Below are 280,853 nucleotides of genomic sequence, written 5' to 3'. Positions count from 1 at the left end.
ATATATTAGTTTCACCTTTTAAGTTGCATTACTGAAATAAATGAACTTTTGCATGATATTCTAATTTTTCAAGTTTCACCTATATGTTTACCTATCCAAGTTCTTTCCCAATTACTGGATTTGTCTTTGTTCCTAACGAAAACTACCCAATGCAGCCAGTGGTCTGTCTGGGTGGACTTCATGCTCTGCTCTGTTATTCTGCCTTTCTTTAGACTAATGTAATTCACAAATCTGTGGACCTGTGTATGAATCCTTAATGGAATTTTAATGGAATCCTTTGATGGATTTTTTTAAATTAAAAAGAGGTCCATGTTGATGGATGAACTATAACATATCGCTCAACTTTTGTATGCAATCTTCATTAAATCATGGAAGCAGAGGGTTGCCTTTATAGAACAAATTGCATGTCACATAGTTGATAATCATCTAGCACTGAGCATCCAGACAATCCAGTTTTAATTTTTTTGCAGAAGAGATTGATTGATTTGTTGGCTGTAAGAAAACAAGTCGCTATTTACTGACCTCTTTTGCAAGAAACAAGATGATTTACACAAACACATATGTAGAGCATTACACTTATGGCCAGAAACTAGTCTTATAGGTTCATAAGGCAATTCAATAATAAACTCAGCAACCTTAGAGTTGAGCAACATATGTGTGGAGTAGCTAACCTGGGGTGATATGTGCTTAACTGGAAGCACCTGTTGGGCTGTTCTGTTCCAAAGATGGACTAAAACATGGTTCTTCTGGGTAGAAGTGGGTCAGGGAGGGGAGGAGCAGGAAAAAGCCAAGTTTGAAGTGCAAATTTGTGGTGGTAATGACAATATAAGAAGACAGAGAAGGGACTGGAAAGACCAAAAGCAGGTGGACCTGTGTCACATTGGAACTTTGTAATGGTAGCTGAGTGGAGGCAAGAGAAGGAGAGGGCAAAGTATACCATGTATAAACATTTACTCCACAATCCCCCTGAATGCCGTTTTAACAAACTTTGGGCAATGGAAATGTGGGTATTCTTTCTACCAATCCCCAACCAAAACAAAATATTTTTTCATTTATCATGGATCCCAACCAGAATATCCCCACTCCCAGCCCCCTGCAGTATTTTCTGTATATCCTTACAGCAAACTGTAGCTTATAAGGTGGAGATAAGTCTTAATTTTTATATCATTCCTACATTTAACTTGAGAGTTCTCAAGTTAATATTCAGCCCTTCTCAAAGGTATATACTACAGTTCTAAGTTTTGGTAAATTATTAGTACTGCCAACTATTTTCGTGTCAGTGTTCTATGCCTTTTGGCTTCATTCAAAGTAGAAATCAAGCTAAGGAAATGTTCAACCTATTTACATTATTTTAAAAAAATTGTCAGAAATACTCTGATGACTTGGTTGTCATTCAGATATGAAGGGGGAAAAAACGGAAGACAGGCTTCTGTTAGTAATTGTAATTTTATATAAGTATTAGAATTCAACATCTTCAAAAGTTGAATATTGGGGTATTTTTCTTACCCCAATTACTCTGATATAATATGTCAGAATTCAAACTTGTCCTGTCCATTTTTCAAAGTTTTGCCCACCACAAAGTGAAAACCAATAACTATGGAAAAAATCAATTAGTGATTCAGCCCAGCCTTTATTTCCCAGATCTCTGCAAAGTCTTTTGAACACTGAATAAATGATTTACAAAAGGCAATTTGTGTAACAATGGTTTTGAGCATCATGGTGCTGCTTCATTCTTAATCACTAGAAATATTTTTGTATCATTCATCTCACTTTTCACACTCCTGGTTTTGTCTACTCAAGGAATAGTCTAGAAAACATTTAAAAAGTAGGATAATGAATAAGTCTTCTACCCTAGAATACAACTATTGTATTCGTCACTTGAAAATTGGGGGAGGGGGTAATTTTGCCTAAACACATGGATGTTATAAGGGGACAAAAGTTTGGGAAAGAGAAATGTATTTTTAAAGTTAATTTCTCTCCCTTCAAGGCAGAAAACTTTCCGGGCAAAGAATGAATGGAAAGGGATACTGGAGGATTGTGAGCTACTTTTATCAGATTAGGCCTGTGAACCTGAGGTTCTCCATGTCTGCTCAGGGCTATTTCCAAGTTCCTCGCTATTTTTAATCCTTGCATTTGTTCTGTAACAGTTCAGGGATCCAACTTCTCAAACCCACTAGCTTCTGTTTTATTTTTTTTAAAGATTTTGTATTAGCCTTTTAATGTAAAAACCAGACTTGGGATTTCAGTTGAATAAATTTATTACCAGGAGGAACAAAAACATTCATTGGAAAACCATGTACATCAGAAACTTTAAATAACTTACATTATTTACACAGAGGTATAAAATATTACATTGTATCCTTACATGCACACGCACGCACGCACACACACACATTCACACTTAATACCATTTTGCCAGATGACACAGCCCTCACAGAAGCCCCAGACAAGCACCAGTGTTTTCTATGGATAAAAACCCCGACCTTTCAGAATAAGGAAAGGCACCTGTTGTTTGAAACAAAATTTCAATCTGGTTACATCCAGGTATGCTGGGACTGCAAAACTAAAACCATCATCCCAGCCCTAGACTGAGGTGGCCGCTGTACATAATTGGTAGGCTTCTTAAAAGAGAGATTTAGCCTTAGGGACAGCATGATAACATGTTCTAAAACATCCTTGCAGAGAGGCAAAACCATTATTAGTCTCATTAGTCTTATTACAGCAACTTGTCCAGTTCTTGAAAATTATGAGATTAAATGTCCATTGTTGCTTACTTGGTATCCTCTCAATTATGTGCTTCAAGTACAATCAACAATAGGGTAAATTATACTTATTAAACCCAAGAAATCAGCTCAATTCCCCTTCTGCTACATCCATGGGAGCAGAAGTAGTAAAGGAGGCAAGGTTCACCCTCCCCTCCCCAAAAAATAACATGGTGAGAATAACATGGTGCCAAAGGACAAGCAAGCAAGAGCCACGCAAGACTCTATGGCAAATATGGGCAGTAATTCAAGAAGGAGTGTGTGGCTTCCACCAGCTTTCCTTGAATCTGAGCTGGCCAACTGAGGGAAGACAGAAGCTAAAGCACAACTTCTGGAGGACCACAAATCACACAATCCTTTATTTAACCTATAAAAAGTATCCCCTGGCAGATTGAGTGAGACAAATACTATTATCTTTTGTAAGCTTCATATTCTTTGTTCTAAACAAATAATGTAAGTCAACGGAGAACGTTGAGCTAATTCACAATCTATTCAAAGATTTCTGCAGACAAAACATTCAAAGGGGACCACAAACTTCAGTAAATAGAAAAAAAAAAACAAATTGGGTTCCATGTGCAGAAATAAAGATTGTGCTGTTTTTGTGGAAGATCTTCCAATCTTGGAATCGTATGACCCACATCCCCACTCAGTTTAGAATGTGGAGTTAAGATAAGACTGCAAAAGACACCAAGGTGCAGTAAACAAAGTACAGCCTTAATATGTAAATGCTCCCTCTGAGATTACACAGAGGCCAGCTTCCTTTCATCATACTTTCCTCTTGAGCTTAGAAATTGGGACCAGTGATACTGTGCATTTCCCAGATCAATTCAAGTTCTATTAACAACAAAAAAATAAAATGAGAAAACACCTTGGACCATGAGGTAGGTTAACTCAAAACAAGCTCTCACCCTCTTAAAATCTCAATCATACACCTCTCCCTGCTCCCCCCCCCTTCACCCCCAATTGCACAAGACAAAACACAGAATCATTTGAACACCTATTTAGAATTACAATACAATGTTCCACTTGGATGGAAGATTCAGCAGCTTAAGTGTAGAGAAAGGGATTTTCATAACACAAATGAATGGACAGAATTCCAACCTAATCCAGGGCAGTAGAACAAAGACTCCTACAAACTAAAAGCAGAGCTGTAGAATGGTCCAAAGCATTTGGAAAGCAAATTGCTTTAACCTGCTGGTCCATATTTCCCTACTAGCAAATGGCTTTCCCAAGCCTGCTGCTGAGTGATCCGCTTAAATCCTTGGTCCTCTGATGGAAGAGTACAACGCAAGTTAAAAGTTTAAGGATGAATCCTATAACAATGTGAAGAGTGCTTGATCAATCAATCCTTCAGAGAGGCTTGGATAGCCCTGCTACATTGCACACAGATGAAAGCTTCCCCCACATAGTGATGGATCTCCAAGGGCTTAAGCCAATGTTTGCTGCTAAAAATCAAGTGCAGTGAATAATATCCTGTGAAAAATTCAAGTTTCTAAACACAGAGCATCAACTTTTATCCGTTTGCTCCTTATTGTGACATGGGAATGTGAATGTATGAAAAAAAGATGTAAACAACAAAAAAGATGCTGGGGGTGAGATTAAGAGAGGCAGGCTTATTATCTCCCCAGAAATACAGGAATGCATTGCAACACCCTTGTGCTTAGCAATTCAAATCTTCCTTACCCTGTTTGAAAGCTGGAAGGGAAGGTTCCACATTTTTTCTGTTCCCAGACAAAGGAGAAGACAAAATGTCCTCTTTCCTGTGATAGGGGACAGTTGATTTCTGCAGTCAATGCCATTTTGTTACCGAAAAACAGTAATTTGAGAATGGGAAGAGAAAGTGGCATGTCCAGGCTACTTCTTTGCTGGAAATGTCGAATGATGGCATGAAGGAGAATCCTAAATGTATTTAATCAGTTTAGGTCTCTCTCTTTCTTGTTGCTTATCTAACATTTAGAAAAGATAACTGGTATTTAGGAAACAACTACTCTTCTGAAGGTATCAAAGTTCATCAGATCAGTTACTAAATATATTGCTCTGTTTAATACATAGTTGTCTTTTTTCTTTTAATACTGTCATTCCAGGAATCTGAGGTTGATTTCAAATGAAATAGAAAATATCTGGGCAATTCTATAGTGACCACTGAGAAACACTACCTTATGTGCTCAAATTAAAGTGGCTCATTTTCTTGCATGCTCCTCCAATCCTTTCCCCTTTCAAAAAGAAAACAAATAGCAATTCACAGGTACAAGTAAGAAATAAAAGTCAGTACTTCATAAATCCCCTTGAAAGACCAACCAGAACAAGAAATACTTCTTAAAACATAACAATCTATCCAGGAAGGAACTTGTAACCCTTGATTTTCTCTCTAATTATTTTCATTGTAATGTCTTAAGGGCATAAGCAGGATATAGGCAGTCCCTGGAGAGCTGGAAATCATGGGGAAGCCTCATTTAATTATACTAGGTTGAAAAATCTAATTTTGATTTATGAAATATTTTGACTCCTTTTTTCCCCAAATACCCTATTTTGTAGACTTGTCAGATGGATTCTGACTGAAAGAACCTCAGCACCAAATTTTGACTTCTTTTTTGGCTCTATTTTACAATGGCTGCCACCATCGACATCTGACAAGCAAGGAGAATTGAACATATAAACAGAAAAGGAGACTTCCTTCACCCTCTCCAACCCATGTACTTGTCAGAAAACCAGGCAGCTACCTCATCCTAAAGCCCTGGGTTTGAGAATATTAAACACTACTTCCTAGCCATGTTCCATCTTAGTCTTCTTAAGACCATAGCTGTTTTTTCTCAACTTCTAGGTTGTGCAGTTCAGTAGCTTCCTCGCACTCCAGAGCTTCACTGTGCAGTCACTGGGAATAAACGTAAAAGGATAAGAATGTGAGGAATATCAGTAAAAAAGCAAAGCTTGTGCATTTGAAACCAAAGCATTACATGAACTGAGAAACAGAAAAAAACTGAAAGCCAAATTACCTATTACATTAAATGTACTTTAAAATGGTATATTTTAAAATGGCATACCAGCACATTTTCATTTGGAAAGAAAAGAACTACAGGGGCACCTATCTGAGTCATTTGGTGCTTTCCTGATATAAGCTATCGTTCTGCTTATCCCCAATATTTTCTATTTCTCCCTGAAGATGCCATTTTATTCCGAATTGCAACTCCGGTAGTAAATGAGATTTGGCAGGTCTGAAGATAATTTAACCCTGCCCCAATATAACTGCTTTTCCTTCAACACAAAAATGACTAACTTAAGCTTAGTTTTATAAAACAGGTTCAATAAAACATATTTTACATTAGTTTGGACACTATTATTTTAATCTGCCTAGTAGAGAGGTTTTAGGTCTCTCCCAAAGGCCTAGAAACTACTCTTGAGGTCATTATCCTATTCTGACACATGTGTGTGGAAGGGAGGGGGGGGGCAGAGATCTTCATTTTTAAACTAGATTTCTACTCCATATTTCCTCCAGAAAATCCAGATGGCTTACTGAGGGCCTTTCATTCGCTTTATCCTCTCAGCAACAGGTTGGGCTGAGAGAGAGTGTGAGTGACCCAAAGTCACTCAGGGAGCTTACAAACCTGAGGGTGGTTTGAATTTATATCTCCACATTTTCATTGCTATATCACTCTGACTGGTCCTCATACTGCAAAAACCAAAGGCAGTGAATTGGAAGTACCTCACTGGAATCCAACTGACCCTCAACATCCTAACCTTGTACTGATTTTACTAGGAACAAGTTTACACTTATTTTAGTGGGACAGGTTTCCAAATAAAGCACAGATCACTTGACATTGGAACCAAATTGGCAAAGTTAGGGAAGAATAGAAGGTGCATTTAAAAGGATGTCCATTTAGGAGGTAAAATAAGGAGTGAATTCTCCCTTAGAAGACACCTTCACTTACTGCCCCTCCAATGGAAAGAAAAGCAAGTAAGCATTGCATACCGTCAAGAAGCAGCTGAAATCAGCTCCCAGAGAGAGGGACAGGGAAGACAAAGAGAGGCAGGGAGGGAGAACACAGCAAGAGAAAGCAAGCAGGAGAGTAGAGAAGGAGGAGGAAGATCAAGGCAGACTGGTGGCACGGCCCTTGATGGCAAGGACGCGTCGTGGAAGGCAGGGGGTGAGCCCAGGCACGTAATTCCATAACTTTACCCGACAGTCACTGTGGCACAGAGAAAGAGAAACAGAAAGAGAAGGAGAAGAAGAGGAGAAAAAGGAAAACAGAAAAGGGAAAAAAAGAAACACGGTCGGAAAAGTGGAGATCAGAGATTGCCTTAGGGAAGAAAGTGAATGATGTATTCTTGGTCGCCCTCCCAGGAGATGCACTTCTGCCAAGCATTGAGTGCTTGCTCGTTTTCCAACCCCAGCTTTGCCAGAATCATGTCTTATAATGGCAGGTTACCAAGACTCCCCACTGCTACGCTCCTGGTTTCTGAATATATACAGAAAAAACATTTAAAATTGCCTTAATCAAGTACGCATTGACTGACTCAGTAAGATATTCAAATAGCAATACTAGGGTTTCTTTTGGGGATCATTGAAGGTGGATATTCACTCATAATGGTATTATATGAAGAAGCTATAAACAAAACAACTCTCACAAAAAAACCTCTTTTTTGGTTTAAAGATGAACAGTCTATGGCTGCAGCATTATATAGAAAGTGGCATTTGATGAACAGTCATTCATTCACTCGTGGCTCCTTTGGTTCCCTCCCTCAGTCGGGCATTTGGGCTCTAATGAAGCAATATTATCTTGAACAGGTCAATTATACATCATGGGATCAAGAAGGCAAAATCTTTTGGAACCCTTCCCTGGATATAATAGGGCTCTACTTAAACACTCACCTGGAAGCTGTGAAAATGTGCTTTGAATTTGTGCAGATGGCATTGATAGGACTATCATGCCCCTTGATGTCCCCAACAGGTGTGAAGTTATCAACGTTCCAAACCTTCACTGTTCCACCACGGCAGGCACTCAGCAGCATTGGCCGGCTGGGCACAAAGGCCAAAGCACAAACCCAATCTTTATGTGCAGGGATTTGCTGGAAGCAGGAATATAGTAAATCAGAAAGGGTCCAAGTCTTGTCATAATAGCTAATTAAAGGAAGGAAATTATTGGATTAAGTAACTCAGTTGACTACTTTGAACTAAGAGGTATTTGTTTATCTTTTCATAATTTTTTCCAAGATTTTAAAGATCAGTGATACAGAAAAGATGTGCTAAGGCTCTAACTATACCCTGAAAATGCACTAACTAACTATTAATCGAATTGTCCCTGAAATAGTATAGCATCCTTTAATGAAAGGAATATTTTCTCCATTACAATTACATAAGCATTTTTCAAATCTGTTCTTGAAAATTGGGTGACCCTACAACTGGCCCTACTGCACAACTATATGTGGGGGGAAGAAGTGTGTCAGAAAGGGCCATTAGACATAAGGTAGTTCATTCCTACGATGCTGGATATAATTTTGTACATTAGTACAAATTAAATTCCACTAATACATGATATCTTCAACATTAGCTATAGCCTAAACATCTGATTTCTCTCACTGCCTTTCCAAGGTTAATTCTCCCCCTCTTTTATTGCCCAATGATAGCAGTTTAATGCTTTCATACCTGGATGAGCTCTTGTTGTTCCAAGTCCCATTTCTTGATCCCATTGTCACGGGAACCACTGAAGAGTATGTCTCCCTGAATAGCTAGGCACTCAATCCCATCGTAATGTGGAGGCTCAAAGTTGTGGGAAGGTCCAATGTTCCCACCAACACCTTCAGCAATCTCAAACATCTGCAAAGTAGAACTTCTTAGCCAAAAGAGTAGCTAATCAAGGACCACTGTTCAAGTTCAAGATGCTTTAAGCCTTGGGCTCAGTATGGTACTTTACTGTTAAAGATGAAGGAACATTGAAAGAGGACTCTTTCTCAATATTAAATTTGAAACAGGAAGATTATATGCAATAATTTTGGAACCAGAGATGTGAGTTACCTGGTATTGGCTTAGTTTGGATCTTTTGCAGGGGTGGGCTTCAAAAATTCTGCCAGGTTGTGGAGTGGGCATTGGCAGCCTCCTGCACCACAGTGGGGAGGGGCATTTTTGCCTTTCCCAGGCTTTGGAGGCCAGAAATGGGCCCATTTTCGGCCTTCCAGAGGTTCTGGGAGGCCCAATTTTTGCCCTCCCTGAGCCTCCGCGCAGGCCCTGGGATCTAAAACAGTCTGCGTGGAGACTCCTGGGAAGAGCGGGGTGGGCGGGGCCAGCCAGTCATTGCAACTACCAGTTCGTCGAACCAGGTGTAAAATTAACATCTGGTTCGCATGAACCGGTGCGAACCAGTAGCAGCTCACCCGATCTTTTGTAAGAAATGTAGTGGGGAACTAAATGCAGTAATTCACTAGAAATAATGATTAAAATCACAGTTGTTGGATAGCTCCTACTTTTCAATTCATTTCTTTCCCAGGAATTTATATAAAGCCACATTGCAGGCAAATGCTAACTGTGAGACCAAGTAGAGTTTAATGGGATGGTTTATTTGCTCTTTAGTTATTTTTCATTTTTATTGCCTGAATGTGAACAGCCTCAGCTTTCCTGGATCAGAAATTCTCTTCTTTTCTAGAGATAGATAGATATGAGAGAGAGAGAGAGAGAGAGAGAGAGAGAGGGAGGGGGGGAGGGAGGGAGGGAGGGAGGGAGGGAGAGAGAGAGAGAGAGAGGGAGGGAGGGAGGGAGGGAGAGAGGCAGGCAGGCTGGCAGGCAAGAAAAGATATTTAAAAGGAGAGGAACCAGACTGTCAATAATATAGAATGTCCCTGAATATGCTAATAATACACTCAACAAAACTTAAATAATACCTTAATGTAGTGATCTTTAGATCCTGTGACCACTAAGTCATGATTACTTGCAGTCCTATTCACTGTGAGACACATCACAGGGCCAATGTGACCTGTCAGCTTTCCAATAGGCTGAAACCTATTGAACATATAAATAAGCCAATCAATATCCAAACACTACAACAGTGATCAAAGCATTGTAGACAGATTTTATCTGAGAAAAAGTGCTCTTTTGCCCCTTCTCTGTACTGGCAACCCCAGCATGCACATTCTCTGAAACATAAAGGGATGACCATATGCTTCAGTAACTTTTTGTCACTCTCTTCTTAGCTTTCTCATATATTTGCAACCACTTGTATACTGTGGGCAGTCCCAGGAGTTGCTGATTGCTTATCTTGCTGTACAATTTGTATGACTCTCATATTGTCCCACATTACATCTCTCACTGTCCCCATTAACTGGGGATGATATGTATAGAAAATCATAAAATCATAGGATTGGAAGGGACCTCGGAGTTCTTCTACTCCAACCCCTTGCTCAAGGCAGGAGCTCTATACCATCCTAGTCAAATGATTGTCCAGTCTATTCTTGAGAATCTCCAGTAATGAAGCATCCGCAACTCTGGGAAGGAAGGTATACTCCAGTGCACTACAGGACACAGGTTAAAGAAATGCTTTCTGTTTTCTTTCTGACCTGTTCAGCTCCCAAATGCGGACAAAATTGCCAGTGGCTGCGTAAAGCATAGTGCCTGTGGGATTAAGTGCAATCTGATTGATCTGGTGCTCGCCTTGCACGCTGGTGATAGTCCGGGTAGTGGTCCCAGCACAGGCATCTCCAGTGATCACCTGGCCTGAAGAGCTAGTGGACACAGAGAGAGGAAGGGTCTGAAACATAAAATGTATCTGACAAAGGTACGGGTGGGGTTCAATGAGAAAACAGTAGAGGTTTGCCCTTCCAAGCGACTATTTCATTGCAGGCTATTTCATCAACAACAGAATAGAATCCCCATTGATTTATACACTACAAACTCGCGTAACTAGAATAAATTTCTCAATCTTACTTGTCTTACTCACAATTTCACTCAATCTTACAATTATAGCTAACTGCAGCTGCAAAAACAAAAAGTAACTCATAGCTTAAACTTGCTTTCTTTCTGGTATCTTCCTCTGCAATAAGGATTAATTAACCCATGCGATGAGAGCCAACAAAGGGTTTATACAAGATCAGAATTTACTCTTTTCTTCTTAGCTGGCTTAAGAAAGCCAAATTTCATGTGATATGAGTCAGATGGTTATACACTGGGTTTGTTAGACTCCATCTTCCACAATATTCATTCAGCGCATTCATGGGACTTTCTAGCTGGGAAATCTGGTATGTGTATTTCTCCTACGTCCTAAGAGCATAGCGGATCTTGGGAAAAATGATGGTAAAGCATGCAATGCAGTGATTACTTACGTGAGAGTACGGATGCACTTTGCAGAATCACGGATATCCCATACTTTGATGTAAGAGGTAGAGACTGTGAATACCAGGCCTGAGTCACTGCAGTATTTTATGGAGACTACGTTATTTGGATGACCTTTCAAAGATGCAATTTCCTGTCCTGTCACTAAGTTCCACATTTTGCAACTCCGATCTTTGGGAAAGGAAAGAGAGCTGAATTAGAATGGCTTCTTCTTCTCTGTTGAGAAAAGAAACCACTAGTCTCTAGTAAACTATAAGGTTATCTTGAGGCGTGCACAAAAAACCATGGAAACCATCACTACTGATTGGTCCAAGAGACACATGTTCTTCTTAACCTGGATTCTGAAACTGTATAGGTGACTCTGAAAATGTATCCGCAAAAAAGGTGGGTTATGATGTGTATTGATAGCTATCATAATAGACATATGGTCCCCACAAAGAAACCACTCAAATATCTCTCCCCTTAGAACACAGGTGTCAAACTCGTGACGTCACGTTGTTGTCATGGGACATATTGCGATTTTCCCCCTCTTTGCTAACCCAGGGGGTGCGTGGCCAGCATGTGATGTATTCAGCCCACGGGCCTTGAGTTTGACATCCCTGCTTGAGAACATGTGCGTAGCATTATTCATCCTTCCAGCATCTAGGTCATCAAAACCAGACAAGCATACCTTTGGATCCAGAAAATAACAATTCATCAGTAGCATCTAAGCACAATACTGGCTTGGTGTGTCCTTCAGCCACAGAAATGCATTGCAGTGGTGCTGTCCGGGCACTCCTGGAACCTCCCACAGGGTTAATGATCCCCCTTGCATGGAAGAAAGAAAACAGTTTAAAAGAGTGGAAGTACATGGTCTAAGTAGAAAAAAATGAAACTTCTGATGTATGAAACTGTGAACGATATCAGTGAATATTGTGGGCCCAATTGGCAAAAGAAAGCTCAGGATTTGTATTGGTTGGAAACATGCGGAAGAGGCTTTCATCCTGCAGTAGATAGACAATGGCTAAAATGATGGTGATGAGTCTGATTCTACTCTACAGCAGCCACTTCACCAGTGAATATTGACATGCCAGAGAAGAATACCCTAAGATTGGCACTTTAGATCATCGCACATAGAGTGCTAACAACTATTACTTGGCCTTGCAATAAATAAAGTATTTAGAATGTGTTTAGGTTGTTAGAATGTAAAGATATCAATTTTGGGTTTTTGTTTTATTATGTACTGATGGAAGCAAATGAAGTAAAAAAAATTGTGATGCCATTCCATCATTGATTATTTCTGACTTTCCTGTTTATTACTGCTTTGAAAAGACTGAACTAAACATTACAGACCCAGAATGGCAACCTGTAACTGATATAGATTTATACGCCCAATCTCTCTCTCAAAAGCTCCCAGAAAGCACTGGCAAATTTTGAAATTCCACCACCAAGAAATAACAGCCCATTTTCCTAATGTTTTTGGTGGAAAATGACAAAAAATGGGTTCAAAAGCAAACACGTGTGGTTGAATCTTCATTTAAACATTTCAATTTAAATCTCATTTCTCTCCCTGCCCACAGAAATCCATCACTGTCCACTCTGAGTAATAGAATTGTGATTCTTCTACCCATTGCTCTCCTCTGATCCTCAAAACAGAAAAAAATGCCTAAAACTTGTCCTTCCCTGTTCTCTTCTTTTGCATCCCCTTTTCCATTCTGTACTAGGACTGAGAAACTGGCCAAAATTGGCTTCAACTCTGTGCTATAGATCAGGGGTCTCCAACCTTGGCAACTTTAAGCCTGGAGGACTTCAACTCCTAGAATTCTGGGAGTTGAATTCCTCCAGGCTTAAAGTTGCCAAGATTGGAGACCCCTGCTATAGATGAACGAAATATACATTACCATGCTCTGGTGATGCTGTACATAGTGCAAAAACTGCATACAATTTTGTGACCAGAATAGAATATTCACAATAGGAGACTGGGATGTAATATGCAAATAAAAAAAGGCTTTTTTGTAACAACAATTTTGGCTTTAAAAGGTACCATTTGACTTTGGGGTTAAGGTGAAAAAAAGGGAAATCCTGGATTCTGGCCCAGAAAAACAGATTTTTCTGGAATCCCTAGACAGGGAATAGGAATTGAAACTCATAGAAAATATATTCTCAATTTGCAAATAAAACAAGCATCATATTTTAATGTTTTTCACCTAAAGTTTTGTATGTGTGTATCTGTGTGAATGTTTCTCTATGTATATGTTTTGAGATACGTTGCTGATATAGTTCATGTGCAAATGGGCAGCTTCAATATCTTCAGCCTATGCCTAAGAACACTTATACCTAAGAATAGAAATTACATCGACAGGTTCATGTATCCATACAGTTTTCTTTGGTTACATTTTTCAGAAGTGGCTTGGCATTGTCTTCTTCCCAGAAATGAGATTGTCTAGCCCAAAGTCATCCAGTTAACTTCACACCTAAATCAGGGCTAGGACTCACAGTCTCTCTGCATTTAACCACTACAAAAAACTAGCTCTTAAGTAATCCTTAGGTGTACTGTGTTTCCTCAAAAATAAGACTGGGTCTTATTTAATATAAGACCCAATCTTATATTTTTTTTTCTCTCCAAAAGACACATTAGGTTTTATTTTCCATTTCGGTCTTATTGTTGGGAAAATACGGTACTAAATGCATCCGTCTGGCTGACTATCTTAACTGGGACTTATTTTGGGGGTAGGATTTATATTAGGAGCATCCTGAAAAATCATGCTATGGCTTATTTTCTGGTTGGGTCTTATTTTTGGGAAAACACGGTAGTAATATTAAAGTAGTATTCTCCCTTTTTTGTGATGCAATTCAAAGGCCTCCTGTTCTAGACTTGAGAGAAAATGTTGGTGCCCCTGCAGGGCACCCTTCCCATATACCTGGAACAGATCTGTGTTGCACGGTTATTTGCACAATTTTAATTATTAACATTCTGAAGGCTGTGATTGGGGTCCTTATTTGCTGAAATTCTAAACCTACTCAACATCATCCATCATGTGAAAAATGCTTCCAGTTGGCATGTATAATGCTTTTATTCAATTCACTGCAATTTTTCTTTCTTTTTTCTGCTGCATCATCAACTGAGTGAATGTTCTTGTTTAAATTCCTTAAAACTATCAACTGACTGCTGGCAGAAAAAAAAATGAGACTTTTGGCTGCCATTTAGGGGTAATCCTGATATGAGTAGCAGAGACTGAGATACAATTACTAGGTAAATTCCAAAGGTGCTTTTTCAAGAGGCGACTGGACTTTCTGGTTTTTCTTTGAAGACATTTTGCTTCTCATCCAAGAAGCTCAGAAACTCCAGTCGCCTCTTGAAAGAGCATATTAGGAACAACCATGACCTGGATGACTGAGAATCTCCATAGACACTTACTGGGTAAATGTTGTAGAGAGCTGGAGTTTGAGAATCAACTTTTTCATGTGGGAAGTGTAAATTATTATGTGAGAAAAAGAAAAAGAGGAACCAGGACTTCTCTAGAAGCAGCAGTCACTGGCTGCGGAAATATTGGAGTTGTCCTTTCCTTTACAATTTCATTTATCTGTGTTGAGCTAGACAGTTTTAAGGCTCCATGATCCTTAAGTTGACCTAAAAATGGCCACAGAAGCCCAAATCCCAGTAAGCCTCAAGTACTGTAGTGATGCAGAGCCCAAGTACTGACAGAATGGGAGGTCCCACAGCAGATCTGCAGAAGTTGGAGCCAAGCAGATTGCTGACTCCAATGCTCATTCATCCTCCTTAGATCATCCAGCTGGAAGGCTTAGAGCTGGACAAAAGGGGAAAACCATTTTGAAAACAGAGCACCTAAAGCTGTCTTCAGAATGCCTCAGATGACGATGAAGTATTGATGCTGGCACAAGGTTAGGTCCTCTGCAAATTGCTAGGACATCTTCATGCTAAGACAAGGAGCCTGTGTAAATGTGGCTAAAGTGTACAACATCTTATATTTTTCATGAATGTGCAGGCTAGAAATCACCACAGGCTAGCCAGCACCTAAGTTTCAATCAACAATTTAAGGGAGAGAGATATCCTTTCGCAAATAGGAAGGCATGATCACATGGGCACAGAAAAAAAGACTCAACCACAATCTCCTGGATAGGAAAAGCCTTTGCTCTTTTAAAAAGTAGGGGTAGAACTTGGGGAAGAAAGGGCCAGAAGCTGTGTGGAGAAAAGGAGAAACATATCATTGTTCTTCTCAATTTTTTTTGATAAAAGTGGAATTTTTAGCAAAAAGAAATTTACAAGTAAGGGGGCAGAAGGAGTATTTGCTTACAAAGACCACTATTCCCTATAGGAATAGGAAAAATGGTATAGGTAGAAATATTTCATTTTTCTAAACAACTATAAGGAATTGGATCCAATTGTTCATGCATAGATCAGACATCTATTTAGAAACTTTCTTTAATTTGTATTATTAAATTGCACCATCTTCCATTTTATAAAAGAGATCATACCATTTGTAGCAGACCATTGCCATCTAGTGGTCTTTTGGATTTTTCCATTTAACTAGTCTGTCAGCTGCTGTATATTGTAAATTTGGGCAGCTATATAATCTGTTTCCTATAACATGAAATGTTTACAATTTAATATTCAAAGTTGACAAGTGATTTTTACATTTTCTCTCTTTTTAAAGTAGTTTCTTTTCCAAAAGGAGAGGATTAGAACAGTTGAAACTTCTAGTAATACACCTCTACGCTATAAGGCCTGGAGGTTTTACTATAGAAATCTTTTCATTTCCCCCAAATACGCCATGAGGGTAATAAATGTTTCCAAGCCCTATCTAGGCTTGGGTTAATGAGAGGATTCCAAATGAAGAATCCTGTGAAAGTAGGTGGAAGCAGCAATAGTTACAAAGCAGTTAAACTAAGGCAGGAGAAAAGGCCAGAAAGTGTATTCTTAGAAAGGATATTTGAAACTTTCAGTCTTTTACTCAAACTGCTATGGAGTTTGTCACCCATTGTTTTGGAGGGAAGTTTGGTGACTGCACTGCCTTCTGTTCTGCAGAACAGAAATAAGCGGAGGTTGGATAACGATCAACAAAGAAGATAACAACTTTTATATTGATATTGTCAGCTGACTCAACAATAGAAGGAGAGCCTGTCAACTCAGCAGAACCAAAAGGCTTTGGGGGCAAAAAAGACTGAAAGCTTCAGACACGTGCTGGTGGTTTAACTAGGACTTCCAGACAGGATGGAATTTTAACCCACTGCTGGCTGGTGATTTTCAACACATATAAGGAGGACAAATTTGGAAGAAATCATGTTACAGGTAGTCCTCGACTTACAACAGTTCATTTAGTTCCTGTTCAAAGTTACAATGGCATTGAAAAAAGTAACTTATTACCGTTTTTCACACATACAACCATTGCAGCTTCCTGATGGCCCTACGATCAAAATTCAGATGGTTGGCAACTGACTCATATTTATGACTGTTGCAATGTCCCAGGTAAACACATTTTGCAACCTTCTGATCGGCAAAGTCAATGGAGAAGCCAGATTCATCCAACAACCGTGTTGCTAACCTAACACCTGCAGTGATTCACTTAACAACTGTGGCAAGAAAAGTCATAAAATGGGAGCAACATTCACTTAATGAAGTCCCATTTAGCAGAAATTTTAGGCTCAATTGTGGTCGTAAGTCAAAGACTATTCCAAGTCACAGGAAATGGGCCTGAAACATTCTTTAGTCAGATGGAGATATATTTAGCACTCAGAAAGTAGAAACGGAAGAAGGTAAGAAATACTACGTCAGGGTCTGGTGACATGCAGGTTTTAAATGCAGGAAGAGAAAATAGAATGGGAGGGGAAGAAAGAGGCCACAGGAGTTATATAATAAACAGTAAGTTTTATACCTCAACACCTCCGAGATAGAGGAATCACTGTCATCAGACCTAGGGATAGAAAATTAGCAGGATTATGGGTGATTAAAACCAGGAGAAAGAAAAGCAGCAGTATAAAGTCAGAAAGGGGAAGTTTGTTATTGCATCCAAGCTAGCAGGGCGGATAAAAAAGACAGCAGGCGGCAGACAGACAGGGCTCAGGAGCAGAAGGAGCATGAGCAGAAACCACCTGCCATTTGAATAGGTATTTTCTCACTCACCAAACCCTTGATATTATACGCAAAGTGAAACTGGCTTTAGGAAAAAGGAAATGAAAACTCTAATGATGTTAAATTATTGCACATATGTGGCTCTTCTGAGGATAAAGGCACCACACATACAGTGCTATCTACCAAGGTTTGTGGGTAACACCTAGCGGTCAACCTCCGAGCAAAGTCTATTGTGACTTCCGTACTTCCTCACGAGGACGTGATCACTGTGGTGTCAAATTCCCTCTACAAATGGCTGCCAATTATGTTTCTTGTATTGCTTTTATTTTTATTTGAAACTGCAATAGCCATTTAGGCTGAAGTTGATCTATGCTGGTCAAATTAGTTTAAAATACTAATGAAACATCACCAGTTTTTTGGTGCTACAATTCCTCTCTCCCTCCACCCTGATCTCAAGAGTACATAGGCCAGTATTTGAAAAGCTAAAAGCATACGAAACTCTGTTGTGAGATCTTGCCCTGTTAACAGAGCTAATTAACAGAGCTAATTGGAAGATCAGCACGACTCAAACCTATATTGAAAAAATAAACTTGAATCCTCTCAATATTCATGTGCAGAGTTTGGAAAATGAGATTCGTGGCTCTGGGAGGCTGCAGACAGGATTGGAAAGAGATTTCATGCTTCCTAGCAACCATCTAAATACACTGAAGAAATGCAGCCATCATTTAGCATTGGAGACATTATGGAATGTATAAAATTAGATGCTGGTCCTGGGTAGGAAAATGGTATAACAGCTATTTAGGTTTCTTACATATTTGGGGAAGTTCCAGGGAAACCTTGTCTGGTTGCTGTTAAATGTCCTGATTGCTGAAGCAGAGAGCTAACTCCAGCGCAAATGGAATGACATATCTTCAGGTTCCCCCTCAAAAACCAAACCAAAACAACAACCCAAAAGCAAAAAAACTAATGGTTTTCAGTATTGGGTAAAATGGAAAATTAGGAGAAACTTTTTTTTTAGTGCCAGCAGCTATAACCATAAATTCTTCTCTTTATCGTTGGGAAATGAAGCTCCTCCAAATCTCATAATCTTACTTGTCTAATGCAGAGCCCTGGCTCTGGTTGCTAGTGAGCCGAGAGAAGACATTGCGGTCATTGCGTGGTCTGCTGGGAGGGGATGAGGGAGGAGTGAATCCAACATCTGGATTTCTAGGCAAGAAAGAAAGATGTGATGATTTACGCTGATTGGAGGCTGGTTTGCTCCTTGCAAATCATCGCTCACCACTTTCAGATGCTCTTCCACCAAGCAAGTCAACTGGATGACAAGGAAAATAAAAGATATTGAGGGGGCCCTTCTTATGCCCTTACCTGATTGACTGGCCCCTGTCGTATGACTTCCTCCTTGTAAGGGGTGAAGTGTCTGCACCTCGGGACTGTCGAGGGCTAGAGAGGGGGGAAAAAACCAATAGAAAATATTATTTGCAAAATTCTCTTATTGAAATGAATGAAGTGTTAAACGCCTGGGGAATCATTTGCTTCAAAACGTTCCTAGTGTCAGGGAGGATAGACTGGATGTACATAATCTTCTTGCAGATGCAAAGGTTTTGATGAGGGAGCACATGGGAGCATAGAATCTCTTAAAACACTGTAAAAACAAATGTCAAGGAAATGAAATAGACTGGGTAATTCAATTTCAAGTACCTTCCATGTTTGCAAGATCCCTCAAATGTGCAGAAACATTTATATTTATTTTAGTACCTATTACTTATCCTTGCCAATTCATAACTGATGGAGACTAATATAGGTTACGTCATTTGTATAAACTAAGCTTTCTAAATGTTCAGCCGCCACATCCTGCAGGAAATGGTTCCTGCTCAGACTGCACAGTTCTTCAGTTCTGACTCTCAAAATGGGCTTTCAGAGCATATGGGGCATGAACAAAGCATGTGTCTGCAACTCTTTTAAAGCAGTTGCATCTTTTCCCAACATCCTGTGGCTGCTACTTGAAAGGAAAACTGTGGCTGCTTTGAAGCCTTGCAGGTAGGGATTGTGAGATGCTCTCTGAAGCACTTTTTTGTAATCAAAGCCAAAGCAAAGCTCCTACTTTCTCATTCGGACACTCTATATTTTTTATGTTTTTAAAATTTGAAAACTTAATAAAAAAATTTTTTTTAAAAAAAGGACACTCTATATTTTGAACCAGTATCAGGTGAAGCTGCTAGCTGACTAAGGATTATGAAAAGAATTTTGAGGTGATTTCATTAAAATGATGGCATCTAATGAACTGAAGACTTCTATGTTATTGTTAAAATTTCTGTAGTTTGCAGTCAACAAAAAGGTGATTCTGGCCTGAACTCAATACTCAGATCATTCCCTTCCCCTTGCCTGGTTATTTCTCTGGCTCACTAATTACTACCATCAAGAAAACCAAATTTTGGTTTGCTAAAAGGATGACTCATATGCAGTATTGATTTACACAAAAGAATGCTGAAGTATTGGGCTCCAAATTTTCAATCCAGTAGCATCTCCACTTCTCAACATGCAAGAGGTCATTGGCTCTATATCGCTGCCTCTATAAGAACCATGGTGGTGCAGTGGTTAGAATGCAGTGTTGCAGGCTCTGGCATTCCACTGCCAGGACTTCGATCCTGACCAGGTCAAGGTTGACTCAGCCTTCCATCCTTCTGGCGTTGGTAAAATGAGAATCCAGATTGTTGGGGGCAATATGATGGCTCTGTAAACCGCTTGGAGAGGGTTGTAAACACTATCAAGCGGTATATAAGTCTAAGTATTATTACTATCGCTATAACCAGGACTTACAATGTGCTCCCTCGGATAGGCAGGCTGATGGTACGGGAGACTTTTTCCTTATAATAAGGATCATGGATAGAGAATCCAACACTGTCCTCTTTGATTTCCATGAGAGACGCTAATGACTTGGTGATGTTCTTAGTGGAGATGTCCAGTGTGGGTCCTAGGCACTCCGCAGATACAGCTTTCATCTGACCAGACAGTTTAGGCTCTCCCTAAAACAAAGTCCCAAAATAATCAAGTCAAAAAAGGAGTGTTAATCAGCTACTCAGGCATTATTCCCTGCTGAATTTGTAACAATTCCTATTGGTTGATAAAATGTAGCCCAAGATTTAGATTTGAATTCAAGTAAGAGATATCCATAATGATCATCCTAAATTTTGTGGAAGGATGCAATGAGAGTCAAGAGATACAAAGACACTCAAGGAATTTTGGTCTAAAGACAATAAAGGAAAGGGACCTACAAATAGATAACGATAGATATTTAGTACTAATTATGATTTATGTACCATCCCAAACTAATGACTCTTGAGTGGTTCACAATTTAAAAAACAGTAAAATTCCCAAACACAGAAAGTCCATCAACTAAACATAAATGAACAGTAGGCTTACCAACTAATATCTAATTAAAAAAGAAAGCATATACCTGGCTATTAGGCCTTGAATGCTTGGTGGGACAGGTATATTTTAATATGTCACACAAACTATTCTCTGTTTAATTGAAGAGCAATCAGATGTTTACAAAGACACAAAACACCTATAGCCACATTGGCCAAATGCAGCTTTCAACTTACCCTGCACTTGAAGTCATCCTGACTAGCAGAACCTTTCATGAAGAAAGACTGGGAAAAGCTGCAGGACACAGAAAGAGATCTTTGGTACATGCAATTTTTATAGGAACCTATTGAGAATCCAAGTGAGACCAACCCTGAAGAGATTCCTCTAAGTGCAACACTCAGACTCTGATTTATTCCTGACACAAGCAGTCCATGCTGAATTGGATTTTTTTGTATAAAAAATAGAGCATAGGGATTCCTTGATGACTGTGAGCTGGTTCAATGGTCAACAAAAATAATTTCCATTTCTCCCATTTTTTAAAACCACACAGGGTTAAAAAAAAAAGTTTTTTACACACACACACACACACACATTTGCCTCTTGCTTTCTCTGAGGATACTCACCTTCCCTCTGAAGCCAAACTGAATTCTGAGATTTCCTCATCAGTGCTGGCATAGCCATTTTCTATGTAGAAAAGAAAGCAACATTTGGATCATATTCATCAGCACACAGACATAAGCACTGCTTCTGTATCAGAAACTTATCTAGGAAAATGTCTCTAGAGTATATCCAAAGGACACAAGAAGGTTGGCTTTAAATTTTTTAAAGTGAGCAACTTGGCAAAAAAACACTCATCTCCAATTTACAGAAGCAAAAGGACCACAAGCATGAACCCAGAACAAACACACTTTCAACTTAAAACGAGTCTTGCCACACGAACTGACTAATTCAGAGGTAAGTTTAAATGTTCAGTTCATGGTTGTACTCATCACATTAACAGCCTGGCTATTTCAACTCTTTGTTATGTAGTGATTGTCCACAAAATAGTCCTTTTGTCACACAACAAGAAAGTTTTATAGGAGTGTGGCTATAGAAGAGCACTGCGGATAGGGGAATAACCAAACAGACCTTGCTGCACATTGTGAATGAGTGCCTGTAATTCAGGGTGGGATTCTGCTTTTTCTCGTAGGGCATCCAGAATATGATGGTTCTGAGAGGAGCCAGTCACATCTGTTTGTCTCAGACGTCCCTCCAGTAAGCGGATCTGAGCTTCCTTCTGGGCAACCTGCAGGCTCTATTTTCAGAGATTGGAAAATTAGATAAGAACTTGATCTCTCCGCAAGCTCTATTCTCAGCCATAAAGATGGCTATGTTTTTTTTTTATTATTATTATTATTATTATTATTATTATTATTATTATTGCAATGGGATTCTGCATCTTGAAACGGGTTCTGGGACACAACCAGAAAACTGTAAACATAATATTCAGTCAGAGCTTTATTCTACTTATTAAAGTGTTTGGATAAAGCACAAGGACTAAAAAGAGTTTCACTGCAAATATATTTCAAAATATTAAAAATCTTACTTCATTCTAAATGCATTTTTCCAAGAATTCCATAGATAGATCAGATTAACATTGTAACCAATTACATTTGCTACTAGATTAGCTATACTTATCAATTGCTAGCAGGCATTCTTAACTTTGACTTACCTTGTCTATGGATGCTTTGAGAAAATTGTCCAATAAAAGTCGTGCTTCAGCCAAAGAGCAGGAGCTAATCACCACAGAGGTATCTGTAGAATCCAATTCTTCCTAGTAAGAAGAGACCCATAGGGAGAAGCAATAGAATGAGAAAGTCTGGGGATAGAACATTGTTTCACTGTCCAAATATTGGTTTTACTGGCCTTGATACCCTCTCAGTAATGTTGTGCATGAGTAGCCAATTTCAATTATTCATTCATCAAGTGAACCCACCGTGGACTACTAGAGCCTTCTCCCTGTTTTTTCTACAAGAGAATTCTTCTAGAGTACTAATGCTTTAATGTAAATAAATTATCAGACTGATAAAGATGTAATTCCACACTGAAAAAGAGAAAAATTCCAGGACTTTTCCAATTCTCTCAAGGATTTCATAAGGATTGTAAAACACAGTAATTCCTTAGTCTCTGTTCTTTCTAAGAACAAGGAGTCCGGCTTTCAGGCTCAAATTAATCTCTGGCTTGTACCTAAACTATGGAATCCCCCCCTCCCAAATCCCTTGCCTCAGATGGAAATGGGACACACCTTGGTCTCTTCAATCTGCATAATGGTGGCCTGGCAGTCAGAAATACTGTCATTTATGTAGTCAAGATTGGCAGCCAACACTTCAATCTCCTCATTCAATTCCTGCAATCCCTTCTGTTCTTCTGGGTTCTCAGCCTGTAGTTTCCCCCTCTTTCCTAGTAGGCCCTCCTGCATCAATGACAACTCCTCACGTTTCTGAAAGAAAGAAATAATTCAGTCATTCTGCTAGGCCACTGTTCTGCAACAAACTGCCCACAAGCCTTGCCTTCTATCCACCCTTCTGAGCCACCCCCCTTGTCACCTTGATAAGGCGCTCCATATCTGATTCCAGATTGATGACAGTCATTCTCTGCATGACAATATCAAAGACACGGCGTTCCAGAGACTGCCACTTCAGGCGGGCTGTCTTATTAAAAGTCTGATTTGCACCTTTCTTTGGGAATCTTTTCCTACAGAGGGAGATCACAAGCAAGAGGTGAGCAGCACAATCCTACCGTTATGCTAAATTCTCAGCCACGCTACTCCAAGTAGTTTTGAAGCAGAGGGTGGGAAACCATTCTTAATGTTACCAATAAGGAAACTATCATATTTTGGAGGCAATGTGCTGACTCTGTAAACCTCTTAGAGAGGGCTGTAAAGCACTGTAAAGCAGTATATAAGTCTAAGTGCTATTGCTAAGTGCTATCAGGAAAAGCCAAAGCTCCAGGAGGCAAACTTGGACTTGAAAAATATCAATATGTTCACTGATACCCACATATAATACACACACAAGCGTGCACTTTCTGACAGATCCCTTGAATAGCTTGAAATATAACCAAAGAATTAACACAGTATCTGACCTGATTGTCCGAGTTCCGTTTGAGGAAGAAGGAGAATCTCCCAGCAAAGCATTGGTTTTTCTATTCCACTGGCGTACAATGCTAGAGACAGAACGAGAACCTGATTCTGGCTCTAAGGAGGTGATAGTGCTGGTGGAGACTTCAGCACCGGGCTCTCCCATGGTTTGTTTCTGGTTAATCCTCCCAGCTACCCTATCAGTCATAGGTTTGGCTAGACGACGCAAAGCGGAGACCTGGAAAGCCAGAAGAAGAAGAAAAAAGTCCTGACAAATAGAAATATGAAAATAGGTTCAGGCATCAGTTTCAGGAGAAGAATCAAAAGTGATTCCAGCGATCTCCAATAATAGCCCCAAACTGGAAGGGAAATGGATCAGGACAAAGGCAGCTAAATTCAGGGAAGAATTTTTTCCCAAGTAACAAGGTTTTTGAGATACATTGCAAAATGATGCAAAATGCCAGACATTATCTATAATAATCAAGCTCAAATTATCTAAGCTAAAACCCAATTTAGCAACTTCACTAATCAAGTGATGTGCTCAGAAATTACAGATTTGTCTGGATAAACAAAAACTGTAATTCCGTTTAATACATTTACATGCTCAAAAGGTACATTTGGGGTCTCGCTCTCGCACTCTATGCAGAGTTCCCGTGATTCATAAGCATTTTCCTTGATTCGTTACCTGAGATTTCAGTTTCAATGGCTGTGTGTGATTGGTCCAACAAACCCCACTCAAGGAACCCACACATATTATCCAAGTACAAGGAGACATTTCCAAAGTTGCAGACTGGCAAGGACTTTTTTTTAAAAAGCAGAGATTTATCATTTGCTATCCTTGTGCATCCTAAGCCTGCACCTCACCTCTTGGGTTTTCCTGCGCAAGACGATCTCCTGCTGTCGCTTCTGAGATTCCAGAGTTCGGATTTGATACTGCAAGAACAATGAGAAAAAATATTGATAACATCCCACAATGGAGCATCCAGGAAATCAACTTTCCTTAGGATGCTTCACTGATTGCTCTGATAAAGCTCTTAAGAATATCTTAATATATGTCCGTTAGGATTGTCCAAATGCTTCCTGTTGCAGTCCAATGGGATTTATGGATAGAAAGTAACAACATGATTATTGATCAAGAATTAATAGATAAAATTTATATACAGCCTACAGAAACCATGGATTATAAAATGGGAAAACTCTGGTTTCAAACTTTCATCGCATTTTTTCCTTAAGATCTAATCTTACTCTTGTAGCACTGTTGGGAATATCAGTGCCTCTTCTAGCAATTATTTTCTAAGGCTGTCAGGAGTTCCTCTAATTGAAACCCCAGCTCCAAAAAAATAAAAATAAAATAAAATCCCTGAAGTTTAACTCCCTACTCTTATTCAGCTGTTGTATGGTAGACCATCTGGAGAGGGGAAAGCTATCCAAGACAGTATGGATTTTTTTAATGGAGCATTTGGAATTGCTTTGTTTTCTTTCTTGTTCATTTTTAAAAGTGGTTAAAATATTTAAACATGCTTAAAATGTTACATTGTGGATTGTATTGGGTCCTTCAGCAGAAAATATCAAAATCAAAAGTTCAGGATTCTCATTAGATTCCAATTCCATATTGGATGTTAAACCAATATTTTTGTTTATAATATTGTATAATTTTTAAGTTTACACCTCACTTTTCCATTGTTAATTGTGATATATTCTAATATAAAATTATGTAAAATATAACCATAATTTATTTAGGCTTCATCTTCTACAATGGCCCCTTTCTGAATGACTACATATAGTGTAGAGATATATTTCTATGGAATAATTTACTGATGTAGATATTATGGAAACACAGCTTTATGTATGCACATAACTTAAACTACTTATGGAATGTATAAAGGAGGAGAAGCAGCACTATGTTAATTCTACATAAGCCTCCAATACTTATGGATCTTCTGCCTATATCTTCAATATCTACATCAATGTAGTACAGTCAAAGTTGTAGGGCCTAATAAATTCAGACAGACATCAAATCAGAACTTCCCTTTCAATTCATTCTCCTCTCTCTCTTCCACCCATATCACATCTTTGACCAACTCTACTAAAAAAGGTCCCAAAGCTGGAAAGGTTGGAGAATAGGGGGAAAAATGTTCTTGTTCACCTCTTGCCTACGTTGCTCTTTCTTCAACTGGGCAATCTCCCGGTTCCGCTTGGTCTCCATCATTCGCCGTCTTTGTTGCTCTTCACGCATTTGTTTCATTAGTGCTACCTATAAATAACAGTCATACCTCAACTCAATTAATACTGATAATGAAGAAGACAGTCTTGGCAAAACAACAAATGTAACTAACTAGAGAATACAAATAGTCTGAATTGGTATCGATATAGGGCCAAGATACTGTCAAGGTAGGTGTGTGGTTTGTACCGAGATGACAAATGTCTGCTGGAACAGCAAAATAAACAGCTGATAACAAGTTACTAACTGTTGGCCTGATTGAACCTCACTGAACCATTCAGAAAATAAAAATGATGCAAGATTCTCCATATAAAAGCATGGATAAAAAAGAGAGACAGAGAGAGATCATGTTTTGCCATTTATATTGTTCAACATTATACTCTTTGACTCTGGCCTATGTCCAGTATAGTCATGAGGGAAACACACAAACAGACTCTCTCTCAAACACAAAAAGGCACGTCTGAATTACCTTTGCTTTCTTCATCTCTGCTACTTCTGCCTGCAGCTTCTTCAGCTCTCGTTCATATCGAGACTGGTTCTTGAGAAGGCGAGCGTGCTCCTTCTGGGCAGCCTGCAACTTCTGCAGGTCACGATTCATCTCCCTTAAACGTTTCTCATAATCTGCTTTAATTTTGTTAGCCTTCTCTTCTGTATAGCATTCCATACTACCTGAGAAGAGGAAAAAAAAACAAAGCAAAAGGAAAAAAAAACCTCATATCAAGGGACTGTGCTTGGAGCAGTTTCTGAGAAGGCAGTAATGGAATCGAAACATAATACAAATTAAGACAAACCTAGGGAGGTTTTTTCAAACAGATCTAAACTACTGCAACCATATTTGAGGACCCAAAAAGCATTACATTCCTGACACTCTTCTTACACAACTAAAGTATATAACTAGTAACTAAATTAAATCCTACAGTCTCCCCAAACCATAGGAATCAGAATCACAGTTCAGGAAGAATACAAGAATACTTCCCAGGAACGTACCTATTCAGAGAGCAACAAGGCACTTTATGACTGACTTTTTCTCCCAAACCACTAAAGCAGTAATTATCACGCTAATACAAGGAATTGAGGTCATCTCCCAAGCCTTACTTGGGGAAGCATTCAATTCATGCAACCTTCATCATATTCTGAAATGGCACATTCCTGGGAACGTATAGTAGTGCAGTAGTTATAATAGAGTTTCTGAATATATAGATCAGCTTTCAATCATTAAAACCTAATAATAGACAGGAAACAAAAAGCATATATTTTGAAGGAGATGGGGTTTAGACAGATATAAAACTTAAACTTATCTTTCTGGTGTTCTCTCATCTGGCTACATAACATTTGATCATTTTGAGAGTAAGCTTTGAGTGACACATTGCAAATCATGAGTTAGCATGTTGTGCATACCTAGTTATTGTGATTTCTCAGCAACAATTTACGGGAATTAAGATTATGGACAAACCACATCGCTGCAATTAAAACAAATCATGATGTGACATAAAGTGTAAATCTAATCAAAAATTTACTCAAGTTTGAGATTCAGATAGTTCTTGTGCATTCAAACCATAGCTTTGATTGTGCATTCAGATAAAAAGCCTTTCAATACCAGAACAATGCAAGCAGATTCACCGATCAACCTATAAAAACCCAATTTTCCCCAACCAGTAAGCCCTTACTGAGATTCTGCAGCACCCTGTCTCTCTCCTGCTGGGTGTCACGGATCTTGTTCTGCAGCAATATCAACTTTTCCTCATACTGATGCTTCAAGGTTTGTAGGCGCCGTTGGCTGTTCTCCAGTTCATCAATTAATTTCTGTTTGATCTCAATCTCACAGGTCAAGTCAGCCAGATCAGCTTGGAAATTTGCTGCTAAATAAATCGGAATAAAAAGATACAAATAAATGTTACCATAAAACCTGCCATGATCTTGCACCCCAGGCAATCTTCTGATTAAAGTCATATTTTCTCCATCAATATGCATGTTACACGAATCAATCTATCTATCTATCTATCTATCTATCTATCTATCTATCTATCTATCTATCTATCTATCTATCTATCTATCTATCTATCATATTTAGGTCTTGCCCATCTCATTTTCATAAAAAGAGAAAAATTGCTGGTATTTTGAACTTGTTTTGCTTGGAGAAGTTCTCATGACTTTTTTAAAAATTTCAATCATGTGTGGCTGCCTATTTATTTATTTAAATTACGCCACCTACCTTATGAACATCCAACGCATTAGCTATTGCCTTGTGCTACCTTCAAAAACCAAGAGTTGTAACTATATTTTGAAGATGGTCAGAACTCAATTCACTACAGCCTTCTTTTAAGACAGAACGCATAAGGCCTCTTAATAAACTTAACACGGCCTTTTCCACCCAGTGTTTTAGATAACAGCTTCCACCATCCTACTAACATGTTCAAGGTTGTATAATGTGTTCCCAAAGTAATTGGGAAAAAATACGACAATACTTAAAATGACCTATGGCCTATGCACACTGATCAATCCTAACAAAAGACTCGTATGTACCTGAAACTAATATGCTGTTATGCATTTACCTGGAATCAGGAAACATTTATCTAACTGTTGTTAATATATATAAATAGGAAAATTATTTTGCTACAGAAATAAATTCATTTACTTCTGAGATTTTCATTTGGTCCAGTGATTGGCCAATGTGGAAACAGTTGCTGGACAAAATGGAATTTTTAATCTATTCTGATATGATGGTTCTCATATTTTAATCATTACAGTGATGGCATTACACACTGTGAAATCATTCAATATTTACTGCATGATATTTACCCTTTTCTTCGACATCTGAATCAGAATCCACCAGGCTTTCTTCACTCCCTGAATCTTCTTCATCTTCTTCATCCTGGCCACCTTCTTCCTCACAGCCACTTTCATCCCTTTCCTCCTTCAATAGGAGGAAAACCATGATAAAAAATAAATGAGTTGCAATACTATTCCTTACAATATATATCACAATATTAACCCCTCCCAATTTCTATTTGGATTTGATTTACTGTTGTCAATTTTTTTTTTGCTTGTTTTTCTCTAGTGGGAACTGCCTTGGTGGTAGTTTGGTAGGGTGAATTTTGCAATGATTAAGACAGTCTTCTCTCAGCCAATATTTTCCTAGATGTGCTGAGATTTCAACATATAGACAAGGTTTAGAATTATTAAAGTTGAATTGAGATATATCTAGAGGCTTTCGGATTAGAGAGATGTTATCCCCTATAAATAACAACTTCCCTCTTAATTTTAACCATATTCTTCCACTGAAAGGATCAGCAAATACTAAGAATCCAAACTATGGATGATGAGAAAATTGAATCAGAATGGATATTGAGAAAGCTTGGTGTCCAAAGCTCTACATTGGCTTCAAATTCATTTCTGGACAAAATACGAAGTGGTGGATGCTATGTTTAAAACCTATACAGCTTAGATCTAGGCTTTTTGAGAGGCTGTTTCTTTCTGTTTATACCTGCAACCCTACTGAGATTTGCCTGTAGTGATTATGAACCCATTTAGTACAACTCAGGTTTTTAAAATTCCTATTTTGTATAAGCTGACTCAAATGTTAATTTTAATAATTCATTCTTTTGTTTTAATTCTTTATTTTAAGAATTGTGATATTTCAGCTGTAACTCATTCTTTGGTTTGCTAAATGAGGACAGAATTCTTAAATCACAATTCCTTATTTTGTTTTGTAATTCATACTATATCAGCTATTGATTGCTAGCAAGTCCCCTGCTTCTTGGCTGTGCCTAGCACCACAGCATATGCCTTCTAATGGGCTTTATACAGGACCTTATCAGATCTGGATCAGGCCTTTCTCTAACTGTGTACCTTTCTAAGTTTACATTGCGGCCTGACTATTCTACTTCACATGCTAATGGGCATTAAAAAAAAAGCACCCAATTCTTGGAGATGAGACAAGATATTGCATTCTGAAGCTAAAAAAAATTAGCTGGGAATTGCTTACGTCAGGAGATTCCGAAAGCAGAGGTTAAATTTAATGGCAAAAATTACTTGGAAGCCCTTTTAGTCCAACCTGAACTTGCACTCTATGGTTGGGAAAGTGCTCTTATCCTCTTTATCAAGCCTCTGCAGTAAATGGAGCCCTATGGATGGGTGAGTAAAAGACCACAGAAGTTACACACACACAGGAGAAGGAAAGCCTCTTACCTCTTCTGCCTCATTCTCATCTGCCTCGTTTCCCTGCTGCAACCTTAAACGCTTTTTAAATCCTTCTTTCTCTGGGCTATCAAAGAGAAGTGAATGCTATGTCAGTGCTTGTTTTATTTTTAGGCCATTTCTTTTATTTTAAGATTTCAGCCTAAAAGGCAGAAGATCCACCATCAGAGTTGATATCATTATTATCAAAAGAACATTGCTTTCATTTATATCAATAATGAAAAACACCAACAGGACAGTCTAAATATTAATCTTTTTATAGATCTTGGCCAAGTCCCTTTACTTGACAATACCTTCACAAAGCCTTCAGCAAGACAGACTCATACGTACTTATGGTCTTTATACTACATATACCAGTCTAGCAATAACAGCAGAAGCTCATTACAAGAGTGATGACAAGTGAGACAAGTAGAATGACAAGATACACAACAATACCTAAGTTATAAGGTAACCTGATTTAAGCATGAGTACAATGTATGCATAATTACATGGGAGTGATGCCATAGGGCACAATGGTGTTATTTATTTATTTCTTGTTGCAGAACACACTGAACTTCAGTAAAAGTTCTTCAGCCAGCTGAAACACAACCTATAATGTTTTAATTAGAGATTCAAATCTATTTGATTAATAAATTAGCATTTAAATTGCTAAATCTAGGGAACTAAGAAACAGAAAAAAATGTGGTATCAAAACTCTGTTTGATTTTTTTTCCATCACTGCTTTCTTATACTAAGGAGGAATAAATGATAGATAGCTCAAACCCTTATAAATACACAATTCAGGACCCAGAATAAGAAATCCTGCCAGTCACCATGGCCCTACATTTTATCATTTTAATTGAAATACGTCCCAAAGCAGGGATCTCCAGCAATTTTCTTTGCTGCATCACTGATTTGTGTGTCTGTATGTCCATGCAGTCCATGTCCATGTATGTCCAAGTTAGTCTTAACTTCTGGCAATTGCCTGGATAAATCCACATAGCTTTCTTGGCAAGATTTTCTGAGGTAGTTTGCTGTTGTCTTATTTCTAGGGCTGAGAGTGACAGACCTAAAGTTACCCTGTTTAGTCATGCCCAAGGAGGAATTATAGCTCACAGACTCTATCCCAGTCCTTTTAACCGCTACACCACCACATTCATTCCTCTGATTGCATTTTTTTTTATTTAATACATTTATATAGCCACCCAACTCATACATTGGTGACTCTGGGTAGTTGCAGTCTTCAATAATGGTTGCTGAGATGCAAGAATTGGTACAGAATAGGAAGGACGGAGAGAGAGTGGATGAACCATCCCTAGGCACTGTTATAAAGAGTGTGGCACTTATGAAATGGGAAATATGGTGTACCTTTTTCTTCGCAGTTTTGTCTCCTTCTTCAGCCTCTCAACATCTTGCTTGGCCCACTGTAGAACGTCAGTGGCTTCAGCTTCCACCGAGGGCGCAGGGGAACGTGAATCTCCCAATCCAATCCCTGGTGATAAGCCCAGGGAATAGGGCAGCCTGGTTGAAACCCGGTTTAGATTGCGGCGTAGTGATTCATTCATAGCTTCACTCTCTAAGAGTTTTGTCCTACAAAGGAGACACACGTAGACACACACACACACAAAACCACATCATCTACCTAATTAGATACAAAATTCTTTGAAGTTCTCTGGTAGGGATAATTTATTCGCCCAAGAAGCATGAAAGAACACAATTAATACCTTATTTTAATGACATAATTTCCTGATATTCTAAGTTCAAAAGATTACTATATTACATATGATCCAAAATATGCCCCTCCATAAATTTATTTATATAGCAGAAAACTCAAAAATAAAAAAAATAAAAGTATAAAATAAATATTAAAAGTTCATCCTACTCAGATTCTCAAGATCATAGAAAACAGGCTGCATTGCATAAATTGTCTAATGATATCAAGGATTGATTCAAACATCAACGAATTATCTCTCGTAAGAATTCAGCAGTGATCAAAATGTAGCATGAATCCTTTTTTCTGTACAACGTTTTCAAGTGTAAATACAAGTTTCAAGATGTCCTACAACATTACCTCAGGCACCCGAAAATTTAAACTTTTGGAGTTCTGCAAATGGGGAAGATTTAATCTTATCTATCAGTTAAAAAATTGGCAATTGTGCCTTTGTGCTAGATGTATATTTATAGGAACTGTCAATGTTAAACATTTATTTTGCATTGTCTTACTCCATCTATATCCTTCTATACAAATGTAGTAGTTCTGCCTTTCTTGCACCTGCATGCCTGGATGACGCTGAAATCTGGTTATTGTGAGTTTATGAAATTATGGCTGTTCCAATTGTATGTTCCTGCATTTATGCCTGCTGTCCTTGCTGCCTCTTTGGGGCATGTACAACCAGCTGCTTTTTTGTGCTGGTACCATTTTGGGTACCACCAAAACAAATGTAAAACTCAGACTATAAACTTTGTGTAGTGTGAAGAAATTCTTAGGCATTTTAATCTACACTGTCTGTAACTTCTGAGAAATTACTAATTTCTATGTGTTTTAACTTTTCTTCTATACCAGAACTTTTCCTCTCCCAAATCTGAATATGGCTTCTAGCTCCCACTCACCCACCAAAAAAACCTGAACATAAATGAAAAAGCTTCTATTTACCTGAGATCTTCAATTTCCCTGATGTAGTTCTGTATCAGAGCACCAATAGCCTCATTACCATCACCTGGAAAAATGTACAAATAAGAAAAAAAAAACATCAACTACAATAACAAAAACAACTTTTAAAACTGAAGTAATCCAGTTAAGAGAAAAGGCTAGGTAAAAATATCCTAAGAAAATGTAATTAATCTTCTTGATTACTAGGAATGCTACGTATAGGCAATGATCCTAAAATCAAATATATAACAATAATCATTTAGTTAACTTATTTTAATATGGAGGAAAAATACTAGTGAGGCTCCCTTCAATCCAGAATTTCACCCAATCAGAATCCGTCATCAGGTTTTTGTAGGTAAAATTGGGTTGATTCTCTACCTAACAAATATGTTCCACAGTTTTTGTTAGTTTGTTTTGTAGTAACAGCATTTGGGAGAGGCAAAAAAAGAAAGAAAGAGGGGGATCTCTTTGTCAGACCACGTATCTCTATTGTAGGCGAACAACAAAAAATGGAATTATTCAGAAGTAACTCTACATATTGTTCTTGCTTCTTTGGGCTGTCAGTCTGCCTTCTAACTCTGAATACCCAGATGATGATGATGATGGAGGAGTAGAGGGGAGGGGGAGGAGTTTTATGAGTCTTTTTTGATTATTTATGTTATCTGGGCTTCCTCTAGCATGTTTTATTATATTTTATTCCTTGATGACTGTTATTTGTTGTTTTTAATTGTGTACTCTGCCCTGAATTTCAGGTTGTGTATGTAGCTCTATAAACTGAATAAATAAATGCTTCTGAAGTAGCTGTTATTCCAAAAGCAATGAACCCAGATTAAGCATATTTGTCTCAATATATAAGTGATGTCACATGTAATCTGTTCCTTAGTGAAGGAACTCTGTAAATTCAAAGGTTCCACTGTTACTGAAGAAATCTACAGAGTTCACTCTATGCTGGGTTTTGAGCTGGCTCTCACAGTCTCACCTGCCTTGGCAAGAATCAGGTTGGCTTCCTGGCTCATCAAGTGGGTGACACGGATGTTGATTGCATCAATGGCCTCCTGCATGGCTTTCACCCGCATACGTAAAGTGGTGTTTTCCTTCTGCAACATGGCGTTCTCCTGGTACAGATCACTGTAGCCTTCAGAGCCATCTTCTCCAATAACACGCTTACCCTTTGAGGTGGGGAGAAAACAGTGAGGAAGGTTGAAATGAACAAAAAGCTGTCAGTTGGTTATTCTGTGAGAGTAGAAGTTATAGAGCAAAACTATATCATATTCTGGTACTGAGGTATTTATTCTCATGCACGTTGAAGTAGGGGTGCCTTTCATATATATCCTTTTGAACAGACAATAGATTATAGAAGTAGTAGACAAGATGTATGTCTCTTTTGTATTTTTAGGTTTTTGATTATGAATTCTGCACAGGAGATTATATACATAACATTAAAACAAAATACAACAGAAATAAATCTACATATAGGCATCATAAGCGTTTTCCAGAACTTGAAAAACAGGGTAATCGTTGACTGTAACTCAGAATATATTTGTTTTTACAGGTAGTCCTCAAGTTACAACAATTTATTTAGTGACTGATCAAAGTTACAATGGCACTGAAAAAAGTGACTTAGGACTATTTTTGACACTTAGGACCATTGCAAGATCCCTCTGATCATGTGATCAAAATTCAGATGGTTGGCAACTGATTCATATTTATGATGGTTACAGTATCCCAGTGTCATGTGATTAGCCTTTGTAACTGTCAAGGCTCCATCAAACCAACCCAATTCAAATCATAAGTCTGTAGCCACATCACACAGAGTAAAAAAAAATGATTAGGAGTGACCAAGTCGGCATTACCTGGGTGCAGCCGACTCTAAGACACATCATTCATTTCACCCTTGACCTGGTCTTCCCCCCACCGCCTGGATGTATATTCTCCAATGGGACACATCCATAGCCAAGAGTCATCAATCATGCTCTCCAGTAATAATCTTGCATGCCAACAGCTTTGGCTGCCTAGCAATTATCTGAAACATTTAAGGAATACACTACTTTCCCCACTCTCTTTCTGCTGGCAACTAAAAAAACCAAAGAAATATTTTTAGTTGACAGTAACTTTTTGACAAGTCAAGTCAATGGGGAAGCCAGATTAACTTAATAACCATGTAACAACTGCTGTGATTCACTTAACAATTTAACAACTGTGACAAGAAATGTTGTAAAATGGGGCAAAATGTCTCACTTAGCAACAGAAATGTTGGACTCAATTGTGGTCTTAAGTCGAGGACTACCTGCACTATCTTTCTAAATAGCTAGATCTGGTAAACTGAAGAACAGACATTGTGAAGCTGCCTCAACTCAAAAACATTTCTGTTTTGAAGTGTTATTTTGATGTGAAAAAGTTAGCTAAACCTCCAACCAACAGCCTTGGGCTGCTCTCCTTTGCTCTGCAGAAATATCTTTGGTGCATGCAAGTGTGCAGAAAAGATTTAAGGCCAGTGAAGTCACCAAGATGATAAAACTTAGAAGCAATGTGCAGAGGCTACAAGTGGGGCTTCGTTTCACTTCTTGGAGATACATCAAAAGGGTGCTTTATTATTTGAACCTCAATCAAAGCAAAGCTCTCCTCTGACACTTCATAAAGCCCACTTCTTAGTTACATGGCAGAGCAGAGCTGATACAATTCCTTCATTGTTACAGTTAGCAATTCACTAGGAACGCAGGATATTCAGTGACCTAGTTCACAAACAACACAATGGCATAATACAATCTGGTTTGGATTTAGCAATGATTCATTGGCAAAAAAGACTTGATCAACATGGTTAAAAAAATCTTAAGTATTATGTGCAAACACAGTCAATGAGTTTGGAGGAATACATTAGTACACTTTTGAATATTCACATATTTAGTGAAAATACAGAAGTAGCCTTTTAAGTCCCATCTTTTAAATTCCCAATTCCATGAAAATATTTGGAGAGAGCAGAGAGATTGTTTAGCAGGTGAGAAAATTTGGAATGTACTTTCAGCTCTGCTCTTATTGGCCAGGGGATATTCTAATCCTGAACTTCAAACATTATCTTCCTCCATGAACCATGCCCTTGACTTATCTATTTACACCAAGAGGGAAATGTACTCCAATTAGGCCACATGTAAGTTTCACTCCTCACAAATACTCCTCTCAGTATTTCACCCTGAGATCTCTTAAAAAGAGGAGCGGGGAGAGAAATGAAGTCAACTCTGGCTATTTCTGGGTTCACTAGTTGCATTATAGGTCATCAATATATACATTTTGAAGAGAGGTTAGAAACACTTCTGACTGTTCACATATAACTATTCCATTGCAGAAGGGGAAGTGCTAAAAAAAGAGTGAAACAGAGCTCATATAAAAATTGGCTTGGGGTTTTTCGAAGCAGTATTTAAGTAGGATTATATAAAACATCGAAGACTCAAAAGCATACTGAAATCACCAGAAATATTTCTAATATAGAAGTCTGTATTTGATTTAGGAATAAACACTAATTTCCAAGTAACAAGCAGTTGCTCATGGCTTCTACTTACTGCCTTATATTCCATAAGTTCCATCTGGAGACGAGCAATTTCAGCTCTCAGGGCACTGATCTGCTGGCTGGTCTTATCCTGATTCACCACCACTTTGTTCTTGATGTTGCGAGCACGGTTGGCATATTTAAGGGTATTCAGGGTCTCCATAAAATCCCGATCTGAAGGACTCACACAGGCAATCATCACAGTTTGGCTATAAAAAAGGAGAATAGAAAGACTCAAAAAAACCAAACCCCTTCACTGTAGTGTCAGTTGTGCCCAAATAGGAATAACAAAGCAATTTGTCAAAGCATTTTTAATATTGACTTCTTTCAAACATGTTTATCTGGGAATGCAGCTCAACAAGCATATACTCCAAACTATATATATAGGATGAAGATCTACATGTAAGGACCCCACATAATTCTGAAAGACATAGTTCTTCTAGATTATCGGTGAATTATTAAACCATCTGCTTAATAATGAATACGAAGCAGGGGATTTCAGATCCAAGGTAGTCTTTGACATATGACCACAATTAAGCTCAAAATTTATGTTGCTAAGCAAGAGTGTTGTTAAATGAGTTTTACCCCATTTTATGACATTTCTTGCCACACTTGTTAAGTGAATCACCGCAGTTGTTAACTTAGTAATAATGGTTGTTAAGTGAATCTGATTTCCCCATCGACTTTGCTTGTTAAAAGGTGATCACATGACCCCAAGATACTGCAACTGTCATAAATATGAATCACTTACTAAACATCTTAATGTTGATTACTTGACCATGAGGATATTGCAAGGGCCATAAGTGTGAAAACTGTCCTAAGTCAGTTTTTTTCAGTGCCATTGTAGCTTTGAGTGAGTCAAGGACTATTTATAGATTACAAAAATTTGTTGTGAGAAGATTCTGTTGCCAAAATTTGGATTCATTCTTTCAAACACCTCTGGTGACCTCTTCCTGACTTCTGTGGCCATACATGAGCAGTCTTTTTACCAGAAATTCTCAACGGCAGCAACCCCATATCAATGCTTATGTGGACTTCTGATCTGGCATAAGGTGCTCTAATAATATTTATTTCCATTTACCTATTTCCACCAAGTGAATCTTGGAGAAGCCGGGTCAATTTTGAATCTCGGTAGGGCACGTGCAATGCTTTCTTGCTCTGATCCCCAAGGGCACTGATGACGTTTCCTAATGCTAGCTGTCAGAAAAATAGAAAAGTCAGTAATTAAATTGCCTTCGTTTCCTATTGCCTTTATTTTGGAACTGTTACTCCATAAATTTTTCTCAGATAATCATCAGAACTCCAGACTATTGTCCTCCTTCCATTCCCTGCTTATTAGATAAAAACACACATTGGCTGGGAAGTGGATTCTCCCCACTTAAAGGAAGATCAGACTGATAAAATGACATCATTTTTCCATTACAGGAATGTGATATATGAATTTTTTTTAAAAAAGGCAGCTAGACTAGTTACCCACCTTCATTGAACTACATAAAGCCACCTTTTTATTTATGAAACACATATCAATTCAAAGATTCTCTTCTAATTAAAAATCCCCAATCCTCACAATTATAGGGAAACTGTATTTGGTAAAAAACATGGCTCAAAAAAATTGGTCAAATATTTATGTTTTACATATGACTTCCAGTGGACTTCTGGTTTTCTTCTTGATTCTTTTACCTCCAGAAGGATCCTGAGCATTACTACTTTAATCTTTTATGTGCCATTTCCCTTTTGTTATTTAATTCTTTCACTGTTTTGCAAGATAACACCTAACTTACAAGGTCATGGTCAAATAATACTGCTTGATGCTATATATATACATCACAAAAAATTGCAACAAGTATATTATATGATGCCTGTTTCAAATGTCACATTCATATTTTATATTTTAAAATATACCCTGCAGCTGTGTTAGGATTTGACATGAAAAAGAAATGCATGATGCAGCCCTTTAACTAAATGTCAAAGCTACTGATTGATAACAGAAATTAGTCAAACTTTCATATTTTTGAAAAGACCAAATTATTCTTTTGCAGCTATTCCAGTAAATGGGACTCTGCCCTCCAGAAGCAATACATAATACATTACATAGGTAATTCCCTTTTGTGAAACCTGCATGTTATCAACAGCTCAATTCCTAATCAATACGTCCAAACTCATTTTTGTGGAGGACCTTAAACTACTGAGGGAACTTCCACATGAAAACTTTACACCACTCTTGAATAGTTTCAATGCCTGCACAATCATGCTCCAGAGTCTTGTTTAAGCAGCATAGCTGATTGGTTTCTGGCTCATCTAGAGGGTAAAACGAGTTACTGCAATATTAGCTTCATACCATAGACTTCAGAGTTTAGGAGTGGGCAACCTCATCCTAGCTCCTTGACTCTTCCCTCCATATAGCCAATAACTTGAAATGACTCCTCAGTATTTCAGCGATTAAGAATATGTGCCACTTTGCTCTTTGCCCTCTTTCCTGTTTTTTTTTTTTAATAACTCAGAATGAAGTAAGAATGAGAGGCAGGGTGCTGGCTGAACATGTTTGTGCTAATTTTTTGCCCACTGGATCGAGCACTAGTGAGCATTTCTAGTGTTCGTTATATTCTGAGAGGACTGTAAAGAGGGTTCTTTTCAAAATGGTTGTGAGAGTCTGTGGAGCAAAGTTTGTGGCTGTGCAAGAGAGTGCCCTGAATCACAAGACGCTGGACTGAATATTAAGGGGCCTATCCAAGGGTGGGATTCAAATTTTTTAACAACTGGTTCTGTGGGCGTGGCTTAGTTGGTGGGCATGGTTTGGTGGTCATGTGACTAGGTGGACATGGCTTGGTGGTCATGTTATTGGCTGGGCATGGCCAACTCAATATCACTCACATCGAGGCACACATCTCCTCGCCTGGCCTCTCATGACTGTGGGGATGCTGCAGCAGTCGTAAGTGTGAAAAATGGTCATAAGACACTTTTTTCAGTGCCACAGTAACTTTGAAGGGTCACTCCACACAAAGTACCAGCAAAGGAGGGGGAAAAAACTTCCAGAGACAGGAAGTCTAGTCCTGCCAAGAATGTAATAAGGGTTAACAGAAAGGCAGTTTCTGTAAGCAACACCAGAATGTTTCCTTCCTGCCTTCCTTACAGGATGAGGCCAGTAATTTCTTCTAACAACCGGTTCTCTGAACTGCTTAGAATGTTTAACAACCGGTTCTTGCAAATAGGTGCGAACTGGTAGAATCCCACCCCTGGGCCTATCTTCCTCACCACCCATTTGTTGTTTATATCCCACCATTCTATCCAAGCAAAAATGCTCAAGGGAGCAAACACAACTCACCAATAGAGATTCACCACAGAAAATAATAAAATAAAACATCATTAAACTACAACCAAAATTCAGTCTTAAAAGCAATCCACCATACCAAACCACAATTGATAGAGATGCCTTCTTTAGCTCTCTCGCCTGTGGCCCCAGTTCGTTTCAATCTCTCTGAGCCAGCCAGATCAACAAAGTGGAATTTGGCGGTTCGGGTCTCATATTCACTAGTAGGCTGGGATCCATCCAGAAGACTGTTTGTGTCTCCATTCACCTGTAGTAAGAACAAGTCCCAGAATTAGGTTACATGATATAATTTGCTAGTACCTGTACCACATAAAATATCAATTATAGTTATATTGTGATAAAACCCAAAATGAAAAATTAACTTGCTGCTGGCATGAGAAGCCAGCACTTTCTCTTCTGAGATAATGAGGCTGATTCAAACTCCCAAGCTCTCCATCACTACTTCCACTCAAAGTTCTTGCTGCATCTCTAATTCTTACACTACATCTCTGCCACCAAAAATTCCATCCTGTCCATTTGATAGCAAAGGGGCAAGAGACACGATCCTGTCTGATCTAGCTTACCCCCTCCTTATGGCCTTACCAAGTGTACAGGAGAGCAGACACGCATTTGGCAAAGGTAGATTGTAAAGATAGCATGGGAGCGGGAACTTTGGACATTCATCTGGGTGCTGGCTGTGGTTCGGGAGAGAGCTCCCTGTTTCAGGCACTGGATCAGCTGCAATGGGATAAAGGATATACTGTCAGACCAGGTGCAAGCCCCATACACACACACACACACACACACGTGTAAAGGAAAAATACTATTCCATCTTGCTTAAATAATGTCCATAAAACCAAAGAACTGATTATGGACTTCAGGAGACATGGACAGGACCACGCCCCACTCATCATCAACGGAGAATGAGTGGAAACTGTCCCTACGATCAGATTCCTTGGCATCCATATTTCAGCTGATAACTCCTGGTCCCCTAACACCAAGGCCATAGTGAAGAAGGCTCAGCAGCGGCTGCACTTCCTGCAGGTTCTCAGGAAGAAGAATCTGTATAAGAAGCTGTTGCTGGCTTTCTATAAAGCCTCTGTGGAGAGCACTCTGACATATTGTCTGGGTGTGTGGTATGCAGGCTCCACAGCTGAGGACAGGAAAACTGTACAGAGGGTGATAAACACAGCTCAAAAGATCATTGGTTGCCCTCTGCCCTCCCTGGAAGATTTAGCCAGGACCCGCTGCCAAAGCAGAATCAAGGCCATTATAGAAGACCCCTCGCACCCTGGCAATTATCTTTTTGACCTGCTGCCATCTGGATGGAGTTTTAGGTCAATAAAATCCCACACCATTAGACTAACAAATAGTTTCTTTCCCTGGGCCATCCGAACCACAAATAAACATGAAGTCACTATCTCATTAAGATGTGAAAAGATGTGAAATCTCAATACCCCATTCAGATGTATAATAACATATTACAGTACAATCCATCTCTTGTGTATTATACTCGGTTAAGTGTTACAGTCAGTGTTGGATGTATATTTTGTGTATATTTGTAGATATTGTACTCTCAAATTGCAAATGGAGACATGGGTACTCTTATCTTCATTTTTAAGTGCTTTGGTTTTATTGTATTGAAAACGGTTGCTGGGGTGCATTCTCAGTTTCGTTGTACTTGTACAAATACAATAAAGTTTTTCTAATTCTAATTCTAAGCTGCTATACTACCTTTTTAAACATGGCAAAAATCTTCCCCTACATGCCACAAGACAGTAATAATACAACCTGAACTAGATGTTACATGCAGGTAAATCTTTCTCTGAGTTAAAAGGGGTTTCCAAGTGAAGAGTGATCAAGGAGAAAGTGGGCGCTTTAGAAAATAGCTTGACCTTCTCCTCTCTGTGGCAGCCTCTCAAATTTGGCGGCTGCTGCACACTGCTGGCTCATATTTAGCTGGTTGTCCACTAAGACTCCAAGATCCCTCTCACAGTTACTGCTATTGAGCCTGGTTTCACCCAGTCCATATGTGTACTTTTGGTTTTTCTTGCCTAAGTGTAGGACTTTACTTTTCTCTACACTGAATTTCATTTTGTTAGATATGGCCCAGTGTTCTAGTCTGTCAAGATCCATTTGGATCTTGAGCCTATCTTCTTGGGTGTTAGCTATTCATGCCAGCTGAAATATTTGAAAATGTTGAAAATTTAAGATTCAATGCATATGTATTTATGCATATAATTGAACTGCTTTAAAATTTCTTCTTTCTGTTATTCAATAATGATATTCTTTTGATTCAAAACATTAGGAAATGCCATTCAAGGATCTAAAACAAACCCACCACTCCTTGCAATTCAGTATGCTGAAAAAGATCGTACACTGGGAGAGCTATCATTATTTGAAGGAAAGAAGGAAGGATCTGTATGTATAAATTCAATGCCAGTTTTTCTCATCCTGATGCTTTTCAGATATGTTGAATTTCTCCAGACAATGAGGGAACGGAAATCCAATAAAGCAATAGTGCATCAGGTTGGCAAAGATACAGTTGTGCATGGCAGCTGTACAGTGTCTTTTAGAAGAACAACACTCAAGAACAGGAATTTGGCTTTGTTAATATGGTTTTGGCTATGAAAGAATATTTGGCATGATTTGATTCATTTTATGCTTCATAAGCGTTTTGTGAGTTCTTAAGAGGCTTTGAATAATGGTGTGGATTTTTGTCTTAATGTTGAGAAACCACTTTTTGGTTTGTTTTATATTTACCACAAAAATATATAGATGATTCTTCACATAAATTCCCAGGATAGGAATGTATGTTAAAGTAATGAAATAAAAATAAAACAATTTCCCAGCTGCTGCTCTGTCTGTAAGAGGAAAGATTTATGGGGCCTCTATCATTTAACTACATATGGGGAATAATCAGAGGGACAAAGTGTAAGCAGACCCTTTCCGATCCCACCCGCTTCAGTTTCTATTGTAGCTTCCAAGGCTTGTTATCTGTTAAAACTAAGAAATATTTCCAACTAATCAAAATATACACAGTATCAGCTAGTTTCTAGTTGTTAGAACATAATAAGCGTAACAATTTGAGCTGCAAAAAGTAAAAATGGAAATGTGAGGAAAGCTAAAGATGATGTTTCCCATTATGAGAAGCAAAATGAAGAGAGATTTTTCATAGTTGAAAAAAATGGGTTCTGTTATGGGCACCATCCAAATAATGAATGGCAATTGGAATCTGAATAGAATGTTGGAATGTTAACAACTCTAGTGAACTCAGAATGCAACCAAGCTAAAGTTTGAAACACAGTTGAAGAATTCTAATCTCAAAATCCCACGTATACACAAAATCAGTTACTGCAGTTCAATTAAAGCTTGGTTTTCATAATCTAACCACTTTGTTGCAAAGATAGGAAAGTTGAATTTGCTACCTCAGTCTTTAGATATATTTTATAGGTGAAACTGACTAAGTAATAACATCTTATCTGGACTTAGAAGGTAAGCTTGATTGGACGGATGAGAAAGTACTGAACAATACCAGGATTGTAGGCTAGATGGGGAAGTTGAAAAACATATGGGAATAAAATGAATGGAAAATCATTTCCATTCAGTACTGTTGTTCAGAAAACTACCCATCTGTCCAACTTTACTCGAGTTCACTTTTATCTACTTTATCTGCTAGGTAAAGTGAAGAAAATGTAACCTCTTTTAGTGTCTGTGAACTTGGAATCAGAAACTAATAACTGCTCCAGTAAGATGAAACATAAGAGAAAGAGTTTATGTGCACAAAAATTAAAATCACTTACCTCATCCTGTGAGCTAATGAGACGTGATGTAACACCTGTGGTATAGATACCACCACTGGTATCTTCATGGATTTTGATATTTGATTTTCGGTGGCGATTCTCAGGGTCTCTTGTGCTATCAAAAAGATCCAGGATCTCCTCATTATATAGCTGAAAAATGAAACAGAAAAACAAACTACTAGTTAACATATTGTTTTGCTTTTTTAAACTGCTCCACAACAAACCAAAATGGAAAAAATTTAGATATATAAATGTTTGAAGATCAAAGCTTAGTATTTTATTTTGGCAGAAAGTGTCAAACTACTACATGTCAAAAAGCCTATAAAAAAATTAGCAAGTTTAAAATTCTGTAATTGTTACAGATAGTGTGAAATTATTCATCTCCTTTGGTTTTAAGATTTGGTGCTCTTTATAAGGAGAGAATTTCATTATTGGGATAAACCTAAAGGAGTTGTTATAGAAGTAAAAATATAGAGAGGCACTAAATGAAATATATCCTTCCCCTAAATTCTGAACACTAAGACAAATGTTCTGTCTATTACATTTGCAGCAGCCAGAAGCAGGTAAGTAAATAATACAATTTATTTGTGTGGCAATCCTGAGATCTCAACAGTGTTTCAATAGTAATGAGACCTGAGGGCTATAAGAAGAGTAGTTTGTATTTTGCATTTTTTTACAATTATTGTCAAGAATTTATCTTCTGTTCACAGGTTATTTATTGCATACAAGATATATATAAGAATGATAAAGATAAGGCCTTCTTCAAGTCAAGATTGAGTTCTGGTGGCTTCCTGAACACCATACAGTTTTATTGGCAATAATACAGAAACTGTTTACTGTGGGATTTCTTTTTAACTTCTTAGTCTAGCATACTGGCATCACCTTGGAAGCCTCCTATCCAAATATCAACCATTAATATTTCACTAGGTTGATTAGTTAAAAGCTGCCACTTGTTGAGACTATATAGGAATACCCAATACTTTAACTTGTACCTGAACTGAAATAATATCACTGTTCACTATTTATCTTCAGACACTGAAATAGAGAAATTCCACCCCACCTTCCAGTTCAAGTTGGCGTATCAGTGAGTTTCTAAACACTCTTATGTCAAGACTCACTCTCTTCAACACCAATATACTTACCTCCAAAAACTGTGCACTGACTTTGAACTCTGGGATGGGGACCCCCTGGTCTTGTGCAGCCTGCTTACGTGCTTGTATGCCATTGAAGAGATGGGCGATGGCCCGTGGAATTATGCCCTGCTCCTCGTCAGAAGTATTCATGTCAAAACCAGTGCCCATGGTATAAGTCTTGCCTGCACCTGTCTAAAAGACAGTAGAAGTATTTCATGGAACTGTCACATGGCAAAATAGGTAAGAAAGTATGTACCTTTAGTCTGTTCTGTTGGTCTTAAAAGCAAACACAGAGTATCACTATCAGATTTACTCCTTGCCTTGTTTTTTTAAATTCTAGTTCATGCCACATCTTTTTACATATTTGTCATAGTTTTTTCATTAGCTAAAGTGACTCCACATTATACTGCATCTCTTGTGTAACATAAAAACATAACATTGCCCTGGAGAGAAGGGAAATATGAATTTCTAAAATGAAAAGCCATTTAACATCACAAGCTAATTTGCAAGCTTGTCAACTGCTGCCATTTTTAATCAACATTAATTTACCATGTGTTATTCTGGCAACCAATTAATTCATTTCAAATTCTCTCCCATCCTTTCCCAAGGGCTGGTGAGAACCAGTGTGAAGTCATGGCTTGAAATGTGAGAAAACTAATTTCAAACCCTCATATGCTCATTAGGTTGCTTTTAGATGCTATTACTGCACTCAGCCTCATTTGGCTTATAAGGCTCTACGAAAACTGAAGCATTGGTCCTAAAGAAGTACAAGTCCCTTGGAAAAAAATATGATTAAAAACAAGGCTCAGCCAATAGAATATCCACAATAGGATATGAAATTAGTATTAGAAACTATGAGAAATGAAGAAAGAATACAAATAGGTAAAAACAGAGTATTAGTCCCAAAAGTATGCTTCATTCTAGTCATTAAAAAGATGAGCTAAGCAAATGTTATGATATATCCAGAAAAATTTCAATGCACTATGATTGTCAGCCTTGGAAGCCGTTTTTTACTTGGAAGCTTCGAGGCTGCCACATTTAGTGCCTGAATTTGGGAGGGGGGATTTCATGGTGAGGTAGAAGATTAGACACAACAACATTCTTTCTCAGAGAGTCAAGGACATGTCGCCCTGCACCTGGAGGGGATTGACTGGAGGGATGTCTCCAGTTGGGACGAAGATTTAAATGGGCCATGTGATGGACTAATGGATGCAGGGGATGGATCTTTGTTTTTCTTTTAGGAAGGAAAAACCCAGAATTCTCAGATTCAAGTTCTCCCAGATGTGCCAATATAACAACTCTGATAAAATGGAACTTTGAAGAAATGTCGGTCTGTGTACTAACTGTATATTACCAGATGGGTGATGCCAACAAAATACTCTTTTGATCAAAAATTCTTTTATTAACTTGAGGACTGGATATATATCTGAAGATATATTTTCGATATATAGCTAAACGCCTCGTCCTTAAGTCTATTCGCCCCATGAAATTTGACTGTTCCTTACTCTACAGAGCTAACTGCGAATCCACTGCAGCATGTTTTTTGTAAGTTTTAAATAAGGAAAGATATATTTGCTTTCTACTCTGGTATTTACTCTGTATCTTTTCCCTAATTCTAAAGACCAATTTTCATCATTATTTCCAATGCCCCGAAGGATTTTTCCATATAATTATTGGTACAGGAGTATTTAGTTCCATTATTTATACCAATCAGTGGATAGCTTTAATGATCTTTAAATTTTTCATTTCTTAAAACTGCCCCTTCAAAATAAACAATCTCAATCCCTCCTCATTTTACTTTATGGCAAGGCCACTTCATACTTAAGTAAGAGTTACTGTTACCCCTTATACAGCTTTCCCCAGAAGAACTGCTATATAGGAAGACAAAAGGTCCCACATTGTATAAAAAGTGCCTATTTTATTACATACACAAGACACATATAATTAAATACTAAATTTCAAATAAAACTATAGTATCTCTCCCTCTAGTGAAAAAGTCTAAAATTTAAGGGGTTGTCATACTCTTTTCTGATGGGCTTTATTATCTTTAAACTTAACTTAATCGGAGAAGCCCTCAAATAGAGAATGATTTCTCATGAAATATAGTACTCTAGTCGACATAAAGCAGGAAACATGGTCACTTTAACCAAGCCAATTCATTCAGATAAGATCATAACAGAAACTGTGAGGAGAGTGAAAAAGGCACAAACCTGGCCGTATGCCAACACAGTTGCATTGTAGCCTTCAAAGCAGCCCTCAATCAGCTTGCTTACACAAGTTGTATAGATCTGTTCCTGCCAAGTGTCCAGGTCAAAGACAAAGTCATAGGTAAATGCTTTGTCCTTTCCTAGGAGTACTTGGGGCTCTCCAGGTGTTACTGATGTGCAGATGTGGCATCCTTCAATCTTTTCCTTTGGCATCTGAGGACGAATCCTGCAGAAAATAAATGGGTGGGGAGAGCATCTCTTTTAAGGAATTATACAAGTAAAGTACTAGAGAATATAAAGGGATAATACGTCAGACAGCTTTTCTAGGGCACCAGTAGTACAATCATAGAAATCCTCATGAAGTTGCAAAATCTGTATGTTTAATTAATCAATCAAACATTTATTGTCAATGCACAACATGTATACAATAAAATTGAAAATTAAATAAATATAAGACCTTTCATATTATCTGGGTATAATAGAATCATGAATTTGGGAAAACCAACATCACTGCAGTGTTACAAGTACTTATAAATGCCTGGTAGCATTAGATTCCATAGTCTGGAAGTATGTAGATTTACCTACAAGTGACAGATAAAATATAATCAGACAGATATGGGCTGGGAGGGGTTACTGTTAACTGAAAGGCCAAGAAATACAGGATTTTTATCTTTCTATTATTAAGTTGAACCCAGCAAGTAATGTGTCACTGCAGTTAGCTGCGATGAGAAAAAGCAGAATAAGCTATTTCTGCATCAAGATCCCTTGAGGAAAAAAGACAAAGGTGCAATTCAGACAAATCACCCATTAGTGGAATTATGCAGATAATGTAAAGGATATACCAGAGAATCTGAGACTAGCATTTTGATATACATGCAGGTGGGGGCAAACCTTCCCTCCAGCAGAAAAGGCTCTTCTAGAACCCACGAACCAAAACTCCTTGTCCTATACAAAGTCCATAGCTCCTTCTGTTGAATCAAATGGAGTAGGCTAATCCCATTGCAGTGACATAATTTGCCATAAAACCTGGCCCCATGCCACAAAGGGCTTTAAAGTCATAATCAATACCTTGAATTAGACCTGGAAGTAAACCAACAACTAGTGCAGTTCACACATTATACAACACATGCCAACTTAGGGGCAGGTAAAATGGTCCACACTGTAGAACTCTCTCAGGTTTAATATTTGAAACAAAGCATTTGAAACTCCAATGTGCTTCTAAATTTTAACACTCATGTTAGGATTCAGAGAAGCATAAGGCCAGAAATTATACAAATATTTATCTATATAGTTGACTTAAAATAACAATGAGTCCTTGCTATTTGTTGATTTTTATTTTTTTCACTGCCTAATCTCCAATAACCGTTTAAAGCTGCTGATATTATCAATTCATTTCCTCTGTTTAGATTAGCATTTTCTTTCTTTGTAATTTTTATAATTTTACCAATGGACAAAAACCTTAGGGTCCTTTGGGCAAAATTAGATTTCATTTTTTTTCCAGTAACACATTCTGTCTTTACAGTAAGACCTCATTATACATCTGCAACAGAAGCGTGTTAATTGCATCTTTCTGCAATTAAATGTTACTTGCCTGTTATTTATTTATTCTTTTCAAAGTCAGGGTCATAGAACTCAAGCCAATCAAGTTGATGCTTTAGAGTTAGATTTGTTTTGCATCTGGAAGTAGTACAGTAAGAGCAAATGTGATAACATAAGTACATTCAGCATTTGGAGTACTAACAAATATCCCGTGCAAAAATCTCAAAACCATAGCTTCGGTGATCATCCTGTTTGCAAAAGTTCTTCAGAATTCTAATAGGCAATTAAATAAGCAGGGAAAACATCATAAGTTTGAGTTTGCTCCTAAATTCATATCTATTGTACCATGGGCTTAGCATTGTACCAATGCTAAGACAACAATAAGACAAATTGTAATGGATACAGATTTTCAAAAACAAAACAAAAAAAGGCGCAAGGACCCCCTCTAATTGCTACTCTATCAACCTGGGAAAAAGCTATCACCTTTTCAACTCTCCATGTAACTTAATAGTCCCAAATCAGAGCAGGATTTATACTCAATGCAATGCTCATTTCTCTCCCTTTTTGTCAGGGAGATACTTTCAGAGTCTATGTTAAAGCGGATTTGTTCTGGAGGATCAGAGAAGGTGGAAACAATGGCACATGTAAAACCATGTATTTTTAAACTTCTGTAAAATGCTCCCCTTTTACTTAAGATTCCAGTTAGCCCTGATGAGTTTTCCCTATATTTTTTTCCTCTGTAGATCAGTATCTAGCAGAAAAACAAATCTAGTAAAGTTCTGCATGGCCTATTCACCCCGTATGGTCAACATACATTATTCCTATTTCTCTTTGAGTTAGTTGTAGCTCCAGGTCCTATTTTATCTCAGTAATAGGGACATTTTTATTTTAATAAGATCTGCAATTATCGCAAATGTGCCATTCAGCTCACAATAGATGGGCAGAACACTATTCAAAAACTGGGAGGCTTCTCCATTCTGTACCAACAGGATGGAAGAGCAGCAGTTCCCATGACAACCAAGTCTCTGCAAGGAGGAGGAGGAGGAGGAGGAGGAGGAGGAAAAAATGCAACCCTAAAAGAGAGCACACTGACAACACTATATAAAACACCACTCAGGCATTTTCTCCAGTGGTCTTGACATATACAATGGCCTGGCTGTTCAGCTCTATCAGCAAAAGCCAACATTTATAGAGAGGGGAACCAACTGGGCTGGCATCCAAGGCACAAATGGCCTCTGGTCTTAAAGGGAAAGCTTTAGACCAGAGGCCAAAAAGGAGCTTTCTCTGTTCTCACCCCCAATAGAGTTTCTCATTCAGGAAGATCCCCACAGAAGGGATTTCATCCTAGGATTTTCCAATCAACCTAGTCTTTGCTCTAAATTTGCTTGCAGAAGGAGGACGCATTCTAAAATTATTCCCAAATAAACTAAATTAAAAGCTTTCTCACAAAGAGCTGGAATAGTACATGCCTAACAAATCTCAATCAGAAACAAAAGCAGTCTAAAAGAAAAGGCTGAAGGATTTTTCTCAAGAGCATTACTTTCTTTTTCAAAGGCCCAATTGCTTCCCTTCCCTTGTCAATCTGATTGTAAGGTCCCCTCATTTTGGCTAGGACAGACAGATAGGCAAGGATGGAGACAAAACGTAAATGCATGACTTATACTACTCTCGTTTTATTCTGCCACTGAATCCCAATATTCAAAAGACTTAATTTAAAATTCTTGCCTGAGTGTGGTCACACAACCAGGAAAAAGAAAACCAATCAGTTACATGCATATTATGATAAAGTCCAGTCAGTCAATGACTAGCACAAGATTAAATAAACCCAAATAATTGGAGAAAAGCCTGAGCCTGACATGTTCCATCAGCAAATATTTTTTTTCTTGCTATGCAGCTAGATAACACCATGTTTTCAGGAAGTACCTTAGTGCTGCCCCCATATAGTCTGTATTAATCCATGTTTGATCTGAAAAAATATGAGTAAATGAGAGGATTTGGACCTTGTGGCAGTTTTGCTAAGATCATAAACAATGTATAAAACTATGGGGTGTATAAAACTTGAGAGTCCCTGTGCTTTCCTTTCTCTCCCATTGCAAAATATACTTTTTAATGGCAGACAATACCGTTCGCAAATCAAAATAGATTTTAAAATCTTCTCTATTTTTCCATCTTACTTTAATTACTTTATGTGTTTCTTTACCACCTCACTTTTACATCACCTCAGTCCCAAAATCTCAACAGCTATCAATTCCTACTTCCAATAATTAAGTTTTTTTAAAAAAGTAATTTAGGAAATAATAATATAGTATCTTATTATTGCCACTCAGAGCCTTCTTATCAAATCAGGAACAGCCAAATTCATACACCTGATCCATCCTCAAATGCCCCATGGAACAGCCGCTTCTTAATTATCTCCCAAAAGGAATGAGGTTATCCTTGTCTCCAGGACTATGCTACTTTAGGGAACAGTCACTGTAAAAACAGAAGACTAGCTCCTGAGTTCCCTTTCATTCACATTCTATAGCTTTTGCCAAATGTTAGCTTCCATATGGAACCATCTCAAACATAAGGTCCCAAACATATACGGCTCAATAGAGGGAAACCCTCACTTTGAATTGTATCAGACACATCCGTAGCCATTTCAATTTTTGCAATAATGGTCTGACATGAGTACAGTAGTCTGGTGTAGAGTCAATTACAATCTAGACAAGGGATAACAAAAGTCAGGAGTGGCTGTCACTATACCTTCCAGTTCAGAAAAAGCTGCAGCTGGCACACAAGCAGAACTCTACAAAATATGTCCTGGCCATGGCTTCAACTTGCTTTTTCAGAAGGATTCATGACTCCAGAGAAACGCCATGTGCAAATTAGGCGGCAATATAAACTCCCTAAATAAATAAAATAAACCTCCAATGTGATTCTGCCCTCTATGAGGATCATAACCCCAGTTTTAGTAAACGATGGTCTGCCTCTATAGTCAAAATGCTTTTTGATCAACAGCCATGCTCTTGTTTGTATTAAGCCTGTTTCTCCTCAGCCAGATCCCAACACCCCTCAGACACATAAAAGTAGAACTTTTATGTTAATAATTTTATGACACCAAGATAGAACTTGGACTGTGTCTCTTAATTTGCCCAAGGTACAGATAAACAAGGATACCAATGATATTTTACTCTGTGCTCACAGATGAACTTCCTCCAGTGGTTTTAGATAACTATTAAAGAGTAAAAAGGAGAAGGTGGAACCCTGAAATATCCAACATCGGTGTGTCTAAGGACACAATATCTTTCTTCCACCAAACAGAATTACTCACTTATGTAAAATCAAGCCAAACAGCTGGCAATACACAATATGACAGGCTGTAACAATGAGTGAAATTTCTTTTTTTAAAAAAAAAGTTTTATTATTTTTTAGACAAACATACACAAACACAACATAAAAACATCAAGCCATCTTCCACTTATGTACATACAGTGTGTCGATTGGTTTACAGATTGTTTTGTGCATCCACTTCATAGTCATCACTTACAATTACTTGTATATGTTCTCATATTATCTATCAAATATTCCTAAATACATCGATATCATTGTTAATCAATCATTTGACTATACTATTATTCGTTCATGTTATGCAAAATAATCCATATTTTAATTGATTTATTTTATGACAATTCTATCCCATAATTATATTATGATTATGATAAAGATAATACATCTTTATATATTCTTTATATTCTAAAGTTCTAGATATTTCATTACCATATCTTATTGTTTAACCATTGATAAAATAAATCCCCAATCTTATAAAATTGTTTATCTTCTTGTTCTCTAATTGAGTGAAATTTCTAATATGAACTTGAACCCATTTAAACCAACTGATCAAAGAGGGCCCTAAAATCGCCACACTGTAAGAGTAAGATATATGCAGAAAATCCTCTCCACTTATTGCTATTGTCTTACCATTTGGTAAGTGGAAAGGAAGAGGTTAATATTTGGGGGGAGTGTTTTTCAAAGTCAAACAAAAGATAACTGAAGTCTATCAACTGCTATAGTACTAAATTCTCACTCAATTTTCAGAGTATTTCCATCAGCTAAAAAGAGAAAGACAAAACAGACTAAATACTGTATCCTAATTTGCATTAGTACAATGCTTTAAATTAACATACAGTAGGCTGCAAAAGATGAAGCTGTCATTCAGGACAAGAGCTTTAGATATTAACGGTTTACTAAAAGCCTTCTATAGTACACCAGTGCTCTCCTCACTTTAATCAACTGCGTCAGTCATGTTCAAAAATCACATGAACATCATGCTTCAGGCATTATTTCAAATTCTGATGGCAGCACAGTTCCTTTCAAATCCGGAGAGTGCTAACTCTCCATATTCAATTTTATTTTGCAATAAATGAATGGGAGCAACATTTTGCTGATGCAGAAAGCTATTCCAAGATATTATCTTGGTTTCAGATTTTACATGGAGTGTTCAAATTAAATGTAAGGTGAACAAGGACATATGACAATGAAGGGCAAAAATAAATCTAGATTTGTAATAAGTTGGTAAGGATAACTTGCTTCCAATTATTAAATGGTTCTTACTATTTCAACATATACTACTGAAATCAAGAAAGCTTTCAATAATCAGGAACAGATTTCCTTACAAAAAGATTTAAATACAGGTGGTCCTTGATTTATAACCACTATTGAGCCCAACATTTCTGTTGTTAAGTGAGACATTTGTTAGGTGAGTTTTGCCCCACTTTATGACTTTTCATGCCATAGTTGTTAAGTGAATCTGGCTTCCCCATTAATTTTGCTCGTCAAAAGGTTACAAAAGGTGATCACATGACCCTGGGACACAGCAATGGTTATATGATCCAGTTGCCAAGCACCTGAATTTTGATCGCATGACCATGGGGATGCTGCAAATGTTGTGTGAAAAATTATCATAAGTCACTTTTTTCAATGTCATGGTAACTTTGAGCAGTCACTAAATGAACTGTTATAAATCAAGGACTACATGTACCAGAGCTGAATGGCATTTTGATTTCAAATTATTGAATTGAGAGAATATATTTTTCATCAGATGGAATTTGTAGTCTAAGTTTAAAAAACGATTTGCACTTTCCCGGGAAAGAGGATAATCAGAATTAGCTCATTCCATTTCTAAAGTCTCAGGTGCATATTGTGTAGAGATACTGCACAAGATATTTTAACCATGATTGAACCAATCTAGATGAAAAAATTTTGCACGGAGGGCATGTCCAAACTTATCTTCTTATTCTTCTTTTATCAATATTAAATTCTAAATACCAGGAAAAGGAAAGAATTGAAAGGACTAATTTTTTTAGCAAAGCTAATTAATTGCAAATTCTCCAAGTTAAGTCTCCTCAGATATTAAGATCTAAATGGCTATTTTCAAACTCTTGCCTGGCTTGGATTATAGAGCAGAACTTTCTTTGCACTTTATGAGGCAATCAGAAATTCACCTTGGGAACCAGCCAATTTCTGTAAGCAAGTGTTCCAACATATACAGATATGGCGGAAGAAACTATTTAAGTCCATGACCAAGGGACTATTACCATGAACTATGGATTAGACAAGAAACATATGAGGCTTTAGGACCCCATTTATCATGAGAAAAATCTATTGCCTTCCCAAAAAACTGACTGGACACATAAGAATACCAGCATAATCTGCCTTGGCAAACAGAAAGCTGTAGCTTCTTTCTCATCTCTCCAGCAATAACCATAGCAGTTCAAGCATTGTTTTATTTATTTGTTTATTTGTTTGTTTATTTATTTGTCAAGCAAGTATTAGATAACAGGTATAAATATAAATGTGGTTATGAATACATGAAATGGATACGAATAAAAAAGAAACAATAGGACAGGGGCGGTAGGCACGTTGGTGCACTTATGCACGCCCCCTACAGACCTCTTAGGAAAGGGGTGAGGACAATAGTAGACAGTCTAAGGTTAAAATTTGGGGGATTTGGGGAAGAAACCACAGAGTCAGATAGAGTATTCCAGACATTGACCACTCTGTGGCTAAAGTCATATTTCCTGCAATCAAGTTTGGTGCGATTTACCTTGAGTTTGTATCTATTGTGTGCTCTTGTATTGTTGTGGTTGAAGCTGAAGTATTCATTGACAGGCAGGACATTGCAGTAGATCATTTTATGTATTATACTTGGATTGGATCAAAGGCGACGTAGTTCTTGGTTGTCTAGGTCTAAAATTTCAAGTCAGGTGGCATAAGATATTCTGCTACGAGTAGAGGAGTGGAAAACTCTTCTCGTGAAATATTTCTGGACTTTCTCGACTGTATTAATATCCATTATGTAATGCAGATTCCAGACTGATGAGCTGTATTCAAGTATTGGTCTAGGAAATGTTTTGTATGCTCTAGTTTAGGGGTCACCAACCTTTTGGACCTCAGGGATTACCAAACTCATAATTTTAGATCCCAGGGACTACTAACTGGTTCTGTGGGTGTGGCCTAATTTTTGGGTGTGGCTTGGTGGTCATGTGACTGGCTGGGCATGGCTTGTATGTAATTATTATAAATATTTATATAAATATTGATTTTTTTTAATAAAAAAGATAAACTTTTACCCAAAATCAGGCAAAGCAGGCAGATTTAGTTGCTCACAAAATCACAGATTCATTCAGAGATCTATCTATCTGCCATTGGCTAGCTCAAATTTGTTTGCAAGCAAACTCACAAAATTAACTCACAACACACCATGCATGTAAATATTGATTTTTTTTTAATAGAAAAAGCAACTTTTATCCAAAATCAGGCAAAGCAGGCAGATTGAGTTGCTCATAGAATCATTCAGTGATCTATCTATCTGCCATCGGCTAGTTCAGTCTCTCAAATTTGCTTGCTGTGAGTCTTCACTGAATTTGCTTGCAAGCAAACCTTCAGTCCTATGGGAGGTTGCTGAGCCGAAGATCTAAAGACTAGCTAGAAAGCAAGAAATCCAACCATTTCCTGCTTCCTAGCTAATCTAAATCTCACAGCACAGTAGAACAGATGATGGTCGGAAAAAGGAAAAATAGCAATTTAGCAGGCAAGTTTACTGGGTAAGGAATGAGTGGGTGGGGAGGGTTTCTGTGGGCTATGTGGGTGGTGCAGCCTTGTGTTTCTGCACAGCCTGGATTAATTGCTTTATGGGGGTGCTCTGGGGGGTGAGATTTTTCTGCGGCCCACCAAAATTTTCTCACAGCCCACCAGTGGGCCATGACCCACCAGTTGGTGATTGCTGCTCTAGTTAGTAGTGTGATATTATCTGAGAAAAAGCTACGCAGAATTAGGTTAACAACTCTTAATGTCTTTTTGGCTATGTAGTTACAGTGGGCTCTAGCACTTAGATCATTAGAGATGAGTACTCCAAGGTCCTTGACATAGTTGGGGTCATCAAGAAGGTCTTGATTATTCAGCTTGTATTTTATTTTCTGTTTTTTTTTTTTCTGATATGTGAGACGGAGCATTTGTTTGTTGAGATTTGAAGTTGCCATTTATTTGACCATTCTGACACATAGTTGAAGTCCTTTTGAAGGGTAGCAGTATTGTCAGTGGTGTTGAATAACTTCAATAACTTCATCAGCGAATAAAACACAGTTGCTCTTAATATGATCACAGAGGTCATTTATGTAAAGTATAAAGAGAGTTGGTCCTAGAACGCTGCCTTGGGGGACACCACTGTTGACAGGTACAGGATTTGAAAGGGTCTTCCCTATTTTGACCATTTGTTGCCTGTTTGACAGGAATGCATCTATCCAGTTATACAGGTATCTGGATATGCCATAAGATTTTAGTTTTAGGAGTAGTTTGTCATGTACCACTGAATCAAAGGTTTTACAGAAGTCTATGTAAATAGCGTCAATTGCTTTGCCCTGATCAAGTTGTGTAGTCCATATGTTTTTGCAGTGTAGGAGTACCAATCTACCAATTTACCAATGTAAATGGATCTGGCTATATAACACATTTCCCAACATCAGTACCTGAAGATTTAGATTCAATTAGTGACTGAACCTAATTTTTTGATATTAACAACATTCAGATGTTCAGTGATTCAGATATCACTGTAGCAACTCCATAAATTGTTATATCTTCTTACTTAGGCTTAAATACTAATATACTATTATGCCATTATTGCGGTCTCTATTTAAATTTAAATCTAGTTTCTTTTCCTCTCACTGTCTTTACCTAATCTGCCTTGAGACTTGTTAAATTATGTTAAGAAAGTTTATTTTAATCTTCTGCTTTGTATTAAGATATCTGAATATGTTTAATTGTTTTTATCTATACATATGACATAGCTATTGAAACATATCTGCAAATGTCAGGAATGAGTATATTCCTGTTTTTTTTCACACCAAATGTGCATTTATCTTAAGGTAAATAAGAGCTCACCATGATCTTCTAAAATTAATAGAACTTTTTCTTTCATATGACAGGATCACATGACATAAAAGCGAAGAGTAATTATTCCAGAAACTAGTTGTATCATTAGGCAAGATAAGAGACATAGCCTCTCAAGGTGTATGTAACCAAGATATACAATTTCTTCTCCCCTAAAAATCCTGTGCATGCCCTAAATACCAGTGGTGGGATTCAAAAATTTTTACTACCAGTTCTGTGGGCGTGGCTTGATCCGCGTGGCAGGGGAAGGATACTGTAAAATCTCCAGTCAGAGGTGGTATTTGCTGGTTACCCAAACTATTCAAAATTTCCGCTATCGGTTCTCTAGAACTGGTCAGAACCTGCTAAATACCACCTCTTCTAAATACCCCAAGAGGGATACCAGAAAGAGCATACAAACCCAAAAGCTCTATTATATCTTATATGTTTATTTCTGGCTCTAATTAAATTCTTTGTGTCCAGGGACATCTATATTATTGACACTTCAGGAACTATACTATGCAAACAGGCAGTATGGGACAGTCCATTATGGCTTATGTTTCTCTTACTACTGTTCTCAACATAAAGTGTTCTTTTATGAAGAACCAAATCATATTTAGAAGTATCACATGCATATTGACTTGGAAGTGAGGGGCACCTGTTACTCCAATGCAGGCAACAAAACAACTTACATCAGCCTTACTTCAAACTTCCACTATTCGTAACACATTTGGGCGATTGAAACAGGCCTGATAAAAATACCTTCACCCTAGGTTTTTAAAATATTTAAATAATATTTAAATGCAAGTTGTTTAACAACAACAGAAATTATCCTGCCTTCACAGCACTGTTGCCATGTTAAAGACTTCCAGATGACTGAATCTGGGTTAGAGTTGCATGTAAGCTCCTCTTTAGTATGCAACATCACAACCCTACCCTCCATGTCATGTAATATTACAGAATATTTTGACAGGACCTGGTATAGGATATTCCCTCAGAGCCCAACAATCAGATCAACGATGCAGTGAAAGCTAGGCAATAAATAGTTACATTTATTTGCACTGCAAAAACCAAAGAGTACGTTTCTTTTCTGCAGATCAGAAGAATGGATACTTTTTTAAAGAAAATCTTTATCAGTATGCATTTTGATATGTCAATAATCCTTAATACATTATATATTACTCTCTTCCTGCTTCCATATATCATTAGATGAACTGTCTTGGCTGATATAGCTACATTAAAATATCTTCATAATTAATGTATTATGAAGGTTACAAATATTAATTGAAGTTTCATGCCAATGACATTTTTAGACAAACTAATCTTATTATATAATTACAATTATAAGGTTATAAACTTAGATGACCAATTATTATTATCCTTAACTCTTGCATGTTACCCCAAATACATACTGTATAGGTACTGTACTTTAAACTCTAATACACTCATTCTTAAGTGAATAGAAAAATTAAAACATGACGTTGATAGATGATAGATAGATAGATAGATAGATAGATAGATAGATAGAGTTTGAATAGATCGATATTAGAAACAATGTGGATAAGGTGTTGTGGTTGATGCATCTATTTGAATTAGTGCTCTGCAGAAAAAAATATATCTAAAACATTTCTACTCTGCAGCAAAAATAAGCCAGAAACCAGAATTTAAGAATTTCAATATTCCACACCTGTTATTTGTCTCACACGTTTGGAGCCCACAAGGCAAGAGATAGCACAAGGAAAAGCAGAACTGTCTCAAACTCATTGCAGGGAATGACTTCATAACACAAACTATTGCAGCTAATGTTCTTCAAAAACATGACTCACTATCCTTCTGTTATTACAGTCTTTAACCCTGGCCTGATCTGCTGCCCTGGACTTCTTCCTAGAAAAGATGCTGACAGACTCAATTGCAAAGTTCCCTGGAAATCAGTTTACATAGGGCAGAAAGGCTTTCTGAATATGATACTTGTCAACACCATTGATTAAAACAAGTCACAATGCATAAATGTCTGGAACCTGTGCAGATTGTCAGGCAGAAATCCTCCCACAAGACAGAATGAACTGGATAATCTCGTGTCAGTTTTCCAAGTGATGAAATCCATTTTAAAAAGAAAAGCACAAAGTCCATCTTCCAAGACAATTCATTTTATTTAGGAAAGCATCAAATTGACAAAGTCCATGGTAATTCCAGATCTGACACAACCCTACATATGTCAATACCGGGCTTGACATCTTGTGCACAATAGGACTAATTAATTATATTTTATACGCCTATATCTATCTGTAATTTAAATTGGCATCATAAGAGTCGTCTTTCAATAAAACACCTATATTTATCCAAAGTGTACAATAATCAAACTGCATCACAGTTTACTAGTAATACAATGGATGAGGCTAAAAGATTTATCTTAAACAGAAATTTTCAATAACAATATCAATTTTCAACATCTAACAAGTTAAGAGGAATGCCGAGATGCGGACTCCAAAATTGGCTTTCTTTTTCTACTCTATGCCTTCTATCCTCATTATGCCAAGCAACTTTTGCAAAGGCATAACCATGGGTGCCGCAAGTTTGCCATAATTCATGTATGTAATGCAACTAACAGAGATAAAAGTAGTGATTAGGTGAAGTAGCAATACTTGCATTATTTGATGACTGTAACATTTGATTGTTAATGCTACTTCATATAGGAAGAAAGTTGCCCAATTGAGGATAAGGGGAAAGATGAGTTTAAATACATTATAGATAGCAGAGGCCAGATGCTAGATAAGAAAGAAGAAGAAGTGGTCATGGAATTTCAATCTGTCTATTCTAGCTGATCTAACATCAGCTGTACACAGAGATGAATTGTTAGCAGAGAAATATGTTTGCTTCAATCATATTGTGTTAAAAATGAACTAAAAAATCTTATTTCAGAAAGAGAAATAATGAATACCGATAGTCCTCAATTTATGACTATTTTTTTAACAACCATTTGAAAGTACACTGATGAGGTGACATGATCACCTCAAAAGGTGACATGATCAGTCCTCACAACCGTTGCAGTGTCCCCACAATCATATGATCAAAACTCAGGCATTTGGCAACCAACATTTACAACAGTTGCAGCATCCTGGGTCATGTGATCACCATTTGCAACTTTACCAGGAAGCCAGAGTTGGTTAATTACCACGGTGATTTGTTTAACAACTGTGGCAGAAAATTTCATAAAATAAGGCTTACTTAATAAATACAGTATATTGGTTAGTAAGAGAAGTTCCGGTCCCATTTGTGGTTGTAAGTTAAGGACTATCTGTAGTTAAACAACTTTATACATGTGACCAAAGGACCCTAAGGGCAGAAACTACATGGCAACATTTGGGGCAATACTGCTATCACCACTTCAAAACAAATGGAATAGTAAAGCAATAGTAGGAAAGAATGAAAAACTGAACCAACATAGAGTATAGAATAAGATGGAAGGGACCTTGGATATCTTCTAGTCCAATCCCCTGATCAAGCCAGAGACCTTATACCATTTCAGACAAATGGTTATCCAATCTCCTCTTAAAAACTCCAGTGTTGGAGCACCTACAACTGTGGCAGTCTCTTAGATGCTGAGATGCTGCTATCATGTCAATTCTTCTTTTCATTAAACTAGACATACCCAATTCCTGCAATCATTCTTCATATTTTTAGCCTCCAGTCTCCTAATCATCTTTGTTGCTCTTCTCTGAACTCTTTCTAGAGCATGGGTGTCAAACTCAAGGCCCATGGGCTGGGGCTGGCCCACTGGGTGCTTAAATCTGGCCCGTGCAGCCGGCCTGGAAATAGCAAAGGACCAGCCTGTGGTGTTTCTGGCAGCCAATATGGCTACCTGCAGCACTCTGCCTGCCAAAAACAGGTCACAGGGGGGACTCATGCATCCCCCCCATGCCACATTTTGGCAGGCAGGGTGCAGCAGGTGACCATCCCTTCTCCTCCCGGGCTGGCCTTTAGAGGAGAACTACAATGCCAAACCGGCCCTCAAAGAAATCCAGTTTAACACCCCTTTTCTAGAGTCTCAATATCTTTTTTATATCATGGCAACCAGAGCTAGATGCAATATTCCAAATGTGGTCTTACCAAGGCATTATAACCAGGTGCATTCATTTGATTTAGTTAATTTCTTTGAATTAATGTATATCCCTATATTTTTGTCAATCCAAGTTTTCTAGACAAGTCACAAAATTCAAAACAAAATATAAAACCAAAAGCAACAAAAAAACAATTAAAAATCACTGCCTGTTTCCATTTGTTCTGAAATGAATGGGTACATATTTATTGTTCCTCATAGTATTCAATTCTGTTTTAAAGGCTGATTTTAGCTTTCTTTAAGAGTATCTATCATTTTTTTCCCCCAGAATAGATATATAGTTGATATATTTTATGATGATATATTTTATGGCACTCTATCAAGAGGAAACTTCAGTTTCCACAACAAAGTAGTAGTAATCATAATGGAGATTTGCCACTGTTATACCAAAAGATACTAAAACTGAGAAAGCCTCCATGGCACTTAGGACAAGAAAGTTAACAGAGAATTGCAGTTGGCAAAACAGTGAAACATACGCCCAAACAAAGTAACACAATTGAATGAGATATTTGATATCCAAAACAAATGCATTTAAAAATAAACAAAATATATCCATGCTTTTTAAAGCTCTAGTGCCATTAAAACTAGCTGATGTACAAGAATGTAAGAACTTCTGTATTTTCTCTCAACATCTGAAGTAAAAACAGAACAAAAATGGAATTGTTCAATTAGTCTATTTTATATACAATAGCTGAATCTTTAGAATAAATTGACATAGTGTCTACCTCATGTAATCTTGCAGGTAAAACCCTGGAAAAAATGTTAATAAATTGGCTTAAAGAAACGTTTTACTGTCAGCATGTGGATCAGAACTCCTAAGTACTTTCTTTCACTTTGCTAATACTTACAAAGTGACAAATTGGCTTATTAATTTATGCATTTATTTCAGTTTACAAACTGTCCAATTCTCAATGATTCTATTTATAATCCATATCAGTTTTGTATATTTAGTTTGATCCCATTGCTGCAATAATCTAAACATACTTTATATTACAGAATTTAATTTTGATATTGTTTTATACAAGAGAGAATGAGAGGGATTTAGTCTAGTAGTTAAGGCATTGGGCAAGGAGTGAAAAGAAACCCAATCATGCCAGTATGAAAAAGGGAGCTATCTTAAATAAACTTTTTTTTACAAAGATTATCAGTTGGTTTCTAATCAAGAAGTTACAGTTGGCTAGTTAGCATCTAAGGCCAATCACTCTATATAACCTTAGCTATTATTTTGCTTTAAGGAGCTTGAGTCCAAAATATTTGCCAATTTTTTCTGTCTATTCTTCTTTCAAAAGGGAGAAAAGCTGACAGAGTAAAATGGCTGATTACTATAAGCAGATGATCTAACCCTATCTCTTGGGGAGATCAAGGATATGGCATGTTTCAACAAGAATATTTTTAAAGTGGCTGAGGTCTTAAGGCTGCAAAAGTTTAAATAAACTTGAAATGTACTTCCTCTCCCCCCATTTCACAAGCTCCATTTCCTGATTCTTCTCAGCACTGAGAACTCTCAGATATTACAGGAAATGCTCAGTGAAAGACATTTTTGAAGTCTTCAGTACACATCTTTTTTGCAATGTGATATAAATTTCACTTTTTTAAAAAAAATCTTTAGGTAAACAATTCTAAAGGCATATGTTTATGTAAATGCAAAACGTTGTTCTATAGTATATCACTGGAGAACAAGGTATTTGACATCTTCAATAATCTGAATTTTTTCCCTTAGACATTATTCCTGTCTTGAAAATGAGATTGAATCAACTTAATGCCAGACAGGCACACTTAATTTAAAACTATATGCAATACAAATAGACAGCATCCTATATACACAGGGCAAATAAATGTAACTAGTTGAGGATAATCCATAAATTTAATAACGTAAGTTTTAGTTAGTTAGTTTCATTGTGAATTTGTGGCCCTCCTTTCAATCCAAAAATAGCAGCAAAGAAATGTATTCCTATTGACTGTATTTCATGGCCACTTCATATATTTTTTATACTGATTAGCACTAAGCCTGGATTGTGTTAAGCAAGGCTCATATGTAAGCTGTTACAGCTCTACAGTTTATAAATTATAATGGCTAGGTTCACAAAAGACTCTTACACCAAAATCCCTTCTGGTATATTGGCTTCTTGGAATAATTTGTGCTGCTCATTGCCGTATTTTAAACCCTTCCTGGCATAGAACAATCTTCTCTAATTGTTTCTGTCCATCCAATATGAAGAAGCAAAAGATCCCTTCATTCATATTGCTATCATCATGGATTCAGAGTTGGCATTCGCATTAATTCCTCTCTACATTTAAAGAACACCAAATTCTACTCCTGTTCCTGTGTTGATGATTTTATATCATCCCATTCCAAGTTCAACAGCTATACAACCTGGTAGTTTTAAGTATTTCCCCCCATATTTCAGTAACATCCAAAAGCAGCTTCCGAGGCTGAAAAGCTTTTTTGTTTCATCACCATTCTGTGGGATGACTGAAGCAGAATTTCAGACTTTCACCCTCTTCTCTCTGCTTGCCAGCCAAGACCTCCACAGCCATTTCTCTACATTTGCTCCCTCCGTTGCACTTTATTTCTTGAGTTTGTTCCCTTCACACCTGTCACTTTCCCCCTCCTGCTTTTAACACCAATTTCCTTCCCAGCTTTCAATAAGATGGTGAGCTTCCCCATTTCATCTGGGGAAGATGAGGCACTTTTTGTTCTAACAGTATCCCGAAATGTCTCTTTAATTTCAGTTCCAACAAACTTACTTTTTCCTCCAGAAATTGCCTTTTTTTAAAGGTACTTGTTCCACAGTTGTCAGATTCAATCACTATCCTTGGTGGATCCCCCAAAGTATGGATCTGCCCTTTGGAATAGTGATGATCCGAGATCCATAGTCAGACTCTGCCATCCTTGACAAACCTCAGACCTAATCTTTTTCAAAGGCACAGGGCGAGGATATGTGTGAACCCGCCACTGAGATTATCCAGTTTGTTTAATGGTCATGACCCTCCTTCCTATTTCTATTACTCTCTTTTGACAGATTGTATTGCTTTTTATTAACCCAGCTGGCCAAGAGTCATTTGTAAGTGGGAAGACTTAAAAAATTGAAGTTATAAATCAACATATGGTTTTTCTCCCTCACCTTGGCTAATGACAGGTCAAATGAAGAAAGCACCAACGCTATAGATAAAATCTCTGCAGATTGTGAGTGGCAGTCGCTAATCAGGACCACACCTTTCAGCCCAGAGGCAGTAAAAATGCACTGGAACAATTGGGGAAAGGACAACTGATATTTTGTGCCAATATTGTTTTAAGTCATTTCAAGGATGGGTCTGTGTGTCTGTAACTATTTCACAAGTGGGAAAAGGTCTCAATCATTTTGAATAGGTTCATTTTTAAGTTAAAAAAAAAAATCACGCACACATTGTTCTTCAGATCTACTTGTGTTCTTTTCTTTTAAAAAAATACTTATAAAAGGAAACTACAAGTAGCAATTATGTTTTAGAAAGGAAATGGCATGCTGTAGCAAATAATGCAGAGACATAATCTTCATAATTGATAGCAGCAAATTGGTATTTTACACTTTCTAACAGAATGTGAGAAAAGCCTACTTCGGTTGATCAAATTATGCAACTATAAAAAAAGATTGGAGCATCTGCTCTGCATGACAATTGGGATCCTAAATGCAGCTTGTTAGCTTAATGGTTTTATAAGTGTAAGCAGGCCTCTATAGAGAAGAGGTTGTCAGAAAAGGTGCAAACATCATAACAATCTTCTGCTTCCTGTGTGTATCTTGATTGTCCAGAAGAAAACGCACCAACACAGATTCCTCTGTATCAGCAGCTACAACTTACCTCTTTCAGTACAAGTAGTCCTCAACTTTTGATCAGTTTGAATTTACGATGGCCTCCAAAATTTATTTAGGACTTAAATTTGCATTTGTGTCTATCACAAACTGTCATGTTACCCCCGTGGTCACAGGATGGCAATTCAGGCACCTGGCAAACCTACTCACATTTACAAATAGTTACAGCTGTCCTTTGGTCATGTAATTCACAACATTTTTGGCCAGTTTCTGGCAAAAACAGCCATTGGGAAAGCTCAGGGGTGGGATTCTACCAGTTCTGTCCGGCTCTGTAGAACCGGTAGCTCTGAAGAGCAGCAGACATAGGACCGGTTCTGTGTCTGCTGCTGGTTTGGCCCGCCTGCCCACCAGGGTTCTTACCTGACTCTTTATTTCCTGCTTTTTCAACCTTAGCTGCTTTGCGCGGAACAACTGAGGTTGAAAAAGCAGGAAAAAAGTGCTTTTTTAACTGCTGCGCACCCGCACGCAGTGCTGCTCAGCTGTCCAGGCAGCAAGCTGATGACTATTCACACCGGTCAGATCCCACCCTTGGGGAAACTGGTCACTTAATGACTATGATGACTCAACTTATGACCACAGTAATAAACCTGCCTATCTGACAAACAGGGTATCAGGATTAAAGCAACTACAACAGAATGCATGCAAAATTCATGATGCTCAGGGATAAAATCCACATCAACAGCAGCACTTATCCAATTGTGTAACATAAATGTGTGGGACAACATACTGGAAACAATTGAAGATATCTTAGCAATTAGTATCCCATATGGATTCTGTTGCATTATTCAAAGTGACAAGTTGTGCTATTTTAGGAACTGGGATTTATCTTCATTTACATTAATATAATAAAGCAGTTTTACATTCCATGAAGTTTCAAATAGATGTTAAATATTCAGCAAACTTGCCAAACAAAAACAGTAAAACAACTCTCCCAAAATAGTATCTTATAAGTAAATTAAACCAATTCCTTGCCACCCTGGAAAGTATCCAATTTAGGTAGGCTTCACAAAGATGATTATATTTATATTTATATATTCGGCAGAATCTCATCTGCCATCATCAGGCTTCTGTATTGTGTTCGTCTATGAGTCAGACTTTTACAGTTGTTTCAGTTTTAAATTTGGGGCTAGCCTACTGCTGTGCCAGAATGGTTTTTTCTTCATCCTGATTGGTTGGGAGTCTTGGTCTGTGTGTATTGGTCTTGGAGTTTGCTGTGTTCTGCTTGATTGGTGTTTCTAATATCTTCTGTCTGTTTTGTGGCTTTTTTGTGTCTTGATTGGCTGGCAACATTGTGTTCCTGTATTGGAGGCTTTTAGTGCAGCTTGGCTCCGAGTAAATGGACGGCTATCATTTGTTAGGAAGCTAGGTTTCATCTGGGTGCCTGGTTGGGGTGTGTTTGAGCTGGAGGTATCAGTGGGGATCTGTTTGTGCCCAGCTGTTTGCCTGGCTAGTGGTGTGGAGATTTTTTTGTTTGTGAGTGCAGGCTTCCAAATAATTGACAGTCTGGTGGAGCATGAATGGAAGAGATGATTCCACCAGACCGTCAATTATTTGGAAGCCTGCACTCACAAGCAAAAAAATCTCCACACCACTAGCCAGGCAAACAGCTGGGCACAAACAGATCCCCACTGATACCTCCAGCTCAAACACACCCCAACCAGGCACCCAGATGAAACCTAGCTTCCTAACAAATGATAGCCGTCCATTTACTCGGAGCCAAGCTGCACTAAAAGCCTCCAATACAGGAACACAATGTTGCCAGCCAATCAAGACACAAAAAAGCCACAAAACAAACAGAAGATATTAGAAACACCAATCAAGCAGAACACAGCAAACTCCAAGACCAATAAACATAGACCAAGACTCCCAACCAATCAGGATGAAGAAAAAACCATTCTGGCACAGCAGTAGGCTAGCCCCAAATTTAAAACTGAAACAACTGTAAAAGTCTGACTCACATACGAACACAATACAGAAGCCTGATGATGGCAGATGAAATTCTGCCAAAACGTTGCTACAACTTTAAAAGCACAACTATAATGACGTGGGAAAATACCCAAATAAAGCTGAATACCATACATGTAAGTACCCACAAAAAACTTAAGAAAATGTATGTATGTATGTATGTATGTATGTATGCATGTATGTATATATGTATGGTATTCAGCTTTGTTCGGGTATTTTCCCACATCATTATAGTTGTGCTTTTAAAGTTGTAGCAACGTTTCGGCAGAAGCTCATCTGCCATCCTCAGGCTTGTGTATTGGGTTCTTTTTAATATTGTGTGTCAGGCTTGGCAGCAAAACAAAAACAAAAAAGGGCTAAATAAAGAGAGAGAGAAGGGGGGGGGGAGAAAGAGAGAACCACCATACAAAGTAGGATAGAATCAAAACAGGATAAAGTGAGTTCCACAATAACTTCATCTCTCTCCAGATCTAAGCTACAAGGAATTATATGTCTCAGTTGTGTAACATGTCACAAAAAATGAATGAGTTGATGTGTAGAGCTTGGGGGGCGGGGATAAGTGGGAAGGAGAAGCATATTACACAGGCTTCTATGAGACTAATCTTATTTCTATTGCATAATAATGTTGATGATCAAAGACAGCATAATCATGTTTCTTTCTCCTTTTACTATGTTACCCGCTTATCACTGGCATTTTGCACTTTGAGCACTGTTCAAATTATTAAGCATTTCTGTAATGTATCTCAGAATTATCAGCATACATTTTCATGCAGATGTGTGCAATGTCCATATAGGTGCCTTAAAAAATAATTCTATTTCTAAATATATTTTCCAAAGCAAAGTAACTTATACTGACTGGGGTTACCTCGCCATCGAACTAACATGTAGCTGTTGGTTACGATCTAGTACAGGGCTGTCAAACTCGCGGGCCACGAGCCAGATGCATCAGGTGCTGGCCACGCCCACGCCCGGTTTAGCGAAGGAGGGGAAAGTCACAATACGTCACATAATGACACCATGACGACATGAATTTGACACCCTTGCTCTACAGATCCAGTTATTGAGATCAATCCTGGTAGATGGCTAAGAATGTGCTATGAACCCAGGAAGCTACTAAATCCTGATCTCTGTATAGGAGTGATTGCTGAAAAATGCCAGAGTTAACCAATGGATTCCATGCATAGCTTGAGTCTGTATGCATTATAGCTTCATTCTTAACTACTACAGCATGCATTTCCATATGTATCAGCCAGAGTGAAAGGGAAAGGAACAGATCCCATGGCAGTGACTTCTTTAATTTGTTTTGCCTATGCAGAAAAGAGCAGAAAGGGAATAAAGGGTGCTCACACTGAAGAACGTTTGAAATGCTTTAGTTGTGCCCTTAACAAAGGAAATTCCAAAACATTTTGGATGTTTTACCTTATCTAGTAAGGCAAGAACCCAAGACATCCCTAAAAAGTCAAAGTATTATCTGAAACAGAGGCCAAATTGCAAAATTCCAAAATATGAAGTCATTCTGTCCTTTCACATTTTAGCTATAACTAAAAGGATGAATTCAGAGAAGTGTTTCTCAACCTTGGCAATTTTAAGATGTGTAGATTTCCATTCCCAGAATTCTTTTGAAGATGAATTCCATGCTGACTGAGGGATTCTGGAAGTCTACATATCTTCAAGTTGTTAAAGTTAAGGAACACCGATTCAGCGCATGAAGGATTTCTGATGTCCGTTCCTATTGATAATTTGTATTTATAGAAATCTACTCCTCTAAGTGCACTGTTAGAAGAATATGACCAATTGCTATGATCAGCTCCAATGGTGAGGAGAGAGGGAGAGAAGAAAGTAGCAATGGTTTGCTTTTGACATTGTTTTGGCAGGATGCAAGTTTGCAAAAAATTGCTCTTAAAATCAACCCCTTCCCATTACTCTCTGCCACTCACTTCAGGTTCTAATATTGCTAACACTGTAAAAGGAAAAAATAGCCCTCTTGGATTCAGTCAATGTAGAAGGGACATACACCACTCTGACAAAAGATGAGCTTATAGCAGAAGAATTGCACAAACAGTAGCAGGGGAGGTAGGGGTATCAGGCAAAGATAGTTCACTCCTCCCCTCATTTCCTGCTTATTGCTGAAGGCCCCAATAGTTCGTTCATACACTTCCATTTAATTGGCCTTCCCCTACTCACCTCAGTTCCTCCTCTTAATTGTATTATTGCAGCATTCAAAACACTTCAGTGAAGTTTTTGACATTTCCACCACCCACATACCCTGATGTCCTGCAATAAGAAAGTTTAAAGGAACTGCAGCTGAAATAACAGCTATACGTCCTCTGACTCCCCTTTTCCTGTTGCTTCCCCCGTGCAACATTATAGACTATGACGAAAACCTGTCTATATTATGCAAATCAAGACAGTTGGCATATATCTGCATAACTGACTGCATTTCTAAAACTGAAAGAAAAGTTCTACTGGAACCCAAGTTGGATTGGAAAATACATTAAGTAACTATTTTAAATTTCCTTTTGAACCATAAATGTATAAACCTGGATATTTTAAAGAAAACAATAAAATCCTGAATTTCTTAGGAAAAGAAATGTCATTTACAAAAGAACACATTGTTTGTTTATTTGCTCTAGCTATAATGCTTATGCTTTAATTTTTAATTTTCTCCTGTAACAAACTCTACGTGTTCAGAAACTTCACCTGGTCCAGAATGGTGGAACCAAATTATTATGATGACTAGTTAGAGAAAGGCTGCTTCACTGTATATTAGTACAGTGTATATTAGTACTAATTATTAATACATTCCAACTATCATTTAAACCTATCTTGGTCAAGGGATCTCTTCCCAATTAAAACAAAAAACAAAATTAAAAAATAAACAGAAATAGAAAATTTAAAAAATGGAAAATTAGAAAAGGAAAAAGAATAACAGTAAAAATACTGGAAAAAACAAAGCAAAAAGTAAATAAAAATAGAAAAAGAATTTCTTGTGAGTTTCATTGGTACAGATAAAGATATAAGAATACAACAAATTACTATCCAAATTAAAATTTGTCTATATTATTTTGATAATCCTATGTAGTACTATTCATCAAATTTCAAAATCAGCTTTTCATTTATTTTCTTGCAAAACTCAAATAATGATTTCCAAGTACAAACAAAATTTGCCAGTCTTTCTTCTTCAAGCCTATCAATTTCACCATCTCTGCCAATTCCACCCACTCCATCATCCATTCTTCCATCACAGTTATTTGAGATATGCCTTTTCTGTTGTTATCATAATAAAAACAAAGTTCCACAAGATGTTTCCATTTGTTTGGCCATTAAGCAGAAAAGAAATTTGATCTTTTTCAAATTGAAGACCATGCTTGACTTTTGAGTGGTATGCCATTTGTTGCCACATGCCAACAAAGAAGGCAAAATTAATAACAACAGCAACAATGGTCATCGAAAAAATAAATGCCCTCCCCAATACACAGTTAAATATTACGAGGGATTATATCTACAAAATTTTGCAGCAAAAGGGCAGCAGATTACTGGGACAACAATGAGTTTTTCTAGGAGAGCAGGATTGTGCACAGCCCACATGCTCTGTCCTAAATAGTTGGGTTCACCTGTTTAAAAGACCATTATTTCTCTTATGAGCCTACCTCTAGGTACCTCCTTTGTACCCAATAGTGCCAATGACCTATCTGACAGGAATAGCCAAGAGAGTTTTATTGGTGACTGCTCCCGCATTGCAGAACTCCATGCTAATGGAAGTATAGTTTTCATTGTTATACTTCTGTTGGTACGCAAAAAAACATCTTATTTGGGTGAAACTTTGACAAAGAAGTTGGTCTGTTATCTGGATGTTGTCTATTCTACTCATGTGTAAATAATGTTTTATATTTTAAATCCTCTAATTATCCTCTTTATGTACTACCTGCAGCAATAGCTTTGGGAAAACATCCAAGAGGACCTTCCCACTGTCTTGTATCTTCCCTATGATAACTTCTGGATCACCCTAGCTTTATGAACCCCATGAAAGTGGTCCAACTTCTGGTAAGAGCTGTCTGCTCTTCAACAGAACTATGGACAGGTGACAAAAAACAAAGCAGGTGACGAAAAACAAGGTGGGGAAAAATGGCTTATACAAACTTAGTTTTCTCTGCACTCCCTCACTCCTGAGAAAGTCTTTTCCCCCAAAGAATGTCATTCAGATCAGGGGAAACCCCAACCCCAGAGTGGGAGGATTAATTTTTAGCTTGTGATCTGCACATTTGCTCAACTTTGTTACATTTCCTATATAGATAGTCTTCATTTAGTGGCTACTTCATTTAGCGACTGCTCGCAGTTGCAGTGCTGATGTAACATTGCAAATCCTGCTTTTCATGTAGTTTTCAACAGATCAATTTCTACTGAAGACAAACTCTGGCACAGAATCTCCGACTGAACACACATTTGGAAGGAAGGGGATTGTTTTTATGAACAACAGTTCTCTCTTTCTGCCTTTTGCCTCTGATTTTTGAGCCAGCATATATATTAGAGATAGAAAATACATTAGAAAGAAAAGCGAGGTGGAGCAAGTACTTGTCTTCACAACACTCAAACCTATATTGTTCTTTAGAATGCCTTTCCAACTGTGTATCTTCCAGAATTTTTGGCCCCAATTTCTAATAACACTAATAATTCCCAACCAGAATAGGCAATATGCTCTTGCGAAGGATAATGCCAACTAGGAACTCTGGTACAGTCCAACATTTCTAGAAGAGCTCATTTAGAATAAGTTGGCTTAGTGGAGAACATGGATCACTAAAATGCAAAAGGTGTTGGCTTTCGCATTGCAACCAATATTTAAAAACCTTCTGTGGCAATGGAATATTCACAATAGCAAAGAATACAATTTTACATTTTCAGGTTGAAAACAATATTGGTCCAGCACTTCAGGTACAAAACACTAACAGACAGAAGATATGCACCACCTAGTGAAGAGCATCTGTAGCGCTGCCCTCCTGTGAACTGGGCATTTTGTACAAAGTGTGCTTCCCTTTCAGCAGAGGAACAAACTGTTGCCAAAATGGCAACTCTAATATGTCTGCTCAGTCTAGTATTTTTTTGGACAAAGCCTCTTTCCTAACTCATCTCTATCAATTCAGCAAATGACCAGTTCACCTCACAGAATGGCAGACAACAGTATTATTTCCAAACACTGTCTGAGAAACAGACTTTCTCTTCTCTTCATAAAGCTCCTTATTCAAATCAAATAGAAATTAAATTAGATGCAGTTTCTTAATTGTTTTAAATCAAAGCTCAAGTGTGCAAGGACACACAAAGGAGAGTATATCCTCCATGGCTAGAGTAACACAAAAAGGAAAGCACCATGGGAAATATGCCTCTGCATTAACACCACCCTTTCCCTGCAACTGGAAAAAAAAATTGCCAGGCTTCAGGTGAAGAGAGAAAAAGCACTTGCACTGACTTCACCTGCACAAATAAAATGTAGGGTGTTGCAAAATTAGGCAAGGGAAAGGGAGAGATGGATGAACGTGAAACAACGTTGCTGATGCTATTTATCCAGGGCACTGCATAAGCAGATATAGGCCCCCAACCCCACCCTAATGGAAAAGCTATCAGTCACCACATATGATGGATGAAAGCACAAAAAAAAAAAATGGAATAGGAAACATTAATTGCCAGCCAAAGAAAACAGGAGCTAACAAGGGAAAGGGGATCAACTGTTGGCCCACATGGAAATCTGACAGCAAGGGATTTATCAGAAACAATAATACTGAAGAGAAACGGAATGAACAGTCACACATGACAGAAAGGAAAGGCAGAAAAACAGAGCAAATGTGCGAAATACAGGATTTCCTTGTTTCTCTTGCTTTAGCTGCTGTCTGATGTGGAGGGGGAGAAAGGGAGGGAGGGAGGGGGGAGAGAGAGAAAGATTCTGCTGTTCTTCTAAAAGACTACTAAAGAAATACTAAACCCTACTCCTTGTAACTACTTAACAGAAACAGCACACAATCTGCTCCTGTAGTGTAGAGAAGAAGCAGAGGGCCAAAGAGATGGATCTGTCTTAATTATCAACATTTTTGTGTGCATTTGGGATTAGCCGGCTCAGCACCCAGATAGGTCCAGCAATTGGACAGGGGAGTTTTGCTCTGGGTCACCCCCACTTGCAGCGCTAACAAAGAGCAACAATGCCCACCGACGTAGGTTAGACGCGCAGAGATAAAGGGAAGGCGAGGGAACTTCTCCGCCCTGGCAGCGACAGGGCTCAGCCTCCCCTGACCCCCTCTTTTCCAACCCGGGGCCGTGCCACACATTCTTGACGGTCAGCAAATCCCCGAGTCCGCAGCTCCAAGCGCAGAATAGCGGCAAGCCTCTCTTCCCCGCCCTCCACCCCAGCGATACGCACAAGTCGCCCTGCAAGAGCCGCGCATCTTTGCCAATGAGGGGGTGGGGGGGACAACGCGATTTGCAATGAACAGGCCGACCTGGAACGGGGAGGGCAAGCAGCAGCAGCCGCTGGAGGGGGCTCCTTTTGTTCGCTCTTTCCATTCACCTGCAATGGGAAGTTTATCCACGGAAAGCCCCTCCTGTCCCCACCTCACCTCACGGCCACCTTGACGCTGCAGCTGTCACCCTGGGCGGCCATTCCCTCCTTCTTTTTCTCCTTCTTCTTTTCCCTCCCTCGGCGACGCCGCCGACGCCCCGCACCGCAGGAGAACGCTGCCCTCCAACCACCATGGAGCTCGGCGGGGCCAGGGCCGAGGCGAGGTTGCGACTCGGCTAGGAGCAGGAGGCGCGTCGGAGGCTGCTCGAGCCGCAGGAGGAGGGCATGCTGGGCTCCTCTCGGGGAGCGCGGCCGCTCGTCCTCTCCAGGAGAGAAAGAGAAAGGCAGCCCCCAGAGGGGGAGAGAGAGCTTAGGCAGCGTCCCCGCTTCCCATCCCGCCAGCCGCGGCGGCGGCGGCAGCAGCAGCAGCGGGACTGCGGAGAGAAAATTAGCGTCGACCCAGCCAGAAGTCGAGCGGGCGGAGAGGCTTGGAGTTGGTGGGGGGGAGAAGAAGAGGGAGGCGGAAGGAGGGGCGCCAGGACGCGGAGGCGGTCACGCCCACCCCCCCGTCAACTCTAAAGGTGGAGGAGGGATTTGCGCCGAGTAGGGGCAGTGGGCAGCGTGCAAAGAAACACGAGGGAAGGAGGAAAAGGGTCTCGGCGTTGGAAGGGCTGAAGAAGTTGTAGATCCAGAGGCTTGGATACATATATAGATAGATAGATAGATAGATATAGATATATCTATAAATATGTCTGTCTATCTATCTATCTATCTATCTATCTATCTATCTATCTATCTATCTTGAAGAGCGCCGCTGCTTCGGTGCACGATCTCGGTGAATCGCTTCCGTTCCTTCTAGCCGGCTAGCTCTAGAAAATAATTTAAAAAAAAATTCCCGGAAGAGAGTAAAGAGCTTGCAAACGAAATTACCACAGAGCGAGCATGAATTTTGTAGCGTTTTTCACATGGGTGGATGGAAGGTAGGCTTCTGTGGTTGTAGTAGTAGCTGAACCAAGGGGTTGCTTCATTATTTGAATGACCCCATATATTTCAGAGGCTGGGTTTCTCATATTAGCCAAAGGTTGGCTGACTGGGTTTGGTGCATTGTGTGACTATTTCAGGCCCTGGCTTGCCTTTGGTGGGAATTTTCATCTAATATTGTGGATAAGGCTAAAATATGGCTGCTGTCAGTGAACTGTATTGTGAAATTATAGTCAATATCACACACGTACACATATGCAGGGATGTAAAGATTCTGTTGCTACAGAATCTTTACATCCCTGCATATCTTTACATCCCTGCAGAATCTGCTCCTTGCTTGTAGCTGAAAACCAAGATGTGGCCTATGTTAGCCTCCATTAGTAGAAGATTGAGATTCTCCTAGGTCAGGGGTTTCCAAACTCTAAGACTTGTGGGCTTCAATTCCCAGAATTCTCCAGTTAGCATAGCCATTAGGAAGAGTTCTGGGAACTTAAAATTGCTTCTCAAAGTTGTCCAACTGGAAAATGCTGATTTAGTTCAATCCTTCGTAATGTGCAAAAAAGTCAGTGAGGTGAGGATGTTCAGACATTTACCACAAAAAACTCCAAATATGAGACAATGCAACCTGCATGTGTACATCAGTCAGCTGTTGTACAGGTGTTACAGTCAGGAAGCTTTGCTTTATGTGTTTTTCTTTGTAGATGTCAGTGGAAATAACATTCTAAGTCATAAACTGGAGTGGGCATCTTAAAATGTTAACATCTTCCTGCAGCTTCAGTTATATGAAATCATTGACATTATTCCCTGCCATTTTGAAGCAGGAAGCTGAAAATTTTAAGTCCTGTGTCCTATTTAATAAATGGATTGCAGAAATATAGATGAACATTAGATGGCAGCAGAGTTAGCATTCTTTGTTGCAATTTTAAGGATTTTTGCAGCCTAGTTTTGGAAACCAAAAAAGACCTGGTTCACACAACACACTGAGCCGTAAAATTGATATGGTTGTCCTGGAATGTTTTTAGTATACATGGTAAACTTCGTTTTGTTTCTAATCATTAAATAAGCTATATCTGTCTGCATTTATGCACATATAAGGTCATCATAAAAATAACACAATATGACAAGGTGTTGTGTAAAACCAGCCCTTTATTGTGTAGGTGCTTAATATGTGTAACCAGGTCAAAGAAACATTGCAAGATTCTCTCTCCCTCACATCCTGCCCAGTTTTCATGTCACCTTACTCACTGTGACCTTCACTTTCCCATAAAATATATAGTGCAAGCTTCCGCAAACAACTTATCATAAAATAAAGTGCACTTTACATATCACAATAGCTGAGTTTTCACAAAAAACCCCTCCCACTTATGCTATGGCTTAGTATGTGGTGTGAACTTTGTCCATTCATTTATAGCCATGATTTTAAGAGTCTTCCTTTACTCTCAATGACTGAGAAAGGAACATTCTTTTGACAGCTGTGATAAGTATACTGAATTTTATCTTGGTCAGATAAGTCACACAAACATGTAAAGCAAAACAAGACAATCCCCATTTCCACAGAGAGTGTAACTATATATAAGCATTACCTTAATGAAGTTAACCAACTTTCTGGGTTCACATAACCATAAACTAATTGTATAAGTTGCACCTGCACAAGCTTCAAGTTTGTAGTTGTTCAGTTTATGATTTGGGGTGCTGGGTGAACAGGGTCCCTAGCAGGGGTGGGATTCAATTTTTTTACTACCGGTTCTGTGGGCGTGGCTTGGTGGGTGTGGCAAGGGAAGGATACTGTAAAATCTCCAGTCAGAGGTGGTATTTGCTGGTTCTCTGAACTACTCAAAATTTCAACTACAGGTTCTCCAGAACTGGTCAGAACCTGCTGAATACTACCTCTGGTCCCTAGACAGGAAAGGATTTGAATTCAGCATTATTGTAATAACAGAGGCACACAACCGCACTAGCAGAAAGGTGAACAGAATGTTAAATTATGAAAATAAGAGGCACCAATTTAGGCTGTTTCGTGACAGTTCCGTCAGAAACACATTTATGTTTTCCAGCTTAAGTTTTGGCAGCCATGCCAAAGTATGCAACTCCTTCAATTCATTATGGGGGGAAATGGTATGGGGGAAAAGGGTGTGATTAAATGTTAGACTGGATGATTCTATTTTAGAAGATACTGTAAATAATTTGTTCCAAGTAGCTGTATTGATTGAATTAAAACAAATCTGGTTGTGTTTCTGTAAGCAATGTTACAGTTGCTTAATCAGTGAACTACACTTCTTTTATACAAATACTTAAATCTTTTTTATATTAACATATCAAACCTTGGTCCTCCTATTTAATAGTAAACTCAATAGAAAAATCAACCAGACCACAACCAGTCCTTGAGCATTCTCTGATATGTCCATGGATGTCTGCAAAGCATGATGAAAAATAAGTAAAGAGCTCAGCTCATTTTTTAAGGAATGCACATAAAATTTGGCAGAGCTTTAATCATTTTATTGTAGCTTCCATCTTGATTTTATTTCACCACACCATGCATATACTCCAGGTATCATGCAACTAATATCTATCCTTCTGGAAAACATTTTTCTGGGAATTTATCTCTGGAGATATGTCTCTTGTTTGAGTTCATGATCTTGCCTATATTTGGTTTAATATGTAATTAGAGTATTTAGGGTGAGGGTGAATTATTATGCAAAATACCATTTGTAATGGGCTGTTAGATGAGCCAGCTTGAGGTAGTGATTAAGGTATCAGGCTAGAAACTAGGAGACTGTGAGTTCTAGTTCTGCCTTAGGCATAAAACCAGTTGGATGACCTTGGGCCAATCACTCACTCTCAGTTCTAGAAAGGCGGCAGTGGTAAACTACTTCCAAAATCTTGCCAAGAAAACTGAAGGGATCTGTTCAGGCAGTTGCCAGGAATCAACACTGACTCAAAGGCATACACACACACACACACACATAGGCATTATTTGCTTTTACTAGTGAATGACATAAGACTGTAACATCAATACTGGATCTGTTGCTTATGGATTTTGTGCTGATCATTATGCAGGTTAATTTTTTCTTACATTTTTAAAATTTTGTATGTGGTTTGTAGTGCTACAGATTACTTATTTTATCTTCTCGGACCAGTGTTCGATTTAATAGAGGGATATCATGTGGAAAAAGAAAATTTCCATACTCAAGTTAATTGCCAATAACTGCCTATCATATTTAATTCAATTAATTATAAGATTCTTCAGAAACATTTTATTAGTATAAGACCATACTTACGCAATGTGTTTGTCAGTGTACTCCAAGCTCAGATAGTAAAATGTGTGGAGCTTGGTAGTTCTATATTTTTTGTGTAGATTGATACAAGCTACTTGGGTTGGTTCTTTTTGAGGATTCTAGTCTTGAATGCAGAATTACTTACCATTATGGAGCAATAGAACACTTTATTTTATTTTTTGTTGTGTTCATATTACATACACAATAAGAAACCTCAGTGAGTTCATACAAATAATCCAAAGTTGTCCTCATGAGACAAATATTTGAATGAGAGTTCAGGCTTAACATGTTGTTTGCACTCTAAAAGTGCTGCCACATCAAACCAAAAGTATAACCTTTAGTTTAAAAAAACCCAAAGCAGAGGCTGAAATTCAAACAACATATTAAATATGAAAACTCAGTTTAATAATTGTACATAGGAAGCTAAAAGTGATGCCAATTCATGCCTACTGAGGTTTCTGCTTCATGCACACACCCCTGAGATTATCCCAAAGGTGCTTCTTCAAGAAGCAACTGGACTTTCTTGTTTTTCTTTCAAGAAGTTTCGCTTCTCATCCAAGAAGCTTCCTTTAGTTGAAGAAACTTCTTGAATGTGAAACGAAATATCTTCAAAGAAAAACAAGAAAGTCCAGTTAAGTCTTGAAAAAGCACCTTTGGGACAACCATGACTTGGATGACCGAGAATCTCTATAGATACACCTGAGATTACTAATTGCATATCAGCAAGTATCTTTTCAACGGCCACATAGACCGTGGCTAGTTGATATTAATTCTACTGAAGTGTTCTCCATTGTGTCATTAAAAAAAAACTGGAAGCAACCAAATGACTAAGCAATCAACATTAATCAAGGGTAAATTATCCCAGGCACATTGGAGGACATAGCAATTAATGATTAGCCATTGTTTCTATGTATTCCCCTTTTTGACTGATATCTGAATTGTCTTTGTGATAGCCATCTGGCACTTCTTTTTAGAAGGGCGGAGGCATATAATAATTGGGGATAAAGACTGAATCTTGCCTTGCAGGCTTTATGTCTACAGCTCATGCATACACACCATGCTGTGTGCCTGTGAGAAATAAAGCCAGATGAGAAGTCAGCTGTATATAGGAAAGCAAAAGGAGAACTCCTGTTCTGGGGTCTGAAAACATGCTAGACTTAATCTTAATCTTGATTTACTTAATCTTAAAGTAAATCAAATCTAGCTATGGCTACAGATTGATATTGGGATTATAACATGAATTCCCAACTCAGGCTAGGCATATCTGCAGGACACCAGACCTGAAAGACTCTTCTAAGTCAATTACATATTGGCTTGTATTCCAGTGTGTTACAATGATGTGTCTGTTCCAACACATTAAAAACCTGCTTATCTAAGTTGCTGTCCATAAGAATCATCTCAAAGGAAAATGCCTGGTGGTCTCGGGAGAGGGAATTATTTTAAGTAGTCATACGTGGAAATTTCATTGTCATTTACCTTGACATGAGTGTGAGTGATAGTTTATTCCATGAATTTACAAAGGGATCCATTTCCAATCTTTTCCTCAACTCAAAAGACATAGCTCTTTATTAGATAGTAATTATTAAAAGCTTCTTGTAGAAATTAGAGTTGAGAAATTGATTCTTACTCTGACATGCACATCCACCTCTGTATTGTATTGATTTTCTAAGTGTTTTTCTTAATGCATCCAAAATAGAACAACCAGTGACCAAGGCATCAACAGATTCAGTGGATTCTACGATGGAACAAAAGCATTTGAAAGAAAACCATACCGAAAAAATGCTAAAGTGGGATTATGCTAATTGTAATGGCCCCGCAGTCACGGTGGAGTTTTGACTGATTTGTCATAAAAGGATATTACTTTCCATGGAATGAAGTGGTTAGACAACCATTCTTCATACCACATAGTTTTACCTTATACAGTAGTGTAGAAAATCAAAAGTCAGTCCAAAGGTAAATAAGACCAACTCTTAGAAATATATCAAATGTAAGGAGTCATGATGATACAGAGCCATTTGGGTTGAACCTCACCAAAGACCACTTCCTCTAGAAACAAAAACATTATGAATGCTTACATACTGTACTTAAGTCATAAAAACCTATCTGTGAATATATCACTGTTAAGTCACAATTGATATAAGAGAATGTTTGTAGCCCAGCAGTGGTGGTATGCTACTGGTTGGGATCTCCTATGATCAGCTGAGAGGAGGAAAAAAAGCCTCCAATCAGCTGAGAGGAGAAAGAAGAGAAAAGTGCAGGATTGGCCCTCCCATCCACCCCTGTGCTTTTCTCTTCTTTATCCTCTCAGCTGATTGGCCTGCAGGCCTCAGCTGGTGTGGGGAAAGCTGCATGTGCGCTAGGTGTGCGTGTGTTAGGTGCGCGTGCACACGATCACTGAACTGGAAATGGAACAGGTAGGATCCCACTGCTGCAGACCAGGATTGAGCTGTAACAAGCCATGATGAACTCAACATGACAACATATACATCATGATACCATAATGCAAATGGATGATTATGTACTGATGCAACAACTCACAGAAATCCATAAACCGTGTCATTTGCATATTCGTAATTCGCCCCAACATTGAACATCTGTGCTAAGATACAGAACTTCGCCTCCCTATCAGACTAAAATAACCTTTCCCATCTGTCTTGATGAATATTTACGTCTGCTAGTATGTTAATCCAGATATTGTTATGGACAAAAATTAATTCTTTGCTGACAAGAAGTGGCATAAATCAGATGGGTAACACTGAATATGGTGATGAGCATTTATTAATGTATTTTCAGGCCTTCTTGTTATCCCCATCTTACCCCCAGTCCCTAATGAACCTTAAAAAAACCCTGGAAACCACTGCTAGAAAAAGCAAGCAGAAATACACTTGCCAGAAAACAAGCAGACTTGTGAACAAGTCCTCCAATTATTTGTAAGGTGCCCGGAGTCACTGAGAGTGAGCTGGGCGACCATATAAATTGACTTAAATAAATATTTGGTCTTCTTTACATTATTTATTCTTAAATTATCCCTGTGTTCTTCTTTAACCTTTTGGTGAAAAACAATGACGGTATAAAAGGAGAACAGAACTACAAATAAGACAAAGTGGAATAATGGTACAAGCCCATCAGTGAGGTCTCTTCCCTGCATTTTAGAAACTGGCCTGTGGCAATAAAACAGCAAAGCAACTCCTGTTACTGAGGTCCCTTCTAGCCAAGTTCTTCCTTTTGTAACTCTAATTTATAATTAAATGCTTTGACATGGAAATGATTCCTTGGACAGCTGGAGAGATGGTTGCTTCAGGGTTTCCAGTAGCTCAAGCAGACTGTAATCAGAGTTTGGCCTCCAGAGAGAAAAGGATTTGCTTTAACAATCCAACCCCCTTTTTCATAAGCATCCCTTCATCCATTCTCCTTTTACGAGTTAACAAATAAAAACCCAGAGAGCAGCTAGGCTCTGTTGATTCAATACCTCTCCTGGGATGCATAATTTCTCATTTGAATATCTATTACCCTTGAGAGGAAACCTGTTCTGGAAGAAGCTGGCTTCAGGGGTCCGATTCTTAATATTAAAAAGAGGTGAAGATGACGTGGCAGGTTCACTGAACAGAAAGCTACAGCTAAGCAATAGCTTCTGCCACCTTGTAAAAGGATTTAGATATTTTTGGCTGCTTTTATAGCAGAGAAAAAAAGAATATTGTCTTTCATAGCCATTTCATTTATGTACAACAATCAGAAGATTTAAAAAGTTTAAAAGCTTCTACTATTAAAGTAGAATGTGATTTTTAAACCTTTATAAAAACTGGATAAACCTAATATAACACAATCTGAAACAACAAAAAAGTATAAACCAAGAATATGCAGTTCTTTAAAGATCTGAATTCTATAATTAAAAGAGTTGGAATTTAAATTTAGAGATTTCCTAACTCACTATAGTTGGAACTTGAACAACTTTCTAAATATAGACTTGGAAATTACAGCTAGCTTTTTAAAGTGTGAATGTTTTAATTTAAAGGTCTTTAATTCCTTAAATTTCAATGGAGTCCCAAAATTCCAAACTATTATGAACCCTAGGAATAAAATGAGATAAAAGTCCAAATTCATACATAATCTAAAATGTATAAAGCATAATTTAAATGTTGAGACAAATGTTTCAATATTGAAGTACCTCGTACTGGGAAAAATACTGTATATTTTGTTAATGGCTTTATAACAGCTTGGAGATTTAATATAAATAAGCGGTAAAAATCTTCTTCCCCACTATTGGATTGTATGAATGAATGTCTATATTTTTCTTTAAAAAAAAAAAACACCTCCCCAAACTGATCAGTTATCTCAATTTCACTGTTTGTAACAGCCGTTTATAATTTTTAAGTGTAAGCTGAGTTCAAATCTTTTGAAGTTTAAATGAAATGAACTAAATGAAAATTCAAATGTATAAAGAAAACCATTTGGGCTCTTTCTATTTATTAAAAGAGTTAGTTTTTAATCATTTTTGCTTTTTCTCCAGATTCTCCAATATAATTTAAAGGTATTGTTCAGAATCCTCGCCAAACAGTCAAAGGGAAGTAATGTTACAATACTTTGGAACTATGTCATAATCCATCTAAGTTACATGCTATCGATGTTATGAATGTATAAAGACCTGGACCAGCAAGAAATTCTCTTTTCACCTGTGCAATTCTCTGTAGGAATCAATTCCTAAAATCTCTTCTTAGGCAGCCAAAAAAAAACCTCCCCCTTTTCCATCTGCCATCTCTTCTGCCTGCCTATCAGGCTGGAAATCAATCAGGCCACCATTAACAGATTGTGTAGCGCTTTCATGGTAATCATCCAAAAACACAAAAGTGGCTACCACTATAGAGCAATACTGCCAAGAAAACAGTGGAACAGCCATGTTATAGGCCCTTTACAGAGATGAAGTTGAGCTTTTCCGTCTCTCCAACAGCATGGCAGCTGTGTCTTCTACATCTGTCATTTCTGCTTGGAAGGCTGCAACCATCTCATCTCTTGTCAGCTTCAGAAAAGAATCATCTTTAGCTAGGAAACAAAGTCCCTCAGAGGCCAGTGCCTGCATTGAAGAGAGGGGAAAAAAGATTAGCTGGGTATTGTCCAAGCCTTTGGGAAAAATATAATTTACGTTAAGGATTAAATCAAATACCTAACTCAATTTTGTACCTCTGGGATACTTAAAGTTCTGGATTAATGAATGAGAATGGCCTGCATCTTCTCAGGTATTTCAAAATATCCTACCACTGGAAGGTATCTTTGAGATCATCTAAAGCTAGTCCTCACTTAACAAATGCAATTAGGATCAGTAATTTAGTTGCTAAGCAATGCACTTGTAAAGCACATAACATGCCTACTTACAACAACAGTTGTGGCAGTTCCAGGTGCCATTGTTAAGCAAACCCCATGCAATCATTAGGCCCCTTCATGACTTCCTGACCATTGATTTTGCTTTTTGGAAGCTTGCACTGAAGATCGCCAATGACAATCACTTGACTGTGGGACACTGTGGCTGTCAAAATTGCAAGCCAATTAATGAGAATCGATCATGACTGCAGGGATACTATGACAGCCACAACCACAAAGAATGGTTATAAATACATTCAACACCATTGTAACTTGCAATGTGATGTAACCATCACTGAACAAGTGGTTGTTAAATGAGGACTATCTACAAATAATATCTTCCCCCATGCAGGGATCTGCAACTACAGCATTTACTAATGTCTGGCTTACAATAAAATAATTTAACCTTTATTGTCATTTTTTTTTTTTTGTGGGCACTCTGGCACGTATTAAAAATGAAATTCTGTTGCCTACTCTCAAAAGTGTACACATATGTAACACACATATAGATATGCTATATACACACATATGTATATACAGTACTTACACCCTAACATATAAATACATTTAAATTAATCATTGTCCTTTTTGAATTCATGGTGGAAAGAGGAAGTTGAAAGTTCACAAGGTTGGTACTGTATGTTATTAATACTGTAATGTTATTCTAAATCTTAATTTGATTTCTGGAGTTCACTACAGTGTCCGTGTTGATACATGTTAAGCCAAAGCAAACACAAACTGGCATACTATAATGTATTAGTATGATGTGTAAATCCAATTTGCATCTCTTTACTAGCAAAATTGAGGGTTTGGGAAGTGAAAGAAAAAAAGACAACCAATGTTGGCTTAGAAAAAAAGCCAATTTATACATTAAACCACTATTTTTCAAACCTGGCAACTGTGTGGACTTTAACTCCCAAAATTCCCCGGGTAGTATGTCCCTTCAACTCCCAGAATTCCCCCACTCCTCCAATAGTTACTTCACAATGACAATGGAAGGCTGAATGCTCTCCTCTGATCAGGAAGAAATCTCCTTTGTTATGGATTAGAAAAAAAAATCAAGAGCAAGGGCAGATTACAACTGTCCTTTTATATCGGTTTTAAAAATATAGAAAAGCCTTATGAGACAGAAATATTTCAAGATCCAACCTTGTTTTCCTTTTTTACAATCTGAGGCATCTGTACCTCCAATCCCTAAAGGAGGACTTTTTGTCATATATTTCAGAAATCAATTAAATGCCACCACAGTACTCATGAGGTTTATAACCAAGGTAGCATATATCCCAGCAGCCAGCATATGGATAAGACCACACCCCAGGCCAGGCAGAAGGATAAATCAACTCCCACCCTGGTTCTGTACATTTATTAAAGAATTCAGCAGCACTAAATCAAAAATGGTCTGTTTCAGTTCAAAATAAAACAGATTTCAGTTATTAAAATATATCAGGAATCCTATCCTTTAAGGATAGTTTCAGGGTGGTTCATACTGGCATTCGTAGTGGAGTCCAACCTTGACTTTTAGTCAGCCTTTTGAAAGGAAACCGAATTCATACAACACAGAGTTTCCTTAGGTATTTGGAAAGCTTCCAAGAAATTTCAATCAATATCTTGGCTAGATTGATCTGGTGTCCTCCAGGTAATTCTTATAATACCTATGAAGGAGGCTGTGCAATATTTCAGATTCAGTTTCAGGGCGGATGGTTCAGAATAGCACCATATCACATAAGTGCATTAGAGTAACTCTTACAGTAGCCACACAATTCAGGGAAAAGTTGCCACGCTTTTAGTGAGTTCTAGAGTGGTGCTGCATTCATGCTCCCATTCTGAAACATTGCTTCCAACCCAAACCAGCTCTGAAACACTGCACAATCCTACAGTTTAGCGTAAGACTGAGTCATAGAAAAACCCATCTGGAATATGGTCACTTTGATATGGACATGCTGGATCATAGGCTTTGTCTAGACTAGTGTTTCTCAACCTCAGCAACTTAAAGATGTGTGCAATGTCTGAGGAATTCTGGGAGTTGAAGTCCACACAAGTTGAGAAACACTAGTCTAAAGCCTGGTCAAGCAAAGGAGGAAGAAAAATCTGGCTCTCAAGTTATATTCTTGGGGGAAAAACCCCAGAAAAAAACCCCACTAGCTTCCCATACCAACAGTTTATGCTTAGTGAAGGAAGTTTTGCATATTAAAATTCCATAATTTTAACAGATTATTTAACAAATCCTATGCAATTTCCTCCCTCAATGCCTCTAAATGTAAGTATGAGCCTGGGACTTTTTAATCCAACTCTGTCTGCTCTTGAAAAAAAATGTATTTAATGTTTTGTAAGGCATAACATCGCTACTTAAAAAATTAATTAAGGTAGAGCTGCTTCAAAATTATTGACATTTTAAGCTAATCCTACCTCATTTATCATTTCATTCATCCTAAACTAGATCCCAGCTACTGTGATTCATACACAATTGTTTATATCTTAGTCATTATTCAGAGTCAGGCACTGCAGTTGGTCAGTATTTAAAATCTGGGTGAAGTTAACCAGTTATGGTTTATTTAATAAGCAATAGATATGTGACTTACTGTAATGCATGAACCCAATCATTATATCCCTATTCCCTGTATATCCTGGAACTTATACAGATCCCAACTATTTGCCCACTGATCTACCTCTTGATGAAACTGAAGAGTGGTTGGGATATGGACTTCTGGATTCTTTGAAGTGCTTTCTTCACTGTTGCTTGTAGATGATGAAACTTCACCATGATCTGCATCTTGAGTGACAATGTTCTTGAGAAATTGCAGATAAAAAAAAATGAAACTGTCTGAATGGAAATCCTTTGACTTTACTGCCAAAGTTTAAGAAAAACCCGGAAAAATGCAAGGTGTAACTATCCACCCCACCCTTTTAAGTATGACATTGCAGTTCAACGTGCTGCATTAGAAACAATGTATGAAGAATATATACGGAAAAAATACTTTGTTTATACTTCTGAGATATATGCATAAATGCTCTGAGCTTATGTTTTTACTGCAACCTGTTCAATGCAACATAAAAATATCTTGTTATAACAGTCTAAATTCTTATTCTTAGCTGCTCCTCCAATATTTTTATTAGTTTTCTCCCATTATCTTTCATAGTTTTATTTTTATATAGTGGAACATTTCTTTTTTGCTACTTAGAAAAGAAATTTCTCTTAAGTCGGATGAAGAACTGAAAATTATGGGCAATTCATAATGTTTGTTTAAGTGGTAATATTACATTACTCTTCACTTAACAGTAAACAATAAAATGGACTAAATCTGCAAATAGGAATCTTTAATAGATATTATAAGAGATATTATACTGTAGATAGATACTATAAGGAACATTTTGCTAAAAGAAGCTTTATAGCACCTTAGTTACAGAGAAAGTAGTGGTAGGTAATACGATACTATATAAATTCTATTACTTTCTCCTAATTGTGAAAAAGCTACACCTGAGCAAAGTTAAAATATTCTAGCAAAGCAACTACTCACATACCCATTATGGTCAATTGCTGATAGAATTGTAAGTCTCTTTTCTAGTCAAATGTAGATAAGTTAAGTGTGAATAAACTTAAACAATCTGAGTTTACATTTACCCGCTGAGTGGAAAATTGTTGTTCTGAAGAGCACCTGACATTGTTTGCTGATAATTTGCTCATTTTGTCTTGCTGCTTTTCATTTTGAATAGAACACTGCTTGACTGAGGGAAAGTGGGAAACAAAAAAAAAGATGTAATGATAATAGGGTTATATAGCTGAACTACAAGTAAATGACAATGTTTTATTGGAATAATAGCTCTTGATCTAGAAATATATAAGTATATACATTACACAGATCTTTTGCTAGAGCAACAATTATCTCCCAGCCCTACAGACAAGAGAATTTGAGATTAATCCTGTAGTGCAGGGGTGTCAAACTCAAGGCCCGGAGGCCGGATCCAGCCCATGGAATGCTTAAATCTGGCCCATGGGCCTGCCCTGGAAACAGCGAAGGACCAACCATGGTGCCTCTGCCAACAAAAATGGAGCTTTGGAAGGGCACATGTGGCCCGCCTGGGCTCCATTTTTGGCAGTAACAGCTTCATGCAGCTCTCTGCCAACAAAAATGGAGCTTGGGGTGGCCGCAACCAGCCCACCTGGGTTTCATTTTCAGCCTTGACAGCCTCCTGCATCACTCTGCCAGTGAAAACAGAGCCCAGGCGGGCCACACATGGCCTCCCCAAGCTACATTTTTCCTGGTAGAGGGCTATGGGAGGCTATCACGGCCAAAAACAAAGCCTTGATGTTGAGTTGGCCATGTCCAGCCACACCACACCTCTGGCCACACACACACACACACACACACACACACACACACCGGTCAAGCACAACTTTGATGTGGCCCTCAATGAAATTGAGTTTGACACTTCTGCTGTAGTGGAAATCTCCAGATTTGGGGCAGTCTTGCATCATTTGGACAAGAAAAAGTGTATCAGACAGAAAGAAGGTTGGCAGAACTCACTGAGGTGAGATGAACAAGGAGATGGAACGATCGTCGGGTCATTCAATTCATTCTCATACGTCATCCTGTGAAGCAAAAACACTGATGATTGAATCCTAGTACACTATCCAAATCAACTAATTAGTGTTCATTTGATAATACTTTGAACAAGTTGTCTTGGTATACTGGAAAACTATTCTGGGATACTGATCAGATACTGATGGTCTTTTCCATTTTATCATTTGTTTTCCTATATATATTTAACATAATTGATGCAATACTGTAAGTTGCCCATTTGTGATTTACCGGTTTCCAAAATATGGTGGTACCTTAAAATCTAATTACCAAAGGCTGACTATGAATGGTTGAATTCAGGTGAAACCATAGTAAAAACTGCACAATCCTATGACTTGTGGGAGATCATGAAGAACCTCGGTTCTTGATGTAATGCAATTCAGAATTTGAAAATACAAGCTGAATGTTTTGTTTCGTTTTTGCCTTTGTTCTTGACTGGGCATTCTACTTGGGTTCAAATAGTTTTTCCTGCTCAATCATTCTGAATGCATTAAACAATATACAAAATTTGGATTGTTTGTCCCAAACATCAGTTGACATCTATGCATACTGAACTAAAATAGTTGTTATAATTCCACAATAATTTCTACAGTCTGAAAAAATATTTTTGATGCTTTTGTTGTATCTTTTGGTTTTAATAATACAGTAATAATTTGACATCAGCAGCAGTTTTAGCCCCTTCATTGCTAATCCCAAATAATAATAAATAATAATCAAATAATAAATGAAGCAATAGTCTCAGAAGAGATCCTTCTGTTCCACTGTTTATATCCTTTTGTTTCCAAAACTATCTATTTTCCCTACTTTGTGTTCTTTAATTAATTACTGGTCCGTAATAAGATCTGTCCTAATTGAGTTGGGACATACATCTTTTGTGAAGAACTTTAATCCCTGTAACCAGCCGCTGGAACATATGCACTCCAAAGTCAGACAGAGAGAGCATTAAACTAATTGACCTATAATGTCTGGAAATGATTCCTGGAAATATTGGTTAAGGCAAGCTGATTTATATCTTTCGTAGTAAATGCAGAGTCCTTTTCATCAAACATTTTTCTGTCACACAATTTGCTAGGCTGCTGTTCTGTTTCATCCTGTATGGTTTGGAAAAGGACTCCTTTAAAACATTCCAGTTCCCACCTAGTTATTTATACCAGAGTGTTATTGATCCTAACTGTTCTTATCTTTTATTCCAACTTTAGTTCTTACCGTATTGTTGTATTATTGTTAGTATTATTGTTGCTGTTGTTCACATTGGTGCCTCTTGTGGGAGGAAAATCCTCAATGAATACTGGGGAATCTAATTCTTCGCTACCCATCTCAGTGAACTGCAGAGGTCTTTGGTTTGCCATATGGGGTGGAAGGGGGCTGCTGGGCTCGATGAAGTTCTCAACCTGGCCAAACAAACCCCCTGTTCTCTGAACGTAAGGGAGAAAGAGAAAAGAAGGTCACATTGTTTTTCCTAAAGCCATTGCGTGTTTCAATAAGCAGAGAATTGAAGAACCTGAATCTGAAGAAGCTCAAGAAACACACACTTCTGGTAAGCTAAAGATCAAGCTACATGTTATATTGAAGGTGTTTTTCTAACTTGTTTAACTCTTCCCCCTCACATCATTGTACTGCCTAAAAGTTCAAATTAACAATTTAAAATTATTATTTGTGCTGAATAATTTTCATGAGTAGTAACGGAGAACAATTTTGAGCAAAAGTGTAGGATAAGGCCAAGGGATTCCAGGTCTACCTTGCTGAACTTTTGAAGAATGATGGTCTCTTTTAAATATGCTACTTGGAAATTTTTTTAGCATAATACAAAATTCATTGAGATTCACAAATTGTGTATATATTTTTTCCTATCACATTGTATGCATCTGTTGTTGGGCTCAACAACAAACAACTTCCATGGTATATTGAAAATTATTAAAAGAAAAGTTGCTTGTTCATACCCAAGTTTCACAATTGTTTGATCAAGAATAAGTTTCACAGAGCACAGCTTGGGATGGATTAAATATTATATTTACTACTTGAAGTTGATTTTTTTTTGCCTATTTCTGAGAAATGATGCAGTGCTGTGATAGGAGAGTAGCCTTATGGGGTGACACGGGTTTAAATTTTACACTCTGAAGTTTCTTGGCATTTTCACTTAGCCAATATAGAAAAACTATATTTTGAGCAAGGAGACCAAATAAGTGTGAAAAGTGCATGTAAATAATTTGACAGCAATAGTTAACTTCCTACTAAGATCCCTGTCAACTTTGCAAAGAAAATGGAAAAATTCTCCAACTTCGACATGAGTGATTAAGCAAAATGAGTTTCAGAATCTGCAGAATGCCCCTTGCCTTTTAGGTCTATATCAGTTCTTTCAAAATATAGGATTGGATGATGATGACTTTCAATTATGCAATTGCATCCACAATAGAGAAAGATATGTTATGTTAGGAGGTAAAATTGAACTAAACAATTGGTTAACTTTCTTTATGATTTTGTGTGGCTTTTTTACAGTCTCATCAGCTAAATCTTCTAATCTAAGTGATCTACAAAGCTTGTGAATCAGTAAAAATAGAATTATATAATCAGAACTTCGATATCAATATGACCAGTCCAGTAGGGACTTATGAAGAATTTATTCAGGTATCTTTGATGGTCCTCCTGAATTGCAAATTGTGCTGCTAATAAAAATATAATGCAGTAGTTTAATATTCATTTAAATTTATGTCAGGATTTTCTTTCTTAATCATATTTTAGTGTAAACAAACATGAAGTTGATGTAGAAAAATGGTGCTTTTTCTTTTAGTTTCAAAGAAGGATGTGCATGTATGTATCCATACATAAGAGGTGTGAAGGTTAGGTAGGTTTACTACACGTCTGTTTGATACTGATACGTATGCTTCTGACCATTTTGCAAAAAATATTCATTTGGCTCAGGAGGAATGCTTACAACATGAAGCCCTCTCTTCTTTCTTCTTCAGAATGATGAATGCATTTTAAATAGGAATTTTAAAAACCATCAGTAGTAATTTAGAAATAAAGAGGAGAGCAAAGGCCCTTCTGTCCTTTATAATCCTGATACTTATAACCAAGGAAACTTTATATATTCTGGGCAATGAATGATTTTAATGTGGCGAGGAAGGCAAAAGTGAAAGAGGGAATGATCTGTGAGAAAGCATAGGTCACAGCAGCAAAAATACAGCGTGCAACAATTTGTAGATAGAAGGGATTTTTTAAATTAAAGAATAGATGTTCTTGTATCTGCCATACACTTAACACCTTCTGTACTTATTATACTCACCCTATAGATGCCTTCTTCCATTGCTGCCTCCACCATGGCTCTTTCAAGTTCTTCCTCTGCAGTCAGATCCCCAGAGATTGCTCTTTTGATCTCAGGAGCAGCTTCCTCTTCAATGGTCCTTAAGCCAGCCTTATGAGAAGTGAGGTGGGATCCTTTAGCATTGGAAGGGGCCATTCATACCAAAATGGAAAGGGATGGAGAAGATACTATATATCCTCCAAGAATTATTAACTTTCTCCTCTCAACCTCATTTTCCTGATCACCGCTCGGTTGGACAAATGTAACGCAACCAGTGTGTTGCTGCTGGTTTTGAACATGACTCAGCAAGATAGAAAACAATTGGGGTAGAAAACAGTAATTCAACAGCTGACAGGACAATCAGACCATTGTGGAATAACACCAGTTCTTGGCTCCAAACCCAATTGCGTTGGTTATTATTTTTAAGGCTCTTTACAATGTAGCATGATCAGTCTGAAATACTATTTCTTTGCTGCTCTCTGTTTTTTTCTGGATTTCTGGATTCCCAATAGCTGTACACAGCCCCATTGCACTATTTATATCAGTTAAGGGATAATATGAGTTGATATCTAAGTGACTAGGTTGCTTAATCCTGCTCTAAATCAATTGCTAAGCATGCCAAACACACATTCTAAAACTTCTTTAAAGACAGATTGGCTTTATAAATAACCATATATCAAAACTTCGGAGTAAAGTGAAATTGTTTTATAACTTATTCCTTTTTCACATAGGTGATAGGGAATGAAGAATAACATGATACCTAACACTTTGCTCAGGTTTTCACAGACTCACACATACTGTATAGTACATGTTGCATAAAGGAGGGTCAATTTCAGACCAGAGCAAACATATTGTGCTGAGGAAAGACTTGATTATAAGCAGTTAGAGGAAATAAGATAGATTGTTCCATAAGAAATCATAATACGTTTCTCAAAGATATTTGTACATAGATCTTAAAAGAGCCCCAAAACATATATGCTAAGAATGCACATAATTCATGCACGTCTCCTAGGATAAAAATGTAAGCCCAGTGCCAGAACAGAAAAACTTTCACTGGCCCTCACTCACTATAGGCTGAAATATTTCTGCTTCTTAAGAAGTTGTGAAAATATGCAGCATTTCTCATATCAGTTTCCCATTTACCTGGATTTCAACAGCATTTTTCTTAGGTCGATATCCATAATATTCTTCCTGGCGCTTAATGAATTTTCTGAAGTGCTCCTGGATGAGGAAAGTAGCATAAAACTTTCCCACAGTAACTTCATCATCTAGAAGATTATATACAAATTAAGGCACTGTAATTATGCAAGAGATGCACAGTATGTATGAATTCATGTACTAAGCTACCTTCTAAACGTTAAATTTTATGAGAACTTATACGTAGATCAATCAAAAGCTTCTTCATAAGCACTAGAAATGGAAATGAAGATCAAAAGTCTCTTGATAGTCTGAGGTCTCACCTCCAATTGGTGGAATGACTTGATCTAAAAGCTTCATGCTGGTTCTCTTCCAGATTTTTTTAATAATCATCCTCAGCTCTTCATTGGCTTTCTCAAAGTTGCCTGCAAAGCACCCATCATACAAAATGATTTATACCAATACATAACTTAGCATTCAGAGTTCAACTGTAGCTTAACCAAATCAAACCAGAATAACAGGGTTGAAAGGTGTTAGCAATATAAGTCACCTAACAGGTATTTGGGTTAGAAATATATAAAGCAGGATAAACATTTTACTACTATGTCTTTAAGAGATTGCAAAAACTGCAATTGGGTGTGGTTTTTGAAACGGCCATAAGATGGGGCCAGAAACCTGGATTGTTTTAGTCTTAGTCTCAGAAGAGAGTGTGTCTGAGTGAGTATCTCTGTTTCCTTCTGTTGGAAAGTATTGCCGTTCCTCCATTTTTCCTAATTGACCGATATTACTGGATTTAATGTAAGCCTGATACTGAACTGTTTTTGACACTGGACTTTGATATTTGGATTATCCCTGGATTGAAAACTGACTGATTTACCTGTGAATGACTTTGGACTGCTTATTTTGGACTTTGCTTAAACCTTTCTGGAAGTAAAAACCTACTTTTACTGTACAGTGTATCTGTGTACTGTGTGTGTATTATTCAAACACTTCTCTCAAATACGTCTCCCTGTATGCGCTCATTTTCCTAATGGGGAATTACTTAAACAAAAGGGACCTTGTAGGTCAGCTAGTCCAACCCCTGCCCAAGCAGGAGACCCTACACCATTATAAATAGAGCTTGAAAAACCTTGGACAAAAAAACTATCATTCTGTATATGTGCTAGGAACGCTCCAAAAGTCCTCTTTCAAACAGAATTACATGATTCCAAATGCAGATAAAGTCTCAAAGTCCTTTATCATGGCTAACTACATGGTTTGTATTTACAATATTGAATATTCAAACCTCAGTTTATGGAAGCATTGGAAACAAAGTGCCTCTCTGTCTTCTCTGCCACTAACATGTGGCAGAGAATCAACCAATCTTTCATGATTGATTTTGTATCAATTTTCTTCATTTAAATTCAGAGGCCACCCAATTTCCGATGGCATTGGGTAGCTTGTTTTACTTAAATAAGGCTGCAACTAAAGATCAATTTAAATATTAGGGTGGTTCAAATCTTCTACAATCCTAGTCATGGATGAACTTACTAGCAGTTGTTTTTTGCTTTTTGAAAACTCAGGTTCTTTAAAGCCCTAGAGCTCTAGGAGCAATGTGTTGGCACAGAGCCCTACTGAAACTACTTATTGTAATTTATGACAGATGAAGTTGTTGAAGTCCTGTGATTAAATGCTCTAGAAAGGTATTAATTATTATTGATTTATAGCATCTACTGTTGGCCTTATGTAATTGTGCAGTAATGGATTTTAGTGTCAGCTATTTTTCTATTGGTACCATATAAAGTGATTAATGTTCTTTCCCATTCATGAAATAATAATGGCTACGATAGAATGCAGTGAAATTATTCATGACATAACATTGGCAGTTTCTACTCTTACCTTCTGTCTTGATCTTGAGAGCAGTTCTCACCAGAGCAAAGAGTGTAGCATTGAAAGTAACTGTGCCATCACTGTTCAGGGGCATATTCATACCCACTAGGCGCTGCAAAACACACAAAGATATACACCAGAAAGAGAAAACATTATGGTTGGATTGACATGTATTGTAGTACTATTTCACAATCTGATTTGTTTTTAATTCACTCAACAAACCATGTTAAACAAAACCCTAGTTTTGTATGATATAAATGATTGCAGCTTTTACAGATACAAACATATTTTAATAATCTGGGTCAGTCATTGGGACCAAAGGTTCTGTCTTTCAAGCTTTTGGACACGTGCTGGAGCCCATCTTCATTTGAATATTCATTACAATCTTATTTGACATGAAGAAACAGGATGGAGCACCAGTCTTTCCTATGGGGACTACGGTGCCATTTTGGGTAACAGAACAGAAATTAGATAGAGTCTTCATAACATTGATAAGGAAACATTGCGTGTTAGCCAATTACCTTGCAAGCCACACGGTGTGGACAAAATTTCCCAAATCCCAGAGGAGGCTGGATTCGTCTCAACAGAGTTACCACATCTAGATGCTTAATTCGGCCCCTGAGGTAAAACAAACAAAGTCATATTTTATACATCTGATGCAAAAGTAGAACTTTGATTCCTAATTCAGAAGGCAGAAGGCCACAATTTAATGTCCCTTTGGCATTTTTTTTAATCAAAGTGAATCAGCACCCATTTTGGTTTTATCTGCTTGATCAGCTAGCTTCATCAATGACCTGCAGCATGTGTCATAAAGCATTCCTGGAAGAAGCTGATAATTTTTCCTATGGAGCAAATCAAAACTGGAAAATTAGCTGTACAAACTCCAGGAATCTCTCAATTCCTTTCAAGCCTTGGGGATTGACATTCTTTACAAATCTGATTGTGACATGCAAATAAAACAACCTAAGCAGATTGAGAAAGATCAATATTTGGTTCACACATCCCACAAAGCCATAATATGGTTTGTTTGGATCAGCATTTAATGCAGACCCAGTTATTACAGTTTGCAGACCAGAGTTTATGGCTTGCATATGGTATGAATCAAGGCAAAAGTGATCTGGTCAGTAAATCATGGCTAAACAAGGCATACTTTAGCATAACATGTTGCCCCAGTCAGTGTCTTCATATCACTGACAAAACATGAGTTTGAAATCTTAACTTTCAATGGAAGATCATGACTAACCCCAGTTTCCTTGCAAGAAAAATCAGACAATCCCATTAAGTGTCGGGAGTAGTAGTGACAGCCTTCTGTTTGATCCTCTATAGAGGACAGATTTATACAGTCAGGTTTATATACAAGCTTGTTGTATTAGATATAATGGAAGATACTATCCCATATTGAAATACTATAGTTAAAATATTCAAGATACAGATTTTGGGGAAGACAACCTCTTGTGTGCCTTAAGCAGTAAAATATTTTCAGCACTTTGAGCACATTGCTGTACCATAAACATGCTTTTTTGGTGATATCAAAATATAACTTGTGAAAGATAATTCTTAAGAAGAATTATATATCACAGGATATTGAAAACCTATAATTCCATGAATGGTCTTTGATGATACTTGTTCTTGGAAAATCCATTTTTTATACATAATGCAGCAAACAAATAATCAGGACTTCCTCTGTCTTCAGAACAGCTAAATTTATTGTTCAATATCTTTAAAACATTGATTAGCAGAGTTGTTGGTGGACAAATGGATCCTCAATTTTTAACAGGAAACCAGCAGAAGAGAATATATGTAGCTCATGATTGAACTGTGGAGTCCTTGGTGTGCTCTAAGCTTTTTTTATTAAAAACATCGAGAAAAAAAAGAGCACATTTTTTTCTGGCAGCCTATATCCAGAGAAGCAGAGGTTAACTTCAGAGAAACAATCAAGCGGAAAACAATATCCTAATCAAGGAACAATCAAGGAGAAAAGCCTATTCCCGTCATCAGTGGCAAGGCAACCTACTGTATATAAACAGGAATCAAACCCCACACTAACACTGATGATGTTACCTAGTTGGGTAATATAAGGTCTGCAAGAGAGAACCAAGGACTCCACGATTTAACAGGAAACTTTAGAGATATAGGCAGCAGTGAATGCTCAAAACCAAAATAGGAAATTTAGCCCACTAATATCTATATTAGAGTATAAGATTCAATCATAATCTCCCTCTTAGATTATGTTACTACATTTTATTATATCTCTATTATAAACACATTTGCAAATAAATGCACATGTATTCCAAGGAAGTGTCTTTTGATTAGTGTTCTCTATTTAGGCTTAAATAGACTGAAAGCAAAGCAAAAATATCGCCTTTCTCATTCAGTAGATGCATAAGTGAATACACTCATTTTGGATAACATTAAAAAAAAACCAAATCACTGAGCTTGCTTCCAATTTTCAGTGGAGCTGTTCACAGCAATAAACCAATAGAGAGATTCTCACGTGGCTTCAGGATCATATTCTGCCCATATTTTTTTGAATTCATCCAGATGGTGGGGACCTAAGATAGACCAATCCCGTGTGAGGTAGTCAAAGTTATCCATGATAACAGCAACGAAGAGGTTGATAATCTAAGGAAAAATGCATGGGCACATTTTAAGTGAAAAATGACAGGAGACAATGGAGCCTAAGCATCATCAAGAGATTTTCTTTGGCATCAGAGGGATTAACAGTATTAAACTCTTGATTGTGCTATAAAAACTAACTGGCTGATTTTCTCAGGCAATAAAACAATATTTCCATAAATTCTGGCTTTCGTGTATGTGGATGGTTTCATAAGATAGACACCAACTAAGATAGTAATTAGGACATAAGCAGAAAAGTGAACATTATAAAAGGGTGTTCAGATGAGCACAAATCATAATTTAATACAATGATCCTCAACTTTTCATTTCCATCAAAGAATGTAAATTGCACCAAGACAGAATCAAAAAGCCCACTTTTTCTAAGACAGACCTGCATCCTGTTGTTGGATTTATCAGTTGAAATGAGTTTTAAGAACTTAAATTGCAAGTTTTTTTCTCTTTCTAATAGTAGTTTTCCTCTAATTGTTGCAAAAGGAGGTTGTGAGAAAAGCATCTTTCTCAACCACAAATGCATAGTATCGGGGAAGTGCTGCCCCCATTGCATGGGTCTGGTTATGCAACCAGAATCAATGGACCAACCTGCTTCACTTCATCCACTTGGTACCTGCCTTTTCTAAAAGTGAAACATGTACCACCAGCTCAGATGCTCTCATAATATACCACAAGAGAGGATACTATCATGATATCTTTGATAGATTCACACAACAATGTGCTTTGGTATGGGGGAAAGTTCTGAAGAAGTACCATTTAAATGGGGGAAGAAAAGGCATATTGCAAAGTGCTGTTCTATTGCAGGATAATGTTACTTCAGGAATTATCTGTCTGGGCATTTGACAAAATTCAAACCAATGTGAAATTCGATATGGAGGCAACAGTAAGAACCATGGTGGCACCAGAGGTGGTATTCAGCAGGTTCTGACCAGTTCTGAAGAACCGGTAGTGCTGGGTCTTCTTTTGTTGCCCTGCACAGGAGAACAGAGCTGGAAAGCAGGTTAGTGAGGTGGGGAGGGAATGGGAATGTTGCAGTAACCTTCCACCACGAGTGAGGTGGGAATGGAGATTTTACAGTATCTTTCCCCTGCGATGCCCACCAAGCCACGCCCACAGAACCAGTAGTAAAAAAAATGTGAATCCCAGCACTGGGTGGCACAGTGGTTAGAATGCAGTACTGCAGGCTAACTCTCCTCACTGCCAGGAGTTCAATCCTGACCGGCTCAAGGTTGACTTCTATCCTTCTATGGGCAGTAAAATGAGAACCCTGATTGTTGGGGACAATATGCTGATTCTAAACCAATAAGAGAGGGCTTTAAAACACTATGAAGCGATACATAAGTCTAACTGCTATTGCTATTTAATATTATTTCAACTTATAAAATAAACAGAAGCAAGGCTTTGCTAATCTCCTTAAGCTTTATAAAAGGAATGAAGGCAAGCAAAACTTCCCTCATATTTTTATTCCAGAGTTGGCCTCTAATCGCCCTTCACAACCAAAGGAAGTCAATTAATCTTGATATCTGTGACCTAATATTCCCTGGTTCCATGGTCAGTTTAGTCAAGTTTACATTTCAGTGAAGTTGAGGATCATAAACCATGAACAGCTCTAGAGACTAGTGGTCAGCAGTTCCTAACACTAATTTATGAAAGCATCTTAACAGCCTGCCATAATTTTTAATGAAATGAGCTATGTGTAGCAATTGGGGCAATCTGGGGGAGAAATAGCCTTTGTTTTTCATGTCTCAGAAATAGTTTGAGAAAGACACTAGCAATAGCTGCCATGACCTACAGATATATTATTCTACCTCTGGTCAAATAGTTTTTGCAGATGTTGAAACAGAACGAAACCAAGAAAAAAAAATGTCCAGAAATGATAGACAATGCTTATATCACATACACTGCTTCCATATAACTTTCACTGTACTGAGCAAAAAAAATGCCAGAGTTTGTTTCTGGTCTTGTTTTCACCCTTAAGACTTGATTTGGCACAAACCTTACAACCACTGCATTCTGGTATAACCATTTCCCCCACATGGAAGACACAAAAGGACCCTTGAAATTAAAGTAATGTACATTTCTAATAAAGGAGAATATTCGTAGCTCAGGATTGACATGAGGGATCCTTGGTGCGCTCTGAGCTTGCTTGTTTTCTTGCAGACATTTCATTACCCAAACTGGATAACATCAGTTATCCATCATCTCCATTTCAAATCACATTATCCCCAGGGTGGGATTCAAATTTTTTAACAACCGGTTCTGTGGGCATGGTTTAATTGGAGGGCGTGGCTTGCTGGTCATGTTATTGGCTGGGCATGGCCAACTCAGTATCACTCACATCGAGGCACACATCTCCTCACCTGGCCTCTCATGACTGTGGGGATGCTGCAACAGTCGTAAGTGTGAAAAATGGTCATAAGTCACTTTTTTCAGTGCCATTGTAACTTTGAATGGTCACTCCACACAAGCAAAATATCAGCAAAGCAGGGGGGAAAAAACTCCAGAGATGTTCCTGAGACAGGAAGTCTAGTCCTGCCAAGAATGTAATAAGGGTTAATGGAGAGGCAGTTTCTGTAAGCAACACCAGAATGTTTTTTTCCTGCCTTCCTTACAGGATGAGGCCAGTAATTTCTTCTAACAACCGGTTCTCCGAACTGCTTAGAATGTTAACAACCAGTTCTAGCAAATAGGCGCAAATTGGTAGAATCCCTCCCCTGCATTAGCCCTAATGTACTGGAATCTAGTCAGCCTGATCTCCTCATCTGCATCATTATGGGGTGGTGCAGGGTAGGGGGTAGAAACCTACATACTCAATGTGAACTTAGGAATTAACTTCTGGTGGCTAAGTAATCAACATAGTTACAGGGAGGTATTTGTGTTCTGGAAGGAACCCCCAGCTTTGCAATAGTAGGGGAAAACTGTAGAAAAAGAAATCTAATCAACAAACCTAAACAGCCCAATAAGAGTGAGAATGCTCAAAAACAAGAAGGTGTGGAATTGTCTGTTTGGGAGAGGATGTGGCATGGAAACCTGGAGAGCAAAAGGGAGAATGGGATGAATACTGAACTGAACATTGGTTGGATTGATCAGGGCCATTAAATGCTGTACCATTTCATTGCATATCACACTTAAATTACTCATCTTCCTATATAAGATTACTATAAAGAGTATAAATGCACTGTCTTCCTTTCAACCTATTGTTCATGTCCAAATACTTTTCTTCCTCAATTGTGAATAACTCAATAACTGAATGAACTCCACCTGTTGCATTTAGTGCCAGTTCTGATGACGTCCCATTTATCTATATATTGCAAATATATATTGGATACACACAATATGAGAGCCTGATATGAGAAAAAAGGAAGGAAAAAAAAACATACCAGGAATGCACACAGCATGTAAAAGCTTACAAAGTAGAAATAAGCAAAGCCTGAGCCACAGGTGTATTCTTCTCCAGGAGCATAATCGGATTCAGGGTCACATAACTTGCCATAGCTGGCACCTAATAAGACCTCCTGCCAGGCCTCACCTGTGGCACACCTAGACAAAAAGGAAATTATGGCAAGGCATAATATGATATGTGAACCTAATCCAGAAGGATTATAAAAATAATTTACAGATGTAATTAACTTTCTTTAAGAGTGCATAGTATCAATCAGAATTTTTCTAGACTGAATTGCAGGAATTATAATCACATTCATACAGACTATCCTTTTCAATAGTAGTTCTCATTTACGTATTCATTGATCAAATGTTTTAGAAGAAATTGGGGGAAAAATCTCAAAGATAGTTGGGAGAACTCTCTCTTTCTCTCTCTCTCCCCTGCCTTTATTATTTTGATAGATAACTCAGGGTGGCAAACACACACAATATGCCTTCCTCCTTTTATTTTGCCACAATTACAACTCTGAAGTTGGGCTAAGAGATGGTGATTGGCATAAAGTCAGACAGCTGGCTTTCATACCTAAGGCAGAACCAGTATTCACAGTCTCCTGGTTCTAGCCTTGTGCCTTAACTACTGTTGAATTTACTCCCCATTCCTTCCAATATATTGGGAACAGTTGTTATTTAAATCATAACAATGCTTTTTCACCAATTGGCAGATTCATTACCACAGAACACTGGAAAACCAAAGAATGCATTTGGCTGGATCAGTGGTATTGAAAAGTGTAGGAAAAAGTATTGTTGAAAATTAATCCCTGAAACACGAATTGTTTTATTCAAACATCATCTCCATTGTATTTAAATTAACTTGGTAGTTCTTAGCCAACTAACCTAAAGCCTCCCAAATGACATTTGAAAAAGTGGCCCATCTATTCCAGTGATGTCATTATATGACCAGCTATGCTCCCTACAGCACCTGAAAAAGTGAAAACATATTTTAAAAGTGTAGCTAACCTATGTCTGCTCTGTTTGAACAGCAATCACACATTTATGCTAACTTTAACATCAACCTTGATATCTATAGCAAATGTACACAGGACTATGTTTTTGAGGATGATAGGTGTACTTTTTGGATCGTAAAGGATCTCTGTCAAGAGAGGAGATGCCACCAATAAGAAAGGAGGAAAGGCTATTAAAGATAATGTGGGCCCACAGCTATAAACCAAATAAGCTTAAATGATACAGACCTGAATAGCATCAACACTGCTTGTGGGAAAGTCTGAAAGTTGTTGTTCCGGTTTATTTGAGTTCCATCTACCAGTGCAATTTTCCCAAACATCTATAAATGAACATGCTGTTGTCAGAGATTTATCTGCAAAGCCTTGCGGCTTGCTTTGCTCATACTGGATTCTACTTGAGCTATTTAATTTAGGTTCTTTTGCCATCTTCCTGACTGAAACACTTGGCCCACCTTTTCCAACTTGAACAATATTTTTTGTAGTAAGGGTAAAGAGAAAGAAAAGGCAGTAAAAACATGGGAGTACTATAGGTAGAATATAATGACACCTGTAACTCTTGAGAGGTTCCATTTATGGTAAAAGCCATGCCAAAAGCATCTCTTTTCTTTGAATTTGTCAGGGAAGTAAACTTGTGTTTGCAATCCTCCATTAAGAAATAGCAAGTGCTTCCAGATGATGTTTTCAGGGGTGGGATTCAAAATTTTTAACAATTGGTTCTGTGGGCGTGTCTTAGGTGGGCATGGCTTGGTAGTCATGTGACTGGGTGGGCATGGCTGGGTGGTAATGTGACTGGTTGGGTGTGGCCAACTCAATATCACTCACATGGAGGCACACATCTCCTCACCTGGCCTCTCATGACTGTGGGGATGCTGCAACAGTCATAAGTGTGAAAAATGGTCCTAAGTCACTTTTTTCAGTGCCATTGTAACTTTGAATGGTCACTCCACACAAGCAAAGTATCAGTAAAGGAGCAGGGGGAAAAACTCCAGAGATGTTCCTGAGACAGGAAGTCTAGTCCTTCCAAGAATGTAATAAGGGTTAACGGAGAGGCAGTTTCTGTAAGCAACACCAGAATGTTTCCTTCCTGCCTTCCTTATAGGATTAGGCCAGTAATTTCTTCTAACAACTGGTTCTCCAAACTGCTTATTATGTTAACAACCGGTTCTAACAAATAGGTGCGAACTGGTACAATCCCACCCCTGGATGTTTCTATCATACAATTACCTTCTCACAAGAAAGGGATTGCCTTCCCTTTCTAACTTATATTTTTCTGTTTCTTTTAAAACAGAAAAAGGATAGAAGTAAATACCCATGGATTATGCTAGGAGTCTCCCTTTGAAAATATCCGAAGTCCTATTGAAGAATATCCTAAGTAATATTAATCTCACTAGTGGAACCCAAATCCCCCTTGAGTCTCTGACTTTCCTGTCCACATTGCAGATTAATCTCTATACAGGTAACTTTCAACTTACAACCATGAGTGGGACTGGAACTTCCATTGCTAAGTGATGCAACTATTAAGTGAGTCATGCCCAATGGTATGACTTTTTTTTGCCGTGGCCCACATTAATCACTTCAGTCATTAAATAAATTGTGTGATTATTAAATAGAAATCAAATAAGTAAATAAAAATAAAACCAGCTTGCTCCATCCACTTTGCTTGTTGAAAGCTCCCTGGGAAGACTTTAAGTTTTGATCATGTGACCATGGAGATGCTGTGATGGTCATAAGCGCGATGATTGGTATTAAGTCACTTTTTTTCAGCACCATTGTAACGTCAAACTGTCGTTAAATGAATGGTTGTAAGTGAAAGACTACCCATAATCAATAATGAAAGAGGTGATCAAGGAATCGGGGGGCTTCATTATTGAAGATGAAGGAATTTGATGTCTGGGCAGGAATGATATGCAGCCTTCACAACCCTTTTCAACTTATTTGGGGGAACAGAGCTTGAGAGTAAGAAAGGTATCCAAGTAATGTAATTACAATTAAGGTATGTCTCTGTCAATTTAGATGGTTAATAAGTGGGATTTAGGGAGGGATTGTTCAAAGAGGTAATGCAAGCATTTTCTTACCTGCATCCCAATCACAGCATAGATGAAGAACAACATTACGATCAGCAAGGCCACATGAGGTAGTGCCTGGGGATAAAGTAGAGAAGAATTTGACGGTCATCCACAATTGCAGATCAGCTATGGGTTGGAAGGTGTTGAACTGCTATTTTTCTTTCCACTGCACCCAGCCCAATCCCATTTTTCGGGATTCATCCTTCACTTAGATATGAGCTTGCACATCCAGTAAGATGTACTTACCTGGAAGGATTTGATAAATGTCCAGAGTAAATTTCTAATGCCTTCTCCTCGGCTCAGCAGTTTTACCAGCCTTAGGACCCTGAAAAGCCGGAAAAAGGTGATGGAGATACGATCACTGTCCTCAGGGTCTATGGCAGGAAGCTGTGGAAAGAACATATCCCTTGCAGTGGAAGAAGCAGAAAGAAGGAAGTAAAAAAGTTTACCTTTTTTTACTTCCACAAGTTTTTACTTGAAAGAATCTAGATCCCACCAAGATAGATATAAAAAACCATTTTTTTAAAATGGACCTTCTAATGTTTACAGAAACCCTATTATTGTATTTATCATTTAAGGAAGGTTTTCAAAATCTGAACTTCCACCTATACAATTTTATGTCTCAGCTATGGTACACCACTTGTTTGGAACAACTGCACTTTAAAAAGACTCTTTGCAGAAAAGATATGAGAGCAGGATCTTATATGATCACAAATTAAGAGTTTGCTTTTGGATCATTTGAGTATCAAAATCAGTTGGACATCATCCTTTCTATACAAAGAAAGTGGCTTCTAGACCAGTGCAAAAATTTTGATGGTCCGCAGAGAAATGTCACCCCCAAAGAAAAAAAAGAAAAAAGTCACTACCTGACTCTGTTGTTACATCCTCTAACCCCCACTCCTTTAACCTCAAACTATCCACTATTGACCTCACCCCATTCCTAAGAAGTCTATAAGGGGCGTTCACAAGTGCACCATCGTGCCTACCATCCCTGTCCTATTGTCCCCATTTATTCATACCTATTTCCTGTATTCTTACTCATGTTTATATTTATACCTATTATCTTGTAAGTGATTGACAAATAAATAAAATTAAAAAAAATAAAGCACCCCCCAAAGCAACTAATCCAGGCTGCACGAGAACACAAGGCTGTGCTACTCACATGGCCCAGGGGAACACAAGGCTTGCGTCGCTTGCATTGCAAACAACACAAGGTAGTGGGGGAGGGAGGAAAGGGTGGAGTGGGGGAACTTGCCCCACTCGCCCCACACCTTGCCTGGCCACTGGGCTACTTCTTTCTGCTTCTTTCTTCTTCTGCTTTTGGCTGTATACAAGGAAAGCAGGAAAAGTCTTTCTTTCTCTCTTCCAACTCCACCGGAAATGAGTCTTTGGGACCCTGCAAGGCATCCTGCTCCAAGAAGCTGCACCAGCATAACAAGTCTCACAAAGACTCTTTTCTGGCAGAGTTTGGGGGAGAGAAAGAAAAACTTCTGCTGCTTTCCTTGCATGAAGCCAAAAGTCTCTTCTCTCTATCTCCCCCTGAGAATGGAGCTAGAGATGATACCCTGCGATCCCAAATAAAGAATGATCGATTGGTAGGAAAACGGGGTGGGGAATTTTCCTGCAGACTTTTGGGGGGATTTTCCCAGGGTCTCTGGTCTGTGAAATTTAAAATTATGAGTTTGATGGTCCTTGAGGTCCAAAAGTTTGGTGACCCCGTTCTAGACCAATTCCTCACCATGTCACAAGAGGCACAACAATTTGAACTTTAGTTTCATGATGAATGGGATGTGTATTTGATACACAGGAGTCACTGGAGTTCTTTCATAATGGCTTTGTTTGCTTTTGTAGCATAAGCCACTTATCAGAGCTCTAGTATTCTAATACACTAATTTATCTGTTTCTAGTGCAGCTTGTAGTCTGACAAATACTATTGTGAAACTATCGTTATTCGGTGTCAAGCAATCACCATTTTATTCTTCCATCATTTTTATTTACTTTATGTACCTTTTCATAAAATCACACTAATTCTCCATATTATTCTTTTACTTGTTCTTCATCTATATCTCATTTTTGTAAAGCACATTAGAAAATGTACACATTGGAAAATATACGGACAGTATGTAAATATTTAAAATAACTAATAAAATAGCATTTACCTGTGATGTGTCTCCATTGTTGTATTCTCCTTGGACTGCCAGTGGCTTGGTCTGTGAATATATTCCATGGTAATGAACACCGCAATGGTTGCAACACAAGTAGAAGTAGGGGTTCAGGGCCAACAACATGCTAAACTAAGGGACTGGATAAAACTAGATGGTTGATTTCATGCTAACACAGAAGGGCTGGAATACAGGATAGAGATTCATGCCACTATTATTATATTCAGTGTTAAGCTTAGCAATTCCACCATGGATTATTACTGATGGACTGCCAGCTTTTACTGAAAGAAAGAAAGTCATTGAAATCTAGAAGGTATAGATTCAACTTGTCAGGAAGGAAACATACACATGACAGGAAACATCAAATGACTTGATTACTGGAAAATCTAATACTATCATAAAGTTAACCAGTGCACACATAGTTGTAGATGTAATTATTTTTTCCAAGGAACTGGTTTTTTCCCCTGAATATTCATCATAATGTTGGTATAATGATTGCAGCAACAAGGACATCACATATTCAACGCAGAGTAAAACTCAGAACGGCTAAATAGTTTACATGGGTTACTTATAAGAAGCATACATTTGTTACAAAACTGATTCATAGATTTATGCTTCTGCAGAGAAGCAAAAACATAGTTCATAAATCACTTTCAGTCCTCAGTTCTTAAGTAGACTTCTAAAAAACTTGATCATATTTCATGTAAAAATTCCATTGCACCTGGCCCTTTTTACATTAAAAATACGGTAGCTGTTTTTAGGAATTTTTGCAGCACTGTTTAAATGTCCATTTCAGCAGTTTTAAGTACATTCTATTTTTTTTTCCAGTAAAATTACATTGATCCTGGCCAATAAGCACAGATATTGTATTATTTAATATCATTGCTTTGGTTCATACTATAAGGAAATAGGTTTGTATGAGTTAGGTAATGAAATATATTTTCACTGCTCCTTGGCAACAGACCTGCCAATGCTGACCAAGTTGTGTTTTTTTTTTTTTTGCATCTTGTCATCTTCATGTACACCCACTGTACCTCTGTACCTTCACTATTTGCACAATACTGGAAAGTGAACAAAAAAAGGAAAGCCCCTATGGATTGAATTAATTGTGGACTGTCATCATGTGAGCTTGATTAAATAATGTAATCAAAGTCACATTATGATAGGAAGGATGTAACAGGCTGCATGCAGATGCAGCTGAATATTATCTATTGTTCTACAAAGCTATCCAAGTCCAATGTTGACCTGGCGTTGCCATGGGCTAAATTGCCTCTAAAAAGGACTTTCCTATTAAATGAAATTCTTCTGCATTATCCTCCAAAGTTTGAATACTGCAGACACAAAACCAAAAGTGATACAAGAAGGAACTACGATCAGGGAAGGATGTGATGAACAGCCAGTTCTCAGATTTATACTTTTGTCGGGGTGAGATTCAAAATTTTTAACAACCGGTTCTGTGGGCGTGGCTTAGTTGGTAGGTGTGGCTTGGTGGTCATGTGACTGGGTGGACATGGCTTGGTGGTCATGTTATTGGCTGGGCATGGCCAACTCAATATCACTCACATCGAGGCACGCATCTCCTCGCCTGGCCTCTCATGACTGTGGGGATGCTGCAACAGTTGTAAGAGTGAAAAATGGTCATAAGTCACTTTTTTCAATGCCATTGTAACTTTGAGAATGGTCAGTCCACACAAGCAAAGTACCAGCAAAGGAGGGGAAAAGAACTCCAGAGAAGTTCCTGAGACAGGAAGTCTAGTCCTGCCAAGAATATAATAAGGGTTAACAGAGAGGCAGTTTCTGTAAGCAACACCAGAATGTTTCCTTCCTGCCTTCCTTACAGGATTAGGCCAGTAATTTCTTCTAACAACCGGTTCTCCGAACTGCTTAGAATGTTAACAACTGGTTCTAGCGAATAGGTGCGAACTGGTAGAATCCCACCTCTGCCCTTAACTGAAGAGTGAAAACCACATAGGAGCTGAAAAAAAGTAGTCAGGGATAAATTTGATACAGTATATTTCATAGGAGTATCAACCCTTCAAGGTGATCCAGGTCAGGAAACCATAACCGTGAATGCCAATACTACCTTTATTATAAGATTTATGGTGACAGAATCTTGCATGTCTGAAAGCTTTTCCTTAGTCCCTGCATTTTGCAGTTCTCCCCTTGCAGAGAACAAGGGAGAACTAGGAAGAGTCAATGACCAAGATGTTTTCTCCACCCCACCCCCCGTCTCCCCATTCCTGCTTTGGACTCAAGATTTCTCTTAGCAGATCTTTGTCTAGGCTGTGACTCCTGTCTCTCAAGGTTATTTCCCCCACTCTTTATATGGATAGAATTAAAGGGATTGCATCATTGTGCCAAAATATTCATATGGAAAGGTGTTGACCACTAAGAAGTAGGATATCCCTTTGGAATATCACCCCTTCCGAAATTAGACTGGCTCCCAATTCAACATTCTTTCGTAAGACCTTGAAGACTTAGTTTTGCCAGCCAGCCTGGGAAACCCAGAGTGGGGTGGAATCCATAAAATGGCTTACTGGGTTGTGTGTTGTCGCTGGGGGGTGAGTAAGTAGGGGGAGTATTGTTTTTTATTTTTATTTTTGTTCTATACTATATTTTTATTGTTTGTAAGCCACCTAGAGTAGCTGTGAGTGAGTAGACAGCTATATAAAATTTCTAAATAAATAAATAAATACTTACACCACAGAAAGTAAACTAGGAAAAAAGAGCCTCACCCAAGGAAACTGTACTCTGCTTAAGTGCTTCTTCAGTAACTGCTCCACAAACACGTTCCCTTGCGTTATCGGCATTATTTTGAAAATATCACAGATTGTTTTCTTAGAGACCCACTTTGAGCATTAGTTGCATGCAACTCACACTTTTACACAGCAGCACACAGCAAGAAGAAATAATCTAGAAAAGGAGGAAAGGGAAATGTGGAAGAAAATGGCGTCCACAACAACGTCATGCAGCTGATATTTACAATGCCATCACAGCCACCGCTTAGGCAGTACAATCCACCACTGGAAACAAGAATTGTCTGTCAAGAAAATAACAGAGTCAGCCAAGTGCAATATTAAAAAAAAAATAGAGAAGTTGGAAACAATGATTTGGAGAAAGAAAGGAATAGGAAATGTGGGGGGGGTGGAGGGGGTGTTTCACAGAGAAATCGTGAAAAAAATCACATTAGAATTACAATGAGATAGATATACAGGTAGAAAGGAAGGAGGAGGAAAGGATTGGAGAATAATGAATAAAAAGCCATGACGTGAAGTACATTAATCCAGTAGTGTTTTTAGCAGAATGTAGAAATCGCCTAAGAGAATTGGGTGAAACTAAGAGAAATCAAGAAATGTCTTTGAATATTTATACATTTGTTCCAAGATTAGATGCCTATAACTGTCTATGACACATTATCAGCTGCAGCCAAACTGCCAAGAGACCACAAGTGACCTAAATTTCAAATATAGCCATGTGTTGGGTACAGAAGAAATCAGGCTCTATGTTCTGTCCTATTATGGCTTATCATGGTCAGGTTTTCAGAAAGACTTGATTCTCAGAATGTCTCCCTTCTTATTGAGTTCTGAAAATAATAGTTCTAATCCATAAAAATAATACAAAAATTGAAGAATAGTTAGATAAAGGACAGAATTGTCTTTGTACAAAAATTAGCAAGTTTTTCTAATGCAAGTTTTTTTTCATGACTGTATGTTCATACCAAATGCACTGATCAATATCCACATGCAGATATTTTAACATTTCCTTGTCAGGCTGGCTGCCTGCTAGAATTATGCATTTCCTTATATGGCTGGCACTTTACAAGGTCAAACCCCTACAGTTCTCAGGCTAAAAAAAGCTATGTCAGCATAGATCAGGTACCTTCCAAGACCACCAACAAAACTGCCAGGATCCATTAACATGGAATTGTGGAAGGAAAAATCAGGATCCATTAACATGGAATTGTGGAAGGAAAATGGAATTGTAGAATGAAAAACTTGGAATATAAATGTATATAGACCTTGTCTATTATGTATTGATTAGATAGATTTTCTCTGTGTATAAAGATTTGTCCTTGTCTGCAATAAAAAAAAACCTAATTTTGCTGAATGGCACCTGTAAATTTTCTACTGGATAAGCCAAATGTTGAAAAGTATTTAAGCTGAGGTTTATAGCTATGCTTGGTGTAACAACTGAAAATCACATTTGATGGAGCAATATTCTAATTTGTTCTTTCTCTTTTATTGGGAATAAACCTTATTTGAACAATGAATATATGATTCCTAGTTCATAGATATGAACCTTAATGTGTTCATCATTTGTTTCTGAACATAATACTACTAGACATGACCTCTATTAGACCATCTAAAAATTTATGAAACACAGAATGTATTTAACATCAACATACAACTAAATGAGACAAAGGGATTTCTGTATGAAAAAGGATAAAAGAAAAGAATATTAATTTGGTTTCAAAACCAAAGATACAATGTTTTGGGAAGATAAATAGAAGCTCTAAAAATATTTTTGTTTTTTTATAAACCAAGAATATACAAAGCAATCAGCATGGAAATATATCAAGATGATGTTTTTTTATGAGAATGATGGTCCTTTTACAATGTACAATTTACAACTCTCAACAGTTCAGTAAAAAGTATTCCAGTTTAATATAAGAAGAATGAAATTAGGACCAGAAGAATTTCCATCTCTGATGGTGAAGAAAACTACAGGTATCCAAAGCAAGAGAATACTCACCAGGCAGCTGCACATTCCCCATCTAAATTTCACTGAATTTGATTATTTTTTAAGTTAACTTTCTATGTCTATTTCTCAAATGTTTTAATGAGTCAAGTAATGTGTAGTGAAAGTATAGTGGAAGAGTTAAAGTCTGTACAGATAAAAACTTGGGAGTCTCCAGGTAGATTAAGAAATGTACCCCTAATCCCCATGATAAGGGAAAAAAGAGAAAATGAATTTCAGTCACCACTAAAATTTCCGTGGCATAATTTTTCCCATAGCTCTTCATGTTTAGATTTGAGAAGAAAAATCCGAGGTAGGTTGATCTTTGTGTTGGTGATTTATAATTTACAAACTTACAGTGCAAGTTTGTAATGATTTGAATAATTCTGAATAAAATGAAAATACTACTGATGAGTAAAATTGTAGATTTTCAAACTTCTAATCTTGTTTCTAAAGTGATAGCTAATCATAGCTGTAAACAATAGCAATGGAGCCAAAGGCACATAAAGACATTTTTAATCCAAAGCTATGCACTTTATCTCCTTTATATGCATATTCAGTGTGGAAAATTCCACCTATAATATATATTTTAATGTGCTTGTGTATATATCATAGCATCCATGCACATTTATGCAAAAAGCCCAAATTATGCACGTACATCTTGCCATAAAGACAGACGCAGTAGAAGCACATATAATAGGCAGATGACATATGGTTGCCATGGACCACAGGGTAGAAATTCTCTACCGGTACCATGAGGCAAGCCATCTCAAGAGGAATTTCATATTGCAATTGCCATGTATGTATGATTTATTGAGGTTTAAGGTTTAGAGCAGGGGTGTCCAACCTTGGCAACTTTAAAACTTGTGGAATTCAAGCAAAGCTGGCTGAGGAATTCTGGGAGTTGAAGTCCACAAGTCTTAAAGTTGCCAAGGTTGGACACCCCTGGTTTAGAGATTTATTGAGGTTCAAGGTTTAGAGAACACACAGATGTTATAGGAGAAGAGATGTCCCCAGGCTATGATACATCAGTTCTTGATCAGTAAAAAATCAAGAACAAGTTACCTTAAGATGATTCTTGAAATATGTCTGGGATTCACAGAACTCAAAATCTAACTAAGCGATCTGCAACCTATCAACATGCAAATGGCAACAATTCCTCTCTCTCATCAGAAGAAATTGAAAATGATTGACTATTGCTGTGATTTAGAAGCTGTATTTGAACATGCAGCATTCATGACATCTATGGGGAGCTAGGATACTATGGCTGCTTAGTAATGACAATCATTGTTCCCCTTCCTTTCAGTCTAAGAAGTCCTTCCTACTCCTTGTTTCTTTCCAATACAATTATCCTCATAGCACTTACATCAATCTGACTCAGGATGACATCAATGATGCTGCCAACAACTATGAGAAAATCAAAGACATTCCAGGGGTCTCCAAAGTATCCCTGGAAGAGAAAGAAGAATGTAAACTCCAAATAAATAGATTAAGCTGGAATATAAGACAAGGTAGGAACCTTTGCTGAAAGCTTTCCAGTTCAAGAATTAACATTGAACCTTTTGGTTTGTTTGACCTTATTAAAACAAAGTAACAGATATATAGACCACACAAGTAGTCTTTTAGGACCATCCTCACTGAAGATGGCCTGTGTTACTCTAAACCAGGGGTGTCAAACTCACGTGATTTATCGGGACTTTTTTCCCGTTCACTAAACTGGGCGGGGGCGGGGCCAGCACATGATGCATCCGGCTTGTGGGCCACAAGTTCTAAACCAAGATCAGGCTGACTTTCTGACAAAAGTTGTGATGCATCGATTCTCACTCACCTTAGCCTTGAAAGCTATCAGTTTAAGAATCATCTCAATAGTAAAGAGGATGGTGAAAACCACATTGAGGATATTTGAGAGCTGGTTCATCATGTCTGATTGCTTATAATGCTGTAGAGATAGTTGAAAAGCAGACGATTTAGAAAACGTGGGCTTTTTAAAAAAGCTTTTCGTTAAAGACAGAGTTTTATCCACAGTCACTTTGCTTGCTTTCTCTTTGTTTACTTGCTTACTCTTTCTGTTTGAAAATAGTTAGGTTGATACTAGATGATGAATTCTGCTCTTGTACCCTAACTTCTCTTTCTCCTACATCTTATTGTCTGCTATTCCTATTGACATAATGGCAATGAAAAACTACTGCTCTAGTCAACAAATAGAAAACAACAAATAGATGATGAGTTTGGGTGTTGGTGTATGTTGCATAGCTTATAAATAATGAAGCTTTTGATGGACACATTTAATAAACAGTGAAATTTTGTCCACAGACTTTCACTTTGGAAAATTAAACCTCACAGACTGCAGGATTAAGAATGAAAAATATGGAAAGTGACCAAGAAAATACTGGGCAAATAACAGTCTTTGACCATATCATCAGTGTCACAGTTTCAGCTGAAGTGCCTTGCAATTAGCAAGGCTTATGGTAAGGGGAAAATGGAAAACACACCACTTTAACTTCAAAGCAGATAAATAAGTTAGATGCTCTCAGTTATTGGCTGGGATGAGGTAAAAGTTGCATCATGTGGACATGAATTTTAAGCATGGCTAGCAAAGCATCTTCAAGGTACAATTAGTGGGCATGTGGATGAATCCTGTGTTTCAGCTTTCCTTCAGCAAGCAAGTTTGTCCCAAAATTTCATAGTTCCTGCTACTGCCACCACCACTCCCCAGCTGAAGAGGAGTTCTTTCCATCCATACCTGCATGCCCAAGCAGATGGTGTTCAGTGTGATCAGGAAAAACATGAGGTACTCAAAGTAGGAGGAGGTCACCAAATACCAGATCTGGTATTGGTAAGGGTTCTTGGGAATGTAGCATCGCAGAGGCCGTGCTTTCAGGGCGTACTGGACACACTGGCGCTGGAATGAGAGGCAAGACAAGATGTGAAGAGGACAGAAAAGAACAGGCTGTATTTACTGATTATACTTGCCTCAATTTTCTGATCAGCGACACCAAGTGTTTATTGTGGCTTGTTCGCTTCATAAACACAATGCTTAAATAGCTGGAAGCATGTTATTTATTTATTTATATTCCAGTGTACATATGTATTTGTTAAGACTTATATCCCATCTTTTACCCAAGAGCATGAGAGTCACCCTTTACAGATAGACCTCGACTTATGACCACAATTGAGCCCAAAATTTATGTGGTTGTTAAGTGAGACATTTGTTATGTGAGTTTTGCCTCATATTATGACTTTTCTTACCTCGGTTGTTAAGTGAATCACTGCAATTGATAAGTTAGTAACCTAATTGTTAAGTGAATCTGGCTTTCCCATTGACTTTGCTTGTTAAAAAGTCCCAAAAAGTGATCACATGACTCTGGGACACTGCAACCATCATAAATATGAGTCAGTTGCCAACCATCTGAATTTTGATCATATGATTATGGGGATGCTGCAAAGGTTGCAACTGTGAAACAAGGTCATAAGTCCCTTTTTTCAGTGCCATTGTAACTTTGAACGGTCACTAAATGAACTGTTGTAAGTTGAGGACTACATGTATTTTATCCCCACAATATCAAACCTGTGAGGTGGGTTGGCTTGAGAGAAAGAATGACGAGCCCAAAGTTACCCAACGAGTTTCCATGGCTAAGAGGGCGTCTGAACCTGGATCTCCCTGTTCCTAGTCCAATTTCTTGATCACTACATCACTGTGGCGACCTCTCGTATGGAGACCCTCACTAGCTGCCTTGAGCTTCCAAAACATGGGCAATATATGCTCCATGTTTATTCTTCTTTTCTGGAAAGAGAACATTTGTGGGCTTCTCTACAATTTTATGAATTTGTCTTGCATTGGCATGAACGCCTTGTGTATAGTATGCAAATGGACATTAGTTCATTAGTGAACTAATGATGTTACCTAATTTGGTAATGAAACGTCCACAAGAAAACAACCAAGCTAAGAAAGCACCAAGAACCCCATAGTTCAATCCTGAGCTACAAATACTCTCTTCTATCAGGACTCTAGTTCATGGAATGCCTTGTTTTAAAGGCAATTAATTTAATCAACAAATATCCATTCAATTAATATTAATGTATTTTTCTTCCCCCTACCCCATTAGAGTATGCACATCTTCAAATGTGTCATACATACAAGGGTGGTGGTAGGAATTTTTAGGACTCATTTCAGCTGGAATTAGCATTATAAGGACATTGACAAAATCAGGAAACTAAGCAATGCACAGGATTAACATATGTGGTGTATGCATGTGCATTGCCCTCACATGGACAGTGGTTATTTTAAAATTAGGATTGCCTTCTTTTCACATACATTCAGTAAATTGAATAAATAAATGAATGAGCCAGAAACCATGGAAATATTTTATGCAGCACTGTTATAGTCCAAAGCAAATATTTACGGCAGGAAGAAGAAGCGGCCACACATTTTTGAGTTTACTTGATCATAGCCAACCAAATTTTCCTTCCTGCCTGAATAAGAAAAGTTACAGACTGCACAGAGCTGCTATACCCAGATCTGCTTATAATCCCCCTATTCGCATCAAATACAACAGAAACTTTCATCGTGTAATTTCGAAGTTTTGCAATATCTAAAATTTCTGACTGAACGATGTAATACTACTATATTAAGAATGCAAACTCCAGCACCTAATTTTGAACTATGCCCAACTAATATCTTTCCAAGTGTTGATGACACATGATACCACAAGGCAAGCATTGCCCCCTAAGTATGTAATGTGATGTCACAACACAAGTACAAAAGAGGGAATCAAACTTGCCATACCTGGTTTTTGTTCAGTTCACAATTTTTGTACTCAGTTTCACCCTGCTCCTGGAAAGTTACAATGATGAAACCTACAAAGATGTTCATCATAAAAAAGGCAATGAGAATGAGATAGATGATGAAGAAGATGGCAATGCTCATACGATAGTTGTATATAGGGCCCATGTCTTCAGCGTGCGTATCAATTGCTTTATACAATAGTCTGGAAAAGAAAGGATAGAGATTCCAAATTAATTGACATAAATAATTGAGCTTTCAAAAAGTTCAATCTTAATGGGTTTCTAAACAATTAATTTAATGATGAATATATGTACATCAGTATCACATAATTTTCCAAACAGTACTGTGGAGGAAAATAACACATACTGTTCAAATATCAATCCACAATAAGATAATCTTTATTCCAATTATCTCTTTGGTTTCAATAATAACAAATAATATAATTTCTATGCTTAAATAATGCCTGAACAGTAATTTATACACACTGGTAACATCATTAGTGATGTGCCCAAAGCTTTCCCTTTCTGCGCCATTTTGCTTATCCCAGCTATCTCCAACCTCGGCAACTTTAAGACTTGTGGACTTCAACTCCCAGAATTCCTCAGCCATCATAGCTGGGAGTTGAAGTCCACAAGTCTTAAAGTTGCCAGTGTTGGAGACCCCTGGCTAACACAACAATAGCTAGGACAAAAGGAAACAGTGGCATTCCATATGATTCCACTAAGTCCATTTTCCACAGCTGATGGGACTATATCGTGAGCACTTGCCACATTGGCTGGGAATTCACAGAGCTGAAGTCTGTGGGTACCATGGTACCTTTTGAGGATACCATGATGGATATGAGTAGTCTAAATACTCCCCCACCCCAATATATACACACATACACACTTTTTCTCCACAGTAGCTTCTGTACTCACTGAGGCCATCCTTCAAAGGTGGATACAGTGAAGAGAGACATCATAGCTGACAAGACATTGTCAAAGTGGAATTCATTGCGTAGCCAAATCCTTTTTTCTTCCACAACCTGTGTTGGATCAGCATCAACATACAAAATGAAGCGTCCCCTGGGATGAGAATCCATATATTAGCTACAAAGAGCCTGCATCATTAAGTGAGCATATAGAATATAACGGTGAGGACTACTCAGAAATATTGTAAGCAATTTTGTTCAAGGGATATACACTTCCAATTAAATAGGTATAATATTGCAGCCTTAATTTTATTTCCGTTGAACCAGCTACTTATTTTTGGCCTTCAATATACTGTAGTAAGGAAAAATTTTCTTTCAGTGGATCATTTATGATTAATTTATCCATGGTTCAATTAATATTTTATATTTTCTTAATATCACAATGCAAGAAACAGCATAAAGATGGCTTCTGCCACCTACAGTCAATAAAGCTTTCAGAAACAAATTAACTAGACAGTAAAAACTAGCTACTGAAAATCCATTATGGAAAATTAAGAAAATATATGTTATTTATTTAGAGAAAATTCAGATAATTATTAGCCTACATTGTATTTGTTTAGTTGTATAAGAACAATTCCAAATTGTTATTATTATTATTATCATCATTTCTTTTATTCATTAAACATGATACTCAGCCAACTGAACATTTAAAATTGTATCACAAATATAATTGACTGGCGTTAATGGTTGATATGGGTTGCTGCCAGCATCCTAGGTATTAACCAAGTATTTTCTTAAGATGTACGATGTTGTTGTTGTTGTTGTTAAATTTGGGCTTCTCTTTAGATGTATTCTAAGAGCTTAAGGAATAGGAGGAATGTTTATAAGATTTTAAAATCCAAATCTCACAGAAAAATAAGATGTGAATCTTTCTAACTGTATATCTCAAAAGTGTTTAAATGTTAAATTGCTTTGTGCCTAGAAATGAAAGGGAAGCTACAGAATAACAGCAGGCAGTGTGGGGAGTGGGGGTGGGCAGAGCTAAATGCACCATTAGCTTAGAGTCCTTATGTTCCCACAAATGGTAGGAATCTAACCCTTCCTGAATTCTGTTGACCCTTATCTGGTACCAGTTTAGTGTTGAACTTTGGTTGGTTAGATACGTGTATGGACTTGAATGAATCTTCTGTGCTGAAACTTAATGGCTGGTCCTGATCCTTTGCACTGACAATCTCCTTGAATTTGACCTTCAGAAAGAATCATGTTGTAATGATATGTTTCTGCAGTGAAGAAAAGAATAATATACAACCAAAGGGAGGCATACCTGCATTCTGATTCGGTCATCTTAGTTATATCTGTACAGCTGTAGAACTTCCCCTATATTTAAACAGAAACCAAAATAATTATTGTGTTGGTCTTTCATTATAGAGTTATAGTATTTCCCAGATTATACTAGTTTTGCCCTGTCTTAAAAATGAACATTTCCTACTACAAATGGATCAAAGATAAGTTTCTGTTCTCAAAGAGGAGATGGAAACTCCTAAAAGAGTTTACTGTCTTTTGACCTTGCTGCCATACCAAATAGTAATAGCATTGAAAGAGACCAATATCTTCCCAGTCTTAATTACAACTGGATGGTGGTGGTGGTGGTGGTGGTGGTGGTGGTGGGGAGAATGCTAATATTATTGTAGTCGATCTCCAAGCATTAGCATTTGCAGGCTAAATATTAGCATGTGGACTGTTATGTGTGCCCCTAGAAGAGCACATATTATACCTTTGCTTCTTGAGCTGCATTGGCTGCCAGATAGTTTCACGTCCAATTCAAGGTGCTGGTTTTAACCTTTAAAATCTCCATGACATGGGACCAGATTGTCTGAGGGACTGCCTCTCCCCAGTTATATCTGTCCAGCCTGGCAGAGAGAACATACTATGGATACCATCTGCCAGAGACCTACATTTGGTGGATCTCACGTATCTCTGCCATGGTGCCTGCCTTCTAGAACATTCTTCCCCACACCAGTATTAGATCAGTTCCATTTTTTGATGTTCCAGAAGTCCCTCAAGGCCTACTTTTGCCATTAGTCTGAGGGTCCCAGCAACTGAAGACCTGTTTAGATAGCTCCAGTATTGAGGTTGGATGTATTCATTCTTTTTCTTCTTGGGATTTGTATATATATTTTATTTTATTTTTAATTTTATATTTTTTTTAAATGTATTTTTATTTATTATTGTACACTGCCCAGAATCAGTTTTTGTGAGTTGGCCAGCTATATAAATTTTATTAATAAACACCAGCTGCTCTTTCATGTCTTCAGTTGCATAGTCCTGTCTAGGTTGTAAGCTTTAGATCAAAGTTATCCTTGTATTCTGTTCCTAGCTGAGTACGGCTGGGAAAGTTGTAACCCCAGTACTTCTGGAAGGCATCACACTGAGACAAGTGAAATAAATTCAGAAAAACTGGATTACTGAGTCAGCAATCTAAATCAGTAATGTCCAAGAAAGTTAAAAAAAGACACCCCCTCCCACAAAAAAAACCCAGTTATCCAGTTTGTGCCAACAGATCCACATAACATGCCTGTGAAATAGGACAAAATGAGAATTAATTCTTAGAAATACTTTTACCTTGAAGAGCTGCACTGCAATGCAAGCAAACATGAACTGTAGCAAGAAGGTGACAAGAACAATGTTGCCGATGGTCTTAATAGCCACAAAAACACACTGGACCACATGCTAGAGAAAAAAGGGGAGTGAGAGAGAGGGATTGTTTTAGTTTATCTGTTCGATCATCCAATGTCCCAGTGCCCATTAAAATATTTTTAAATCCGGTATTCACAGTTCCAGATATGTGGAATTTGTCAGTTTCGGTAAGGTGTAAATGTATGCCATAGTTCTACTTCAAGTATTCTAATAGCTTATAAATGGCATTTAAGACTTAAAACTATGGACATATAATACTTTTTCCTTGTTTATGTCAGGGTGATGCTTACCTTCAGTCCCTTTGCTCTGTTAATAGCTCTCAGTGGTCTCAGTACTCTGAGGACCCTCAAGATTTTCACCACCGAGATGGTACTGGACCTGTTGCAGGAAATGGGAAAGATGCTTTATTACGCTTTTGCAACCTTTGTGGTTACATTCAGAGTCCTGCTCTCAAAGATATTGTGTGCTTAGGAAGATATGACCTTGATGTTATTTTTAGGAAGGGCTTGGGGCACTCCCGGAATAGGAAGTGAGGCCAGAGAATTCTACATCGCTGCCTAATTCTCAGCATGCCTTGTGAAAACTCATCAGAAGAGAACTCCATGAAAGGCCTGCTTCAGGTCAGGCATAGCTATACATTCGTAACATTTTCCCCCACCCCACCTCAAAACTCAGCTCTGCTGTCAGGAATTAGATAACAGCAAAAACCTTCAGGGAGTGATGTGGCAAATAAAAATTAGCTTTACTGCAGAAAAGAAAGAAGTACATGCACAAGATCTACCTACTTTAGGACATAGAAATAAATTTCCATATAGAAGGATCCAATCTGGGTTGGTCACCAGGACCAACCCTCTAGTCTCTGTGACCAACCCAGATTGGATCCTGAAACATTATTCTGGGACCTGTATATTTGCCTTCATTCGTCTCATGTAGAAGTTGGACAGTGAGTTGTTCTTAAGCCTTTTTCTCTCATACTTTTGCATCAATTTCTGGCCATTCATTTCTCAGCCTTGAGATTGGAGTGCACCTGCTCTATGTTTACACAACAGAACTGCTGGTCTGAGCAGGTCTGGTTCCTGTCTTGCTAATTGTATACCTGATTTCAGATAAGGAAAGAATAGCTATCAACAGGGACAACATAGGAACGATAACCTGTAACATTCGAATGCCATCTCCAGAGTTCTCAGTCTAGACTACTGAGGAACAGAAGAATCCAAAACATTGTTCAAAGTGTAATACCTCTTCTATCCACCAGCTACTGCAATCAGCCACTGTAACTAAGAGAAACCTCTGAAGGAAATTTGAGTAAGTAAGCAGGGGAAAAAAGACCAAAAATGACATCTGTGAAATTTTCAAAGTCTTTGCATAACCAGCAGTCAGTTGGATTAAACTGTCAGTTTTCAATTTGATTTCTTTTTTTCTGGCTGAAAGGAAGGATAAAAATAGCTTTCTGACTGACAATATTTTGACCAACATTGGTTGTAAATATTGCTATTAAGGAACACCAGTCTTCCAAGTCATGAAGTTCTCAGTTAATAAGCTGTGGTTAACATGTTTGTATAAAATAATAAATACATTTTGCATTTTCAGAAATATATTTTAATATTCCTATATTTTATATTCAAAGTAGTTCTTATAGTGCAGCAGTAAGTAGCTTGGTACCCTTTGGGTGTCCTCAACTAAACAACTCAACAACTCAACAATCTCTTGCCATTTGCCATGCTATCTAGTAGTGGTAGAAGTTGCTTCGAAGTATCAGGAAGATACCATCTTGTCAAACCCTCCAGTAAGCAAACAAATGCACTTTACAAATATTTTTACAAACTCTCCTGAGTTATTGGATTACTATAAATGGTGCATGGTCTACAAGAAATCCCTGAAAGTCCTATTGCAGTGATGGCTAATCTTTTGAGCACCAAGTGCTCGAAGTGCATGTGTGTCCAAAGTGCCCCTGCATCCACCCCCAAAATGCAATGTGCATGCATCTCCCACAAATCTGCCTTGCCCCCTGCATGCACTCCATCCCTGCACATGTGCACGCATGCCCGCATGCACCCTGCCCCTCATGCATGCATGGCAGAGACCCAAAGACCATCTGGCTAGCAGGAGGCATGTGTGCATGCATGGCGGAGCTGAACTGGGGAGACGGCTCGTATGCCCGCAGAAAGGCCTATGGCATGTGTGCCATAGGTTCACCATCACGGACCTATTGGAAGCCTTGCCTGTCTATGATCCACTTACTCAAGTCTCATGGAGATGAGTGACACAACAACTACAAGCAAATCTAAAATGTTGAAAGAATTACGACAGAAGGATCCCTTGTGAAGAAATGCACCGTAAGTAGTCATCTGTAGGAAACAGAAGATTCAGTTAGCTTTGATAAATCTAGCATTGTGTTTCTTTTTTCTATCTGAAATTCAGATGACCTTTTGGAAAACTATCTAGTGTTACACACAATGAAGCAGAAATGAGAGGATGAAATAAACTTAAGAGAGTAATTAAGACTAGAAGATAACTGTATTTGTAATTAATAACGAAGTGTTGGTGGCAGTAAGAGGTCCAGCCCATTTGTGGGGTGCCACAGGACTTGGTCCTCTCTCCCATTTAATATCTATATGTGGCCACTGGGCAAGGAGTTCTAATGGTTTGAGGTGAGGTATCCTCAATATGCTGATGACACCCAGCTTTATGTCATCACCATATGCCATCTCAGAGCTCTTGTTGATGTCCTGTCTCAGTGCTTGAAGGCTATAAGGGCCTGGATGGGGCACAATCGGTGTCCCAATGCTCAACCCAAGCAAGGCTTTGGATATTTGGGCCTTCTGGTGCAAGGGTTTTCCACCTTTGGTCCTAGATGGGGTGGTATTGCCTCAGGTGGACCCACTGCACAATCCTCTTGAACTGACTTTCTAGCTCCTGCTAGAAAAGCAGGTAGAAGCCATGGCTAGGAAGGCCTTTGCACACCTTTAGATTGTGTGACAGTTATGCACATTCCTGGACCAAGAGACTGCTCACATTCATTCATGTTCCTATAGCCTCCCATCTGAATTATTGCAATGTGTTCTGCTTGGAAGAGCATTCAGAAGCTTCCACTTATGCAGAATGCAATTATATGGGTAATAAATTGTATCAGATATTCAACACATGTAGCACATTACATTGTGAGCTTCATTGATTTCCAACATGTTTCTGGATGCTATTCAAGGTGCTGGTTGTCACCTTAAACTCCTTCATGGCTTGGGACTAGTTTACCTAAGGTACAATCTTCTCCCAGTTGTTTCTACCCACCCAGTCCAGTCTAGCAGGATGACATGCTCTGGGTTCTTTCAGCCAAAGAATGTCAGCTGTCATTAGGAGTTGTGCTTTCTCTGCCACCTAACCCTAGGCCATCTTTGAAACATTCTTTATCCTATTGGTCTTTTATAAGGCCTTGTAACTGGTTAGAGGCCCAGACTGTTAAGTACTCTGTTTTTTGTTTATATTAATATCTACAGGTAAGATTTTTCTTGGCTACATATTTATTTATACATATTTATTTTTTTTGTATTGTGTTTGTATTGTGCTTAGTTGTTCACTGCCCAGAAGGAATTGTTTAAGATGGTCAACCATAGAAACAGAATAAAGAAATATCCAATCCTTCCAACATCATTTTGAAAGAGAACAAGTCAACTCACCTTTAAAATAATTTCCACTGTAAATACAGAGGTGAAGCCAATGTCAAAATATGACAGAACCTGGAGAGGACCCCCCACAAAGAAACAAAAAGTTATTTTTGTCAACAAATGCAACTGCAATTCTCCCAACGCTCACACTAAACTCTAGAAAAATATGTGAAATGAATCGGCAACAGATAAAAATATCCACATTTCTATTTACTTAAAACAAATTTGTTAGATCTTGAAAGAGGTATAAAACAAAGCTTAATTATGTTAGTTTCTATAAAGCCTGCAATATGGAAAAAAGCACCAGAGAGGGCTGTCACATTAACTATATAACAACTATTGCTGGATACTTTTCCATCAGTAATGTCAAGCTTTGCTCCTAAACATTTTTTTAAATGTTCAGACATTTTAAAATAAAGTTTATTCATGAAGGTGAATATTTTTATTTTACATGTATTATTTTCTTTTTTTACAATGATGGTTGCTTATTGGTATGTTAAGTAACTCACTGATTTTTTTTATTTTTAGGTAATTAGATAATTCATATATTTTATAACTCAGTTTATCTTGGCAACAAAATGATTTTAAACATGCTTTGTGTTAATGAGAATATGTTTCTAGTAGATACACAGAACTGAGTGTCGATGTTTGATAGCAGAAATTGCTATCATTACCTATGTATCTAGTGGCACTTCATACATGCAAATTTGTCTCTTATTTTGATCTATTTTGCCCACTTATTCTCTTTGACGTATGGCTTTCATTCTTACCAATTTACATAGTACCATTCACTCTTGCATGTAATCACAGCATAAATGTACAACTTTTTAGTGCCATGTTTCCATATTTTTGCTTTTGTCTTGTCCTCAGGCCATACATATCTTTAGCTGTACAGTTGCTAAAATAATGTTTTCTCCCTTATTCCAATATTATCCAAGGGTGCCTTAAGGTATATACAATTTGCTCTGCTTTGTTACCCAGTAACTTGGAGGGAAGTCAAGCAATGCAGTGACCTGAAGCAGTGGCAGGATAGCGGTTGGCAAAGGGGACAACAAATTTCACAACAGCATTGTTCTTCAACTGATGGATGGTAAAATATCTCAGTTCAGCATCATGGAGGGGACTCAAGAGGAAGCTACAATGCGTACAAATATTTCATGGCTCTAACTGAATCAATCTTGCCAACCTGATGTTTTCCAAGTTGTGTGTTGAGATTATAGCTTCTCTAATTCCAAGACAGCATTCTTGGGATTGCTATCACAAACCATTGGAGAGTACCAGGCTGGGGAAAGATAGTCTATAAGCAGCCACATTTACCATGCTAGTAGTACAAAATGTCATATCTTTTTACCTGATTCCTGAATGAGTCCGCTCGAATTGGATCTTCTGCTGCCAATGAAATACTACTGAGCAGGATAAAGAGGAGGATGAAGTTGGTGAACCAGGTGGCATTGACAATTCTATGGCACAGCACCCGAATCCTGGAAAGAGTAAGGAATGAGCAGAAAAAGAATTAAGTATATATTGCTTAAGCTGGTATTCTGATCAGAAGACATCCGAATGAAAGGTCATATATGAACAGAGGAAGAGGAACATGCTAAGAGCAGACCATTTACTTAATGGGAAATGGTGCGGTCCATGTCACTAATGGGTGGGGCCACATCATGCATATGGGCAGGCCTTGGATTTTATGCTTCTTTCTGGCTTACTTTTCTTTAAATTCCCATAAAGCTTGCATTATCATTAGGGTGTTTCCTGGGAATTCAGGCAGAGGCCACTCTGGAGCCTTCAAAAGAGGATCTGAGTGGCTGGAAGTTATCTCCCTTGCCTCCCTTATATTACTAGATAAGATGTAATTTCTGAGTATTAAGCAGGGAACAATGTTTACCAGATTGCAATTTATTTCATTTGTATTTGTTATTTGGCCAAAAATTAAGTGATGGCCGTGCGACAGCCAGCTGATCTTTTATTTGTATTTTAATCTAGTTCAGAAATGGAATGACAATAGGAGTTGTTCTGACTTACAAGTTTTTTTTAAAGAGGAACCAGAGTTGTACAGTATTACAATTATGTGTCTGATTAACTACTAATAGGTGGCTGCTCTCTTCCTAGGATTACTATAAGCTCAGAGGTAGGATTCAAATTTTTTTACTACCGGTTCTGTGGGAGTGGCTTGGTGGGTGTGGCAGGGGAAGGATACTGTAAAATCTCTATTCCCTCCCCACCCCACTAACTTGCTTTCCAGCTCCATTCTACTGTACAGGGCAACAAAAGACCCAGCCGATCAGCTGGGACTCAGGAGGCAGAGAATAGATGGGGGCAGGGCCAGTCAGAGGTGTATTTGCTGGTTCTCTGAACTACTCAAAATTTCAGCTACCAGTTCTCCAGAACTGGTCAGAACCAGCTGAATACCACCTCTACATAAGATTTTGACCCTTATAGGAGTGACTAAAGTTCTCCCTGAAATCCAGTTGACCTCCACCTTGCTGGTATTTCGGAGAGCCCTGAAGACCAGGCTCTTCACCCAGACCTCTGGGGAGGGTGACTGAAGCCTCCTTCTGGGTAATATGGATTTGCTTGTTTGTTGCCTGGTTTATGCCATCTTTTATTGTTTTTTACTACTATATTGTTTTATTATTCTGTGTGTGGGTTTTTTCTGTAAAGTGACCAGAATTTTTTAAGAGTCAGGAAGTGTAAAAAATTAATTAATTAAATAAATCAAATAGTAAATATAAAGCAGAGTCCATGCTTTGATTGTTGTATTAAAAATCATAACCCTCCTCAATCCATTTTATATTGTTGTGAATAAGAATTTAATACCCTGATTTGCTAAAAGTTCAGGGTTCACTGTTACGTAGGTTAAATTGCATTCCTCTGGTTCTGAGCCAATGATATGATGTATATTAAAAAGGAATTCACTCAGAGGCCAGCCTTTGATGCTAGAGATTAGAAAGGCTGAAAGGAGATTGGCCATACCAGCAAAGAAACACCTTCATACAAATAGGCCAAAATTAATTGGGTGATCATCCATAAACTCCTGAGCTGTTTCACATGTTAGATCTGACTGCCTAAGTTGCCATGTTGTATAAGAGGCAGAAAAACTGTCATGCTAAGAGCTCCAAGCTGTTCAGTAATATATAGCATATTTATAACATAACTCTTCTCATCTGTGTAATACTGAGATGAGAGATATTGCACCTTGTTATTTCTGTCTCCAAAACTTACACTCTATCCATTTTTGATAGAAAAACATCAAAAAGATGAAAATGAAAATATCATTTGATATTTACATGTTACAAGACGTTCAGTTCTCCACCTTCAGTACTTTTAATGGTTGCAGTAATAGCTTTGATTATTATTCATACAGAGTTGGAAGACCAATAAGCTTGTTGAGAAGAAGGAAGGAAAGAAGGAAGAAAGGAAAGAAGGAAGAAAAGAAGGAAGGAGGGAGGAAGGGAGGGAGGAAGGAAGAAAAGAAGGAGGGAGGGAGGGAGGAAGGGAGGGAGGAAGGAAGAAAAGAAGGAGGGAGGGAGGGAGGGAGGGAGGGAGGGAGGGAGGAAGGAAGGAAGGAAGGAAGGAAGGAAGGAAGGAAGGAAGGAAGGACGCATACTTGTTGGTTGGGCTAAAGATGAAGAATGAACTTGCGTCAGGCATGGGTACCGCTTTTTCCTTTAACTGAAGCTCAGCTAGGGGGCGTGGCCTAGGGCTCAAGGGGATTTCAGGTTCATCTTCCTCGTCATCACCTGCAAGAAAATAGTTACAGAAAAACTCAATGTTCACTTTTTTTTCTGCTAGTAATTAATTTTAGATTTTAAAAAAGCTCCTGAAGGTTTTCAACATTATTTTTGTACTACTCCAACAACCATGTACTTTCCAGTCTTAGGTCCTACTAAGACCCAAGAACCCTAATTGCCATGTTAGATAATATACTTAATACAAATACTTTCCTTCTTTTTTATTCAACATGTGATGGAATTGGCAAAAATAAATGGCATTGAAATCTTCTTACCTGGGAAGTCTGCAGAAGGGTATGGGTCCTTGATTTCATTGACATTTGATTCAAACTCATCCACTTTTAGCTAAGCAGGAAAAAAATGAAAAAGAAAATTTAAGTGCTGCAACTCTGTTATGCTATTGTTGAACAGTGCTACTTGGCTGAGACTAAGAGCAGAGCAAAAAAAAAGAGGATTGATTGACAAGCAACCATATGTCTAAATGGATGCAATTGAAATGGCGCTCAGGACTACTTTATACACATATGGACTTATCTGTGAAATCAACCATATGGTTTGGTTTACATATGTCTCTGTTATATAACATTGAATGGTTGTTTTATTGAATAACATTTCTATTCTATTACAAAAAGCAGGGGTTCCTTTTTTTTTTTTTGCAATCGCATACCCCTTTACTGAAATCTTAATGATACACCTCTCTGAAAAATCCAAACGCTAAACTAAACACAAATGAACAAGGAAAACAATCCAAGCAAAGGTTGGGAAAGCTGAGTTTATGGTAACAATGGGAAGGAGGTAGACCTCAAACTTTGGGCAATCCTGCAATAAAATCTGCATGCTTTTAAATAAAAAGCAAAGGGTCTTTGAATGTGCCCTCCAGAATATTGTCACTGGAATGGAATAGAAATTGCATATTGCATCTATTTTGGAACCAATGTATCTTTTATTAATGATATTTTGTCACCCTCAGTGTAAAATGATCGCCTTCTTTGGGGAAAAAGTGAATGAGAAGTTCAGGCTCCATATAAATATCACACACAGAACAGGCCAAAGCACACACTCTGCTAGGGAGAAGTTCCCTGGAGATGGGCTCCAATACGAGTCCAAAAGCTCTGAAGACAAAACCGCTAGTCCTGGTAGATTGGATCCTGAATGATGGCTACCTTTTGTCCTTTAAGACCAATAGACTCTCATTTACTGTTCTCGGTCATAGCATGATTCAAAAAAAAAAAAAAAACAAGAGGGTAATTCAATCCCTGAGGAATTTATTTTCCAGGAAAAATTTATCTGATGGGAGTGGCAACTTGTAAATAAGTCTTGCAAGCTTTCTTGGTGTTACACTTTGTTAAGATGAGTAACTACAGTAATGGCTTTCACAAAGTGCCTTTAACATTCCCAACATCAGATGAGCCTTGTTTTTCTTGCCTGCACTGGGAATAATGCCTCCCACTGGGAAAAAGTCTGGGACAGACTGGAAAAAAAACCATGTAGGGATGGGTAGACTCTGAAAAAAAAACAACTAGGGTGATGCTGATTATTTCTGTAGAAACCTGATAGAGGATGAAAGAAACTTTAGAATATGTGTGAGAATGTTTAATGCTACATACACAGACTATATGTGTGTGTGTGTGTGTGTACACACACATATAGATGCACACACATATACATATCTATATACATATATGCATATATGCATACACACACACACACATATAATACTGAGGCTATACAGACATATGTGCAGCCTCAGTATTATTAAACAAAACTATAATCAAATGACAATGGATTTAACTGAAAAATAATCAAAACTAGGTAAAAGTTTGTGACCTTAGAAACTTTCACCATTAGGAGAAGTGAGTTGCATATAACAATATTGTCTGTTCTTACAAAAATATTCTTTTGTTAAAGAACATTTCCCTTCAAAAGCTGGATGCAAATACCTAAACAAACAAAGAAATGGCTAAAGAGATGAAATTCAGCACTGGTAGATGTCACCCTTGTCTGACCTTAGCTGTGGTGGGAATTCCTTCTCCCTTTGCTTTCTGTTCCAGCTTCTTGGCCAACAATAGCTTTTCTTCTTCAGATTTCTCAGGATAACCTCTACAGAAAAGAGTCAAAGGAGCAAGGGCAAAGGGGAGAGAAACGGGTAGAATGGAGCAGGGGAGGAATATTAAAGAAGCTTAGAGTTACAACAGTTGACGTGGAGCCATCTAGAACCCCAAAGGTATGAATGTCAGGAACAGCAGCAGAAGGAAGAACTGACCTGGTCATTTTCTTCCACATCTTCTCTTCAGCTTTGGCTTTCTGAGCAGAAGTTAATGTTTCTGCCTCAGCCAGGTTGTCCACAGCAATAGCCAGAAAGACATTGAGCAAGATATCTAACATAGAGTAAGGAAAAAAGCTAAGGAATTTTACAGTGTTGGATTTACATCATACAGAAATAATGGATCAAGACTTCCACCATTCTCTTGAAAGTTTCACTTGGTAGCAGGTTACACCTAGCCAATTTTCTGATATCATCAAATCTGAAAGATTGAAAGAAAATCAGCGCTTAGGAAATGGACATATTGCCATTATTGCAAAATGTGGATTATGGTTCCTTTTGTTCAGGAAATCTATCTTTCCAAGTAGCTGAGGATCTCCTATTTATCTTAGTGGTCACTATATTTTGAGAAGGGCATTACTGCATTGCATTTTATGGCAATGTTTTGTAAGAATACCTTACAGTCCATCACTAGTCAAGTATTTAACTATATGAACAGTGTTTAAAGAAAGGATACAATTCCCACATACAAACAAAACAATAAAATAAATGCAGACCAGCACACCAGGATAGACAGGCCCTCCATAAGCCATAATCCCATTGTACATGATAGAGGTCCAGTCTTCCCCAGTCAGGATCTAGGAAGGAACAAAATATTTAGAAAGTACTAGAAATAACCTAGAAATATCTGGCTTTCAAATAAGAGTGAATATCTAAATCTCTATTCTGACCAAGGCTTATGGAGACACTAACACACATTAGTCCCCAAACCCTTTTTTCTTTATTTCAACGGCTGTGAATTTTAGTCATTCACAGCCCGTAATGAGTCTGAAACAGTTTGTAAATAGTCCCATGGAAGTCTGCCAAAGTTCTTCAGGATAAGTCTGATAAGCACACACCTTTATCGTCCTTGAAATGCTGCCAACAACTAAATGTCCAATTAGATATATGAGGCCAGAATGGAACACAAATTCAACACTGAGCTTCAGGTTTCAAAACAACCAGTATGAACAAAGTTGCTTCCTGCAAAGATTCCTGTTCTTTTGCTCCTTCTTTATGTCTTATGGGAGGGCAAATCACCTCCAGGCATTACTCCCGAGTCGCCCCTTTTGTCTTAACTGTTCTTCCCTTCTGGCAGCTCTGCGTGCATGTGCACTGAGAACAGGCTTCCCTTGTTCCTTTGCCTCACTGCTGTCAGATTCTGGAGGCTCCGGAGTCAGCATATAACTCCCAGGTAGCCCTCGCCCCATCTCTGTATTAGATGCAGGATTCTCATCCGGGTCCTCTCCAGACTCCCAGACTGGTCCACGTTCCTCCCCACTGTCTGACTCTGCTGCTGTCTCCACAGCCTGCTGACAGACCACAACAATCTCCTTCAGCGCTATGGAGCCTGGGTAATTGAAGCAATTAATTATGTGTTCAACTTTAGCCATATTTTCTCTGGGATTTAGGAGAGATGATTTCTCATTGTTGGGAACTCCCACTTTGTCCCACCTCCCAGCTGCTGAATTTCTTCATTCTTTCCTATAGCCAAAGCACTGTTTGTTACTAGTCCTTTGCTCCCTCCTGCACAGCAGCCAGTTGAATTCCCACTTTTTATTTCTTCACAAAGGAAGGCAGGGAGGAATGAGGAGAGAAAAATCAATTGAGACTGTCCATTACGATTGTCCAGGAATGCCATGTGTATTGCAGTCACATTTTGCTCTCTCTCTCTCTCTCTCTCTCTCTCTCTCTCACACACACACACACACACACACACACTCGCTCTCCCTCCATCCCTCCTCTCTCTCTCCTTCCCATGTCTCTCTCTCTCTCTCTCTCATACACAAACACACTGCCACATGTCCTACTCATTCCAGCAATTATTCCACAACCTACTTTCCTGATGGTTTACCCACTTAGACATCAAATTTATTTCAGAAATTGATTCTTTGTCTAAACAACCTTGACTTTAGCTGTACCTGGAAGACACTGATGAGAGCCTGGGGGAAGTTATCAAAGGTGCTGCGTCGTATTTCTGTATCATCAAAATCAAACCGCCCTCCAAACAGCTGCATCCCTAAGAGGGCAAAAATGACCATGAAAAGGAAGAGGAGGGTGAGGAGAGAGGCAATGGAGCGTACAGAGTTCAACAGAGAAGCCACTAGGTTGTTCAGCGAGGTCCAATACCTAGAGAAAAATAGAAAGATTATAAGATTCATTATCATATCAGAGAAAATTCTGGAATGTACGCAAATCTGCCCAGTTATCTAGCAGAGTAAGATAGGAATCTAGAAGAGTAAGACCTAAATCACTGCTCTGATCAACTACAGGTAGTCCTCAACTTTCAACCATAACTGAGCCCAAAATTTCTATGACTAAGAAAGACAATTGTTAAGTGTGTTTTGCCCCATTTTACCTTTCTTGCCACAGTTGTTAAGTGAACCACTGCAGTTGTTAAATTAGTAACACGGTTGTTAAGTGAATCTGGCTTCTCCATTGACTTTACTTGTCAGAAGGTCGCAGAAGGTTATCACATGACCCCAGGACTCTGCAACCATCATAAATACATGCCAGTTGCCAAAGCATCTGAATTTTGATCACATGACCATGAGGATGCTGCAATGGTTGTAAGTGTGAAAAACAGTCAAGAGCTACTTTTTTCAGTGTCATAACTTCAAATAGTCACTAAATGAATAGTTGTAAGTCGAGGACTACCTGTATTATTACACCTAGCTTATCTATTCACAGAAGAAAGAATCACAAGTTATCTCAATCCCTTATCTTCACAGTTGAGGATGGCCATCCAAGATTGTAGCTATTTTAACAGATAGAACGGAATATATTCAGTGTAGCTCCTTAGCATAGCACAGTATGTACAGACTAATTTTGTCTGAGTCCTCCTATCACCTCCCTTCCTTGGAACCTAGTAGAGATGGATGGGTATCTGAGGCTATCTGTTCTGAGGGGAAGGGGCAAATACCATCATCCAATATCAGCTCAGCCATAACAATAAGCCCCACGCTTTAATAGGTTGGAGTGGACTGGATGGCAGAATTAGTCACTGTTTTCACACTAGGGATCTTTTAAATGGTGCATCTGTCCCAGATAATAAACATACTTTATTATTAAAACAGGAAACATAAAAATAAAATTAGTAACTTAATGATAAATTAAATTCTAATAATGTGTTTCAATAACAACGGTAATAATAAAACAGGAAATGAATCAAAATTAAGACACTTCTCTCAATATTTATTTTATTAATTTAATCTCAAATGAGGTATGAAGATGCTGTAATCATCTTCCCTGCTCAGGATGCCCTGAAGAATGAATTCAGCAATTGAGATATCGCTGTTCTGACCCTCAGTAATTTCAGCTGTAAGGAAAGTCAGGAAGATGCTGTTACTAATTTGTTCTTTTTTTTAAAAAAAGTAGTCTAATCTTTCTTGGAAAAAAATCCAATTTAACAGCCACCATAGCTGCATCTTGTGGCAATGAATTCCCCCAAGTTATTTTTTACTGTTTTTTTCTTTGGCTCTATTAGATGGATCAATATGAGTCAATTTTTTGGAGTACACAAGTTTTAAAATATAGGTATACATGGGCAAGGACTTAGGGATCAGAAGGAATTTCTCTCCCTCCTTCCCTCCCTCCCTCCCTCCCTCTCTCTCTCTCTCTCTCTCTGTAGCATCTGGATACTTTTGACTACAGAGACGCAGATCTAAGCCACCCTAGATGTCATATATCTTTTCATCACTGCCACTTTGCATACTGTTGAATTTTATACAGCTGGACAAATCAGAGCTCAGCATATATTTAAGGTGACTTGAGAAAAGAGGGGCAACATGAACAAGTTTCAATGTTAAGGATAATGAAGCACAATGTTAAGGATATTTCTTCAAAATATATGTGCTGCTGTTCCTAATTAAAAATCCAAGCTATAAGCCTTTAATTCTCATTCTCATCCCTTCTCTTTCTCTCTCCCTCTCTTCTCTCTCTCTCTCTCTCTCTCTCTATCTATCTATCTATCTATCTATCTCTCTTTGCTAGAGTATATTGATCTATTTACTCCAGAAACGTCGCTCTCAGCATTGACTGAGGGATGATCACAATATAATGCACACACTAAATGGAAAATCCTGTGTCCTTGTGCATTCTGACTTCCTATTAAAAGAAAAAAAACTTATGAAATAGCCCAAGGAACTAATTTTGGAAATAACTATAACATATGAATGGGATGCTTTTCAAAAGTGCTCTGTTTCTCCCAGAGAGGAAACTCACTTAGTTATCTTCAAGAGTCTCAGCAGTCGAATGCATCGCAAGACAGAGATGCCCAGGGGGGTCATGGAAGTGATCTCTACCAGGATGAGCTCCAAGATTCCAGTGCACACCACAAGGCAATCAAAGCGGTTGAAGAGAGACATGAAGTACTGGCGGATGCCCAGGGCATACATCTTCAGAATCATCTCCACCGCAAAGAGGGCCAGAAGTACTCGGTTAGCCACATCTGTAAGCAGAAAAGCTTCACTAAATGGACAGGGTATGTTCTGGCCATCAGGTGTTCCTCAAATGCTCAGGTTCACAGAGCCAAAACAAAGTCACAGTGGCACTCATGATGATGTGACTGATGGTCTCCATGTTGTCATTTTGACTGTTTTTCACCGCACTCTGCGGATCCACCCACCAATTCTTCTTTGGGGATTAGAGTCCATTGAAGAGTAATCCCATCGTGGGAAGACACATGTTAACATTTTTTTGGTCAAAAGCACAAGAGGATGGAGTAGAGATGAGAAGATTTATTTTAAGATAAAACTAAATGTATTGCTGGTGATGGGACAGCAAACAAATCAAAAGTGCTATGAGAATATGGTTGCTAATACATATGAGGCCAGTACATTGAAGAAAAACCAATAGAATTTCATGAGAAGTTAAAGCTTGAACAGACAATGTCACACTTCCCCACTTTTAATCAGACATTAATACAATTGAGCGAGTCCAGAAGTATTTCACGAGAAGAGTACTACACTCCTCTGCTAGCAACAGAATACCCTATATCACTAGTCTTGAAATTTTGGGCTTGGACAACCTTGAACTACGCCACCTATGATCGGACTTAGGCAAAGTACACAAAATTATCTGCTAAATGTCCTACCAGTCAATGACTACTTCAGCTTCAATCGTAACAATACAAGAGCACAAACAGATACAAACTCAATATTAACCGCTCCAAACTTGATTGCAGAAAGTTCAACTTCAGCAACAGAGTGGTCAATACCTTGAATGCACTACCTGACTCTGTTGTTACATCCTCTAACTCCCACTCCTTTAACCTTAAACTATCCACTATTGACCTCGCCCTATTCCTAAGAGGTCTGTAAGGGGCGTGCATAAGTACACAATCGTGCCTACCATTCCTGTCCTATTGTCCCCATTTATTCGAACCTATTTCCTGTATTTTTACTCATGTTTACACTTATACCTATTATCTTGTAAGCAATTGACAAATCAATAAAATAAAATAAATAAATAAAATAAAATCTGAAAAGTACTGAGAAACTAAATGCCCAGCTCACCTTGGGCATGGGTCAGCCAATCAGGTTGATTATGATGCTCGGTAGCTATGGAGATAGTGTTCAAACCCACAATCAAGATCACTGCCCAATAGAAAAATTTTGACTTAACGATTTCACGGCATTTTCTGCGAAAAAGACGGTTCCATCGTCGCCAGTGCCGACTAGAAGAGATTTAAAATGAGGATAAGGGCAGTTAGATCTATTTCCCCAAACCAGTCTCTACAATGGAGCCCCGTAAAGCAAAAACATCTGAATCCCAGATCTTTGCAGAGTTTCTCAACCTTGGCAACTTTAAGACATGTGGATTTTCAACTTCCAGAATTTCTCAGCCAGCCTATGCTGGCTAGGGAATTCTGGGAATTGAAGTCCACATGACTTAAATTTGCCAAGGTTGAGAAACATTGTCAAGAGAATCAGTGTTTTTAGCAGGTGTGCTATAGCATCAAGTTTCAAATATGTACTATGGCACTTGCCCCCATTATTAGTAGAAAATATTCAAACCATACTTCCCTACAATGCTGTCACCCACAGGTATATTGGATTATGAACTGTATCGTTCGTTTCTTCATCAAAAATATGCAAATTTTCCACAGGTAATGGTTTTCCAGAGATTAACTTAAAGAGCCCTTCAAAATGATTTGATTTATGTAATACGGAAGTATGGAACGTAAGTTTACTTAGGTTTTAATGCCTCTACTTACAAGAAGAGAATCCATTTATTCATGCCTTCAATCTCATATAGGCTGTCTGTCTCTGACCCACCTTCATCTGATGACCTCATTCCTATGAAATTTAAACACAGGTAAGACACCTGCAAATTAATTAATGGAGCTATTGTTTAGGTTACCACAAAGTTTATTTACAGAACTAGAAATGTATGTTAACGAATATTGCAGAGTTCAACAACTCTGTTTAATATATACATTAATTATTTTTATAATCTATCTCTCTCTCTCTCTATCTATCTATCTATCTATCATCTATCTATCTAATCTATCATCATAAAAATCATCAGTCTCATAACAACAGCAATAGTTTACCTAAAAGACAACCATGGATATTTTCAAACACTATAACTTAAGCCATGGTTTTGTAATTCATTCTCATATCTTTTTCAAACATCACCATTCTTGCTGCGTCACAGAATGGTTATGTTGCCTAGTTAGGCGCTTCAACCAAGCAGCTTGTTCTGGAAGCTCCAGTAGTTAGAAGCTTCATTGCAGAATGCTCTGGTCCATAAAATATATACTAACTGGAAAGCTATTTATTTCATTTGACTGGGCAGTCCTGTACCTTCACCGTGTGTCCGGTCACTGTCCATGACTTCTGCATGAATGATCCAGTCCATATAACCTTTCATATCCTCTTCTAATTGCTGCTTCTCCCTCAGTTTCTGGAAGGTACCTCTTGATTTAGCTTTCTCACGCTCTTTGGTGAACTCCCTGGAATAAAGTCAGTTGAGCACTAGCATTGCATAGCATAGCAGTTAAGCCCATGAGCAAGGGACACCCTTAGGCAAGTCATTGCATTTTACATTCAAAACACATAATGAAAATGCTCTACCTTTTACTTGTGTGGAAATTATCCCACAATCAAATCAGAACTTTTAGTTTGCCCATCCTAATAATAATTAATGTGGAGACAGATAACCTTTGGGCCTACATTTTCATTCCAAGAGCTTTCCCTTCATTTGAACTATTCAGTCTGATTTTCATGTCAGTAATTGCAAGTTACAAATAAAGAAGTAAACGGAGACAAGTCTCTTCAGAAAGTTAGAGAGATCTTAACCATTTATATTCTTTGAGACAATAATTTTAAAAAAAACCACACAAAAATGGGAACTTAATAAAACATCCATCCCTGTCATGAGGCTAACTTTGAATATATGAAAAAAATTAAATTCTACTTGTGTCTTTTGGGGCCATTCATTTAAGCACAAGGCCTCCTGCCCCATCTATTGGCTTAGATTGAAAGGACATTGGGGTAATTTTACCATCTTACAAGTAGAATTTAATTTTTTTTTCCTGAGAATGAATTTGCTGAGATATGTAGAAACAGCGGCATTCATCTATTTCTGGTCAAAAATCATTAAGAAATAAAGCAGCTTGTGAGAAATGTGTCAGAAAAGATTGCTTCTGAAAATTGCTTACCCACTGAGCACACCCAAGATCAGGTTAAGTATGAAAAAGGACCCGAGTAAGATGAGGCTGACAAAGTAGATCCATGGCCATGCATTCCCAATGGCATCATTCACCTAAAACAAAACAGAATAGCAAATTCTGTTTTACTAAAATCATCATTATTCCCACCTATGAAAAATCTCCACTATCTTTCCAAAAAAAGTATGGGGAGACAAATCAAACAAAAGTGAGGTTTTTCAAAAATTCTGCCTTTATTATTTTATAAATAATTCCTTCTTCCTCTTACTTTTACCACAATATTGTAGGACATGCATTAGAGCAGGGGTCCCCAACCACCGGGCCGCAGACTGGTACCGGTCCGTGGAACATTTCCTAGCAGGCCGCCGGTTTGCTGGGCGCCGCCATCTTGTTTGATGAGAAAGTAGGTCCAGATGAGCTTTTCCGGTTGGAAAGCGGCGTTTGGGTCCTGAAGGAATCCTCATGCCTTAGTTTCATTGAAAGGGGGGGGGGGGCTTTGAACGAAACTAAGGCACAAGGATTCTTTCAGCACCCAAGGCAAGGCGAGCTGAGCCGAGCGACCGTCCCGAAGCCGTCCTGAAGAGAAGCCCATTGACAAAGGTACAAAGGAGGAGTTGAAGGTGGCAGGGAGAAGCGGGGGATGGCTGGCTGGCCGGTCGCTTGGCTCGCCTTGCCTTGTCATGTGTGCTGATGCCGGTACCGGGCCGCAGATCATTTTGTGATACCAGTACCGGGCCGTGGCACAAAAAAAGTTGGGGGCTGCTGCATTAGAGGAAGGCAACCCCAGAACCTTGGTAAACCGAATTATGGCCTCATTTTTTATTACTGGATTTTTTTTACTGCCAGGAATAATTGTAGCTAGGGTTTGAAAGTAGCTCATGTCATATGCAACTTTGGGTGAGAGGGGTCATTTACTTCTCAAAATCTAGATGCAAAGTACAGGGTTATCCAATAACCTTATCCCACAGCTTCATATTCTGTGATCTGTAACATGATCGATCTGGCCTAGACAAATATTATTCATGCTGAGCCTACCCAGTAAAGGACTTCAGTCCACCCCTCCATGGAGATACATTGGTAGACAGTCAGCATAGCAAACCCAAAGTTATCGAAGTGAGTGATGCCATGGTTGGGCCCTGCCCATGGGCCCCTGCATTCAGATCCAGAAATAGTGCAGGAGCGTCCATGGCCTGAGGTAGAACATGGAGCTGGCTTTTCATGTTCCACAGTGGCCAAGATATCTGAGGAAGAAAACAGAGATTTTGTGATTTTCAATTTCATTGTACACATGTTGTGCATTGACAATAAACGTTTGATTTGAGAGCCAAATATGAGGCTCTATGCAGAATGGCTCCTTCCTCTGTGTATCCCTACAACTCAATATGTGTTTAGTCTCTGAAACTCAGTTTCAGAGGTAGTGATTTCATACTTATCTTCATGCAGAGACACCAGAATCAAAGGAGTCAATCCACATATTTCTTATATTTAATTTATTAAGATTACATTAAGCAGCACATTCCATACCCGTCCCATTGTAATAGCAGGTCTTGTGCATTTTGCCCTTGAAAAGCTCCTGGCCCACTATGGCATAGATAATAAGCATGAAGACGACAAGTACAGCAATATGGAACAGTGGCAACATGGCCTTGATAATGGAGTTCAGTACTACTTGCAGACCTAAAACAGAAAGGAAGAGAACAGGTTGTTCAGTATATCTTCTGAATTTACAGTTACGATCAAATATTGTTATATGACCCCACAGACAACTAAATTTTATGCCCTGTAATATGCTCTGTGGTAACTAATACAAAATGATATACTAAATATCATAGCAACAGAAAGAACAGATATATTGCTATGAGACCTGAACCTGTTTTCTTCAGAAAGCATCTTAAACCATTTTCATTTCTATACCATAAGATTTCAGTTTTGATTCCCTATATGTTTCTGGAGTAGAGCCAGGGGTGGGATTCTACCAGTTTGGACCTGTTCGCTAGAACCGGTTGTTAACATTCTAAGCAGTTTGGAGAACCCATTGTTAGAAGAAATTACTGGCCTAATCCTGTAAGGAAGGCAGGAAGGAAACATTCTGGTGTTGCTTATAGAAACTGCCTCTCCGTTAACCCTTATTACATTCTTGGCAGGACTAGATTTCCTGTCTCTGGAACTTCTCTGGAGTTTTTTTCCCTCTTTTGCTGGTACTTTGCTTGTGTGAAGTGACCATTCAAAGTTACAATGGTGCTGAAAAAAGTGACTTATGACCATTTTTCACACTTATGACTGTTGCAGCATCCCCACAGTCACAAGAGGCCAGGCAAGGAGATATGTGCCTTGATGTGAGTGATATTGAGTTGGCAACACCCAGCCAATAACATGACCACCAAGCCACGTCCACCCAGTCAAATGACCACCAAGCCATGCCTACCACCTAAGCCACGCCCACCACCTAAGCCACGCCCACAGAACCAGTTGTTAAAAATTTGAATCCCACTCCTGAATAGAGCTCCCATCTTTCACACTCATTGAAACAAATTGAAATAGAATATCTTAAAGTCAGTATGTTGTCCATAATTTAATATGTTTAAATTTTAGTGTAAGGTAATATTGTCCCGTCCAGGCCACCATTATGCAATCTTATGTGATGAATAAGATGCCACTTGCTTATTGGTTTCTTCCTCTGCTTGCCAACTCTTAAAACTATTGAACACAGCTTCCCAGAGATGGATGGCAAATAAATTCAATCAATCAATCAATCAATATTTCAGTTTCACAAGAAATTGTCAACAGGGCTAATTCTTAGTTTAGGATGCAAGACTGGACTTTTGTAGAATTTAGAAGTACATGAATACAATAAGAAAATGACACAGTTTTAACATTATCTCCTTTGGGCTACATCTGTTTGCCTCCTAATTTCCAGAAATAAGTTCAAGTGACAACGTATTTATATATATATTAATATATTATTTCTCAGTTTGACCTTTGGGTGAAATGACTCACAGGAATTGTATCATTTCACCACAGTTTTGGCTTCTTACAGCCACCTGTTTATCAAATAACACAACTCGATCAGGGCAAAGCAATAGACACAATCTACATAGACTTCTGTAAAGCCTTTGATTCAGTGGTACACGACAAACTACTCCTAAAACTAAAATCTTATGGTATCTCTGGACACCTGCGTAACTGGATAGAAGCATTCCTTTCAAACAGACAACAAATGGTCCAAATTGGGAGCATCCTGTCAAATTATGCACCTGTCAACAGTGGTGTCCCCCAGGGCAGTGTTCTAGGACGAACTCTCCTCATACTCTACATAAATGACCTCTGTGATCATATTAAGAGCAACTGCGTTCTCTTCGCTGATGATGTAAAGCTATTCAACACCACAAAGTACTGCTACCCTTCAAAAAGACCTTGACTATGTATCAGAATGGTCAAACAAATGGCAACTTCAAATCTCAACAAATAAATGCTCTGTCTTACATATTGGCAAAAAAAAAATCAGAAAATAAAATACAAGCTGAATAGTCAAGACCTGTTGATGATCCAAACTCTGTCAAGGACCTTGGAGTACTCACCTCTAATGATCTAATTGCTAGAGCCCACTGTAACTACTGTACATAGCCAAAAAGACATTAAGAGTTGTAAACCTAATCCTACGTAGCATTTTCTCTGGTAATATCACACTACTAACTAGAGCATACAAAACATTTGCTAGACCAAAACTTGAATACAGCTCATCAGTCTGGAACCCACATTATGTATCTGATATTAACACAGTTGAGAAAGTCCAGAAATATTTCACAAGAAGAGTTCTCCACTCCTCTACTTGTTGCAGAATACCTTATGCTACCAGACTTGAAATTCTAGACCTAGAAAACCTAGAACTACGCCACTTTCAGTCCGATCTAAATTCATACATTGCAATATCCTACCTGTCAATGAATACTTCAGCTTCAACCGTAACAATACAAGAGTACACAACAGATACAAACTCAAGGTAAACCGCACCAAACTTGATTGCAGGAAATACGACTTCAGCAACAGAGTGGTCAATGTCTGGAATACTCTACCTGACTCTGTGGTTTCTCCCCCAAACTCCAAAAACGTTAACCTTAGACTGTCTACTATTGATCTCACCCCTTTCCTAAGAGGTCTGTAGGGGGCGTGCATAAGTGCACCAAAGTGCCTACCATCCCTATTCTATTGCTTCTTTTTATTTTTATTATAAATATCCATTTCATGTATTCGTAACTATGTTTATATTTATACCTGTTATCTTATAATCTCTTGACAAATAAATAAATAAATAAAATAAAATACCAAAAACATTTTACTCACTTGGTATCCCTGACACCAGACGTAACGGCCGCAAGACTCGAAATGCCCTCAGAGCTTTGACGTCAAAACCACCTTGCCCGCTAAGAAGCGCACTATCCATCAGACTGATTTTCTCCAAGATCACCGTGAAGACCCTTCAGAAGAAATGGAGAGTGAAAAAGTACAAGGTGGGAATAGTGTAGAAGTCACTAGAGGAAGCTAAAACATTAAAATCTGGGCTCTATGAATTATTTTCCTCCAGTAGAAGCAGTAGAATTTTGCTTTTATCTTTTCCTTTGACAAACTGTAGCTGCTTGATAAGATTATACTACATCATGTTACATGTGTTAGCAAATCTTGTTCAACCAAAGGTCATTTTGATGAAATGGCAGAAATGGTTTTCATTTACACAGAAGAACGCTGCACGGCAAAAATATATAGTTTGCTCTCTGTTCCTCTGTGGGTACTTTAATATGTTTTCCATCTGATACTGGCTTTATAAGAAAAAAAGTAGCAGAGTCAGCTTTTTATTGTTTGTGTCCTGGGGTAAGCTAAATGACTCATGCAGAAAATGACCACCTATATCCATCTTTGTAGTGTACTGATAAAGAGATTGACTACAGGATGTATATACTGGATAAAAGTTATTTTTTGCTTTGAGTCAGAGAAAATGTTGTTTGGGGGATGATTTTGTACTGCAGCTCCCATCATTAATGGATGGGGAGGATGGCTGTTCTCCAGTGACAGCCGAAATCCCCAGATTTGGAATTATTGTGTGAGGAAAAAATTAAGTTCCCATAGGATACAGCTGACCCAAAAAGGCTATACATTTCTACTACATAATTCACTTGGGGCTAGATTGCTCCTTTGCTCAGATTCAATGCTATCCACTAAAATGGGAGAAAAAGCAACTTGCTATTCCTGTTTTTATGTATGCATTTATAGATAGGCAGGTCAATCTTTATGATGATCTTTTTTATATTTATAAAACATAAATTGTACATAAAAGAATGGGTGTGGGCATGCCTTCAAGTCAATGTTGACCCCTGGCAACTGCCTAGAAAAGTCCCTTGGCAAGATATCAGAAGGAGGCTATTCTAGAGCTGAAAGGAAGTGACTGACTCAACGTCATCTCTGTGTCTAAGGTGGAACCAGAATTCTCAGTCTCCCAGTTTCTAACACTCACCAAACTGGATCTGGTTGACAATAATAAGCTATAAAGAAGCAAATACTAAAGAATCTAACCACAGAGAACAAAAAAAAATGAAATAATACTGGAATATAGTTCAGTAGAGGTATATAACAATTAAATTGCTCGTTAATAACTTACGGTGTACTATGCAAGTTTTCAAAAATGAACTCCATTCAAATAATTTTACTTTACTTGGTTTTTCCCTCCATCCCAGAGAGACTGGAATAAAATGACTTTGTTTACCCCAAAAAGACTATCGTAAAATCCAGCACATTCCAGCCATTTCGGAGGTAAGCATCTGCATGGAATAGAAACCCATAGGCAATTATCTTTAGCATTGCCTCTATGGCAAATACTATCAGGAAGAAATATTCTAGTTTCTCCTGCAAGATACAGAAAAAAAGAGGGGAAAGATGTACAATATTAGTAATATACATTATAGTTTCATTTAGGTTGCTTGCATACTGTGCTGCTTGGGAAAAAAAACCACTTTATTTCTCTACAAGTAACCATCAGTTGTTGTTTTGACCTTTAAAAGACATAAGCTTGTGAGGCCTTACAAATAGAAACAGAAAACTGACAGTAGAAAAAGACCTAGTGGTCCATGGAGTCTGCCTTTTGAGGGTTTTTGTTTGTTTGTTTGTATTTATTTATGTTCATCACAAGTCAGCCAGATATTCAGAGTGGAATTGGCATTTTATTTGCCCATCAAGATGATGTTAGATGGTGTGACAGATATCATTGTAATTATTATTTATCATTTTTAATTTTTATTTTGTTTATTTTTTTTCATAGTCTTTGTCAGTTGATGGATATGTGTTTATCCAAACCATGTTTAAACTCAGTTACTGATGAATGACCCATTACCTTCGCTGAAAGTTGATTCCAAGCTTCCACTACCCTTTCTGTGAAGTAATACATTCTAACATTACTTTTGAACTCCTCTCCTGTTGGTTTGAGGTTATGCCCCCATGTTCTTGATTTTTGCTTAATATTGAGAATACTGCCTTCTAAAATCTTACTCACGCCATTAGTATATTTAAAGGATTCAATCATGTCACCCTTTCCTTTCTGTTCTCCATGCTGTTCATATTAAATTCCTCCAATTTCTCCAGATAGGTTTTATCCCTCAGATCTTGCACCATTTCTTTTGCCCATTTCTGGACTTGCTCAATCTCAATCTAGATTTTCTAAATGAGGTCTCTAGAACTGGATACAATATTCCAAATGTCCAAGTTCTTTGTCTGGGCCAGTTTACACACTATTTTCTGTCTCCCTCACAAGAATCTAAACCAACCCCAAATGTTACCCAAAACACCTGTGCTTTATTTCGTATCTACATAAAATGTATTAAAGTTCTGCTGTGAAATCTTGTAATTTCTTGCACGACGAACTTCCATCCACTGCTTCTTGTCCTGCCCTCAGGTGACATAGAGAATAAATTGTTGCCCTCTTCCCTGTGGCAGCCCTTCAAGTTTTGGAAGACTGCTATCAAGTCTGCTCTCAATCTTTTCTTCCTTAACCTAAGCATACCTAATTCCTTTAGCTGTTCTTCATATAATTCAGTATCCAGATTTCTTGTCATGTTTGTTGCTCTTCTCTGCGCTCTTTTTTTAAAGTATTGAGTCAGTGTGGATTTCTGATTGAAATGGAAGAAGTTGTGATTATGAAAGATATTACCCAGGGAAAGAGTAGCTGGCTAACCTGAAACCAAGTCCATTTTCAGCCCTGAAGAGTGATGCAGATGTCTCTTTCAGCTTCTTACAGCTGCAATTCTCAATCAGTCTACACCCACACACACGCTTAGGATATTCAGGGACATTTTCAGAATTAGGCAAGTTTTAGCTTGAAATTGAAGCTGACACAGTTGAGCAGAATGTAGGTGACAGAGTTATGTGAAGGATTGCCCTTCCCCATCACATCTACCTGTCTCACTAGATCCAGATGAAAGGACATGGGTTCTGTCAGCTAGAGAACTACATTTCATGGGCCTGAGGCAGCTGGCCTTTTCTGCTGTTGCAACAGTTATGGAATATGCTCCCCTCTTAAAGTGAGGTTGGTTTCATTACTGTTGACATTCTGAAGTTCCTCAAGACCTGGTTGTGCCATCAGCCCTGAGGACTTCAGGGGACTGGCTTGACAGAGCTATTGACATGGCTCTGTTATTATTAACAGTCCTTTGACCAATAATACATCTGTTTAGTTTCATTTTTATAGCTAGCAATGTTTTTTAATGATAATAATAAAAATAGTAGCTGTTGTTTGGCATTCACTAACTAACAGTTTCCTAGCTGTGCTGTGCTCTGTCTGAAGTAATTTGTTTTGGGTGGGCTGTATAAATTTGACAATAACTACAAACAAATAAAAAGGTTAGTAAACTAATTCCTTGGGGGGAAATATCTGCTAAAACAGTCGATCATACAATAGTTTTGATTACTCAACAGTTTGAATTAACAGAAGGGCAGAGAAGATGCTTGTCATATTTAATCATCTGCTGAGTGACTGTTACTGGAATATTAGCAAAGAAGAAGGTAGACAAAATCTGGCAATAATTAGGGAGAGTTAAGGATGGGACTGTGGTTCCCCCACCACCCCTTGTTATTTCCTCTTCCAATGAGGGCTTTTTTTCTAGTTTGTTCTAGAAGCTAACTAGTTTTTTCTAGTTAGCTGCTAGACCCTCTGAGTCAGCATTTCCAATAACTCCATGGAACCTAGTTTGGCTTTCTCAGCTGAGTCAGTGGGCAGATCTTAAATAGGTCCCCTGTGCCTTTAAATAGCTTGCATAGCATTGCTGGTCAGTGGTGTACACTCTGCTCATCTCTTTCCTATTCCAATGTTTCTAAAAAAATCAAGAGGGTGCCATCTTTTCTTCCTAAAAAGTGCTAGGTCCTCATACTGCTAAGTTATAAACAATGGATTAATAGACCACAAACCAGGCAATTATGGTACCGAGTTACAGTTCTGGTTTAGTATGATTTATGTCACTATGTTTACTTTCTTTCCTTTATTCTTTGAGATGAAGGTGATGATGGAATATCATCAATTGTTCATGTCTAATGTTTTATTGCAATAATCTTCCATTACCTTTCCATTTCAATGTTTCAATATAACAGCCTGAATTTGGATCCTTACATACTTTCTACCCTACTGTTTTTTCATTGCATCCTTTCTTATAGCCATTCCAAATATTTTGGCTGCTGTTTTATAATAATATTATAATACAAGTCTTCCAGAGTTCTTTTGCAATATATATGCTGATATCTGAAGCAAAACCTAAAATAGCTGGCCCTGTGGACAGATCTTGTACAGCAGGGGTGTCAAATTCAAGGCCCGCGATCCAGATTTATCCCACGGGCTGCTTAGATCTGGCCTGTGGGGCTGCCCTGAAAACAGTGAAGGACCAGCCCACGCTGCCTCTGCCAGTGAAAATGGAGCTCAGGAGGGTTGTGTGCCGTCCTCCTGAGTTCCGTTTTCGCTGGCAGAGGGTTGCAGGAGGTCGTCACAGCTGAAAATGGAGCTCGGGTGCCTGTTTTTCTCTGGCAGAGTGCTCGGGCCACCACAGGTGCCTCCTGACACGAGTGACATTGAGCTGGCCACACCCACCCTGGCCATGCCCACCAAGGTCAACACAACCCTGATGTGGTCCTCAATTAAATGGAGTTTGACAGTCCTGTTGCACAGATTAGTGTATGGAGGGATGCTCCAAGGAAGAAGCTTTTGGAGGTAATCTCTAGATATGCTGTGTGCAACTTTTTCCTGCCTCGAAATCACAGTTGCCATATGAGCAGGAGTCCACCTAAAATATATGAAGGCATCATCCTTCCATACAAAGACAGTATTTTGTATGGCATAGAAGAGTAGACCCAACTACTTAATTTTAACAAAAGGCATATCTTAAGACTCAACTTAACCAAAAGCATATTCAGCATGAGAAGCCAAATGCAAGACTTCCTTTCATTAAATCCTCCAAATTAAATCTCTCCATCTGGTAGAATTCAACAAGGTTTCTTTTTCAATCTGCATTTACAGGTAACTGCCCCCTCTCTGTTTATACCTAGGAAAAATGTTGTTTCTATATTAAATAGGAAAGCTGAGAAGATAAGCAGAAAAAAAACCTACACACAACACATTTCCAAATGAAAAACATTAGCCTTTTTTCCAGTTAAAAAAAAGTATGCAAGCAGTTATATAAAGCATCTGCACACCTGCTCCCAAATGCTAGTGAACAAAGGAAGGATGGAATCAAGGGACAATGAACACTACTTCAGATAGTAAAACCACCAATGCTCCCCCACCACCAAAGCTACAAAAGAATAAAGTCCCCTGGATCTTTGGACAAGTCTTCTGAACCTTGATGATTTACTCCTATCTGAAGTAAAAAAAAAAAGGAGAGAAAAAAATAAAACATTCATGCCCTTTATGTCACAAATTTGCACACGAATACACAAACTCATACAACCTCTGAAACCAATATCCCTAGTTATTATGAAACATTAAAAAATAAACACAAAATTTCTTTAGAAAGTCCCCAAGCTTTCTTTCAATTTTACAGATACACGGTTCAAACATCAATGTTTAAACCTGTTTCCCCCTCTGCTAGTGAAAAGAAAATACCATTCTATTTTGCCCTGCTCCAAAGAAATACAGTAGTCTGTTCTCCAGCACACTTTAAGCAGAGTTTTTCTGCCTTAGCAACTTTAAGATGTGTGGACTTCAACTCCCAAAATTCCTCAGCTAGCATGCTCTGCATAGGTGAATAGCTTGAAAGTGAATAAAAGAAATTAAGAGTGACTTACGAGTCTGGAATTTACTTTGTTGGTATCATCTTCAGGCATGGGCAGATAGATAGCCAGAGCAATGCAGTTGGCAAAGATTGTTAATAGGATGATGGTTTCAAAGGGCCTAAAAATGCTTGTTAAGGAATATTGGGTTAGATTGTATAGTTTGTGGCAAAGACCAATAATAGGAATAACAATAAATAATAGAAACAATAATGATATGTTAGTCTGTCTTTTCACACCCTAGTGCTTACCACTTAAGTCAGCCATTCTTGATGAGGATTCTGGGAACTATACTTCAAATTTTTGTATGAAAGAATAGGTACAAAAGTCTACTCTGGAATGCATGTTAGATTAGATATTGGTTCATAACAAACATTAATTAATGAGAATTTTTAGACTGAGCAAAAAGACACATACAGAAGACAGTAAGTACAGGTAGTCCTCGACTTACAACGCTTCATTTAGTGACCGTTCAAAGCTACAATGGTCCTGAAAACCATTTTGACCGTTTTTCACATTTATGACAATTGCAGCATCCCCATGGTCTTGTGATTTACATTCAGAGGCTTGGCAACTGACTCACATTTATGACGGTTGCAATGTCTTGCAGTCATGTGATCTCCTTTTGCAACCTTCTGATAAGCAAAGTCAATGGGGAAGCCAGATTCACATAACAACCATGTGAATAATTTAAGAATTGCAGGGCTTCACTTAATAAATGAGGTGAGAAAAGTTGTATAATGGAGCAAAACTCACTTAATGTGTCTCACTTAGCAACAGTGGGCTCAATTGTGGTCATAAGTTGAAGACTAGCTGTATAGCAATATTCTCTAATGAATGCTATTGTGTAAAACTCTTCTCTTTTTCCATATTTAGGTAAAAAAAATAAAAATTAGCTTGAACTGAACTCAACTGCTGGTGACTTCATGGACACAACCACATAGTTTCCTTGGCAACCATACATAAGTCAGTTGCCATTGATTTCTCTCAGGATGTTTTGGGAACTTCCCAGTCTGGTCTGCAGCTGGGAGATTTTTAGTGGTTCCCCCATCCAAATTATAATCCTGTTTTACCCTGCTTAGCTTTGCAAGGGATTATCCAATTAAGAGCTAAGGCACTTAATTGGCTTTTGTTTTAAACTATCTTTAAATGAAATTATACATAATTTATTGTGAAAATGATACTCTGGAAAGAGTGCCCTAGTTAACACTCAGAAGTGTGATGATCCTTGGCTACACTGGAACCCAACACACTTTATCTGGCAACCCTCTGAAAGGTTACTTTCCTGGCTGGAGGAAAAGCATCTCTAATCTATGATAAAACATTTTCTAACTGTGACATAGTTTATTAGCTGCAGGCATGTGAGGGTCTTTGAGATGCATATCATGTAACTTGATGCAAAAGGCTTCTTCTAATTCTCTCTTACTATCACACACATTTCACTGTCCCCTTTTGTTTGTCATGAGAGAACTTTTGGCTTTAGGGCTGATAAATGTGCTTTCTATCCACATCAAAGAGGTTAAAAACTCATTCCTACCCCAAAGACTCAACATGGTGGACAGACTGGGTATATAATAATGTAAGTACACAAGGTAAATAGTGAGATGAATCCAACCATAAATGAAATGGTGACTGATGGAACTTCAGTGCATTCCCAAATGTGAGCCTAAATTTGCTTAATACAGTAGCTGTTGTCACATTTGTGATATGTGGTGGTTGCTTTCCACAAATGTACTGACTATGATCCTAAAGAATCTTAGCCAGCAACGTTATGACTGATAGATTCATAGTTAAGCATCAGATTGCGACTAGATAAAAATGATGTTAAAAACATGGAATGGCATAGTAAATAAGCATTTTCCCCTCACAACTTTTCCATTTAAAATGACTCTACATAGTTGCTTTTTGATATACAAGAAAAGATTTCACTATTTAATTCTAGGCAGCTTTCAATGTCATTTAGCTTTTTGTACCTATGAAGAAAGAAAAGAGATATTCTGAGAAATTAAGATATAGCAGCTTATAGTGTTGCCATGTGGGCAACTAATATCCAAGAGATATGTCAAAAATCACTCGGAAACAGAAACTATGACCTACTAATTTGTCTTCAAAACGCTAGGTGGCTATTAGTTAAAAGTTAAACTCTCCTTTTTTCTATAATTGAAAAATAACAAAACAAAATAATTTGGATGTGTATAGACATTGATGTATATAGTAGTCCTCTATTTATGATCACAATGGAGCCCCAAATTTATGTTGGTAAGTGGGACAGCAATGGATATAAATATGAATCAGGTGCCAAACATCTGAATTTTGATTACATGATTATGGGGATGCTGCAAAGGTCGTAACTGTGAAAAATGGTCATAAGTCACTTTTTTTCAGTGCCATTGTAACATTGAATGGTCACTAAATGGACTGCTGTAAGTTGAGGACTACATGTGGACACACTACAGATACGTATATTTCTGTTTGTGTGTGTGCATACATAGATATATAGACATACACATATATGAATTAAGGGAGACCACCAGGAAATCTCAAGCCCATTGGCATTGGTTAGAAATCTTGCAAGACTACGATAGGAAATCATTGTTGTAGAGTTTTCATGAAATTACACGGATGGGTTCATGTAGGCACCAGGAGCTCAATTCAAGAAACTTTTACTTTAAGTAATATGAAATATTGTATTTTTTCCAATAAGAAACATGATGCTTTAATAACAAACGAGCTTGAGAAAGAATAAGCAACTGACCTTTCAAGAATAAGAAAATAATTTATGTCCTGGCAAATGCTGAAAATGCTGATTAAATAAAACACAAACGCAAGGAAAGGAATTGTTTGACGGAAAAAACAAGAAAGGAAAAAGAAGGGAACAAGCTTTCGAAGGACATTGCCAGAAATGGATGGATAGATCAACATGTAGAACATAAATTATTGTTCTGGTCTCAGATTTTCTGATTGCTTCTTACCAAGTTCAGTACCATAAACTGGACTTTAGAGAAACAAGGGAAGTCAAAAAGAAATTGAAAATACAAAGGTGAGAAATAGTATTTGCATTAGCCAGGAGAAGAAACAATTGTTCAATTAAATAAGAAATAAACAGTTTTAAAGAAGAAACCTTATGAAATGGGAACACTAAAATTATACACTATAGCATTATATCCATGCTATATGTAATATACTGTATATTTTCAATTAAAAATACTCAGTTTATAAATTGGAGTTCCTCTCCAAAAATTCATACCGTCAGTGACCAAAACCAAAGGAATTGGGGTGTACCTCCCTTTAAAAGAGGCAACATTGTACCCACCAAATGAGTTCTAAGATTAGATTCTATGTTCAGTGCAAATTGCTTGCTTGCATGAAGAATGAAGACTAGGCACTTATATCCATATGGCTAAATTAGGAGAAGAGACGTGTTAGAGCAATTAGTAAAATGATGTACAGTGAAAGCACCAAGTAGCTGTGATAAACAGAGAAATGGAGACATATACAGCTGGTGGGTATGTGAAATGCACAACTACTTTGAGACAGTGCTCCACACAAGGCATTTATCAGGCAATTGTCTTGCCTTTCCAAGTTTTATAGTATTTGCATCTGCTCTTCTGGTTGATCCTAAAGACAAACATCACTGCCTTTCATTTAGAATACCCCAGATAATGTTTGCTTAATCTTTTATATTTCCACATAAATATAATGCTACAGGCAAAAAGAGTATTTATTGGGCTGTTGAATTATGTCAAAGATCTTGCATTAATGCTGCTGCTTTCTTTGGTTCAGTCCCGAAATTTCTGCCCAGTCTTCAAATCAAGATAAGCAGCAGGATCAGTTGATCGATATTACAGGTTGTCCTCAACTTACAACTTTAGTGACCATTCAAAGTAACAACAGTACTGCAAAAAATGACTTATGTATACATGATTCTCATTTCATTTTTTCCTTATGTATTCCTATCCCTGCTATTTTACAAAGAAGAAAGAATATCATTGTGACCAGCATTAGCATCAATGAGTGCTGGCATATTCAAACTGGTCTCGATGTTGTTATCAATGTTTATCACGGCATCAATTTATTGTCACTCTCTAGCCATTAGCAGAGTCACTATTTGAAATATGGTGGGTTCGCACATTACACTATGTCAAGGGTGGGCAACATTTGAGGGGGCAGGGCCAAAAGAGGCCATTATGATGCTACAAGAAAGATAGGGGTGAGATTTTTTGGGGTGGGGGGGAGTGTTGCACTTGATTCAAGGGATTTGGGAACTAGGGTGGAAATCAGGAAGGAAAGAAGGAATGTGTAATAAGAACAAAGAATAACCTAGTTTATTTATTTCCTGCTGTTATTATTTTGATAAATAACTCGAAGGAATTATTATCACACCTAATATTCCTTTCTCCTTCTATATTCCCCATGGCAGCAACCCTATGAAGTGATTGGGTTGAAAGAGACTGTCTGACCCAAAGTCACTCAGCTGGTTTCATGCCTGAAGTGGTACTATAACTCACAATCTCCTGCTTTTCAGACTGGTGCCTTAACCACTTCACCAAACTGGCTCTCTACTTCACATTCCCAGTTGCATTCTAATACCTGCAGCTAATTTGCCAATAATTTGCTAATATCTCTTTCCTACAGACTCATTTGCAGCAGTTTTCCTGGTGATGAAATTTTTGCTGTTGGTTATCCATAGCTGGGCCAAGTTTTATATATATTTTTTGAGAGAAGAACTGAACAATTCTCCACTTTTCCACCACACCACATGCCTGAAACATGGCATCACTTAGAATTAGTTGCTTCAGTGTTCAAGACAATTTAAAGTCTGCTTGTTTTGCCACATGTTTTTATCCAAATATAAACAGGGAAAAGATAAAAATTCATTTTCTTTCGTCTATCCATTAACTAATACAGGTAGTTCTTGACTTATCACCACAATTGAGCCCAACATTTCTGTTGCTAAGTGAGACATTTGTTAAGTGAGTTTTGCCCCATTTTACGATCTTTCTTTCCACAGTTGTTAAGTGAATCACTGCACTTATTAAAAAGTAACATGGTTGTTAAGTCAATCTGACTTTCCTATTGACTTTACTTGTCAGGTTGCAAAAGAGGATAACGTGCACCTCTATAACTGTCTGGTTTGGTTCTGCAACCCAACAGGACAGACACAGACTTCAGAGGATAATTAGGACTGCAGAAAAAAAAATTACTACCCACCTGCCTTCAATCGAGGACCTGTATACTGCACGAGTCAAAAAGAGGGCTGTGAAAATATTTACAGACCCCTCACATCCCGGACATAAACTGTTTCAACTCTTTCCCTCAAAATGACGCTATAGAGCACTGCACACCAGAACAACTAGACACAAGAACAGTTTTTTCCCGAAAGCCATCACTCTGCTAAACAAATAATTCCCTCAACACTGTTCAACTATTTACAAAGTGTACACTACTATTACTGTTAATCTTCTCATCACTCCTTATCAACCATCCCCTCCCACTTGTGATTGTAGGACTGTAATTTTGTCGCTTGTATCCTTACGATTTATATTGACTGTTTCCAAGTATGATTTGATTGTTGATTGTACCCTATGATTATCATTAAGTGTTGTACATTATGATTCTTGATTCTTAACGAATGTATCTTTTCTTTATGTATACTGAGAGCATTTACACCAAGACAAATTCCTTGTGTGTCCAATCACACTTGGCCAATAAAGTATTATATTCTATTCTATGATCCTAGAACATTGCAATTGTCATAAATTTCTGCCGTGTTTCAGAATTTTGATCAGATGACAATGGGGATGCTGCAATGGTAATAAATTTGAAAAATGTTCATAAGTCACTTTTTCAAAATGGTTGTAACTTTGAACAATCACTAAATAAACTATTGTAAGTTGAGGATTACCTTTATTAATATTTTCCCTATTTCATTTGTTTCTTTGAAATAGATTACTGGATGTACACTATATTCTGTGACTCATGAGAGTATGACTATTTTTCTGACTGATAATCTGTTTTTACATTCAGATTACAACTATGATGTTCAATAGGATTTTAGGAAGATCACCTCATCCAAACCACTGCCCATATATACATCTCTGCCCATATTCTTCTAACTTTAGTCTAGACACATTTCATATCATACGTCTGTACAAATCAATCTTATCCAGGTTATAGTCCTACACAAAGAGTAAGAGAGAATAAGAAACCGTATCACAGAATGCTTTCTCCATTCAACAAACACTAGGATAAAATAACTCATGTGACGAAACAAATGAATCAAATTGAACAGAAATTTTTAAAAAGACATTGTATAATGATCAATTCGATTTTGAATCAGATACAATACTATCCTGCAGCCTTAGGGTGGGGGGGAAATGTTGGTGTTTTTGTAAAGAACCTTCCTGCTTAAGATTATCTGACCCCAGCTATTATATCCTCTCAGTTATAAAATCAGTTGAGGAGGGCACAGGGAGCTATTTCTGAACTCAGCGTAATTCAGCGGAGGAGCCAGACAAATTAACCACCTCGACTGCATTCAGGTCTTCTATTTCAAAATCGGCATTTATGGCCGCTTTAGAGAAATTACAATATCCGTAAATACATGTTATTATAGTAATTCCTGAGTTACACATCATTTGAAGGCAGGGTCAACATAAATGCTTGACTTCTTCCCTGTTTGTTGGTGCCTGTCTTACAAAGAGACAAAGACCAATACCTAATCTGACTCCATCCCTGCATTTCTAGAGAACATAAGCAGAATTTGCACTATAAGTCATGGTCACAAAAGAGTTGCATCGTTAAGCAATATCTCTCAGACTTTCCTCTTTGCCTTGCTTCTTCCACATTTCAGTTGTTTACACCCCAGGCCAAGCACAAATCATTCCAGAAGCTACCCCCACATCCCCCCCCCAAAGGATACTTCCATTCCACAATGGCAATGCAAGCCTTCCGCACTGGGTTCTGGAGGGTGAGGCACAGCAGAGAGCGGAGTGGCCTGGGGGGAAGTTCCAGATCAGTTTTCTTGGCCTTTTCCTTCTGCTGCTTCTTCCTCAGGCTATCCTCTTGGGCAGATATGGGCTCCATAATAACTCTCCTTCTTGTCTCCTTGAACCAGACTTTTCTTGTTCCTTCTGCCTCTTCTTTGCCCCACAACTAGGCCCCCTTCCCCAGCCCCCTCTGAATCTCTTGCTTCAGTTGACCCAATCTTCTCAGTGTAGTGTAGGGCTGTGGGGCTGGCAGTTGCCCTCCCCCAGACACAAGTACACCAAGCGTGAGTTTATAATTAGCCAACACCCTGGCTCCCAGGCCTGTCATATTTCCTGAGACAGCAAAAGGGCCTCAGCAGCTGTTCTTTCCTCATACTCGGTGCATTGGCATTTTTTGAGCTACCAATCCAGGTCAGAGGAAAGGAGGTGGGCTTCTCCCATCAGTCTTAAAGTCAAATGGCTTTAATTCATATTAATTCATAAATGTGGCCCTTCCCACCATCTTTTATTTTTAAAAACATGCAAAACAAATACCCTGAAATTAGGCCTCTGCCTAAAAAGCCATGCCCATAGTGAGCCAAGCAGATTCATAATGAATACAATTTTTCCCCAGAAATATTATAACTCATGGCTATTATGATAGATTTTGAAGGTTAGGACATCAAATCCAAACCCCTTGTTTCAGACAGGAACCTCTTTAGGCTATCTAGTCTCTGAACCAGGAACCTGCTACCACTTCAGAGCTGAAAAAGCTTCTTGGCTGAGAAGAGAAACGTGTTCAAAGAAAAACCAAAAAGTCCACTTGCCTCTTGAAAAAGCACCTTTGGGACAACCATGACCTGGATGACTGAGAATCATAGACACCTACCACTTTGGATAATTAATTCCACTGTTGAATTGCTCTTACTTTTAGACAGCTTCCTTAACACTCCGTTCCAATTTAGGTTTTTGTAAATTAAAATCATTGTTGTGTGTCCTCTACTCTCAGACAATGGAGAACAGATCATGATTTTTCTCTGTGTACTATTCATTTTGTTAAAAGAATTTCCTGGGTCCCTTTTCCAAGCCATAGTATTGCTAATAAGACACAAGGCATGCTGCTAGTGAAAAGGAAGTGATCTGTTTATTTCCAGGAGTAAAGTAGTTCACTTCTTGAGGTAGTTCAGGATTGCCTGAACATGCTCTGAACATTGTTTTTTGTGTTTGCATATGTGATCATGTTTGTGTGTAGGTTAGGTATGAATATGAGCATTCTATTGTGATTCTATTTGACCAGGGGGCAATCCTAATTGCTCTTTTCCGTCACTGTGGGTTTTGTTCTATAATGCCTTAGTAAGACCACACTTGGAATATTGCATTCAGCTTTGGTTGCTATAATATAACAGAAGATGTTGAGAGTGCAGAGAAGAGCAATAAAGAGCAATAAAGTTGATTAGAGGATTGGAGGCTAAAACATATGAAGAACAGTGGCAGGAATTGGGTATGTCTAGTTTAATGAAGAGAAGGACCAGAGGTGATGTGATAGTAGTGTTCCAATATCTCAGGGGCAGCAAAGAAGAGGGGGTCAACCCATTCTCCCAAAAGCAGGACAAAAAGCAATAGATGGAAACTAATCAAGGAGAGAAGAAGCAACCTAGAACTAAAGAGAAATTTCCTAACACTTTAGAACAATTAATCAGTGGAACAACTTGCCTCCAGAAGTTGTAAATGCTCCAACACTGGTGGTTTTTAAGAGGAGATTTGACAATCATTTGTCTGAAATGGTATAGGGCTTCCTGCTTGAGCAGGGGCTGGACTAGAAGACCTCCAAGGTCCTTTCCAACTTTGTTATTCTGATCTGTTATTCTTTATCATATGCATGATTTCTAGTTATCCCTTTGTGGTGATGAGAAGAAGGGCATAGGTTTTTGTCTTTTTAATTTCTTTTTCCAGATTGATTGCTTTGTTTATGTTTCAGTTCTTTGTTTTGGCTAAGATGCACTTTTACTGATATCGTCTTGCATTGCAATTCCTTTGGTGGCAATAGTTTCCCAGGTTCAGCCAGTTATAGAGAGTTTAGAGTGAAACAGGGCTTTTTAGCCAAGACTACTTCTTTTTATCAAGGAACTATTTCCACAATGCAATTAGTTGAAGAAGGATATACTCTTGGTTTTCTAAGGTTGATACTGATAATAAAGAGGGAATTCCTCTCTACAGATAATCCTTGTTTTATGACCGCAGTTGACCCTAAAATTTATGTTGCTAAGTGAGACAGTTGTTAATGAGTTTTGCCGCATGGAATGAGTAGCTTACAATCTTTCTTGCCACGGTGGTTAAATGAATCACTGCGGTTGTTAAATTAATAACAAGGTTGTTAAATGCATCTGGCTTCCCAGTGGCGGATTAAGGCTCACTGGTGCCCTAAGCACTGACAAATCTTGGTGCCCCCCCCCTGTACATACTGTACAAACGAAGCCATATTCTCAACTTTGTGGTTCCCCCTTTGGGCCTGGTGCTCTAAGCATGTGCTTAGTCTGCTTAATGATTAATACACCACTGTGGCTTCCCCATTGACTTTGCTCAAGTTGCAAAAGGTGATCGTATGACCTCAGAACACTACAACCATCATAAATACAAACCAGTTCCTAAGCATCTGAATTTTGATCACATGACCAAGAGTCATGCAGTTCGTGGTGTAGTGCTATAGCAATAGCAATCCCACTTAGACTTATATATTGCTCCTCGGTGCTTTATACCACTCTCTGGGTGGTTTCAGCATATTGCCCCCAACAATCCAGGTCCTCATTTTATTGACCATAGAAGGATGGAAGGCTAAATCAACCTTGAGCCCATCAAGATTAACTCCAGGCTGTAGGCAGAGTTAGCCTGCAACACTGCATTCTAACCACTGCACTACCAGGGCTTTTGTATTATCTAAATGTATCATGACATACTCAAAATTGTCTATATTGTCCCACTCTGGACACTTGAAGCTTCCACGTGTTCTTCAAGGGGACTTCCATGTACAGTGCATCGCAGTAGTCTAAAAGGGAGTTGACTAACATGTGAGTGACTGCGAGGAGGTCTCCCAATCCAGAGATGAGCATAATTAAATCCAAAGATGAATTTATGTATGCAAAGGACTTCCTAGTCATGACCGCCACTTGTTTCTTAAACAGGAGCTATGTGCCTAAGAGGACTCCCAAACTTAACAGCAATTCTGTCTAGGGAGTCTTCAGACTTAAAGATGGAAAGTCTTCAGATCTGGGAGACTTCAAAATCCACATCCGTTTGGTCCTGCCAAGGTTCAGCTGAAGCCCATTTTTCCCTAACTAGATCTTCCCAGCTGAGAAAGAAATGTTATAGCATTTCATTTTGGTGTCGTGGGAGAGTTGTACAGTTGAATATCTTCAATATAGTCATGGTGCCTCATCCCATGATCACATCCAGGGCTTCTTGTAGATTCCAAACAAGAGCAGGAAGAAAGTAGAGCCCTGAGCCACACTGCAGAGCAAGAGTCTAAAGTTAGACTTCTCTGCTATTAACACCAACTGAACCAGATTCTGAAGAAAGGAAGAATATCATTCTAACACCTTGGCTCCCATTCTCAAATCTCTAAGCTGGTCCAGAAGGATACAGTGATTGATGACACTTAAAACCACTGAGAGATCAAGGTGAGCCACTATTTCCATCCCAGTCCTGCCCAATGATACAGCTGGTCCAGAATGCTACAGTGTGAGCAGTTATGTGGAGATTTCCTATGCCCATGAAACATTTCTGCTTCATAAGCTGCACTGGTTACCAATAGCTTCCCGGTACAATTCATGGTGTTAGTTATCACCTATCGAGTGCAACATTGCCTAGGGCTTGGTTATAAGAGGGATCATCTGTCTCTGTGATTTCTGCCCATCCAAAAAAATAGGCATGATCTGGATCTTATTGAATAAACAGTACCATCTAATGGGATCCAGAAAATGTTCCTTCTCTGTTGCATCACCCCCTCTTTGGAACAGCATCCCCCCAAAATCTGAACTGCTTTTATCCTAGATGTCCTTAAACAAGTCCTGAAAACCAGACCCATTCCCCTGGCTTTGGGATAGGGTGGTTGGTTGTCAGATTCCTTTAGGCTGAATGTTATATGGGAAGAGGGTTTTTATTGTTCTCTGTGGGTTGCTATCATTTTTTTTCTGATATTGTGAGGCATGTTGGCCCCTCCCCCCTTTTTTTGTAAACTGTCCAGAATAATTCTGAATCGGACAGCCTTAGAAATATATTTTATATACAAGCAAGCAAGTAAGCAAATTTTATGCATTAATGCGGACTTAGGTAATGCATACTTTCAAGATAAAGCCCATCCTTTTCTGGTTCCCAGGAACATGAGATATGGCTGCTATTTATTAAATTACTTGATGTAATCTGGGATGAAACTTCTACTACAAAATTTTGAAGTAGTTTAATGGCATATGACATACATCATGTGGTTCTTATTTCCCATAAACTTTACTGAAACATCAATATGAAAAGGAACAAAGAGACTAATGTTAGGATGAGTGAGTGTCTTTGCTTTTTGGTGCTAAGAAGAATAAAAAGAAGGAAGCAGATAATATTCCAGCCCAGAAGCGTGGCCTTCTGAAGTCTGGAGGAAATTATTTATTGGGGGTTCAAAAGGGGGCTTTTATTATTTATTGGGGGCTCCATGCCAATTTCTAATTTTTCCCAACATAAATTAAAAACCTTTATTATGTGTCTGTCTGAATGGATACATGATATGTTCCTCACTTGCTAGTGATATCTAAATTGGACTCTCATGTTCTAAATATATTAATCACCCAATGTTTGTTATAACTGAGCTTTGCCCAAAGTAATATCTTCTGTGATGGGATTACAATACTCCTGGATGGTGTAGTCTGGAAAGACACATTCACTCTCATGTCAAATATCTCAAATACTTTTCAATAGAGGCTGTTCTTTGGTTCATTTAGTCACATAATGTTAAATGACACATGGGCAATGTATGTGATTGTATGTGATTAATAAGATGGCTTGTTTGTTGTAAATTATTGGTCCTGTATCAATTCCCTTCTACTACTTTATTGGGAAGATTCACATTTGATACAAATATAAACCAGTTTCTTACTCTCTAATGAAATTTAACACATGCTGATGTGTTGATGCTGATGATCACATCAGTGATAGAAATGATTATATATAGCTCTCTCAGTGTTCAATACACTTTGCAAGAATTAATTCATCCTGAGAATAATGCTTTAAAATAGGTCAATATTTTTATGACTATATTACAAGGAAAAGGGTTGAGATACTGATAGCTTGTCAAAGGCTGGTTAGTGAGCTTGTAACAAAGATATAATCTGAGGAAACGGAGAGGGGTTTTTCAGCAACTGTTTGTTTCAAATGTCAAAACAAGAGTATCTGGAAGGGATTATGAAATCAAGATGGCATCTACAACAGTGTGACCAAAGTGCTATCTATTTTTTGTGTGCCTTGTGGTTGCCATCTTGATTTTTTTTTAACGCTACTCCATGGACACTTTTGTGTTCAGGGTTCTAATAAAGAGAGGAGCCACAAGCTTAATAAGGCTAGTTAAGGTAGCTGAAATAACTGAATTATCTAAAAGGGGTCTTTGAGGGGTTTCAAAGGTCCAATTGAAATAGGTAGGTCCAACATTGATGGATCTGGCTGTTCTTTTAGTTTTGGGTCATGAATGGGGTGGAAATGATTGGATCAAAAGGTAAATCTGGAGCCTTGAGGGATAATTTTGCCCCACAAGAATTCTTTCATTTTTTAAAGAAAGAAATCACAATTTGGAGAGTAGGGTGTTCCCAGAGGTGGGATTCAAAATTTTTTTACTACCGGTTTGGTGGGCGTGGCTTGGTGGGCATGGCATTGGTGGGCGTGGCAGGAGAAGGATACTGTAAAATCCCCATTCCCTCCCCACTCCTGGGAGAAGCTTACTGCAAAATCCTATTCCTTCCCCACCCCACTAACCTGCTTTCCAGCTCTGTTCCCCTGTGCAGGGCAACAAAAGAAGACCCAGCTGATCAGCTGGGACTTGGGAGGTGGAGAACAGATGGGAGCGAGGCCAGTCAGAGTTATCTGAACTATTCAAAATTCCCACTACCGGTTCTCCAGAACTGGTCAGAACCTGCTGAATACCACCTCTGGGTGTTCCAGGTTTTTTTTGAATGTCACCAGCACTTTAAGACTCAGAAAGACTTCATGTACATGTTTCACCTCTTCAAACTGCCCCGCTTCTCTGAAAATAAATTCTCAGGCTTACTTATTTTGGGGGACTAAACAGAAGCCTGTAGGAACTTGGGGTCCTATTAACTGGGTGCTGAGACTGCATGAAATGAGCATGAAACATAAGAACATTAAGTCTAGAATCTAAATTCACTAGATCCGCTGTTGCTTTCCATTTCACAGTCACAGGCTAAAATAAATGAAATGTTCATGCACTATATGCTTACAAATTATTTGACTCAAGACATGTTTACAACTGAATTTGCTTCTGAGCTGTACTGCTTCGGATATTTCACATGATTTTGAGTTCCCTTCCTCTGACTTTTTGCCCCCTCTTTCTTGCCAAATCTATGAGGATATATCATGTTTGCTTCCTCTGTCAAAAGAAGACCTAGGAACAGAACCAAGAAAAACTACTCTTTCCCACATTGAATTACACTGTACTACACAACACATTATGCTCTAGTCTAGGGCACACCACAGTGTGGTCATTTCATCACCAATGAATGGATCGTGTGGCAGTTTCACTGCAAAAGTGCCAGTAGCCTCAGACTGACAGTCCTAAGAGTGGAACAACCATGGGCATTTTGATTGGCAGCCAGATGCATGAGATGCTGAGTGGAGGAACTTACAGCTGTTCTAGTCTATCACCATGTAGCAAGAGGGGAATCCAAAGCTGTTCTAAAAGGGTAAAAATTCTGTCCTTGACCTGAATGCTGTGCAAAACAGTGTTCATTTTCTCTAGAATCTCTAAAATCAGGAGCAAATGTGAGAGTGGGGTAACCTTGCAGAATATTTCCTCAATTCCCTTGCCTGGTAAATACTCTTAGTCATTCAATCCCCATGGGTATAGCCAGTGCGAACTCAACCCAAACACTTCTAAAGTGATAAATTTACTTGCAAGGTCCCTGTTATTTATAAAGAGGCCTTCCCCGTTTTTCCCATACATGCACATCCACTACATGTTATTCCACACAATTTTTAGCCCTAAGGGAGATTATCAAGATGGATTGGTCTGTGGTTTTCATTAATGAACAGATCTCACAATCAATCAGAAGAATATGGACTATAATCTGGAACATCTGTTCAGACCAAGATGTCATCTTACGGACTACAAGTAACAAAATGAGATTGCAGTGCATCTCTGTTCAGAATCTGTCTCTGATTATGTGCCATCGGATCAGTGTAAACTCTTATTAACCATATAGACAAGAGTTTTTTCAGAGTGATCTGTCCCTCTGGTTCTTTAGGGCTTCCAGTGATGCACCTTGTAATAGAGTCTCCTAGCATTCTCTTCTCTTTCTTTTCACCATTTCTAGCTTTATGGACCTCTCAAGAAAGTTACATCTTTGCATATATTTAAGGCATGACAATTAGAGCCTGGTCATTTGTGCCTCAAGTTAGCACTCTGGATTGATTTGTTCAATGACATATTTGTGGTTTTCTTTTCTTAGCTATACTATTTTAGATGGCTCTATTAGACCGTTTACTGATTCTCCCTCTCTAGTTTGCTGTATTCTCTGAATTCTCTTGTACAGTGGTGAATTCTTGTAGTTTTTCCAACGGCAACCATCAGAATGTTGATTTAATTTCATCTTTCAGTATTATAATTTATTGTAAATTAGGAGTATGTTCTACTCAAGGTGGTTTGGATGCTGACATTGTTACTATACAGAATTTCCCATCTTTGATCTTTTTGAATCACTTGCCATCATCCCATTGGCATCTTTCAGTATACCAATTTGAGGTTGGAACCATCTTCTGAGTTTAGAGAATTTTTTACATGTCCGTTTCTATCTTCAGTGACTTTATTATAGTTGTTGTAACCCTGCTTCTTGTCTCTTTTAACAACTCTCTTAAATTCTTGGTTAAGTTCCTTCCTTGAGATCATTGTCTTTTGTGGTTTTGACTTCTTTTCTTGGCAATCTCTAAGGTTTGTTCTGACATCCAATTTGCTTTCTTCTTTTTCTTGATCTTTGGCAGACTCATTTCACATTTATCACTGACGACTTCTTTAATTTAAAATCTAAAGTTATTTTGGCTTTCTATCAGTGAAATTCAGGACTCACAGCACTTCCTGGAGTTGTCCTTGAAGTGTAGGGATATGCTCAACATCATTTGGAAATTGCTTGGCTTTCTTTTTCTACTTTAGCTTAAAGGGAAACTTACCCACGAGTAATTTCTGATCTGTTCCATAGCCAGCCTGCAGCCCCAGCTTTGCCTTTATAACTGAGCTCTTCCACCTCCTTCTACCAATATTATTGAATAATGTGAAATAATACAAAAAGAAATAAGATAACATAACCTTTGTGTGCTTCAAGTTAGTTTTGCCCCCCTTTATGACTTTTTTTTTTGCCACAGTTGTTAAGTGAATCACTGCACTTGTTAAGTAAATCTGGCTTCCCTTATTGACTTTGTTTTTCAAAAGCCTGGAAAGATTATAAATGGTGATCCCATGAGTCTGGGACATTGCAACCATCATACATACCAGTTGCCAAGCACCCAAATTTTAATTACATGAGCATGGGGATGCTACTATAGTTGTGAGAAAACCGATTATAAGTCACTTTTTTCAGTGCTGTTGTAACTTCAACTGATCATAAAAGAATGGTTGTAAGTCTACCTATACATTTTTCAAATTCATTCCCTGTTTAAACAAAGCATTGATTGGAATACCTTGTTCTTTACCCGTTTCCCTTCTACATTTTTATTCTCATCGTTGCTATGTTTGGGTATTCCAGTAGATGTCTCCACAGATTTTGATTTACATTTTGAGTTACCACTCCTTCCCGCCTTCCAACTGATGTTTCAGTAGCAGGCATTTGATTGCTTTGGCACCCTGAGGGAAAGTTTTAATTCTGCAGAAATTCTCATAGATGACATGCCATACTGTAGTTGCTGTGTATGTGTGGGAATGTGTGTACACATGAGCTTTGGAGTCAGTCTTCATTCATGAAAACTACGTGGACGAATCCACAGGTCTCCTTTATTTAGTTTGCTCAGTTAGAGGGCAAGGTATTGTGTGAGGATATCCTGTACAATAACATCTCTAGTAACGAAGATAACAAACAATGTAAGGAAATCATCTTGTGAGGTTTTTCCCAATTAAGAATGACAAAAGTTTCAGAGCGGTGGAAAGATATGTAATAGAAAAGAGCAATATCACTTTCCACCACTCTGAGCAACAAAATAAGCTGAAAAGCATCTTCAAGACAAATTTAAAAGAAACTCTCAATTATCTTAAGAGTAGGGTTAAAAAAGAGACTCTTTTTCCTTTCAAGGTAGATTTTGGCACAATGTTAAGTAGGTTCAGTACAGTACAGAGAATGGTAAGTGGGTCACGGGTTCTTCCTTTTATTGTCTTTCTGGCTGCCATTGAATTAAGGAACATGATGACAGGGAAGATACATTTCTCTTGCATAAAGATCCTAGACTTCTAAGTCAAACCTATTATTAGAATGACTTCGCTTATCCAGGACTTGTTTATGAATTAATATATGATCAGGCATGAATCACAGAGACTTGGTTGAAGGAAGGGAGAAACTTCACTCAGGACTATCCATGATTTCTCCCTCATCATTCAGCCTAAAACTTGGGTGGTAGTCTAGATTACAGACACCATATAGTGCCCTCAGGATGTATTTGGTCAGCTCCCCAAATTCAAGCTAGCATCAGACTAGAAGTTCCATCCAACACCCTCATAACTATAAGATTGGGTTACTAGGCAATCGTAGGAATTCATTCCTGATGCTGTCATTAGCCAATTCAATATTCTTAGTATAGTAGCTAAAGATGTACAGCTTAACCTATTTCAAATGTAAAGTTATAGTCTTGACTGGTCATTCTCAATTCTTGTCCTTTCCATTCATGAAGACAAGTCTCACCATCAGGCTCCTGCACAGATCTGCCTTTTTCTTTGAGGGACTGTTCCTTCCTCGGTAACCCCTACCCTGCTGCTTTAACAACCAAATGAACTGAGGCTGTTCTTTGGTTCTCTGTAGTTACAAAGTTGTAACAAGAAAGAACATCATTCAACTTCATATGAACAAATTAGCTGTTTTCCTAGTTGCAATGTAAAGGAAGAGAAGGGAATCTTTGCAGTACTGTAGAGCTAGGAAAACAAGGGGAGATTGAACAGAAGCCAAAAGGGTCCCCAGCCTGAAGGGTTGAATGGATAAGTTTTTCATTTATCGGGCAACTTCCTAGAAAGGTAGAATAGAATTATGCCCATGTAGGAAAAAAAAGCTCAATGCTTTTTGCTGGGAAAAATTTTCATCAGTACAATTATGAAGTATAAGAGTACAAACAGGTTCAAACCACTTGAGGCAAAAGTTTTCTGAATTCCTAGAGTGAACAAAAAATGCAATGGCCACACCTACTTTGTTGCAGAAGTATGTTGCAGAAGCCTTCAGGATGTTTCTAGAAAGCAAGTGTTTATTGCAGATACATTGTCTAAAGTAGAACTACCAAATATTGAGGAGGTAAATGGTATTGTCTCAGATTAAAATGTGATTTATTTAGCTAATTCTGTATTTAACATTGAAGTAGATATGTTGTTTCAGTTGAGATATCAGACAAAACAAGATGCTGAGTTGCCAGGTTGTTGTTAGAATTGTACATTTAGGGTGGCCTCAATGTAAGTCCTGCCCTTTGCTGATACTGCCAGTGAAAAACATACAGGAAGGTTCCTTGATGACAGAAGATAAAGTCATTATCGCTAATATGTGGACAGAAATGCATAGTTATCTTTGCAAGTTGCTTCCAGGTATTCAGAAAGTAAAAGGACACAAGAGATTATGTATTTACTTACACACAGGTTTTGCCAGGACATCTAAGCATGTTAGGAATGCTTAGGTTGTAGGAATGTGGGGTGTGTAGTTTAATGAAAATAAGGAGTAGGAGTGACAGGATAGCAGTACAATATTCCAAATTCTAAGGGGCTGCCACAAAGACGAGGGGGTCAACTTATTGTCCAGAGCACCTAAAAGCAGGACAATGGATGGAAACCAATCAAGGAGAGAAGCAATCTGGCATAAGAAGAAACTTTCTGACAGTGAGAACAATTAACCAGTGGAACAGCTTGTCTTCAGAAGTTGAGGGAGCTCTGTCCCAGGAGGTTTTTAAGAGATTGGGCAACTATTTGTCTGAAATGGTATAGGGTCTCCTGCCTTGGATTTGAAGAAATCAGACTCTGTTTTTCTGTTATCTTAAACATTTAACAGAGTAAGGAAGAATTGTCAGGAACAGAGGCTAAACAATTAAAATGAGACATCGATGTCATGTGAAATTCCAAATTATAAAATATCTGCTAATATTTTTGATTCGATAGTCTTTGGTATTTACTTTGTGGGAAGAATTTTAATAAGTACTAATAATGATAGAAGATTCTTTTCCCCATTGACTCAAATAATTGATCAGGATTAGAAACTATGTTTAAATCAAATAGGTACATTTTAACAAAGATCCCCTGCTAAGATTGCTGTCAACGAAAAAATAGTAAAACCAATTACCTGGGCAACAGTTAATTAACCAGCAAAAGAACCGTTCCTTCACTCTTCCCCAAACCCACAAATCAGCTGCCCAGACACCCATCCACACAAGAAGGCAAGCTGACAGACACAAGGAAAGAAAATTAAGGTTGACCTTTTGACAGTCACACACTAGAACCAAGATGTATATACGCCCACACCCCTCAAGCCCACAGCAAGGACTAGTCCCTCCCCCACCATAAAGCAATCTTTTGTACTCATTTTCTCTGCTGCTACCCACACAAGCAAACCTTTTTGCTTTTAGGAATAAATAAATGTCCTTTCCTCACAGCATGTCTGGATTTCATTCCAATTAGTTCTTCTGAACTCCAGCTCAAATTGGGACCCCAAATTATTCTTCTGACGAGTTCTAGAAGATTATAGTTCAGAGTATTCAGAATTTCCTCACTTAATCAACTTTATCTTTTATTTTAAAATGAAAATTTCTATTTCCTAGATACAGTATTCTGCAATAGATGGTTAAATGTCTCATTGGCCAGTAAAGAAAATGTACAATTTGGAAGAGCTTGGAATTAAAATTAATACACTGTAGTCCAGATTATTGCCAATCAAATGGAATGGCAGAGCAAAAATTCAAACTATTAAATCAATACTTTAAGTAGCCACTGCAGCAGATTTAAGAATTTCATTTTAGTTTCATTGGAATTTCAGAATTCCACACCTGTGACTGGCCTGGAATAAACTCCAGGTATAAAATTGTTCTCTACCTAGTTTTATAGCCCAAGTTTCTCTCAGGATTGTGTTATGGGATTGCAGTTGCTGTGGGGCAAGCAAAATAAGGATTATGATCAGTCAGCAAAATCACTGGCAGTATTTTAGGCATAAGATGTAATGTTCCTGAAAGCAGAAGAGGGCTGGCAACTGGCAAGAATAATAATAGCATCACACCTAGAACCACAATTATTCTACACTGAGACACCATTGAGAAGTAGATATTGAGGTAATAGAAGACACCTGACATAGAATCAAGCAATTGTAAGTGCAGTAGAAACCTAGATAGAACTAGAAGCTTAAAACCTGGACTTATGACAATTGAGCCCCAAAATTATGTTAAGCGAGACATTTTTAAAGTGAATTTTGCCCCATTTTCTGACCTTTCTTGCCACAGTTGTTAAGTACATCACTGCCATTGATAAATTAGTAACCCAATTTTAAGTGAATCTGGCTTCCCAGTTGACTTTGCTTGTCAGAAGGTCAGAAAAGGTGATCACCTGATCCTGAGATACCGCAAGTTGTAAGTATGAACCAGTTGCCAAGCATGATCATGGTGATTTTATAAAAGTCGTAACTGTGAAAAATGGTCGTAAGTCACTTTTTTCAGTGCTGTTGTAACAGTCCCTAAATGAACTGTTGTAAATCAAGGGGTACCTGTAAACCAAAAACAAGTGGATTAAATGTCTTCCATTTCACCAATGATACAATCTGAAAAGATGCAGGTCGAAGGTGGTTTATGTCATCTTAAACTCAGGAGTCATAAGCAATTGTTGCAGAATTGCTGCAGTCTCCAGAAGCTCGTTTATCCATGGATGGATGCGATGAGCTGCTGTTCTGGGGACTGAACTCCGGGACCTATTCCAGAATCCATTCAAGGGATAACTCAAACTCTCCAATTAAGGTCATTTAGGAAAGAACAATTTCTTAATTCACTGAGAGCCTTCGCCATGCTCCGATTGCAACGACCCAAAACTATCCTCCACAGCCCACACCAGGGGTCTCCAACCTTGGCAACTTTAAGACTTGTGGACTTCAACTCCCAGAATTCCTCAGCCAGCTTTAGTCGCCAAGGTTGGGGATCCCAGCTCCACCACAGCACCGTAAGCTCCGAATTCGCTCGCGAGCCTATCTAGCTACGAACCTCCTTTCAATCGTGTATCCATGTGGGAGGGGGACACGTCACTCCATAAGCGCCGCCTCCTGACGGCCTCTATTAAAAGAAACCCCGCCCCAAACCTGAAACGGCTTATTCTCGTGGCTTGCCTGATCTCTCATCTCGCGAGACTAGGCGCTGTAATACCGGCGGAAGTGAAGGCCTGGTCCTTTTCCCGCTGAAGCGAGGCGTCAAGATGAGGTACGTGTGCATCTGTTCTGAGGCCTTAAACAGAATCCGCCGCCATCCTTGCTCTCGGGATCCAGTCTTGTGGCGTTGACTAGGGGTCGCGGATGGTGAGCCAGTGGAACGGGCCTGGGGCAAGGAGCCTGACACGGAGGGGCGCCGTCGTTCTTCTAGACGCCCGGTCTTAACCGTCGGTCTTGAGGGTCTTATTCGCATGCCCTGATTCTCAGATCGCGATCCAAGGCCCTATCTGCCGATCCATCGAAGCGGGCTGCTTCGGTATGCGATTAATTCATCAAAGAGCAGTTTTTAAGGGGTCCCTTCTTTGCAATGGAGTCGGATCCGAGTAGATTCTGTATTAAAGTTGCATAAACTTCCCTTGGGTGACATTGTCCTTCTCGATAGCGAATTGCACAGTAGTTGTTACTAGCCCTTGATACATAACAGCATAATTTGTTTTCAGTCACTTACTCTCAATATGAGTGAATGTCAAAAGCCATATCGAGGGAAAGCTCCTGTCCAAATAGCATGTTGGGTGGGTGGGGTTGCTTTTCTTTGTTCCCCAGAAACACATTGACACGAATCTGAAAGTCTCTATGGGTTTAACTTGACATACGTTTTTCCACAGCAGCAAAGTCTCCCGTGACACGCTGTATGAAGCTGTGAAGGAAGTCCTTCAGGGGAGTCAGACAAAGCCCCGCAAGTAAGAACTTTAGAAGGCCTATCGAATAAAGTTAATTTGAGTAAAGCAAGCACCAGTTTGCAATAGCTGCAGTGAGCACATCCTTCATGCATAACTGAGATTAGCATTTGACAGAATTTCTCTGCAGTTGGAAGGAAAAAGGAGCTGTATCTGATCATGGATTGGAGTGTTTGCGTGACTGTATGAAGGAAGACACATTAGCAGGAGCTGGAATCAGCATGGCCACTGAAATCCTGAATCTTTTGGAAAAACAATAGATCTTAGTTAGAATAGATAGAATAGAATACTTTATTGGCCAAGTGTGATTGGATACACAAGGAATTTGTCTTGGTGTAAATACTCTCAGTATACATAAAAGAAAAGATACATTTGTCAGGAGTCAAGAATCATAAGGTAGGACACTTAATGAGTAAAATAAGCAATCAATCATACTGGGAAACAGTCAATATAAATCATAAGTATACAAGTGACAAAGTTACAGTCCTACAGTCACAAGTGGGAAGGGATGGATGATAAGGGGTGCTGACAAGATTTAACAGTAATAGTATTCGAGACTAATAGTTGAACAGGGTTGAGGGAATTATTTGTTTAGCAGAGTGGTGGCTTTTGGGAAGAAACTGTTCTTGTGTCTAGTTGTTCTGGTGTGCAGTGCTCTATAGCGTCATTTTGAGGGAAGGAGTTGAAACAGTTTATGTCTGGGATGTGAGGGGTCTGTAAATATTTTCACAGCCCTCTTTGACTCGTGCAGTATACAGGTCCTCGATTGAAGGCAGATGGGTAGTAATTGTTTTTTCTGCAGTCCTAATTATCCTCTGAAGTCTGTGTCTGTCCTGTTGGGTTGCAGAACCAAACCAGACAGTTATAGAGGTGCAGATGATAGACTCAATAATTCCTCTGTAGAACTGTATCAGCAGCTCCTTGGGCAGTTCTCCAAGAAGCTTATTGTCAGTTCATATTGGAAAGTTCTCGGTAACAATATAAAGCAGTAGTTCAATTACATTTCTTGGATAGTATTAATATCAATTGCAGCTGTAAATTATTGTAAACATTACAAATATTCTATACGAGAACAAAATAGTGCCTACACTGAAGAGAAAGCTGTGGGGTTTTTTTAGTTTTTAGCAGTTGATTCTAATACTATCCAAGTTTTTATAAGCTTGCATGATGAAAACAGGTTGTTTGGAGTAATTATTTGCAAATTTAGTCTAGTGGTTAAGGCATCAGGCTAGAAATCAAGAGACTGAGTTCTAGTCCCATTTTAGGCACGAAAAAACCAGCTGTGTGACCGGGCCAGTCTTTCTCTGTCAGTTCTACCCATCTCACAGGGATGTTGGGCATATAGGAAAATTCATAGAAGGGATAATTTACTCAGTACTGATATATTTGTGCTGAATGCTTTCCTTTAGAAAGTAAAATTCATCTTAAATGAAATTGTCATTTCATGTATTCAGTGGCCTCTAGATGTTTTAAAGTCCAATTAAATACAGGCCATCTGATTGCTTTCTCCTACTGTATTCAATTGTCCTCAGTTTTTTTACTCAAATATGTATTCTGTTTTCTTTACCTAGGTTCTTGGAGACTGTGGAGTTGCAGATCAGTCTGAAAAACTATGACCCTCAAAAGGACAAGCGTTTTTCTGGCACTGTCAGGTTTGGCATTCTTCTTGTACCACCCAGCCTTCTGCTTGCACCCTCTCCCTGTTAGAAGTCTTTGAATTTGGTTTACATTCAGACAGCCTGTTGGCTTGTAAAATCTGTGGTAGCTGGGTGCAATGCTGAATTGCCAGGGTAGTTCAGTTCACCTCACTGTATGCAGCGGGTGTGGCTGGACGGACCCCTACCCTGGGTCTTAAAACATCAGGGGAGGTATGGTGAGGCTCTTATGCTGATCCTGCCGATCATTTTTAAGAAGCCAGAGGTAGATCTTGGTGCACAGAGAAGTACTGGCTGTCCGGTAAGATTTGTCAGTACCAGTTTTGAATGTTGTTGTTTTTTTGTCATTTTGTATAACTTGTTGATAGGAGGTAGCTATTTTGATGATCTCTTTGCTCTGTCAGGCTCAAGTCGGCTCCAAGACCTAAGTTCTCTGTCTGTGTCCTGGGGGATCAGCAGCATTGTGATGAAGCAAAAGCCGTTGACATTCCACACATGGATATAGAGGCCCTTAAAAAACTGAATAAGAACAAAAAGCTAGTGAAGAAATTAGGTGAGCAAAATAAAAAATAATATCCAAGATTTTAACGTCTGATAAAGTTGAATTATCTCTTTCTTTTCTGTACCATGTTAGATTCACTTTGGTTTAACATTCTTGTGGCTTATAGTGAAAAGCAGTATGGTATATTCATTCCCAGCCATCCCCCTCCAACAGCTCCAAATAAAGAATGTAAAGCAGAGGCATAATTTGAGTTCTTTGGACTGAAAAGGGATGGAGTCAGAGGTCTCCATTTCATGGTAATGTAGCAAAAGAGGAAGCATATTAACATTGTGGTTTGTTGCAGCCCTGATCTCAAAGAACTTCGTACCCTAATAATTGTTCTGTTAATTGCTTTCCAATTACGTTATGCTGTAAGGAGTTTTTCAGCAAATATGTGTTAACTATTTCCAGCAGTCTAGCACCTGGTCCTTATTTTAGTTGCCTCAGTAAATAGTTTGATACTGCCTTAAGGAAGCTATTTAAAACCAAATTATATTAGAGAATATTTTTCTGATTTGGACAACCTAATCTATTAAGACATTTTTATTAATTTGTTTTATTTGTTTACATTTACATTGGTAGGCCATACAAACGTTTCAATTGTTAATTTTAAGCCATTAAGAGATGCTTGATTGTTGTGGGATATGAACCCAATAAATATTAATTAGCTTTTAAAATATTTTATTGGAATACGGTTTGAATTGGTACATGAACAACATCCATATCTACTATTCTGAAATATAAAAGCACCCCTTAGTATAAACTTACGCCTTCTAGCATAGTGCAACGTGTATCCGCTAATCTAAATTTATTTTGTCCTATATGTTGATGGGTTTGGAACTGTTTACATGCCTGTTTCTGCAGCAGTTATTGTGGAATATCTACTATGACAGGCTCCTGTTATGTCTGATAGTCAAGATTCTGTACAAACTGAGGACAGCTACTCCTAAGGGAGTATTTGGTATATCCTGAGGGTAATTTGTAATTGTTTAGTTGTGCTCAGTCAAGGAGCCAGCTTGGAACTACTGCTGAATTAAAACAACAGAGTCCCTGAGTGGGGGAGGGGGGTAAAGATATTACCAAGAACAGGAAGAAGAGTACATGGGTCAAATAGTGTAAGAACCACTGTTCTAGATCATGTAACAATATACCTGAAGTAAGCAAACGCTGAAGTGTTTATTTGGCCCCCAACTAAACAAAATCCGGTGATTCTGAGAGCATAGTGAATTTCTGTTTGTGCCTGAGAGAAGCACATCTGAAATGTCGCTGGGCATGCAGAATGCATTTTTTGTTTTTATTTTTGAAAGAAGTGTATAATTTAAGACCATACACACAGAAGCTCTCGGAGGAGTCTAGATTGTTGCATTCCATATTGTTAACATGTATACCTGTTTGCAGATATTTGAGATGAGTCTTGAATGTTTTCAGTATTGTGTATTTTTATTTTATACAGCCAAGAAATACGATGCTTTCCTGGCTTCTGAATCCTTGATTAAGCAAATTCCTCGAATCCTGGGGCCAGGACTGAACAAGGCTGGCAAGTTCCCCTCTCTTCTCACTCACAATGAGAACATGGTGGGCAAAGTAGATGAAGTGAAATCCACAATCAAGTTTCAAATGAAAAAGGTATTTTTTAAAAATTCCTTACATTTTGCAGTATGTATTTTTATTGGTGAAAAAATAATTTCTACTATTCTCTAAAGCAGGCCCACAGAAAATTGTCTCGCTGAAGAAGGAAGTAATATTTTGACATCTAGAGAGTCACTTTGCAGAGTGAGATGACACCATATAAATTTAATGAATTAAAAAAATACATCTATTGAGTTACGTTTTCTCTTCAATATCAGTGAAATGTAGGAAGAATGGAAAAGCACCTAAAATTGATTTATCCCTTCTAATTTGCACAATGGCACCATATTTTGTATTAGAAGAACAATACTGTATTCTTCATTACAAATAGTTACAAGAATCCCCAAAACACTGCAGTTGTTTTTCTAAAGGCTTCAGCTATTTGCATCTATCCAGTTTTATGGAAAATTGAACATCCTGGCCATACCAACTTGAGATTGATTTGTTTTTAGAACAAAATCATTTATTCCTATTCAGTTGTAACAAATTTGCATCTTGTGTTCTTCTAGGTGCTGTGTCTTGCTGTGGCAGTTGGTCATGTGAAGATGACTGAGGATGAGTTGGTCTACAACATTCATTTGGCAGTCAACTTCCTTGTATCTCTGCTGAAGAAAAATTGGCAAAATGTGCGAGCCTTGTACATCAAGAGCACCATGGGGAAACCCCAGCGCCTCTACTGATGGCAATATAGATACATATATTTCAACTAACAATACAGTTCTTTTGAGCTAATTTACTAGTGTGTGAGTTTTGATTTTTATAAAATTACATTACACAGAATCACTGAATATTTAACTCCTTTTAATCATGAGAAATGTTCATGTTCCAAATGATAAATTAGACTTCAGAAAACCCTGGCATATCGTGAACTGGTATTCAGTATTTATGAAAGCATGCAAGTCCTTGACTTAAAGCCATTTGTCTAGTGACCATTCAGAATTAAAACACACTGAAAAATCGCCATTTTTAACTTTGGCCACTAGACAAATGGTTTTAAGTGCTGTTTTTCACAAATACAGCCATTGTACCACCCCTGTGGTCACGTGATCAAAATTCAGGTGCCTGGCAACTGGCAGGTATTTATGACAGTTGCCGTGCGACTTGAACAAAGTCAGTGGGGAAGCCTAATTCACTTAACTGTTGCTAACTTAACTGTAGATACTCACTTAACTGGCAAAAAAAGGTCATAAATGGGGTAAAACTCAACTATTTTGCTTAGTAATGGGAATTTTGGACTCGATTGTGGTCGTAAATCAAGAACTACTGGTATTTTGCTTTCCCCTAAGTGTAAGAATATGTTCCTTCACATGTCCAAACTAGAAATCGTGAAAAATTGTGTTGGCTGTGAGCAGAAAAAACATACTGGATTAGAACAAGTATAACTCCTTTATTGGAACAATATGGTTAAAAATATCTGACTTATTTAATATTTTGTTATCAGAGATTCACTCTCAGTCCAACATGCCTCACAGGGTTGTGGAGAAAATGGGAGAAAAATGGTGTGTTGGATATATTCACTGTTTTGGATTATTTGTAAAAAAAATGTGGGGTACAAATAAGTGACAACATGAGTTGCATAAACCCAAAACCGGAGCAATGTGACAGTGAGCAATTTCCCCAAACCTGAAGTGCCAGAATAGGAGGTTTTATTGTAGCAGTCTTGTTTGTAGGGGATAGATAGGCCATCTTTTGATGGCCATAATCAATACTTAACAATTTTGGAAGGGACAAATGAACAGGTAGGAAAGTAGGTAGAAGTATACATTGAATGGAGGAAGAGTTCATGCTTATTCATATTTCACCACTTCTCATTCCAAAGTAATAGAAAACTGGCAGTAAGAACCACAGAAAGGGATTTGGGAAGTTCATATGGTCCTGGTCTTCAAGTTGACTACCTTTTGTTTGGCATGATGCACAAAACAATTCACAGTTGATGGAAAGCTTTTATGAGGTGTGAGCACAAATTGAATCAGGTCTGAAATACAGTTTTTTTTATCTCCAGAGGTAGTTTTACATATGAAGCATATGCTGATTTACTAAATTATTACCATTACTATTTTTTCAGCTATAGTTTTAGATGATATTTCAGGACCAGTTTGCTTTTACTGTCGCAGTTTTTTGGCTCTGCCTACTCCAGGAGGCAGTTTGCTGGAAAAGAAGATAAACTTAATCTTGATATTTATATTAGAAGGAATAAAATTTCAACACATCGGCATCAGTTTGCCATATTAGGCCATTCTTTGATTTCGAAGCTTTGCACATAAAAAATATGCAATGGGTGAATATATGAAAAAATGAGTATATTGTTTCCTACATTATATGTGACAGTTTCCTATATGCAGAGATTGTATTGCAGGGCTACTGAAATGCACCAGGCTTTAATTTATCATATCTTATTGAATGAAGTTGACTGTCTCCTTGTTAGGAGGAAAAGAATCCTGCCCTTTATGTGGGTGAAGTTGGGGAGTACAAGGCATTGTGATATGAAACAGCCCTGTTGCATTCAAAGCAAAACATCTCTGGGTCTTCTGAGCTAGTTGTACTTGAGCCATTTCAAATTTGTTTGGAATATTCTGGCTTTTGCAAGGACTTGAATGTCCTAAGAAGGAAATGGTATGTTTTCAGTGAAACCCCTAGATATAAGTAATTTGGGGGATCAACTTTAGTAAAACTCTGGTTCCAAATTTCTTAAAACACCTCACAAGTCTCATATCCATATTATGATTGTGGATGTATTGGTACTTGAGAACCCAACCCAGATGGTCTGGATTGCTTGTTTTTACAATGTAGGGCCTACTAATTCTAACAGTCAAAACTTTACTTTCTCCATATATCTTGAGATTTGAATGGCAACAAAATGGGTCTCTACAGTGTTTATAGTTGTTACATTGAAAACATCTCTTAAAATCTTTTTTATAAATGGAACTGGCATTTATAGATAGAATCATGAGAAAAGAAACATTCCAAAAAGCACTGAATCATAAATACAAAGAAAACTTTATGAGGGAAACATAAGTCTTCAGAGTTCAGGTGTGTCATTTTTAACTGGAAGACCTTGTAAAATTGCAAATCATACTGCTAGGGCACAGAATGTACTGAGAAATTAACAAAATATAAGTACTACTTTTACTTGTTTTGGGCCTGCTGTAGTATTCTACTAATGGTAAAGAGCTACACTTTTATTTGCGGGATCTAATTTAGTGACAGCAGGTGGCAACAGCTAGCTGATTTTGGCTGATAGTGAAGAAACAAGTTCAAATTAGGTTAGAAGTTGGATGAGAAACCATCAGGAAGCTCACCAATGTAGGCTAGATTGGGGAGCTGAAGAAATAACTCCAAATGAGGGGGAGGGATACTGACAAAAGACAGTAAGAAAATTACATGCACAGGTTGACAAAGTCATCAAGAGTAAAGCTTGATCCTGGTATTTCATAACTTAGCAAAAATCATGGTCATTTGAAAGTCCCCTTATTTTGTGATGATAGGATGAACTGTCTTACATCCCTTGAAAATGGATTGTCATTGCAGCTCCTGAGTATTTGTGTCTCCTAGTTCTTATTTCCAAACCCATTACGAGAGTTCATTTCCAAATCATGATAAAGAGATACAGTTTTCCTGCAGTGATCTGTTCCACAGGTATCTCAGAAAAAAGAGAAAGAAAAATAAGTTGTGAAAGGGAAAAGAAGAGGGAGAGCAAGCACTAGAAAGATCTGCTGATGTTTAAATCTTTGTGAACCCTTTGGGATTTTCAACATTTTTGCATAGATGTAACTTAAAATGTAATCTATTCTCCATACAAATCCTAAAACTAGATAAAGAGAGCCAGCTTTGAATAATTTTCCTCAATAACTGTTTAACTGAACAAATATAATGTTTTTAATTCATTGGTTTAAATTTGGTTCTTGCCTACCCAGCTTCCCCAGTGATGATTCCTGAGGAAATGCTTAAGAGAGAAAAGTGTATTTATTCATCACGTTTACATGGCTGCTCATCTCACAAAAAAGTGATTTTGGATGGAATTCACCGATCAATTAAACAGATAAAGTCATTAAAAGTTTTTTAAAACTTCAATAAAAACCAATAAAATGCCACCCAGAGAATAAAAAAGAACAATCACACTGGAGCCCTCTAAGACTATCCCTGAGACCCCAGGCCTGGTGACATAACCAGGCCTTGAGGGACTTCCCGAATGATACCAGGGGTAGAGTTACTGTAATTGGGGGACAGAATGCTTGAGAGAATGTATGCTTGGCCCAGGTTAGAAAGCATGAGATAAATGTTTGCACTGTCTGCACAGTTCTTAAAGTCCCAGTAGATTTTATGAGCATTTCAAGTGTGATAAACCAAACTACTGTATATGATTACAAAGAACTACAAAAACTTAGAATTGTTATCATGGTGCACCAGAGGGCATTGTATAATGGGGTTCATGTCACAATGTGATTGTCAACTCTGAAGTGACCCTGGCTGAAGCCATCTTGCACTGCCTTATAGTTGCCAAGAAGCCTGAGAGGGGGAAGGGAGAGGGGCAGGAGATAGCCCAGCAAAAGTCAAAACAAAAAGTTTTCCTGTGGGAACCAAGGTCATTGTAACAGGTGGATGTTGAAGGAGGAGAGAAGCATGCCAGCTGTATTTATTGGACAATGTGATCGGTGACACCCGGGAAGGGGAATTTTTACTCTTAATAAAAGCGGGAACTTTTAGAATTGGTTTTCACAGATTGTGCCAAAATGATATATCCAATAAACACGTTCTTTGAGGAATCAACCTGCCTTGGATTTCCGCTTTCAATAGGTGCATTACTCAGAATGCTCACATTGGTGATCAATGCATACATTTCAAGGTTCATGCTGTACTTTCCAACCTAAGCACAAGGTGGCAAACTTCATTTCCGTGACAGAAATGGCAGCGTGCGTAAATTTGAGGATTCTGTAAGAAAGGTACACTAGTCATCCCAAACCACTGAGATGATTCTGCAAGGCTTCAACTCTTCCCCTGAAGAACCTAAAAGGTTAAGTGTGTGACATCAGGGAACCAGTCTTCATGCCCCAGATATCACTGCAGCTTAAGTCTGATTAAAAGTAGCAAAGCTGCTTTAAGGGAAGATCGAAATAGTACAGGGAAGTTTGTTGAAAGCAATAGGTGTTTTGTGGCTATAGCTCAGTGCCAATGAAATTAGGTCAGGATATTTGGCTCCTGATATTTGGCTCCTAATGTCAACTTATCATAAAGGCTATATAATTTTCCTATGTATTGGAGCCGCCTGTGGATTGTCACAAGAAAAGAGGAGGGCTGCCTGTCCATTAATTATAGGTTGTACTGTTGTGGAAACACATCTCCACTTATTCTTAGCTACTATGCCTGAGAGTTATGTTCTAACCAATATTAAGAGCACTAGTCAGAAGAGGCCATCTGCATAAATGTGCATCTCATTGGCAGCAATACTACAGATTTTAAAATCTGTAGATTTTTGGTTAGGATTCTGCACACATCACAAAAACATTAGAAGGAGCTTTCTCATCTATGCGAATGATAAAAAGAAACTTTTCCATCTCAGTTTTTGCTAGTTTTGCATTTGATTTTTTTTGAAATTGATGCCAACTTAATCTAGATTACATTATTATTCATCAACTAGACCTTGCAGTCTCATTCAATGAATGCTCAGAGGCATACTTAATATATTTTAGGAATAAGCTGTTGCCTTTTTAGCAGGTTTGCAATGGGTGTTGAGCATGATTAAATTGGAGCTCTATTAAGCCCTGGTTGGGGGGTAAACAGCAGCAGTTGCGATGTCTCAAATATGTTGATGTGATTCCAAAAATGATAAGCTTTGAGGAATAACAGTAGTGTTCTTTACAGGTCTCCTTTCATGGTATTCCCAGCCTTGGCAAAATGTTCTCTTGTTCCTTCAGCAGCCGAGGGCAATTTCTCTCCTGCAGCACGAGAGAGGGTTAACTCTTGGTTCCAGGTTAACCTCTGTTAGCATACAACCAGAAAGAGCTAAACCATCACAAGCAGGCAGTGTTTACAAGACAGCCGTCGTCCCTCCTATAAACAAGGGACTTCTCCAGCAGCAGAAAAAAGTGCATTCCAGAGAAGCAGAGCCTGGTTAGTAGACCTTCTGCCTTAGAGCAGGAGGGGCAGCCCAGGAACCTGATTTTCAGAAGTCGGCAGCTTTGCTTAGGGGCAGAGCAGAGACCGGTGTTGCTGTGGCTTCTCACCTTGGGTACCTCCAGAGAAAGAGAGAGCATTCCTCTTGGCTCGTCACACTTTAGACTCTCTTTGCTTGATGACACTCAAAATCCTGTTTAGGGTAAGTCAGTTATTTAAATATTTGATATACAAATGGGAAAAGCAATGCACAAAGAAAGATCAACAATCTCTGCCTCTTTTGCTCTCTCATGGTTCATTTAAAGGAGTTTTGAAATAAAGGATATCCTTCTCTGAGCAGCACCGTGTTATGCCAAATAAAAGTCCTTAATATCATTAAAGAATACTTTTAAATAAGCTAGCTAACAATGTACATGATGGGGCCTGAGGGGAAAGAGCAACCATGGGTAGATACCGTATTTAACTATTCCTGTCTGCTTTCCTTCCTTTCTTGTGATTAATTTGCTTTTATTGGTGAGTGTAATTTATGCACTATGGATTTAAAATGGCCCATTGTATGTCACTTTCTGAACTTTTCAACAACAAATGCCTCTTTGAGAGACTGTAGAAATCTCTGTACATAACTTCGAAAAAAATAGATGGATGTCATTTGATCCATTCGAATAACTTTTTGCCATTTTATTGATCTTGTACGATGATATACAAATGTGGATTGTGTTCTGAAGTCAAAAGGGAGTCAGAATTCTTCCAGCCTTGGGTTGACGTGGGACAAACCTGAGGTCTCTAGAGGAAGAGCTCTTCTCTGGAGACTGAAAAACATAATTTGAGGGTGGTAATAACAATTTCCTGAACTAAGCCTCTGCCTTGTTATCATATTCCTTACTTTAAAGGGTTACCACTTGCGAGCCTGGCATGACTAACAGTCAGATAGCAAGACTGAGATAAAAGAGAGGTTCTAGACAGCATTTAGTGGCCCCTCCTTTCCTGCTCCTTCTGGTTTACCTCATGCAGACTGGATTATAACTGGTCTGGATTACAACTACGTTTTGTGGGACAGATTTAAAAGGAACAACATAGCTAGGAGCTTCTTCATTACAGTGATAATAAACAGGCCATGAGAAGGAGCAGACTTTAACAGGTACTTCGTACTCTCAGCAAAAATGAATGCAATGGTGGCGGTAAGGCAGCTTAGAAATACCTTCTGCAGCCATGCCCCTTCGCTTTTGTTTTTCCTATTCTTTCAAGCCCTCCTAGTATCCTGAAAGGAAACACTGTCCAGAGGTAAGTCATGGACAGAGTAAATGCTACTTTCAGGGATTCTGAAAATTGTTTTGAGGAAAGAAGTGAAAACGTTGAATGAAACACAGAGACACTGCATGGATCCTGTCAGTGTGTTGATATTAATGTTACAGTACTCAGAGCACACAGTTGCTCGTACACGGCTTCTGTTTTTGTGAATGCATGGCTGAGATTGGATTTCTTTAATTCGGCTCTACCACTGCAGCACTGGCACAAGAGTCCTATTGGTTTTCAGGATCATATCATCCATCCAGGGAAAAAGACATGTCTGAATTTGCATATTATTAAATAAATGCAATGAATCAGGGTAGAAGAGCAGTGGTTGGCACAGTGGTTAGAATGCTGTATTGCAGGCTAATTCTGCCCACTGCCAGCAGTTCAATTCTGCTTGGCTGAAGGTTGACTCAGCTTCCCATCCTTCCGAAGTTGCCCAGATTGTTGCGGGCAATATGCTGACTCTGTAAACAGCTTAGAGAGGGCTGTATAAAGCACTGTGGAATGATTTATACAAGTGCTATTGCTTTATCTAACTCCAATATCGTTAGTTTTTGGTTATACGTGACTTTTGGAAGGCATTAAAGACTTGGTTTTTCTCCTCCTCCTCCTTGCGTCTGAGAATGTATGACCCAATGCATGAATTCTGCCCCCACAAGCACTCTGGATTTGGCTTTTATTTGAATTATTCTTTATATTTTGCTCCATTATGTGTTTTCTATTGATTTTACTGACCCAAATAGTCCTCTACCTATGTTCATTGATTCAGCAATCATTCTAACTTGCAACAGTGCTACATGAGGGGTACTTACAATCAGTCCTCAGTCCTCAGAGTCACTTAATTGTGGTTTCTAATGTTCCTTGCCAGCTTCCCACAAGGAAGGTTAATGGGGAAGCCAGTAGCAACTTGGAAGTCACAGTCACATGAGGTCCTCATCTTTAACAATGGCAACTTGTGACTGCCAAAACTGCCATCGCTAAGCGGCGCAGGCATGTGACATTGCACTTAGCAATGGCAATTCCAATTGCTGTTGTAACCCGGGGACTACCGGTACTGCTTAGGTACAGCTCCCTGAGTTATGTGCTGAGTAGAACAACAATATAAATTGATGAGAGAGAGTTTTCTTGCAGTTGAGTTTGACTGTATGTGACTTTATGGATGCCTCTCTGTGGTGTTTCTCAGCAACAATTTGGAAATAATTCACTATTGACTTCTTCCAAGATATATTTTTTTACTTCTCAATTTAATCTAAAGCCAAAGGAGTTCCTATTGGTCTCTCCTCCGTGCTGCATCTGCTGTGACACTAGGACCATTTGGCCCCAGAATAGGGGCAAAAATTAAGATGGTGATAGCTTCTTTCGCTTGCGTCTCATAGTTTATAAGTTGTTAAATTATGCAGCACATGAAAAGAATGGAATGAAAATATTTTCCTCTTATGAAATAAACATGATTTTTCATTGCATGCAACCTTACTGGATTTTTTTTAAAAAAATGCATTTACTCCTGACTGCCCTAGTCCTTTCATTTTGTCTTAAAGCGTTTTTCCCATTTCCATGTAGCCCTTTCGGCCTGTGCATTCTTATATTTCAACTCCTGTTTCATCCGGCTTCTGTGTTTATCTAGTTGCTTAAGCCCTATAGCCTTTCTTTTGCTTTTTCAAAGCTCCAAAATTGTCTGCGCATGATGACCTGATTTGCATGTCAAGCTGCTTCCCTGTAATAAATTGCCATGTAGGGAAGCTCTGATGTTGAGGCTGTTTTGGACAGCTTCCAGGTCATGGCAGTTTTCTGTTGGGAGGCCCTAAATACTTCCCTTTTCTCCGTGGATCAGCGCTGAACTGAATGTAGCTTGCAGAGCCGTTTGTCGGTGTAACTCACTGAACGCATCTCACCATCAGTGTCTGTGAAATGATGTTAGGCTTGCTGATATTCCTCCACCTAGAAGTATTTAACCAAAAAATGCCCGTAAAAAAATAATGTCTCCACATACGTTCTTGTCCCCACTTTTGGTTCTTTTGCCCATTCTTCTCCTAAACAAAACAAGTCTATTATACAATCTTTTTGCACTTGTAATAAATGTAAATTTACTGCCTATTAGGAAACCACATTCTGTGTAGACTATTCATTTCATCTTGTCTATCATTTGTCTTACTTATTTACATATATTAAGTCCTCAACTCGTGACCACAAACAGCCCCCAAATTCTGTTGCTCTTGCAATATAATACGCTAGACAGTTCAGTGAGTTTTGCCCCATTTTATTACCTTTCTTGCCATAGTTAAGTGAATCATTGTAGTTAAGTCAGCTACACAGTTGTTAAGTGAATGGGGACAAGTGAGAAAAATGGTCATCAGTCAATTTTTTTCAATGCTGTTGTAACTTCGAACAGTCACTAAAGAACTATTGTACATTGAGGACCACCTGTACTTATTGGCAACCCTGCCTGGAGATGCCAACCTGGGAGCTTCCACAGATAGAGTGGAAGGACCTTCCACTACTAAGATAAAGTTGTCACCTTTGAACAGAAGAATGCCTAATGGAGCAGATAAAAAATAACCCTAACTTCTCCGGCCTTCTAGTGGAGGTGGATTTTGTAGACAGACAGAGGAGCTGTGCCAGTGGGGTTGGGGGTTTGGATATACCACTTGAGGGACACCCATTGTTCTCCCAGAAATTGTGCTGAGATGGGGCAGTTTTAGCTTCATTGACTCCAATTAACGCAAATAAGCTGAGCGATATCAGGCCTTTTACTCTACTTCATTTCTTTCTGAATGTCAAGAGCTATTGGGCCAAACATCTTGGTAATGGCATGATCTGTTTAGGCTGTAGACGTGCTAGAAGATCACTATTTTCCACAGTTCTTCCTCCAACTTCATTAGGGAAGTTTGATTTAGATTATCTCCTCTGTTTGTTTCATTACCAAATATAAATATTAAATTTTATAGTTTTGCAAGGGCAGCAGGGGGGAAATGATGAAGAATGACAATCTGAATGTCCTGGAAAACCTCACCAATAGTTATGCATTTGAATGAATTCAAATAGGAAGGCTTCTGAAGATGATATAGTTTTAGCTTGGTAAGTATAGTATCTTTGCTAAGCAAAAGCAATAGCACTTAGACTTATATACCTCTTCACAGTGCTTTACATCCCTCTCTAAGCAGTTTACAAGGGTCAGCATATTGTCCCTAACAATCTGGCTCCTCATTTTACCGATCCCTAACCCTAACCCTAACCCTAACCCTAACCCTAACCCTAACCCAAGTCAACCTTGAGCTGGTGAGAATCAAACTGCTTAGCCTACAATACTGCATTCTAACTACTGTGCCACCACGGCTCCTTAAATCATTCAAGGAAGGATGTCAAAGGAGAGACAAACTTACATTTAAATGAGAAAAACTAAAATATTTTTAAGTTATGTTAAATAATTAAATTGAATTGTTGAATTGTCCTGCAGCAAGTTGCCAAATGGCAAGTTGGTCATGGTGAGTTGGCTGCGGCAAATTGACTGTGATGTGTTGTGGCATATCCGTGATGCAAACTCTTAACACTTTTCTTCCTCAAGTTGGTAGTCTCTGAATATGTTTGAACTACAATTCCCCAAAATCTTAGCATGTTGGGATTTGGAGTACCCCTCTAGCTCTGCACCAAGAATAGAGTCAATAACATTTGATTTCCAAATCATAGATAACTGTACTGAGCAACGAACATGCTAAATGGCATGTCTTGTTGTAACTGCTAAATTTTACCATTGCTGGCAAAATTAGTATTCCACTGCCGTCTATTCTTTGCTTATTCTTTCCACTCATTTCTGAGCTTTCCCCAGCAGGTGGCCTTGTAGATTTTTTTTTTTAATTCTTTTTCTTACTTCCTGGATTAGACAAGAGTGTCAGCTTGGGAGTCTGAAAGCTGTTAGTAGGGTGTGATGATTTTCTTTGATTCTGTGACTCATAGGTTTTGGGAAAAATACAGTTACAAGGAGTTCCCTTCGGTCTATTTATCAGGGAGGCAAAAGGCACAGCAGACTGCAGCATTGGCTGTCAGCCTGATCCAGCAAAGAGAATGGCACACTACTGCAGAGGTAAGATAGCTGATTCCATGCCAGGCGGTGCCTGTGGAGATGGTGAGGCTTAGGCGGGAAAGGAAGATTGAAGGATGCCTACTGCACTCCATATGATTAGATCACACTGCAGAAGAGGGTTCAGCCTGAAGCAGCCCCTCTGACCAAGCACCCTGCCAGATGTCCCAAGGTTACCTCTCCTGGAGCAACAATCCTCATACAATTTTCACTTCAACTGGAGGAATGAACGCCAACTTCATTAAGGAGCTTGTCTCTTTGCCAGCGGAGCTTCGTGATAATTAATCAAGCCTAATTATCATTTCAGCAAAGAAATGCAGATACAGCATCTGGGAGATTTGGATGGACCTATGCTGTCTTTGGATGCTGGTAAGCAGCTCGGGCATGGATGGAGTAATGACCAGCCTTGGGGGAGGGAAGGGGGGGCTGTCTCCTAATTTTACAAGGTGCTAAACTTATGTGATTTGTTAAGATTGATCAGGGCTTGGTATCATTAGTGGCTGGTAGGTCTTCATTGCTCAAAGTTAGCAGCTTTCAACAGATGTGACTGCACCTCAAAGGGAGCAAATTCCCCTGCATCTAATGGAGCAGTTACAAGTCTAGAGCTTAGTGAACCCTTCTGGCTCTATTCAGTGGGAGAAAGAACACAAGGCACTCTGACTCCAACAATTTCTTTTCACTCTTATTTTTTTCTATTCTGTCCTACCACTGGACCGTTTCTCAGTTGCAATAAAACCTGCCACAATTTATTCAGGATGCAGTGGCTGCCTTTTCTCTGCCACTTTAACATCAACATCACTCTTTTTTTTTATTCCTCTGCCCTGTGTACAGCATATTCATGCCAGAAGGCCTTACTCTGATCATTTGGCTACTGCTGGTTTGGACATTCTTCATGCTAGATGGAGGATTATGTCATCCCTTTGAGGTAGGCTAAGTCAGGAAACAGACACTAAAAGGATTCCAGGAGTGCTACTTTATCATGGTAGGATATAATAACGGAACCTTGAAAACTTGTCAGAGTTTCTCTCTGCCCCATCTTATACCAAATGAAACTAAGACAGGGTTATTGTGAGTTTCTTTCTCATGCTATCTTCCCTTCAAGGCTCATCTGTTCCTTCACCAAAGTCATCGCTCTATTCCTCTACAGTAGGGGTGTCCAGTTGTGCCAACTTTAAGATTTGGGGACTTCAACTCCCAGTCCCCAGTTTAAAAAAAAAGCCAGCCAAGGTTGGTTACACCTGCTTTACAGTTTCAAGGTGGTGCTACAAAGTTACTGCTACTCCAATATGTCTTTGCTTCAAATAAAAATACTTTGTGGATTCAGTTGTGTTATCACTCTTCTGTGATCAAGTCTCAAGAGCACTATGCTGCAATCCCTACACCAGGTGGAATTTCTGGGAGCTCAGACCCCATCTTCAAAAATGTTTGAAGAACATTAGATTGGAGATAGCTGACCTAAGTTTTTCTACTGCTTTAGAATGTATGTACTGTCAACCTGTTCTCTCATCCTCATTCTCTGAATAAAAGCCCAAGGTACTCTGATAACTCACCTTTGACCTGCACATTAGAACTCACATTGCTCCTTCTGGAAAGAACCTGCTTAGAAAGGAGAAATGTGAGGACCTGTTAGTTCTCTCGTTTTTCTAGTCTGAGTCCTCTAGCATTCTTCTCATGTCCCTGAGATGCCCAAAATATATGGATGATGCCAATCCTGTTGTCAGATTTTAGGGTTTAGGTTCAATGGAAAATTTTCTCATGAATACAATAAATGTAAGAAGAGAAGAGTATGTTTCTGTATTTGTTTCTTCAGTAACAACGGCTACTTCAGAAAAAGAATCAGAAAGAATGGTGAATGAAAGAAGCCAAAGCTCTGGTAGCAAATCCAAAGTAAGTAAAACTAGAATGGTTTTACAATTATTGCCTAATTTTCAAGAGGGGATTCCCCATTTTTAATGCTAGGTATTGATCAGGCCCTGAATGCCTTAGCTTTGTTATGTACTGCCCTCAGAGTATTTTCCAAAACATGTTGCTTCAATTTGGTATTTTGGAGATGAGCTGACTGGGCATTCTGAGAGTTGTAATCTAAGATGTATAGAGAATACCAGATTGGAGAAAACTTTCTTGGACCATACTATTCAATTGGAATCTCTCTTACTTTATTGTAAAATGATGTGGGGCTTGAAACAAATATACCAAAGTTCCAAATGAAAACAAGTATGAAGGAAGGTTTTTCTCTTCTGCTGGTGTTACTCATAACAGCCCACTCTGCTGTGTATAATTGTGGTGATGTCATGATCCTTCTTTCCAAGTTAATTCCATTTCCCTAAGAGGACCGAATCCATCTTGAGGAACAAACGTGTGTGTATATTCCTGTTGCTTGATTGTACCTACACTTGTTCCTTTGCAGCTTTCTGTGGTGGGATCCCAAGAGCCAACGAAGAGGAGCAGAATCCAAGCAGTGTGCTTCAAAGACAGTGGTGACAGCGATGAGGGTTGGTGAATGAGTGCTGGATTTATCTTGTCTTCTCCTTCCTTTGCATTGTCCATATGTTCTAATTTTTCTCTCCCCTCCTTTTTATTTTATATTCAAAAGTCTTTCAGAATTCTACCCATCCATTTGTTCTCTACAGTTCCCTGCCTTTCATTTAGTTACTTCCAATTCTGCTTTCCCATTTATATATGTATTTAATTTATGCTCCTAACCTTCCAGAAATGACTAGTATGTCTCCTTTTTTCTCCCAATTCAAATTTTTCCATCTCCAAAAGATTAGCATCTTCTCCATTTGTATATTCATCAGGAATTTTCTTCAAGCGTGCTCCTCTAGAATTATGAGTGATGCAGGTTAACCATATTTCTATTGAAATAAGCAAACCCCAAAGGCATGTTCTTAGACTATGTAGAATGGTTGTTTAGTCTAGAAAAAAGAATCCAGATTAATGTCCTATCTGCGTGATTTCTCCTGTAGTCTGTGTAAGAACAAATGCCCAGGAATTGCTAGGGCATATTGTTTTGTCAGGAATTTAACTTACATTTAAAGTGCTTTTGAACAGTTTGCAGTTACTGGCCTGCCATACTTTTCAATGAATTTCTAGCCAAAATAATCTCAATGATGACTAAGTGTTTTTATTTTTTAAAAAAATCTGTTCCTAATTTGTGCTGTTTCTACTTTATTTGTTAAACTTTTTCTTATCTAGAATCAGAGTCCTCTGAAGATGAATTGAACACTTCACAGGTGGAGGTTTCTGTGCTTCAGAGGCTGGGCCTGCATAGGTAAGTCCCATCCACATGTCTGACAGGATTCTTTCATAGGCCTTCTTGCTTGTCTGTTTCTTTATGAGTGGAAAAGGAGGTTCTCTAAAATAAGGCATCTCTATTCCTAGATGTTGGCTTTAAAATGGCCTTAAACCCCAAACAAACACAATTTAATTCTTAGAATTGTTTGTACTAACCTTAGCAACAGCATTTCTGAAATCATTATCAATTATTATAATCTTTCCATATCATTTACAAAATATTTCCCCTTGTAAATTTGAGTTCCTTCTTGCACTTACATCCCAATGAACTATACCAATCTGAATATGTTTGCTCACAGGTTCTGTAAATTGGAGAACAATAGTGGAGGGTGTTTTTTCTGCATTCTCTCCAGCTTCATGGGTGAAATTATTCAGGTTGGAAGCTGCAGAACCTCTCCACTGCTAAGTTGTTTGAGTTTTGCCAGATCACCAATATCAAATATTAGTAATATCTACTCTGTATGATTTTGTATTTTCCTTGCAGGGCATCTCTCACAGAGCAAGATGTGGAGGTAAGTGTTGTTGTCCACGCAGTTGAATTCTTTCTAATTCATAGCATTTTAGCTTTTTCAGAAGATATTCTGAGCAGTGGTGGGATTCAAAATCTTTTACTACCAGTTTTGTGGGCATGGCTTGGTGGGCGTGGCTTGATGGGCGTGGCAGGGGAAGGATACTGCAAAATCTCCATTCCCTCCCCACTCCTGAGGGAAGGTTACCACCGGTTCTCTAACTACTCAAAATTTCTGCTACCCATTCTCCAGAACTGGTCAGAACCTGCTGAATACCACCTCTGATTCTGAGGCTTATGGAGATAGATGTTCTAAAATAATTGATTTCTTGGCTGGCTCTTTTTCTGACCTGCAGAACATTATTTGTTCTGAGACCCAACTACAACTATGCACTACAATATTGTCCTTAGTGAAGAACACCTCCCTTCATCAAAGATGTTTGAATAATTTTAGCATTAAGTTCAGCTTCCATAATAACATTGACTGGGTTGGCAAATTTTCTATATATCAGAGGACTCAAATGATTTAAATTCTTTTTCATTACATTACAGTGTCACCAGAAAGCATACAATGGATAAATGTATGTAATTTGTTGTGACACTAGACATTTTTCATGAGGGAAACAAAACATTTGTATTTCAATTTCCCAACAATGAAACAATAATATGTTATTACTTGGGAAGCATTCTGTTTTCTTAGTTAAAGGCTATGAGTCCTGGGAAACTATCTGAAACAATGAATAATTTAAGATGACCAGGTCATCGTGAAAGGTGACATTTCATATCAATGTCTTCTAGTCAGTCATAGCTTCTGGGAAACTGCCCAGACAGGTCCATGCAGTTTTCTTGGCAATGTCTATGGAGATTCAGGTCATGGTTGCCCAAAGGTTCCCCCCCACCCCCCTCAAAAGGTAACTGGACTTTCTTGGTTCTTTTCCTTTGAAAATGTTTCATCTCTCAACCAGGAAGAATCTTCTTGGATGAGAAGCTAAACATTTTCAAAGGAGAAAAATCCAGCTCCCTTTGGGGGGGGGGGGGAAAGCACTTTGGGTTTTGGGGGCAATCATTTCAGTGATTTGCCATTGCCTTCTTCCTAAGATTGAGAAAGAATGACTGGCCCAAGACAACTTGACCTCACAGTCTTCCATCATGAAGCCAAGAGCCTTTCACCATTATAGCAACTGGTTTTCTGTCCTTTTGTTACACATGGATGAATTTCGTGCTGGTTCAATATGGAAATACAAATACATAGATACATATGCACAATGTATTAACTTTCTCTTGAAACTTGATTGCAGATAAGAAACTGATAAAAGTACAACAATTTTACACTATCTTTTCTGTTTCCTAGAGAAAATTAGAATATCTGACTTACGATCTGTTCATTAACAATTTCCCCAAATGTTTTGGTTTTGAAAAATGTGGAATATGGTAGAGTTCCATCAGCAGTACAATTTGGATGATCTTCCTTTTTTTGGCAGGCAGCTTTTGCGCACTTAGCCTTGGCTTTACGCTGCGACATGTTTACCCTGAGACAGCGAGTACAGGTAGAAGAACGAGCCCGGAACACAGCAGAAGAGAATATTCAAGAGGAGTTGGCAGAATGTCAGGCAATGTTGCAGGCAAGTGAAGGAATTTTCTGGAGTCTTTTAGCCATTTGTTTTGTATTCCAAAATATGGTAATCTAGAAGCATCAGTAGTGTTGGGCTTCCAAAATCTCAAATGGGAGAAGACCAGCAGAGATTGAGATGGATTCAGACATGGCATTTTTCCTATCCTTTTCATTAATGGCTGAACCATAAATAGATTGCCTTTCTGATTTCATCACCACCCATGTGCAGTTAAGACAGTTTGGCTAAAACAATGTGTGTACTTCTACTGAGCAGCTTACACATAAAGATTTCTGAAGGAAATTAGGCCCATTTTTGTTGCATTGCATTGATAATGAATTGATCCAGTCCTGAGAATTGTCTTATTTGTGAAGTCTAGTGAGGAAGTCCTAGTACTCATTATTTCAGTTCGTTCAAGAATCTCTGTTTTATCCCTCCAGAAGTTGGATCAGGCCTGTCTGGACCCCAGGCACAAGGAACTGGTTGAACATTTACAGAACAGCCTAGCAATTCTGACAAGAACAATTGAAAGGGCAACAGGTGCAGCAGAGAAATTAGGAGCTGTCCATCAGGTGAGACTGTAGGTTTATTATTTCTGTCATTTAAACTCTGAATTATTGGAAAGGTGAGTAGATGGTTATTGATCTCAACAATTACCATCTTATGGGATTATTAGAAGGAAACTTGGGCTAGTCTGACAACTTAATATATAGTCCTGAGCCTTCCTTCCTGATACCAGGTTAGGGATGTGTATAGTCCTTGACTCATTACCACAATTTTCATTGCTAAACAAGGCAATTATTAAGTGAATCATGCCTAGTTTTGACCTTTTTTGCCATGGACTTAAGCAAATCACTAGTTTTATTGTTAAGAAAATTATGCCATTGTTGAGTGAACCAAGCTCCCCACCCCATTTAGTTCGCCTGTTGGAAGCTGGCTGGGAAAGCGACAGATGGCTATCACATGACCCTGGGACCCTGCAAACATTATAAATTCATTTGTAGAATGTTAGAATCTTAGGATCCTGCTAACATACATTTTTTTATGAAATGTTATTACATTTAGGCAAATAATTAACCAATTTGCATATTATTTAGCCACTGGATAGTTTTATATGATGAAGCCACATTTAAAACTTAATTAGATGTAATAAAATTGAACAGGGAAGCTAATGCTCTCCCAGGACTAGGAAGTCTCCAATTCAAAACTTGGTCCCTGTATTTGTTCTCCTCAAATGATTTTAGGTAAACCACCATCACTCTGCTTCCTTTGTCCTGCAATATGGGCTAATATGGCCGACTTAGCAAAATGTAGCAACTTGAGCCTCAGAAAATACCATAAAAGGTAAAAATCTCCTTTGAGAAGCTTAATTACTATGTGATTCATTTCATTTTCTTTATAGCAATATAAAAGCGGTTTGCTGCTGTCGTCTTCCACTAACCAGATTTGATCTGCCTTAAAGTCTAAAAATCACAATGGAAATCTATCCCAATGCAAAATATTAGTCATAAGGTTCATGGGCTCAATTAATCATTGACTATCCTACGGTGATAGTCATTACTCAATGAAGGAACTGCACAATTTTTTTAAAAAAGGCTTGAAGCAGGTGAACCTGTTCACCAATCTCCTTGAAGAAGGTTGGGCTGTCTTGGTCATAGTTTCCTTTATTACTCCTTGGATTCATTCATACCGTCCTGTCATTCCTGCAGGAGGCTCGCATGAGTCGAGCTGCAGAACTGATGGTGCAGCATGTGGAGAACTTGAAACGGCATCACCTGAGGGAGCATGTAGAGTTGGAGGATATGAAGAGACTGATCCAGCAGAATTCCCGAAACTGGCAGTTAACCGAAAACAAGGGTAAAAATGTCTCTCTGGACAGCCTGAGGCCACAGGCCCACATGGGGCCCCCAATCTCTTTCTTGGAGCCCTTATTTTGAAGCATGAAATGATTTAATACCATTTCATTATTAAGCATCTGCCCTCAGCTGCTGTAAAGTTGCCCACTTTGGAACTAGGAATTGTCCTCTTGGCTCCTTAGAAAAAAGCCTGAGATGGAAATAAAAGACAATGAAACAGCTGGTGTGCATAGAGGAAGAAACTTTGGGTGTAAGAGTAGCACTTATTAACACCTGCTTGGATTCTCAGGAGAAGTGTGGAAAGAATTTGTTTTTATCTGTTTGAGGCTTTATATCTTTAAAAAAATACCAAATGAGTTAGAAGGGTACATGTTTCTTTATCATATATCAACAGGTTCCACAATGGTAAAAAGCTTTCTATTCAACCAGCTGTACTTCAGATATGTGGGAGGGTTTTTTTTTTTATAGTCCAGCCTTTTTGTAGTTCTGCTCCCAGAACTAAAAATCAGAGGTATCAATTAACAAAGTGTGTCCAATAGGTCAAAAGACATCACTGAAGACTGTTCAGTAGAAGTTCTGCCTCTTTGTTAATTCATGGCATGTATGGTCATGGTTGCCATTTTGACTTTGTGGAAACCCCCCACCTCACTGAGATTTCTGTAGAAAATCTGTGTATAATCTGCAGGAGTCAAGCTGTTTCTTAATTGACTTGAAGCTCTCTTTAACATGGTGGTCCATCTAATAGGGAATATATTAAGAAGGTTTGTTTAGTTCTGACCTGTTTTCCCTTGGAAAGAAGCTTTCCTACCTATTAAGGTTAGGCAAGCTGATTAAAGGATTTTGAAACCAAGCCCTGACATATGCCCATATTTCATCTTGTAGCAGAAATGGGCCACATAGAAATTTAATAAACAAAAATAAATATGTGCCTTCCATTAATAAAACATACAAAGGATCAAAACTTAAGCATTAAGAAAGAGCTATAGCAATCAGAGCAGGATGATGAAGTGTCACTTTTTGGTGTGTGCTACAGAATGAAATGGATAGAATATTTGCTTTGGCAATAATTTCTCCCTTTGGTTGATTGGTAATTTTCCCTTCAACTTAACTTATAAAGAAGAGGATTTTCTACAGGATTGCAGCAAGAGAGCAAAGGGCTAAATAAATCCTAAACATTTTGATTTTTCTCTCCCTTTTTCCCAAGCTGATATAATTACATTTTTAATCCATTGCATGTATTCTTATGTGTAGAATTGTTTTAATATACAGTAGCTCTATCAATGAATAGCTATAGCAATAGCTTTTAGACTTACATACTGCTTTACAGTGCTTTATAGCCCTCTCTAAGTGGTTTAGTGTCAGCATATTGCTCCCAACAATCTGGGTCCTCACTTTACCCACCTCAGAAAGATGGAAGGCTGAGTCAACCTTGAGCCTGGTGAGATTTGAACTGCCAAATTGCAGTCAGCCGGCAGTCAGCAATGAAAAGTGTGTAAAGACAAGAAACATGCAACCTTGATTGGTTTCCCAGTGCAATTAACCTTTTTCTGACAAAAAATTCATACAAAAAGTAGTTCTCAAATTTTACTGTAGTTTAGAGTGGCAAGCTACCTTGAAAGAGATTCCCAAACCAATCTTTTCAAGGTTCTTCTTGGGCCTGCCCCTTAGTTTGGCTGAAAAGGACTCTAGACACTGATATTTTTTCCATGTTTTCCCCCACAATCCGTTCCTGACATTATCAAATAACAGTCTGTTCAACATACAAAAGCTCCCTTTGTCCCACACTATAAAATAATTATCCAGATTCAGAATTCATGATTATTCATTTCAGAAAAGGCCAGTTTTTAAAGTTGCCTTAAGATACTAGCTTGCTGTGAGTCAATTGTGCAGCATGTTATATGCCCCTTAATGACCCAACTGGAACATAATCTACTGTGTAAAATTGAATGTCAAATCATATTCAATCTACCTAATTTTCTAGTGTTTTATACACTGGACTTTCCCATCTCTTCCTGGAGATACTACAGGTGGAATATAGCACCTTTGAACTGAAAAACATATACTTGAACAAGTTGAACACCTGAGTTACGGTCCTTCCCATTAAAAAAAAATATTTTTGTGTCGTAGATGATGGTGAGCAGAGACTGAAATATCCTCTAGCACGATTTTTTCAGCAGGTAAGGAAGATTAGGATTGTGGGGAGTAGTTCTCAGCTGCTTCAATGGAGAATCATTGCTTTAGATGGTGGTAGGGTTACAGAAGGCAGGCAGTCCAGTCATAGAGCTTCATCACTTCCAAAGAAGGAAAGGTGAAATTTTTGTCTTATCCTGTAATTGGGCAGCACCAATCTAGTTGGTCTTTCAACTCTTGCTCAGCTCAAAGACCTCATTTTATTTCATCTCCACATTGATTGCTTAGTTCTGACTATAGGTATTGAGTGAAACCATGCACTGTGATTTGTAAACCAGAGTTTAGAGTGATTCAGATACATACAGGGGTGGGATTCTACCAGTTCGCACCTATTCACTGGAACCAGTTGTTAACATTCTAAGCAGTTCAGAGAACCTGTTGTTGGAAGAAATTACTGGCCTAATCCTGTAAGGAAGGCAGGAAGGAAACATTCTGGTGTTGCTTACAGAAACTGCCTCTCTGTTAACCCTTATTACATTCTTGGCAGGACTAGACTTCCTGTCACAGGAACGTCTCTGGAGTTTTTCCCCCCCTCCTTTGCTGGTACTTTGCTTGTGTGGAGTGACCATTCAAAGTTACAATGGCACTGAAAAAAGTGACTTATGACCTTTTTTCACACTTACGACTGTTGCAGCATCCCCACAGTCATGAGAGACCAGGTGAGGAGATGCGTGCCTCGATGTGAGTGATATTGAGTTGGCCACACCCGGCCAGTCACATGACCACCAAGCCATGTTCACCCAGTCACATGACCACCAAGCCATGCCCACCACCTAAGCCATGCCTACAGAACTGGTTGTTAAAAAATTTGAATCCCACCCCTGGATACATGCATGTTTGTACTAAAGCATGATTAAGCAGTAAATACTGTAGCTAGCATGGTATGAGAACTCTGTCATATTGTCCTTGGAAAATGAACTTTTAGAGATTGAGGAAAGGGGACAGGTATAGCCTTAAGGGAAACATGATCCCCATAACAGCCAATCCCAAACTTTAGGCATGCTAATCAAACTTCTTTGCACTCCAGGGCTCAGCTCGGCGTCGAGTCAGCATTGCAGTTGTACCCAGGCAGCTTACAGTAAGAAATCTCTTCTATTACTATGGATCGTTTGTAAGAATATAACTTGCTGAGGGCACTTATATTTCCATTACCATTTTACCATCGTTCTCTCTTTGTAAGCCAGTTCTGAATTCATTTACAGTCTAGCCCAGAGTTAAAAAATTTGCTAGTAACATAATTTCATGGCCTCCAGAATGTTCTAGTTGCTCATATTTTCCAGCTTTACTCCACGAGGACAAGAACATTAAAATGCTCATTCTTGACATTGTTTAAAATCATTCAAGAGATGATACTATGATGGGAGTACTACAGAATGGCAAGCAAGTCACAGCTTCTTTCCCATACTTCTGCTTGTATTTACAAGCAATAAATGGAAACTAATCAAGGAGAGAAGCAACCTAGAACTAAGGAGAAATTTCCTAAAAGTGAAAACAATTCATCAGTGGACCAGCTGTCCTCCAGAGGTTGTACGTGCTGCAACATTGGAAGTTTTTAAGATGAGATTGGATAATCATTTGTCTGAAATGATATAGCATTTCTTGCCTGAGCTAAAAGACTTCCAAGTTCCTTTCCAACTCTGTCATGCTGTTCTGTTTTTCTGTTATCTAATTATCTCTGCATCAGTTCCATAGCTCTGAAAATGAGGAAGGCCTTGAGGGAGAAGTGGTGAAGCCATCAATAGACAAAGATGAAAGTCCACAAAGGTAGGGATCATCTAACACAGAGGTCTCCAAACTTGGCAACTTTTAAGACTTGTGGACTTCAACTCCCAAGTCTTAAAGTTGCCAAGTTTGGGGATCTAACACAAGGAGCTTCGCTCACTGAGCACTGTTTTGGCTTGGCTTAGCCCTTGGTGTGATGGTTTCTCTTTGTTTCCCCATCACAGACAGTCCCATTTTTCCCAAGAAGACCCTGCAGAGAATCATTTGATCCTGCATCCAAGCCCTTCCAGCCTCTCACAGCAAAGCCTGCAAGGAGCAAATAGCAGCCATTGTAACAGAGAAAGAATCCATTGTGCAGAAGGGTAAGGCATCATCCAGGCATCCTTCCTGCAAGAAATGGGCTGCATTTGGCCTCTGAGTGCTGGGGTGGGTGGACGTGCTCCAGAAGGAAGCAGCTCAAGGCCAAGAAGTAAATGAAGGCAGAAAGCTAAATATGCATTAATTTTTTAATGTAAAAACGTAATCCCAAATGCAATGATTCTTCCCTTTCTGAAACTTTAACTACCTTGATTTCTTTGCAATTCTTGTGGATCTCCAGGATTGTATTCAAGGCTTCAAAGGTAAGAAATGTAGCTCAAGGACCTCATGTTGAGCACCTTCAACTGCAGCCAGTTTTCTTTTGAGGGATAGCAGACCCTCTTAAAATATCTCTTTTTGTTTCCCAGATGTAGCTATAGAAATGATTTTTGCCTACATTTGTTAAATTATGGTCCTGTTATCTCAGGCACTCAAGAAGGCCCAGAAACTCTCCCTTTTTTTAGTTTGACCCTCAACTGGTATAGGTTGGACTGAGAGTGACTAGCCCAGTCAACTTGTCAACTCCATATCTTGTCCAGTATTTTCCCCATTACGATGCAATAGTTCCCTGTAAGTAAAGTGGAGTTATGGGTTTGTTGCATACTTATTTTTACCATGGGTAAAATGGTTTCAGAATGAAGGCCTTTAGTTAGGCATTCAAAGATTAACTAAAATAGATCTTTGGAACACTGACAGTGTGAGTAAAACTTTCTTTAAAGCATACATCTTTAAAAAAAAATCTTCTGCATAAGCCTGAAAAATGATGTAGACACTTCCCCTACCCCTTTTCATTTCATTGAGTCTGATTCTTGGAGGCTGCCTGTACAAGTTCCTGCAGTTTCCTTGTCAAGAGTTTTCAGAAGTGGTTTATCATTGCTTCCTTCCTAGGGTTGAGGGAGAATGATTGGCCTAGAGTCATCCAGTTGGCTTTGCGCTTAAGGCAGGAGTAGAACTTGTGGTCTCCCAGCTTCTAACCTGATGCTTTAGCCACCTCATCAAATTAGCTGTCTGTAAAGTCTCATAAAAGACATGATTGGAGTTGAAAAAGGAGGCAGCTACTTTAAAGGTACTGCATATGATTCCTTACATTCTGAAGCACCTCCAATTAGTGTCTATTAGATACATTTTACTAAGCATTTCAAGGAGAAATAAAGAAGCAAACAAGAAATGGAGAGGCAAAAAGAAAGAATAAAACACTAACAAGTCAATTTTTGTTAATTAGTTCAAGTAACTGAATATACTGCATCATTTTCAAATTATCAACTATAAAAATTGAAGCCATATAAATGTTAATAGCAACGTAGCATAAAGCCTAAAATATTAAGAATTTCAGTCCGAACAAAAAAAAGGCTTTATATTAAAGAAACCCCCATTTCAGATGCAGCAGAAGCCCGTATAATGTATCATTCTAGTCCAAAATCATTTCTACGGGTGAAACTTGAAAAATTAGAATATCGTGCAAAAGTTCATTTATTTCAGTAATGCCACTTAAAAAGTGAAGTTAATATATGAGACAGACTCATTACATGCAAAGCAAGATAGTTCAAGCCGTGATATGTCATAATTGAGATGATTATTGCTTACAGCTCATGAAAACCCCAAATCTACAATCTCAGAAAATTAGAATATTGTGAAAAGGTTCAATATTCTAGGCTCAAAGTGTCCCACTCTAATCAGCTAATTAAGCCATAACACTTGCAAAGGGTTCCTGAGCCTTTGAATGGTCTCTCAGTCTGGTTCAGTAGGAATCACAATCATGGGAAAGACGGCTGACTTGACAGTTGTGCAGAAAACCATCTTTGACACCCTCCATAAGGAGGGAAAGCCTCAAAAGGTAATTGCAAAAGAAGTTGGATGTTCCCAAAGTGCTGTATCAAAGCACATTAATAGAAAGTTATGGGGAAGGGAAAAGTGTGGAATAAAAAGGTGCACAAGCAGCAGGGATGACCACCGCCTGGAGAGGATTGTCAGAAAAAGGCCATTCAAAAGTGTTGGGGACTTTCACAAGGAGTGGACTGAGGCTGGAGTCAGTGCATCAAGAGCCACCACACACAGACGGATCCTGGACATGGGCTTCAAATGTTGTATTCCTCTTGTCAAGCCGCTCGTGAACAACAAACAACGTCAGAAGCGTCTTACCTGGGCTACAGAAAAACAGAACTGGTCTGTTGCTCAGTGGTCCAAAGTCCTCTTTTCTGACAAGAGCAACTTTTGCATCTCATTTGGAAACCAAGGACCCAGAGTCCGGAGGAAGAATGGAGAGGCACACACTGCAAGATGCTTGAAGTCCAGTGCAAAGTTTCCACAGTCTGTCTTGATTTGGGGAGCCAGGTCATCTGCTGGTGTTGGTCCACTGTGCTTCATTAAGTCCAGAGTCAACGCAGCTGTCTACCAGGAGATTTTGGAGCACTTCATGCTTCCTTCCGCAGACGAGCTTTATGGGGATGCTGACTTCATTTTCCAGCAGGACTTGGCACCTGCCCACACTGCCAAAAGCACCAAAACCTGGTTCAATGATAGTGGGATTACTGTGCTTGATTGGCCAGCAAACTAGCCTGACCTGAACCCCATAAAGAATCTATGCAGCATTGCCAAGAGAAAGATGAGAGACATGAGACCGAACAATGCAGAAGAGCTGAAGGCCGCTATTGAAGCATCCTGGTCTTCCATAACACCTCAGCAGTGCCACAGGCTGATAGCTTCCATGCCACACCGCATTGAGACAGTAATTGCTACAAAAGGGGCCCAAACCAAGTACTGAGTACATATGCATGCATATACTTTTCAGAAGTCCAATATTATTCTATGTACAATCCTTGTTTTATTGATTGCATGTAATATTCTAATTTTCTGAGATTGTGGATTTGGGTTTTTCATGAGCTGTAAGCCATAATCATCTCAATTATGCCACATCAGGGCTTGAACTATGTTGCTTTGCATGTAAGAGTCTATCTCATATGTTAGTTTCACCTTTTAAGTTGCATTACTGAAATAAATGAACTTTTGCACGATATTCTAATTTTTCGAGTTTCATCTTTAGATTGAGTTGATTTCTGTGACAGATTATCTGTCAGAAAAATGTTAGTTTTGCAATTAAAGTGTGCCAAATAATTTTTATACTTAGATATCTCTCCTGTGTCCATCTCAGAGTTCTGATTTTTCTCCAGCTCCAAGTGTTTATACAATGTTGTTTTTTATAGCATTGGTCACTGGCGTACTAATTTTCTGATGTGGGAAACAAAGAATTCCTGCCAGTGCATTGAGCTGAGATGCAATGCTGAATCAGCAAGTGATGGGAGCACTGGCAACCTAGCCCTGGATTAGCAAAGGCCAATATTATCGCTTTATTGTTAACAAATATTCTTCAGTCAGGTTTGGAGACAAGTGGTGGAAGCTACAGATACATTTTATTACTCCTAAAATCATGATGCTGCCCCAATTATTTTAAACTGTGAGAAAGACATGCTCAGGGTATATCTTTTCATTTCAGCATAGGCATTTTTTATAAAAGCATTTCTTTGATCTATTGAAAAGTAGGGAAGCAGAAGCCCATGAAGACATATGCAGCTTCATTTATAATTATGGCTGTGTAAAGCAAAGGCAGCTGTTTGAGACCATAAAGAAAATCAAATTAATCACTCTCTGTCTCTTCATTGACTTCACAATGGGACTCAGTGTTTAGAAGTCAGGCTCAACAAAACTGCTGGTTTGAACATTTCTTTTTGGCTTCCTTGGCCTTTTTAGTGAAGCTGTCGGTACCCAACTGTGCTATAGGTTTTTTTTGTCTTTGGAGCTGACAATAAAGGGTGTCTTCTATTGTCTTTTTCAGAAGAGATTCAGAACTTAGGAGCAGAAGCCACACTAGCAAAAGTCTAGAAAATCTCAATGAAGGATTGGGTACTGAAGAGGCAAACAAGGAATGTGAAGAATTGGAAGAAAATGCTCCCCTGTGAGTGAATATTGTCTTCTATTCTTATCACCTGTGGTGGCCTCTTAGCAAGGATTTTGAAGTTTTGCCAGGGTGAGAATACATACCAGCACAGATGGGTTTAAAGTGCGAATGAAGGAAAGAATGGGCCCATGGGTGAAGTTACAAACAGTAGGTCCATCAATGTTTATTGTAGTAGTCACAATGGCAACACATGGCCAATAAGTGCCAGGAGCAAGTTTTGTCCATGTCCTACCTGTAAGCTTCTGTGAGACATTTGTCCTGAAAGATGCTGAACTAAAGTATTCATCTGAATAAGCAAACTCTACTTATGCTTCTATGGTACAAGGAGGTTGGGATTGGGTGCAGGGTTTTACTTGCTGAGAATATCTTTGTTTTCTTGCCCTTATGGCTACAAAAAAAGTAAATAGAAAAAGTACAAATATGTAATTAAGCAATATATGGATTGTTGTGTAATTTTTTATTTCTTCTAAGAGATACAGAACTTGTGTTTCTTAGGCATAATATTTTATTTTGCATTCACGTCCAGTAATAATGAAAATACAATCTATATATCTGAGAAATGCATGAGCATCCAACAGAAGAGAATACTGTATATATAGCTCAGGCTTGCACTGTGGAGTCCTTGGTGTTTCCTGAGCTTGGATGTTTGCTTGCAGACATTTCATTTATCCAACTGGATACATAATCAGTAATGGTGAGTGTGGGGTTTGCTTCCTGTTTGCATACAGTAGCTTGCCCTACCAGTGTTGGAGAAAATATGGTTTTCTTCTGGGTAGTTCTTTCATTAGAGTATCATTTAATGCTTGTTTGTCTGGTGTTAATCTCCGCTTAACTGAGTTTTGGTTATTTGAGGGGTGTGTGCTCTGATCTCTCTTTTTAACCTTCTTAGCTTTTTGTTGTGTCTTTTGATATGTAAATATAGTTTATTTCTATGTGTCTGTTGACAGCTGATTTGTTTGAATGTCGAGCTTCCAAGAATTCCTAAAATTTATAAATTTTGTTTGATAATTTAACATAGAATATAAGACTCTAACAGCCACTATGTATGTGTAAAAGACTAGCAGAGTGCATCCATTAAACACTAAGTAACATTTCAAAGACATCATGAAAACGCCTTAATGTCACAAAAATGGTCAGACTCAACCAGCTTCAAATGGGAAATTGTGAGTATCTAGAGATTCTAGACCAAACTAAATCCAAAAATGCTAAGGAATTCCTGAAAGCTTGGCCTTCAGACAAATCAGCCATCAATAGACATATAAAAATAAACTATATTTGCATACCATCCAAAATGGAAGGAAGGAAGGAAGAAGGAAAGAAAGATAAGACATCCTTTTCAGCAGCTATCACTCATATAATCAGGGATGAATATCAAACAATCAAACACAAAACCATACCCTAATCAAGGAACCACCAAGGAGAAAACCATACCCCCCACCAACATTGACAGGGCAAGGTGCTATAAATAAACAAGAAGCAAAGTACCAAACCCCAAACTCTGTAGCACTGATGGTAGCTAGTTGGGTAATGAAATATCTGCAAGTAAAAAAGCTAAGCTGAGAGAACACCAAGAACTCCACATATGAGTATATTTTGGGATTTGAGCTACAGGTCTGATTTTTCATTTTGACATAAGATAGCAGCTTTAATATTTAGTTGCACTAAATGACTTTTTTAAAATGTATTTTTGGCAGGGTGAAAAAATCTAAATTGGAGATTTGCAGAGCCTGGTTTTCTATACCCATATACTACTGGGTTTCATTATGGATGTTTGTATTGGGGATTGCTTGCCTTGTTCTAATTTGGATCCTGGAGCTGCAGAAGCAATGTTCATTTGTAGCCTCTGACTGTTAACTTTGCATCATCAGACTTATGGAAAAATAAAAAAGAAAACAATATGGATTTCTGTTTGTGATCACTGTGCCCTAAATGCCTGAGACATAGTCCTACTCAGTCCGACAAGGCCCTAAAATATGGTCCCACCCTGCTGAAATGTCCTGGAAAACCTCACAAATAGTTATGCATTTGAGTGAACTCAAGTATGAACTCTACTAAAGGTGATATTGTTTTAGCTCGGTAAGTATGTTTGCTAAGCAGTAGCAGTAGCATTTAGATGTACTTCACAGTACTTTACAGCCCTCTCTAAGCGGTTTAGAGTCAGCATATTGACCCCAACAATCTGGGTCCTCATTTTACCGATCTCAGAAGGATGGAAGGCTGAGTCAGCCTTGAGCCTGGTGAAATTCAAACTGCCAAATTGCAGGCAGCTGAGTCAGCAGAAGTAGCCTGCAATACTGCATTCTCATCACTGCACCACCGTGGCTCAAGAGATACTATAATAATGGGGAAATGCTTACAACTCTTTATTAATATATTAATATCTAATGTGAATAATTGTCATTGCCTAAAAAAGGGATGTCCTTGGGTTTTTAACAGAGAGATTTTTCGTATTCAAGATGGTAGAAATACGTAATTGCATCCATTACAATCTGGGATTAAAACAATCTTTGAAATGGAACTTCAATATGAGAGTGATATTTATCAAAGTCACCAATGAGGAAATGTGCTGAGTAGCATTCCTTCCCACTAATAGGTGGCAACGTGGCTCACCTGGAATATAATTGCAGTAACAATATTTGAGAAGGAGAAAAATAAACTTTCATTATTTGCAAACTGAAGGCTATAACCCTATCATGTTTGGGAAACTGCATGAGACTGAAGCCCAGATATGTGTGTAGGATTGGGTTTGAAGAATGCAGAGAGTTTTGTCTCACCTGACAGAACCCTGAATGTAGCAGGGTGGGACTGAGAATGGATGCCCTTCCCATTTGACTAATGCCATAACATTATGTTGTTAAGAATTTGGAACCATGTCTTATTTATCTGAGGAACGGATGCAAATAAAGATGATGAAAAATCACTGAGAGTCAACAAAGCTTATCCGAGGCATTGACTGACGTATCACCTGTAAACCAACCATACTTTCCAGAACGTACTTAGCACAGGGGCTAGGGATGCGCCATCTCCTGTAAGTCATGTTGAAACGTTAATGTAATAGTATACCCCTAAGAAACAGCTATTTCTAAGCGTGGTTGGAAACAGATTGATCATTTTTATTTTTATTACAAAACAAGAAGCCAAGACAGTTCCTATTGTGGCTGAACCTCCAGATGGGTTGAGATATAGACAAGTTACGTGCTCTCTGCAAATTTGGGGATTGCTCCAGCATGATTGGAGAGTATCAGGCTTGAAAAATCTGCCTTCTGCTGATAGCTACTAAGGAAGTGGTGCCTTTAATCCTTCTTATAAGCGTGATGTGTTCCAAAAAAAGAAGAAGCAAAAATATACTACTCTCAAACCCCTTCCTCTCCTGAAATGTCAAATCTACTAAATAAAATGTGATAAATGCTGCTGTTTAAATGGGGTCTCTGAGAATTAGGAGAATACAAGAATGGAAGACTAATATCGTGGTACATGCAAATATGAGATGGAAACATATATAACTGAAGTCCTGTTCCAATCTGTAGAAGCCATCTGGGCTGGAAGAAACCTTTTGAAGCTAAACCCAAGACAGAACTGCTCTCTGCCCATTGATGCTCTTGGCTGATTCCAGTAATGTCTCTCAAAGTGGTAGCTGGGGAAGCAGATTCATAACTTGGAACTTAGCTGCAGATGTGCTAGTTGAAATCCTACCTGGAGCAAAACACCCCCTCAACAATCAGCTTTGCTTTGGGGACTATTTGATTGAACTACAGCAATGCATTCCACAAGGGTCTGTTTTTAAAGACCAGTCTGGAAATACAGTTGGCACATCATTTCTGTTTGCTAACAAGAACTAGACATTGCAAACATATTACATCTCTATTTTTGTTCCTATGCTGATTTCCATTAGGTCTTGGGTGCAACTTAAAAGGGCTGGCTATAGTCTATAAAGCCTTATATGCCTGGGAAGCAAGGCACTTTCAGACCATCTTCTTAAACCAAAATCAACTTATCTAATGTGCACTATATGTGGGAAATTGTTGGTAAAGTCTCATTGTTGTGAAATTGGGGGAATAGGGTGCTGAGGTTAGGAAGAGGTGTTTCGTTTGTGGCTTATTTAATGGAAGAGTCCTCCAGAGGGGGTTGGCCATGTCCCAAACCTGTTGAGTTTCCAGAAATGAGTCAAAACAGAGCTCTTCTAGAGAACTGTTTAGCTCATTAGGAAACTACATAGAAACTATTACATTTCTCCAATATTAAATTGCTGTTAACATTTATATTGCTTACCATCATACTACAGAATTTTGTTAAAAAGAACACTGAAAATTATGGACACAAAAATATGTCAAGGCATGCTGCACCCCAACACAGAGGTCATATTGAATCTTCAACACTGATATTCTTTTATTTATCAAGTCCTCTTTTAAAAGTCATCGAACATAGTGGTTATCACTTTTGCCTTGAAATAGTGAATTCTAAAGATTAATTGTGCTGGATGAAATATTTTTGCCTTTTCTGAATCTCCTTCCATTCAGCTTTGTTGGAAGATCTTTGGTTCTGGTGTTTTAACAGAGGAAGAAAATGTATGATTGTACACTGTACCATCACATAGTTTCTCTATCAGTCACATTTTTCCAGGCTAAAGAATCCAATCCCAAATATTCTAACTTTTCTGCATAAGAATGGTGACTGAGCCTCTTGATTATTTATAAATAAAGTAACAAAGAGTAATACTGAAGAGAGAAAGAGATACAATGTTGATTTACTGTGCATATCTATTTTTTTGGAAAAAAGGTAGTCTAACTAATATACTTTTCCAGCTCTACATTGAAGGTTCTTCCTTTTCAAAGCTACTCATGATTTTGCCTGCCTGTATTCTGGCAGAATATATTCTGTAGTTCTATAGATTTATTACATCTAAGTATAAATGGATATTATTCATACAGCTTGAATATCTTTTGACTATCACTTTCAAAATTTCAAAACAAACTTTTGACTTTTGAAAACATAAAAGTCTCAGAAGTCAGATATTGACCAAAATCAAGGTTCTGAATGCAAAGATTCTACTTGCATAACTGTATTTCATTTCTTCATTAGCTTAAATAATATATAAAAAATCATATACAACATGTGCTTATTTTGCACATGCTATAAAATTGAGTATGTACAATGCTATCTTTGGTTAGCGGTTTCAATTTTTTTTACTATACGACTTTCAAACAAGTTTAAGTGCTTGAGGCTAAAAAACAGAATGTTGTTTCTTATGAACAAAGTCTGTTCTCTTTTTCTCTTTGTTATGTTGATTTTGAATTTCCTGTATTGTACTGCAGCCCATCACAATGACCACATGCATTCTAAGATTAAGTTGAACTATTTCTGGCTAGTGCTTTAATTTTTTCTGGGAAAGAATGATGTCAGTGCCTTGAATCAAAATGAGACCTAAATTCTGAGTGACTAGCACTGATGATATTACCTAGTTTGGGTAATGAAACTTCTGCAAGGAAAAAAACCAAACTCAAGAGAGCACCAAGTTCTAACAGTGCCTGCAAAAGGTTTCACATGTACAGGAAATCGTTTGTAATACCTATTGCTCAGTTCTCATATTGGGCAACTAAGAGGAAAGTGTGGTTGCATTTTGACACTCTGCAGGAGCAGGAAGTGCATCTGTTTATTTGTTCCACACGTGATCAGTTCTTTAAAACCACTTCTTATTTTTCGCTTATATTTCATCTTCGTCCCTTACAGATCTCCAGATGGAGCCCGGTAAAACTAAACTATAAACCCGTTAAACGGATTAATCTTATGCGAAAGAAGAAGATCTCGTTTCTTTGTCTCAAGTCAGAAATGCAATCCCGAGAGTTTTCTAAGAAATTTGAGAAACTGGGGAAGAGGGAGGCGACTGTTCATTTGAAACACACCCACCCCTTCAGTATGTAGAGCAGAACACAATAACAAGAGTTGGAAGGGACCCTGTAGGTCATCTAGTCTAACCGCCCCACCCCCTCCACGCCCAAGCGGGAGACCCTGCCTGCCTACACCGTTTCGGACAGATGGCAGCCCAGTCTCTTCTTCAAAGTTTCCAGTGATGAAGCTCCCACAACTTCTGAAGTTAAAATATCTTTTATGTCCGTGCGTTTCCGCCTCCCACCCCCTCTCCGTTTCGTTTTCAATGTACTGTATTGAAGGAAGGGGGAAACCTGAAATACTGTCTAAAGTCTTGGAATTATTCTTTAATTGATTCGTTAAAATAAATACTGTGGTAGCGATCTCTCGGTCTCTTTTAAGCACCGAGCTCTGTTTTTCTGGGAAGCAAGTCCCTCTTTCCCCTCCCCACCTTCCAACGGCTCTACCGTCGTTAAAAGGGGGAGGGGGCGACAGCCCACTTTCCAGGCCCCGTCTGCTCCACGAAAGCGCGGGAAAAACCCACTCCCACCCACGACACCAATAAGCTCTCAGGGTCCAGCCCACGTCCCTCAGGGACTTTTGAAACGCCCGGCCGGCCGGGAAGCCACGCCTTCGCGGCGATGTGGCTCCCGTTCCTCTCCCAGTCCGTGCCCGGTGCTCTCCTTCCGTCTGCTTCTTGCGGAGCTCGGGAGGAAACAGCTCCTTTTTTTTTCTTTCTCCCCTCCCTGCCTCAGGAGGGCAAGAGGGCATCTTGGCTGCGCGGGGACCCTTCCTCAAACATCCTCCCTCCCAGCAGGTCCTTCCCAGCCGAGAGCGGAATCCCCGCGGCGGAAGAAACGGCGCCCGGCGCTACTTCAACCTCCAAAGGAGAACCGGCGGGAAGGGGGGCTTTTTCTGCCGCTCCCCTATCTGGGGAAGAAGGGCCGCATCTTTGTGCGCTTCTGCCTGGCCGGAACGACCGCGGGTAAGTCTGGAGGTGGAGTTGGGGTGGGGTGGGGAGGCGGGCGTAGCCTGGAATATGAATCGACAATAAAACGGGGTGCTGCTAAGCATATGCAGAGTGCTTGGCTCCCCCCACACCAACAAAAGGAAAGGCAGACTCTTTTCCTTCCAGGGCAAGGGAGGCTGGCCTGGATGAGGGGAATCTAAAGAACTGGAAGGCTAAGAGTTGAATTCAAGATGAAGGTCTTTGTAGGCATGGAGGACTCCCCGCTTCTTAATAAATTCGTGGGTGGGGACGGTTCGCTGCTGGTTGATCACAGGACTTGGGACTTGTGATCGCACCGGGGCATTTTTCTGTTACAGCAGTATTTTGGATTCAGCAGAAGCGGGAAAACGACTTGATGTTCTGTTTTACTAGCTTCTTTGGGCAGGTTGCGAGCCCTCCTGCCTAGTAAGGATGGGAAGAGTTGGTCTCAGCTGGTTTTAAAGAGAAGTTAGATCTGCGGTCTGACTCCTCTTGTGTTTCCTCCTTTTGGTCAGAAAATTGAACTACTACAGAAACTGTAGAATCACTGAATCTCTGGGCAGCTGTAAAAACCTTCTCTTCAAGCTCCTATTATCTAGAACTCACGCCTGGCTTCAACCTTGGCAGATCGTCGCTTTGCCTTCAACCATCGGCTAATTCTTGTAAGCTTTTGGATCTGGCCCCAAAATTCTGATTCACTGCTGCTGAATCTCTATGCTTGGAAAAATAGGACTTTTTGTCCTCAGTGTAGAGAGATAATCAAGGCCCTTTAATCCCTTTGACAGCTTTCAACAGAGAGCTTTTTTTTAAAAAAAAAAGCATTTCATTTTTACATTGTAAAAATTTGTGTGGCTGCCTGTCTTAAAACACAACTCTGGGTGGGCTCACAATGCTCAATTTTCAGCTAGACAATGAGAGAAGAAAGATATAGTTATTGTGTACTTCCAGATTTACTTTGTGGTTGTAAGTTGAGGACAACCTGTATAACCTTTGTATCTGAATTTACATTAGCAGAGGCTAGGCTGTTTAACCATGATTTACTAGTCTGTTTAACCATGATTTACTGAATAAACTAACTGCACTGGTTGACATGATATACTAAGGCATAAAACCAGTATTTGCAAACCACTGACTGGTTTTGTTTGGTATGCCAAGCTGAGAAAATATACACTTTGCCATGAAGTGAACCCAATCAGTGAGCAGCAACACCTTCTGCACCCCATCGCAGCAAAAGCTTAAGAAAGTCAGTACATACACTTCCTTCCTCTTGGTCTCTGGAAACTTAGATACTGAACTGAACTGAAGCTTATCTTTCATCTGTTGCTCTTTAGCTCTTGTAAATAACCCCAGAAGGAAAGAGACTTGATCATAACAACATAATCCCTGATGTCATCTTCCTGAAGCTGGTTGGATTTAAAGTTTTCCTCATTCCCCCATCTAGTATGGGCATTTCTGCTTCTTCATAAACTGGTGTGTGTGTGTGTGACTCCAGTTCTCACTTAACAATCTTGGCAAGTGCACACTTTTTAATACTGCAGCTAAAGGGTGGTGTCAAGCGGCAAGGCTGTAAGGCTTGCTTCACAGTCTGCCTCTACTAATTGGTGTTTGATTTTTCCAGAAGTGTTGTAGAAAAACAATTAAGTTCAATCAAAAAGTACTTCTGCTGAGTCCTTGATATGGCCAGTTGCAATGTGGATGCAAAGAGTAAAGCTCAGATCCCTTGAACTCACTTGAAATCACACTTGGCCAAATTGATAGCATTAGGACCAGGTGAACGACAGTATGAATTCTTTTGTGTATTGCCCTTTGGGCTCTTCTACAGAAAAACAGTGGTTATGGCAAGCATTGCCTTCTATCTTATAAGCACTGATAAGACCACAGATCTCTAAAACTGCATTGGGTTATATTGAGATTATAACTTCTGTGCTAACTTGAAATTTTGTACACTTGGATATCAATGTACTGGGAAGGTATTAAGTTGAGCCAACTGTTGTAAAAGTTGCATTCTATATTAACTTGATTTTTCTAGGGTTTCAACAGTCTGAGAAATGTAACTGTGCTGTAGTTTACATTTATTTCTAAACTAGAAGTGTTGGCTGTGCCTTGATCTCTCTCTTTTCTTGTTTACACTCTGAAAGAGTGTAGGAAGGAAAAACTCCTGGTGATCTTGTATCTGTGCCAGCATCATCACTGGATAAATGAAGAGGAAACTCAGTGAAGGCTCAGTATCAGTGATCTACTGATGACAAAGAATAAATTACTTGATATGAGGAAAAAGATCAGAAACTTGAATTTCTGCCCTGAAGTTCTCCTGGATAGAATTTGGGACACCTAGAAGCATTTTTTTTCCTTCCATGGTTATCCATAATTTATTTTGTCAGCATAGATAGTCCTCAACTTGTGACCACAGTTGAGCCCAACATTTCTGTTGCTAAGCAAGACAGTGGTTCAGTCAGTTTTGCCCCATTTTACAACCTTAATTGACACGGTTGTTAACTGAATTTGACTTTCTCATTGACTTTACTTGTCAGAAGATCGCAAAAGGCGATTATGTCACTTTTTCTGTGCCATTGTCATTTCGAATGGTCACTAAATAAATAGTTGTAAGTCAAGGACTACCTGTAAAAAGGTAGATAAAGGTTTCTAAGGTTGGTTCACTTGATGTCAAGGAGTCACTCTTAACTTCTGATAACTACATCGTCAGTCGTACTGGCAATCAGCAAAGAGACTGCAACATTGGTACAGGGTGTTTTCATGCCTCTCAGTAGATGGGCTAATCACTGCTGGATGATCTTAAAAAGCGTTCCCATCAACAACATATTTCAGAAATCTAAGCAAGAGATGACAAGGACATGAGTGACTGTAGCGAGATTCCCTGCTCTTGAGGCTTAACTGACCCACCAGCCCAAACTAAGCAAAGGTTTCACTTTGCTCCTAGTGCGAGCCATGCGTCCAGAAGACCCGCCAGATCATAGACCTGCTTTCTCAGTGCTAGTGCTATCCAGTAAAGAGACACCACTGGACTGGAAATCTCAGTGAACAAACAGTAATTTGTCAGTGCTAAGATGCAATTTAAGCCTGTTCTCATCCATCTAGATCAGGGCTGTCAAGCTCCCAGCCCGTGAGCGGGATGCATCATGCGCTGGCTACGCCCAAGCCCAGTTTAGCAAAACTGGAAAAAGTCCCAATACGTCACATGATGACGACGTGAGTTTGACACCCCTGATCTAGATTCTTACAGCCTCCAGGCACTCAAGCAGGACTTCAATGACATCACCATCATCAGCATGGAGAAAATCTATCTATTTGATCACTAGGAGTTGAAAATGACTTGATGGCACATAATCACTCAGTAGCATATTGATCATGCCAAATCTTTAGAGACCTTATCCAGTGCCTTTCTGTAAATATTAGCTTGGATAGGAGAGAGAAGCAACCCTTGGACCCACACAAGTAAATAGCTATTGGGCCCATCCCCCACCCCCAAATAGGAACTATCCACAAGGGATGGAGTGGAACCTCAGCAACACGGTGCCTCCAATCCCTTCGTACTACAGCCAGTCCAGAATGCTACTGTGATTAATAGTATTTAATAGTATCAAATGCAGCTGAGAGATTGGAAAAAGAGTAGGAACATCATTTCCCAATAAAAGTAATCTACTAGGGCAATCAATGCCATTTCTTCTTCTACATCCAGTCCTGAATCTTGATTCTAGAGAATTGTGGTTACCCTTTTCTTCTAAGGTACTCCATAGCTGCTGCCCCACCACTGCCACATCTTTCCCCAAAAGGAAAATATTCCCTTCATCCGATCATCTCTGGTGTCCATATGAGTGTTCAATGTGATCTTTACAATCCAAGATTCATATCTGAAGGAATTTAAATACTTTGCAATACAGTTCAAGAACAAGTTTATAACCTGTGGATGAGGCTTTTAGAAACTTGGACAACCTGGTAAACAAGTTTGGATGCTACATTTCTAAGTTAGAATAGGGAGGAGTATTGGGTTTGTTTTGCAATGTGGAACTGATCTAGCATTTAGATCCAGATAAGGATTTTATTGCAAAAATGACAGTTTGAGCTATCACTTTACCTCTACCACCAGCTTCTTATATATTCTTAGCAAAAACCTTTTGTTTGAGACTTTTCTGGCAATTTTCCAGATGTAAAACAGAGTTAGCTATACCTTTATGAGCTGGGGCAGCAGCAGCTAACATTGAAACTGGGAGTAGGGCTTCACACAGGGCGTTCCATATATTTAGCCAACTTGCCATAACTATCTTACCATGGCCATCTTGCCACAGCCAACTTGCCATGGGACAATTCACCACATTTAATTTGCTGTGGGACAGTTCGATGTGGACAGTTCAATATCTCAACACATTAAATGTTGTCCACCACTCTTTCTTTGACATTATTTTCTTTTTTGTCTATTTCTACAAAAATAGAAATAACACTGAAGAAACAGTGGCAGATAACCTTTATCATGTTGAGTTGTCCCATGTGAAATTGTCTGGCAGCAAATTGGCTTCAGTGAGTTGTCCTGTGGCAAGGTGGCTGTGATGACATGGCTGCGATGAGTTGGCCATGGCGAGTTGTCCCATTCCAATTTAAAAGATCTCAAAACTTTTCTGAAATTCAAGAAAAATTGAAATTCAGTGGTCATATTCTTTACAAAATGGGGAAGGTGCATTTAATCGACAGAAAGTTAAGGCAATGAAAGAAGGGCTGAGTAGATGCAACAATAATTTAAATAATACAGTTCTTGTTTATGAATGGTTCATCCAGTTCAGTTAATGGTTTTCAACTTGTTCTGGAAGGATTGCTTGATAATCTTCATATTCTGAGTTGCCAAGTATAGTAGCCTCCATAGTCCAATTTGACTCATCTGCCATTTAGTGCCATTCTTCTACTTTCCAAATGAGACATAAAGTTTGTAAAATATCATTTTCAGTTGGGCTACACTGGGGTTTTTTTTTTTCATTTTAAAAAGGTTTAAGCCTCTTACCAAAGTGATGAAATAACTTTATTTTAATTTGATTTATGTTTTATATATTTTTATTTCTTTTTAGATTTTTAGCATTTTGTATACCAGCCAAGGACTTTGGTAGAAAGTCATCTCTAGATCAAGTGAATTACATAATTAATTCAGGTGCTATTTCTTTAAAAGTCTGTATTGTTTGGGAAAATCTGCATGTGTATGTCTCTGGATCTGGTGATCTTCTTTACAAGCTCTCTGAGTTGTACTCAGTGAGAAACTGCAAGCACTGTCTCTGCTATCTGGGGTTGGTAGACCTTCCAGAATGACTTGTGGAAAAAAAAATACAGACAAAAAATAAGAATGTATATGATGTAGATATGGTGCTAAGTTTCTCAATAATTGGAATGATCAAATCATAGAGATCAAATTGTAGAGATTTTCACAGATCTTAAGTACCTATAAGTCCAAAACAAAGATAGGTAAGGGAGCCAATAAAAAGATAAGTTTTCTAGGGTTATAGAGAATTTAATTAATGATGATTAGAGAATGATTAGAGAAATCTAACACATCATGGTAGCATGGCATCCTCTCTTCAATGCAGTATTGAGAAAGTTCTTCTGAGGCCAGGTTGCTTCCCACAGCTACTCCTAGAGTCCCTACTTCCAACTGGACCTTTGATTAATGAATCATTTGAATAGACAGAGTACAATAAATGTTCATGATAGCTATATAAAGACCTCTAGTGCTATGGAGCTTTAATATTTATTAAATAAATATACAGCTAGTCAGAAACATCCCTTCCTTGACCGAGGAGAGTGGCTGATTGTTTAGGATATTACATAAATAATTTCATGGTGGAATTGGTTAATCATAAATATCTCATCTGATTTTTTAATGTTTCCATTTAGAAACAAATTTCTTTCCTAGGGAAGAAAATTCTCATCACTGCCAAAGGATTTTGCTTCAGGCTCAGGTCACATGCTATGTTGACCACATCATGCTATAACTCAGTAGAATGCCTATGCTAACAACTCTCTCCTGCTGAAAAGCTTTGTAAACAGACTATATGTAGTAAAAGTCAACCCAGCTTCAAACAGTAATAGAGGATACTTAAAAAAAAAACTTCAAGAAGTGCAAGAACAGGGGAAGACACTGGATCCTTAGATCTTTTTGACTCCTAGTTTGGATCTGGCAGTTAATCAGTTTTGTGGTCTTGGTTCATTTTGTTCCATGTTTGTATAATTTACACATCAGATACACCCAAATAGTATTCTGCCTCACAGAAATGAAAGACTGAATAGAGCTTAATTGTACAAGTGATTACAGGATATTGTCTGGAGTAGGGAGGGAGGGAGAAATTGCTCATTCTAGTTGATAACAGTGTAGAATGGTTTATCCTAGTGAGAAATTTTGAATATCTATTTTAAATAAAATAAACTACTGTTATTTTATATGAAAATTATAAAGAATCATATCACTTTAAGAATCACTATAAAAACTTTTGTAATGCGCCATAGATTTTTCTGAACAACTTCATAAAATCACTGATGCATTAAACTGAGTTGAAACTGCATAAACAAATATGTGGAGGAATGAAATTGTAAACAAGTCAAGGCAATGATATGCAAAAAATACTGTGTTAATTTTCTGGGTCAACCACAGCCATTCAGAAGCAGCTGATGGGTGACAGCAGAAACTTTCCATGAACCAATGAGCTAATTTATGCATGCAGTGTGATTTTTTTTAAGAAAAGAAAAACCTTTATCTCTGCTCAAGTGACAGCAGTTAAACATTGAACTTCTTGAAGAAAAGTGGTTAAGAATTTTCCTGGCAAAACCTGTCTTTCAGTACAAGTGACTTTAGTTGAGAAAGACCGTCCTAAGGTCTATGATGTTCTAAGAAGTTAAAGTGTTCCTTTAATAGTGTATTTTTCTTGCAGAATTATAACACTTTGCTATCAAGAGATGATTTGTATCATGTTGGAGAACAAAGCAGATATATGAATTTCTGACATAGTGTATGGCACTAGTACTGAGTCTGTGAAAATGCTCCTGGAATAGAAGTGGGATGAATGGCACTTGGTTTTGTCAGAAGATCTAGCTCCTATATCTGTTTATTTTAAAGCACTCTTTAGTATTCATATTTATTTATAATAATACAGTATTAAAATTTGCACAAACACTTAAATTTTTCCAAAAGAAAATATCTAAGACAGATTTAGATGTCAGAACCTTCTAAGTGGGGTGGGGAGGAGAAATGTTTTGTGGCTATTAACTTCAGAGTTGTGTAGGAAGAAAAAGAATGAAGAATGGGATGGAAGTCACGAATTTGGTCATTGGTAATTCCAATTCAGAACTGTATGAGTAGTGCTGACTATAAGCAGCAAGTCTGACAAATTATGCAAATTATTGCAGTTATTAACCAAGACTGAAAAAAGAAGAAGCATGACTGAAATGTATGCCCCTTGTACATGATTCCTAGATAATGTGTGGGAAGGAAGGTCTCACACTATTCCTGTTTGAAGAAAGCCTCCTTCTAAGTACTTGCCCTGCTATGAAAAAGATTATTGCTAATTTGATCAGAGGAATATTGTAAGCTGGGAGGGGGGTATAATTTCTATCTTACCTGTATTTTTCTACCACGTGAAACAAACTTTACCTGTGAAATAGACAATTCAGATTTGTGAAACAATAAAAGGATAAAAAGTTAACTTTTTACGTCAGTACATTTTAACTAAAATCAACCTTCCCTTCTTCATGGTTCTTATTAAGAAAAATAAAGCACAGAAACATTAGTTATTGAGGATATGCTATAGTTCTGTGTCTTTGCTTAGCTAATTCATCATCTTGCTCCATGTTTAATCCCCTCCATATTATAATAATTCCAGTGGCTTGTTTGAGCTTGACATTGAGGTCAATAACTTAGTAGTTAAGAGGCTAAGCCTATACCAGAAGTTCTATGGTTAGAATTTGCTTCTCAAGATGGCATTAGACCGATAGTTTGAATCTGAACACTTTTAGACTAATTTTTTTTTTGCTTTGAGCTCAAAAGCTTCCTGAACTAGGGGTAGAACATTTTGGGAAGTATTTCAAGCTGAAAACATATTTCAAAATGGCTTTTTTTGCACTTAAACATCTGTTTCACACACAGAAAGAGGACATTTGAAACTTGAAATACTTCAAAGATAAAATGTTTCACACGTCTCTTTAGATTGTCATATCTTTTAGATTCAGTTGATGATGTAACGTAATAGTAGTAAAATTGTTCTAAATTGCACTAACAATGTGTGAAGCCAAAAATAAAAATAAAAAACCTAACTAGGAGTGATTCTCAGCAGAAAAAAGTGAAAGGTCTTTATTTGAATCAATGTTGACACTCATGGTTGGTTTTTTTCCCATTATGAAAACAACTGGCATCCGCTATAGAATAGCTAAGAATAATACTATGTGATTTTCTGGGTTTGGTTTATTATGTCTCTTCTTTTGGCTACTGAGCAACTCTGAAGAGTCTTAAATGTGTATAATGGCAGAATACCCCGGTATCCTCAACACCTTATGCTAAGGTTGAGTACATCTAGAGCTCAAATAGAGGCATTGCCTGAAAAATACCTGCTTCTAAAAGCAAAGAAGTGGTGGGACTCCACATTCCTCTTCCTAAGTGTCAGCCTCAAATGGAGTTGTACTTTGCCTTTAGTTCCTCCATCACTTCTGGGCACAGGAACATTGATATACATTTTAATCTTCTGTTTTCTTTTCCAGGTTTCATTCTTGCCCCTGAAGTCCCAGGAGAATGACTCAGCAAGATGGAGAGCAACCAAATCAGTCTCATTCTCTCTTTGATGCCTTTTTGCATGCCAAGCAGTGCAAAGAGGTCTTGAGCAGATTTGAAGAGCTGTGCAGTTATCTGAATCTGGAACACACTGGCCAGATCCATTTCTATCACAAGCTCAAGTCTTCTCTCAATTATTGGAGTGCTAAAGCTTTGTGGACCAAGTTGGACAAGAAGGCTGGACACAGAGATTATGACCAAGGAAGAGCATGTTCAAACACCAAGGTAAAAAGTCACGTCATAGTTGCAATCTAATTCAGATTCTTTTTGATAGGTTTCCATATGAGATGCTAAGACACTAGGATCTAGACATTGGAATAACTGGCTTCATGACTGGTGTCTGATTATTAGTACTAACTTTCCTTTGGTTAAATTATGAAGACACTTTATAGTTTAGTAGTATAGCATATTTAGTTCTTCTACATGCAAAGGTATATGTCTATATGTGTAATAATTATAAGTCTAGGCAGTATAAAAGCTAGTTTCATACTTGATGCCTGGGTATTGTTACTAATTTTCCTGCTGTTTGGTATGAAGAGGTTTAGGTTTGCCTTTCAGTGTTATAAGTTTCTGATTCCTTATTTACAAATGGTTTTCTTCATTCCTATACTCCTATCAAAACCCCACATCCCTGATGTTTCTATTTTTTAATCTATATTTTTCAAAGAAGAAAAGTATTTCCTTTAATACTTCCTGTTCATAATTCTGTAAAATGAAAAAACTGAATTCCCTCAAATGTGTGTCTACATTTAACAATAATCAAAAATAATTGCACTAATATAACTGCTTATTCTTTTTTTACATAGTACATGAATAAGCATTACTTTTAGCAACAAAATTATAGTTTCTCAAGAGACCAAAAAAACCTAGACATAAACACAAATAAAAAGAAACAGGCATCTCAAGAAAACTGCAAGTATTTTAAAAGAAACAAATATCCCATGAAAATTGCAAATATTTTAATGTTTAAAACTATGAACATTAATTGAAATTACAAAATTAGATCAAAGGAGTAATTAGCTGCTCCATCCACTTTGTGACATAAAGGAATACTAGCCACGAAGCAAATTGGGTCAATATGAGGTCAAGCTATCCTGACTTTTACAATTTTTTTAACCATAAAGTTCATTTGTATTTCAGAAATATTGCCTTTTTGTTTTGTTGCTGGGAAGATACTTTGGAGCTTTTCAAGTATTTGATAGTGTAGAAAGTTGAAATTGCATTTCAACAAGTTAGTGGGAAATACTGTTTGAATTCTGGCTATGTGAACGTCATTACTGATAACAACTTGCAGGTTTATTCCCATCAGTTTCACCATGGATTCTTTGAACACAGATCAGCAGGTATGTTTGTCTGATGGTCAGGATAAATCTTAAATATATATTCTGGCCTTGGGACAGTTTGTAGCAGTTTCATCTGGGTCTGCAGTGACTTGTCAAGAGACATAACAGGACTTGGATGTTTGGTTGCCTGGAGGCTGGAAATATCGTTTAATTTTTTAAAAAATGGTGGTCCAATTTTTCAAGCAACCAAGCATTTTTCAATGCTTGCGCATTAAAAATATTCAATTACTTCTAATGTTGCTATATTCCAACTTTCACTAAGATTAAAGTAGGACTTTTTCTCTTCTTTGAATAGAAGAGGATGCCTGACTGAATAGAAGAATGCTTCCTTTAACTGTCAACAGAACTAGTGAGCTACTAGCGAGCAATTATTGTAAATGATAATTTATTATCAGGGAAGTTCCACTATAACAATTAGCTAACATTCCTTTGTCCACAGCAAAGGAAAGGAAAAATGTGGAACTGAGGGAGGACTCTGTAATGTCTCTTTCTATCCCACAGACCATATTGTGGCTCCTAGTTTGAAGTAATACCACTCAGTCTTGTGTAAAGTTCCTGTCTAGCTTCAGTGCCGCTGAGTATGCATTGTCTTGCCAAATTCTTTATGTTTGGTTGTTCATTGTGACAATGTTTTTCAGTGCCTGATCATCGGATCAGGGCCCTGTGGTCTCCGCTCAGCTATTGAATTGGCTTTCCTTGGAGCACACGTTGTGGTGGTAGAGAAGAGAGATAACTTTTCCCGAAACAATGTGCTACACCTTTGGCCTTTCACTATCCAGGACCTGCGGGCCCTTGGAGCCAAGAAATTCTATGGCCGTTTCTGCACTGGATCCTTGGATCACATCAGTAAGTATGTTAGGAAGAGTGCCTGTAATATCACAGGATTGCTGTTAAGCAAGCGCCAGCAATATCAGCACAAAGGGTTTGCAGACAACTTGGGGATAGGATAGATTTTAGTAGGGGCAGGAAAAAGTTTAGCTATGTTATGCTGATAATGCAAGTCTGACAACTGAACATGTAAATAAGCTGAAAGTTTTAATAAAGGAAGTCAAACACGATGTGAAAAAAATGGAATTAAGAATAAATATAAAAAAGATAAAACTAGTAATAGCTACCCACCTTAGAATACCCAATTCAGATGTTGAAGTGATGGATATTTCTGTGTGTTAGCATCAGCTATCAACAGAAAATGAACCTTCAGTCAAGAAATACATTGTAGACTAACGATACATAGCAGTGAAGGCCTTGGAAAACATATTCTGATGCCATGGCATATCTATAGCTTCAAAGATATAGGTAATTATTTTCCCTGGGACACACAATAAAAGCAAAAGTTGAATTTTGAAGAAGCAGGATAGAAAGACTATTGAAACTTTCAAACTTTGGGATTGGTGAAGGTTCCTGAGAATATTTTAAGAAACAAACACATGGATAAACAAACTATAGTCAGATTCAGAATGCTCATTTGTGACCAAATGACCAGACTCAAATAATATTTTGAACACTTTTTGTGAAAATCTAGCTTTTTGGAGAAGTCTGTAATGTGGGAAGAGATGGAAGGAAAGAGACGTGGGTGAGCAACAGCACAGTAAATGGATTCAGTTACACAAGCAATGGTGCATTGTTGGAGAATGTGAAGGGCCAGGTTAGGACAGGTCATCCTAAAAAAAAGTCTGTCTATGTGGTTGCTAAGAGTTGATACTAACTTGATGGCATGTAATCAATCAACAGATAGATGCTGATCTTGCAAAAGTCAAAGCACCTTTTCTGAATTACTTTTGAATAATTTTGAAGTATAATTTTGCCTTTTTATTTTCCTGAAATAAAAAAGGAGGTGGCTAAAGCCTCCTGCTCCATTTGTAGCAATGAGAAACTTTCCAACGAATGAGTATAGCACATCTTCTTCTGTTTTAACCAATTCTCTCTGTGTGCTCCTATTGTATCTGTAGGTATCCGTCAGCTGCAGTTGATCCTGCTGAAAGTAGCCTTGTTGTTAGGTGTTCATGTTCACATCGGTGTACAATTTAAGGGGCTCATTCTACCAGTGGTGAACTCTCATGGGCAGGGTAAGAATATCAATAATACTCAATTCTTTTGTGTATCTTACACAATTTTGTTCTCCATCACTTACATGGCAAATGGATCAGCCTATCCTCAGACATTTTAACCACTTGCTCCTTGTTATGTTTCTGAAGAACTGTGAAAGCATTACTTTTCAGGAGAGCATTTGGGACAGTATTATCCTACCTACTGTATGACTTATGGTGAAGCAAATGGGGACTACATTTAATTTTTTTTAATCTCTATGCTATGGTGGCTTGCTGTAAGGAATCAAGCTACACAGAAATGAAAGTAAACAAACAAACAAAGAGGTATTTTCTTCAAACACCCAGGAGAAAAACTGCTGAGATTTATGAAACGTATGTGCTGAGAATTGGCTTTTCTCCATAAATAATAGGTTTTCCTGCTTTCTTGTTAAAACTGAAATGCTTTTCTGCTGTATTAAGATAAAATGCATAGAAGCAATGCAATTGGAACATTTGGGGCTAAAAAGGGTTCAGTTGCATTTGAGCCCTGATATAATTCTAACATTTATTTGACACTGATAGTACTGTGAGAGGACAAGAAGAACTCAGGTTTACAAATGTATACCTGGGATGGTCCTTCAGAACTTCAGAGTGAGAAACTTACACAATTATATTCTGTTTGGTTTAAAGATGTCCAGACTTTCCATATAATAAAACCAGAAAGAAATCAGCACTGGTTGCTTCTCCCCAATAATTTCCAATCTTTTTGATTACTCATGGCTCTAAAGTTTTAGCCTGTAAAGCAATTCTGGTTTCATGATTTTTTCCCCCTGATATTTTAAAGTATGGCTAAAGGTCCCTCTGTAAGCAAAATTGCTTCTCTCTAAGCAAAAGTGTGGGAATTAATTTTAAATTGGGTCATTAATTCTTAGCAAGGGCCAAAATAGGTTGGACTGTTACTTACTCTTCAGCCAGCCACAGGTCTTTAAGACAGTAAAATGTGCTTCTGATTTCTTTATAAACACACATGTCTGTGACAAGGAGTTGATTTTCTGCCATCATGGCCAGAGTCTTGATTTCATCTTTATATTGCAGTCGGTGGATGGAGAGCTGACCTGCAGCCTGGCTCCTCTCCCTTGAGCCAATATGAGTTTGATATTCTCATCTCTGCTGGTGGTGGAAGGTTTGTGCCAGAAGGTAAGGTAAGCAGTCACATATGGCCTATCACTCTTTGCATCCTCTTTGCATAAGCGTTGTGTAAACATTCACAAGTCAATAGATGGACAGAATTGGGGGAACATTATAGAAACATGTCCAGATTTAGAGACTTCTTACAGATATTATAATTTTATTATTTGGAAAAAAACTAGTGCTCCAGCTGAATGAGAACCTGCAACTCTAGCTTGTAAAAATAGGTTCAAAGCTGAATGTTTATTAGTATCAAAACTGAAGGTGAATGATGTAATTTAACTGAGATTAGATAGAAGAATCCGGTGTAAAAAAGCTGTAGATACCCTGGATTGTGAAGATTTCCACAAACCTCATTTTTTGTCATTGTAAATGAGACAAATGTTCGGAGAAATATTTTTCCAGTCTTTCAGATGACAAAAGAAACCCCAATGTTTGTATTAAACTTGGCATTATAATATAAAAGTTTATGAAATTGTGACAGTAAATTGCAATTGCCTATTTAAGAGTATGGCTTTTAAAAAATTAAATATAAGTCACATGTAGTATTATAGTCAAACAGTGCCTAAGGAGTAAACATTAGGTAGCACATGATTTTAGAGAGAAACTCCCGTTTCTTTTTTTAGCATCTCCTCTCAATTTTACTTAATTACTCCAGCAGATTCTGTGAAATTTTAAGTATGAAAATAAAAATGGATGTCCAGCTTTGTTTGGTTGGTTTTTTTTTCTTCTAGTACCTGTGCTGCGCTCGCTCTCAATAGCAGATACCATTTCAAAAGATTCCAAAAGGCATTTTGCCTTCAGCTGGAGAGTAAATTAAAAATAAAATAGAAAGGAAAATTCTTTGTAGACGCTTCAGCACATATGAGCTAGTTCTGCTTCCACCCATAGAAACATAGAAAACAGCAGAAAAAGACCTAGTGGGTCCATCAGTTCTGCCCTTTGAATTTATTTATTTATTTTGTTTTATTTTTTATTTATTTATGTTGAGCATTTCCAGTAATGCCCCAAATTTATAATCATTCCTTGTCTGGAATTGTTCATTTTCCACCCTTTTTTCCCCAATAGTAAATTGTTCTCTTCTTCCAGGCTCATTTTGTTGAATGCTAGCCATAAGAAGCAAAAATGAGTCCCTCGTACCAGGATGCTGCATCTTCTCCAAAGGCTTTCTCAAAATTATATAATCCTCCTATGATGAATCCAATTTTTAACATCGGTGTATTTTATTGTTACCTATTTTTTTAGTCTACTTTTTTGAGGGGGGCACGAAGCCCTGCATATTGTAAGAAAAGGAAGCAATAACTCTAAGGCTTATTATACATTGAGGTTGCAAACACCTGAATAACCGCTACCTAACATCAAAGAAGCAAAGACTCTCTAACCCTTACTCAATGAACTTTTTGTAGCCCAGATCCTAAAAAATTCTCAGTTACTGGTAATGTATTAAATACTTGCATTAGTATTATAGTAGTCCTTAACATATGTCCATTTGTTTACCAACCAGTCAAAACATGATGGTGCTAGAAAAAGTGACCCTCAGCCAGCCTTCACAGTTATAGCAGCATCCCATGGTCCCATGTTAGTAATTTAAGCAGTTGGCATGGGTTTAGCACGGTTACAGTGTCCGGGGTCCCCTAATCATCATTTGCAATCTTCCCAGGGTGCTTCCAGTAAACAGTAAATGGGAAAGCTGGATTCGCTTAATGATTTACAGCACAAAATATCAAAAAAAATCAGACGGGACTCTCTTAACCGTCAGATTGCTTACCATGGGTTCTGATCCCAGTTTTGATCGCAAAGCAAGGACTACCTGTTATAATCAATACAGGAAATGTTCGCTAAAACAGAGCTGTGTGTAGTTAATTAAATGATGACCAGAGTAATATTTTTAGGGACCATTTTAAAACCAAAGGAATTAAGAGAGATTATTCTGGAGGGGCAGTATCACCAAAAACATTGTACTGTTTGCTTAGTGTCCTTTCACTACCAAAAATACGGTAACAAAGAAACTGGATTTATTATATTTTGGATGAATTTGGATACACATCGAGCATGGTTTGCTCTGTACAGTTTATGTTGCTCTTTTTGATTCTAACCCTGACCATTTCCTGTATGGTTGACTCCTCTTTCACATTCGATGGAAGGCTCTCTTTTATGTTTTCTCACAGGCTTTAAAAGGAAGGAGACACGAGGCAAATTGGCTATTGGCATTACCACCAATTTTATAAATAACCATAGCAAAACTGAGGTGGAAGTGGCTGAGATAAGTGGAGTGGCTCGCATATACAACCAGAAGTTCTTCCAAAATCTCTTTAACAAAACAGGTGAGAGTTTACACTTAACCTTTAGCTTGCGTGGTTTTTCATCATGCATCGAAATCTGTGACATTCCATTGTTTTTAACAAGCAGAAACAGAGAAGGTGAGTCAGCAAATAGATAAAACTATTTCTTGTATCTTTTGGAACAGTATTTAGGATCCCTCCATTTTTCCATAAATTTCAGTGGTGTAAAATAAAATATACATAAATATATGTACATAGGTTGTTTGGGGAAATAAGTTAGTTTGGGTTTTTTTAATCCTATAATTTATGTTGTTCTATATCACGCTACATCGGAATATAGGTAGTCCTTGACTTATGGCACAATTTAGCCCAAAATTTTTCTTGTTGACCAAGACAGCTGTTAACCATTTTACGACTACTTTTGCTGCAGCTGTTAAATGAATCACTGCGGTTGTTAAGTTAGTAATATGGTTGTTAAGTGAATCTGGCTTTCCCATTGATTTTGCTTGTCGGAAGGTTGCAAAAGGTGATCACATGACCCCAGAACACTGCAACCATCATAAATATGAGTTAGTTGCCAAGCAGCTGAATTTTGATCACAAAGACCATGGGGAAACTGCAACAATTGTAAGTGTGAAAAAATGGTCATAAAAGTCACTTTTTTCAGTGCCGCTGTAGCTTCAAACATTCACTAAATGAACTGTTGTAAGTCAAGGACACCTGTATTTTTAATGCCAGTTACAAAAAAAGATATGAATACATATGATCCCACAAGGATTTTCTTATCTTGTTAAGCAACCTGTTTCCTGCAAGCGATAGCCCAAGATACAAGGAATTCTGCAATCATGTTATGAGGACAATAGCCACTCACTATTGTTTACCAGCCACTATACTGAGTTGTAGACTAATTCTGATCCTACAGGTAATTCAGAGCCTGTGTGGCTGTTACCCAGTGGCAGCCTTCTCTTTAGGAATGTGACTATCTTCCTTTAAACTTGTCTGTCTATAACATTTTCTTTGTGTTTGAACAATATCAGGTATTGATTTGGAAAACATTGTCTACTATAAAGATGATACTCACTACTTCGTCATGACAGCCAAGAAGCATAGCTTGCTAAAGAAAGGAGTAATCTTAAATGTATGTATGACAGGGCTTGGAAACCTTTTCAGGGGCCCATTGCATCATTTTGAGTGATGGTGAAGATGCCACGACTGAATTAATAAATAATCATTTTAAAATTGCTAAAATCCTGTAGTATCTTTGTCATTTTGAAGCTTATTTTTAATCAGTGGAATGGTGGATCCAACAGTAAATAATGCCTTAAATTGAACTTTGATGACTTTTGAAAGTATATATGAACTGAGCTTTTTTAACTAAGAGTATGTAATATACATTTCACTTAATGAAGAAGAAAAATGTCTTCATAAATCTGAAATCTAAACAAGGGTTTTATGTGAGTTATCCCTAAATAAGAGATGACTGAATTCAACATAATTAAGATTTACAGTCCTTGAGATATAAAAGCGACATGTAGATGTAGAACAGAGGATTTTCCATGCTACTTCCATGCAGATGAACTATTCCAAAAATATTTAGCTATATCCTATACATACAGCTATATGTTCTATACCTATGCTCTTTAGCTATACCCACACTCACAGTGCAGTGTAATTAAAACTTTACTGTTTGTATGAGTTGGTTCCTTAAATTGCCTTAATAAATGCTTTTGACAATCAGTTGAGATTAAAATTAAATTAAAATGTCTAAATTTTGATAGGGGCACAAAAATGAATATTTAATGTACTAATTGTATTAAATTCATGTTGAAACTTGGTATCTTGGGAGTTCTAAACTTTATGCCTCCTGCTTTTCCCAATTGTGATTCAACTACTTTTTCTTTCATTATGCCCTTTTAAAAATAGCCCTGTTTTTTCTATGACTTCAGCAGAGGGAGGTGCTGGAGTAATCAGATTGCACAGTATGAGAGCCACATCTCACTCCAGAGAGTGTAGATTACTCATCTGAGCCTTCCAGCAAGTAGGCTCCATATATAGTAGATCCCATTGTCTTATAGCAGCTTTATGAGTTAAAGTAATAGAACTCATGGCTCTTTAATTATTATTCTATATTATTATAGAACATTAAAAAATATCTGTATATTTCTAGGATAAGCTTGACATAGAGAGCTTACTCTCTCCAGAAAATGTGAACCAGGAAGCCCTTCTCGCTTATGCCAAAGAGGCTGCCAACTTCTCCACCAACTACCAGTTGCCCACTTTGCAATTTGCCCTAAACCATCACCACCGTCCTGATGTTGACATGTTTGACTTCACCTGCATGAGCCGTGCAGAAAATGCAGCTTTGGTGCGTGACTGCAATGGCGCTAAGCTGCTTATCGGGTTGGTGGGAGACTGCTTGGTGGAGGTAAGTGCGGCCTTAATATGACCAGAATATGATCTGGAAGGGCTTCTCCAGAATGGGACAAATGCACACTTTAAACCTATTTGATTGTAACTCCCATTCAGTTGGAGACAGTCTTTCCCAACCTCGTATCAGTTTACAACTTCATTCCTAATTTGGGAGTTGAAATCCAACACATCTGGAAAGCAGCTGGTTAGGGACAATCAATATGTGTTACTTCAAAATATATAGGCAGAGGAAGCTTGTATTACTGAATGTTCATTTGCTAAGAATTTTCTAGGTTAATTGAGAAGCCAAGGCTACAGCCAGTTTTCCATTACAAGTTTGCTGTCCCCATCATTTTATGTAGGGGAGATTTTGCATATTTTTTTAATGTAGCAATATCCCGGGAAGGCTTTTTACTTTTTATTGACGGTTGTTCTCCCATTTCTATTATTACTGAAAGTTACTCAAAGGTCATCATATGGAAACATGTAAATAAAGCTGAGCTGCTTGGAAAAAATCTGCTGAATGTCAGCTGTTATAATGGGAACTATTATAAAAACCTTCTACCCAGCAGAATGGTTGTTTTAAAAAGGATTATGAAAATCCAGACCAAGCAGAATACAGGGATTTTTTCCACCCGCCCTCTATGCACTTTTCTCAGGCATTTCTTCACTAGTGCTTGACATGAGCAATATTATTTGGTGGTTTGTATATGAATATAGTTTTGCTTTTGGACTTTTGAGGCCAGAGTGTTTACTTTTTCTGGACAGAATGCAGGCGATTTTCAATTTTGCATGTTCATTTGTTTGTCTTTACTAGGTAGTTTTTATCGCCACAGCTCGATTTGCTAGCTAACAAGCTCAGCGTTATGGGTCCCATGGAAAGCAAGCATTTCTCAAACTCGTACACTGCACAGTGAGACAGTTGTACACTAATTGGAGCATCAAGATTCATACCCAGATCTGATTCCTCCTGCATTTGTCCAGTTTCAATGTCTTTGAGTCATTGTCCCATGTTGCTGAGCAGCCAGAATGCTTGAACTCTTGTTTTCTTGTTTTGTTTTGTTCCCCAGCCATTCTGGCCCTTGGGCACTGGTGTGGGCAGAGGTTTCTTAGCTGCATTTGATGCTGCTTGGATGGTAAAAAGATGGGCCTCAGGAGTATCCCCACTGGATGTGTTGGCTGAGAGGTAAACATATGGAGAAAGGGGTATGGTATTTCCAGAGCTAGGATTCTCAAGAGAGAGACACACAAGGGGTGGGGGGTAGTAATCCTTCAGATTTTTTTCCCAGTGTTTCTCATCCTTGGCAACTTTAAGATGTGAGGATGTCAATTCCCAGAATTCCCCAGCCAGCCATAAAAGGATGTTTAACTGTGGAGTCCTTTTCTAGTCTCACTAGAGGTCACAGTTATTCTGTGCAATTGGATATCAAGCGATACCCCCAGGGACATTAATTGCCTTCAGTGGCTGTATTATCCACAGCTAAACCATTTTTCAAAATATTTTTTTTTTTTAAAGAGCATCTTCGAATGCTGTAAATTTTAGCAGGCAGAAAGAATCATGGAAGAAAGGAAGGAGGATTTAAAAACACAAAACAAAAGAAAATCCCGCTTATCAACTTTTTCTTGCTTGATATAATCCCCAGTCAATTGTTTTTGGCCTGGTTTGAGGAAAAAGTTCTATTTTTTTAACCTGTGAAAGGAAAATAGCTGCTTGGAGGCAGTGAACATTCTCAGTACAAAAATGGATGAAAAGTATCAAAATGGTTAACAGTAGCTTCTTGTTTCTCTTTCCAGACACAACCATTTGAAAGCTTGTATAACTATGAAGGAAATTATGGGTGTGTTGCTTAGGGGCCTAGGGGATAGACTGAAGGGCAGGCAAGTTAATGGAGGAAGTTTAAAATTAAATGAGGAAAATTTAAGATTACATGAGGAAAGTGAATGTTCCCCAAAACACAGGATAACCTATTGATATTCATAATGGTTACAAGAGCACGCAGAATGAATTAGGAACGACTCTTGTGAAAAGAAGTGAAGACCAAGGAATATTGCTTGTATAGTTATCCCTGAGTTGCATCCAGGCTGATTCAGATTTCCAGGTATAAAATGTGCCTCTTCATTCATGAACTCAGATGGAATCTTTTTCGCTCAATCCCTACCTAGAGAAAGTATATATCAGCGGCTGTCACAGACTTCACCTGACAACATGAACAAGAACATTAATCAGTACAGCATTGATCCCAACACACGATACCCAAACATCAACCTTCAGGCAATCAAGATCTCTCAGGTAAATTTGCCACAAACAGAGATGGGGGAGAAGATATAGTCGCTTTGTCTTCCCGACCAAGGGCTTTATTGTTAAGTTCCTCTGTAAAACTCACCTTCCCTTTTGCAACTTGACACAATATAGTGTCAAGTTGCAAAGGGGAAGCTGGGTTTTGACCACTTTGGCGCTGGTTGCAGCCAGAAACATAAAAGAAAGTATAAAGTGATGTTATTTATTATGGTAGGACCTCAGCAATAATCTTCCCTGCAAGATGTTCTTGATGGCTATACTAACACTTAAGGTTTGGTCAGTTGGATAATGGGTTTTGGTGCATTTTCTGAACAGGGAAGATGAAGATTTCAGGAGCTGAGTGGATTTGGGAGATATATAGATTAGCTGGAGTTCTGTTCAGGGTCCAGGTCATGTTGATGATAGCAAATAATAGGTGCATTTGTTTTCAGGTTCATAAACTGTACATTAAGGGAGATATAGAAATGGAGCAGGACAAGAGAAGAAGTCGTGCCAGCCCAGAGTTAGTCTGCAAAGGTAAGTTTGGGTAGCTCTCTTCCTAGCTTCCAGCTGCAAGGATCCCACTGTTTATGCTCACTTTTTTCTTGCTTTAACAAAATGGCACCTGCAGCCATACAGATTCTTGCATATGAATGATTGAACTGCAGAATTGGAAATAACCTTGAGACTCATTGGTTCCAGTCTTCCAATTTCCACTTTGTGCATATTCTGCAATATAGGATATAGTAACTAATCTGCTAAATGGCTGTCCAGACTTCCAAATAGATGTGTTTCATCATCAAATATCTAAATCTTCTGATATTTGCTTTCTTGCCACTGCTACCTCTTGGCCCTCTAGTACTTTTTAATCTGCCATATCATCCTGCTTGCAGTTTCTTCTTTAGGTCTTGCAACTAGATAGAATAGTTTTGGATATATGTTGCTAGAGGGGAATATCATATGAATCTAGAGAATTTTTGTATCTACTTTCGTTGGCTTAACTATAGGCAATGAAGTTGCACAGATCTTCATCTGACTGGTTGAACCACTGTTCCATACATTGCAATAACAATACAGTCATACAATAACCTACTCAGGGGTATCAGTTACATAAATATTGCATGATTTCTGCTAGTAATTATAGTGGCTTGCTTTTCAACAGCCATTGACAAAAGAAGCAAAACGTTGGTAGGTTGAGAAGCTTTTTCTTTATAAATTGGATGAATAAAGGAATGAATAAAATATGTATCTGAAGACATACTGGGAATTGGACACTCTTATAAATAAATATCAATTCTCTTTTCTCTCTGCAATGCCATACTCTTACTCCAGAAACCAGTAGAGCCTATGAGGAGCTTCTTAATTGGTGCCAATCAAACACAGCCAGTTACCATGGCATCAAGGTGGAAAACTTCACACACTCCTGGAAAAGTGGATTGGCTCTTTGTGCCCTCATACATCACTTTCGCCCAGATCTTCTGTGAGTTTCCTTTGTGGGAAAGCTGAAGGGGCAGAATATCTACTAATATTGGGAAAGGCTAAAATGGGTTGGAATAAAGCTTTCTTTTATATATATATTTAAACATTGGAGTTAGATCACTTTATATGCTTAAGTTTTTGTATCATGTTCATTTTTGCTACCATCTCTCTTTGATTATCTGCCAGAACATTTTTAGGGACTCGCCCCCCACTCAAAAATAGGGGTATATGTAAGAATCCTTCATAGATTCTATAGCTCCAAAACTTTAGCTCCCCAAGCATTAATCTAATTGTTTAAGCATTTGGCCATTACCATAGACCAGATACTGAACGTATGAGCTGTTGAATGCGACCTCTGGATTTCTAGGCTCATAATTTCCTATTGCCACTATTCCAATCCAGATTTAGTTGTTTTTAGAATGTAGAATCATAGGGCTAAAGGGAGCCTTGGTGGTCTTCAAGACCTCTGCTCAAGGTCCTGGTCAAATGGTTGTCCAGTCCATTTTTGAAAACCTGCAGCAATGGAGCACCCACAGCTCCAGGAGGCAAGCTATTCCACTGATTAATTGTCTTTACCATCAAGAATTTTTTCCTTAGTTCGTGGTTGGATCTCTCTTTGAAAAGCTTCTACCGTTTACTTCTTTTTAATTTGTAAAAGGTTTTCTCCTAAAAGACTTTACAGAAGCAAATGCCTTGGGTATTTTTTTTTTTTAGATAGAAATTTAGAACTTAAAAAAATTATCATACATGAGGGATAACTAGGCCACGTATTGACAAATTTAGAACTGTGAGTAAACTTTTGCTTTAATAACTAAAAGCTACTGTGACCGAGCTTCTTCCCTAGAATATAATTTATTTCATAAAATACTGCTTATTAAAGTCAAAGAGGATACAAAAATGATCTTAAGTACAAAATGTGAACATAAACTTTAATATAGGCAATTATTTATTTGTATCTCAAAGATGGTTTTTTCCCCTCCAAATGTTGCTCTGTTGCAGGGAGATGACGGGATTAATAACTGTAGAGCCTGAGACTTCAAAGAAAACAGGCCCGTCTCAACCTGTCTGCCAGATCTTGATAGGATGACTACAGCATTTCTTTCTCCATATTTGGTGCTCAAATGACTGTAGCCATCAACTTTTCCTTCTCATCTGGTCATAATTCTGTCACAGGAAGGAGGGCTGGTTGGTGTTCAGTTACTGAAACCTACCCTACGTATCTAAGGAGAAAGAAAAAGAAAAGCAGTTTTGTTGGGTATATGAATACACCAACTGGTTTGGGTTGAATAAATATGTAAACCTAGGATTAAGTGCTATGTAGCTTTAAGCACAAGAAACTGCAATGTCATTGTGGGTGCGGTTGCAGGCAGCCATATAGGTAGGAGGGGAAACGTAATAGCCCCGGCTTCTGGATGCAACTGTATGAGCTCCGGCTTCTGGATGCAACTGTCTGAGTCCGGCTTCTGGATGCACCTGGTTACTGTTCCAGGTCTGCTGCCTACTGTGTATTGGAACGTCTATCTGCTTACCTTGGAGGCTACTGTGCCAGATACCATTTCACCTGAACACAAGGACTGTTTACTGGTGAGCTGTGGATTCAGCGTTAGTACTTGAGAGAAAGGTATCTTAAGAAGAAGATATACAAGCAGATAAAGAGATTGTATTTACTGTTTAATGGACTTGATAACTGGATTGATAAACTGGATTCTGACATATGGACTGAATGACTATTCTTAATCTCTGTATGAATTAAATACCTATTTAAACCACAAACAGTGTATTTGTCTCAAGTGTGTGTATACTCCTTGGGCCCAGCCTCACTCTCATTTGGCTGCCTGGCTTGACTGCTGCTGTGCACTCAGCTCGGGGGTTTATCCCCAAACACTAACATTGGTTATGGGCCCAGCAGTGTGCACAGTCTAGCTAACCAGGATATACCAGTGAGAGTTTGGTCAAGAGTTACACATTACTGTAAAGACAAACTGTTTGTTAAATAGTTATTTTTCTGCAGAGCAATGGCACAAGTAAATTTGCCAAGTCTGTCCATGATATCTAGACTAGATGGAACAAACTATGTTTCATGGTCAATGAAGTGCAGTTTACTTCTACGAAGAGAAGGTTTGTGGGACATAATTACAAACCCACCAGATGTATCAAACTTAAATCCTAATGATGAAGAGGATTATAAACTGATACAGGACTATGAAAGAAAGAATGAGCAGGCTTTGTGCATCATAGGTCTCACCCTGTCTGACCAGCAACTCATTCATATCCGAGGAGTGGAAAATGCTGCAGACTGCTGGGATAATCTTAAAAGGATTTATGTTCGAGACAGTGTAGGAGCTCATATCAATCTTACACGGAAGCTGTTTAGAACACATCTTGAGATAAATGGAGACATGTTGACTCATTTAAACTGTATGAAAAGCATTTTTCAACAACTGCAAGAAAAAGAGCTTGTATTTAATGAGTTGCAACAAGTATACATCATATTGTCTTCTCTGGATCGAAGCTATGATGATTTTGTGACTGCATTAGAGGTATTACCTAAAGACAGTTTATCAGTAACTGAGATAACTGGCAGGCTATTAGAGGAAGCCAGGAGAAGGAATGAACGTGAACAGCTGAGGGAAGATAAGAATAAGGAAGAGAAATTATCTTCAAGGCCTGAGAGAAACCAGCTGTGTAAAGCAAAGCACCTGGAAGAAGAGAAGTTATCTTCAACGGCATACACAATTAAAAAGTGTTTTAATTGTGGAGGCAGAGGACATTTGGCAAGATTCTGCAAAAAAGGAAAAAGCCAGAATGTAAAGAAGCCAAAGAAATCCTTTGAACTGGCCATGTTTAGCAATTGTGATATTAAGAATAATAAGTGCATACTGGAAAGAGATGGCAAAAAGGTAACTGCAGCTTTAAATGGAGCATTATATGTCTTACATGATAGTAAGAAAGGGGAGGCACAGGCTGTATTTAATAATACCAAGCCTCATGATGAATGTATCCATTTATTGCATAGGCGTTTGGGGCATGTAAATTTTAAAATGCTAAAACGTACAGTGGAGTTATCTGAAGGAATAAGGTTAAAGCCCTGTGATAAGTATTTGCGTTGTAATGTCTGCTGTGAAGATAAGAGTAAAATATTGCCTGCAAATAGGCTAAATGGTTTCAAAACTAAAGAACCTTTAGAAGTTGTATTTGCAGACATTATAGGTCCAAAGAAACCCAGTATAGGGGGTGCTCGATATATACTGAGCATTATGGACCATTACTCTAGATATGGGTTTTGCTACTTAATGAAAAGCAAAACTGAAACATATCAACATTTCTTCAACTGGTTAAAGTTTGCTGAAAGAAAAAGCAAACGGCAACTGATAACCTTGGTGACAGATAATGGCACGGAGTTTGTCAATAGCAAATTCCAGAGTAGATTAAAGGCAACTGGAATAGCTCATAAGACATCTGCACCATACAGACCACAGCACAATGCATATGTTGAAAGGCGAGGCCAAACTCTGCAGGCAATGACCCGTACTATGTTAACTGATTCTGGGTTACCTGATACTTTGTGGGGGGAGGCAACAATGTGTGCTAATCATTTATTAAATAATGTGGTTAACTCAACCACTGGTGAAATACCATTCACCATGTGGCATGGCAGGAAGCCTGATCTGAGTTAGCTGCACACATTTGGTGCACCAGCATGGGTGCATATCCCTACACAACTCAGGCGTAAAGGGCAACACAGAGCTAAACAATTTTTCTTTGTTGGTTATCAAGCTAACCATAGGGCATATAGATTTTGGGAGAAAGGCACATCTAGGGTGTTATGTAGTGCCAATGCCCAATTTCTAGAGCACGTAGGATGGGATAAGTTAGAGCAGGATAGCAATAACGAAGTGGTTATTGAATCCTACAGAAATCCCATTAAGTATCCCTGTAACTTTAAAAATAAAGTAAAGAGAGAAGTACAGGAAGAGATAGTGCCCATAGAAGAAGAAAAGGAAGAAATAGCTCAGCAAGATGAGGAAAATGACCAGGTAGTAACTCAACCAAGCCCAGTAATACCCAGAAGGACTACACGTATATCTAGACCGCCTGATAGATACCAGGCTAACACAGTGTGCCAGGTAAATAGAGTTCCATCTACTGTGGATGAGATTAAAAGATATCCTTCTAAAGAGAAAGAAAAGTGGTATGCAGCAATTAATAAAGAATTGAAGTCTTTGAAGGATATGAAGGTGTATGAAAACGTGAGATTACCTATTAATGAAAAACCCATTGGCTGCAAATGGATTTTTAAAATAAAAACAGACAAGGATGGAAACACAATCCATAAGGCAAGGTTAGTAGCCCAAGGTTTTAGACAAAGTGCAAATGACTATGATGAAGTATTTGCACCTAGTCTTAAAGCAGCAACGTTAAGGGCAGCATTAGTGTGGGCAGCAAGCAAGCAATATATAGTTAACCATTTAGATGTGGAAACTGCTTACTTGCATGCTCCACTAAGACATACTGTGTATATGAAAAGGCCTAATGGATTTAAAGGAGACAGTAATAATGATAATGATTGTTGGTTATTAAAGAAGAGCCTCTATGGTCTTAAACAATCAGGCTATGAATGGAACCAGTATATTGTAAAGGAACTGACCAATATAGGATTTAAAGCTGGTTTAGCTGACCCATGTCTATTTAAGAGAGAAAAGAATGGGAAGATATCATTATTATTATTGTTTACTGATGATATTGCTCTGATAACTAAGACTAATGATGAAGCAAAAGAAATAATATCATCATTAGCCAAGAAGGTAAAAATCAAGCAATTAGGGGAGATAAAGAGATATCTAGGATTGAATATACTGAGAACACAGAAAGGGTTTAAGATATCTCAAGAAGATAAGATATCTAAATTGCTATTAGATTATAAAATGGAACTTTGTAAGCCTGCAAAGACTCCAATGAGTCAGGATATTTGCAAAATGGATACACAAAGTCCCAAATGTGATAAGGAACTGTATCAATCTTTGATTGGTAGCTTATCATATATTAGCAATTGGTCAAGGCCAGATATAGCTTTTAGTATTAATCATCTGGCACGACACAATAATGACCCGCTTCAATGTCACTGGATAGCATTGAAAAGAATCCTAAGGTATCTTAAAGGAACATTACACCATGCACTGTATTTAGAACCAAAAGGTGATCTCATATTGAGTGCTTATGCGGATGCTAGTTTTGCAGCAGAAAGAGATATTAGAAAGTCGACTTCAGGAACAGCCATAATGCTGGGTAAGACATTAATAGGCTGGAAGTCTATAAGGCAACAGCATATAAGTTTGTCTACTATGGAGGCAGAATTCTCCTGTTTATCTTTATTGTGTACTGAGTTGATTATGTACAAACAAATGTTGAAGGATATGGGTATAACTGTAAATTACCCTATAGTTGTACATGAAGATAATCAGGCAGCAATTCAAATGGCCACTAATATTGCAGTTAAAACTAGGAGTAAACATACAGATTTGAGGTATCTTAATGTAAGAGAATCTGTACAGAGTAAATTGATACAGCTGGAATACTGTATGTCGGAGGACAATATAGCTGATCATTTTACTAAAGCCCAAGGTGCTATTAAGCATCTAGAGAGTTGTAAAAAATATGAGTTTAGAATGTAAAGGTTATATATTTATATCACCCAAAAGGGGAGAATGTTGGGTATATGAATACACCAACTGGTTTGGGTTGAATAAATATGTAAACCTAGGATTAAGTGCTATGTAGCTTTAAGCACAAGAAACTGCAATGTCATTGTGGGTGCGGTTGCAGGCAGCCATATAGGTAGGAGGGGAAACGTAATAGCCCCGGCTTCTGGATGCAACTGTATGAGCTCCGGCTTCTGGATGCAACTGTCTGAGTCCGGCTTCTGGATGCACCTGGTTACTGTTCCAGGTCTGCTGCCTACTGTGTATTGGAACGTCTATCTGCTTACCTTGGAGGCTACTGTGCCAGATACCATTTCACCTGAACACAAGGACTGTTTACTGGTGAGCTGTGGATTCAGCGTTAGTACTTGAGAGAAAGGTATCTTAAGAAGAAGATATACAAGCAGATAAAGAGATTGTATTTACTGTTTAATGGACTTGATAACTGGATTGATAAACTGGATTCTGACATATGGACTGAATGACTATTCTTAATCTCTGTATGAATTAAATACCTATTTAAACCACAAACAGTGTATTTGTCTCAAGTGTGTATATACTCCTTGGGCCCAGCCTCACTCTCATTTGGCTGCCTGGCTTGACTGCTGCTGTGCACTCAGCTCGGGGGTTTATCCCCAAACACTAACAAGTTTCCAAGATTCCTTGCTGGTGTGTGGCCGACTCATCACACAAGTTGTTACCGTGTTTCTCACAAAATAAGGCCGGGCCTTATTTTTTTTTGACCCCTGAAAAAATGGGTAGGCCATCTTTTCGGGGGTGACTTAATTTCCTCCCCCACCTAGAGCAGCCCATATGCACATACCTCGCCACGAGGCCGCTTCTTTCGGCAGACGAAGCTTCCCTTGAAGGCAGAATCCCCAGCCGCTTCAGGGCGAGGCGTGGCTGCCCATGTCCCCTCGCCTTTAGGCAGTCTCTTTTGGGCAATGGAAACTCCCCAAATGCAGTCGTCAGCCATTTCAATCGGCCGGTAGAAGCGGCCTCGGGGCGAGCGCACACACACACTCCCGTCGCCACGAGGCTGCTTCTTTCGGCAGACGAAAGCTCGTAGGGTAGGGTAGGGTAGAAGCGGCCTTGCAGCAAGGGGAGTGTGTGTGTGCCACACCTCGCCCCGAAGTGGCTGGGGACTCTGCCTTCATGGGAGCTTTTGTCTGCCGAAAGCGGCCTCATGGCGAGGGGAGTGTGTGTGTGTGTGTTTGTGCGCTCGCCCCGAGGTCGCTTCTACCGGCCGATCAAAGTGGCTGGTGACTGCATTTGGGGAGTTTCCATTGCCCGAAAGAGACTGCCTAAAGGCGAGGGGACATGGGCAGCCATGCCTCGCCCTGAAGCGGCTGGGGACTCTGCCTTCAAGGGAGCTTTCATCTGCTGATAGAAGCGGCCTCACGGTGAGGGGAGTGTGTGTGTGTGCGTTTGCCCCGAGGCCACTTCTACCGGCAGATCGAAGCTCCCTTGAAGGCAGAGTCCCCAGCCGCTTCGGGGTGAGGCGTGGCACACACACACTTCCCTCACTGCGAGACTGCTTCTACCAGCTGATTGAAGTAGCTGGTGACTGCATTTGGGGAGCTTCCATCGCAAAAGAGACTGCCCTAAAGGCGAAGGGAGACAGGTAGCCACGCCACACCCTGAAGTGGCTGGGGACTCTGCCTTCAGGGAGCTTCTATTGGCTATCGGGGTATTCTAGCCTAGGCTACCTGCAGGGCATTCCTAAAGGCAAGTTTTCTCCCCATCCCCCCCACCCTTCCCCCGCCCATTTCTCTTCACCTCGTGTAGTTCTAACAAACGATGTGAGAAATGGCGGGGAAAAGCATGGTTTGAATAGGCCTAAATTTTGTGGGGTGGGGCTTAATTTCACCTCATGCCTAGAAGTCATGCTGGGCCTTCCTACTGGTGGAGGCCGTATTGTTGGTGGAACATGGTAGGAGCTGGCAATAACTGTAGAAGCACTTCTAAAAAAAACCTTTACAGGTTTACAAAATTTGGAGACTTCTTTTTCTAGTTAAAGTCATCGGTTGGCTTTATTTATAGCAGTATCTTGTATAGTTAAAACAAAGGTTCGCAGAAAGGCACATCTGTTTAAAACAGAGCACTTTTTCCACCCACATTTATGATATAGCAGGCAACTGAGAATAAATTATGCTTCCTTTTTCTTTCTTCAACAGAGTCAATATTCCAGAAAACATCCTGAGGTTTAAATAATCTTTTACAGCTGGGCTGAGATTAGTCATTGTAATTTGTTTCTTCCAACTGTAGGGACTTCAATTCATTGGACCCAAATGACCCCATTGGGAACAACCAACTGGCTTTAGATATGGCTGAGCAGGAGTTAGGCATTTCTCCAGTCCTCTCCAGCACTGAAATGGCTTCCCTGTCTGATGATGAGCAACTTGGCTTGATCACTTACTTGAGCCAATTTTATGATGCCTTCAGGACTGCTCCAGGTAGAATGTCCCCCAAAAAATCCGGTTCTGAGTGCAGCCAATAAATATTTAGCATAAGCAATTTGGTAAACCTTGGTAGAGAATTGTCCCTTCTTTTAGATAAAGGCTTGTGCAGTATGCACTAGATGGGAATGAACAAGGTTGGATCAAAATAGAAACCTATATAATCCAGCATCCTTCCCCTTCCTCAATGATCAATCAGATTTTTATGGGGGCATCACAATCTTATCCCCCCGCCCCCCACTGTGCTACTATAACAGCTATTATTGAAAACTTCATGTCCTGATCTTGGAAATAATACCTAACTATTCTAACCAGTGGCCATTGGTGTCCTCATCCTCTATGAATTTGTCTAGTACCTTTTTAAATCCTAGTTGGTGTCATTACCATACTGTGTGGTTGTGAATTCCACAATAGTTGTGAGACCAGTATAATTGGAAGGTCAGATAAAATAACAAGTTTACAATGGTTCATTCATTGAATCTCTGTTCCTAGGCCTGTTATTTTCATATTGCCCCTGCAATAGAAATAGAGACATTATCACTCAGAGTACACACCCCACTTTAATAGGTTTAATAATGAAACTATATACCTCAAGCTTGATTCAGTATCAAAAAGTATCATATTTTCTCTTGTAGAATGGAAGGAGAAAACAGAGAAACCTCTTGTCCCATGTGGCACCAAAAGTGCTATCCTGTTTCTTAGCAAGCTACAAAAGACTTTATCTCTCTCACGTAAACGGAATTTGGTGAGTCTTTCTCAGCAGAGATTGCGGGACCATAACCAAACATTCCCAGTTTCTTCTATTTCTGCTTTATCTTTATTAAAAATAAGGAGCATGGGGGGTTAAGCATGCTCTGGAAGAGTTCTGAACCTTCCCTCTTTATTGACATTTCAAAGATACAACTTTGAATCTTTGATTGTAGGAAAAGTCTACCTGGGATGCAGAATCCAAGAAGTTAAAGCAAGAGGCTGGGGTAAGTTCTCCCATCATAGTTTTCTATTCATTTTTTAGTATCGTCCTTCTTGAAAAGATATAAGGTTACTAGAACAGTAAATATTCAGTGTCGTTATGTAAACTATATTTATATATTTATATTTATATCCTGCCATTCATGAGGCTATGCATAGGAGTCCCTCTTCCCCACAGAAATGTTTTTTTCTCACAACAGGAAACTTGTGAGATAATAATTATGTTTGGTCACACAGCCCGATGTTGGCATTTAGCATTTTAGCTACCTTCCTAAGGACCTGTAATTATTATAACACACCTTTGTTTTGTACAACTCAAGAAGGTATACATAATGCTCCTGCCTCCTTTATCCCAACCACAACATTCCTGTGAGGTAAATTGGGCTGAAAAAGAAAGATTGGTCCCAAATCAGTGAGCCATGGACTGAGTCTCCATGGTTGAGGGAGGTTCCCCTGGTCCTAGTTTAGTGCCTTAACCACTATGCCATGCTGATTCTACCCTAAAACCAGTCAGCTAGAATAGGGTTGGAGAATCTATGGCCGCCATATCAGTTCACAGTATTTCTAGTTGGAATGATCTGGGTTCATGGAATTGACATCCAAAATATGAACTAAGTTTGTTATTTCATTTGTGATTAGTTCTGTGTGAAAGGGATTATGTTGTCAGTTGTGCAATCATCTTTCAACAATCCTTCATAATCAGCTGTAGAATTTATCATAGGGAAGGATATTGCATGTAAATTTTGTTACAATCTATCCTGAAAATCTTCTGATGTTTCATTTTAAGTAATATATCAGATCTAGTCTAGAGAAGGAAGGAAGGAAGAGTGGCTTCTGTTATCATGAATAAGTATTCCTAGTAGATAATTTATGAAAAACATGAGTCCTTGTTGTATAAATCATTGTAGTAAATGGTACAAATTTTCTGACTTTGGAACACCAAGATAGAAACTTCAGTACACATAATTTATGAACTACAGCTTTTCTGTGACTAATATGTTGAACCCTGCATCTAAATTCTAATCCCAGTGGTTAAGCTCCACCTGTAAAAATTGGAATTCAAATGTCATTTGACAAATTCCATCCTCCAGCTTGTTGGCTACTCAACCCCAAATGAATTTTGGCTGGGGCAGTAAGAGATTCATTTTCAAAACTCAACTGAGACTTGTTCAATTCATTTCCCTTTCCCAAAACTATTGCAGTAAAATTTTGGCTTGTGGGAAATTCTTGTGGCTGAGATGTGCTTGTATGATTGCACAGAACAGCTGCCAAAAGTTTGGATGGTGCCCAAACTATTAGTTTTTCCACCAGAGGTCAAGACACTCGTTTCCCTGTTTTGCAAGAGGCTCTCTGAAACAGCTGTTGGGCCAGGTGATGAGGAAGAAGCTGGATTAACCAAACAATGAATGAAGTTGCTATTATGTCCCATTTGTACAGTTACATGCTGTCAGGAAGCTCAACAGCATTGCTCAGATTCACACATTCTCATGAAAAGATTACTTTGATGGATGTTTCAGGGACTCTCTAATGGATCTGCCTCCCTAAGGATTTTGCTGCCTTATTTTGAGCTAAGTTACTGGAGTTTAACATATAATGCTATCTGAAGTATGTCTCTAGAAATCTAGGAAGCTCCCCCATAAATCTGACCATGGGTTCATCTAATCTAGAATTGCTATAGTGACTGATACCAGCTCTTTAGGATTTCAGACATTGCTATTTTTTTCAGTCCTTTCCATAAATGCTAGGAATTAAACCTGGGACTTCCTTCACATTTCACTCTTCCTTATCATATTCAAAATGAGTAAGGTTATGATTAACAGCCAGAGTAAAAAATCCAAAGGGCATTTCTCTCTCATACACACCTCTATTGGATATCTTTTATAATTGATATCCTTTATTAAGAGAACAGTTGTGCTATGGAGAACAGCTGTACTTTGACCTCTGTTCTCTGGACAACAGCACTGGGATTTCTGGGTGGTAAATAGAACAACTCTTGTACTCTTGATAGTGTTCACTTTGCAACTCATTGCAATTACCCATTTGCACATTGCTCTGGCTTCTACCATCTCGTACACCCAATTGATTGCCATACCCTCATTCCTTATTGGCTTTCTGATCTGGGTGATCCATGAAACCTGATAGCACAGATCAGCACTGACCTGACCTGAGGATAGAGTCTGCTTGAGGTTTAAGACTGCTCAGAATTCATGACCCTAAGGGAAACTATTGATCTTCTGATAGACTTTGCCTGTCTCTCCGATGAGGAGCAGTGATGCCTGCTACTTCTGTGGAGATCACATTTACATCCTGGAGCGGGTCAGTGCCGAAGGGCGCTTCTTCCATCGAGGCTGCTTCAAATGCCATTACTGCAAAATAACATTGCGACTAGGAGATTTTCTCTTCAATGAAGATGATGGTAAGTAGAGAGAAAAGCTTAGAGCCAATAATTGGCAAGCCTGATAGACGCAGCCGTAGAGGAGAAGCAGAAATGCTTTGAGTTGTCTGAACTCTGTCTGTATTGTTTCCTGTTTTCTTTTGTTGTCTCCAGACAGAGTATGAATAGAGACGTACAACCAAAAGTTCAGGGTATTATGCCCAGCAGCCTTAGAAGTGATATCCTGTAATGGTATATGGGAATGACCTTAGAAGACAGAAGAGATGCTGCTTTGGGAACAATAAGATAAGAGAGGTTAAGTCCACAATTCAAAAAGGAATTTCCCTTCCTTCTCAGTCTGTGAAAAAGACCACAGAAGTTTATACTAAGTGTAAGATTTGCCAGATTATGTTAATTTAGCCTTACAATAATATAGAATTAGCTTAAGTGGTTGTATTTCCTGCCTGGTCCACTTGGGAAGATTGGCATCAATCTTGCAAGCCAATTGCATTTTATTCTAAGGCCACATTAACATAATCTTGTAAACCTGACAGTACAAATTTCCCATCATCTTTTTTACAGCCTGAGAAATAAGGGAGGTTCCCTTTTTGAATTTCTCTGCCCATTATGCAGCTGTGGGCTGTACCTTCTCTTATCTGATTGTTCCCTAGGCTGCATCTCTTTCATCTGCTAAGTCATTCCTACGTACCATTACATCCCCAGAGACTTTCAATATAGTTGCCTGGGGGGGGGGGGGACACATGACACGACTATTAAATAGTTGATTGCAAAGGGGTAATGTTAATTATTTTTCATGAATATGTAATCAAATCAAAATTAGTCCTTTTCTGGTGCTATACATTCTTTGGCGTGTTATACCCTACTCAAAGGCCAAGTGTGACCCTCAGGCTGGAAATTACACACCCTTGTTTCAGATTCTGCCATTGCCACATCCTCCTTTTATTTAATCCTGAAGATTAAATCTGCATCCCAATAGCATTTCTGGTTGAATTGCGGTCACATACTAACCTGATTGTTTCTTCCCAGGCAACTTCTATTGCACAATGCATTCCTTGGTCTCATCAGACATGACTACCCCCAGCAAAGCTTCCTTCAAAGAAGCATATGAGGTAGGTAGGATGGCTGCCTTTTCAGAATCCGGCTGAGTGTTAGAGCAGAGCAGGAACAAGTGGATATTCTTGAAAGGATTGGATTATATGAGAAGGATCTTTTCTGTGGTTTTGAGTTTTGAGTTTGACCAATGTTTTGTTCAGATTACTGACAGTGCTGACAAAAACAAAGTGCTTTAGAACAATATCTTTAGACATGCAATAATGAAAACATGAAAATATGATGTAATCTAAGCAGATGTACGTCATTTGCATCTTGGGCAACACAACAGTAATTTCCCACATATTCTGAACAGAATCTCAGTTGGAAGACACTGACCAGGAAATTGATTGTGTGTGTAGGTAGCAAAGTAAAACTAATGATTTGGGGAAGGGGGGGTGGCTATGTGAAAAAAAGGAAATATGTAAGGAAGAAATCAAAAGCAAATTAGCTGGCATCATAATCCCTTTACTGAAATCTATTATACTTCTGATCATTGTGTCTCTCCCTGCCACCTGTCAAAAGAAATGATTGTGTTTGAACACCATGTAAGATTTGAATGTTAATTTATTGTGACAAGCAGTTTACCGCTGATACTGCTTGTTTGCCCATGCTTGGTTCCACTTTCTTGTGGGTGCGATTAAACAAATTTAAACAGCAAGCACAACATTATACAGTAAGAACTGTGAACAGTGGCTTCGCTTCCTAAGCCAGAATCAATGCAAGAAGAGAATGTAGCATATGACTCTCATCTGTAAAAAAACAAACCATATTTCTTTATTTGCATGCAGAGATGAATCTTGTTTTGTAAGACGCTGCTCCTACTTTCATTCAGAGCTTAGAGGAAACAATTATAACACTGCTTTCTCTTCCTCTGTAAAAGGCGCAAGAAAGAACAATCAGAATGATAGGAAACTGGCTTCAAATTCAGAGTTTTAATATTTTTAAATAATTTTTGTTTATTTTATTGAAGATTTTTTTAAACAAAGTAAATAGTCTAAAAATACAGCTAATGAAGAAAAATAATAAATAGTGAGGGGGGAAAAGAAAATAGAATTGGGAATGAAAAAGATTAGTAAAGAGGCAGCTTCTGATCTTGGTAACAGTTATAAATATATTTATATTTTGTCCTCTCTAAAGTTACATCATAATATACTTCTTTTTATAAGCCTACTCTTTCTAATCTGAAAACCAATAAACCACAAATTCTTCTCTTTTTTCAGCAAAAAAAAAAGTCCATGAGGAGCTCCCAGTACTGATAAATCTAATTGTTGTTGTTTCTCTAACCAAAACAAATTAATTTTGCTATGTTAGTTCTTCCATGGCTATTTTCTAATTGGCTATCCATTAATCCCAGCAAGTAAAGTTCTGGTTTCAATTAAATGTTGATCTTTAAATTTCTTTGTATTATTATATGTATTTGAACCCAGAAATTTGGGACTTGAGGTTTAAGAGGTTGAGGCTTGAGGTTTTATCATTCCCATCTGGGATGATAAAAATGATACTTCATGATGTCCATATTTCCAACATAAATTTGAAGTTCCTTTATACATTCAGACATTTTTTCTGGAGTCATACACCAATAGATATATCATTTTATAAACAGTCACTTTTAGATTATAACATAATGTAAATTTCAATCCTTTTAACCATATATCTTCCCACTGTTCCATCAGTATGTTATGCCCAAAGTTCTTAGTCTATTTTGTCATGCATTATTAGTCTATTTTTTCATTTGCTCTTTTTTTGTTACAAATGTCAGTAAATGTTTATATTATAGATTTGGAGAGTTACATGTTCATCATTTGCACATAGTTCAATTTCAAATTCTTTCATCTGCTTTTCAGTTCCAAATGTTCTATTCTCTACCATAAATATACCATAAATCTCTTAATTGTGCATACAAAAGCCATTGAAAACTCAATTCCTCTGCAGTCACTTGCTCTCTTGATTTCATTTTATATTCTTCATGTTCCTGTTCTAACAACTCTCGATAGGCTAACCATTTTTCTTTATGTACTGTTTTTTTTCCTATAAAATGCTTCTTGTGCTGAGACTCATAAAGGAATTTTCAGGCACAATCTGAGTTTATATTTATTTCATACTCTCAATATGCTACTTTTATTATAATTTATATCCTTAGTTTTATTGTACCATAGAAAACCATAACATCTGAACCTCAGATTGTGCACTTCTTATTCTAAAATTTGATTATTTCGCAACAAAATCTATATTTTTATCCAAACTAAGCAGCAAGTTGCAAAATACAATTTAGATCAGGTAGTGCCAATCCTCCTCATTTCTTTTATTAGTATTTTATGTTCAATCTTTTTCAGGGAGGGGGGTATTTCTTGCCATACAAACGTAGATATATCTTTCTGCCATTGTTGCTAGCACCTGTAGATTTTCAATAAATCTGATAATTGGCTGATTCTGGTCATGTAAGATGGGAAATGCTTCGTGTAGGATATGATCAAGTCTTTGAGTGCTGTACCACAAGGGTTATAATAAAAAGAGATTAGATAGATGCCTGGAAATTAATGTTCTCAGTAGTTTAAGTTGTGATGTATGTTGTTTATCATATTTATTTTTATTTATTTATTAGCTATAGTTTTGGAAGCAGTGTGTCTCTCCATATTATTTCTTTGAGTTATACCTCCCCTTTAATTCAGGAGCCTCAAACAGCACCAGTAACATTCTCTCCTTCTATTTTTCCATGTGACATTAACGCTGGATCAAGAAGAATGACCAGGCCTGAGGAGAGTCCTAGGTCAACATCTAAATCACAACACCACAGCTACTTTAGTTGGTGAAAACATGCAGATACTGTTGTATTAATGGGCAATGGTATCTTATAAGCTTTCTATTCAGAACCTGCTTGGCTACTTTGAGAGCAGGGTATCAATATGAGAGAGTCTTCAAATGTTTTTATATATTTGCAGTTCATTTGCAAACTTGTTGTGTTTTGTTTCTGCAGGGTTTATCCGATGTGGACAGCCCAGACAAAAATTTTTTAGACTGGACTACTGAAGAAGAGAGGATGAAAGAGAGAAAGAGAGAAAAAAATCCACATTGGCAAAACCTGGATGAGATTATGTCTCCCTTTGTAGATCAGCTGCCAGAACACCAGCCTGAACCACTTCAGAAACAAGGCAGTGAAGGCTCCGGCCTGTTCCCATCAGAAAAGAAACGTGCCGATACAATAAGCTCCTCACAGCATCCACATCGACTGTCCTCTCTTGTGGGAGAGAAGAAGCCAAGTGACTCTGTTCCCAAGGCTGATTCAGCTTTTCAGACTGAGGGAAGCAGAAGATCACCTGAAAACAAGGCACAGGACCAAACAATTTGGAGTGGTCACTCTAAGGGAGAACCTTGTCTAAATCTCCTTTCACAAGGATCAGGCCTTACTATTTTGGGAGAAGGTTCAAACCCCACACTAGAGCAAATGCAATGTGAAAATATCCAGAAGAAGAAAATTTGTTTGTCAGACTTGGAAAAGCTTGAATTATCCAGACTGAGTCCAATTTCAAACCCGCTTGATATTTCAGATACAGGGCTGGAAGAATCCAGCTTCAGCAGAGAATCAGGTTCTTTTCCTTGCTTATTTTTTTATTATATCTCAAATGTTCCAAGTAGATGGTAAAAGAGAGAAGGAGTAAAGACTCAACAAAAGAGGATGAATGAAAATCAGATGTCTGTGATTTACATACTTTTTATCCATTTTATGTGGCATTTTCCATAACGCAAGGCAAATTCTGTCATGGTATTCATCATATGGGATTTTTTTTTTCTTTGTTGCCATTTAAAAAGATTGTGAACTCTGTGTTCTTTGCAAACAAAAGGTCCCTCATCATTAACCACAGAAAGTTGTTCTCGCTCTTTTCCATGACATTGGATCTCTTTGAAAATTACAATAGGCGGTGATGTTTGAGGCAGTTTCCAGTTTGCCCATATCAGTTCAAGCAGTTTGCCAAGCTCTTTTATGCACTCTTTGATTTTTTCTTTTTACTGTGCAATTTTCCCATTCCCTACATCCTGCAGCATCTCTTTACCCAATTCATTTCTTGGAGCTCCTCAGAAAACCAAGGAGCTGCTTGAGAGGAGGCTGTCCAGGACCAATCCTGGCCAGAGATGTGATTGCCTCTGCATTTCAGATTGGTGAAATCCTCTACCATTTCTTAAAAGAAATTTTCATTTCATCTGTGACTAAAAAAATCCCTCCACCTCCTGCACTGCTTGAACTTTAGAAAACAGAAATGATCACTTCGGTCAAGGAATCGTTCATCCTTCACTGAAGTTTGATGGGTTTCATCCTTTGAAACTAAAGTTTGCCCCCCAAAATCTAGTGTTCCATTTACTATGGAAGAGTTTTCCCCTTTGTAGAATTAGGTTCTGATTCTGAATGGTGCAGAAATGCCAAAGCATTTGCCGCATTTAATATTATAAAAGCAAGCCTTCTTTCAAATTCTGACAGAGAAAAAGAATACTGCCATAGGTTCAAGCTTGCAAGTTTAACCTAAAGAACCCCTGTGGCTCTGTTACATGCAAAGTGAATACAGTAATATTTCTCATCATAGCTGTTTTTCTTTGGCAGATTTTCTGGAGGGTGACAGTGACAGTGAGGAGGAGGAGGAAGAAGAAGAAGAAGAAGGGAACTTAGATCTTGGGAGAAACATGGTGAGTCAAGACACCTGAATTCCAACAAAACAATGTTTGGATGCATACATCAAATATTTCTCAGAGTTGGTTTTATGTATTATGTAGAGTTGCTTTTATGTAATCTAGGAGAATCATATTGTCACGACATTAGTAGGTAAAAAACATTTGTCATATTTTCTTAGTATTATTTTTTGCTTTTACAAAAAAATCTCGTATGCATGATCTTTCTTCTGTATGCCATCAAAGGTTTTAAGTTTTTTTTTCTTTTTCTAATTACTTTCTTTTTCTGGTTTTTCTATCTACAAGCTTCTTGGTTGCCTTTCTTTTCTCTTTATCATGTATGTATTTCTTTTCTCAACCTGAGTATTTTCCATGTGAGTGGACTCTGGCTTGCAGAATTCTCAGCTCCAACAGTACTCAATTCTGGGGAACATCTGCATGGGGAGGACACAAAATTAAGGAAAACTGCCAAACATCCTTTCACTACTTTTTCTAGTAATGTCTTGTCATTCTGTGATCCCAGAATGCTGTTTTCCCTGTATACATCACCTACTCTTTTCTTCTTCCTAACACAAGGTTCTTAGAAGACCCATTTCTATTCCCTGTATCTTTTTACATATGATTGCTATTTTGTTTTGGTCACCCCGGTGTTCTTTTATTGTCCTCTCTTTACAACTGTTACCAAGACTTTGAAACGCCCAGCAACTCCTTTCAATAAAAGGCTCACAAAGTGATAAATACAAATCTCAACACACTTCTTTAAATCCATAGGGGATAGGAGTAATGTGAGAAACAGTTACTCGGAGCTTTGACGTCCCTTTAGTTGGTGATACCAATCTTTAATTTTCTCTAATGGGGAAGTAAGGGTTAGAAAATGGCCACAGGAAATTTAGAATAAGTTTTTAGGTCTCTGAAATAAATGCAAATGTTTCTGTACTAAAATATTGATTCATAAGACTCTTACAAAGTTCATCAGGCTATCTCCAGTGAAAACAGAGAATGCTTCCATGCACTTTACAAGTTAAGACTGTGTAGTTAACAGACTCTTTAAGAGGTGTAACTTTAAAAGGTGTAGATTGGAACTTCGTTGATTATTCTTGAATCTTTGACAGGCCTTTCATCTTTTGCCCAGTGATCCAGATCAGGTGGTCTCAAATCATGGTTTACAATTTAGATTTTGAGCATCTTATTTGGAAAGCTGATCCTTGTGCAGTTAAAGCAAGTGGCATTGTTCCTATTACCTAATAATTTCTTGCCTGCTTTGTCATATATCTGTAGTTTTTGGAGTATTAGTGAAGTTTGCTATATTTATTCATTATTTTCAACTTTTGGCCTTTCAGAATAGGAAAAAATTTGTGAGGAGGTTAAGAAACAAAATAAGCTTAAATCACAAAAGCATGATGAGTTGCATCATCATATCAGTATATTTATTTCTTGTTCAAGTCTTATTTGTGGGACAAACAGGCATTGTATCTATTCGTTCATCACTTGGGGGTGGGGAGGTTGTATTGCAGAGGTTGGGAACTTTACTTCAGCCTGTTCATCAGGCATCCTGATTTTGGGGGAAAATTTGAGCATTTCCAATAGAGTGTTTTATGTTTGGTATGCAGGAGTCCAGTTGATTTTAGCAGCCATGTAAGCAGCGATGGCATGCCTGAGTCAATCGCTGCAGATAGACAATAGCTTTTAAGTCCTCCGGCATGGCCTTCTCTTGTTTTTACCTGTGCACATTGTGCTTTGCAGCATTTCCTTAGCTTCACTGAAGACACTCAGTATCCAACTTGGAAGAAGACATTATTGCGACGAGCCAAAGAGGCCGAAATGAAGAGGTTTTGTAAAGCTCAGGTGATTTTCTTTGTCAAGAAATTTATGCAGAATTTATTCAAATAAGGAAATGGGATCTGAAAAAATAGAGAAGCCCAGGCACCATGTGATGTGCAGGTTCACTTCCTGCTCTCTGCAGCTATCAAGAATATTATATCCAAACAGTATGTTTAATACTGCAAACGTGTGTAGCAGCATTTTCACAAATTCACCTATTACCTTGGACAGCAACCTTGTTTGGCTGCTTTGTTTCCATGTCATTAGAGCTGTGTGTTGGGAAGTGGGAAAGGAAGAAGGGGCATGGCTGGCATGTAAAACCTTCTCTCTTATGAGGATATAAATAGCACTTAATACTTATATACTGCTCCATAGTGCTTTATAGCACTCTCTGGGTGGCTTAGAGTCAGCATATTGCCTCCAATAAGTTGTGTCCTCATTCTACCAACCTCAGAAAGATGGAAGGCTGAGTCAACCTTGAGCTGGTGAGGATTGAACTCCTGGCACCCAACAGAATTAGTCTGCAATGCTGCATTCTAACCACTGTGCCACCATGGCTCTTGTAATAAGTATCATAAGGAAGATATAAATTCTGAATGTGATATTCCCAGATATTTATACCTGGGTTTGAAAATGTATAAGGATGTTTCTGTATTATCCATGCTTTTTGTGTTGATTTTGCAAAAATTCTTTCATGACATCATTAACACTTAGCAGTGAAGCTGTTTCAATCCTAGTAAAGACTTAAATGTGACGTTATGATAGGCATTTCACTGGCCTGTCTTCCTTTTCCTGAAATTCCCTCTTGCTATAGAATCTGGTTGCAGGTTCTCTTCTTGCATTTCAAAACCTTTGTTTTAATCAATGTTTATTTTGACCCAATATTTTCTTCAGGCCATCCAGAGGCGGTTAGAAGAGATTGAAGTGACTTTTCGGGATCTTGAGAAACAGGGCATAAAGGTGGAACAATCTCTGCGAGAACAGGCAGGTAAGAATCTGAAGTTTCCTTGAATAGGAATGGTGTTTGAATTGTGTGTGAAGAATGGGTGCCACAAGTGGTATATTGGTTCTTCTTTAAGCCAACGTGTCAGATTTAACTTCTCACATCTCCCCTTGTCATATTCTTTAGGAACAGAGTCTGAACTGAAGAAGCAGTGGATGAACCAGTTGCTCGCGTTGATCCAAAAGAAGAACAGCCTGATGTCTGAGGAGTCTGACCTCATGATTGAGTAAGGAACTCTACAAATTATGTCAGTTAAGATCCGTAACTCATTTTGACCATAGAAAATTGATCCAGTGCTGCTCTTTCATGTGCCATAGGAATTATAAGGGAGACCACAAGCCATTTGTGGTTTCTCCTAAAATAACCTTCAAGCAAGCAAGTGGACTAGCTTCTCAGCTTATATCAAAAAACGATCAGAATGAGTCCTAGATAGCATGAACAGTATAAACACCCCACTTGCGTCCCAGAAAAGTGTTAAAAATGTAATTTTATACTCCAAATAAGATAATCATGGAGTATGAATAAAAGCATTCTGCCCAAAAGAGAAAAAATATACTTGACATCAGCTCATTGTCCTTTATTATTTCTGTTACCCCTTAACCTAATTCCAAACAGCCTTCTTAATGTTTTGGATTAATAGCTCCTTTAATATTTTATAATACTGTTTCTTCTAACATTGTGAAGCCATCCAGTATCATTTTGGAGTTGACCTACAAATGTGATAAATAATAAATACCAATTCCATTCCAATTCAGTTCTATCATTAATATTCATTAAAATCTTAACAACTTTAACATTTCTTTTCAATTAAATATACTTCCTTGGGAACACATAAGCTTTCCGTAATTAATTTCCCCCCCCCATTTCTCTTCCCTTATATTTTATAAAACATAAATAATTAAAATGTTCCCATCCTTTCCTAATTCAATTCTCTCATTCGTTTTATTTCCTTTATTTATTAACAAACATTTCGCTAGATTACAATAACTATTTTATCCATCATTTTAATCATACATCGTTTCATATTTTCTAAAATTATTTCTATTTCTAATATAACAATACTATCTTTTGTACCTTTGCAGAAACTCTTTTTCAATTAAATTTTCACCCATTATCTCTAAATAGGCCCTGTTTCTCCATATCTTGTTTCTGTCCTTTATAACTTCTTTTCCTTTCCTTCTTCCCTCTCTTCTTCTCCCTCCCCTTTTTACCCCCTTGTCTCTCTACTTCTAATTCTCTCTTCTGTATTCCCCTCTTCTGTTGCTTTCTAATATTATACTTATTTTTCAAACTATCCTTCTTTTTCTTGGTTGTTTTTTCAAATCTTAAACTTTTCATTCTCTTTCCCCCCTTTCCTTTTTTTCCTCCCACATAAAATTACTTAAAGATGGCTTCTTCTTTGTCCCAATCTTCTTGTTCTGCAGGCATTTCTTGTTGTTTCTCATAGTTCCAGATCTCCATTTCTAAGAATTGAAATACGAAGCCAAAAGAACCTCTCCCTTCTTGTGCATCTTCTTTGTACTTTTTAAGTTCCATTTTCAGTTCTTCTAAAAGTAGTGCCATTTTAAATACTTTTAAACAACCACCCAATTGATTTTAGTCATTCAAATGCAATAACCAAAAATCCAGAGATCACCAAATACTCCCAAGCTGTTTCTTCATGCTTCTTTTTTCACTTTCTCTTCCTGGGGTTCTCCTATTTTGTTGCCAGGTTTCAGTTAAAATGTATCTTTTAGAAGTCTTGTTGAGGTTTTACTGTAAATTCCTTTTAATTCCAGGCAGTCTCCTCCCTTTTTTCCAGATCCTGCCCTTTTATTCTTTTTCTCTCCTTTCCTGCTTTTAAAAGCTTTTAAGTATCCAGAAATCTTTATTATCCCTTTGATATTTTATTTTCAGCTTAAATGCCTATTGATGTCAAAGTAGTGTTTTTTTTCAATTTCTTATTTAAATCTCTTAGCTGTCAGTATAGGGAAAGGGAGAGAAGAAAAAAACCAAATCCTTTCCCTTTTCTGTCCTTCACTGCTTCAAAGTCTTCTTTGGGAACAATGTTACTTTTTTTTTTTAGTTTAAATTCCAGGGTACCTTAGTTGTTGCTTTTGCAGTTTAACCCGGTCAACCAAAACTTTCTCATCTTTTCTTCCTCCTGCACATTCTTTTCCGGTCGGGTTCTTCTTTGAGGTGGCCATTTCTGACCACTGCTGCAACCGCCTTCGGGAAAGGGAGTAATGGCCAGCTGAGGAGGAGAGATGCGGCTCTCCTCAACCCTGCTGGCAGTGTCCTCCCTCTTCACCACCTCTACAGGGTGGCTTAGCCCCGAAACCAGCAGCTCGGGGCGCTCCAGCGGCGAGCACGGACCAAAACCGCGCATGATCGCGGTTTCGGTCTGTCCGTGAAGAGGCTGAAACCGGAAGTCAATTCACTAGAATACTTCTGTTAGCAAGACAAATATACCTAAGGTATAGTGATATCATTTACATTTATGCTCTTCCTCATCTCATTTAGTATGGAGTTTTTGAAACGAGTGTGTACATACTGTATATACAGAGGACCACATGTTGCAATGAGAAAATCAGTGCAGAAACTCCAGGAAAGGGAATTCCTTATGTTATGAGGAATTTTTTCTTAGTTCTGGATAGTAACAATGACATTTTTTTTAGTGTGCAAGAGCTGAAGCTGGAGGAGCAGCAGTGCCAGCTGGATCAAGAGCTACGGCGCTACTATAATCTGGATGGTAAGAAAGAACATAATAGGTTGTTGTGGGAAAAAAGGAGGAGGAAGATGTGTTGGATATGTTCGCCACCTGGAGTTATTTGTAAAATAATAAAGTAGGATACAAATGAATAAATAAGAGCTGCCCAAGCTCATTATGAGATGAACTATAATTTTTGCCCTGAAAATAGCTGCTATTTAATCAGCTCAATTAATTTGTACTCAGAAATGACCAATGTAGCAGATTGTGAAAAGCCAGGAGTCTGGTGGTCATAAGTCACACAGCCCTGGAAGATCCAACGTTGTGAAAGTTCTAAACAATGGACATTGGGTAACAAATAGAATCTCAAAATTGAAAGAAAATATTTCTCTGCCAAGCGGAGTTTCCCATTTGTCTTTGTTTTGCCCATATGTTTTGTCAAAGTTTGGCTTCAACAGCATATTTATTATGGCCATATGTAGTCTGGTATTCTCAAGATAGGAGAATACCAGACTACATTTAGGTATGTTCACTCTGTGTGCATGGAGTGATGCCATGCTGGGGCAGAAAAACTAGGAAAGTTTATGTTCATTTGTTTATTCATTCACTTGGGTTATGAAAGTATAATTCTTGGAAATCTATTCGGGATGAAACTTTAATCCTAGGTTTCCATGCAATATATTTTCACTTTGACAAAATAATAGATAAAGACTAGGGAACTTGCATCTCTTCAGATTTGCCTCTTTCCAGAAATGGTTAGCCTTTGCATTACCAAAGAAGTTTGAAGATGTAATCCAGATACTCACAGTCCTAGTAGTTCTTTTTCTCCTTTACTATGTAATTAATATTATGATGGTTCCTTATTATGAGCATGTAATTTTTGTTTTAAAGATTATTTGAAAACATCTGAGGACCATGAGGCAGAGAAGATGATCTTGTCCCAACTGGTTGCAATTGTGAATCAGCGCAGTGCTCTCATCGAGATGCAAGAGAGGAAGCGGCTCAGTGAACTTTCTGAGCATGCTCCAGTGATGGAACATGCCTAGAATATTTGAGGTCAGGTTTATCTGGTGGATAAATTTCCTGAACATCATTCGTATTGGGGAAGCCATTCCATTCTAGACTCTGATGAACAAACCTAATCTTTTGGAGCTTGAAGCATCTGATGCAACTACTTTTAAAAAAAAGTATTTTAAGGAGTAATAAGGAAACTAGAACTGCTTTTCATTGTTTGCAGATACAACTGTTGAAGGCTTTAAGAAAGCAGTCTATTTGCAGCATTTGGAGGGAAAATAATATTCAGAATATGTACATATTATTTAGCTATTGATGTATATATATTTGCAGTTAGCATGCTCCACTTTTACACAGGGCCTCATCCAAGAGAAAAGATTTCTTTCATCCAACTGCTGCAGGTGACTATGTGATCTACATGTGGTAAATTAGGAGGGACTATATTGTTTAAGTGGAGAAGTATTCTAAAAACAAAAAAGCATGATCCCTTCATGGAGTTCAGAGAAGCCTTCAAACTGTCCAGAGTTATATTCTAGAAGAGGACAATTAGCTAAAATCTCTTGAAGAATATACAGAATCAGCAGAATATTTTAGAGGAAAGAAATAGATGCCCTACAATAAAAATTAAAAATACCATCATCAAAGGACTTCTGCCATAATAAATGTGCAAGGAGAAATATACATCCCTCGCACGTTTTTTCAAGCAAAACAGATGCTACAGGGCAAGATCTTGAAGCTGGAGCAGTACGGTTGAAAAATGTATGCACTTCCTGCAAAATAAACAATGAATGTGGATGCAGATCACAATACACTGCTCCTGAGGAAATACTTCAAGTGAACAGATGTTATTTGGTAACTAAGGTCAATTTACAATCTGAAAGCTGCTACTCCGGGATGGATATAAGCCAACTCATTTTTCACAGACTTGCTCCAATAAACATAATGGAGTGAAAACGCAATTCTGTCTTTTGTCATCCGTTAACTTCACAATAGAGGAAATATCCATCAAACCTTTTCAAAGTTTCCTTGGTCTAGACCCCCTTCTTGGGTCTACCCAAGAAGTAGCCAGGATTATGTTATTTGGCTTTAAATAAGATTGCAAATGGCTGCAAAGGGAGACAATACAGTTCTTAGCTAGAGGTAATTAAGCCAAACCGGACCCTGAATTTGAACTGAAACCAGTTAAAAAATTTTTTTCACATCAAGTATTTTTGAGAAAAAGAAATTTAGTAGATGAATGATATTCTGATAGATTCTGAAGATATCCCTTCCTACAACAATTAAGCACCAGGAACTGGACAGCTCCTAAAGCTAATGCACTGTACACAGTTATCCAAAATGTAAAGACTTGTGTGTTCAATTCCAGTAAAATGTTTGAATCACATAGAATAACATCTGACTACCTGTGATGGAAGAGTCATGGTAAGGCTAAAAGTGCCATGTAATGCCTCAGGGTTGTAATAGGAAGCAACTCTCTTGGATATACAGCTCTTCTTTCTCACAGGGCAGGTGGAGCAATTTATGGCTCCTGGAGCCTGACTATTGAAATTCCTCAGGCAAAGTAACACCACGAAAAACAGAGTCAAAGAATTTCTTCCAACCATAAAAGAAAGAGGAAACTAGACACACCCATTGCATCCCTTAAACTCTCCCCGAATTTTAAAGATAGCACCTAATCCCTGAGGCATACCCCAATCTATTCATTAGGATTATTAGTTGCAGTTCTATAAAAGATTCACATTCCAATTGCAGTGACATTCATACCTGAACTTAAAAGACTGAGAAAGACAAAACAAAACTTCATGTGTAAGTTGAGATAGAATCCCTTACAAACATCTTATTAAAGTAACTCAGCTAATAGTGCTAGAGAACAGCCTTCTGTCTAGAATCTGGAGAGTGAACAAACATTAATATAAATAGACTGGTTTGTTGTACAACTAATCTATATACCGGTAGTCCTTGATTTATCATTAGGCTAATGATGGTTGGAAATTACAACAACCCTGAAAATAGTTGTTTACAATTGGTCCTCACACTTACAACTGTCATAACATCCCCACAGCCACATGATCATAATTGCATCACCAGGCAACCTGCACATATTCATGTGATTGCCACTTCTGACCTTCCCAGATGGGTTCCAATAAGCAAATCCGGGGAAGCCAGGTTGGCTTAAGACTGTGGTTCGCTTAATGACCATGTCATGGTAAAAGTAAAATTGGTTGGCCATATAGTGACTCACTTAATGACCACACTGCTTAGTGATAGAAGTTCCAGACCCAGTTGTGATTGAAATTCGAAGACTGCTTGTAAAACTTATTCAGCTTTGCTAACCCAGTTCTTCCATTTCTGTTTCCCCTTCAATGAATGGGAGCTACAGTGGTGAAAGATAATTGTATGCTAAAGTGTTACACAGCAAGGTACATATGAAAAACAGATTCCCATCAATAATTGTTGCCATTTATTTCATACATCCGAAAACACTGTAGGAAAAGCAGCTGTGTACAATTAGTAATGTTTTATTTTACGCATCTGTTCTTACCTGCTTTTTCAGTACAAAGTTAACAGCCCGTTATTTGTTTAATTCTATTAAAACAGTATTTTATGATAAAAATTGTTTTTTAAATAGCCAGGTTCATTTCAAAACCCATCCATGTCTTCAGCACAAAAAAGACCTTTAAAAAATTATTGCTCAAAATTTCAGCCTATTCACCCCTCCCCGCTTACAGTATCAAAGGTGAATTGTCACTCCTTATTTAAAAACCAGGGAACTGTTATTGCTGAGAATCCCAAAGGGACTTGTTATTCCCACCTCTACCCAGTCTGTTGGTCCGTACCATCCAATGTTTCACCTGCTATTGAATTTCTCCTGGAGTGTCTGCAGCCCCACCCGCATCTGTTCCTCTGTTCCCTGCAGCACCTTCACTTCAACGATGTGGAAGAGATACAGCACAGCTGAGATAAGCAGGATTGACACAGAGAGCAGACTGAGCAAAGCGAAGGAGAACTTGGGGAAGGGCTGCTGGGGAGCTCCACCAAACATGGAACTTATGGCCATGGCTCCTTGTATAACCAGCAGGAGAAGAGCCAGGACAGCCAGGCGGCCACAGAAGTACTGCTGCCGTTTTGCTGAATGTAACCCCACTTGCACCTCCAGACGAGCTTCATTCAAGACATCCATCAGAACTGGCTCTAGAAGCAAAGAGAAGGGTGAGCTTCAACCACACGAAGCTGTTAATTCTACAGATATCCCCGAATGATTGCTATTTTATCAAGAGAGGGAGGGAATTATTGGGCTACTCCAGTGGACAGTTTTCTTTCTGAAATTAACAGGATGGGAATTTAGCTTTATCTAAGTGCCTGGGTAGAAAATTATATAATGAGTAATGATAAAGTAGGCTGTGACAAAATAAGAGAAGGTAAATAGCATCTGCTATCCTGCTACATAATCTCCTAGATTCAGGGGTCCCCAATCTCTGGTCCGTGGCCCAGTGCCAGGATGCAGCCCATTCAGAACCAGAACCAGGGGAAGTGGTGGGCGAGCACCCGCAATGCGAAGCTGCATTTGTGAAAGCAGCGCACGCACACACATGCAAACAATCCCCTCTCCCAATCCCGCCACCGCCGCTTCCACTGGTCTGCCGAGCCAGAAAGGTTGGAAACCGCTGTCCTAGATACACAAACTCTAATGATGAGAGTGATCACTTCAAACTAAACACCAGATACGGTAAGAGCCTTTTCATACACAAACTTGCAGGGAATTGAATGAGCTGAAAAAGCTGGCAGAGACTAATAGCACTCTGGTCGGATTCCAAGCAAGAGAAAAAGACAATTGGCAAACAAGCAAAGATTTAGCAGGCCCAGGCAGACTAATTGATGATCACCGAAAAAGAGAATTATGTAACAAAACACCGATATACTCAGCAGAGACATCCAGAGGAAGAAGAAACCAGAGAGAAAATCAAGTCTGTGTTGATTGCAAGAGATTGCCAGCTAAAGTTTTAATTAAAAGTCCTTGATGAACTCTGGGGAATTTAGTAACAATTACATTTTAAAGGAGGTATGGTCAATTTTAGCAGAAGCACTGCTACAGTGCAGGCAGGGAGCTAGTTAATCCCAGAATGTTAGAGCAATTAGGCCATAATGCAATTCATTATATTCCCCTGAAGACAGAAACCAAAAGAAGGAGAAGAGGTGAGGCTGCCGAAGAGAAATGTGAATATTTGTTATGCTGCATATAAAAAAAAGTGAATTAATTTGCCAGAAAGTCATTGCACGCTGTTTTTTTGTCTGACTGTTCCTATGAACCCTCTTGCAGAACCATAGGGAATCTGGAGATTCCAGATGCTGCTCAATGTAACAGCTCCAAGAATCTCTCGATAGTGGCCTCCCTCTCTAGGAACGATGGTCACTGTGGTTCAATATTAACTGGAAGGCCAGAGATTCTCTGTTCCTGCTGCTTTTGCTCCGCTTGTGGGAAACCAGTGAAATCTGAACACTCACCAACTGGAAGATTGTTTTCACTTTTTTTTGATTGGACTACAGAGAGTGTCACATTCACAGCTTCATGGTCAGAGTAAGGGAAATCCTTGCCGGGAACGGTTCCCGTAGTAGTTTCATGAATATTGCATCTAATATCATAGTGAGATGAGCCCTATAAGAAAGGACAGACAAGATGGAAAACTCTTTGTTATCTGCAGACAGCAAAGCTAAAGAAACAACCCTCCCCCACAAATGTTATAGCTAGATTATGAGCTACAAATAATGCAGAAAAGATGGAAGGTTATTTTCTTAGAAAAACAGAAGCAGTTTGAAATGTCCAAAAGGAACTAGATTTACCCTAGGAGAAATTTCACTCTACTTGAAGCTTGTTGCCATATAATCTGTCCACAAAGGTAAGTATCACAAAGGAATGTGATTTGATCTATAGCAGTGGACCCCAACCTTTTTTGTGCTGCAGCCCGGTACCGGCATCACAAAATGATCCGCGGCCCGGTACTGGCATCAGCATGCATGACAAGGCAAGGCGAGCCGAGCGACCGGCCAGCCAGTCGTCCCCCGCTTCTCCCCGCCCACTTCAACTCCTCCTTTGTACCTTTGTCAATGGGCTTCGCTTCGTGACAGCTTCGGGATGGTCGCTCGGCTTGCCTTGCCTTGGATGCTGAAAGAATCCTCGCGCCTTAGTTTCTTTCGAAACTAAGTTCGAAACAACTTCGATAAAACTAAGGCGCGAGGATTCCTTCAGGACCCAAACGCCGCTTTCCAACCGGAAAAGCTCACCCGGAAGCACTTTCTCGTCAAACAAGATGGCGGCGCCCAGCAAACTGGCGACCCGGTAGGAAACGTTCCACGGACCGGTACTGGTCTGTGGCCCGGTGGTTGGGGACTCCTGATCTATAGCATCTCCTGGTAGTTTGTTCCTTTAGCTAATTTTTTTATCTACTGTAATTAAATATTAAATGTCAACAATTGCCATTTAAAATCCCCTTCTCTATATACAGATTTAGGCAATACGTAGCTTCTTGCCTCTGAAAGGAAGACAACTCTGATTTAATGTAATCCTATCTTGCCCCCAAAAGATTAGACAGTAAACAGTTGATATTTTTCTCCACAAATCTAAGATGACCCTCCATTTTAATGATAAAGATCAGTTAAATTAGAGAAGAAGCAAATTAAAGGAGAACTTGAAAAGTATTTTCAGTCTTTTTGTTCTGACAAACTTCACTTTAGTCTCCTGAATGTATTTCAAGAGGCTACTTAGAAGTGTTCAGATTCAGACTAAGAAAGCAACTGTAATTGTATTTCTCTTCCTGCTAGAAAAACAGGTTAGCAGATTAAAGGTGATCTTTCCATCATAAGACATTGGATTGAAATGGGAAGGAACAATAGCTGCGGGCCAAGTATTGTTGCTGTGGGTTCAATAAGGTTATTTCATTGCTCCAGGATAGCAATGCTCAGACCTATATTTTAAGGCTTCAGAACAGACTTGGGTGCTCGGATAGCATTTCTCTGCAACTTCTTAAGTCAGTTTTCCCCTGGGATCAGGAAGCTGCTTCCCGCCCCTCCAATCGCATGTCTTGGTTTTTTTAAAAAAAGGTTCATTCAATTTAAGCCGTTCAGACAGGTGCCTTTGATGTCTGTCCTTGATGCTGAAGTGCCGCACAACCCTTCTGCTCTTAGCCTTGCACATACCAGCACCGTCTGGACCTTCCTCGCCTGAAAAGCCACGCTTCTGAGAGCAACTGTCAAATGGACACACCATTACAGGGGTCTCCAACCTTAGCAACTTTAAGCAAAGCTGGCTAAGGAATTCTGAGAGTTGAAGTCCACAAGTCTTAAAGTTGCTATGGTTGGAGAAACCTGCACCAGTAAACAAGTACGGTAGCTGAGAAAGATGAAACCATGGGGCAGTTGCCTTGTTCAGTGGAAAGTGTTTTTCAAACGAGAGCTTTCATTCTCGCCTGCTTCCCAAGCTCTCTCTACAACACTTTACCCAGTCTCTGTTTTCTAGAATATTAACTTGCACTTACTTTATACAGGATGTAGTCGATGCGAATCCCTTGGGGATAACACTGCAGGTCTTTCTCGTTAATGTAGCAGTTGGCTGGCACAAGGGTACAGCCATCTTCACAGCCCTGAGAAAGAAGATCAGAGGCAAAGGGGACTCTTAACACAACATTTAGAGTAGTTGCAAGAATGCAAGAGGTAAACTGGATTTCCATCGCAGAAATTTTAATTTAGGGAAACAAAAAGGGAGCTCAGTGAAGTGGATAAAACAGAGGCACTTTAAGCTTTTGAATGAATGGAAATAATTGTTTCTGAGTTTCTAAGGCAGGGTCCCAGAATTCCTCCTCCAATCATGTTAGCTCAGGAATTCTGGGAGTTGAAGTCCACAAGTCTTAAACTTGCCAAGTTTGAGGACCCTCGCTCTATGACAATATCAGACATGGACATATTCATGTGCTTAGTGTGCATGCAAAGAAGTTCACTTTAATTTTCTCTGTGGCTATGAAGGAATCCTGCAGCCCTGTCCATCCTCTCAATAGCCGAATGCCGACATCTTCTGGGTGCATGTTCAGATCCCCTCCAAGCAGCACCACATCAGCTCCTTTCGAGGTATGCCTGGAAAGGTGAGAGAGAATCACAAAACAAGAAAGAGCTTTTGGAAGGAAGAGGTAGAAACAGCGTTACATGAAATTTATCCCTAAAGAATAAACATTCTTCTCAATCTCTCTCCCACTGGAGAGACTGGCGTGAAATAAACCAAGCTTCTCCAGAACTAAAAGGTTTAACTTTTAGCTAACTAAAGTTAACTTTAACGGGACACAGGGGGGACAAGTGGTATAGCATCTGTCATTGGATTCCAATACAGCACAATACAGTTCTTACTGTATGAATTGGCCAAGTTCCCAGGCCTGAACCACTCGATGAGGCAGGTATGTATCCTTCTCTCGGCTATATTCAGCATGGAGCTGCGGGGGGGAATGAATATATAAAAATTACACACGTACATAATCTATGAAATTACACATCCGTTATTCCCACGTTATTTTAGTTGCTAAATATAAAATAACAGGAAAAAAAATCTTGGTTCATGGTTACAAGAGAAGTTACACCATAAGCTTCTTCCCAAAAGTCTCATGATAAAAATAGACTTTTTGATAGGTATAGCATAGAATTGTTTGATTAATCTTAGATCACAGGTAGAATCTTAGCATTAATGACTGCTTTGTCTCCTTAATCAGAAATAATGTAAATGTGAATATTTATACACACCAGAAACAAATACCTGTTTTGGGGGGGAGAGGGGAGCCTTTGAGTTAGTGTTGATTCCTGGTAACCACTACACTAGTCCCAGCAGTTTTCTTGGCAAGATTTTTCAGAAGTGATTGGTTATTACCTTCTTCTTAGGACTGAGAGACAGTGGCTGGCCCAAACCTGGCTTCATGCCTAAGGCAGGACTAGAACTCACAGTCTCCCAGTTTTTAGCCTGGTACCTTAAACCACTTATACCAAACTGGTCCAATTCATATACACCCAACACAGTGAACACAATATTTGTTCAATCTTCCTCCTTTTCAGAAATCTTGCTCCAGTTTTCTAATGGCAGTACAAAACCATTGATCTGTAGCTCTAAAGACTAACCGCCCTTTGTCTAGGCATACAGAAAAGCCCTGATTTTGCCCAGCTAGATGTCAAAATGCAAAACAGCCACTTGGGACAGGAAGATGTGGAATCCGACAGCAAGGTATTACTGATGGTGTGAATTCATCAAGATACCATCTTCCTAACTCAAGTCAAAAGATGAAAGTCTAGACCAGGGGGTCTTCAAACTTGACAGCTTTAAGACTTGTGAACTTCAACTCCCATAATTCCTCCTCCAGTCATGTTAGCTCAGGAATTCTGGGAGCTGAAGTCCACAAGTCTTAAACTTGCCAAGTTTGAAGATCCTTGCTCTAGATTCTTCACCCCTTTCCATATGATTGAGTTATTTTGATAGCTTGCTCTAAGTACTCAATGATGGATTTGAGAGAAGCGTTCATAATTTTAAAGTGAAACAAAATAAAACAAATAGCAATGCTCACATGAGTCACATAAATGTTGAAAATAATGCCCCGGATCTTTAGCACTATGAGACCAACAGATTTGCCACCGAACCAATCTCCATGCTGGAACTGTGAAAGAATACAGCATAATGTAAAACACAGGGGCAAAACTAAAACAATGAGTTCACCAGTAGAAATAAATATGCCTTGGACTCTTTCCTTAAGCATGTTACTCACCATGTATGGGTAACCGTTCACAGAATATTGGTACAAGAAGGTGTCCAGGATCTGATGTTTGGAGAAGATGCAGAGCCCGCTGCCGAACACCCCACTGCAGAAGAATCGACGCCAAATTATTATTATTTTCCCTACGGTGGGCAGTCTTTGAGAGTTTGGGACTTTTTGTCAGTTGCCAAAGTTCTGGGGGTGACATTGTCACTGGAAATGGTGAGGCAAGAATCCCCATGTCTTTCTCTCATTTCTTGGATTTTTCCAAATTAAATAGGAGCACTAAAACTACTGGAAGCTGTATGCATTTAATTTATCTGGCTTTTGCAAACAATTGTACCGTTATTTGTCAGTTTGCCATCAAATTTTGGCAGGTGGAGTTGATTCTCAGGACTGAAAGTAAAAAGGGGTTTTCATATCTCTGGCTGAGAACAAGGACTCCATTGCTACCCACCATATGAGCCTAAAGCTGAGCTTTCTGGAATATAACTGTGAGAAACACAGGTAAAGGTTTCCAGAGAAAAACCAACATTTAGAATGTTTGGAATTATTCCTGGCTCTCTGAGAATGGAGTGACATTTTACAAAACCACCAGAAATTGGCGCTTGCCATGAACTGCAATTTCAACAGCTACATATACATTTGGATGTACAAGTGTTCTTGAGTTACAACCGTTTGTTTAGTGACTGTTCAAAGTTACAATGGCACTGAAACAAGGGACTTATGACTGTTTTTCACAATTGCAACCATTTCAGCATCTCTGTGGTCACATGATAACTGCAGTGTCCTGGGGTCACATCACCTTTTGTGACATTCGGACCAAGTTAGTGGGGAAGCCAGATTCACTTAACAACTGCAGCGGTTCAATTAATGACTAGCAAGAAAAATGTAAAATGGGGCAAATCTCACTTAACAACTGCCTTGCTTAGCAACAGAAATTTTGAGCTTAATTAAGGACTTCCTGTACTGTATATACTTTAAGTCACACTACAACTACATATTTTTATCAGCATCTGCAATTGCAGGATAATTTATCTGATCCACGTGCCAAAATTTGTACAAAAACACAAAGCTGCTCCATGATCAGTCGTGTTTAAGTTATTTTACACACACACACACACACACACACACACGCACACACTGAATAGGACTCAAAGTACTACAGGAAATTCAACTGGTTTCCCAGCGTGATGTGAGTATGACTCAACATCCTGCTCCATTTGCATGCAAGCTATCTAAACATCCTTAGTAACCATTAATAACACCCTTAGTAACCAAGTTCATTGGCGTCATTTTCAAGAGCAAGTAGCATACCAGGTCCCCATTGAGACACATCCCATTAAAACAAATTTTCAGGCTGTTCATATTAGCACAAAACCATTGATCTGTAGCATGATCACTGGAAATCTGAAGAAGTCTATACAACTGGGCAGTGGGGAAAATGGTGCAAAAATGCAACAGCTGTACTTTTCCCTGTCCTTGTTTAGGAGAAGTAGAGTTGGATCACTTAAAAAAAAAACTTTGTTAAGCTAATTTTAAGATTTAGACTACAGTTGTGTTTGATTGCCATAAAATCATACCAGTGTTGTTGAATGCCATGATCAATGGAGGCTTTAGGATCCTCAAGACTCAAAGTGCCAAGTCTTGTCTCTACCTACTTTTAGGTCTAATCACACTTTGTCTAGTCAGACAGAAAAATCCAGCTAATTGTAAGATGGAACAACAACAAAAAAAGCTTGTGTTATTCTTCAGCCATGGACACAGATTGAAGCTGTTGTGTATTCGTCTTGAAATTCAAATCTTGCAAAAACGTTACTGATACATCCCAAACAGAACAATGACTGTAAACTGCTTTCTAGATATGGCAGAAGGCAACCAAACCTTTTTGAGTGCCAGATTGGAGAATACTACCTGGTCAAACTAACATAATGATAGCAACAGCAATAGCACTTAGACTTATATAGCGCTTCATAGTGCTGTACAGCATCCTCTAAGCAGTTTACAGAGTCAGCATATTGCCCCCAACAATCTGGATCCCCCTTTTATCAAACTCAGAAGGATGAAAGTCCGAGCCAGTCAGGATCGAACTCCTGACAGTGAGTACTTTGCCTGCAATCCTGCATTCTAACCACTGCACCACCAGGGCTACTGATTCTAGGAAGGCTTTTTCTGCCTTATTAAGTAGTATCAACTGGATCACTATGTCATTCCAAAGTTAAACAAAAGAAAACTTATGAGATTACCTGAACTTCATTTTTACCTTTTGAAGTAGTGGGAAGAAGGGTAGTGGGCACACAGTTTATTTTGCAGCATTAGGTAATCTTTTTCACTCCACACCTGAAAAGCAAAATGCTATCACCACAGTGACTGTGAAAAAAGTAACAAAATGGCATATTGAAGGTCCCTAAGCTTATCTGCAATTAATTGCCAGTCCCAAAATAACTCTGCATGAAATGCAGAAATGCTTTTCTGCAACTGTGTATAATCCTTTGAAGATTTCTCCAGAGCATAGCAAGGATGCTTCTGCTGATCTGTGTCACAAAAATTGGCACACCCTTCCAGTGATTGAATTCATCCATTACACTAAGCCATAATATCATTTGCTGAGTTTGTTGAGTTGAGTAATGACTACATACTGTATGACACAGGTCATTATGGTTTCTTTAACAAAACAAACCATGGCTTTAACATCATGTATAAAAACGTAATATGTCATCAGTTGAAGTAGGATTAAAACCCCACATTTTGTTCCTACAAGATCCATTCTAGTATGTGAAATCTTCACCTCCTGTAACAGTGCCAGGTCAAATCTCTCCTGGTTAAGGACATCCCCAATCAATGCAATACGCTCTCGCCGTAATTTGCTCAGGTAAGGAATAGCCCTAGACAAGGTGAAAAGGAAAGGGAAAGGAATGAGGATCGCTTCTAATGTGGTGGATTGGAATACAGATTTGCATTGAATCAATTTGTATCTTTACTTATAGAAGAGTAATATTACTGCATGTTCCTTTAACTTTGTCTCCCTCTGTTCAACTCATGTAACATCCTTGATAATCTGTGTCTGTCAGGGATTACTTGGTCACAAAGCACATGCCTGTGTAGACATAGGACTCAAGACACATAGGCTACCACAGATACTTATTCCTTCCTGCTGCAAAATGCAGGTTGGCTTGTTATTAAGGCCTTGACTGAACATATCAAAGCTATTATACTTGGTGAAGTTTAATTCTGTCCCTGGTAACGTTTCATACTGTGTTTATTGATGGGATAATTTTCTCTACTCAGCTGTGTTTGGAAGGAAAAAGGTTAATGTCTGCTCCTGAAAATAAACTGGGTTGAGAAATCTGACTAATTCCTATGTCTATTTGTTGTGGTAATTGGTTTAACAAGCAACAGCTACTATTGTGATTCAATTATTTGTATTGGGTTTGAATGTCTTCCTTCGCTGCTTTAGTGGTTCCTGGCACTGTCCTTTTGGGGTGTACTTCCAAGAGGCAGGATGCAACCTTGGCACTGATTTTTTCACTGCCTTTCTGAGGGGCATGTGATCTTTCCTTAAATCTGGATGATTTCCTTAGGACATCTTGTGAGGTGAGTGAGACCAACTGGTGTCTTTAAGTGGTGCAAATGCATCTAAGGATTGCTTCTCCTGGGTGTGCTCTTTCTGCAGAGCTTAAATGATCTTTCTGCTAAAGCAGGGGTCCCCAACCACCGGTCCCTAGACCGGGACTGATCCATGGATCATTTTTTACTGGGCCGCAAAACTTGGGCACCGGCATCTTGTTTCAATGGCGCTTCCAGGTTTTCAGTTGCTTCCGAGTTTTCGGTTGGAAAGTGCTTCTGGGTTTTCAGTTGGAAAGCGGCATTTGGGTGCTCACGCCTTAGTTTTGTCGAAGAGAGGGGGGCAGCTTCGAATGAAGAGCCATCCTGATGGCGGTGAAGTCTCGCGTTACTCAGGTACCGGTCCATGGAAGAATAAATAATCGTGAAACCGGTCCCTGGTTCAAAAAAGGTTGGGGGCCACTGTGCTGAAGGGTTTCACTTTATGAGCAGCAGTTGGCTGCTGATAGTTATTATTGCATTTTAACTATTTTAATTCTTCAAGGTGCTCTGGCACCCTGCCTGATTTGTAACTCCGGCTTGCAGGTATTTTTAATCTAATGATTGGTATTTAGGGCAGCTTTTTGCAAGCTTTTTGTATTTTTGAACAGGTAATCCTTGACTTACAACAGTTCATTTAGTGACCATTCAAAGTTACAATGCCACTGAAAAAAGTGATTTATGACTGTTTTTCACACTTACAACCATTGCAGCATCCCCAGAGGCCAGGCGAGGAGAAGAGCTCCTTGACATGAGTGATGTCGAGTTGGCCATGCCCACCCAGTCACATGTCCACCTAGCCATGCCCACTCAGTCACATGATCACCAAGCCACACCCACCAAGCCAAGCCCACAGAACCAGTTTTTTAAAAATTTGAATTCCACCCCTGAGTTATTCCATCTCATTTTGCAAAGTATAATAATAATTTTCCAAGCAAGTGACTTCTGCACCAAGCACAGAAATGATATTAGCTGATAGAATGCATGCTACAAATTGTAAAGAAGAATAAAACTAGGAAAAACTTAAAAGAATTATATTGTTTAAAGCAGTTTAACTACCTAATGGAGAAATAAAGTTGAACTATCACAACTGCAGGCAATAATCAATATCAGGAGACTTGTATTTGAAGACGTTTTCAGATATGCATTATCGTAGCTAAATTTTAATCCACATTTCCTCCATTATTTTGGCTAAACTGTCCATACAACCAAAACTCTATTGTAAAATTTTAACTAAGAACTTGTGGTCCAGAGAGCAGGACAGGAAGAAAAGAGAAACAGACAGCATTCAAGGAATAATTAATACCAACATCACACACTAAAATCCCAAAGCACAAAGACAGGGCACCGATAGCCTGATTTGGGATAATAGCTATAAACCCCAAGAAGGGGGGGGAAAGTCAAAACCCACAGTTTTTAAAGTAACGAGTACAATTCAGAAATCTTGATAATATCTTATTTCTGAGATATTTTCACAATGAAAAAAGGCTGTTCAGCTCAAAGCTTCCTCAAACAAATGAAAAAGATAAGCTCACCAGCAATTGAGGTCAAAGACACGAAGCTGGACTGGAGAATCCGCCATTGCTGTAGATGCAAGACAATGTACAGGTGAATTCCAATCAACACTTAACACAGTGAGAAGTTCTGATTTAACTTTCTGAGCAAGCTGAATTTAAGCTTGATCTTTTTTTCCCCTCTGCCAGAAGAACAGGAATTGTGACTAAGAACTATAGCTTTGGGACTTTCACGTGAAGTAAAGTTGGGGTGGGGCAGTTAGAGGAACTGATTCAGCCTGGAGCTGATTTGGTTTGATCTGGTTTGGTGTATAAGAACAGAGGAAGCCTCTGTGATAAACCCCTTCTCATCACTTGAATATTTCTATCTCTTTAGTTAATAAAGGCCGTCAGAAAGCTTTTGAAATCCACAACTGAGTAATACATTTTTAACCACCAATGAAAATATGCAAGATTTCAAGGTCTCCAGGAGTATTCATTATGGAGGAGAACTCGAAAGCTTGTACACTGTTGTGACATTTTAGTGGATCCAGATAAAGAAAATGCACAACTATGGTACAACTATCAAAGTGAAGGAGATCAAACTCATCCTCCCTTTTTCCTGATGCCCCTTAGATATGGTAAGTATAAATTCCCATAATTCCTAGATAAATGGGCAATAGCAGTCAGCAGATTATGGAAAGATGTCCTAGAGATATTACATCCGCTTACTATGGTCAGCATTTTTTTTTACTTTTGGAGGAGTTCACTGTCAGAGCCACACAAAATGATAGTGGCAAATGTTATACTGTATGAGCTTTAAACAGGAAATAGGCACATTTTGAATATGTGCATATCTTCATTTTTGTATAATTTGTGATAGTTCTGCAGTTTTGGCCATCATGTGTTTCCTACTACGAGACTTGTTTTTTTAATTGGCATTTGGCTTCCTAGTTGTTTTGTGTCAGAAATTTCTGAAGTCTACCCTAAATTTGCTATAATGACCATTTCTATGTTTAGAAGGCTTTCTCCCATTGGTTGGTAGTGAGGCATTTATTCCAATTTTCTTAGAAACCACACAAATGTTGTTATGTAGACATGTGCATCAGTTTAGGTGACAAATGTTCTCAGCCTTGGGTTGGGTTCATATACTGCACAAACCTATAACAGGATGTGATTGTTTATGGCAAATACAGTGTACAATACTAAAAACACCTGAAATGACTCTCACATTAAGACATTATGATTTGACAGTTACAACTAATGAACAAATCTGTCAGTCAATGTCTTGTCTCTTTCCAACAAAAACTTAAAATTTAACTTTAACTTTACTTTTTATTTTGTGACCTTACAAAAATATATATTTTATGGAGCTTGGCTTTGCCACCTGAAAATTTTTTATTATGGTGATCTCTTCATTATATAGTAACAAGATTGAAATTTACTACATAGTGATAGTAATATACCATTGAAGGATTATATCGCTAAAATGCAATTTCACATATTTAGTGAGTATTGAATAGGAAATCAGAAAGGGATCAAACACATTCTACAATATACACACATGGTATGCTTGCTTGTGGTAGGCTTATAGGACATTAGCCTAGCAGCACAAATCATAAAAAATAAATGGAACATTAAGAAAGTGAATTACAAAATAATCAAATGCTTACTTTAAAATGAACATTGTTTTTATAGCGATTGCTTTATCTGAAAGTGGGAGAGACATTCTTTGAGAACCATTGTGTTTATAGATTTAGTATTAGCCTTTCTTAAATTTGCCCTCAGGTATAAAAGCAACATGAAATGGAATTGGCAACTCTTCCTTCTTTCCAATCTTTTGGTATTATGGTGTGATGACAATGCCAGAAAAATACAAGAATTCAAATCTATGACTGTCAATCTGTGAAAATATAGACTTGCGCTCAAGTTCTACAGACACAACAAAGAACTATATAGCAATAATACACTCATGAAATACAGGAAGTAACTGTTATTCCGTTTCACTGTATCAGGCAGAGGCAGTAAACACTCTATTATATAAAACTGCTTGAGGCAGAGGGCACACCCTCTTATCCTAAATCAAATTCCAAAGAATTTAATAATGCGAACAATTAAGAATCTTATACAATACTACAAATAATATACTTAAATATTACAAAGGTGTCATAATGCAGACTTTCACAGCATTTTACAATGTCACCTAATTTCATGAGTTCCCAACGTTTTTATCCTCAAATGTTAGATATCTCAATGCCAGAAATCAAATATCAGAAGCGGCAACATTCCAAAATCACTGGGGCAGGGAGGGAGGAAGGGGTGGATATTTTAGCCAGCCAAGACAATTTTTCCATTGATCCTAAAGTGGCCACTCTGAAGCAAAACTTTAAAAACAGATTGCAAAACGAAATCCCCTAATTATAATTCAAGATTAGAACTATACTGCTTCACTTTAGTACATGTTGCTGAACAATTTACTTCCAGCATCAATCATTCTGGCTGATGCTTTTAGTTCAACGTTTAAGAATTTATCTTCCCCATCCCTGACCAAGACATTTTGCCTGTTTTGACTTGAAGGGAGGTCACAGATTTAAAAATGTACTCTGTACGTTCACCAAGGTTTGCTCCTCTGTTTAATAAAAGTATGCACAGACAGAACAAGAATGAAGTTTACTGTGGTTGTTTTGCTTTTTGTTGTCCAAATCGAATGGACCTTTATCTTCTGCATTGTGATGACATTTTGTGCATTTTGTTAAACTATTGGCTGAAATAACTTTTTCGCAAGTCTTGAGGCAAAAATCCAAGTCCTTTGTTCTGCATTGCGCGGGCAGCTTTAACATCCATTCTAAGCGTATTTGGGAAGGGGGTTGGGGACAGTGCAGAACAGGGAAGCTCATTTCCCACCCCACTTGAGTCACTAAACATTTCCAAAGACGTTAACAAAACAGTTACCAGGAAGGTGTGTGTGTCCTCTTTTTGCTGGAAGAGGATGCTTAGTCGCTAAATCAGATTAAAGCAGTTCGGCCACACTGAATTCACCTTAAGCCTCTTTTTCCCATCTGACGTTTAAGGCACGACAATATGAGCACGCTAACCATTCCCAGCACTGTTCAGTATTTTGCCCAAGAGGCGTTTTAAACCGAGCTGTAGCCGTCGGAGCTCAGAGTGTCTTCGACTTCAGTCCTGATCGATTTAAAACTGGGAGAAAAGGCTGCCAAGCATTCTATCTTAACAGGTATCAATCTCCTGTTTCAACATAGTGAGGGGAGGAAGCAGCTTTCCAGCAAATACTACAGTTGCTGCTTGTGACAGCAGGAGAAAGAGGAAGGAAGAGAGAAAAACGATTTAGGGTGCAAGGCAGCGATATAGGACTCCGAAAGAGCTTGCAGTGCGGATGCATACCTGGGCGTTTCTATCACCAGCCAGTCGAGCCCACTTCCAGTTTTCACTCCCTGCCCTCCATTATTCGCGCGAAGACCGCCCGGCCGGCAGCGAAGCAGCTACAACTAAAGCGGGGAAGCAGCGCCTAACTGTGCGGCGCGCAGTGCATCTCGGGTCTTGTAGGCCTTCGTCCCTGTCAACACAACTTGTGTTTAAACCCCTTTCCCTCCCCTCGCGGACTGGAGGAGGCGCCGCTGGGTGGAGAAGGAAGAAGCGGGTGGCAAAATAACCGTTCGAACTTGTATCCACTTTCCTGCGAGTAAGCTCAATTTAACGCAACAAGTTTTTGTTTTCCCCTTTGAAGAAAAGGAAGGTACTTGCAATGCGAATTAGAAGTGCTGGAGGCTTTGGGCATAGTTACTGATATAAGGACTGTTGCAACATAGAAAAAACAACAACTTTGAAAGGCAGGTTTTTGCCTTTCTCATGAACACAATACCAACTTAAATTCTAACACATCAGCTGCTCCTGAGTTAGGCACGAACATATCCAGATAACCAAAGGTGGCATTGCTTTGTCACATCCCCAGCCCAGAGCTGAAACCTCTTGATTGTCCCAGTCTTCCAGTCCCGTGCCACTTCATACTAAAAAGGGCTTTTGGTGTCCAGGGACGTTATGCAGGGAGGGTTAGAAACTCTTAAGAATGATCACAAGCCCACAACTGAAGTTTGTTTCTTTTTCCAGATGTTGCACAAGCAATTCAAGTAAAAAGGAACAGGGCTTGAGTCCCAAACTTGTGGTTGTCTTCTTGACTTACTTCTGATATCTGTTGCAGATACAGCTCTTGGGACGGAATGGAATCAGGAGAATCCATGGATTGTTTTGCTTAATTTATCTTGCATTAAAGTAGAAAGGACAACATTATTCATAGGCCTTGTGGCTGGGACAGAGAAGAACTCGGTAGTGGGGTTATGCCAGCATACATTTCTGTCAGTATAAAGACTGCTAGGTAGCACTTTAACATAGCTGCTTAGCTATTCCTATGCTAATTTCACTGTAAAGAAGTAACAAGGATCCATTTGTGTCATTGCTTTGTTTATCATGAATCAGACATATTTTTCTTAACATACTTCAGAAACAATCCTACATATTCTTATCTTATTGGCTTCAAGTGCGGTTCAGTTTAGGACTTCTTTGTTATTTGTGCAATCCATGGGAACTGTAATGTTCAACTCCTCTGAACTGTGTCCAGAAGCGTCCGCCCTTCTCCTATCTGCTTTTTTCAGAATCCATGTTTTGTGTCATAAGTAGCAATTGGAAAAATTATTGCATTATGGTGTGTGAAGGGTGTGAAGGGTTGTTAGGAATATAAGTCACCTAACAGCTATTTGGGTTGGAAATATATAAACCAGGATAGACATTTTAATACTGTATCTTTAAGAAAATGCAAAACTGTAGTTGGGTGTGGTTTCTCAAACGGCCATAAGATGGAGCCAGAAACCTGGGTTGTCTTAGTCTTAGTCTCAGAAGAGAGCATGAGTGAGTCTCTGTTTCCTTCTGTTGGAGAGTTTTGCTGTTCCTGAATTGACTGTTATTCTTGGATTTGATGTAAGTCTGATACTGAACTGTTTTTGACACTGGACTTTGTTATTGGATTATCCCTGGATTGAAAACTGACTGATTTACCTGTGAATGACTTTGGACTGCTTGTTTGAACTTTGCTTAACGTTTCTGAAAGTAAAAACCTGAGAGTTGGTGTGAATACACAGTACTGTATACAGACAGCTGTTTACTGTTTAATTGTGGGTTGCTATCCTGGTAAAGATGGCACAAGTCACTTCAACAAGTCTATCACTGATAACCCGGCTGGATGGAACAAACTATGTTTCCTGGTCTATGAAGTGCAGTCTACTTCTGCGTAGAGAAGGTTTATGGAATGTAGTTCAAGACCCACCGGATGTAAATGCTTGGGATCCAGCTAATGAGGACGATGCCAAGAAGCTTGCTGACTTTAAATGGATCAGTGAATGAGCTCTTTGTATAATTGGACTAACACTGAGTGACCAGCAGCTAGTCCATATTCGTGGAGAAGAGTCTGCTGCTAAGTGCTGGGAGAATTTGAAGAGGATTTATGTTCGTGACAGTGTAGGTGCACACATACATCTTACACGTAAACTGTTTACAGCACGTCTTCTGAAAGGTGGAGATATGTTAGCTCATTTAAACTTCATGAAAATAACTTTTCAAGAGCTACATGAAAAGGAACTGATATTTTCAGAGCTGCATCAAGTTTACATCATTCTTTCCTCATTGGATGAAAGTTATGATGACTATGTATCTTCACTGGAAGTCCTCACCAGAGATAAACTGACATTGACTGACATAACTGGAAGGTTGTTAGAAGAAGCAAGAAGATGGCTGGATAGAGATGAACTGAGGACGGAACAACCACAAGAAGAGGATTTGTCTTCAACTGCCTATACTGTTAGGAAATGTTTTTCTTGTGGGGCTAGGGGACATATAACTAAATTCTGTAAAAAAAGGAAAACAACAGAATACTGGTAATCACCAGAAGGCTAAGAAGAATGTTAGTTTAGCTGTGTCTAGCAATTCAACTGTAAACCATGATTTGTGGGTTGTTGATAGTGGAGCATCGCAATGCATTACTAAAGATAGAAAAAGGTTTGTAAAGATGTCCACAAGTAAACGACATGTATCATTGGCAAATGGATGGAAGATTAAAGCATCAGGTTAAGGTACTGCATATTGTTCTTGTATAAATGAGCGTTTAACTATGTTATATGTACCTAAACTGAAATTTAATTTGCTATCAGTAAGGGCTTTAATTAATCTTGGTTATGTAGTAACCTTTAGGGGAGATAGCTGTATAATAGAGAAAGAGGGTAAAAGTGTTACTGCTACATTAGAGAATGATTTATATGTAATACATGATGACCAGTTGAAGATGGCTAACTCAGTTTATAACAGTGTTAAGCCACATGATGAATGTATACATCTACTGCATAGACGTCTAGGGCACATTAATTTCAAAATGTTCAAACAAACTGTTAAATTGTCAAAGGGAGTAAAATTGAAACCCTGTAGCAAGTATTTAAACTGTAATGCTTGTAGTCAAGAGGAAAGCAAGGTTACTCCAGAAAACAGACTTAATGGGTTTAAGATCAAAGAACCTTTAGAGGTTGTGTTTGCTGACATAATTGGTCCTAAGAAACCAAGTTTAGGAGGTGCCTGCTGTATTTTGAGTATTATGGACTATTACTCACGTTATGGTTCCTGCTATCTTATGAAAAACAAAACAGAAACATTCCAACATTTCTTTAACTGGCTAAGGTTTGCAGAGAGAAAAATGAAAAGTAAAGTAATTACTTTAGTTACTGATAATGGGACTGAGTTTGTTAACAAAAGATTCCAAACGATGTTGAAATTGGCTGGTGTCGAGCATAAACGTTCTGCACCTTACAGACCACAACATAACTCATTTGTAGAACGAAGAGGGCAAACATTACAAGTCATGGCTCGCACTACGTTATCTGATTCAGGTTTACCTGAAACACTGTGGGGTGAGGCCATAATGTGTAGTAACCATGTGTTAAATAATGTAGTTAACACAACAACTGGAGAATTGCCATTCACTCGTTGGCATGACAGAATAGAATAGAATAGAATAGAATAGAATAGAATAGAATAGAATAGAATAGAATAGAATAGAATACTTTATTGGTCAAGTGTGATTGGACACACAAGGAATTTGTCTTGGTGTAAATACTCTCAGTATACATAAAAGAAAAGATACATTCGTCAGGAGTCGAGAATCATAAGGTACGACACTTAATGAGTAAAATAAGCAATCAATCATTCTAGGAAACAGTCAATATAAATCGTAAGTATACAAGTGACAAAGTTACAGTCCTACAGTCACAAGTGGGAGGGGATGGATGATAAGGAGTGCTGACAAGATTTAACAGTAATAGTATTCGAGACTGTAATAGTTGAACAGGTTTGAGGGAATTATTTGTTTAGCAGAGTGAGGGCTTTTGGGAAAAAAATGTTCTTGTGTCTAGTTGTTCTGGTGTGCAGTGCTCTATTGTGTCATTTTGAGGGAAGGAGTTGAAACAGTTTATGTCTGGGATGTGAGGGGGTCTGTAAATATTTTCACAGCCCTCTTTTTAACTTGTGCAGTATACAGGTCCTCGATTGAAGGCAGGTTGGTAGTAATTGTTTTTTCTGCAGTCCTAATTACTCTCTGAAGTCTATGTCTGTCCTGGTGGGTTGCAGAACCAAACCAGACAGTTATAGAGGTGCGGATGAAAGACTCAATCATTCCTCTGTAGAACTGGATCAGCAGCTCCTTGGGCAGTTTGAGCTTCCTGAGTTGGTGCAGAAAGAACATTCTTTGTTGTGCTTATTTGATGACGTTTTTGATGTGAGGTGTCCATTTTAGGTCATGTGATATAGCAGAACCTAGAAATTTGAAGGTCTCTACTGTTGATACAGTGTTGTCTAGTATTGTAAGAGGTGGTAGTATGGGAGGGTTTCTTCTAAAGTCTACCACCATTTCTACGGTTTTGAGTGTTTTCAGTTCCAGATTGTTCCAGTTACATCACGAGGCAAGTTGTATAACCTCTTGTCTGTATGAGGATTTGTCGTTGTCTCGAATGTTACCAGCAAACTTCAGTATTTTAACAGAGGGATCGTTTGAGATGCAGTCATTGGTATATAGGAAGAAATGGAGAAAGCACACAGCCTTGGTGGGGGGGGCTGTGCTGATTGTACAGGTATCGGATGTAATTCTGCCTAGCTTCACCTGATGCTTCCTGTCTGTTAGGAAGCTTATGATCCACTTACAAGTGTGTTCAGGTACCACTAGGTGGTTTAATTTACTTAGAAGAGTGTCTGGAATGATGGTATTGAATGCTGAACTGAAGTCTATAAAGAGGACCCTTGCGTAGGTATTTGGAGATTCAAGGTGTTGTAGGATGTAATTCAGAGCCATATTAACAGCATCATCTGTTGAACTATTTGCTTGGTATGCAGACTACATGGTATCTAACAGTGGATCCGTGATGGTTTTCAGGTGATCAGCCTTAACTTGGTGTAGGGTTTCCTGCCTAAGCAGGGGGTTGGACTAGAAGACCTCCAACGTTCCTTCCAACTCTGTTATTCTATTCTATTCTATTCTATTCTATTCTATTCTATTCTATTCTATTCTATTCTATTCTATTTTAAATATCGCTTTCCAGATTGATGCCTGTTTGTGTTTTCCAACTGACTGCTGGAAGATAATTACTTAAAAGGGCTTGGAACTTTTTCCACCAGCAGGATAACTCTTTGGAAACCAAACATAATGGGACCAAATTTGGTTGGGTGGAGAAGTTGGAAAAATAACAGTTGTGTTTGACATGGGTTAGATCTATCAAGGGGCTGTGGGGAAACAAACCCAAGAAAAAAATCCATGCAACTCCATGGGAGACACGATGGACAGCATTTAGGATGTCGCCAAAACATCCATTCTAAGATGTCTCTTTCCCAATCACATGACTCAGAAGGCAACTATTATTAGCAGGTTCAAAACCCACTCAGAGTCACCTGAACCGCAAGATGGGTAGCAAATGCATTTGATAAAAATAGCTAACTATCCAATTAACTAACTCTGGAAACTGTGTGTGCCTGCTTTCCACATCTTCTTTAAATTAGACTGCATTCAAATGAATTAAACTAGGTTGGAAGGTTTTAGAAGAAGGACACAATAGTATAGTCAGTGTTTCATATTAGAAAGCATTCTAAAAGTTTCTGTTGAAATATGTTCATATTAGCTTTTATTAAACACCAACTTGAATTTTGTGTTAGATTTTGCAGCAGAAACTCAAATCTAGAAAATACACACAGATGACTGATTCAGCAGGATTCATTAACTTCTTTATATACATAATAACATTTGAAGTAAAGTTTACAATATCGATTGTAGATTCTTCCAACCTAAACACAAGCAGCAGCTTCAGAGTTCAGAGCAGAGACTAGAGCCACGGCCAGGCTACTTCCAGTTTCACTTTCCAATTCAGCTTCCATTGGCTGGTCTGTTGCCATGCCTATTCATTGACTGACTTCGTTACTAAGCTCTATTCCAGTTCATGAATATACTCTGATACTCCTCCCTTCATAACTGGAACAGAAATAAATCCAATTAGCTTAATATTCTTCCCATGGTGCACTCCACCCAATGGCTTGATCACTGTGTTGGCCAGATTGTCTTCTGATGCACAGTGAAGCAAGCTAAGTTTATGTTTGATGGCATCTCTTACATTACAGTATTTAATGTTCACATGCTTGTTTCTATTAAATCTTGTAACAGCTGTACATACCAAGTTACCTCTGAACAAAGTTCAGACAAAGCAATAAATTCTGCGTCCGCAGTAGAAATGGCTACAGTTGTTTGCTTTCTGGACTTCCAACCAATTAAAGCTCCTCCAAACAATATCACAACCCCAGAATTGGACTTTCTGGTTTTTACATCATTTGCATAATTACTATCAACATAGCATTTCAATTTTAATTCTTCAGAGACCTTTATTTGAAGACCTACATTACCAGTTTCCTTCAAATACCTGAGAATCCTTTTTACACCCATCCAATGAAATTGCGTTGGTGCAGCCGTAAAGCGACTCAAAATGCTTACTGCACAAGCTATGTCTGGTTTGGACCACTGTGACAGATATAACAGGCTCCTTATTGCTGACTGATATATCTCTTGATCACAGGCTTCACTTTCATCCTCACCCAAACTGTTATGAAAATCTGTACTCATAGGTGTTGGAGCAGTGTTACAATCTTTCATGTTATATCTCTCCAACAATTGTTCAATTTTTCTTTTTTGACTGAGAATATAACCACCTTTCTCAGATCTTTGTATCTCTACACTGAGATATTTTTTTATTTCTCCCAAATTCTTTAATTCAAATTTTTTCTCCAACTTATTAGCAAATTCGTTTACCCGTGATACATCCTTTGCAATGAAGCAAAGATCATCCACAAATGCTAATAGTTTTTAACTTTCCAGTGTATATGCAACCATCAGCCTTGCAACTCTTGAACCCAAGACCTTTCAATGCCTTATCTAAACAAATATTCCAATTCCTGGTTGACTGCTTCAGCCCATAAATGGCCTTGTTCAATTTATACACCGTATTAGGCTTTTTACTTTCATACCCTGGGGCTTGAACCAGTGGTGGGATTCAATTTTTTTTACTACCAGTTCTGTGGGTGTGGCTTGGTGGGTGTGGCAGGGGAAGGATACTGTAAAATCTCCAGGCAGAGGTGGTATTTGCTGGTTCTTTGAACTGCTCAAAATTTCCGCTACCAGTCAGAACCTGCTGAATACCACCTCTGGTTTGAACCATGTAAATTTCTTCCTCTAAAACTGTATTGAGGAATGCAGTACTTATGTCAAAATACCAAATTTTATGGCCATGTGCCACTGCCAAATCTAGTGCCAGCCTGATGTTTTCACTCTTTACAATTGGCACAAATACTTCATCATAGAACACTTTTTCATCTGTGAAAACTCTTGTGCCACTAACCTTGCTTTATATTGTACCTCATTATTGGGCAATACTTTCTTCTTGTATACCCACTTGCATCCTACAGCTTTGCTATCCTGTGGCAAAGTCATAGATGTGAACACTTTATGTTCATCAATGAATTTCATTTCTTTGTCCATAGCTTCTTTCCATTTTATTTGTTCAAATGTAGGTAATGCCAAGACTTTCTTGGCTCATACCATATATTATACCCTTTAACTTTACTAGCAAAATACCTGTCAGGTGGAATCCCCTTGTTCCATCGCTCTGACCGGCATGGCATTGACTGCTCCTGTGCTTCAACCTTCTCTTGCTTCATATCTTTTTCAGGTTCTCAACCCTGAACGCTGACACCATCACTAAGCGAGTTACTGTCACTAAGTGAGTTACCATCACTAAGTGAATCACTATCACCAAGTGAATCAATCCAGAAATTTGCATCAATTGCTTCAATTTTGCTCTGCAAAGCTAGAAGACCTTGACATTACTATTCTTTTGCTCCCATCGCTAAAGTGATAGCTCTTTGAGCCTGGCTCATAGCCCATAAACCTGAGCTTTCTAGCCTTTGGCTGTCCCTTTCTTCTAATTGCTTTTGGAATATGCATCCACACATTGCTTCCAAACATCCTTAAATGTGCCAGAGACGGTTTTCTCCCATATAATACTGCATATGGAGTATCATTAATGGAGGAACTCCACAACCAATTAATTAAATAATTAGCAGTCAACATGGCTTTACCCCAATATGACCTGCTCAGACCAGAATCCTTTAGCAGTGAGTCCTTCATGGTTTGTAAGATTCCATTCCGCCTCTCAGAAACATCATTCTCAGCTGCTGTGTATGGATTTGTGTGTCTGTTTTATTCCTAACTGTCTCAACCACTGTTGAAAACTTGTTGACATGAATCCTGAACCTCTGTCAGTTTGCAGCTGACATACCTGTTTTTTATACCTTCTTTCTACGAACAGCTAACATTTCCCCTGTTCTGGCTAATCAAATCTGAATTTCATCAGCAATAAAGAACATGTTGTGCTTTGTGCAAAGTTTTTGCACTCCTGTGAGATGACCTTTATCAGGAACAACCACACCAGCTTCACCTTGAATCAGTTCTACCATAAAAGCTGCAATATTTGGATCTTGAAGTGCACGCTCAAGAGCAGGCAAATCATTGTAGAGAATTACTTCAAAACCTGGCATAAATGGTCCAAACCCATCATAGCTTACCCATTGCTTAAATTTCTGTAGCATCTCTACTTTACTCTTCAGTAAATAGCAGAATCCAAACTTGCTATAGTCATCAACAATGACCAGTGCATACTTAGCTCCTTCTAAACTGGCTTGCATTGATTGACACAACCAAGTTTGCATGTACCAGCTCTCGAGCTCTTGTTGTCTGCCTTGTGCTACTTTTGCTTACTGGGAATGCTTTCGACTTTGATGATTTGCATACTGCACAGTCCAAATATGCCTTACATCCCTTTGCACGCAATCCTTCTGCTTATTGATCCATCTTTTGAACAACTTGGAAGCTGGCATGGGATTCAGGATCAAAAATAAATAACAACCATATTTAATGGATTTCTGGAGGAACATTCTTGTGAAAAATTGGCTTCCAAATTCTGTCATTTAGCCGTGGTATTTTTTTGTTACATGAAGGAATGCTTTTCTGCAGAAAGAATTCCTGAAGTTTTAGAAAAGAGTTAATCAAATAAAGAGTTTGCATATGTAGTTCAGATATGATAAAATAGGTGAAATATCTGTTTCATTGTTTTATCCTATCAGTTGCCTCTTACTTAACCCTGGAAAAGATGTCCTCATGATTAATAGAGGTTAGTACAACCTAGTGCAGATTATGTTTTCCCCTCAGGGTTGTAAATATGTCATCTATAAGGGATCCCTGAATGCTGCATAGCAGAAAAAATAAGAAAATAAGATCTCACCGAGCTTGTAGCCAACTACAATAAAGATTTATTTACCATAAAATGGAATACAATGCATTTTGTACTGGCATAGTCTGGTATTCATTATATGATGACTGATTCTTTTAACTTACTCATTTTAGTTTATTTTACATTGCTACTTGTTACTTTTACTATGTTGAACGTCTAATATATAATATATTGAATCTTAATTTTTTTGCAATACATTTATACTTTCAAAAATAACGCACATTTACCAAGCAATGCATTCCACAACATAATTATTCTGGTTTCTGAGAGCATGTCTTCTCTTCCATAAAGTATGCTGAGATTTTTGTATGGAAATCAATAGAATTGATTTTTGAGCTTCACACATACATACCATTGGTGCTCTTTCCTTTCAGAATAAGTAACATTATGCAAAAGTGAAAAGTGATCAATTGTGAGCAAAAAAAGAGAGGAAAGTTTTCATTTAATTTCTATCAGTCTAAGAGAATGGGGAAGTTCACTCCATGTCTTCATTTCTTTCAACCTTGCAAAACATCTTTGCTTCCCTCTGCATACTTAACAGATCCATCTACCTTTTGCTTTTTGCTGCTTAAACATTTCTCCTTTGAGGACCTCACCAGTTCCATCTAACAACATCTCAGTTTCTTCTTCCTCTCAACATGTTCGCCCTTCCTTTATAGATTTGCTTGGCAATTCAAATACATTCCCTCTGTGTGACTAAGACACCTCAAAGCCTCACATTCTTGCTGATATCAATCTCTTTGTATTCAATTCACACTCATTCAGTACCTATTCATTCCTGATCCTGATTTTTATTCTTTTAACCACACATGTTTTTCAGGTGCTCTATTCCCATTCCACTCAACTTATATGGGTGGAGGGATCGCTTGTTCCTTTGAATCATCTTGACTACCACTCTGGACATATCAGTTCAGTTTTCTTGACAAAATATTGGAAGCGGTTTGCCATTGTCTACTTCCTAGGGCTAAGAAAGAATGACTGGCTAGAGGTCATACAGCTAGTTTCATGCCTAAGGTGGGTTTAGAATACCAATCTCCTGGTTTCTAACCTGATACTTTAACCTCTACACACCAAACTGGCTTAGTGTACCTTCAAGTACTTTTATGATTTTCCTAAATTATCCAAAACTTATTTCCATATAACATATTCTTATACACAGCCATTTTAGCTTCGTTTGATAAGCATTCATTTCTGACAACAGCACACTACTCACACCTTTCTACTAGCCCAGCACATGCCTTAATAGCTCTCCAATCATTTCCCTATCTTCAGTAAATATTCCAGAAGGTACACAAATTCATCTGCTGCTTCCTCTTTAAAATTTATACGCTGCATTCATTCTCAGTGCTCTTCTGTCAAGCACAACACCTTTGGCCTTGTTAGGTTAAATTTAGGATTCATCATACACATCATAGAATAGTTGGATTGATGTAGAGTTTAAACTGGAATGAGAGGGAAAGAGGAAGAGAGATGGAGATAGGATGGTAATGCAGATTCAGGCTATTTGTGAGATAGATTACAATTATGTTCCTATTTAATAATTGCAATATGTGAAAAATCCTTGTCTGTTGAGACCATTGAGATAGCATGAAAATCTTGTGATGTATTGCAGATGTGTCCAACTCTCATTCCCTGATGCTGTTAAAAGTTTTGTTGTTCCATAACCATTTTATTTACAATAGATTGCCTCAGACGACTGAACTACTCTGATGTTATTTTGTCTGTTTCGAGTCCTTGACTTTTGTTGATTAATTCTTTTGGGTAAAGCTTGTCTCATTAGTCTTAGGTGGAATCCGGAGAGATATTGCTTGCAGAGGAGGACATATATCACAGTAAGAGAAGAACATGTGAAGGCACTTTGAATCTTGTGTGAATACTTGTTGGGGCCTGCAGTGAGAACTACCTGTAAAAGTAGGATTACTTGCATTCTCTTAGGACATTCTGAATTTCTCAGAAAGAACAAATTCAGGATTTATCCACTCCAGGATTTATCCAGTTTCATTTCAAATCAGTTGTGTATTTTTGTCTTTAATTTCATTCACTCTGCTTTGGGATGAAAAGCTGTTTTCAATTTAGTCAATAATATATTTATTTGGTCATTTGAAATCTCCATCAAAATTTCTCTGTATTCTCTTTTAACTATATTTTGCAATTATTTTTCACTATGATGCAGTATATTTTTCTATTTTTTTCTAATTTTAAATGTATTTCTCCTCATATAGAACCTCTTCATCAGTCCACCAAGCATATTTTTCATATTTCCAATTAGCAAATTCCCAATTTTCTGTGGCACTCTATGATATAATTACGATTACTATGTTCAAGTAGCTTCCATATTATCTTTTCCCAGAATTATATACCATTCATTTCACTAGAAGATAGATAATTTTTTGAGAATTTTTTCGTTCAGAACTTGCACTTTCTTTTCCTGCAATTATTCAGTCACTCCATTTTCATTTCATTCCTTCCAACTCTTTCTATGATTTATAGTTATTCCTTGACTTACAACTACAAATGGAAGTGGTGCAGTCATTAAATAAATTATATGACTGTTAACTAAATAACATAGTTATTAATCAAATCTAGCTTCTCCAATTGACTTTACTTGTCAGAAGCCAGTTAGGAAGGTCACAAATCACGATCATATGACTGCAAGAGGCTTTAATCTTTGTAAATGCGAGCTGGTTATCAACTACCCAAATTGTGATCACGTGACTGTCTGTGACTGTTTTACATAAAGGCAGGTTTATATCAACCTCTTATACAATTTTATTGATAGCTTGCCCGAATTATGATTTGTGAATTCAGAAGATTAATTTATTAGACCACAAAACAATTAAGTTGCAAATACCATGAGCAGAATGAACTGTGAAACAGCATTTGAATGCAGTCATTCTAATGTCTTTATCAACTTTGTCCGAATACATAGTGCAGAAATATATGCATTTATTTTACACCATAATTTACACAGTGGATGGCAGCATGCCTATATGCATTGCCTATTACCATATCAAACAAAAAAAGTGTCATACAGAACTTGAATTATGGTGTACACTTTTATAGGGTGTCCCAAAAGTGCTTTTGCAAAAGACAACTGGACCAAAGAACTGAACTGAAGCAGCTTTTTGGATGAGAAGCAAAATGTTTTCAAGGAAAAAACCCAAGAAAGTCCAATTGCCTTTTGGAAAAGTACGTTTTGGACAACCATGACCTGGATGATTGAGAATCTCCATGGACTTTTACAGGCTCATTTATTAGCTTATCTTCTGCATGCCACATAGTGTAGAAGGACAACAGGATGACAAAATCTGAGATCAGAAATGGCTACACTAAAAAAGACAAGTATTCCCATATGTAATGGTGACTTTATGTGACTATTTTGATATAAATCTATTTGAGAGGGGATCTTCCATTTGTAATTATTGAAGTAGTTTATGAATTAGCACAATTTTATTTGGGCAAGAACCAGATTCACTTTGACTTTCATGCAATTACCATTGTATTCTTGCTTTAGCTGTTAATTCCGTCATACACAAGTGTGTGTGTGTGAAATTTCTTGCACTAATGAAGTGATGCCATAATTAACACATTTATTGTGAAATGTTAAAACATTCTTTGTTAGTTTTGCTGCAACAGATTA

General features: G+C 38.4%; 6 protein-coding genes across 21 annotated transcripts; 3 read left to right on the top strand and 3 right to left on the bottom strand.

Moving 5' to 3' along the window:
- Positions 1 to 2,240: 2,240 nt before the first annotated feature.
- KIF21B (kinesin family member 21B) lies at positions 2,241 to 73,421 on the bottom strand. 6 transcript variants are annotated; one of them, XM_087929686.1, is made up of 35 exons: positions 73,143 to 73,420; positions 46,672 to 46,894; positions 44,471 to 44,653; positions 43,329 to 43,478; positions 40,129 to 40,263; positions 39,626 to 39,793; positions 37,300 to 37,415; positions 36,232 to 36,427; positions 33,657 to 33,846; positions 32,681 to 32,744; positions 31,396 to 31,617; positions 30,040 to 30,115; positions 28,651 to 28,765; positions 27,519 to 27,710; positions 26,321 to 26,520; positions 25,777 to 25,884; positions 24,495 to 24,563; positions 23,636 to 23,868; positions 23,098 to 23,245; positions 22,797 to 22,991; positions 22,224 to 22,325; positions 21,641 to 21,806; positions 21,136 to 21,196; positions 20,749 to 20,806; positions 19,964 to 20,169; positions 18,512 to 18,586; positions 18,239 to 18,352; positions 16,950 to 16,988; positions 11,747 to 11,883; positions 11,067 to 11,247; positions 10,305 to 10,469; positions 9,633 to 9,750; positions 8,404 to 8,574; positions 7,630 to 7,826; positions 2,241 to 5,634 (listed from the first exon to the last, which is right to left on the bottom strand). In XM_087929686.1, exons 1-35 carry the CDS (start codon positions 73,184 to 73,186, stop codon positions 5,580 to 5,582), a joined length of 4,872 nt encoding a protein of 1,623 aa, XP_087785812.1. In that variant the 5' UTR covers positions 73,187 to 73,420; the 3' UTR covers positions 2,241 to 5,579. The 6 variants fall into 6 exon arrangements, with proteins under 6 accessions (XP_087785812.1, XP_026572664.1, XP_087785810.1 ...); XM_087929684.1 differs by lacking the exon at positions 2,241 to 5,634 and adding an exon at positions 6,758 to 6,946; XM_026716879.2 differs by lacking the exon at positions 16,950 to 16,988.
- Positions 73,422 to 81,802: 8,381 nt separating this feature from the next.
- On the bottom strand, positions 81,803 to 152,960 carry CACNA1S (calcium voltage-gated channel subunit alpha1 S). 2 transcript variants are annotated; one of them, XM_026716854.2, is made up of 45 exons: positions 152,554 to 152,960; positions 145,647 to 145,752; positions 141,094 to 141,233; positions 139,680 to 139,813; positions 136,863 to 137,015; positions 136,374 to 136,579; positions 135,330 to 135,433; positions 134,473 to 134,621; positions 133,881 to 133,962; positions 133,180 to 133,340; positions 131,888 to 132,113; positions 129,586 to 129,793; positions 128,142 to 128,262; positions 127,625 to 127,739; positions 127,368 to 127,461; positions 125,637 to 125,706; positions 125,238 to 125,370; positions 122,979 to 123,108; positions 121,640 to 121,699; positions 120,207 to 120,313; positions 118,256 to 118,343; positions 117,891 to 117,998; positions 116,593 to 116,645; positions 115,276 to 115,422; positions 114,359 to 114,560; positions 112,316 to 112,474; positions 111,401 to 111,511; positions 110,939 to 111,022; positions 107,819 to 107,875; positions 104,833 to 104,883; positions 102,920 to 103,060; positions 102,683 to 102,748; positions 100,836 to 100,927; positions 99,585 to 99,744; positions 96,071 to 96,198; positions 94,098 to 94,194; positions 93,586 to 93,688; positions 92,031 to 92,132; positions 91,714 to 91,838; positions 90,553 to 90,681; positions 88,476 to 88,684; positions 87,216 to 87,280; positions 86,312 to 86,415; positions 85,359 to 85,478; positions 81,803 to 82,408 (listed from the first exon to the last, which is right to left on the bottom strand). In XM_026716854.2, the coding sequence occupies exons 1-45, from the start codon at positions 152,715 to 152,717 to the stop codon at positions 82,247 to 82,249; spliced, it is 5,526 nt and encodes a 1,841-aa protein (XP_026572639.1). In that variant the 5' UTR covers positions 152,718 to 152,960; the 3' UTR covers positions 81,803 to 82,246. The 2 variants fall into 2 exon arrangements, with proteins under 2 accessions (XP_026572639.1, XP_087785808.1); XM_087929682.1 differs by lacking the exon at positions 107,819 to 107,875.
- A 13,389-nt stretch (positions 152,961 to 166,349) lies between these two features.
- On the top strand, positions 166,350 to 171,719 carry RPL10A (ribosomal protein L10a). 2 transcript variants are annotated; one of them, XM_026718136.2, is made up of 6 exons: positions 166,350 to 166,477; positions 167,094 to 167,165; positions 168,734 to 168,814; positions 169,222 to 169,370; positions 170,812 to 170,984; positions 171,497 to 171,719. In XM_026718136.2, exons 1-6 carry the CDS (start codon positions 166,473 to 166,475, stop codon positions 171,665 to 171,667), a joined length of 651 nt encoding a protein of 216 aa, XP_026573921.1. In that variant the 5' UTR covers positions 166,350 to 166,472; the 3' UTR covers positions 171,668 to 171,719. The 2 variants fall into 2 exon arrangements, with proteins under 2 accessions (XP_026573921.1, XP_026573920.1); XM_026718135.2 differs by having other exon boundaries at positions 166,363 to 166,477; positions 167,091 to 167,165.
- Positions 171,720 to 177,074: 5,355 nt separating this feature from the next.
- On the top strand, positions 177,075 to 199,855 carry LOC113447802 (uncharacterized). 3 transcript variants are annotated; one of them, XM_087929674.1, is made up of 15 exons: positions 177,075 to 177,300; positions 182,774 to 182,835; positions 184,277 to 184,353; positions 184,874 to 184,958; positions 185,662 to 185,737; positions 186,245 to 186,272; positions 187,750 to 187,890; positions 188,319 to 188,450; positions 189,588 to 189,735; positions 191,862 to 191,911; positions 192,952 to 193,002; positions 193,609 to 193,688; positions 193,871 to 194,008; positions 197,833 to 197,952; positions 199,650 to 199,855. In XM_087929674.1, exons 2-15 carry the CDS (start codon positions 182,781 to 182,783, stop codon positions 199,807 to 199,809), a joined length of 1,341 nt encoding a protein of 446 aa, XP_087785800.1. In that variant the 5' UTR covers positions 177,075 to 177,300; positions 182,774 to 182,780; the 3' UTR covers positions 199,810 to 199,855. The 3 variants fall into 3 exon arrangements, with proteins under 3 accessions (XP_087785800.1, XP_026573983.1, XP_087785801.1); XM_087929675.1 differs by lacking the exon at positions 177,075 to 177,300 and adding an exon at positions 182,350 to 182,469; XM_026718198.2 differs by lacking the exon at positions 177,075 to 177,300 and having other exon boundaries at positions 182,253 to 182,835.
- A 4,592-nt stretch (positions 199,856 to 204,447) lies between these two features.
- Positions 204,448 to 251,379, top strand: MICAL1 (microtubule associated monooxygenase, calponin and LIM domain containing 1). Of its 2 annotated transcripts, XM_026718158.2 has the most exons (24): positions 204,448 to 204,805; positions 213,548 to 213,842; positions 215,599 to 215,806; positions 216,910 to 217,026; positions 218,083 to 218,184; positions 220,344 to 220,499; positions 221,495 to 221,595; positions 222,625 to 222,882; positions 223,937 to 224,052; positions 225,030 to 225,156; positions 225,597 to 225,681; positions 226,477 to 226,624; positions 234,591 to 234,778; positions 235,417 to 235,526; positions 235,705 to 235,755; positions 237,992 to 238,166; positions 239,172 to 239,254; positions 242,212 to 242,821; positions 243,829 to 243,911; positions 245,637 to 245,738; positions 246,609 to 246,702; positions 246,844 to 246,943; positions 249,375 to 249,448; positions 250,298 to 251,379. In XM_026718158.2, the coding sequence occupies exons 2-24, from the start codon at positions 213,579 to 213,581 to the stop codon at positions 250,450 to 250,452; spliced, it is 3,507 nt and encodes a 1,168-aa protein (XP_026573943.2). In that variant the 5' UTR covers positions 204,448 to 204,805; positions 213,548 to 213,578; the 3' UTR covers positions 250,453 to 251,379. The 2 variants fall into 2 exon arrangements, with proteins under 2 accessions (XP_026573943.2, XP_087785799.1); XM_087929673.1 differs by lacking the exon at positions 220,344 to 220,499.
- A 1,479-nt stretch (positions 251,380 to 252,858) lies between these two features.
- Positions 252,859 to 268,099, bottom strand: SMPD2 (sphingomyelin phosphodiesterase 2). Of its 6 annotated transcripts, XM_087929680.1 has the most exons (12): positions 267,690 to 267,847; positions 265,961 to 265,997; positions 264,330 to 264,378; positions 261,980 to 262,076; positions 261,455 to 261,531; positions 259,204 to 259,297; positions 259,006 to 259,095; positions 257,810 to 257,892; positions 257,410 to 257,542; positions 256,951 to 257,055; positions 254,924 to 255,074; positions 252,859 to 253,612 (listed from the first exon to the last, which is right to left on the bottom strand). In XM_087929680.1, the coding sequence occupies exons 3-12, from the start codon at positions 264,374 to 264,376 to the stop codon at positions 253,269 to 253,271; spliced, it is 1,221 nt and encodes a 406-aa protein (XP_087785806.1). In that variant the 5' UTR covers positions 264,377 to 264,378; positions 265,961 to 265,997; positions 267,690 to 267,847; the 3' UTR covers positions 252,859 to 253,268. The 6 variants fall into 6 exon arrangements, with proteins under 6 accessions (XP_087785806.1, XP_026573944.2, XP_087785807.1 ...); XM_026718159.2 differs by lacking the exon at positions 265,961 to 265,997 and having other exon boundaries at positions 267,690 to 268,099; XM_087929681.1 differs by lacking the exon at positions 265,961 to 265,997 and having other exon boundaries at positions 261,438 to 261,531; positions 267,690 to 267,878.
- Positions 268,100 to 280,853: the final 12,754 nt, after the last annotated feature.

This window comes from Pseudonaja textilis, chromosome 3, assembly GCF_049901715.1.
Source record: "Pseudonaja textilis isolate UNSWEBS1 chromosome 3, rPseTex1.2, whole genome shotgun sequence".
In the NCBI taxonomy this organism is placed as follows: domain Eukaryota; kingdom Metazoa; phylum Chordata; class Lepidosauria; order Squamata; family Elapidae; genus Pseudonaja; species Pseudonaja textilis.
The sequence above is the reverse complement of the archived record's forward strand: the minus strand, read 5'-3'. Positions and strand labels throughout refer to the sequence as shown.

Bases quoted from the DNA above. Each gene is read 5' to 3' on its own strand.
- MICAL1 (XM_026718158.2), top strand. From the start codon at position 213,579: ATGACTCAGCAAGATGGAGAGCAACCAAATCAGTCTCATTCTCTCTTT. The intron at 217,027-218,082 runs GTAAGAATATCA...TTTATATTGCAG, and splicing joins GGTGAACTCTCATGGGCAGG to TCGGTGGATGGAGAGCTGAC. The intron at 234,779-235,416 runs GTAGAATGTCCC...TTTCTCTTGTAG, and splicing joins TGCCTTCAGGACTGCTCCAG to AATGGAAGGAGAAAACAGAG.
- RPL10A (XM_026718135.2), top strand. The intron at 168,815-169,221 runs GTTTGGCATTCT...TTGCTCTGTCAG, and splicing joins CGTTTTTCTGGCACTGTCAG to GCTCAAGTCGGCTCCAAGAC. The intron at 170,985-171,496 runs GTATTTTTTAAA...GTGTTCTTCTAG, and splicing joins TCAAGTTTCAAATGAAAAAG to GTGCTGTGTCTTGCTGTGGC.
- LOC113447802 (XM_087929674.1), top strand. From the start codon at position 182,781: ATGCAGATACAGCATCTGGGAGATTTGGATGGACCTATGCTGTCTTTG. The intron at 182,836-184,276 runs GTAAGCAGCTCG...TTGTTTCTTCAG, and splicing joins TATGCTGTCTTTGGATGCTG to TAACAACGGCTACTTCAGAA. The intron at 186,273-187,749 runs GTAAGTGTTGTT...TTTTTTTGGCAG, and splicing joins TCACAGAGCAAGATGTGGAG to GCAGCTTTTGCGCACTTAGC.
- KIF21B (XM_087929684.1), bottom strand. From the start codon at position 73,186: ATGGCCGCCCAGGGTGACAGCTGCAGCGTCAAGGTGGCCGTGAG. The intron at 22,992-23,097 runs GTGACAAGGGGG...TCTTTCTTTCAG, and splicing joins ATATGGAGCGCCTTATCAAG to AAACGTGAGGAGTTGTCATT. The intron at 6,947-7,629 runs GTGAGTGTTTAA...TCTGTGCCACAG, and splicing joins CACATTTTCACAGCTTCCAG to TGACTGTCGGGTAAAGTTAT.
- SMPD2 (XM_087929676.1), bottom strand. From the start codon at position 264,376: ATGGCGGATTCTCCAGTCCAGCTTCGTGTCTTTGACCTCAATTGCTG. The intron at 261,532-261,979 runs GTGAAGATTTCA...TTTGCTTTTCAG, and splicing joins ACCTGGCACTGTTACAGGAG to GTGTGGAGTGAAAAAGATTA. The intron at 257,893-259,005 runs GTGAGCATTGCT...TCCCCCCCGCAG, and splicing joins TCAACATTTATGTGACTCAT to CTCCATGCTGAATATAGCCG.
- CACNA1S (XM_026716854.2), bottom strand. From the start codon at position 152,717: ATGGAGCCCATATCTGCCCAAGAGGATAGCCTGAGGAAGAAGCAGCAG. The intron at 99,745-100,835 runs GTCTGTATCATT...CTTTTTGTCTAG, and splicing joins GCAGTGTTGATGCTATTCAG to GTGTGCCACAGGTGAGGCCT. The intron at 87,281-88,475 runs GTAAGAACTAAA...TTTGCTTCACAG, and splicing joins AACAATAATACAACAATACG to GATGACGTATGAGAATGAAT.